General features: G+C 41.5%; 3 protein-coding genes across 7 annotated transcripts; 1 reads left to right on the top strand and 2 right to left on the bottom strand.

Annotated features, from left to right (window-relative positions):
• The first annotated feature begins 15,396 nt into the window (after positions 1 to 15,396).
• On the top strand, positions 15,397 to 137,605 carry SLC7A14 (solute carrier family 7 member 14). Its single transcript, XM_059064834.2, has 8 exons — positions 15,397 to 15,688; positions 66,855 to 67,310; positions 91,164 to 91,400; positions 93,002 to 93,219; positions 101,822 to 101,968; positions 104,514 to 104,722; positions 106,890 to 107,767; positions 130,630 to 137,605. Exons 2-8 carry the CDS (start codon positions 67,007 to 67,009, stop codon positions 130,950 to 130,952), a joined length of 2,316 nt encoding a protein of 771 aa, XP_058920817.1. The 5' UTR covers positions 15,397 to 15,688; positions 66,855 to 67,006; the 3' UTR covers positions 130,953 to 137,605.
• Positions 137,606 to 155,319: 17,714 nt separating this feature from the next.
• On the bottom strand, positions 155,320 to 170,450 carry CLDN11 (claudin 11). The gene is made up of 3 exons (XM_059064270.2): positions 169,989 to 170,450; positions 166,068 to 166,232; positions 155,320 to 156,598 (listed from the first exon to the last, which is right to left on the bottom strand). The coding sequence occupies exons 1-3, from the start codon at positions 170,212 to 170,214 to the stop codon at positions 156,366 to 156,368; spliced, it is 624 nt and encodes a 207-aa protein (XP_058920253.1). The 5' UTR covers positions 170,215 to 170,450; the 3' UTR covers positions 155,320 to 156,365.
• A 15,411-nt stretch (positions 170,451 to 185,861) lies between these two features.
• Positions 185,862 to 213,168, bottom strand: SKIL (SKI like proto-oncogene). Of its 5 annotated transcripts, none has more exons than XM_067034004.1 (8): positions 212,180 to 212,288; positions 210,357 to 210,581; positions 208,833 to 209,894; positions 196,501 to 196,598; positions 194,754 to 194,986; positions 191,457 to 191,698; positions 190,938 to 191,162; positions 186,051 to 190,276 (listed from the first exon to the last, which is right to left on the bottom strand). In XM_067034004.1, exons 3-8 carry the CDS (start codon positions 209,868 to 209,870, stop codon positions 190,118 to 190,120), a joined length of 1,995 nt encoding a protein of 664 aa, XP_066890105.1. In that variant the 5' UTR covers positions 209,871 to 209,894; positions 210,357 to 210,581; positions 212,180 to 212,288; the 3' UTR covers positions 186,051 to 190,117. The 5 variants fall into 5 exon arrangements, with proteins under 5 accessions (XP_066890102.1, XP_066890106.1, XP_066890105.1 ...); XM_067034002.1 differs by having other exon boundaries at positions 186,911 to 190,276; positions 210,193 to 210,581; XM_067034001.1 differs by having other exon boundaries at positions 185,862 to 190,276; positions 208,833 to 210,581; positions 212,180 to 212,518.
• Between the last annotated feature and the right edge of the window lie 29,689 nt (positions 213,169 to 242,857).

Genomic DNA, 242,857 nt, shown 5'->3' with positions numbered 1-242,857 from the left:
AAACCTCCGAGACTTGAACCAGGAAGAAATAGAAATAGGAAGAAATACAAACAGAACAATCACAAGCACTGAAATTGAAACTGTGATTAAAAATCTTCCAACGAACAAAAGCCCAGGACCATATGGCTTCACAGGTGAATTCTACCAAACATTTAGAGAAGAGCTAAAAACTATCCTTTTCAAACTCTTCCAAAATATAGCACAGGGAGGAACACTCCCAAACTCATTCTACAAGGCCACCATCTCCCTGATACCAAAACCAGACAAAGATGTCACAAAAGAAGAAAACTACAAGCCAATATCACTGATGAACATAGATGCAAAAATCCTCAACAAAATACTAGCAGACAGAATCCAACAGCACATTAAAAGGATCATACACCATGATCAAGTGGGGTTTATCCCAGGAATGCAAGGATTCTTCAATATACGGAAATCAATCAATGTGATACACCATATTGACAAACTGAAGGATAAAAGCCATATGATCATCTCAATAGATGCAGAAAAACCTTTTGACAAAATTCAACACAGATTTATGATAAAAACTCTCCAGAAAGCAGGCATATAGGGAAACTACCTCAACATAATAAAGGTAATATATATGACAAACATCATTCTCAATGGTGAAAAACTGAAAGTATTTCCTCTAAGATCAGGAACAAGACAAGGTTGCCCACTCTCAACACTATTAATCAACAGAGTTTTGGAAGTTTTAGCCACAGCAATCAAAGAAGAAAAAGAAATAAAAGGAATCCAAATTGGAAAAGAAGAAGTAAAACTGTCACTGTTTGCAGATTACATGATACTATACATAGAGAATCCTAAAGAGGCTACCAAAAAACTACTAGAGCTAATCAATGAATTTGGTAAAGTAGCAGGATACAAAATTAATGCATAGAAATCTCTTGCATTCCTAATGATGAAAAATCTGAAAGAGAAATTAAGGGAACATTCCCATTTACCATTGCAACAAAAAGAATAAAATACCTAGGAATAAACCTACCTAAGGAGACAAAAGACCTGTATTCAGAAAACTATAAGACACTGATGAAAGAAATTAAAGATGATACAAACAGATGGAGAGATTTAGCATGTTCTTGGATTGAAAGAATCAACACTGTGAAAATGACTCTACTACCCCAAGCAATCTACAGATTCAATGCAATCCCTATCAAACTACCACTGGCATTTTTCACAGAACTAGAACAAAACATTTCACAATTTGTATGGAAACACAAAAGACCCTGAATAGCCAAAGCAATCTTGAGAACAAAAAACGGAGCTGGAGGATTCAGGCTCCCAGACTTCAGACTATACTACAAAGCTACAGTATCAAGACAGTATGGTACTGGCACAAGAACAGAAATATAGATCAATGGAACAGGATAGAAAGCCCAGAGATAAACCCACACACATATGGTCACCTTTTCTTTGATAAAGGAGGCAAGAATATACAACGTAGAAAAGACAGCCTCTCAATAAGTGGTGCTGGGAAAACTGGACAGTTACATGTAAAAGAAGGAAATTAGAACACTTCCTAACACCATACACAAAAAATAAACTCAAAATGGATTAAAGACCTAAATGTAAGGCCAGACACTATCAAACTCTTAGAGGAAAACATAGACAGAACATTCTTTGACATACATCACAGCAAGATCTTTTCTGACCCACCACCTAGAGTAAAAGAAATAAAATAAAAAATAAACAAATGGCACCTAATGAAATTTAAAAGCTTTTGCACAGCAAAGGAAACCATAAACAAGAGAAAAGACAACCCTCAGAATGGGAGAAAATATTTGCAGATGAAGCAACGGACAAAGGATTAATCTCCATAATTTATAAGCAGCTCATGCAGCTCAATATCAAAAAAACAAATAACTCAATCGAAAAATGGGCAGAAGACCTAAATAGACATTTCTCCAAAGAAGATATGTAGATTGGCAACAAACACATGAAAGGATGCTCAACATCACTAATCATTAGAGAAATGCACATCAAAACTCTAAGGAGGTATCACCTCACACCATTCAGAATGGCCATCATCAAAAAACCTACAAACAATAAATGCTGGAAAGGGTGTGGAGAAAAGGGAACCCTCTTGCACTGTTAGTGGGAATGTAAACTGATACAGTCGCTATGGAGAACAGTATGGATGTTCCTTAAAAAACTAAAAATAGAACAACCATATGACCCAGCAATCCCACTACTGGGCATATACCCTGAGAAAACCATAATTCAAAAACAGTCATGTACCACAATGTTCTTTGCAGCTCTATTTACAATAGCCAGGACATGGAAACAACCTACGTGTCCATTGACAGATGAATGGATAAAGAAGATGTGGCACATATATATACTATGGAATATTACTCAGCCATAAAAAGAAATGAAATTGAGTTATTTGTAGTGAGGTAGATGGACCCAGAGACTGTCATACAGAGTGAAGTAAGTCAGAAAGAGAAAAACAAATACTGTATGCTAACACATATATGTGGAATCTAAAAAAAAAAAAAAGGTTCTGAGGAACCTGGGTGCAGGACAGGAATAAAGACACATATGTAGAGAATGGACTTGAGGACTCAGGGAGGGTGAAGGGGAAGCTGGGACGAAGTGAGAGAGTGGCATTGACATATATACACTACCAAATGTAAAATAGATAGCTAGTGGGAAGCAGCCACATAGCACAGGGAGATCAGTTTGGTGCTTTGTGACCACCTACAGTGGTGGGATAGGGAGGAGGGGAGGGAGATGCAAGAAAGAGGTGATATGGTGATATATGTATACGTATAGCTGATTCACTTTGTTACACAGCAGAAACTAACACACCATTGTAAGGCAATTATATTCCAATAAAGATGTTAAATAAATAAATTAATTAAAATTTTAAAAAAACCTATAAACTTTTCAAAAGGTAATAATTAAGTCTATAAATTGACATATTGATAACTAAATGGATGGCTACCTGTTTGTATTTTATATCCAAATCACTCTGGTAATAGAAACTGACCTGGAAACACAGAGACAACTATGCTAAGACACTTTAAGCAGTTCAGAAATCACTGTCTGGCTTTAAATATCTTAACATCATCTCTAAGTCATTTTTCCTAGGAATAAGAATATAAAGAATTCTATTCAAAATGTTTATGGACTTCTGAGGCTTAGGAAGAAAGCTTCAGAGATATGGTCCTCCTGTTATTATCCACTTATACATTTACTGATTACTGCAGGCAGCCAGAGGTGTTATTATTTAGTAAGCAGCTACTATGTGCCAGGCACTATTTGGCACTGTATGTCACCAACTTGTATAACCATCCCCCAGATACTATATGGTCAGTGTTATTATCTCCTTTGTCATATGAGAAAGCTGAAGATCAAAAAGGTTAATGATTGGCTCAAGGTTACATGATAATTTGGTGTCTGTCTGTTCCAAAACCCGTGTTTTTACCTCTGGATATTCCAAGGGGAATTCTAGTACAGTACTTTATACTGCAGAGAATAATTTCTCCCCCCATGACACTGTCCTAGGATACTGAACATGTTTCTAAAAATAACTCCTTTGATCACAGAGGCATCCATCTGGTCTTTCTCCAGCTATTCCAAAGTCATTGTTTTCTGTGCTCAGCACCATATATCTAAAAGCCACTGCTGCTGCTTTTTTCTGCAACTGGAGGTTTGGGATAGAACATTTTCTGAAGCAAATCTGCTTCTCTGAGTGATTGCTCTGAAATCTCTATTCCTCATTATATGATGCCACCCATGAGAAAAATAGTAATAATTTACATTTGAATTGTAAATTGGAAAATGCTACTAAATTCACGATCTTTTCTTTGATCACAACAACCTTGTGAGGTGAATAGGGTAAATATTATTCTCATTTATCCAATGAGAGAGGTTGAATTTTAGATATTAGATATGGGGACTTGCCCAAGGTCATAGAGATAGTGTATGGCATTACTGAATTCCAAATCCAGTGCTCTTTCTGTTATCCCCAAACTCCTCTTATAGATGATCCACATATGACTGAAATCCTTTGTAGAATGGGGATAAATAGATAGTATTTCAAAGGAGAGAGAGGTAGAGAGGGAGTGAGAGGGAATACAATAATATATTCCTACTCTAATGGGCTTTGTTGAAGTTGCCTCCCTCATATCCACCTCCCCTTCCTTGGTAACCACCCAATTCCTCCATATAACTGAGGGGAAAATAATTTCAAGTCTGGCTTCAGGGATAGAATATTAATTGGCATAATCCAAACATCTGGTTAAAGCTTTTGATCAGAAAGGGTCATATGAAAGGGCTCATAGGAAAGAAAGGCTTGCTCTCTCCTTCTGGATAGCATATGATGCAGAGGTGGAGCCTGGAGCCATTGCAGCCATTTTGACACCATGAAAAGAGGCCCTTTCTGAGGACTGTCTTAAGCCACTGAATCAAACAAATCTTGAACTCTTGAACCATAGATATAATATGATAGATCAATTGAGCTATCTATCTATCCATCCTTGTCCTAAAAAGGATCTAAGGCAGACATAGAGTTATAAGAGCCATAAATTTCCTTTATTTCCAAGTCAGTTTGAGTTGGGCTTTCCTTTACTTGCAACCAAATGCATCCTCACTGATACATACATGCATACATTTATACATTCTCGGGTAAAAATGAAGTACCCAGTGCTCAGTGGCAGCTCCAACTAAGCCATCCCAACTCCCAACGCTTTTGAACATAAATAACTTGGAGCCTGCACCATTGCCTTCTGTCACTTTTCAGATTGACAGCTGGAAGCAATTTGCCAGTTTTCTTCCTTCAAGCAGCCCTTTCCTCTGCTAGTTTCTTATGGCGCTAAAATAAAAGATATTTTCACCAAGGCAAAGTTAATTAGTACATTTAACAACTTCATTAAGAGTTTTGAGTCCAGCAAGGTGACAGGTGGAGCTAAAGGGAGCTGGGAATCAGGTATGATATTTTGACAATTAATGACAAGAAGACTGATGTCTGGTAGCTGAGGTCATTAACTACTGTTGATAGCATCTCAGAGCTAATGAGATAGTATGTTGGGGGAAAAACTTGATAAGGTGTACAGCACTGAAAAAAGCAAAGAGGTACTTTTAAGAACAAATTTAACCACTATTATCATTGTCAATATGGCAGTTCTTAAGGGTATAAAAAATTAGGCAAGGCATTTTTCATCTTTATTTAAAAACAACGTTAATGGGGTCAGATAAAAATTTCTAGGCATAAGACCATGAATATTATGATACATATTTAGGGATCTGATCACTGAAGACTGCATTTCTCCAAGTATGTTCTACTGAATAGTAACTTGAAGAAAAAAGGATTCTTTGAGCAATAAATTTTGGGAAATGCTCCACTGTTTTCACCTGCCTAGAATCTATTTTTCTCCTAATAACAGTGTCTTATCCCCACTCCCAGTCCATGTGGCTTATGTGGTACTAACCTCACCTCCCAGAACTATGGTGAGCACAGGGCATAGACCAGTCAATTATCACATTCCATTTCCCTGAACTTAGTAATTAATTAATAAATGAGTAAATGACCTCAATCAGTCCAGTGAGAGTCAGCCCTGGGACTTGTGGGGGAACCATTAGAAAACAGATACTCTCCTTCTACTGGGGTTGTTAACCTGGTAAAAAAGTGAGTCTGCGGGGGACTTCCCTGGCAGTCCAGTGGTTAAGACTCTACGCTTCTAATGCAGGGGGTGTGGATTCGATCCCTTGTCAGGGAGCTAAGATCCCACATGCCTTGTGGCCAAAAAACCAAAACATAAAACAGAAGCAATATTGTAACACATTCAGTAAAGACTTTTTTAAAAAAAGGGAGTCTGGGGTTTCCCTGGTGGCGCAGTGGTTGAGAGTCCGCCTGCCGATGCAGGGAACGCGGGTTCGTGCCCGGGTCCGGGAGGATCCCACGTGCTGCGGAGCGGCTGGGCCCGTGAGCCATGGCCGCTGAGCCTGCGCGTCCGGAGCCTGTGCTCCGCAACGGGAGAGGCCGCGACAGTGAGAGGCCCGCGTACCGCAAAAAAAAAAAAAAAAAGGGAGTCTGGGGCCATTGGTGGCCATTTGCCACCCTTGAGGAGAGAGTTTGGCTGAGGATGAAGCTTATTCAGATACAAACAGAACTGAGAGATGATGACAGACACCTCGTGATGTTCTCTCAGCACCTGGACCCAGCTGTGCCTGAAGTCCCTAACTTTTCATTTAGAAAGTCATTCACAGGGAAGACTGAAAAGGCCACATCACAGCCACATTCTCCTTATTGCCCACTCAATGTCAGATCACAGCAAGCTAGCCAAACTGCTGGACGCCAACTCCCCCTCACCTCTACCTAGTATTCATACACATACACCATCCAAAAAAAATCTCTCAGTTCTACTCAGCAACTCAATTTTAGGCAGTTCTGTTTTTCCTCTTTTCCTTTATCACAAAGGCCCAGCTTGGTCACCATGCACATAGTCAGCTCTTGGGAAATATTTATTTGACGTTCGTTTAATAAATTCTCCTCAGGGCAGCTATTCTGAAGTTCTTCTTGAAAACTTACACATCAGATTCTACCACTAATTTGGTTATTCAGAGTTTATTTGACTTAGTCAACAAATGACTGAAATCTATGACCTCCTTGAACCCTATCTAGTCAGCACTCAATAAATGTTAGCCATTATAATTTTAATTTTTAAACATCTGGCCTTCTTGATCAGGCTGAAATCACTGCTCCGCCCCACTGCCCCCCACAAAAAAAGACACTTTTTTACTTGCACCTTCCCCATTTAGTTCAAATAAACAGATCCTCCAACGTCTCTCCTAAACCCACCTAAGTCTCATCACGGGAGGCATCAGGGCATAGCAATCATTCCCGCATCTCACATCACTATGGTTGTTTTATGCCCCCTGCCACATAAACACAATATATACAACTGGAGATTTCTTTATCTTGTAGTTCACTTACCTGACATGGAAGAAAGCCTAATTCTTGAAAGATTTCATGCTATTCCCTTGGCTAGACACAGACCTTTCTCAAAGCCAGAGGTCACATCACCTTCCTGAATAGGGCAAACATTCTCTTGTTGCTCTCCTTCACATTGACACTTTTTCCCTTGTTTTATGAAGATTCCTAACCAGCCAAAAGCATTGGCATGTGTGAGATGGCACAAGTTTTATGCAGAGTTCATTTAGTAAAGAACCAGTGATCTTAAAGCCACTTAGAGAATTCAAAGGAGATGGGCACTTGCTTTTTAAACCAGTCATTGTCAGCATCTATTCTGGATGAAACAATTAAGTCTTTAAGCTATTGTGAGATGGGATTAAGTTTGCCTCATTTCCCATTATAGCTTAAAGTATTTCTTCTGATGATATGTTAAGTGGTACAAATGTCTCCTAGACTAACCATAGTGAGAAGAGCAGCAGCTGATTCAGCCAGGGTAGGGGGCTTGAGGCGCAGGGAGTAGGTGGGAAGGCATCAGCACTGTTACTGCACGGCCGTCATCATCTGCATCACCGTATCTCCACATCAGAAGATGGAGAGCCCAGAGAACAGAAAGAAAAGCTCAAGACTGGAAACAGCCCTCATGAATGAAGCAAATCTAAGCAGTTACTCATCAGGACAGGGTAAGAATAAAGGGAGTCATCCTTATTTCTCACAACAGTGTTTTTATACATTAGATCAGTGCCTCCTGTTTGTTCACCATTTTAACAGATACCCAAGCCTCTACTGAACGCAGATATATAAACAGAGATCAAATTAAGAAAACAATTCAGTGTATATCCTCTGCAATAACACAGGGCTTGGCTAGATTATTAAAAGTGGGGCCTGCAGGGGCAGAACCTAGAAAGCAGTGAGCTGGTGTCTGGTTCAGGACTAGATCCAAGAGGCCGAGTCATGTTTCAAGATCTGGAAGTTCACCGGTAGTTGCTCCAAATCACATGGAGAAGGTGTCCCAGACCAAGCTGCACACAGACCCAACAGCCAGTGCCAGAGTGATTGGCCAATCTGAAGACAGAGGGCTGCAGGGCCTGGGATGACTGAATCCTCCAAGCAGGACATACTGATTCTTGCCTTGAATCATCTTAAAGGCCCTCCTGGTACCTGACACGGACAATGAGACAAAAACCTTATTGCAAGGATAATTAAACACAATAACATTTTGTGGAAGGAGGGGGAGGTGGGAGCCAGTGAACTCTCCCTCCCTGGGATTCTGAAAACAGACATCTGTGGTTGAGGACTTAAGCCTTCCCCAGCTGGGACTGGGAACAGACAGAAACTGGAGCTTCATTCCCGTTTCTAAATTGTCTTATCACCTTCATCGAATGTATTGGGATGCTTTATAGACTCTTTGGTCTTCTTAAGAGCTTTAAGAAATGAGTAAATGGAATGAAATATTCTCATTTTCTAAAAGTCATTGAATTAAACAGGAGAAAGCTTATACCCAGCAGGTGAATACATAGCTCCAAAAGGCTAACAATAAAATAATCACTGTTTTACGTGATGGATGCTTACTCAGAGGGTAGTGATTTGCCTGCCCATCTCATGAAGGGAATCTGCTGTGGACATAATTGATTATACACTACCAGTATAATCCATTCTCCACTTGGTGGCAATAGCATGAGCTGTTGAGACTGGAGTAAGCTAACAATCCCATTAGTGTGAGCACCATTCCTCTCCCTCCAATTCTCTCTGGTGCTTATTGACATTTTTGTTCTGTATTCAAAGCTGCTGCCTTGGCAGGCACTGCTTCGGTTAGCAACGTGGGCTTTCCTATGCGCAAGCGTGGCTAAAAAGACCACCCCTGGACCCTTAGTCACCCCTACATCACCTATTGTTGTAGGGGGTCATTGGTTCGTGGCAATGGCAACAAAATGAAGTCTGCTACTGTCTGGGGCTTGGGAACCCTGCCGGTGGGCCCAGAGACTCTTCATTCAGCATAAGCTGTTCCCCTTCTCACTGCTGCACTGGGTATGGCTGCTCAGTGGGCCCGTTCCCCAGCTGTCCCCAGGAGAACCCCATGACTCCTGGTGCATTGACTTGAGTCTCTGGAAGAGCTCTTAGAGGAAATCTGCTCCCATTCCCTCGTGTTCCTGAAGAACAAATGGAAGTTCAGAACAGGAACCCGCCAAGGCTGAACTCACTCAGGTAGGTAGGGGGATCTTCTTATCGCTAATAACACTAAGACTAGACATTGACATTGAGCAACTACATGTGGTGAGCACTTTATGTATGTTATTTCCAGTTTTCACCACATCGCTGCAGTTAGGCATTATTATCCCCTTTTACAGGTCGGAATACCAAGTCTCAGAGAACTTGAATGATTTGCCAAATACCACATCACTAATAAGCGGTTGAGTTTGGATACAAACCTAGGTCTGTCTGACTCCAGAGCCCCTGCTCCTTCCTACCTTGATTTGAACAGTACATGGGATAATTCTAGCTCCATCACTCTCAGGCTCCAGAGCAAGACTTCCCAATACCCACACTGACCTTAACTATGACATCCTCTCCTCAAGGGCTTCAGAAGCTTGGTCTCCCAGGCGTACTGTATAACCCCACATAGTAGCCACTATGGAATCAGGATGTCTCAGCTGTTTGTGCGCACATGCCTACTACAACCAAGGAATTCCAATGTCACTGTGAACAGGTAGTCCATTCTTCAGGACCAGTCCTGCCTTGCTTTGTGAGAGTGACTTTCTTAGACTTCCTGGGAGATTCTAGGCTTACAGTCTGGCATCGATCCTAGTTTACCCTCTGTGTTGACCTTGGCAAGTTATATAAGCCCTCTGAGCCTCTGTTTCCTTGAGTGTAAAACAGGCCAATAACAACCTGAATGTTATGAGGACAAAATCATGTAAATATCCTAATACAGGACCTAACATTTAGTAGGCCCTAAAGAAATGGTTGGTTCATCTCCTTTCCCTTGCTCCTCTTTTTCTCTATCCTGTCTCTCTCCAGTCACCACGACCACTTTCCCTGACTTGGCCTATCTCTTTTGATGCCACTGCTATCACCAAAGTTTCCTGGCATCCTGCATTCCGTCTGCCATTCTACTGCCTTTTCCTTCTGTATGATACAGAAGGCCTAGGGGGCGGGGGGAGGTGGGCTAACCGTAGCCCCATGGCCTGGGAACATTGGATATGGGAGATCCTGAGAAGAGAGAAAAGACTGAGATAACGGAATCAAGGATTGTTAGTGACAGAAAAACTATTTACTTGCTAGAGATTTTTAGTGTTCACTGTAACTGATTCTACTCTTATTCCAGGAAGATGGAAGTATTCTTCTTCTCCACTCCCTGCTTGTAACTACCATTGAGTGGTGCCATGTTCTGGCCAATGGGTTGTGGGCAATAGTGACATGCATCACTTCCAAGCCAGAGCATTTAGTTGATGGTACAAGGTCCTCCAGCTTTGGTCCTGCCTGCCAAGGTCAACTCTGAAGTATCATGTTGAGATGGGGCATCATAACATGGTATAAAGTGATTTACATGGAGCAGACCCCATAGTCATCCAGAGTGGAGACATCATGTGAACAATGAGTATCGTTATTTTAAGCTACTGAGAGTTTGGGTGTGTCTGTTACCACAGAATAACCTGTAGGACACAGCAGTCCGAACCTTGACTTTCATGTCATAGTCTCTTGAAAAACGGTTTTTGAGGGCCCTAGCAGTAAGTCAGTGACCATATAGATCTTTTGGAAGAGGACCTAAATAACTTTAGGTTATTTACAACCCCCAAGTCCTCGCTTTTCTCATCTGTAAAATAAGAGTTGGCATATCCCAAAATGTGGGACACATACCATCACTGGTACTTTGGATCCTTGCTACTCAACAAGTGATCCAAGAATCGGCAGCACCAGCATCACTGAGATTGTGTTAGAAATGCAACTCCTTGCGTCCCACCCCAGACCTACTGAATCCAATTCTGCATTTTTAACGAGATCCCCATATGATTTCTATGCACGTTAAAATTGGGAGAAATACTGATTTAAATAGTACTAGGATTCAGCACTAAATGACCTATAATCACACAGTGAAAAAGTTATCCTTTTCCACTTGTCTTTCAACGTTTCTGATTCCTTCATGGAGAAAGTCTCAATTTGATGCAAATATATCTTTAAAACCTCTTTAACAGTTGCTAATTTTCTTCTTCTTTTTTTGAAAAATATTCATTTATTTATTTATTTGGTTACACCGGGTCTTAGTTGCAGCACGTGGGCTCCTTAGTTGCGGCATGCAAGTGGGATATAGCTCCCTGACCAGGGATCGAACCCGGGACCCTGTACTGGGAGTGTGAAGTCTTATCCACTGAGCCACCAGGGAAGTCCCCTAATTTTCTTCTTTTCATAAAGAGAAAGTAAGCCTCAGGTTCCTGGGCAGGCAGTAGTATTTAGCTTGACCATAGGAGCAGTGTTTTATTTTCACTGTTCTTATTTAAATGATTATTGTGTCTATATGGCAACTGATGCCAGTTTTCTATTTAAAGTAGAAATAGCAACATCTTTAAAACAAATTAAGTGGAAAAGTGAGTGTATTTAAAGAAAATGTATAATAAGTGGGAAGAAGTGTTTGCTTTAGTGTTTCCTTTCATGTCAGGGAACTCCATTGGTTTGACACTCCTGACTTCTTGCCACAGCTTCATCATTAAGGAACTTTACTCATGCTGCAGGGTGTCGGGGTGAGGAGAGTTGCTATACCTCTCTGTAAATTTGGGAGTAATGAAAAGAACATGCTCAGGTCAGCATCCCCCTTCTTCCTCATGGAATTTAAATACCCAGAGGATAATTACTCATAGATAATTTGCTTATAAACTCCCAGCCCAATTGTTAGAATCCTAGCAGCAGGTTATTTATTTAGTGTATCTTTACTGTGTGCCTGTGATATACTGGGTTCTGGTTCTCTCTTTTCTTCTCCTTTTGCTGCCCCCAGAAGCAACCTCTCCATTTACAGGGCTCTTGACCAGCCTCTGGCCAGGCTGTCACAGTGGTGTTTTTGGTTTGTCAGCTTCTGAATCTGCTTAGAGGCAAAAGCCAGGGGCACTGATGAGCTTGGGATCCTTCTAGAAGAAAGCATCAGGTATTCATCGTCATGAATCATGAGACAAAAACAGGTAATGGTCATAAAGGCGTCTAGCCAATCTCCTGGTGGTCTAACCATAATCCATCCATGTGGGTCAATCATGAAGGATTTTATGATTACCCTGCTAATAATGTAGACTTTTGGCAAAAGGCCTTGGGTAAGAGGGCACTGCCCCTTCCTTGGAAAGTAATAACTTGTGTGTTTAGGCCCCTGCATTTGCTTTTGTCAGTTCTCTACCACTCAACTAAAGTGGCGCCCTTCTCTCCTTGTTATATCGCTCTATTTTGTGTTCATCATTGTACTTATCTCCACTTTTCTGTTTAATTGATTAGGGTCTGACTCCCTCCACTAGACTGTAAGCTCAAGGAGAGCAGGAACCATTTCTGTGCTGTTCATGGCTATATCTCATGTGTCTAGAATACACTGAATAAATGAATCAAAAGTCCCACGTTCCAATTGTTGGAAAAGGAAAACTAGGATGTGTACTTTCCAGATCTAATTAGCAGTCACTCTGCAGTATCATTGCTCAACCCCGGAACTGAGATACGCATTAATTTTTCCTGCTGTGTGTGGCTCTAAATGCTCCACTACATTTTTATCTACTGCATTTCTATTCATTGGTTCTTTAATGCTCTGTCTACAGCTGGAAAGTGTCTGCAGTGTCTCATAAAGGAGGCAGTCAACAGGCAAAAGATAAGTGCTTGTAAGTAAAGGAGTAGGACCCAAGGGAAACCTTATCAAGAAATCGTTGTTAAGGTGTAACTTTCTATTGCAATCTATGCAAGGTCTGTCCCCTAAGCTCCTTTTTCTGCCCTGTGCTGGGAAAGGTGAATTGGACATTGAAAACTGGTTTGAAAAAATTATTCAGAGTCCCCGAGCAACTTCTGGTGAAACTGTCCAAATTTTTCTGAAATTTATGCTCATCCAAGTAACTGCTCATAAAGGCACAATTTTTGAGGCAAAATTATTTCATGCTTATTCTTCCATTTCTCATGTTTCCTCATGACAACACAGAGGTAGGTAAGAGTCAGAGGTAGCATTTTACCAACCCTGGACAATTTTTTTTTAATGATATGTATAGGAGCATGAGATGGCACCTTCTGGTCTTTTGGTATCCCTAAATATAAAGAGGTCCAAACTGACACTTTCTGAAGAATATTAAAAGGAAGTAAACCAGGAAAGTGGACTAGAATCTGCTTACAGGTGGGAGAGCTCCTCAGGAGTTCCTGGTTTGTGTGAAGATTTCATTGGGTTTATTGGCAGTGGACTGGAGACTCATATCACCATTCAAGTGCTGACGATTAACCAGAAATTGCTCCTGGATGCTGAATATTTTTTTCTTTGAAATCAAACCCATTTTGAATTTCTAACCCAAATCAGTTTTACCTGCGAACGTCAGAAAAGTGTAAACCCTCTGTCCTGAAATACAGGCACAAACTTATCTCAGATATTAAATACTCATAACCACTGTGATTGTGGCTGGTGTTGTTCTAATAATGAAAAGCCAGGAAAAAATGAGATTTAATCCAGAAATCCATCAAAGAAGACAGCAAAAATGAAAATACAGTGCTTGAAACACCACATCCCTTGAATTACATGCACACACACAGACTTACAGAAAAACACTGACACTTTAGTAGCTGCCCATTCCATGACAAATCCCAACTTCCTATCTCTTCATGACCGTAATGCATCTGGACTAGACTAAATTCAGGGTTTTCTTCAGTCTATAAATGTTAATAGCTTGCATGTATTCGCTCTTTACCTTTCACGGTATGGCTTCTCATACCTTATCCCATTTAAACATTACAACAAGCTCATGGAGAAGGCAGACAGACGTTCTATTCCCACTGTAAAGCTGAGACTCTGAGAGCTTGAGTGACTTGCCAAAGATCATACAATAAACAACTGGCAGAGACTGCTTTAAGGCTCCAAACTTCTGATTCTTTAACTCTATGTCTGTCCTGAAATGTTTCATAGCTTCTTGGGTATCCCAGGCGATCTGATATACCCTGCAGAACTCTCATAAGCTCAAATTATGGGAATGTCTCAAGACTTCAAACCTGGATGCTGGTCCAAGGCAATAATAAGCTTAAGCTAGGTGGACTTTCCCAGACTGTCCTGGCACTGATTAGTCATTTTTCTGGGGAGAACCCAGGTCCTCTGAGCTAGAACCCACAACCTAAAGGTACACTTGAACTGCTCCATCCTAGGAGGGAAGTGTCAGACAGCCCGTATTCTTCTCAAAACAGAAGCCCAGTGAATTTGTTTCCAAGGATGGAGAGTTACATCTCATTAGATCCCATGTATTTTGAGGGCTTGGACCAAAGATGCAAGAATTCATGTAGGTACTTTCCATCTAAATCAGTCTATTCAATGCATGTTAAATAATTCATTCTCCGATGAGGCCAAACATGCCTGGGTTTGTACCATCTAGACCTCATCCTTTTGAGACATAACATAGTTCTCATCCTAACAGAGCCAATGAAAAAATATAAGGCCCGTGTATATCTTGTCCCCACTCAGACGTCATCTGTCTAGCCTGAATGCACAGATACTCCCTTCTAAGTTTACAAAAGATACTTCCTTTCTACTGGCACAAATCACAATCTCCTTGTTTTCCGAAATTTATTTTTTAACAGAGACAGGGGAAGGACTCTCATTTATTGAGTTCTAAATATGTGTCTAACCCTGAGATAGGCAATTTTAAGATTATCATTTTTAAATTCTCATAATAGGTCGGTGAGGAGGTCATTTCACAGATGAGAGAAGAAAGGTTAGTAGAAGTTAGATACCCACAAGGTCACATAGACTGAAATTCCCGGTCAGTCTTCAAATCTCAAATCCTCGATCTTTATACTCATAAGATGTTGAGAATCCAAAGATAAACTTGGCCTACTTGAACTTTGGAGAAGGAGGAAGGTCTTGTCTTTTTTATGAAGGGAGGGGAAATCAATCTCTCCCATCCTTTCTTTTCAGTAATGCTAAGGGAGGTGGAAGAAGTTTAAGAGCAGCAAGGGCTCCGTGAAAAAGGGGGGAAGCTTTCAGAGGGCAGGAAGCCGGTCTGGGTAGCCAGCTTTGTCCAATGCCAAGTCCAGCAGAGGTGGGGCTTCTGGCAGAGTCTGTGCATTCGCAACACGCCGATACTGCAGAGTCCTGCCTGGTCCTTTCCCCGGATAGAGAGCTGTTTGCATCTCTTGCCCCTCGGCCTCATATAGCCTGAGAAACTGGAAGCGGCACCTGGAGTCTCAGTAGGCCAGGCAGGAGTTGACAGAGAGAGAGAGCGCGTGTGCGTGTGTGTGTGCGTGTGTGTGTTTGCGGGGGGGGGGGGCGTCTGGTGAGAGGCTTCGGCTCAATAACGTAAGGGGTTGGGCAGCCCACGTGACTCCAGGAGGGCGGAGACCAGCTAGCTGGAGGGAGGACTGACAGGCCGCGGGGAGGGTGCGGGGTAGACGGGGCAATCTGCATAACTGGGGAGCTGTTCCGCAGCAGCGGCTGCCTGCTGCCTTCCTTTGGCGCCACCAGCCAGCATCACAGGAGGCAGGGCCGGGCGCTGTAAGTGCGGACCGCCAGCCGTCAGCGCCGGCAGCCAGGTCATCGCCTCCAGCCCTCCGGTGAGTGAACATCCCCCTTCGCCGCGGTCTGTCCCGCCTCCGTGCCGCCTGCACCCCAGCTGGACCCCCGCGCATGGGAATGATTGCCTCTGGTTGAATGAACCAGGGAGCCGGAGCCACCGGGAGGGGGGAAGCAGGAACATGGCGCAGAGGCTGAGGCGCGTCCTCCGGGAAGGGGTCTCCTGTAAGAAGGAAGGAGGCGAGTCGAGGTCTCTCCGGCTCTGGCCCGGAATGTGGCCTGGACAGCATCCAGGGTAGGGGGACGCCGGGCTCCAACTCGCAGGGCTACCAGGCGGGGCTGGGACGAATGCAGCTCTGGCGCGGCGGGAGATAGAGGCGAAGGAGGGAGCCGCGAGCTGCGTCCGGGCCCCCCGGGTCTCCACCGCCGCCGGGCTCGTCCTGTCCCCCCATGCCTTGCACACACCGGGCTCGCACAGCTCGGTTCTCGGCCTCGGAAAGAGCCCACGGAGAGGAAGAGACGCTTTTCCGGCCGAAGCCCGAGGGGAGAGCGGGGACAAACAACATCTGCCCTTTTACCAGAGAGCAAACTCTTCAAAGGGACTCTAGCTGAGCCCGGTGACCTGGCCAGGCCAGTGCGCTCTCAGGAGCATCTGTCCCCAGAGAGCGGTAACACGCCAGGGGCGACGAGGAGGACGTGATGGGTGAAGTGTCCAGGGAAGCTCCCTGGCCAGAGGGAGCAACCCTGGGGAGAGGATTCTCACCTGCACGTAAGACTCCTCTCTTCCCCCATGCCAAAGCACATCAGTGTCCTACGAATCCAGAGGGCCAGAGTAGAGCAGTGTGGCCTTGCGGGACGCAGCCCCCAGCCTCCTTCTCCCTCTTGAGTCACCGCCTCCACCCCCCGCCCCCCACACACAGGTATTTTGTTTTGTGATTGAACAGTAAGATAGAAGTCGCCAAATGACTAGAAGCGAAGTGAAGGCGGAGGAAAGATGCGGGAATGCTGGAACAGTAGAGCTCTCGCCTGCTCCTGGCACTCGCCACCCCACCACCTGTGCCAGACTCGGTTCATTGAGGTCTTGAACTGAGAGGCGCAAAGGAACCGGCTCTTGGGAGGGATTCTCACCGAAGTGGCGAGGCCAGTCGCTGGCCAGAGTTGACCAAGAAACACAGAATGAAAACCCACCTCGTCTCCCCCCCAACCCACCCACCCCGACCACAGCCCCCTCCAGGAAGGGGTCCGTGAGAACGCCAAGCGGCAGGATAGCACCAGTCAGGAGCCTGGACCACAGAGAGGATGGCGGGGAGGGGCGCTGTCCGCGGTGCTGAAAGTTCTCCGAGGCAGGGAGATAATCCGGCCAGGGGACTGGCGACTCACCACTTGCCAACATTCCTCCAAAGCAGAAACTGCGTTAGAACCACGTAAAGGGGGTCAGGTGGAGCAAGCGACCTAGAGAGATGGGTAAAGGTGCTATGCATTCCCTGGTTCTCTGCCTTCCCCCGGACTCCGCTTGGAAGGAGATTTTCCCCACTCCTGGGTAGAGGAGCAAGGAGCGGGTGTCGCTCCAGGATCCAGCTTTGCTGTCTTCGAATGGGAAAGAATGTGGCGCCTCGTTCTGTTTTCTCTGCCTGCACTGTGAATCTTCCTGTTCGTAAAGCGTTGGAAACACAGTTAGGGTTGCTGTTCTGGTAAATACTTCTGTGGCTTTCAAGAACCAGAGAACTGTGAGGCAGCACAAAGGAAGAGGCTTCATCAATGGAGAGACCGGGCTTTCTATTCCTGGCCAAAGATTTTTCTCTCTTCAGCACCTTTCTCTCCCCACCACACGTTATTTACATCTTCTAGACATAGATCTCTAAGCAGCCCGGTATGTTTCTTTGATGAGTCTTTTACATTACGGGCTAGATGAGGAAGGAACTAAGCCAATTTAGGGAGGCCACGATAGGAGAATATTTACTAAAAACCTACTATCTGCTGAATCATATTATCTCATTTAAGCTTTACAATAGCTGCTAACCATAAGTTTCACAAAGTTAAGAAAACTGAAGTTATGTATCTCAAATCCAGAGCTTGGATTCAAATTCAAGTCTGCTTAACTCTGAAATGCAAGCTATTTTCATGCCTTCATTGTGGCATTTGGCTTTGGATAGCTGTTACTGGAGAATATAGCAAGAGTCTGTCAAAGGTAGAGGGCCTGCTTTTTTTTTTTTTCACACACACTACTCTCTCTTCCAACCCTTTCCTCTTTAATCTGTTCACCCACCCACTGTCACTCACTCCCACCATACCAACTGCTTTTGTGCATGCTGCTTGAGACACCACTGTTCACACAACTTGAGCTTCAGGATAACAGAAACACATTAGGGGACTAAAACAGCAGGCTTTACTGAAAGAACAGCAGGGCTTCGGGGAATCTGGAGGATTAGAGCCCACTTGTGCTTTCATATTTAGAATTACACCCTTGAGTTAGAGGGCTGGAATAACCTTCAAAATCATTAAGCATCATTGTTTTACAAAAAGGAGAATTTGGGAACCACAAGATGGTTATTAGTCTAAGTCAGAAAACTGAAAGGTTAGGATTGGAATCCAGTTGACCTGACTCCAAGGCCAGTGCCGTTTCCACTACCCCCATGGTGGCTCAAATATTCTTCCATGCCTTCTTTGATTATCTTCGACAAGAACATCAGCATGAGTGAACTATATTCAGTAATTATAAACACTTAAAATACAAGCAGTCCTCATTCCTACTTTTTCTTCCTATTCTTTCCCCTTTGGTCTCACTATTCCAGTGTTGTCTGACCCAACATAACTGAGATACCTGACCCACCTTCCTCAGTAACTGTTCTCCCTATAGCAACAAATTGCAAATGGGGAAGATGGTGTGGCATTTCTTTGCTTGCCTTTATGTTGTCCATATTTCCTCTTCTATGATCTACTCTCAACAAATAATTTTGCCAAAATCAGTTACCCTTAGCATCTTCCTACATTCTCAAAGGTACTTGGAAGAGGCCTCAAAAAGATCAAGGCAGAAATAACTGATCATCATAAGTGCTGATATCTATCAAATGCTAGCCACTATGCTAAGTCCTTTCATAAATCATTTCATTGAATTTTCACAATTCAGTCAAGTAGATAATTTCATTAGAGATGATCCTAGAGTTCTAGTCTACTCTAACATACAGTGGACCTGATACTCTATTCATTTTTGCTTGCTTCTCTTTCAGCCCACAGTAAAATCTCACCCTCATTAATTGGATTTTTATAGCCCTAGTAATCACACTGGCAAAATGTAATTTGTATATTGAATTGGATAGTTCTATCCTGCTCCAATATGTAGAATTTAGAAATTCAAATTCAAATTCAATTCAAATGGCACTGTTCTGCTGTTTAATCTCTTAATATTTATCACAACATATTCCTCCCATTTGTTATCCTTTACTTAGAGATCCCTTTATGTCTTCCTAGTGCGATTTCTGTCATTCTGCTTCAACCCCCCTATAGAAGCAATTAAGGCATAACTCATAATTAAATGCATAACTTCTATTATACCCTCACTGGGCGATCCTGCAAGGGTGCTGTTGCCGGGTTGCTCGGCCCCATGAACCATAATCTTACACTGTCTAGAACCACTCTATCCAATACGGTAGTCATCAGCCACATGAAGTTATTTACATTTTAGTTAGTTAAAATTTACACATTAAAAATTCAGTTCCGGGCTTCCCTGGTGGCGCAGTGGTTGAGAGTCCGCCTGCCGATGCAGGGGACACGGGTTTGTGCCCCGGTCCGGGAAGATCCCACGTGCCGTGGAGCGGCTGGGCCCGTGAGCCATGGCCGCTGAGCCTGCGCATCCGGAGCCTGTGCTCCGCAATGGGAGAGGCCACAACAGTGAGAGGCCCGCGTACTGGGAAAAAAAAAAAAAAAAAAAATTCAGTTCCTTAATCACAATAGCCGTATTTCAAGTGCTCAGTAAAACCATACGTGGCTAATGACTGCCTTATTGGACAGTGCAGATATAGAAAACTGCAGAGAGTTCTATTGGACAATGTTGCTTTGGAAAGTGCTAAAAACATCCTCACAGCAACTGAGAACGTGAAATTGGGAATAAGGATTTGGGACTCTGTTTTGAAACATTTGCCACGAGAGGAGAAAAAGCTACTTGTGCCTAGGACATCCCCCAAAGCCCAAAGATGCTCAAGACAACAAGGCCAGCAAGGAGAACACGTCTCACTGAAGGAGCTGGTGACCTCTGGAGTTTGCTTCACATAGATTCCATTTTACCATAAAGTAAAGTAAAACGTTCCATTTTACTGTCTTAACTTGTTTCCTGAATTCCAACTTAGAAATAACCTAGCGGTTCTTATTCAAAATTCAAATTTATATAAACTTTATATATATATATATATCTTATATATGATATATGTATATATTTGTCTTAAGATAAATAGATCTTAACAAAGGAATGGTAACTTGTAAGATACTCTGCCACAGAAATAGCTGATATACTCTTAGCCTGATGCTGGTCAAGCATGCCACTCTCAGCCAGTTGTTGCATATGGAATTTTATCACTAAAGGGGGACTTTGGGAGATTGTCAACTCTGGTCTCTAGCAGATCATGCTGGCTTTAATTATAAATACCCTTTTGGGAGGAACCATGGCTTATTCATTTCATGGGAACTGTGTATCTCTTGAAAGGGCTTGGATTTTTGCAAGGGAGAAAATATTTTACCTCGGAGCTGAAAGGAGTTTAATTTTCACTGTTTTTAGCTTGAGGGATTTAACTGATTTTACATCCCAATAAGTAAATAGAACTGACAATGTAGCTTTGAAACTCATGCTGGTAGCATACAATCATTCACTTAATCAATAAAGTAATTGAGGAGTGTCCTATATTAGCATAGAAATGCTGTGGTCACAGGTGTTGCAATTCCTATAGCCTGGCACATGGTTGCTCAGTAAATATTTGTTGAATTCAGACCATTGTTCCAGGTCTGTTCATGCCATACACTCATCTGGCCAAGAAATGAGTATTCCCTGCGGCATCTTCCTTCAGCAAATAAAACAGGAGACAAACACAGAATCAAATCTTACCCTGACAACCACCCTCCTAGCCCCTCTAGGGGCACAGGTACTGATGGCCAAGACAGACGGCTACTGAGAATTGTGCCTTGCTGTCCTCTTCCAGGGAACAAGGGACACATCAGCCCAAAGGCCTTGCATTTCACTATGATGAGGCAATTTCAGAAACTTAACGCTTAAGTGGAATTGTATGTTATTCTTCACTTTTACCTTAAAGAGATATTTATTTCCTTGAGAAAGTATTTGATTGGCCTTCATGACTGTTGCAGGCAATTACTCTTATTAAGAAATTTAGAGGGAGCTTAGCTTAAAATGAAAACACATATATTGATCAGAGGAGAGCTGATGACATCACAGTCTGGCAGGTCATAGAATATTATCCTTTTCCAGGAATAACTGGGCCTCCCTTTAAAAGTTTTAACTGGTGATTACTGACAAAAGCGAAAGAAAAATAGATCATTCTATTCTAGCAAGTCAATAAGCAAATGCCTGGAATTAACTGATTCTCATTTGCCAAAGGCAACATTTTCCAACCCAATAAACTGTCCTACAAATGAGCAAGCTAGTTTCCATGGCCTGTTCATTTTTTAAATTGTTTTTTTTCCCTTTGTTTGTTTTTCAAATAATTAGCAAATTAAAACACAATTGCACCCAGGTGTTTGAACATTCTGATGACAAAATGTTTCTCATAATTGTAAAGACTTGATTGTTCATTAGATAAAATATTTAGACAATATATTATTGTGCCAATATTTTGTAACAATCACACAGCCCAACTTTCTTATTTTGCAAACAGAGAAATCGAGGCTAAGAATGGTCACCCAAGTTAATAGCAGAGTCAGAAGCAAGACTTGAGCCTTCTCTCTCAATCCACTGCTCTTTGCATCTTTTAACATCATGCATCTTTTCATTAGTCATGAAAATTTTTTTTTATCAATGAGTTTAGCCACCAAACTTTTACCAGAGCTGCTAAGAGTAGGAAAGTGAAGGTATTTGGATTTCAGATTATTTTCTTTGCACCCCCAGGTGAACGACTAGTCAAGGATAATCAACAGGTAGAAATTTCATGGCTAGAACTATGAACCAGAAGAAAAGCATTCAAAACTTCAGAATCTTTGTTGCAAGAATTTGAGCAAGGATTTAACTCCTCTTACCTTAATCATCTTCATCTCTAAACCAAGAAATTTGAACTAAATAATGTTTCAGGTCCTTCAAGCTATAACATTCTATGGTTCTATGAAATGAGGCCAAAGACTTGAATATACTACCTCATTCAGCCCAAATAATCAAAAATAAATGAAGATTCTTATTTTTACATCATTATTTATTGGAAGCGCTGACATTTCATGCTAGTACTTCACAAAGTAACAACAATAATAACAATGATGATGCTCATGAGAGCTGATACTTATTTACACTTACTCTGACCCTAAATGTTGGTAATGTTATTATCCCCTTTTTACAGATGAGAAAACTGGATCCCCAAGTAGTTAAATAACCTGCCCAAATTCATCCAGCTAACAAGTTTGTGCTTTTAAGCACCATGCGACGCTGCATCTTTGAAAACCAGATAACCGGTCTCTCCGATAACTGATGTGCATCATTTTTAGGCCACTTAACACACAAGCCCCTTCTCTGGGGAAATTTTACTTTACCTACATTTTGTGGCTAGAATAGCAATCAAGAGGGTAAATAGAACTTCAGGTCTCTGGTTCTGATGAAACTATACAGGAATCTGCATTGTCTTTCTGCAGGATGGCTCTTGTCCTTTTTCAAGTTAATCAATTGTTTCAGTGGTTCAGTACTGAATGTTGGGCTTTGCACGATGCTGCTTTTCCCAGAATGTATGAATTGCCTGCATTGCCAGAAATGAATGAATGTTGGTATAGGATTCAACACATTCTATGGCTACAAATGTCAGCCTACCACATCTTCACTGTTCAGTAGAGTTTTCTGGATTTGCCTCCAGGTTTTTTAACTCAGAGTGACAATCTAGACAGCTTTTAAGGCAGAGATGGAGAGTTTCCAGAGTGCCATTTCCTGGTGGTGGGCTTCAGTGAAAAGTAAGCCTAAAATTTTCAAAATCATGTGTGAAATTCATTTTCTTCTCATTAACTCTACCTTACCAAATTAGTCAAACAGAATATATCACAGTATCTATCTCACTGTGGATTTTAATGTGCACTAAATCTGCTCCTCATGTTACAAGAAGGGCCAATGAGATAGCACTTTTTAAAACTCCTTATAAACCATAAAGTCTTGGGCTTCCCTGGTGGCGCAGTGGTTGAGAATCCGCCTGCCGATGCAGGAGACACGGGTTCGTGCCCTGGTCCGGGAAGATCCCACATGCCGCGGAGCGACTGAGCCCGTGAGCCATGGCCGCTGAGCCTGTGCGTCCGGAGCCTGTGCTCCGCAACGGGAAAGGCCACAACAGTGAGAGGCCCGCATACCGCAAAAAAAAAAAAAAAAAACAAAAAAAAACCATAAAGTCTTTACAAAAGAAAGGAACAGATTTTTCATCCTTTCAGTTCTTCTCAGTCAAAAGTAACTCTCAAGTTGCTGATATATAGTCCTGAACTAGAGTTGACGGCTAAATCAAAGTCTTTAGGGTTAAGAAGACCTTAGATCTAAGCTGCATGTCTAGAAAATGGCATTTACAATATGGGAGGCCTCCTGGTTTCTTCTAAAATCAATGGTTCTCAACCTCAGGTGCTATCTCACTAAAGGGTATTTTTTTTATTGTTACATACACTGGGGGTGGGTGTTACTACTGGCTTTGGTAGACTGGGATCAGGAATGCTGAATATCCTGCACTAGACAGGACAACCCCACACAATAAAAAAGAATCCTACCTTTAATGCCCATAGCACTCCTCTTCCACTGAGAAATAGTGCTCAAGGTGAGATGCTGTTTGTGCTTCCTAGTTCCCCAATTGATACAGAGAGAATGCACTTTTGGTATCCTTCCCCAGGTGAAATTCAGCCATACTCATGTGAAGTCTACAACAGCTCAGAAGCATTACTGGGATTCCAGTAATTTTATCAAGAAGTAAAATATAAGGTCAGAGATCAGTGGTTTTCAAACTGGCCCTCAGAAGTTTATATAAGAAGGCCCTTCCAACTTCTGCAGGTGCAAGAAGTCCCAGTAGGGTAACATGCCCATATTGCAAGGCCCAGACTAAAGGCTGGCATTTGAGGACCCAAAATTAGTGAATACGGTTCTGAAAAACACCACCTTTGCAGTTCAGTGGAGAAACACTGGGTTATGCTCTTACTTTATGAGAAGCATGGATCTAGCTAAGCACTGGCACAATCCCTGACCTCAACTCACCAACACTCCAGCAGTCAGACATGCAAACTCCACTAATTATCTATGCAATACGACATATGCTATAACATGTTTATGAAGGAGCCTCCAAAAAGAGACAAGGGAACGATTCACTTCCATAGAGAAATTACAATTGAACCATACTTTGAATGATATATAATATTTTCTCATGTGGATAAATGAGAGGAAAGGCTATTGTAGAAATGGGAATAGCATAAGCACATTCTAGAAGTATGAATGAAAATGATATATGTGCAGACTGATGTGGTTACGTAGAGACCTGGCTAAGAACGGTGAAAGGTCATACTGGAAAGACTCTGAAGAAACTTTAATACAGCTGAGTGGATGTATTTATTCAGCCTGGAGTTTATCCTTTGAACGGGGTTTTTATGAATATTTTGGGAATATCATTGAATTCAGGGAGGGTTCATGGCAGATATCAGAATCATGACGTCTAATCTCACAGCTGGAAGGAACCTCAGAAATCACCCCAGCCAGCCTTCTCCTTTCCCTATGTTTTACAGATGAAGTAACTAAAACCCAGAGACATTGAGTGACTTGCTCAAGGTCAGCCAGCAAATTAGAGACAGGAGACAGGATAAAGACTAGAGCCTAGTCTATCCTCTTAGTTCATAACATTTTGCCCTGCTCTGTACTGCCTTCAGGAATTTTATTCATCATTGGAGCATAATCCAATGTAACACACAATTTGATTGTTAAGTAGTTATGAAGCTCCAAGTTTTCCATAGCTCACTATTAAGACATGGTTCCTTCATAACAACCAAGTGAGAGATCAGATCCTGGGCTGCTTCTACATGAGAATATTCTCTTCAGAAACTCAGACAAGCAGCATACCCAGCATTCTTCCCCCGCCTCACACACCCTCCCCGCCTCTTCGTTTCAAACTGCCAGAGATTATAGAGGCACAGCCTGAACAGAAGGCATCTTAATCTCTGGTGATTCTGTAAATAATATGCTGTTCATGCTTGCATATAAATGATCACAGCCTCTCTATTTTCTAGATGAGGGAGCCTTCAGAAAGATGAAGTTGCCTGCACACAGAGCATGTCAGAAATAGGATTTCAGGCTCCAGAGCACCATCCCTCTTTGTAGCAGGGTTAAATTTTTCCACCCATCTGCACACCCCTAATAATTTATCCAGGCTTATGGTCTTAAATTTCACCTCATAGTCAAGTTAGTCTGTGCATATTTAGGTTCTGAGATTGCTTATTTCCCACTTTCCTTTCTCTGGCCACCTGTCATCCAATATACATCCAATAGAGATCATCTAAACCGATCCACTCAATTTACAAGAGATGAAACTCTCTCTCTGAGAGCCAGAGAGGTGAAGCCACTTGCTCAAGGTTGCACAGCTAAAAGCAGCACTGTGAACAGACTAGATTCTCCGGCTCCCAGTCCCAGGCTCTTCCCTCCACACCAAGCCGCTGCTTCCCAACAGTAGGTAACAGAGCATCTTCCCACTCTCCACACCCCCGCTTCGTTGACCAACCCCATAAGGATGGATGGAAATGACTGACTGCACTGTGCTCAGATGCTCATTCCAGGACCTTGTTTAGAATACCCACAACTTATTATCGTCCACATTGTATTGACCCATCTATCATATTAAGAAGCTGGTTATGGAGCGAGGACACTTTCTAGTCTAGAGGCTATACACGATTAATGCCATTAAGGTAGAGATCACCACAGAAAACAGTGTGCCCAAGAAAAAAGAGGGCAGGGTCCACGGCTCCCATCATTTGATAATGGAGGAAAGTTCATCCCAAATTCATTGTAAATGGCAGGTTATTAGATTCATAATCTCAGAGACCAGATAATTGGGTAAATGGATAGATTTAAGCAAGATTGGTTCAACAAGAGTAAGAAAGTACAAAAAGAGAACTCCCAAACCATTTCTGCTTCAGGGGCAAGGTGCTTTGCCCAAATTGATCAGTACGGTACATTTAATTTAATGTACACAAGGCTTAACAATGATAGGGTTTTTCTTTTTTAGAAAATCAATGAAACTCATATTTTCTATATAAATTCACTCTGAGAAATCATTTAAAGACAAAAACAGGCAGTGTTTCAGTAGAAATTGTGTTGAAGAGAGAATCAGGGAAGAAATCTAAGAACTGGCTTCTCAGGTAGGGTTTCATAGGGGCATGATTGTCTCACAGTCTGACCAGCCTTATTACGTACAGAAACTTGATTTTATCAGTTCTATCAAAAGTCTTCTGGCTCTGGGGCTTCCCTGGTGGCGCAGTGGTTGAGAATCCGCCTGCCGATGCAGGGGACACGGGTTCGTGCCCCGGTCCGGGAAGATCCCACATGCCGTGGAGCAGCTAAGCCCGTGAGCCATGGCCGCTAGGCCTGCGTGTCCGGAGCCTGTGCTCCGCAACGGGAGAGGCCACAACAGTGAGGGGCCCGCATACCGCAAAAAAAAAAAAAAAAAAAAAAAAAAAAAGTCTTCTGGCTCTGAAGAATCAAGCCATAATCCCCAAATCCCAAGAGGCTGATGTGTTAACTAGATGCCAATATAGTCCCTTGCAATGCAGGATGCTTGTGAGTGTTACCCAGGTCATTCCCATCCTGGTATTAGGATAGCAAAAAAAACCCAATGAGATGACTTGTGAGCACATCAGGATCAATGGAGTTGCACAGGCAGTCTCATGAAATCTGCCATCCGGGCTGCAACAAGGACTGGAGAATTCTTCCAAATTCCACCCCAGAACACCTTTCAGGTTACTGGGCTGTTGGGCCCTTCAAATAAAGGGTCTTGTTTCCCCTTTCCCTAGTGTTAGAGAAACTTTGGGAAATTATTTCAGCAGAAGGTAGAGACTTTATCTAGTCTCCATGCATCCCCCACCTTCTGTTAGGATATTATTTCATACACGTTATAACTTCCTAACCCATAGTCTATCTTATATTTGTTATAGGCTAGTCTTTTTTAGGGAGTTCTGGTAGGTGCCCCAGTTTAACCACCAGTCATGAATAAGCCATACTAGTGGTTGGGTTATTTCTGTAAGGGGCAAAACTCTTGTACTTTGTGCTGATTCTGTTTATTCCTCTCCAGAGGGTGCCACGATCTGACCTTGCTCTGAGAGCACCACATCTGGTTTATCCTTGTCAGTAATCTTCATGTGTGGACCCTGACATTTGAAACTGTATTCATTAGTCACTCTCAACACAGAAAACATTCATGGGGTGACTATGACTCATCCACAAAATGCCAAAGGAATCAACTCTCAAAATGTTTTTTGAAACATCAGACACCATTGTTACCTCTCACAGAGGTCAAACGCCACTTTAACTATTTTTATTCTCCCCTTGAGCAGATTCGTTATCCTAGTTCCAAGCAGGCACAAACTACAACAGACTGTTTGGGATTCACCTTAAGTTCTTTCCTAGTCACACAGACTTTTTTTTTTTTTTTTCACACAGACTTTTGACACACTTTCTATTCCAGCATCAGAACACAGAGGAAGACAATATCTGAATGAGTATAGACTGTCGTGCCAGAAATAAATTCCTAATATAGACGACTAAAACATGCCACCATAGAACTTAATGTCAAAATAGAAACAAGACTTCTCTATGTCAATAGTGTCTTCATGACTAGCCTGCGTTCTTCTTTTCTGCCCCCAAGACTATTCCAAACTACAGTTGTAAATAAATACTATGGTGCCAACCCAGTACATTAGGAGTCTGGGGAGAACCTGTCAGTTGAGCTTTGTGATGTTATCTCTTTAGACATGTGATTCCAATATGGCAAGTTACTGAGTGTTCTTCTTAAAGTTAAGGATAGTTACATGGCTACATCATAATACTTCTGATAATAGTAATAACAGCTCACATTTACTCATTTAATCCTATGATATAGGTATTATTATCCCAAGTCTACATATGAGAATTATTGAATTTAAATGACTTGCCCAAGGTCTCATAGCCAGATTCAAACACTGTGCCCTCTGACACCAAAATCTTCCCCATTCGTATTACTCATCCACAATTTAAAAATTCTCTCTGAAACAGATTAATCCTAATATATCTTACATGAGTGCATGGATGATAAGAATGACTTTGCAGCTGTACCTTCATGGCCTTATCAGAGGATTAGACCCAGAAGTCCAAAGACTTAGTGTGGAACCTTGGGCAAGTCATAACTTTTCTAGGCTTCAGTCACTCCATCTAAGAAAGAGAAAAAATAGTGGCTCTTTATTCATTTAGTTATTCACTCATTCAACAAAATATACTAAAAACTGAAGCTACAAAGGAGAAAAACACAGACTAGGAGCTGTTAATAAAAATAGGAACCCCTGTTCAGACTACTGTTGCTAAAATTAAAACAGTACTAAATCCCAGGTACCTAGGGTATGTGGAGGATTGCATTCAGGATTGATTGTTTTGGGTTCGTTTCTTAATCAGCAAAGTGATTTGAATTCTTCTCGTGTAACTGTCAACTAAGCAAAATTACAGGCCCAAATGACCAGTGTAATGCAAGTTACCACTTAAAAACAACGGCCTGCATCCTCAAGGTTCCTGTGAATGGTTTCTGAAGACAAATTTGTCCTAAACGGTCAGCGATGCACAATACATCTCTAGACTTAAAAGAAATTAATACTGTAGAACTTCAAAGTGCATTTTCATTTGCCTACAGGAACTCATTTCTTTCAGTGAAGGCTGAGATTATGTGATTACCCCAAAACAAGAACATAGTACAGGAAGACTAATAAGCTGTAATGGGAGAACTGATGGCAAAAGGAATATTTATTAAGCAAAACAGGATGGGGGATTTGAAAAAAAGGGAAGTAATTTGAAAGGCCATTTTGTTGTTCAGTTTAAGAAAATTCTAAAGTTTAATCTCGCTGATGGACTAGAGGATATTAAGAAAATGTTGAATGACAGAGTAAAAAAGAAACTTAAGTCAACCAAAAAAAAATGGAGGGGAAAGAAATCGCATTCTTCCTAAAGTACTTTCCTTTCAAAGGAAAAGTTGGGGTCGGAGGCACAGGGGCATTTGCTGGGCAGTAAGAAGTGAGATGCATTTTCCTTCCCCCTATCAAAGTCTTTACCAGTGTCCCAGGCTTGAGAATAAGAGGTATATCTCACACAAATAAGCAGATGGCTCTTCCTCAGTTCTGAATCACTCAATTTGCCCCCAGTTTTCAGAAGTCACTTGCAAAAGGCATCGTCATGAAGCCATTAACTAATGATCCCCAATTCACTAAGCTTAGATGCCTAATTTATATACAGGAAACTATTTGGACTTTTTTTTTTTTTTTTTTTTTGTGCTAGGCGGGCCTCTCACTGTTGTGGCCTCTCCCGTTGCGGAGCACAGGCTCCGGACGCGCAGGCTCAGCAGCCATGGCTCACGGGCCCAGCCGCTCCGCGGCATGTGGGATCTTCCCAGACCACAGCACGAACCCATGTCCCCTGCATCGGCAGGCAGATTCTCAACCACTGTGCCACCAGGGAAGCCCAATTTGGACTTTTAAGGTAATTTTCTCCTCTTAAGACAAGGGATATCAAGCCTTTCCCAGCACATGACCAAAACAAAACAAACACAAACTCAAAAATCAAGGGGGAATCACAGTCATTAGAAAATGAAGTAAATTTGGACTTCCCTGGTGGCGCAGTGGTTAAGAATCCACGTGCCAATGCAGGGGACACGGGTTCAAGCCCTGGTCCGGACAATCCCACATGCTGAGGAGCAACTAAGTCTGTGTGCCACAACTACTGAGCCCGTGTGCCACAACTACTGAAGCCCACATGCCTAGAGCCCATGCTTTGCAACAAGAGAAGCCACCGCAATGAGAAGCCCGCGCACCACAACGAAGAGTAGCCCCTGCTCGCCGCAACTAGAGAAAGCACGCACGCAGCAACGAAGACCCAATGCAGCCCCCCAAAAATATATTAATTAATTAATTAAGAAAAAAAAAGAAAATGAAGTAAATTTGCCAGCCTAATCTCACAGCTTAGTGTGTCTGCAGGACCAGTTTCTAGTCAAAAAGTAGGGTAATAACCAGTTTGTGAGTGGAATGTTAAAATGTAACTTATGGCTTGACTGCATCACATCACTAAGGGTGATCCATTTTAACTTTGCTTTAAATGTTAAAGCAAAGGTTGCAGGGTTAGCTTTTTGCTGTTGTGTTTTTTTTTTTTTTTTTTTTAGTGAACTGTAAGGTGGTCCTCACCAGAATTTGTTTGTTGCTCAGCTGCTTGGAGTTTTTTGGAGAAGTGTTACGATGGCTATAAGATTAGTAAAACTCATCTGTCCCGGACCTTGAATGCTGAGCTAAGATTAGGCTTTAAGTCACAAGCAGTGAGAGCCCCCCAAGGTTTTCGTACAGTGAAGTTGTAACCAGAAGAGTGACAGAAGCTTCTGGCAACAGTGAGTGGGATAGATGAGTGAGACAGAGAGAGGGTGGAAATAGAAAAGTCAAGTCAGGAGATTAAACTGTGAAAAATGTACAAGAAAAAGTGCATTTCATAGCTATAGAATCAGGGGTCGTTGTTGCTATTTCTTGGCTGGTGCGGAACCATGTAGCCTGGATCTTGAGATGAGCACAGCTCCCAGGACTGGGGAGAGAGAGCGCCCTCTCTCCTAGGCGTCACACCTGACTTGTGGCCCCACTTTCTCTCAGCTGACAGGAGCCCCTCTACACTTGTGGTGAAAGGGTTGCTGGGGACGGGCAGAAGTACAAAGAGGGGAAATACCAGATAAGCTTTGCCTGCCTGGAACCAAAATGGCGCTAAGGAGGCACCATGAGGAAGTGAAGCAGGGACAGTGGTTTCAAGTCTGCCTCTCTCCAGCTGCCTGTGTGTCACCTCGCACAGGTCTCTTTGCTTTTCTGGGCCTGAGATGCCTCATCTGTAAGACAGAAAGGCTACCATGGATGATTATCATGGTTCTTTCCAGCTTGAAAATTTGTAACACCAGCAGCGTATTATTAAAGATGCGTTTCACGGACCATATTCAATTCAATTCAATTCCAGCGTGGACCACTGTACAAAATGCCAAAGCTCCAAAGGGCTTGATTTCCTCTGTTTATTTTTTCTCCCTCCGTTTCTTGAATTTTTCCATTATTTTTCTGATACAGTATTTTTCCCCCGTTCCATTTGTTTCTTCATTTTCTGGTGGCAGCAGGGAAGGGGCTGTTTCAATAAGACAAGAAACTGAGGTCATCTGTTTATTGACAAGACAAGGAGAAGCCAGGGCCTAACCAGCCAGCTCTTTTCCACATCATTCTGCTGGTGACCCTCAGCCCAGCACCAGCAAGAAGAGGAAGTTGAACTCACCCTCCCTTCTAACTTTTTTTTTTTCATCACTGCTTTCTCTGCCAAGCTGCAGGCTTCCAGATGTTCTAGGCAACTCGCTCCCTCACTGCCTGCAAGCCAAGCAAGCAGTCACCCCCTTTACCCTAGGAAAAGTAATAAAGACAGAGGCGTTTTTTACAAGTCTTGCTGTGGTTTAGATTGACAATAATTAATATGCACATGCACATGTACACACACAGTCCAGCCTCCTATCTGCAACTGCCTCTGTTTAAGCTTGGCTTCCTCGTATCCAGCCAGTCAGCAGGGCCATGGAGGCCTCACTTCCAAAAGACCGGACACTGAATTAGTCACTTGTCTTTTAGTCCCTCGAGCTACTATTGCATTTGAGAGGCATCAGCTCCTTGTCTTGCTTATCTCAGCTGAAGCTGAGCTCAGTTAGGGTCTCCCCTATTTTGCTCCTCTACCCCACTCTCACCCCCAGCCCAGGGCTTCCGACCCACTACTTTGGTGTCTCACTTCCTATACCAGTCTGGTTAATATTCCAAGGGCAACTTCGTTATCTCAAAAGAAAGAGAACCAGGATGGTATAGGAAGTGAGAGTCTGTTTCTCCTGCTCCTCATAGGCTAAGGAGACTAGAGATTTCCTCCTAACAACCCTGGATTCTGCAATGAGAACCAGATTATTGGGTGGCTAGAAATATTTTAAAAATAAAAACTTGATACCCAAGAAAGGCCTATGCAGATCTACACAGGGCCCAAAGCTGGAGAGATAAGGAAAGATTTAGTTGCCAAAAAAGTTCTATGGGAAGTATAAGTTACTATTAGAATTAGAGGAGGCAGTTGGTCCAGCCCTGTCTCCTAGAGTAATAACAATAATATCTGTATTTTAATCCAGTACATACGAGGCACTTCATATATTGAATAAATTAACATGAATTAGCACAATAATCCTATTGTGCTAATAGGCATTTCTATGTGCATTTTTTAGATAAAGAAACCAAGGCTCAGGGACTTCCATGGCAGTCCAGTGGTTAAGACTCCGCACTCCCAATGCAGGGGGCACGGGTCCCATCCCTGGTCGGGGAACTAAGATCCCGCATGCCAAACAGTGCAGCAAAATAAAAAATGAAAGAAAAGAAAAAGAAACCAAGGCTCAGAAAGACTATAAACTTTAACAGGTGAGGCAGAGACTCTAACATAAATTTGTATGACTTCAAAGACTATATAGCCTATTACTTTTGCTAAAGGATAAACTACTAAAACTTAAACTTGATTAAATAAAACCAAAGCCAGTGTGAACTGGAGACAGACCTCCTGGGTCCTGGGACTACTGCCTGTAACCAGCAGTGTGACCCAGGGCACATCTTTTAGGTTACACTTTCATTGTCTATGAAATGAGTTTCGGATCCAATTATTTCTTCCAGCTCCAGCACCTAGGAGTGTGCTTTCTAGTCCCTGCATGTCTCTTTTACAGAAGCCAGCAGCTAAAATCTTATCTCAGCACAACAGATCTCTAACAACAGGAAGTGCCACTTCAGAGGCTCTGGAAATGACTCAGAAAATCATTCCGTTCTCCAAAGAGAACCTATAATTTATATGACTGTGATTACCCACTGGTCAGGGCCAGCCTAGGTAACATTCAGCGCTGTTTATTCCACCAGCATTCCACTCCACGGCATTCTGATGACGTTGGAGACAGGATCTGTGCTCCGTTTCTTGTCACCCATGTGTTAAAGGGGATAGTGACTCAAAAATGAAACAGGATAAAAGATCCATATGACAACCCACACATACCTCTTATGTGAAAACCCATTACGAGAACATGTTAATGGTAGGTAGGGCTGGGGTTATTTACTAGCAAGGAGTCTTCATTTAATAAAAGGAATCACCAGGATTTCTAAATAGTGTATGTTTACTGTCTGTCAGAGACTGAACTTGATGGAGTAATCGATACTAAATCCAATGCTGACTGAATGCAGATCAAAACCAAAGTGGGAACGTGTGTTATTTAATGTGAAAATAAGATATCCTGTTTGCAAAACTTTGCTTTACACACAACCATTAGGAACCTGTATTTGCTGAACTGATGTGAGAGTACATTTTGTATGGCAGGAGCCCCACAGGTATGAATCTATATGCAGCGGGGTGAGGGAAGGAGAATGGAAAGTGGAGGTAAGATGTGACAGAGCCCCATTTTTCTGCTTAGAAAGGCATCATGGCAGTAAATATTGCACTGACTTTTAAAAAAACTGGAAGGATGTTGCTAGAAGAGAGGATGATATATGGTGTAATTCTTTGAGTTAAACAACCAAAAATGAAGCTTCATCTTAGCCATCTAGAATATTAATAGGGCTCCTTTGGTCACCATGTTAACCATTAAAGAGAGTTTGACAAGCAAAAACAATATTTCTTGTAGCAAGGCCGCCAACCAGACAATGCCAACATAAACAATATTTCCCAGGAGGAATCAGGAAATCTTATTACTGCCTCTGTGGTTTACCATGTCCTGACCCACAAACATTATCAACAACACACTGTGGATAGCCTTTTAAAGTTGATATCACTTTTCCACGTGGCATTTCTTATTTAATCCTCTTCACAACCCTGCAGGGTACACAGAGCAAATATACTATCTTCACTTTGTATACAAAGAAACTGAGGTTCAGAAAGGTAGAATGACTTGTCTAAAGAACACAAGTTTTCTGCAACAGATTAGTCTAATACCCTAGACTTCTGACTCAGTCCAGGGCTCTCTCCACAATACCCCAATAAGATCTGAGGCTTGGGGCACCCCCAACTTTATCAGTTTAAGTGGAAAACAGCTTATATATTTTGTGTGAAGGTGCAGACATAGCAACTTCTCACACTGGGAAGTTTGTGAATCAATTAACAAATATTTGTGGCATGAAGTTTGCTAGGTTGTATATTAACCCTGAAAAAGACTAAAACATAGGTCATGTCCTCAGGGAGCTGACAGCTGTGGCGCCTAGACTGTGAAGGGACTTGAGGCCACAACATGTATTATCAGAAGTAATATTAGCATCAATTAAGGCTCAGAGAATGAAGAGGTGAGTCAGAAGAAAAAAATGGGAGAGTAAGGGGAAGAAGGGTTATAAGACCCAGGACAGGGCACTAACGCTTAAGGACTTGGCTTTGAAGGCACACACAAGAAGGACTGTAGATTTAGGCCCTCTGGAAGAGGGGACTTGAAACTGAGACCCCCTACACAGATCTAGGACCTTCAAAGTACCTCATTCTCAGAGAAAAAAGAGACAAGAAAAATCCTACCCACTGCATCAATGATCATCAAGGGAGCTTGTCTCTGCCCAGAACTCTGAATAGAGAACAAAAAAAGTCTTGCCTGAGAAATCAAAACCTCAGCCTTTCCATACAAGGGTGGAGTCCAGATTCACACTGCTCACTCAGTATGAGAATCCCAAGGCTTGGAATTTAACATAAAAATTGGGCCACAAATACCCATGAGGCACCTGGCAGAAGAAAAATGCAAAACAACGCTGGAAGGATACTCCCACAACCCAGGCCAGACAGGATATCCTAGATAAAACAAGCTGCACTGAAGTTTGCTTTTAAATTTTTAAAAATTTAAAAACAGATAAAGAAATACTCCCCTATGAGTCAGAATGAGTAAACACAAAGAACTGGAGGTTATCCCAAGAACCTAAGATAATAGAAAATCTGAAGGAGACTGAAATAAATGTGTTTAAAAAAACAAAAGAAAGTGGGGAGGGGACCACAAAGAAAGAACAAGATGTCATGAGAAAAACGATAAATGAATTTGAAAAAGAACCAATTGAATTTTTAGAAGTGAAAATATGGTCACTGAAATTTAAAGCCTAAGGAAGAGATAACACATAGCTAGAGAGAGAATCAGTGAATTGAAAGATTTTAGGCAACTGCACAGGATGCAGTAGAGGAAGATACAAGAGTTGGATATATGAAAACACCATTAGAGATAAAAAGAATGAAATGAGAAGGCCAAGCATTTATCAAATAGGCATTTCAGAAAGAGAAATCAGAAAAAAAAATGTGTAGGCAACAATGTTTGAAAATATAATGCCTGGGAATTTTCCAGAATTTCATAAAGATATGAATTCTCATGTATAAGGATAGTCCCTACTTCTGAGCAGGGTAAATAAAAATAAAACCATACCTAGATACATGTAATAAACTTCAGAATGCCAAAGACAAGACAAAAAAATCCTAAATGTACACAGCAAGCATAAAAAGATTAGCTAAAAAAGAACAACAGTGGAATCTAAGCATACTTTTCAATAGCAACAATAGAGACCAGAAGACAGCAGAATAATATGTTCAAAATGCTGAGGGAAAATAACTATCAATTAGTATTCTATACACTTTTAGAGTAAGGCTGAAATAAAGACATTTTTCAACAAATATTAGGATACTTAGTCACTCAGAGACCTTCAATAAAAGAACAACTAAAGAATATTCTTCTAGGGCTTCCCTGGTGGTGCAGTGGTTAAGAATCTGCCTGACAATGCAGGGGACTCGGGTTCGAGCCCTGGTTTGGAAAGACTCCACATGCCATGGAGCGACTAAGCCCATGTGCCACAATTACTGAGTCTGTGCTCTAGAGCCCGTGAGCCACAACTACTGAAGCCCGCGTGCCTAGAGCCCATGCTCTGCAACAAGAGAAGCCACCGCAATGAGAAGCCTGCGCACCACAACCAAGAGTAGCCCCCAGGGCTTCCCTGGTGGCGCAGTGGTTGAGAATCCGCCTGCCGATGCAGGGGACATGGGTTCGTTCCCCGGTCCGGGAAGATCCCACGTGCCGCGGAGCGGCTGGGCCCGTGAGCCATGGCCGCTGCGCCTGCGCGTCCGGAGCCTGTGCTCCGCAAAGGGAGAGGCCACAACAGTGAGAGGCCCGCGTACCGCAAAAAAAAAAAAAAAAAAAAAAAAAAAAAAAAAGAGTAGCCCCCGCTCACCGCAACTAGAGAAAGCCTGCGTGCAGCAACAAAGACCCAACGCAGCCAAAAATATAATTAATTAATTAATTAACTTTAAAAAGAATATTCTTCTAGAGGAAGAATATTGAGACCAGAGGAATAATGAGCAAAGAAAGAAATTGGAAACTTGTGGGTAAACCTAAAGAAACACCTCCCTGTCAAAAATAAATAAATAACCAAAAATAAAGGATAATGGCCAAGGCAGTGCAGACTTAAAAACAAGGTAGCGGGCTTCCCTGGTGGCGCAGTGGTTGGGAGTCCGCCTGCAGATGCAGGGGGCGCGGGTTCGTGCCCCGGTCCGGGAGGATCCCACGTGCCGCGGAGCGGCTGGGCCCGTGAGCCATGGCCGCTGAGCCTGTGCGTCCGGAGCCTGCGCTCCGCAACGGGAGAGGCCACGGCAGTGAGAGGCCCACGTACCACAAAAAAAAAAAAAAAAAAAAAAAAAAAAAAAACAAGGTAGGAATATAATAGTAGCCAACAATAACACTGAACAGTGAAGGAAATTAATAAGAGCAAAATGAGTTAAAGGCACTTGTTTCATGCAGAAAGTAGGGAAAGATATTGACTAGCTTCATATTTTAGGTCAATAAATTAAGGGTAACTAACAAAAATAATAGATGGTATATAATCAAATGAATAAAAAGGAAAATGTATTTTTTATTCATTTGATTAAAAAAGGGGTAAAGTGGAGAGCAAAACCAAAAAAGACATGGTAAATACATAAGACAAAATAATACAGGGGGAAATAAATCTAAATATTAGTAATCCAAAAATATCAACATATTAAATGAATAACTTTAAGGTTCTAGGGTGGATTTTTAATATTTTATTTAAGGGATATACTTGTAAAACTAAAGACATAGAAAGGTCTAACATTAAGGGATAGAAAAATATAATCAATATTTTTCAAATACTAACCAAAAGAGGATGTTATAGATCTGTTAGTATCATACAAAATAATTTTAGTATAAAATATAAACAAAAATGATAGTAACATAATGATAAAAGGAAAAACTTATCAGGAATATATAATAATTCTGAACCTGTATACCCTTAACAATATAACTTCAAAATATATAAAGTAAAAGTTATCAAATACATTAAATTCCCAAATATGAAAAGCTATTAAAAATTTTTAGATGTAACATAGTAAATCAACAATACTTCCATAAAAAATTATTTGTTTTGAAAAATAATGTTTAGATAAACATATAAAATAAAATTTTTTTTTTTTTTTTTTTGTGGTACGCGGGCCTCTCACTGTTGTGGCCTCTCCCGTTGCAGAGCACAGGCTCCGGACGCACAGGCTCAGCGGCCATGGCTCACGGGCCCAGCTGCTCCGCGGCATGTGAGGTCTTCCCAGACCGGGGCACGAACCCGTGTCCCCTGCATCGGCAGGTGGACTCTCAACCACTGCGCCACCAGGGAAGCCCCTAAAATAAAATCTTTATTGTGTCAGAGTAAGGAAAGATTTCTTACATAAATCACACACACACACACACGCACACACACATGCACACGCACATACACACATCATAACGGAAAACACTGATAAACTGACTACATTAACATTAAAGACTTCTGTACAAAAGACACTATTTAATAAAAGACAAGTCACACAGTCATTATAGCATCATGAGCTACATATGACATATTAGAATGCAGAGTGAATGTTAAGATAGAAAGGAACTCATGAGTTCTCTCATAGCTCATTTCTTTCTTATATGTGTAAGAATAAAAAATTTTTTAAAATGTTTAGGGCTTCCCTGGTGGCCCAGTGGTTGCGAGTCCACCTGCCAATGCAGGGGATACGGGTTCGTGCCCTGGTCCAGGAAGATCCCACATGCCGCGGAGCAGCTAGGCCCGTGAGCCATGGCCGCTAAGCCTGCGCGTCCGGAGCCTGTGCTCCACAACAGGAGAGGCCACAACAGTGAAAGGCCCGCATACCGCAAAAAAAAAAAAAAAAAGAATTATTATAAATCACATGTATTTTAAAATTCCTACAGATGTATAAGAAAAGAAACAACATCACAGTAGAAAATGGGCAATGATCAGGAACAAGCAATTCACAGAAAAGGAAACCCATGCGGTGAAACAAACAAAAACCATGAAAAGACCTACTTAACAAATTGAATAATCAGAGAAATGCTGAACACATTAAACCCACTGAAGGCTTTTCAAACCTATCATATAAGCAACAATTTTAAAGCTTGATAACACGAGGTGTTGGTGAGGATGTGCAGAAACAAGAAGTCTTGCACATTTTTGATGGAAGTACCAATTTCTGCAACCATTTCAGAGAGCAGCTTGGTGGCTCGCTAGTATCTAGTAAAGTTAAAGGTCCCCCCACTTTATACCCAGCAACCCAACCACACACATGGAAGGAGACACACACTGAAAGGATGTTCCCTGCAGCATGGTTCGCATTCGTGAAAAAAGAGAAGCAACCAAACAGCCAGCATTAGGAGAATGAGTAAATAAATTAGTAGATTTGTACAGTGAGATATTACACCTGAGTGAAAATAGATTACCTAGACCTAGAGACAGATCAACCTCAAAATTAAAAATTTAAGTGAAAAAGCCAGTTGATACGATTTTTAAACATTTTGAACACAGACAACACAATAATCTATAAGAATACAACCTATGTGGTTAAAAAAACGTGTTTAAAACATCCACGGGAATGATGTGTACTATCTCCAGGATAGTAGTTACCTCTATGGAGAAAGAGGGAAGAGATGAAATAGGAGAGTCTTAGCTATTAACTGGTACTTTTTATTTATTTTCAGAAAGAGAGATCTATAGCAAAATTGGTAAAATCTGTTAAATAGGAGTGGCTATCATATTGCTTTCTATACTTTTACGTATGTCTGAAATATTTCATAATTTAAATTTTTTTATGTTTTGTTTTAAAATTTGAGGCACTGTGCCTAGTCCCATATCAGAGCAGCAAGATGGCCTCACTGAGGTTGGGGGATTTGAGAAAAGTCTTCCTAACAATTCATGAGAGAGTGGAAGGGGAATTCCCTGGCGGTCCAGTGGTTAGGAATCTGCACTTCCAACTCAGGGGGTATAGGTTCGATCCCTGGTCGGGGAAATAAGATCATGCATGCCCCGCATTGTGGCAAAAAAAAAAAAAAATTGTCATAGAAAAGAATTCTCAAGTCCCAAGAGAAAATAATTTTTTAAAAAAGAGAGAGTTGAATTTTGGAGGTCACAGTCCTACAGAGAGAGATGAGGGATGAGACCATCAGGTACCCCAGGCAGGGCTCTCACACACCTTGACCAGCCCAGTCCGATCCATGTTTCTTTCTTCAGAGACTGGAGATCCCAGGAGCTACAGCCACAGGTGCTCTGTCATGGAAGGAAGTTCCTGGTCCCAGTGGACGACTCAGACTGGCCAGAAAGTTGGCAGAGACTGAGCTGGTCCTTCTCACCTCTGAAATGCCAGTGGACTGAAAGGGTTCAGTTCGATTTGGTTGTTAATTACACACTGCGTGAGACTGGAATCTCACCTAATAAAGCCAACCATAGTCTGGCCTCCCAAATTCAAGAGGGGAGGGGGGCAGGGGGAGAAACTCCACATGTGTCAGTTGAATCTATTTGCTTGTTTTATAACCCAGGTATTAGAATTAGTAATTTTTTTAAAAAATCTGTGGCATTCAGCTAGAACAGGGATTAATCAATATCCCATTCTTGAGTCAAGCAACCTAATGAGTGTTCAAGGGTGAAAAATTTTTTGCTAGAGAAAAGGAAGGAACCAAAAATGACTCTGTGAATGCTACATCCCTTACATGAAAACAATTTTTAAACTGGTATAATGGTAGGCATTTTAAGGTGGTAATCTATAATCTTCTTCCTACTTTCTAAATTTTTTACAATGATAGTTATCAGTTTTATAGTAACAAAGTTTTTAAGAAAAAAAGAGTAACATTGTATTTCTGAAATCAGAAATACAATTCTACTGTATTTCTACTGATTGAGAGAAATAGATCTTCTCTGGTACCAAGAAGAGAATCTTACAATCACTTAAGAAATCAATTTGAATTAATGACATTCCACCTTTCTAAAAGAGAAAAAAATTGCATTCTATCTTCCCCCCCTGAACAAATGTAAAAATTGAAACAACCCTGTGAAATCACTAATGTTCTGTTTAAACAGGTCCTTTATCAGCATTAATATTAGCAATTGGTAGGAACACATTAATTAGTAATTTTGTGAGGTACAAGTTTAGAAAGCACTGTATGTCACTTGTGGTTTTTATGAAACAGACTTTCATGCAATTAGACTCCTATATAAACCTCCCAGGGCCGTCATTTAACCAGGCAGTTACTAGCATGAAAATCAACAGTTCCCCAGAGAAAACCATAATTCAAAAACACACATGCACTCCAATGTTCACTGCAGCACTATTTACAATAGTCAGGTCATGGAAGCAACCCAAATGCCCACTGACAGATGAATGGATAAAGAAGATGCGGTACATATATAAAATGGAATATTACTCAGCCATAAAAAGGAATAAAATTGGGTCATTTGTAGAGATGTGGATGGACCTAGAGACTGTCATACAGAATGAAGTAAGTCAGAAAGAGAAAAACAAATATCACATATTAATGCATATATGTGGAATCTAGAAAAATGGTACAGATGAACCTGTTTGCAAGGCAGAAATAGAGACACAGATGTAGAGAACAAACATATGGACGCCAAGGGGGGAAAGGGGGAGTGTGATGAATTGGGAGATTGGGATTGACATGTATATAGTAATATGTATAAAATAGATAACTAATGAGAACCTGCTGTATAGCACAGGGAACTCTAGTTCAGTTCGCTGTACAGTAGAAACTAACACAGCATTGTAAAACAACTCTACCCCAATAAAAAAGAAAATCAACGGCTCACATCCTTTAGCTGAACAGGGCCACACACAGGGAGAACTATTTATATCAGGACTAAGCACTATTATAACAGGAAGGAATTGCCACCCCTTCTGCTTAGGTGTAAGGAGAAGCTTAAACAAGCCATTCTTATACTATAACCTTATATTTATAGCCAGTGAAAAAGCCCAGTCATTGAAATCCAACTTTGTAATTCTCCATTGAGAATGACATTATAGGAAAAACCTCATGTTTAACTCTGTCATTTGACATTTTTCATACCAAGTGGGTGTGTTCCCTATTTGAATTTCAGCCACACAGACTTATTACTGAGCTACTCACATCTCCCATGGTTATCTGAAAATAAAACTGGCTATTTGCCCAGATACCTCAGTGTACAAAACACAGCAAGTTAGAAGTAGAATGGGGATTTAGAGCTTGAGAATTGTAAATCTGAGAGGGAATGTAACTAGTTAACCCCTCCTGCCCTGCCTTTTTATTTTCTAAATTGAGAATACCAAGGTTCCCAGCAGTTCTGCTTGAATTGGGTTGGTGCAGTTTCCCAGTGACTTGAACACAGGACAAGGTAGTATGAGACGCCCTAGGGGAGCTCCTCCCTGTATTCCAGACTTATCCTTCTTGCCCCCATTGTGTACTACAACCCAATTTCCCCTTGCCTGTCAGGACCAATCAGCCCAGCCAACACAGTAACCCCCTTCCTTCCCTTTTGATTCAGAGACATGAATATTACCCAAGATTACAAAACTATTCTGTGGGAAAGAGAGGACCAGAATTTAGAATTCACTCTTGTCTCTCAACAGATAGTAATTAAACAACATTTACTGATCCTTACTGTAAACCCTGCATTTTCTAAGCAAGTTCCATGGAGCATCTCATCTAATTCCTACAATAGCATTTTTAGGGAAGATGCTATTATTACCCCCATATTGCAAAAGGAAAAACTCAAGCCGAGATGTGGAGAGCTCAAGTTACAAGGTCACACAGCTGATCAGTGGAAGAGCTGGGATTTGAATGGAGGCGGTCAGATGCCAGATCTCCACTCTTATCCACTAGGTCTTACTACTTCCTTCCCATCTATGTTTCCCAACTCAATGCCACTTCCACTACACAGGCTCAAAGGGGTCCCACCGCTTCATTTCCGGCCTCAGCACCCAGCACGGAGTCTGACATAGAATCGGCGCTTGGTTAGAGTTTGATAAATAGGATTGAACTTCTCTAGGTAACAAAATTAGGCAACTCCAGAGGCACTGTTCTTAAAATCAATATGGAATTACGTAACTCAGGAACAGTGACAAATTAAGGCTGATTGAAAACTTCCTGGCCTGAAGCCATGATATGATAAATCATAAAAGGTTTGGTTTGTGGGTTTCTTTGGGTTTGTTTCTTTAGTACTTCCAATGTGCCTGGACTGTACTAAGCACTTCACATACATCATTTTATAGAATTGCTCACAACCTTGTAACGTAGGTGCTGTGATTATCCCCAGTTTGCACAGCTTGGCGGGCTGGAGTAACTTGCCCAAGACCATGCACTAGTACGGGGTAGAGACAAACTTTTAACACAGAAATGTTTCATTTCAAAGTGTGTACTTTTCTACTATAAATATAAAATCTGTGTTAATCCAGCCATTTGGACTATTTTTTCCCATGTGGTGACTCACCATTTACTGTGCTGATGTTGAAAAAGAGGATTAATACCTTCCTTGAAGAGCAACCTTGTTATATCAAACTTGTGTGGCATTATCCAGGGCACTAAGTGATTCACTGAAATGTGCATTACAAAAATAGCATGACAATTAAAACCCACCCCTACAAGGAGCCCTACATACATTATCCCTTTTAGTCCTCACATCCAAGTAGGGATGATTAATAGTGTTTACAAAAGAAGACCTGAAATCCAGAGAGGCAAAGGTGCTTTGCCCAAGGTCACACAGAGGAGCAATGGAAGCCAGAACTAAGGGAATGCAATCCTGAGGACTTCCCAACTTGCCATACTGCCTCCCGGCCTCTAACCCCAGTCCTTATACAGGCTGCAGGCCGTCCTGAGCCACATGGGACGTTAGTTATCTATATGAGAAATGGGCTGTGATCCCAACTATTTATGAATATCATATCTTAAATACATGTTATTAGCTAAAGTCTGAAGGTACAAAAACTTTCCAATGGCATGCCTTAAAAGGTAATATAATTCAATGCTTCCATTTTACAGATGAAAAAACTGAGATCCAGGGAGGCGAACTGTCTTTTAATTCAACCAACAGTTATAGCACACCCACTTCAGGCAGAACTTTGTGCCAGCTCGCACAGGGTAGACACATGTTAGTAAAGGAGATAAAACGAATATGCCAATTATTAAAATAATAGGCAGAAGAGTTATAAGTTGCCATCCTCTAGGAATCTCTTCTAAGCAAGTATAAAAATTGTGGTCAAAAATGTATATGCAAGCAAGTTCATTCTGCATTATTTATAATAATAAAAACTTGATAGAAACCTAAATGCCTAACAGTACCAACAATAGATGAATGATTATGTTAATTATGGCACAACTGTATCATGAAACATTGAATAACCATTCAAATCATAGTTTATAAGACTATTTAATGATCTGAGCAAATGTCCATAACATAATAAGAGGTGAAAACAGCAGAATCCTATATTGTATGTACAGTTTGAGCATAATTTGTAACATTTTGCACCAAAACGTTAACAGTGGCTAATTCTAGGCAGTGGGTTATGGGCAATTATTATTTTCCTCTTTATTCCTTACGTTTTCAAAATTGTCTACAATGAGCAGGTATTACTTTCATAACTAGCTAAACGAGCAATATTTTTTCAAAGTGCTTGGCAGCCTCTTCCAAGATTACTTTCCACTGGAGCCATCTGAGAGTAACAGAAGAGCAGGCTGGAAAGGCGGACTTGGGCAAATAACCTGCTAAGGGCCTGAACTTCATTCCTTTTGCATCAGGACCCTGTTAAAGGTTTCTGAGCAAAAAGGTAATAACTAGGGCTGGGCTTTAGAAGATAGAGAGGAAGGAATTGAAAGCAGAAGCCAGTCGGCTGTCAGCAGTGGTTAGGGCAGCCGTAGCTCATGAAGGCTGAAGTGCATGAGGACTGTAGGAAGGAGGGGAGCTGTGCCAGAGACATTGCACTGGCTTCGTGCTGCCCGTCTGTGGAAAGGAAGATGCTGAATGTCAGTTAAAATGCGGTTTCAACATGGCCCTTTGGACTTAGTACTAAACAAATGAAACACAGGCAGAGAAGAGAAAATACCGAATCAATGAACCCCGACAAAAATCATTTCTCCTTAGCTTAAAAAGCCAGGAGCTGGGCTTCCCTGGTGGCGCAGTGGTTGAGAGTCCGCCTGCCGATGCGGGAGACGCGGGTTCGTGCCCTGGTCCGGGAGGATCCCACGTGCCGCGGGGCGGCTGGGCCCGTGGGCCGTGGCCGCTGAGCCTGTGCGTCCGGAGCCTGTGCTCCGCGGCGGGAGAGGCCACAACAGTGAGAGGCCCGCATACCGCAAAAAAAAAAAAAAAAAAAAAAGCCAGGAGCTGCCGTCTGACTCATGGTTAATTTCATTCTGGTCATTCTGAATTGTGTTACTGACGTCACGGCTGTGCAGTGCAACATGTAATACAATCAATACTCTAATCACTCCTAGCCATGCCCAGCACAGTCCTTGGACAGAGGAGAAGAGTTTATCCTCTTCTTGCTCTTGTCCTCTTTTTTTTTTTCTTTTTTTAGCTCTGAAATCTGCAGTTTTCCCCAATGACTGACTATCAAATTCACACCACGGAGGGGTTAGAAACACCGGAGGGAAAGTTACTGGAAGCACGTGCACCAGAATATTCACAGTGCCATCTGTAGGCAGTGGAATTCATGGTGATGGATGTTGTTTCTTTTAATTTAACCGTATTTCTTAAGATTTTTCCAACTAGTGTGTATTAATTTTGGAAGGAAAAAAATCATTTAAAAATGTCAAATCATGCAAAGAAAAAACTTTTATCAGTGACTTGGGCATCAGAGCAATAGCAGGAGAATTGGTGTCCAGGGTTGACTCTAGGGCCAATGTTTGCAAATAAGTAATTTAAACACAGCAGCTGCCACTTCAGACAAACTTATTCTTCCAACTGCTCCCTGAACTCTGGCTGCTTTTAGGTCCCCAGAGCTTCCTCATCTCTCCATAGCCTCTAATTATTTTCCATCAGACATTTCCACTTTCCTTGAATATATCACATGGGGCATTTGGGTATTAAACTGCCTCTTTCCTAATGGAACAAAAAGGCTTTGCCCCATCATAGAATTTCTAGCATTTGGAAGACTTTCTATTGTTGTTGTTGCTGCTGCTGATGATGATAAAGTTGATATTTTTATCTGGAAGCTTCCTTTCCTTACTCTCTTGAATTACACATACAGACCCCTGTCTATCTTCTCAAATAAAGGTATATGTGTTATATAAATAAGTGATAACAAATCTTTATGAGCTGCAAAGCTAATCAATGCCTCAGAAGAAACAGAGCAGTTAGTTTCCTGAGGAATAAGAACTTAGGGGAGTACCCTGAGAAAACCATAGTTCAAAAAGAGTCATGTACCACAATGTTCATCGCAGCTCTATTTACAATAGCCAGGACATGGAAGCAACCTAAGTGTCCATCAACAGATGAATGGATAAAGAAGATGTGGCACATATACACAATGGGATATTACTCAGCCATAAAAAGAAATGAAATTGAGTTATTTGTAGTGAGGTGGATGGACCCTGAGTCTGTCATACAGAGTGAAGTAACTCAAAAGAAAATGGTCATGAAGAACCTAGGGGCAAGACACAGACCTACTAGAGAATGGGCTTGAGGACATGGGAAGGGGGAAGGGTAAGCTGGGACGAAGTGAGAGAGTGGCATGGACATATATACACTACCAAATGTAAAATAGATAGCTAGTGGGAAGCTGCAGCATAGCACAGGGAGATCAGCTCGGTGCTTTGTGACCAGCTGGAGGGGTGGGATAGGGAGGGTGGGAGGGAGACGCAAGAGGGAAGAGATATGGGGACATATGTATATGTATAGCGGATTCACTTTGTTATAAAGCAGAAACTAACACACCATCGTAAAGCAATCATACTCCAATAAAGATGTTTATAAAAAAAAGAACTTACGGGAGTACTGAGGATTCACGCTTGCAACAAAATTCACTGATCCCAACAGTGTACCAGGCAGTGTGCTTCGGACTGAAGTGGAACCAGAGATGCCAAGATGAACAAAGCCCAAAGTCCAAGCATGTTCCTTGGGAACTCAAGGAAGGGCACCGCCAGCTGGAGAGGGGACCCACAAGGCTTCCAGAGGAGCTGATGGAGCTGGTTCTGGAAAATGAATGTGATTTCCTAAGAGCTGTCAGTGTGCGCAATGGAGGGGCAGCAAGTAGTGGCAAGGCCAGTTTCGTAGGCCAGGTGGCATGCAGGACAGGGATCTGGAGGGTAATCGAGCTGATGAGCTATGCTGGAAGGCTTGAACTTCATTTCACAGAGCATAAGGAGCTATTAAAAGCTTTTGAGCAAGGAATAACCTGGAAAGACTCATATTTTAGCCATGCGGGAGATGGGCTGGAGAGGCAGAGAAGGAAGAAGGCTGAAGGTACAGAAGGTGCCTTTAGAGAAGTGGTTCTCAATGGGAATATTGCTTCCTGAGGAATACTCTAGAAAGTTATGAGACATTTTAACTGTCAAAATGATTGCAGGGCACACTGGCAAGTAGTTGGCAGGGGCTAATAATACTAGATGTACTGCAATGGGCAGCACAGTCTCACAGAAGGAAGAATTGCCCTGCTTCTCACATGACTTTCATATGCCCCACTGGACAAACATACAGGTGAAAAACCTGTTGACAATTGTCTGAGCCCAGAACATAATACCATTTTACATGCAAATACTATGCATATATTTTATATATGCCATAAAGACAGGCATACAGATCAATGGAACAGAATTGAGAGCCCAGAATTAAACCCTTACATTTATGGGCTAATGATTTTGACAAGGGTATCAAGACAACTCAATGAGGAAAGTATAGTCTTTTCAGCAAATGGTGCCCGGGCAGCTGGATATCCATATACAAAAGAATCTTATCTCAAACCATATACAAAAATTAACTCAGAATGGATCAAAGACCTAAATGTAAGAGTTAAAACTATAAAAGTCTTAGACAAAAACATAAGTATAAATGTTCATGACCTTGGATTAGGCAATAGTTTCTTAGATATGACACCAAAAGCATAAGCAATAAAAGAAAAAATAGATAAATTAGACTACATCAAACCCAAGAACTTTTGCATTGTAAATGATACCATCAAGAAAGTAAAAAGACAGTCCACAGGATAGGAGAAAATATTTGCAAATTATATATCTGATAAAGATCTAGTATTCAGAATATATAAAGAACTCTTAGGTCTCAATAATAAAAATACAAATATTCAATTTTAAAATGGACAAAGGATTTGAGTAGACATTTGGAACACAGTCTGGCAATTCCTCAAAATGTTAAACATAGAGTTGCCATATGACCCAGCAATTCCACTCCTAGTATATACCCAACAGACTTGAAAGCATATGTCCAGACAAAAATCTGGGCACAAATGTTCACAGCAACATTATTCATAATAGCCAAAAAGTGTAAACAACCAAAATGGCATCAACCAATGAGTGGATAAACAAAATGTGGTATATCCACACCATGGACTATTATTCAACCACAAAAATAAATGAAGTTCTGATACATGATACAACATGGATGAACTCTGAAAACATTATAAGTGAAATTTATGACACAAAAGGCCACATATATTACTGCATTTATATGAAATACTTGAAAAAGGTAAATCCATAGAGACAGAAGGTAGATTCGGGGTTTCCAGGAGTTGGGGGAAGAGGCAATGAGGAGTTACTGCTCATGGGTATGCGTTTCTTTCGGGGGTGATAAAATGTTCTGAAATTAGACAACTGTGATGGGTATGCAACTAAAAACCACTGAATCATACATTTTAAAAATGAATTTTATGACAGGTGAGTTATACAATTTTAAAAATTTGTATGTGCTGAATTTTTCAGAAAGGCAACTAACATACAAATCGAGGGCAAGCGGTATTAGGTTTAATTTGGAAGTTTTCAGAAAATCACTTCACTCGCAAAGCCTCATCGGTAGTATTTGGACCACCAATAGCCCACAACTTTGTTACTTGTGGCTGCTGAGATCACCCTGGGCATAGATGCAAGTTTGAGTACTTCATTGTATTGTGCTTGAGCATTTACAGTTTGAAGAGCATTTTTATTATAAATTAATTGCCTTCTAGTTCTTCATACTATGAGGGCATTATATTGATTTTTCTTAAATAATGTTTGTGGGTTAATTATCTTACCTATGAATTTCATGTCAGTGTAGGAATGGGTATGATTCCCCATCACATTAATAATGTAATGTGTGCTATAAAAAATCTGGCACTGAGGCTAATAGAATTGAGGACCTTGACCTATTTTCAAATCAACCCCTCATTATACACATACCCAGTCACAACCATCATTTAATTATAACCCAAGATCTTCCTCTTTTCTTCACTGAAGCCTTCACCCATTAGGCCTCTGCCCCTGCAATTAAAAGATTTCCTGTAAAAAGCTTAAATTGCTTTTCTATCTTTGCTCTCATACAGACTCCCCATGCCTCTGTGGGTTTGGGGTAAGGTGATTTTTCCCGATTGATCTACATATGTTTTCTCCCCTGCTCATGCTTTAAAGTATAATGTGGAAGTGACCACAGGCACCATTGTTTATTCTCAAAGGATGCAATCTTAATGTCACTGTTCAAGCCAAGTGCCTCTCTGTAGGATAACTGTTAGTATTCTTAATTTCTGAGATCCTAAATAAGTGTCACATTGGGGACATTTAAACAAATTTCCTCAGCTCTGGCTGAGTATAAAACCTGTAGAGGAACAGCCTGGAGAGGCAGAGAATGGACAGAAAGCCAATGTCCAAATTTGGACCTAAGCTGTGTCATCATTAACAAGTCACTTTATGTCTCTACACCTCTTTTTTTCATTTTTAGTTTAGGGATATTAATGCCTTACGGACTTACGACAATTGAATGTGAAAATATTTACAAAGTGTTCTGCAAGGAGTGTCAACTCATGTATCCATTCCCGTGTTGCCAGAAGTCCTGGCTTGGTTCTGGGGACACTACAGTGCCCAAGACAGACACAGCTCTGCCTTCATGGAACTCAGAGACTAAAAGGGACAAACTCTAATGAATAATGACACAATGAATTCATTTAATCTATGGAGTGTTCAAAAGGAGAAGTGTGGGGTGCTATAGCAGCTTACAGAGGTGGGGGATAGGACCAAACTCATTCATAGATCAGAAATGATGTTCAGGTGAGGCATGGGGGTCAGTAGGAGCAACGTAACCAAAAGTTTCAAGAGTCTGGTCTGTGATTTTGTTTAAAATATGGATTCTTAGACCCCACTCCCAGAGATGTGGAAAAGCCTGAGGAGCTGTGTTTGCGCTTTTGGTTTTTTGAGTTTCCTGGGTGATTTCTCATGTGCAGCCAGATGTGGGAACAACTGACCTCAGTAAAGAGTGGGGAGGATCAAAGCAGGTAAATAGAACAGCTACTGCAAAGGCCCAGAGGTGGGACTGAGTCTTGCTGCTAGATGCAGACCAACTGCACAGGCAGAGGCATTTTCTGGAAGCTTCTTAGAAATGCAGAAGCTCGGGCCCCATCTCAGACTTACCGAGGCAGAAACTGCATTTTAACAAGATGCCCAGATGATATTTACATACATGTATGTACCCAGGAGCACTGGGTAGGAGAAGGCAAGAACTCTGGCTTATATATCTTGGTATTGTTAGCACCCAGTACACATTAGACACTCTGTAAATGCAGCCTGAATCAAGTTTTACTGATGCAAAATTTTATTTTATGGGAACTGCCAATTTCAGAAGCTGTTAATACTGGCGGGAAATGGGTACAGGCATATGATATTGAGGAGTGTGTAAAGTGCCACAATCTTTTGAAAGGACAATCTAGCAAAGGCACCAGAACGTAAAAGATGCATACTTAATTAACTTGGCAACTCCACTTCTAGAACTTAGGGTAAGGGATTATATGGAAATGTTTGCAAAATATATGTCCACTGTGGCATTGCTTACGAGAGGAAAATAATGAGAAGAGCTTCAATTTCTATTAAAAGAAGATTAAACTAATTGTTGAATATAGATGTTCCTCTATGATGGAATTACATCCCAAGAAACCCATCATAAGTCAAAATGCATTTAATACACCTAACCTACCAAAAATCATAGCTTAGCCTATAGCTTAAATGTGCTCAGAACACCGGACTTCCATGGTGGCACAGTGGTTAAGAATCCGCCTGCCAGTGCAAGGAACACAGGTTCGTGCCCTGGTCCGGGAAGATCTCACATGCCGCAGAGCAACTAAGTCTGTGTGCCACAACTACTGAGCCTGTGCTCTAGAGCCCGCGAGCCATAACTACTGAGCCCACATGCCACAACTACTGAAGCCTGCGCGCCTAGAGCCCGTGCTCTGCAACAAGAGGAGCCACTGCAGTGAGAAGCTCACGCACCTCAACGAAGAGTAACCCCCACTCGCCACAACTAGGGAAAGCCCGCGTGCAGCAATGAAGACTCAACGCAGCAAAAAAAAAAAAAAAAAAAAAAAAAAATGTGCTCAGAACCTTTATATTAGCCTACAGTTGGGCAAAATCATCTAACACAAAGCCTATTTTGTAATAAAGTGCTGAATATCTCATGTAATTTATTGAGTACTGTACTAAAAGTGGAAAATAGAATGGTTGTGTGGGTTCAGAATGGTTGTAAGTGTATCAGTTGTTTACACAGCGGCTGACTGCCACTGCCCAGCATCAGGAGACAGTATTGTACCACATACCGCTAACCCAGGAAAAGATCAAAATTCAAAAGTTGAAGTATGATTTCTAAGGAATGTGTATCACTTTCATACCATCGTAAGTCAAACCATCGTACGTTGGGGAATGTCTGTATCCATAAAATGAGCAAATCTTTGCAGCTCTTTAAAATGATGTACATCTACATTAACCGTCTCAATATCTCTGATACACTAAGTGAAAGAAGATCATAAAATAGTGTCTCAATTTTGTAAAAATATATACATATTTGTGCATGCATGTGTGTGTGGTTAAAAAGAAATAGTAGTAGTTTTAACTTTCATTTTTAGATTTCTCTAAATTGAAATTATAATAGGTATATATTGTTTTGTTTACAGGAGATGGAAAATATTATCACGTTCATAAAAGAAAACAAAGCCCTCCACTTCAGAAAGTGGAACCGACTCTATCTGGCTTGTTGAGTCACTGCAGGAGACAGTGAGGAGGAGAAGGAAGAGCAGGACAGGGTTCTGATGTCCTGAGGTTGCTAGTTGCTCCATCCAGGGTCTAAGTGCATTGGAATCACCAGGGATCCCCCCACATCACTGATGCCAGGTTCCCAGCTCAGACCAATTAAATATAAATCTCTTGGGAGTGGGACTGGCTATTGTTAGTTTTTGAAGCTCCCCAGGTGACTCAAGTTGTTCTAAAAGATTCTAAGGCTGAGAATGTCTGGGGGTCTAAACATGAAAGACAAAGGAGATCTGTGTATCATCTACCTGCATGTGGTATTATTCATGGTGCTACAGCTCTCACCAACAATATTAGTTCAAGTCCAGCCTTTAGGCAGAAAAAAATGATTTGACAAGTAAAAGGCTGAACCAAATCACCTTCTAGAGCCAGCTGAGTATCAGTGTGAAGGGGCCCCCCTCTGATTGCTTTCTTGGTGGACACACCAGGAAACAGCATGGTTTGACAGTGGAATTGCTCCAGGAGGTGGCTTGGAGGTCTGACTGGGAATAGAAAAAGCTTCTGTTTAAAAGGACAATGCTAGATTTCATATCTTGAGAAGTTATAAAATGCCTTATCCCTTTCTCCTTCTCTATTTGTACTACCACGTGAATTTGTTCCCTCTAAAGAAGTCAGTGGAAATGAGAACACTAATTGACGTCAGTGCTCTGAATTTTTAAGTACCATCAGGTTGGCTGTAGTTGCGTAACTCAGTCATCATTTGAGATCCACCGAGTCCAGAGTATGTCACAGGGGAATAGGAAGCATCAAGGAAACTCAAACACAGATGCCCTTCCTCTCTGTTCTTCATGCCCTTCCTCCCCGTTCTTCAATGTCCTAAAAGAGTCCTCCTCAGTCTCTTCTCAAGCTGCTTTCCAACGAAATCCTACTTTCCAGGTCACTGGAAATACTGGCTTGCTCCTCCCCACCAGGAAACATTAGATTCTGCCTCCCGTCTGGGAGTTGGATGAGTCTTGTCTCCAGATAAGACAGCGATCGCATTTTGTGATCAGATGGGCAGACTGTTATCTGAAGAAGTCACAGCATTTCTTCTCTTCTGGTGCCAGAAAGGATTGCCTGGGTGCTTGAGGCCTGGGTGCACTAGTATTTGAATTTGGGCTTTCTTTGTTGAATAGAGTTCTGTTTTCTCTGTTCATGCCCAATAGTTAAAGTGGGGTTTCCTATTCGCATAAGTCCTAAGTCACTAAAGTAATGTAGAGGAAGGCAAATCAATGAAATGTTAATAGTTATTGAGAGGTTACTGGGTACAAGACACGGTGCTTGGTTCACCATGGGTTAACATAAAGTTGGCTTATTCAAAACTATGCTTTAGAAACATGACAGTCTCCCAAACCATACCTGATTGTCTATCTTTTCTTTAATAATACTATTAGCTCATGGGAACCTAATCGAAAGAAGTATTTGTTCTGTTTTGTTTGGGGGTGTTTTTCTTGGTGGGTGAGAAGTTCAGATTAAAGAGCAAAGCTGGAGGTTGATATAACTTTAGTACTTTTAACCAAAGGTTGTTTTGATTTGGGGGCACATATTTTGTTACCAATGGTAAAAGAATTAGGGTGGGTTGAAAGGAGGAATAACGAAGGAGAAAGAGACAACAAAATAATAGTTTGAGGTAAGCCCTTATGAATGTTAAGAATGAGTACACTACTTATTACCAAGCTGTTCCAGTTTAGTCAATGAAACTCTACAGGGCCATGCCACATCCCCCAAACATGTAGTATGATGTTCTGTCTCAAAGTACTGTTCTACTGTTACGGCATTAATAATGAAGGAAGGAAAAAAGAGACTCTTTGATAAGGGTGAAGGAAGAAAGATAGACTTTCTGATCCGGTTTGGAAAGAGACGAAGAGCCAGGAGAGTGGATGGGGGTCAGAGGCGGGGGTGTATCTCTGGTGGCTACAGCACGTGGTTTTAGAGGCTGGCGGTTTGGCTCTTCCACGTTCCAGCTTCAGAACCTTGGATAAATCCTCAGCTTTACTGACACTCACTGGCCTCTTCTGGAAAGGATAGCACCACCTTTCTGATGTTTTTTGGAAGTTATTAAACACAGACTCTACAGCTATGTTCTCCAGTATAAGAGCCACTAACCACATGTGGCTATCTAAATTTAAATCATTAAAATTAAATAAAATTTTAAATTCAGTTCTTCAGCTGTACTAGCCACATTTCAAGCGCCCAAGAGCCACGTGAGGTTATAGCTACCATACCGGACATCACAAAGAATACTTCATCACCACAGGACTCTGCTGGACATTGCTGCTCTAGATGGGCCACTGCTCTGGAGATACAAATCTTGGGTTCAAACCCCATATCTGCCACTTAGTAGCTGTGTCACTTTGAATAAATGCCTTAACTGTTCTGTACCTCAGTTTCCTCATCTTTCATTTAGAGATGGTTAAAAATAAATCTCCCTCACAGGGCTGTTGTAAGAATTATATATATATATATATATATATATATATATATATATATATATATATAAATCAGTTACAATTGTGCCTGGTACATAGTAAGCATCATATAAGTGGTGCTATTCTATAAGTGAATTGTTACCCAAGATTGGATATGGGCAGCATCTGGCACATAGAAGGAGATGGTCAAATATTTCTACCTGACATGCAATGAACAGAAAAGGCAGAGAGGGAAGACCATCTTTTTTAAGCACTATGACTTGCATTTTAGACGTATAACCATATAACCTCCCCGTTTTTAGCCTCACAATAAAAGTCTCTCTTTTTTTGTCTATTTTACACTATATCCATTTGCAACAGAATGAAATCCAGAGTTCAAAAAAACAAGGGGGCTGTTTTAATCCTTTTATGTGTCCCAAGGGGAGTTCACCCCTTTTTACTTGGAGATTTTCAGTAACTAAATAGAATGGGGTCCTAGTCAGACCCAAACTACAGACAGGAAGGAATTACACTCTCAGCCCTTGCCTAGGACAGGTGAGACCAATTAAGTGTTCTCAATACCGGGCTCTGAACACAGAGGCTCATTTGTTGGGATACTCATCAGTTGTCAAAACATGACACAGGGTTTGACCCACCCTACCCCGCTTGGTGCTAGAGAGACTGTACTTCTTTATGTATCTCATTGATGCAGACTGTAGTGAAATGGGTCTTCTGGGGCTGGGTCTGAACACCAGACACCATGGCTTTCTCTTCTGGGGTAGACAGAGAAGAGTACGTCACATCTGGGCTGGCGTCTTCCGGGGAAAGGGGGGAGGTCAAAGGCTCCAGGGCAGCAGGTCCACCAGCCTAGCTTGGAAAAGACACTTTACACTTTCTACCAAGCTTCAGATCTCAGAGAGGGCAACAGTCTCAGACACATCAGTTCTAAGTACGGGTCAAGGTGCATGGATGACCAAAAGCCCAGATGGACCTGAAAGTTTGTAAACCATCTAATCCTCTACCTCAAGGAATATTTTTATTCTTGTTTGTATTTGTTAAGTAGATTCTCTCATTTCTTTGTCATGTTGAATGAAAGGGTGTCTTTTCCCCTTCTACATCACTCTTTCAGCCAAGACATTCCAGCATCATGTCATAATGGTTTCTTGATGTTGACTCATGCTGACCAATACATGGTCACTTGTAAATATCATTCTATGATTCCACTTAATAGTAGACCCCATATTAAGGACTAAAAATGTACCAGCAGTGAGGATCTTCTAGAGGATGCGTTCTTCCTTTTAAAAACCCATTACACTAAAGAAGAAGAAGAAAATCACAATAGCTTATTCCTAATAGGAGGTCACCATCAAGCTTGCACACTACTACACTCAACCCATGACTCTCACTGCTATAAGATGAAATAGGAGTGTTTGAGAAGGAGGGCGTGAACAACAGTGTTGAATGCCTCTGACAGGCCAAGGGAGGGAGATGAGGGCTAGAATATGTCCATTGGATTTAGCAACACGGAAGCCACTGATTACTTCAGCAATGCAGTTTTGGTGGCAGGGAACATACAGAAGGCAGAACAGAGAAGGCCAACAACTGACAAGATAGGAAGAAGTGGAGACAGCCTGGAGGACAATAGCTAAAGTGTGGCAATACCTGAAGAGGGCACGGCAGTTTGGGGGAGGAGGGGTGTTTTTACTTGTTTGTTTTGTAAGATGAAACTATCGAGAATAATTCGAATTCTTAGAACAGTCCAAGAAATTATCAGAATTAGCTGCCTTTGGGGGATGGGGGATAGTCAACCTGGAAAGAAAGAAAACCAATCTAAGAGAAGCCAGGGTCACAGGACTGAGGTATTTGCTTCGGGGGCAGATTCTATCTTCCTGTATTGGCCTGAGCTTTGTGCAGCAACTGGGAGAATCCTGACTCCAGGCTCCTGGTGATTCCAATCTGCTGTGTAAGGCTGATTCTGTAACCATGTCAGAGCTTTCCTTGGAAATTCTCTGAAAATTCTATCTCCAAAGTGAAAAGAGTGATAATGATAATATTGGCTAATTTAATTCCATGAAGGAAACAGATCCTAAAACAGTTCCCCATAATGGAGATGCATGGAGACATAACTACAAAAAACCGAGGATATATCTTCATTGCCAGGAACAGAAGCAGGCTGTTTTGATATTCAATTAAACATTTTTCCCTGATTTAAAAAAAGATACAAGCTGACCACAGAAAAGATGAAAATAGAAACCATTCCTAATTCTACCACCTACTGATCCCTCCTTTTAACATTTTAGCACTCTGCCTTCAGAAGAGAATGAAATTAAATCATACGCTGTACAGTTTATATCCTTTATTATTGTTGTTTTAAATTAATATATTCTGAGTAATTTGTTATGTCATTAAATATTATTTTAGAACAATATTTTATTGGATGCTTAAAATTTTATTCTTTGAATGCCTCATAATCCATTTAACTCTGTCCCTATTTTTGGCATTTAGATTGTTTCCAATTTTTACCACTATAAATGATATTGCAATGGCCCTTGAAAAAAAAATACAGAACTTTTTTTGCACTGATTATTTTCACATGATAGATTTATTTTCCAAAAACATTTATGTCAGTTCACACTCCCACCATCAGTGTATTGAAGTATCATTTCTTTGACCCATTTCTTTGATCCATATTATTGAATATTTGTATCTGTATTAACAGTTGCTATTTAATGTGCTCTATGAGGAATACATTTGAATTCAAGAACTTGCAGTTTACAAAAATTTTAACTCAACAGCTTGGAAGCAAGCACTTTTAAGTCAAATAGATTGTAGGTTGGAAATTCATTTATAAGTCCCCAAATGGAATCTGGCATTCCTCTGTGAGTTAAGTGCTGTTGGCATTGAAATGTGCTCTCCCAATTTTCAGATTTCCTAATGAACAGACATGCTGATAGTCAGGAAAGAAACCTGCCTCCAGAGAGGAGTTCTCTGGGCTGTGGATCCAGAGTATACCCCAAGGGCCTGCAGATCCACGAACCCTGAGTGGGTGCTATCTTCCAGATAGACTCAGAAGCTAGAAATGAACAGTATACCCACAGGGCAAAGTGATCTCCATTTTTCAAATTAAATTCCAGGCTGTCAAAGTTCTCAACTATTTTCCTCCCAGATGAAGGAAAAATAAAAAGCACTGAAGCAAACTAAAAATTATACCTTCTCTTCTATGGTGCATACTCTATAATATATGAGATATTTACTGCTCTGATTGGGTAAAAGACTGTTTGAAGTCTCCAAGGAGCTATTGTACATGAACCATCTATACCAAAAAGTACAACTCTAACCTTAACTAGACGTTAATGTTTTAATGTTAAATTTTTTTTTTTTTTTTTTTTTTTTTTTTTTGCAGTATGCGGGCCTCTCACTGTTGTGGCCTCTCCCTGTGCGGAGAACACACAGGCTCAGCGGCCATGGCTCACGGGCCCAGCCGCCCCGCGGCATGTGGGATCTTCCCACACCGGGGCACGAACCCGCGTCTCCTGCATCGGCAGGCGGACTCTCAACCACTGCGCCACCAGGGAAGCCCAAATATTTTAATATTATAATATTGTGGATTTTTAATTCAGTCTTACCTTGACTTAATTAATATTAAGGGATCAAAAACACAGAAATATTATTTATTTATAACTAGGTAATATAGATAATTTGGTTTTCCAAAGGGATTTGTGAAGGCAATCAATGAGTTTAATCATTTGTAAAATCTGAGACTTGAATTAAATGATTTCTGAGGTTTTGTGTTCTTTGATGTTATGCACAAAGGGTACTCAACAAAGGAAGTCATCTCACACTGTAATAGATGTCTCAAGAGAACACAGATTATTACAAACTCCTATGGTAAATTATATCTTTTATAAAGAAAAATTTTATGCCAAATATTCTTTTTAGCTGTGGAAAAATCTCCATTCTACAAACAATTGTTGATTACCTACTGTTTGCCAGTCCCTGCTATGGTCCCTGGGGATTCAAGAAAGAATGAGACAGACAAATCCATACCTTCAAGGAGTTTACATTCTAGAGAAAGGATACAGACAATGAAAACATAACTAAATAAATGTCAAGTAGGGATAAATTACTCAAAAATAAATGGATGGATAAATACATAAGTAGATGACAGATAGCTAGATAGAGAGATAGATAGACAGACGACAGAACTTGACAGAAAGAGTCTGAAAGACCAGGGCTACTTTTAGCCCAGATGATCCTGGAGGGCTTCTCTCTGCAGAGGTGACATTTCAGCTAAGACCAGAATCAGGAGAAAAAGAAAGCCATGCAAAGACCTGAGATAGGAGATTCCAGGTAGGGGAAATAAGTGCAAAGGCCCTGAAGCAACAGAGAATTTAGTGTGTTTCAAGAACGGAGAGGAGGTCAGTGAACCAAAAGGGAGGGTGGAAGGCAATGAACTCTGAGAGGAAGTAGACACCAGGCCGCTTACGGCCCTGTAGGGCCATTGTAAGGAACTTGGATTTTATTTTCTTTCCAAGACCAAACCATCTGGGGGGCTTTAAAGAGATCCAAGCCTTCAGGTGTATAACAGACTGTGGCAAGACACAACTTAACATATGCTGAGTGGGGGAAGTGGTTAACATACATTTAATGACAGATGGGATATGAGCTGAGTGCCAAAAGAACATGAAAATATGGATAGCTTTGGGGAGGGAAAGATGGGGAAAGAGGCAAGAAGCAAAGGCTAAGAAGTAAAATCTTGGTAGTCAGTGTTTACTTCATCCTCATGCCTGTCTTCCTGGCCAGCCTGGGAGCTCCGAGAACAAGGGGGAGCTTATTCCTCTTTCTTCCTCTTTCTGTCTCTGCATCTTGCACACACGACGCCAAACATTTAGTAGGTGCTCTGAACCCATTAAAGCAGACGATGAGTATTGAAAACAGTACAAACCCAGAGTAGAGAGGGGTTGGGTACGTGGCATCAGGCTTTGCTGAGAACCAAAAGTTCATGAGGCGCGTATAATAACCTACATCGATAAAATTAAGATTCTGTCCACTTGTCTGTTTATTGTTGTATCACATACAAACGGCCATTATCAAAATTTGAAGGATCTGCTTGAAATTATCTGACTTAAAATGCAGACTTCTTAGAATAGTAGAAATTTCCTTTGGGGGCACTGGAAGGAATCTCAGAGACAAGAATCTCCAGAATAACTGAATCAAAGTACAAAGAGGCCTGGGTATGGGTTAAGACACAGTGAATAGGGAACACAAAAGGAGTTTCAAATATGGGCTCCAAACCCAAAGGCACAAAGCTATCCAAATTGCAGTTATGGATTTTTGAGGGAGCTTCTCATATGGGCAACTCTATTTAGCATATCTAGCGAGAGAAGCTGCAGGGATGTATCTACTTAAGGATTTTCCTGAGCGATGCTGAGGAAGCCAGCTGGTTAATAATGAAAAGTGTTTATTAGCTCCTGCAAGACTCTTGATTCTCCAAATTAGGATGAAGAAATTCCCACTGAAGCCAAGTTGACAGGAAAAGTTTTAAGGAACATTAAACACCCTCAGCTCCTTTAAAGGAACATTACCACATAGACAACTAGATAAATGCCTCGTTTTCCTTTGGGGATCACCCCAAGCCTGGCATGACTGTGATATCATACAAAGAAAACGTAGGCAGCTCTGTCCACCTTCTTAAATATGGAGCAGTAGGAAGAGCACTGGCGTGAGGTCAGGGGGAGGAAGGAGGGGATGATGATGTCCGGTGGGGATATCCTCCCTGCCTGGGTGTTGGAGGAGAAAGTGACATATATATAACTGAATCACTTTGCAGTACACCTGAAACTAACACAACGTTGTAAATCAGTTAAAAATATATATATATATATTTTAAAATATGTATCAGAAAAAAAAATAGATGTCAATGTTTTAACATATTGAAATTTAGGATTGCTTGTTACTGCAGCAAAAGCTGATTAATGCAGTCAATAACTTTTTAGAAACAGAAAAAGAAATAGCAAGCTTTGTAAAGGAAGCTGAAATGATACCACCTCTTTTGCATAGCTATTCAGTTGTCACAGATTCAAACTCTCCTTTAAAAAACATTCCAAGCAAAACAAAGCCAGCTATGTCTGAGATCTCACATACAATGTAAATGGGCTAGCACATTGATAAGTAACGTGGTAAGTGATCAAGAAATACCTCAAGTGGACTTGATCAATCAAACACTTAGCAAAGACGTAACTGGGAAGATTGGCAATCTGAAAATTAGGAACCCTGGTTTTAAAGCCAGTTGTACATCCGAGTGAATTTGTCAGGCACCAGCATTGTATGATTTGGGAGGTTCATGCGTGCACGGGCACGCACACACACACACACACACACACACACACACACACACACAGGGCCAGACTGATCAAAAACATCTTCCTTTCCACTCTGTTATGGTCCAAAAATGTCACCATGATAAACTGCAGCCTGCCCAAGAAGTACAAATCAGAATGTGATTGATGTAGAAGCCATACCATGTGGGACACTGCTGATCACTGAAGAAATTGAAGATGTTTAGTCTGGGGAAGATAAGACTCCAAGAGATATGTTAGTTGCCTTCAAAAACCTGAAGACTTTCTTATAAACAGATTAGCCCTAATCAGTACAGATACAGAGAACAAAACTGCGGACAGAGCTTCCCTGGTGGCGTAGTGGTTGAGAGTCCGTCTGCCGATGCAGGACACGTGAGTTCGCGCCCTGGTCCGGGAAGATCCCACACGCCGCGGAGCAGCTGGGCCTATGAGCCATGGCCGCTGGGCCTGCGCGTCTGGAGCCTGTGCTCCGCAATGGGAGAGGCCACAACGGTGAGAGGCCCACGTACCGCAAAAACAAAGAAACAAAAAAACAAACTGGGGACAACAGGAGAAATTTACCAGGACACAGATCTCAATTCAATTTACTAGGGTGTTCTGTTCAGATGCCGCAGACCCTGGGATTCACATATATCTGACCTGTATCTGGCCACCCTGTGTAAAATCATAGTGACTGACAGGCAAGTGACTCCACAGTTGAAATACGAACTTAGAGCCATAACTGGCAAGTTTGGAAGAAACAGAAGAGCAACAGAAGCCAGGACCTCAGCAGAGAATCTGCCATCAAAGACTCTGGCTAAGTGAACCACAGTAAGCCACAAGCAAGAAAGTCAGAAGGAGGTCGTGCTTTCAGGGATAGGGTGGTGACTATAGGTGAATCCACCATGCCCTAGCCACCTTTGTGTGTGTGCATTTTGGGCAGAAAAGTCAAGGGTGTAAAGGAATGAGAGCAGATATAACATCCAAAGGTCCAAGCAAATCGGCTGAGGACACCCCTTTAGATAACAAAACACGGGAAAGGAGAAAGCCCTTCCCTAAAAGCATGTAAAAGGCAAGCATGGACACCTAGGAGTGAAATACCAGGGTGTACAGTCTGCAGCCATAGAATCCAGGGGAGTTTCTGCAGAGAAGAGCCCTGGGTAAGGGCTGGGCAGTAGGCCAAGGACCCTCTAAGAGCTGCCTAGGGAGGTGGGAGGTGGTGTCAGCAGTCAGGGACAAAAAGACCTGGTCATCGGCCAGAGGAGGGTGATGCTAGCGGGTTGCCGCTTCCTGGCAGTCATGTATGCCAGCCACTGTGTTAAAAGCTCCACACACATTAACTCCTTCACTCCTAACTAGCCCTGTGAGCTAGTTAGTGCCCTTATTATCCCAGTTTATAGATGGCGACACTGAAGCATGGAGAGGCTCTTAGAGGGTAAAGGCAGAGCCAGACTTTGAACCCAGGGGACCTGACTCCTGAATTAGGCTCTTAACTGGGAGCCAGGAGCTCAGCCCAGAGGAGATGCAGCGGGGCTGGTGGGGAGGAGGGCTAGCACACGACCCAGGGTTCAGGAGTTGGGGGCGGGGCCTCAGAAGGCTCCTTCAGATCCTGCAGTCACCTGGAGGGGCTCATCAAACCTGGCACTTTCAACTGCAACCTCCTTTTGCCTGGGGACACTGATTAGAAGAATTTTGTTGCAATCCTAACTGTTCAACCACATGAAGGGGCAGCTTCCGCCAGCCAATGTCCCTGCTGCTCCAGATGTTCCAGCAAAGGCTGGACACCAGCTCATGGGAAGTGTCAGGAAGGGATTTTTGTAATCCCTTAGTGTATTTGCAAAGTCAGGCAGGAATGATTTGAGGCTGTTTACTGTTTTGTTAGTCTTCGTTTCCTTCCTCTCTTCACCTCCAAATGCAGGCCCCAACCTAAGTCAACAATCCTACCTAGTCCGTGAACTTCCAAGCCATAATTATTTTCATCCTCACACAAACCTGCTCTTACTGTCATTACTTGGAGCCCACTGAACCCTCAAGCATGCCGGCAAACACCACAATGATGACTCCCTTCTCCCAGGGGCCCTACAAGCCTTCCTTAGCTATAGCTGTGAAGTATTTTGAGAAACTTGAATTAAAGTGCTAGAGAAAGCACAACACACATTTATTGCTCATCTTGGAAAGACAACAGCTATAAGCTTCCAAAACTCTCTTTGATTAACATAATCTGGGGGTAATGAATATGGATATTGTCAATAGTCACTTAGAAGCATGTTTTCTTTTGTACATTTTGTTCTCTCCAGTAAATTTCCAACCAAGAAAGGAAATGCCCCAAGCCCCTGTTTGCATCAATAAAGCAAGCACTCAGAGGAATTACATGGAGGGAATGGAGCCAGGAAGGAATTCTACCACCTTCAACCTTTATTCTAGTTGATTCTCTATGTTTTCACCATGATTTCTAATTATCTACCAAATTGAAGCCGTCACATCCCTAACCAGCCTGGTTCTTTTCTCAGTGTCTCTGTGACAGTCTCTGATGAAGGGCTGATCACGACAAATATCCCAAAGGAGATCTCCAGATCCACAGTCACCGCCTGCAGAAGACTGCTGCTGAAAGGCCCAGTTGCCTGCCCAGGAAGAGAAACAGGAAGTACCTGTCGGCCTTGGGACCCCACGTGGAAGATGGCAATGGGTCAGTCAGGGTTCTCCAAAGAGAACCAATAGGATTTATACAGACACATATGAGGGGATTTCTTACGTGAGGAATTGGCTCACATGTTACGGAGGCTAAGAAGTCCCACGATCAGCTGTCTGCAACCTGGAGAACCAGGAAAGCTGGTGGTATCATTCAGTCTGAGTCGGAAGGCATGAAAATCGGGAGGGGCAGGTGGTGTGAGTCCCGGTTTGAGTCTGAAAGCTCAAGAACCTGGAGCACCAGCGTCCGAGGAGAGGAGAAGATGGGTATCTCAGCTCAAGCAGAATCAGTGAATTCACTCTTGCTCTGCCTTTTTGTTCTATTCAGGCCCTCAACGGATCAGATGGTGCCCACCCATGCTGATGAGGGGGTCTTCTCTAGTCAATCCACCGATTCAGATGCTAATCTCTTCCTGAGACCCTCTCACAGACACACCCGGAAATAATGTTTTACCAGCTATTTGGCATCACTTAGCCCAGTCAGGTTGACAAGTAAAATTAACCATCACAGGCAGTATCTGGTTTTCTACACCAGCACTTTAGTCATTACTCACAGGGCAGTGGACCCTAACCCTGCTGTGCTAGAATCACGTGGGGAGCTCTAAGGATCTAAGGAATCCCTATATCTATGCCACACCTCAGACCAATTAAATTGGGATTTCTGGGGCTGAGGCCAGGCGTCATTGCTCCTGAAAGATCCCCAGGTAATTCCCCTGTGCAGCCAAGTTGGAGAACCATGTCTGCCCTCAGCAGCAGGTCCACACCTCACTCCCCTCTGTACTGATACATCTGTCCTGACACTGACTCATCATTGGGCATGAGTCTTCAGTTAACTGCGCAGCAGCTACAATAAGCTTTTAAAAATGTAAATCGTATCATGTTGCCCACCTGAATAAAACCCTCCCATGGCTTCTCATGGCACTTAGAGTAAACACAAACCCCTTGTCTTGGCTTGAGAGACCCTCAGCAGTCTGACCCTGTGCCCCTCAGGCAGGAAAGCCAGGAATAACAGCTTGGCAAGTGGAGCCAAGGCCCAGCTCTGCCCTTATGGGCTCCATGACTTTGGAGAAGTTACTGGACCTCCCCAGCCTTCTCTGCCTCACCTGTAAATGCAGATTTAACTAGTTGACACGTGCAAAGCTCTCACGTGGTACCTGAATCCTCCTTGTCACACTGTCCCAGTGTCACTCAGTTTCCAGAGCAGGCCACCCCATCTCGCCTCTGGCCCAGCTCTGCAAGACACTCTCCCCGACACGTGGCATGACTAGCTGCTTCCTGTCACTCAGGAGCCAATGCTGTGACCACAGAGACCCTCTCACCCCTTCATCACCCTGTTTGACTTCCTTTATAGTCTGTATTCATTTGCTAGGGCTGCTATAACAAAGTATCACAAACTGCAAGGCTTAAATAACAGAAATTCATTGTCTCACAGTTCTGGAGGCTGGAAGTCTGAGATCAAGGTGTCAGCAGGGTTGGTTCCTTCTGAGGGCTGTGTGGAAGGATCTGTTCCAGGGCTCTTTCCTAGCTTCTGGTGGTTTGCTGGCAATCCTTGGTGTTCCCTAGTTTGCAGATGCATCACCCTGATCTCTGCCTTCATCTTCACAGCTCGTTCTCCCTGTAAGTGTGGCTCTGTGTCCAAATTTCCTCTTTTTATAAGGACACCAGTTGTATTGGGTTAGGGCCCCATCCTACTGCAATGTGACTTCATCTTAATTAATTATTCAGTACATCTGCAATGACTCTATTTCCAAATAAGGTCACATTCTGAGGTATTGAGGATTAGAGCTTCAACATACAAATTTGGGGGGGACACTAAAACATATCTACAAAGCTTTTAGAAGTGGACAAGTGTTACATTAAGTGCTAAGTATTATTAATTAATAATATGGGTAGATTACACAGGCTGGAACTTGCTGTAAATGTAAATGTCCTAGGCTTATCAGCACAGTACTTGGAATCAATGTTCCAGATGTACTTTAAAAATTCTTTATAGAGTTTTATGAAGCTTCTGCTTCCAAAGAAAGTAACTTCATATAATCTTGGCATTTTCTAACTTGACAAAACTTTAGAAATCATCTAATACAATAATTCTCAAGTCTCTCAGACCCAGCTCCTCTTTTTTGTAATACATGTTTTGATACACCCCTCTTTAATATCCTAAAGTAAAATTCATGGGTAACCTGCCTGTATATCACATAGTTCAGTATTTAAACACTCAGGCAAGTACAGCTGTCATCATGAGATGCTTGCACTATATGAAAACGTACTGTAAACGTGCCAGTTTCAAATGGCAGGCTGTTACAGGTGTGCTGAATGGGTGACGCAGCACCATGGGTTGCAATGAAAGGGTGTCTTGGTTTTCTAAAACAGTGATGAACTCCACTTAAGTTCAAAACTAAAGGATTTACAATCTTCCTTCAATTTATTCTATAATTGCCTTCCTGGAAAAGTCAACGTACTTGTCTATTAAAACCATCCAAAATAATCTCATGTGCTTATATGTAAAACAGAGTTAGGTTTTAGGTTCAGATAATCATAACCAGAATTTTCACCTACAAGAATGTCCGGGGCTTCCCTGGTGGCACAGTGGTTAAGAATCCGCCTGCCAATGCAGGAGACACGGGTTCGATCCCTGGTCCAGGAAGATCCCACATGCCACGAAGCAACTAAGCCCGTGCGCCACAACTACTGAAGCCTGCGTGCCTAGAGCCCGTGCTCCGCACAAGAGAAGCCATTGCAATGGGAAGTCCACACACCGCAACGAAGAGTAGCCCCCACTCACCACAACCAGAGAAAAGCCTGCGCGCAGCAACGAAGACCCAACGCCGCCAAAAATAAAATAAATTAATTTTTTAAAAAAATGTCTGATATCTGAAAATGGTATGACGCCATCCCACACATTTAACATCTCTGGGGCCCACCAACCAAATGCCATGAACACTCCCCCTACCCCAACCTCTGAGAGCTAAAAATGTCTCAAAACATTTTTATTTCATTTGAGAACAAAGTTCAAAGACAATCCCATGGGGTGGCACTGCCCCTCTTGAGAGTCATAGATCTAATTTTATATCCTTATATAAAAAATGAGGGGCTTCCCTGGTGGCGCAGTGGTTGAGAGTCCGCCTGCCGATGCAGGGGACACGGGTTCGTGCCCTGGTCCGGGAAGATCCCACATGCCACGGAGCGGCTGGGCCCGTGAGCCATGGCAGCTGAGCCTGCGCGTCCGGAGCCTGTGCTCCACAACGGGAGAGGCCACAACAGTGAGAGGCCCGCGTACTGCAAAAAAAAAAAAAAAAAGAGGATTTGTGTCCCCAGAGATTATGGCCAACAATCACAGACCAAGTCTTGGCACAGCCAGGTAAGAAGCACTTAGAGTTTGACAGAAGAGCATTTTCCACAGGCCAGGTATTGTCTTAAGCTCTTTTTAGACAAACACTAATTTAATTCTCACATCGACACAAGGCAGGAGGCTTGATTATCACCACTATGCAGTAGAAACTGAAGCACAGAGACATGAAGTAACATTCCTAAGGTCCCAGAACCGTAAGTAGCAGAACCCTGACTCAGACCACCCCCTTCATAACAACTATGCCACACAGTGCAAACTACGGACTGTCATTTAGGACTGGAGGCAAGACAAACGAGGAAATGCAACCCTCCTGCATTATAAATACACAGGTTAGATCAGTTCTACCAGTTCAGTACACTGACCTCCATCCATGCCTTCAAGCCATGGTTTGTTTCCCACTTGGTCTCATCTTCCTTTTTCTTGTGTTTTTCCCGCAGACATTCATTCCCAGGAGAAGGCTGCCCTGGGGCCCTCTTGACCTTTCCTAAAAGGGAGATCCCTGGTCACTGGATGAGTTCCAGAAGCATCCACTAAGGCTTCTGCAGCCCTCTGCCATCCGTTGACCTTCATCACACCCGTCTCGCTCAGGATGAGTGGCTTCCTCGCCTCCCTGGACCCCCGGCGAGTGCAGTGGGGGGCTGCCTGGTACGCCATGCACTCCAGGATCCTGCGCACCAAACCGGTGGAGTCCATGCTGGAGGGAACTGGGGCCACCACAGCACATGGCACCAAGCTAGCCCAGGTGCTCACCACCGTGGACCTCATCTCGCTCGGAGTTGGCAGCTGCGTGGGCACTGGAATGTACGTGGTGTCTGGCCTGGTGGCCAAGGAAATGGCAGGGCCCGGAGTCATCGTGTCCTTCATCATTGCAGCCGTTGCATCCATATTGTCAGGTAAGCATCTCGTGCAGGCGCAGGCCTGTGGAGATCGTGCCTGCAGGCCTGTTACTGTTCGTCCCACTTTCCTAGAGTATTTAGCGGTGAGATGAGCAAAGTGGTCATCATGCTTCCTTTTTGCCTTGACTACCAGGGAGTTCAGCGCTAGGTTTTGGCTCATTGTAGTGCTTCCTTTTTCTTTTTCTTTTTTTTTTTTTTTTGTGGTACGCAGGCCTCTCACTGTTGTGGCCTCTCCCGTTGCGGAGCACAGACTCCAGATGCGCAGGCTCAGCGGCCATGGCTCACGGGCCCAGCCACTCCGCAGTATGTGGGATCTTCCCGGACCGGGGCACGAACCCGTGTCCCCTGCATCGGCAGGCGGACTCCCAACAACTGCGCCACCAGGGAAGCCCTTCTTTGGTTTTTTGATCCAAATAAATATTCTCGTGCCTAGCCATTGCCCAACTTCTCATTCCCTGTCATGTCCTTATGGCTCTATTTTTATTCTGTCTCCCTTTCATGAGAAGATAGGTCAGTCCTTTTGTGGGCGGGGGGGGGTGGATATAGCCAGGATATAAATAATAAATAATGGATAGGCAGAGTAGCAAAATGACAAGTCAGTAAATCTGATATGATTGGGATTTGATGAGCCTCAAACTGGCACTGTGATCTCCAAGTAGGAGGAAACCAAGTTAGGAAATAAAGCCATCGTGAGAATTACAAAGCACCATCTGCCACAGCACTTCAACAGACTGATAATCTGCAGAGGTAGCCCAGCTAGCACCTTCTCTCTCCTTGAGAAAGAATCATAAAACTCGTTTGTTTGTTTTTTTAATGAAGTACCAGGACTTACATGTTGATAGTTTGTGAAATAGCTCTATTTCCTTTTCCTCTTCCCTCCTCTTCTCTTGAGTTGGAATCCACAGTATCTTCCCAGATGCTGGGGATGGGTCAATGGCCACCTTGAAAACGAAAGCAAAGGAAAACTTCCTGCTTCTTGATGGTTATCCTGCAACAGCATGAGGCTTTGCTGGGTTTGGGATTGGCAGATCACGTGGGTCAACTCATGCCTTGGCAGTGAATGTTGTGGCCTCTTCAAATGTTTCTGGAGAAGTAACGATGCCAACTTAACATTGGGAGTTCTGTGTACTAAGGCACACCATAACAAGAAGAGTTCTATATTAGTATCGTACATCCAGACTAAACAGCCTTCGTCCATGTGGGATGCACAGACTAGGGATACGCAACCAGAAAGTGCACTGGTTTATATCTGAAATCGTTTTAATGTGATGAGGAAAATACTGCCAAAACCGATTTTATTTATCTCCTGTCATGGCTTATATCCTTGTTAGTCTTATCACTATCTTTTCCTGAAGTCATTCTCTAATATGCATGAATATCCTAATAATTGAGATTCCTGCAGAATAGAGGATTTTTTCGTTATAGATGAAAATAAATTATTCACATGAAGAAATTCGGCGGATGCTTGAAATTCTATTAATATTAACCTGATTGCAATCATTTTCAAACTTGTTTGGCAAGGAAATTATTTGGGGGAAGGTGCCAGATTCTTATGCACCATAAATTTATAAATCTAAAAATGTTAGCACATAGAACAGAAGAGCAGGGGAAGACAAAAGGCAGGCATGTAACCAGGGAGCCCTACAGAGGGCACAGGGCAGACGGTTCAGAGTCCTGCCTGGTCAATGCAGACTGCACAGTCTCCTCTAGATCCCATCCTATTAAGGCCCAGTCCCCCAAACCATGACAATTCCCACAAATGAATCACCCACATCTTATCCTTCAAGGTGCTTCATTACATTTAGAAATTAGAACAAGGCCCAGCCACATTCTGGGAGCCTGTCCCCCTGACATCGTGCTCATGGGCGCTGTGTAACCTAGACTGGGGCTATGGAGGGAGTATTTACACCACAGAAATTTGCAAATGCTACGAAGCAGAGTTTGTTTGTTTGTTTGCTGTTTGTTTTCACAGAGTGAGTTGTTAAACATTTACCAGCACATCACTGAACCAGCTCCACCAAAGGCCCTGGTACTGGCCAGTAATTGGTGCCTTCACCACGGCACCAGGCACCAAAAGAAAGCCTTGCTTCTGTCCCAGTAGGGATGCCCCTCTCTGCACATGGCCTCATCCGTACATAACACTTCTCTACACCTTGTAACTGACATCTTCCAGCTGAGGCCAGCCAGAATCCTCCTAGAGCCCCCAGCCAGGGACAGGAGCAAAATAACTGTGCCAAAGTTAGCATTTTTATATCAGGTTTCTTCAACCAGGCCTCTCACTCTATGCTCCTTTGTCATTAAACCAAGGAAAGTCCCCTTCCACCCTCTTCTTTCCACTCCCACGCCATCATCTCCGTATAGCTTTTCTCTGGACCCAACTTCCTACTGCTTCTCCATATCTGCATCTATCTCCAGCAATAACTGCTGCTTGGTTGCAAGAGTAGAATAAAGAAAAAGTTGGGATTGACTAGATTTAGCTTTTCCCAGGCAGAGAGGGGCAGGGGGAAGCAATGGGGCTAGGAATACTAGAAAAGGAAGAGGAAATACTGCTGGACCACACAACTTAGGTTGCATGAGAAGGGAAGTGAGAACATGAAGATAGTGGTAATTTATGAGAAGTGGTAGGATTGATGAAGACTGGTGTTCTCAATGAGGTCAGGAAATCACTGAAGTAAAAACACCGAGAAAGTGAACTAGAAGACAGAAGTGAAGTTGCAGAGTAGGATGCTTGAAATTAAGATTTCAGAGTGGTAAAGTAATCAGTAATGATAAGTTTAGACTTGGAACCTGGCTCAGTCACTGACCTGCTGTGAGACCCTGAGCAAGTTCCATAACTTCTCTGAGCCTCAGTTTCTCCACCCTGAAAATGGTGACAATAATACCTACTTCATAGAGCTGCTGTAAAGACTAAATGAGGTATCTGTAAAATGCCCATACAACACCTGGCCCGTAGCACCTATTAAGTGGTTATTATTATTTTGTGCCAAACCCTGTATTAGAAGCTTGCCATACATCATCACATTTAAAACTCATAATAGCTCTTCAAAGTAGGTTTTATTCTCTCCAGCTTTACATATGAGGAAACTGAAGTTTAAATAACAGAAACTAGATTTGAATTTATTATGCCAGCAATATCTCTCAACCCTGACTATGAATTTAAATTACTTGGGGAATTTGCTTCTGAATAATGGATTGGGGGAGGGAGGCTCAGCTTTACTGAGTTATAAGTACATACAGTAAAGTTGACCCTTTTAAATATACAATTCTATGAGTTTTGACCAATACATACAATTGTGTAACCTCCACTACAATCAAGATACAGAAGAGTTCCATCACCCCCCAGGATAATTCCTTCATGTTACCTCTTTGTGATTTTCCCCTCCTGCCACCCCCAGCCCCTGGCAACCAGAGACGTTTTCTGTCTCTATACTTTCACCTTTTCCAGAATGTTATATAAATGGACTCATTCAGTATGTAACCTTTTGAGTTTAGTTTCTTTCAGTTAGTATGATGCATCTAAGATTCATTCGTGTTGTGTGTTATCAGTGAGACGTTACACTTTATTTCTGAGTAGTATCCCACTATATGGATATTCCACAGTTTGTTTTTTTCTTCTTTTTAGTTTATTTTATTTTTTATTTTTATTTTTTGGCTCTGTTGGGTCTTCGTTGCTGCGCACAGGCTTTTGCTAGTTGCAGTGAGCAACGGCTACCCTTTGTTGCAGTGCGTGGGCTTCTCATTGCAGTGGCTTCTCTTGTTGCAGAGCAGGGGCTCTAGGCATGCGGGTTTCAGTAGTTGTGGCACATGGGCTCAGTAGTTGTGGCTGGAGGGCTCTAGAACGCAGGCTCAGTAGTTGCGGTGCACAGGCTTAGTTGCTCCGCAGCATGTGGGATCTTCCCAGACCAGGGATCGAACCCATGTCCCCTGCACTGGCAGGTGGATTCTTAACCACTGGCCACCAGGGAAGCCCTCCACAGTTTATTCATTTACTAGTTGAAGCACAACTGGGTCGATCCAGTCTGGGACCATTATGAACTAAGCCATTATAAATATCTGTGTACAGGTTTTCGTGTGAACACAAGTTGTCATTTCTCTTGAGTAAATACTTAGGAGTGAAATTGCTGGGTTTTGTGGCAAGTATATGTTTAACTTTATAATAAACTGCCAGACATTTTCCCAAAGTGGCTATCTTATTTTTGATTCTCACCAGCTATACATGAGAGTTCCAGTTGCTCTGTTCTTTGCCAGCACTAAGAATTGTCAGGTGTGTTTTTTTGTGGTTGTTCTATTTGTCTGTTTGCCATTTTAGAAGGTGTATAGTGATATTTCAATACTGTTGCAATTTGCATTTCTCTAATTACGAATATTTTGAGCATCTTTTTATGTATTTATTTGACATGCAAATATATTATTTGGTAAAGTGGTCAAATATTTTTCTCATTATTTAATTGGAGTCTTCATTTTCTTATTAACTTTTAAGACTTCTTTATATATTTTGGATACAAGTTCTTTATTAGATATGTGGTTTTGCAAATATTTTCTCTCAGTTTGTGACTAATTTTAAAATTTTCTTTTAATTTCTGTTTATTTCTTTTTAAAAATACCGATGCTCAGGCTCTACACCCTAGAGATTCTAATTCAGTTGAACTGGGGTAGAGCCCAGGAACTGGCATTTTTTAAAAATTCCCCATGGAATTCTAATGTGCAGCCAGGGTTAAGAACTACTCCACTATAGGAACCAGGACCTACCTCTGGAACAGCCATGACCTACAAGAAGAGGAAACGTATGTTAAGATAGGAACTATTTGGCCAGCAGATTCTTAAGAGACTTTTGCCCTTGTGGCATCATCTCCCATGAGATGCAAACCAGCTTATAACATGAAACAAATCTAAGAGAGAGAGCCACTCTCTCTATAATTTGACAAGACCCAAAGTTACAAAAACTTCCCAGGGACTTCCCTGGTGGTACAATGGTTAAGAATCCGCCTACCAACGCAGGGAACACGGGTTCAATCCTTGGTCAGGGAAGATCCCACATTCCGCGAAGCAACTAAGCCCCATGCACCACAAAAACTGAGCTCTGTGCTCTAGAGCCCACGTGCCACAACTACTGAAGCCCACGTGCCACAACTACTGAAGCCCACGTGCCTAGAGCCCGTGCTCCACAACAAGAGGAGCCACCGCAATGAGAAGCCCTCGCACCGCAACTAAGAGTAGCCCCCACTCGCCACAACTAGAGAAAAGCCTACGTGCAGCAACAAAGACCCAACGCAGCCAGAAATAAATAAAATTTAAAAAAGAAAAAAAACTTCCCAGGCTCCTCCTACCGTTCCTGCCCCAACACCATAACTGCCCACAGCCCTATCACAGGTGGAGGGAAATTTATCAGAGGAAGCAGCTTGTGCTGTAACCTTTACCCTTGTCCAAAAGGTCTTATCTACTCCTGAATAGCTCAGCAAGCCCACAACCAGACCCCGTGCCCATGCCAAACCTTAAAACCCTTTTGTATATACCAGACTGTATAAACCAGATAGGGGAAATAGTTTTTCTTCCTGGTTCCCACTGACAGCTTTGTTGCAAGATGAGGGATGGAAGGAGGGTAGTTTATAGAGGTTCTCTAGTTCACTGGCTTGGGATGAAACACAAAGCAAAGCCTCCGTGTCAGTGACACCAGGCCATTAAAACTAATCTGCCCCAAGAGGCTCCTATGAATGGAACGTGAGTGGAGAAATAAAACTTGTTTATTTCCAGTTCTTTTAATATTAATAAAATTGAACCTCAAACAGAGTGTAGGTCTGAATGACTCCTAAGCTCTTGCACTGTCTACAACTACCCTTTCAGCCCATTTCTCAGGTGGTTTTGGTAAGGATTAAATGACAGTAAGCATGCATAGTATCAGTTCCCTGCCCGGTACACAACACCAGTAATTTTTATCATCTGCTCATGAGAAATAGTAGCAAAAAAATCTGATAAGATATGGTTTGGGAAAGCTGTATTGGGTACCTACCATATGTCAGTCCTGGAGCAATACCCAAAATAAATAAGAAATTGTCTCTACCCTAAAGGATCCATCATCTCCATTAATGGAGATGAATGCTAAACCTGATAAGTAATTATGGCAATAATAGTAATGATAATAATAATGATAGCAGCAGCTACCATTTATTGAGCACTTACTGTGTACCTAAAGAGTTCTAATTGCTTTACACATTATTTTACTCAATCTTCACAACAACCCCATGTGTAAGTGGTGTTATTTTCCTCATATTACAGATGAGAAAAAGGAGGCTTCTGAAACCTTTGGTAATTGGTTTAAGGCCCTCGTTTAAGAGGTGACAGAGCAAGGAATAGAGTGAAAGCAGTCTGACTCCAGAGCCCTCTCATGAATCACTCTGCTATTCTGCTACTGTATTAGCAGACTAGGATTAGGTTCAATTGATACAGCAGAAAACTAAAAATGAAAGATAATTTCACTTCTCTCTTGTATAAAAGAAGTCTGGAGGGAGGCTGCTACTGTGGCTCTGCAGTCATGGGTAATCAGGCCCCTTGAGCTCTCTGCTGTACCATCTGGATACTTGGCTTCCATCCTCAAGGTGACTGCAAGATCCACGATGGCTGCTGAAGCTCCAGTCAATGTGTCTGAGTTTTGGAAGGCAGGAAAGGAACAGGAAGTTGAGGCAGGTCATTTCCCACATTTCTGTCCCTTTTTAAAGAAGCTTTCTCATAAATCCTTTCCTATAACTTCCATTTATATTGCTTAAAACCTGAGCACTTAAGATACAGCAAGTGAGATTGAGAAATGTAGTCTTCTGACCGGGTACATTGCCAACCCAAATATTATAGGGATTCTATTGGTGGGAAAGAAAAGGAAAACTAGCTGTCACTGCCACATCTATACTCGATGCATAGCCCCTAAGCCCTCCAGTTTGCTGAGGTCAAGTTGTTCTGAAACATTTAAGTAAAATTTGTTCTGATTCCCAGTAATGTACCATCAGAAAATCTAGAGTCTCCCTCAATAAACCTAGATGGTTGTGAAGCTTACTTCCTCCTAGTTCCTCCAGCTCTTAAACCTCTGCTTCCATAGAGTCTCTGTCTCCACTCCATGTTTCATTGGCTTCTTCCCTTTTCTTCACTTCGTCATCCAACTAGATGATACCCCAGTCCCTCCTGTCCTCCAAGTAACAGCAAGGTAAAGCTGTATGTGCAGTGAACTTTATGGAAAGTTTGGGCCAGAGATAGGAGATATAATGCAGTCCACCCCAGCAGACAGCAAGCTTACAATGGAATACAGGCTACTCCAATTCTCCCTGACTTTAGAGAATGTCCACAAACCCTCTGTTCTTCTTGACTTCAGCCTCCAGCCCCATTGATGGGCAGCCTTCCTCCTTTAAACTGACCTTCCACTCCCTCACCTGCTCACTGTCAAGCCCTAAAACTCCTGCTCGTATCTTATCCAGAGCAGTCTACGTATCTTTCTAGCACCCTCCAAGTTCACCCTGGCCATTCTCCAAAGACTATTATCCCCTAACCAAAATGGTCCACCAGGATCATTCATTTAAACAAAGTGAGTTCTAGAAGGAGGGATTTGGGGGCCAGGGCAGGAAGGTGAGAGATCATTCTGCAGTCACTGAGAAGTTCAGTGGCATGACCAGATCTCTATTTTAGTGACACAGTGGGGAGAGAACAGAGGTGGGAATCTGGCTGTGTGCATATTGTACAGAACCGGCAAGAGACTACAGGGCTCTAGGCTCTGAAGTGGAGGCTGACAGGAAGTCTTGGATGGAGAAGAGGATTTGGGCATGGCTGGATGAGGGAGGGTGAGGGAGAAGGATAAATGCTCTTTCTAGCTGAGAAAAGGCACATAATAAATGAGAATGTTTTTGAGATAATGTCATTTGAGTAATGGATTTACAACACCACCCTGGTGAAAGAAAGAGAAGGCAGAAACAGAACACTCTAGTAAAGAGCCCCACCACAGAACACCACGAGGTACAGTAAACTAATCTTTGTGTTCAGAACACTGCATACGGTGCTGTCGTGTAGCGCCTCCTCTCCACCCCCACCAAGCCAGTGCAGGGAGCGGTGATTTTAGTTCTGCCCTCAGATGAGAAGCCAGGGGGTCAGAGGTTAAAGTAACTTCCTGAGAAGCAGGCAGATATTTACTGGCAGAGCCAGAACTCAAATCTAAGATTGCAGGACTCCAAAACGCACGGTCCTCCATTTCAGCAAGCTGCCTCTGATACCCTTAAAGCAAAACACTCTTTCTCATTAGATGGGGATTAATAAATTGCAATGGATGAAACGGTCTAAAAGGACCATCACACCGAGTAGTATGTTTCTTGGCACTCTAAGTCTATGGTTCAGCACTAGGGTTGATCATTTGTATTTCCTGCCATCCTCACTTGCTCTTTAGCATCTTCTCAACCATCATTAGGTGAAGCCTGGTAACTGAATCCTTGGAGAGGTGGTAAGGGGAACAGAGCTCTTTCCCACAGACGAGGCTCCCAACCGCCTCCCTGGGCTTGTTCTGCAGACCTCCGCAAAGTTTAAGCGGAGTCTCCTCGTTCCAGTGTTCATCTCAGGTTGGATTTTCATGCCGAGGAAGATCACTAAATATTTAGGGTCTGTTTAGATAGTCTGGTGAGTTTGTTTTGTTTTTCAGAACAGACCATTTTCCCCTCCCCAAATTGAAGCCAGACCTGAGAGGTGACCACCAGAAGGGTTGGCCCTTCTGCAACCTGTTTTCAATGACCTAAGATCACTCATTCATTCCACAAACTTGCATTTATTTGTTCCCCCAAACATATCTGAAAACTGCTCTTAACCACACTAGGGGGTGGGAGAGGCAGAAATGCAAAGTGGGTGAGAGGGTAGAGAGGAAATGCAAAGATGAACAAATTCAGGGCAGTCTTCAAGCTTCTTGAAGACTAGCTTTCCAAAATACTGTCCAAATACACAGCTGTAGGTTGAAATCTTAATAATGATAGCAGCTGTCCCTGATGTTTGTAAAGTCTCTAAGACATAAGTTAGTAAACACCCAATAAATGTTAGCCATTACTATTATTATTACTATTGTTTTTATTATCATTAGGCAAATTCTGTGCCCTGGGCACCATGCATATACTACCTCATTTAATCCTCTCAGCCTCCCTGGTAGGTGATAGTAGCTTTCTTGTAGTATGCCCAATCATAATAGCTAAGCCACTGAGCACCGATAACATGCCTGGCACTAGCTGAACACCCGTTGCACAATCCTCTCAACAAATCCTACAAAATAAATACCACTGTCAGATTCATTTTGCAGATGACAAAACTGAGGCTTGGGGGGGATGGGTGACTTGTCCGGGGCAACAAAGCAGTCAGCGGCAAAAGGCAAGTCTAAATTCGATTCTGCCTGCTCCGGAGACTGTTACCACCATGTTGCTCCATGCAGACACACCCCCTCAAAAAATTTTAAAACTCACCAGAGAGAATCGAATGAATCAAGGAAACCCTCATTCTTGTTAGGGTTTCAAAAGAGCCTGTAGCTCATTCTATTCCATTGATTAGGAGAGCACTTTTCTAGCTCAAAACTTCTGCAACCCAGGTCATGAAAATGACTTCTAAGCTCAGCAGCTTTCCGTCACCTGTCAGCAGTGAGAAGGGTGTTGTGAAGCGCATGTAGCTCTTCTCTGTGGGGCTAGATTGACAGCCCTGTAGGAAGGATGTCAGTTACCAGTTCAGAAAAGGTGAGCACCGTTTAATAGAAATATGCAAGTTTCTCAAATTGCTGATTGTGAAAATGAGTTTCCTCCAGCAAACCCAGGAGAAACTAGGCTTCTTTTACATCGTCTCCAGCACTTGCTGGGGTGGACAGTGCATACCGGGAGCCCCCAGCACGGCTGTGAGAGGGACTGGCCGCCGGCCCTGGGCTCAGCATGGCAGGGTGCTGCAGAAGACAGGAAAGAACTCCGAGACAAAGGGCTTGGCATCGATCGATGCAAAGAAGCAAGACAGGCATGCGTGAAATCATCATGAGAGCTGCGAGAGACAAAGGGCCTGGGTCAGAAGTCAGGACACCTGGGATCTAGTTCCAGCTCTGTCCCTCAGCAGCTCAGGACCCTGGAGCAAGTCATTCACGTCTCTCGACCTCAATTTCCTCCTATGCACAATGAAGAGTTCAGATTAGATTGCCTGTATGAGGGTGAAAAAGAGAACTTAGGGAGCAGAAAGATTTGTAAAGAAAGGTCCAATGCCTCAACTCCCCACACATACATCCCAACACCACACAGCAGAGGAGCACCAGGTAGCATCAGAGCAATTAGTCCCAGAGCTGATCTACCTCACTTCAAGCCCTGCTCGGCCATTTATTACTTGTGCAACTTGAAAAATGTACTTAACCTAGAGCTTCCCAAGCAGGTTGCCAAAAATCATAGGTGTGCCAAGGTACTGCTCCCTCAGCCTCAGGGCAGCAGGAGGTGGCAGAGGCCCGAGGCTACTCACCGCTACCTGTGAACAGCCTGGTCCCTTTACACGTGACCTCCTTCCCACATCTGTACAAACGTCATTTTCTAGGTGTATTCTGTCAAGTGGAAAATATTGGGAAGTCCCGAGAACCTTACTAGATCTTGGACTCATTCTCTGTAATTGGAATAATGATGGTCTCAGCATCATTACTATCTTGTGAGATTAAGATTGAGTATGTAAAGTGCTCAGCAGAGCTGGTGCACACAGTAAATGTTTAGTAATGTTTGCTCTTATTTTTATCACTACTACCACTACTGCTGGCCAGATCTCCAACCTAACAAGGCTAGGTTCGTTCTTAGTGCAAATGAGCAGGCCTTGGTTCAGATTCTGAAGCCCCTCAGCGCACACCTAGTAAAAGACTCAGACCCGCCTCCTACTCACCCTTTCTCCAGATAACCCTTGGGCAAAAAAGCATACTTTTGTTCCTGAAGGTATTTGCCCGAGAGCAATTCTCATCTCTACAGGGACAGTCCCCTTCATACAAGCTGTGCTGCAAAACATACAGAAAAGCTGTGCCTCAGAAAACAAGTAAATAAGTACATAAGAGAATTACAAATGGTGGTAAGCGCTCCATGGAAATTAAACAGGGTACCAGTGCAAAGTACTCTCTCTCTCCGAACAAGTGATATTTAAGCAGCCTCCAGTCTGTGCATAAAACAGGGGCTAGAGGTGAGTCAGGCACAACAAGCAAGGATAACCACCTGAGACAGGAGTGCTCATGGAAACTCATAGAGGAGTTACGCCTAGCCCCAGCTCCTGCCCTTGGGGCTCTGGGGAAAGGCAGACCATGTGCAGAGTCTAACTGGCTGGCCGCAGCAGCTCAGGAGCTCTGCATGTGCCAGCCAACAGCTCTGAACACCCTGCCCCACTCGGTGCCCCTTCTCACACTGCCAGGTCACAGAGGCTGGTGCTAAGGACCCATGGCCAGCCGAGTGAATGAGGGAGGCCACTGCCCCTACCCCGGCAAATTCCACCAGCCCTGGAAAAGGGGGTGAGATCACCAAAGCAAAGGGGGTACGAAGAGAAAAGAACAAAGGGCAGACCTTTGTTAAATGGCTACAATCAGATGGAGATGGAGAAATCAAAAGCAATAATGGAGAAAGAAAAATGTAGGCAGAGGAGGAGGAGTGAAACTGAAGGAAGAATATACTCTTACACAGGGAACTGAAGAAGGAGTAAGCATTGGCATCCCAAGCTGCAGGGAGGCTGATAAACGGCCTTTCCAGTTGACCGCCTGTGGATTGGAGCTGCCAATTTCCGGGGTACAGCATAGACAAACACCGTAATACAAAGGGTAGAGCTGGCATGGAGAAGACAGAACAGCAAGCAGAAAAGTGAAACTTTGATTTAACAACCCAAGAAATGCATTCCTCCTAGACACAGTCTGTGCCTGTGCTTTATTGAGTGTCCACGGGTATGTGGTATGTGTGTGAAAAGCAATGATTTGCTAGCATGCATCACAAACATTTCATACTCTACTTCACCACTGGGCATTTACATAGACCTGGTCCTCAAAGTCCCTTGCAAAGTAGTTGAAAACATATAAATATATGTATACATTTACATAAATATGTATGCATACACATGCACACATAAATATATCTTTATATCCTATCAACTCTTCAGGAATTTCCTATTCTGTAATAAATTCAATAACAGTCCTTGGTTATTTATCTTGAGACTTTATTTACAAATACCCCAGTTTCTAATTTCTGAGGCTTTTTAAAGAAAATAAACAATGCAATGAATTTCTCTTATGTATAAAAGATAGATACAAATGCCTGCTCCTTTGCAAACACTTCGAAGCATGTTTTAATTATGAGAGCACTCGACACAATAAATCAGGTCAAGAGCACTCAGTGTTTTCCTTGGAGGGCATGCCTCTGTCAGGAAGCCACCAACATATCCAAGGGATTCACTGTTCCATTCACTGGAGTTGTCTTGTAGAAAAGTCAGCTAAAATCCCACCATTGCTATTGCATTTGGTAGGGGCTGTCCAGTTGGAAGCAATCCATTAGGACCATCTAGGTGAGAATCTAGGAAAAACAGTTACCCCAGATCCTGGTCAGCTGTGCCCCAGTACTGTTTACCATGCACTCCATCCTTCCATCCTCATGGACCAGTAGGCAGCAACACGCACTCCTTAAAATACAAACTTCATACTTATGCCCTACAGAAGGCCAAATTCTTCTAGAGTTTGTGGGCTGGAGAGTAGAAAGGGCGAAGGAGAGGGAGGGAGGTGAAAGTGGTACGTGTTTGTATCCCAGGAGGGAGGAGAACTATAATAGAAAGAAGTAGGAGCTGTAACCAAATCCCCACACGCAGAAGATTCTCTCTGACAACTTCCTGAATCCTGAGTCTCTAGTCCTCCCTCTCTGCATGTTGGCCCATTTTGGAAAAAAAGTCAAGATGGCACCCCTTTTAGGAGGGGCTTCTCATGTCTCTGGGAAGGTCCTCCACTGCGAGAAGATCCAGGCTCACGAGAGATTCTCTGGGTCTCACCCTCCTGGGCATCTGCCAAGAACGCAGCCTGTCCCAGTGGAACCTGGTCCCACGTGATTGTCAAGTGGGCTGAGGAGGCCACACGAGGGCTCAGGTGTGTTCTCTTAGCACTCTCTTTTAGTCCTGCCCACTAAATTCTCAGGGCAACGGGGTGATGGCCTGGCCCCCTCACAGAAGCTTCTTAGGACTGTCATCTCTGTCAGCGCGACTTCCCTCTGCTTCAGAAACGGGGGCACTGCCTACTCCTGGAGAGATGAGCTGGAAAATCTTTGACTGGCTGTCACTTCCGTGCCTGCCCTCCTTGCCTTTCTGCACAAAGCCTTTCTGGCTTAGTCATCAGAGCCATCTGGACGAGGAGCAGTAGGTCTCATAAAGAAAGGTTGAACAAGAAAATGGGAACTTTCTCTTCGCCCTCACAATTTCTAACAGGATTTGTGGGAAAGAACAGATGTTTCTAGATTAAAGATTAAGAACCTAGAAAGAAATTTTTCCAGGTTTTGATTTAGAAGTGAATCAAGCACACATAGGGCTTGGTCTAGATTCTAGATGACTTCTCTGCCAATGCTGAGTCTCTAAAACCATCAGGCAACAATACTTGTTTCTAATCTCTTTTATCCCATCTATGAGGCAAAGGCTCCTGCACAGACACTCCAGAAGCTACTGCTAAGTAAAGCTCTCTGATATCCTTTTCCTCAACTGTAATAACAGCCATAGCTCCCACTGGAGGAGTGCCTGCCCTTGACAACCTGCACAGTAGGCATTGCCATCGCCAGTTTCCAGATGGAGAAACTAAGGGTCAGCGAATTGGGTGACCCGCTCAAAGCCACAGTTAGTAATAATTCTGGTTGCCATTTATCGAGCACTTACTGTGTACGATGCACTGGGCAAAGTGATCTGTGGCCATTATCTCATTTAATTGTTATAAGCACTCTCTGGGTCTCTCTCCAGAGGCTGTGTGTCTTCTACGACACCTCACGGCTTCTCCTAAAGCAAAGAGGGGCTGCTGATGGAGGCCCCAACATTCCCTCGCAGCTTACCTGAGCATCAGATGAGGAACCACGTACAATGGGCCTACCATAGGTAGATGCCCCCACACACGTGTCTTTCCCTTTTGTAACATCTTTTCCCTGCAAGGCTCTCTTTGATGTTAACCCAAGGTCACCTACATAAAAATGTTATGAGCAGAAAAAGGGCAGTTCTAGCCCACCCGCCACCTCAGCAATGAAGAGGGACCAAGCTGGGCCAGAAGATGGACGCAGGAACAGCTAACCCTGTGAATTTTTCAGTTGAAAGCAACCATATGATCTTTATTATTATTATTATTATTACCATCTTCATTATCATTGCTAAAGCAATAAAATTAATGTACACTAATGACCAGACAATATACTACCGGGATTCATCATGTTATGAAAACTGTACCTTCCAATAACCTCTAAAATATTTTCAAAGGGGAGATCTAGACAAGAGAGTAAACAGATAGTCTGGTCTTACTTCATAAGTAAATTAATAAACTTCCTTGACCTATTTTGGGGGTCACTTCTCTGACTATGAGGACAGCTTCCTTCCTTCCTGTTTATATCTTGATATATTGGTGCAGCAGGTTGGGGAACTTTCCAGTTCTCTGCTTCCTGCCCAATTGCCCAACTTTAACTGGAGGCCTGTCAGGTTCAGTAAGTAATAGTGTCACACACCCCCTAAACACAGGCTCTTACCGTCCACCTGGGACCTGCTTTGGCAGAAAAATTATGGTGTTCCCAGACAAACGGCTTTTCTTCCAGATGCATTTGTAAAAATTGCCTGGGCTTCACTGACAGGTGATGGAGTGACCAAGGTTACTCAGGTAGAAGAGACAGTTGAAGTGGGAGGGAGAGACAGCCTAATGGATTAGTCCCTGAAAAAGAAACCCACAATTTTCTTGGCTGATCAAGAGCATTGGGAAGAGGACATTGGTGCAGGGTCGCAGGGGGCTGAATAGATGTTTCTCAGAATCCAGCAACGTGCTTCTCAAGGGGGACAGTGATGATGGGGATCCTTCATTACCACCATCTGGAATTCAGTGCTGCAGAGAACACAAATGTTTCCAAGAGAATTCACACTCTATTTCTCTCTAGGGTCCTGTGATTCCTCCTTATACCCCACTCCCAACCTACTAGCAGTACTAGCAACCATATCAGTATATACAACATGTATAGCCCTGCTGTGAGTTTATTAATGGAACAGAGATATTTTAAGAAGACTAAGAAAATGAGAAGGAAACGGGTAACAACGATCTCAGCAAAATGCTGTCTTTGGTGAGGACTTCCTTAAAGACATGTTTGGGTCTAAGTGGTGAGTTGCACTGGTGTCATCCAACAGCTGATTCCTTCCTAAGTCTAGGAGACAGAGGATTATTGGCACTCAGGAGGAACTGACTTCATGGACAAGGAATCGCTGACAGACACAACATGTTCAAAACAACCAATCAGGCCTGTTATCTGTGACCTGTGGCCAGTCACCCCAGGCAGGCTCCTCTGAGCAACACACAGGCTGGGACTGATCTCAGAGGCCTGAATGAAACTGCAGAGTTGGCTAATTGTTTTCTTGGACGCTCCTCTCCACTCCTTCTCATACCTCTTGATGCCCTTTTCTCTATGGATAGTCCTTCTGGCTGCCTGAACACCTCACTTCAGAACTCAGGGTTGCAGTTCTTTAAAGCAGCCCATGAACTTTCCCCCACTCCCTACAACTAATATCTCCTTTCTTGTTTTCTTGTAAATTGTTGCTTTCCTGGTCTGTCCTCGCCACTAGACTATAAGACCCACAGAAAAGGAACTGTATTCTTCCTATTCACCTTTAAGTCCCTAAAATCTAACATAGATGCATCAAGATGGCACCTTATAAATGTTTCAGATAAATGAATGAATGAATTGGAAAGCTCCTAGAACTGGGTATCAGAAGACTTCCATTCTAGCCCCTGCTCTGTCATTACCTGAATATGCAGCTTCAGGTCTGGGGCTCAGTTGCATCCTCTATCAAGTAAGAAAACCACCCAGGTGAGCGGCTGATACCCCTCCCCACCCCGCGCTCAGTACAGCCTGTGGGTCCTCAGAGGATAGTGAGAAGCTCTGAGGAGGCGTGGGATGCGGGAGATCCCAGGCAGACCAGCCTCAGGTCTCCTACTCTCTCCTCAGAGAGACCACCCTGCTTTCAATTATTTATGTATTAAGCTCTTAAATAAGACTTTGTGGGCAGAGTGGGTTTTACAACCAAGAGAAAGCTTTACGACTATAGTAGATGAACCATACGTCCTTTTCTGCTAGATTCCCCCAACCTTCTAACCAGGTCCCGCTCCCTCAACACTAGATCCCAGTCCACCTCCGCAGACTCATCATCTTCAATCCCCAAAGCAGCCTATACGTCATTCCAGCTGTGCCCTTTCATCTGCCTGAGACCCCCCTTTCCCATTTTGCTCTGCCTGGAAAAGCCCAGCTCACCCTTCAAGATGCAACTCAAAAGCCTCCCCACTTCGTTTCCCCACTCCCCCAGCAACCAGAGAACCATGCTCCCTCAGAGCCACACTCACCCCAAGGGGCTCCCAGAGCACCTCATAAATACCCTACAGCGTTCCGTACCAGCCGCATGGAATCTTCTGGTTATTAAGCTCTTTCCCGATTAGAATATAGACGCTTCAACGTCAGGAGACCTGCCTTACTTTCCGTTTAAGTCTCTGATACTCACCACAGTGCCTTATTTAGTAGGCACTAAAGGAAGGAAATTAGGAAGTCCGAAGTTATTCAGGAAATTAGTAAATTCTCTGATAAGTAGGTTAGGGAATTAGTCAATATGTTAAACTACATGGTAATGGGAAAACCTCTCTTTATCTGAGTAGAGTAATTGGTGTTCAGGTGTAAATAACCACTAGATTTAATCTTCCCAGGCCCAAGTACACTTTTAAAAAGTACTTATTTGTCTGATGGCTTTCTTTGGTGGAAGGAAGAGGGAAATGTATTTCTCGAGTGGAGAAACCCTTCTCTACCTTTCACCTACCGCCAGCAGGACCCTCTTAGGGTGGAGAATCTTTGCTTCGTGGTCCTGAGAAGGTACTAGAGAACCAGGGTGGGCAGGCTGTGAATGACAGGATGACATTAGATGGGGAGGAACATGTAGTGATCATCTTAACTCTTGGGCAGCGCTGTCTTAGGTACAAGTTAGAAAGTTCAATATTGTTCGTAGGCTCTCTGGGAGTATCTAACCGAAGCCTGGCCTATTATACCTATATATGATAGGACCATAGACTCTCGGAGTTAAAAAGAAATTCAGACTGAAAGGAACCAAACTTTTCTGAACCTCAAATCACGCGACATTTGGGGTACTCACAAAGGGATTGATCGAGACTGTTTCAAACATGGAATCTTCTGGTATCTTGTCCCAACCCACTTTTCAATGTGTAAATCCTAAGTTTGACTGCTCTTCAGGCTGGGAATTACTCATTAACCAAAAGTAGTTCTAGGTATGGAAATAAAACGGAACACTAGGGATATTACAAAATGAGAACAGGGGTATGTTTACAATATACTTAAAAGGTAGATAACCGAAAAGGATATCAGAGTTGCAGGCTATGTGGAACCATTCCTATTCTCTCTAGTCCTGCAGTAATGAATCCTCCATACTGCTCGAGGACTTGCCATCTCTGAACTACCCTAATGGGAGAACTTCCGTCATGTTCTCTGCAGCACGCTGTCGCTCGTTGATGGCCATCTGCACCCCGACATTGTACTCTCTATTGATTTTCTCCAGCTACACGGTTATACTTTTGGAATCAATATGCCTCTCCCTCTCCAACCACTTGTTGAATAGCCAAGGAATGCAAAGTCACTTTGATAATAGCATAAGGCAAATATGATTGGGAAGGTAACTCTGGGGCAAGAAATTTTTGAAATGCCTTACTAAATTGAGTAGAGATTGTTTATAAACTTCTCTCACATTTAGAATAGTGATTCTCCATCCTAGTAAACAACTAAATCAACTTTAGATAATAAATACACTGCAATTCTTTTTCTACTATTCTGCAAAGCAAACTAGAGATAATGTTACCTTCCTAAACACTAACTTTTTTTAAAAAAAAATCACCATGCCCTCTGTATAGAAGATAAATGAAAGAAAAGTAATTTCTGATAAAAATAATATATCAGCATGTGAATGCTGGGGCATAAGTATATTACGGGACATAAAAGAGTCACCAGTTGCCTGACGTCATTTGTAGAACCACTATGAATGCAACTGCTACAAATGTACCTTCATATAGGTGTGCTGTTTGGTGCATGAGTCTTGAGCTGCTGCTGATGTGGTTTTCCCAAATGATGAGAAACTCCTGGTAAATTCTGAGACAAAACAAATCACAACTGTCCCTCAATTTACCCAGTTGTAACATCCCAGGAAAATACAATGTATATAAAACCATGCCCAAAAAATGCTTTGTGTTAATATGTAAAATGAAGATAGATTCAAGCTCAGAAATCATAAACAGGTTTTGTCTTACATGAATGTCCACTGGGACCTTCTGAATCACGTAAGACACAGGACAATGCCTCATTCGGTGGGACAGTCCCACACATTGCAGAATGTCTACCAGCCCAGGCTCCCACCCATTTAATGATATGAGTGCCCACAATAATCATGTGAACCACAGACACCCTCACAGATTTCCAAAATTTCCCCTAGGAGGCAGTACTACCTTTCCCGAGACTACTGGCTTGCAGTATTTCCTACAGGGTTTTCCCCCATTGACCCAAATGATTAAGAGTTGCTTCTAGCTGTAAAACCAAAGAACAGTAGCATGAGAAGGTAGCCTGAAGCTCATCTAGTTGGCCCCCTCGTTTTACCCATTTGAGGTAAGTAACTCGCCTTTGGACACTCGGTTACCACATAATCTAGGATGAAAAACAAGGCTTCCCTTTCTGTGGTTTTTATTTCTCATTGAAATTAGAAAGATACCCTTGAATGTGTCTCTCTTACACATGAGACAGTTGAAACAAATGTTGAATGACTGACAACATTTTCCAGTTTTTTTCCAGGATACTTGGGGTTGAAATCACTCACTCCTCACCACTGAGCTTCAGTGCCAAGCTGGAAACTTTCCAGTGTCCACTAAAAGCTTGGATTCCTGCATACAAATAAACCAGAAGGTTTCAAAAGTAAAATCCCTCACAATGTGTTCAAAATGAGAATGTGTCCCAATGAATGATTTATGGTAGCAGAAATTGTCTTACATGGTTAGTGGCTAATTGATTGTCCCACTGTTCTCCCCAAACTCTAGTTATCAGGATCCAATCAGGTTTGGGGAAATGAGTGACTAAGATTATATATGTTCCTGCACCGTGCACAGCATAGGGACTCTTCCTCCACTCCAGGAGATCAAGGGGAGGGTCCCTTCACAAGACCTAAAGAAGACTTGGCTCTTTGCTAATTACCCTTGGTCAGTGGGTTCTGATGGTGAACTTGGTGTTTTTTAATTTAATTTGTCAGATCAGATATTAAGGAGAGAACGTTTGACTACCCAAACTTCACAATACTGGCTCTCCAAATTAAATTTGCAATCAAACTGATGCCCATTTCAAAAGCATTCCTTGCACAAATTCTACTTATAAGCCTTGTACATTATCAGGTGGTAAAGAAGGATGGAGAGAAGAAGCCCACAGAACATAAGAATTACTGGGTATATAGAGATTGGTTCAAGATGGCGGAGTAGAAGACCATGCTCTCACTCCCTCTATCGAGAACACCGTAATCACAACTAACTACTGAACAATCATCAACAGGAAGACACTGGAACTCACCAGAGAAGATACCCCACATGCAAAGACAAAGGAGAAGCCGCAATGAGACAGTAGAGGGGCGCTATCACAATAAAATCAAATCCCATAACCGCCGGGTGGGTGGCTCACAGACTGGAGAACACTTATACCACAGAAGTCCACCCACTGGAGTGAAGGTTCTGAGCCACACGTCAGGCTTCCCAACCTGGGGGCCTGGCAACGGGAGGAGGAATTCCTAGAGAATCAGACTTTGAAGGCTAGCGGGATGTGACTGCGGGACTTCGGCAGGACTGGGGGAAACAGAGACTCCACTCTTGGAGGGCACACAAAGTAGTGTGCATATCGGGACCCAGAGGAAGGAGCAGTGACCCCATAGGAGACTGAACCAGACCGACCTGCTAGTGTTGGAGGGTCTCCTGCAGAGGCAGGGGGCAGCTGTGGCTCACCAAGGGACAAGGACACTGGCAGCAGAAGTTCTGGGAAGTACTCCTTGGCATGAGGCTTCCCACAGTCTGCCATTAGCCCCACCAAAGAGCCCAGGTAGGCTCCAGTGTTGGGTCGCCTCAGGCCAAACAACCAACAGGGAGAGAACCCAGCCCCATCCATCAGCAGACAAGCAGATTAACGTTTTACTGAGCTTTGCCTACCAGAGCAACAGCCAGCTCTACCCACCACAAGTCCCTCCCATCAGGAAACTTGCACAAGCCTCTTAGATAGCCTCATCCACCAGAGGGCAGACAGCAGAAGCAAGAAGAACTACAATCCTGCGGCCTGTGGAACAAAAATCACATTCACAGAAAGATAGACAAGATGAAAAGGCAGAGGGCTACGTACCAGATGAAGGCACAAGATAAAACCCCAGAAAAAGAACTAAATGAAATGGAGATAGGCAATCTTCCAGAAAAAGAATTCAGAATAATGATACTGAAGATGATCCAGGACCTCGGAAAAAGAATGGAGGCAAAGATTGAGAAGATGCAAGAAATCTTTAACAAAGATCTAGAAGAATTAAAGAACAAACAAACAGAGATGAACAATACAATAACTGAAATGAAAAATACACTAGAAGGAATCAATAGCAGAATAACTCAGGCAGAAGAACGGATAAGTGACCTGGAAGACAGAATGGTGGAATTCACTGCCACGGAACAGAATAAAGAAAAAAGAATGAAAAGAAATGAAGACAGCCTAAGAGACCTCTGGGACAACATTAAACACAACAACATTCCCATTATAGGGGTCCCAGAAGGAGAAGAGAGAGAGAAAGGACCCGAGAAAATATCTGAAAACATTATAGTTGAAAACTTCCCTAACATGGGAAAGGAAATAGCCACCCAAGTCCAGGAAGCACAGAGAGTTCCATACAGGATAAACCCAAAGAGAAAGATACTGATTACATAGTAATCAAATTGGCAAAAATTAAAGACAAAGAAAAATTATTGAAAGCAGCAAGGGAAAAACAACAAATAACATACAAGGTAACTCCGATAAGGTTAACAGCTGATTTCTCAGCAGAAGCTCTACAAGACAGAAGCAAGTGGCATGATATGCTTAAAGAAATGAAAGGGAAGAACCTACAACCAAGATTACTCTATCCAGCAAGGATCTCATTCAGATTCAATGGAGAAATCAAAAGCTTTACAGACAAGCAAAAGCTAAGAGAATTCAGCACCACCAAACCAGCTCTACATCTGAAAGCGGGGGTGGGGGGTGGGGATGGGGGTTGGATGAATTGGGAGATTGGGACTGACATGTATACACTGATGTGTATACAATGGATGACTAATAAGAAAAAAAAATAAATAAATAAACATTTTTTAAAAAGAATTATTGGGTAAAGATGTGGATCCTGCACTACAGAGAATGAGTTAGTTACCTCCTAAGCCCTTCCTTATACTGCACTTAAAAAGAAACCTACTCTATGTGCAAACTCAACTCCCTTCAGGAGAAAAGAACACATAAGTTACACAAGTCCACCAGGCATCCAGGAAAATATCACCAGGTCTCACACTCAGCACTTACACACTCTATACTTTCCTTATAGAGTTCCTCAGGCCTTCCTTCTGACATCACTTCCTCTTAATTTTAGACTCACCCTAACAATTTAAACATCAGGTGCTGGAAGCAGCAATTTAGAATAGGAGGAGGTCAGACTGCTCCATGTAAGCCTTGCGACAGCAACGAGAAGAAACAACTGAGAGTCTGACCTCCAGGAAGTGGATGAAAACTATTTTATAAAGTGGAGGGAAGGCGGATGACACAGAAACTCAAAATAAATAGCAGGCTAGGCCATTCAAGGTAGGGACAAACAGCTTTGCTAGCCTGAGAGCATCTCCATAGTACAGGACAACACAGTAACTAATGTAAAAGAAAATTATGTTCAATATATTTTGTAGCAAAATTCCATATAACAGTAGAATCTTAGATTGTCAGAGAAGAAAGACACTTAAGACAGCATCCCAGCCTAATTCCTTTACTTTACAAGGAAGGAAACAACGTATAGGGGTACACAGGTTCAAGGTAGAGTCGAGACAAGAGGGCAGCCCAGCTGGTCCAGTACTCCTTCCACACGGACGCCCTGACACTGATGCCACTGAGTGGAAGGAAAAGAGACAGTGCATCACATTTAATCATTCATTGTGTCCATGCTTTTGACATCTCTGTTTTTGCTTCCTTGCATTGATTTTACTCCCTTCAAAAGGAGAAGAAACCTGTTCTCTTTAGTCAAAAAAGAGTGAACAATTTTTCCCTGATTTGTGATGAGAGAACCTCAAGGTTGGCTCTTAACAAAATTGGGACTGAAAGTATAGTTTACTTTGAGTTCCCTTCTACCTCCTCCTATATCCCATTCCTGGTGTGTTTCGTCCAAGCTGTCTTATGTCTGTCCTTCCACTTGGTACCGCACCCATTGGCCCCAAATCCAGAGTTCCTAGTACAACACAGAATATTCTTCCAACTTCCAGAGTTTGGTGTATTCCCTGTCTCTTTCTAATTTGATCTCTAATTCTATAAAACAAAAAAATGAGGCAATATACCAGTGTTTATATAAGTGGAGAGCCTGTTAAAATGCAGATTCCTGGTCTCCATCTCCTGAAACTACAATTCAACAGATGACTCCGGTGGAAGGGGGCCCTGACCCACTTTGGAAAACACATGACTTCTGCTTGCTTCTGCAGCCTCGGATCCTCCCAGTCCCCCCAGGCACATCCCACTCCACCCAAAGCTTCATACTCTCTCTCCCCACCATGTCTTTGCCTCATGTTCCACCTTCTGAGTGCAATTAATTCCTCCGTATACCTCAAAACCAGCTGAGGCACGTGTCGTATCTCTGCTCTCCTTGTTCCTGTACGTCTCTGGATTATTGAGCTTATACAGCCTGCGATGTGAGCTGATTTCCTGGTATAGCTCCCCTTGAAGGCAGGATGCTGCCTTACTTGTCTTTTCTTAGTTCCAGCACTTGGCACCTTCCGAAGCACACAGTAGGCACTCTAAAAGTGTTCATTAAATTATCTTTTGTATGTGCTAAATTTCCTAGTTAATAACTAGTCATTTATTTATATTTGCATTGTTATTACCCACCCACCCGCCAGTATAGTACAGGATTTTCGAGGGTTGCTTGAGGTATCACTCTCAAATGAGGGACACCTTTTGTAACAGGTAAAAATGAAAGAGAAGAATGCTAGCATAATCTAACCCTGGTGCCATCAATTGTGGGGTCATAATGAGTTAGATCCCTGTTCACTCAGGATATCTGACACCTAAGGAACAATGACAGAGACACATACAATAACCGGGAGTTTTCCCAATGAAAAAGATCAGCCTCTAATATTTCCTTAGAATTAGTTCTGGCATTCATTCAGGTTAAAAAGTTTTCCAGAAGTGAAGCTGGAACACATTAGAACTTTAAATTGATTCATTTATATAAAACTTTGCCTATTTGTTCTAAGATCCCAGAGATTTCCAGTATTTTCTACCCAAGATGGTTAACCACCAAAAGTTTAGCTCATCTCCTGAAATCCATCAACCATGTGTGTGTCCCATGCAGGTGTCTGCTATGCAGAGTTTGGAGTCCGCGTCCCCAAGACCACGGGGTCGGCCTACACCTACAGCTATGTCACCGTCGGGGAGTTCGTGGCGTTTTTCATCGGCTGGAACCTGATCCTGGAGTACCTGATTGGCACCGCGGCCGGCGCCAGCGCTCTGAGCAGCATGTTTGACTCACTGGCCAACCACACGGTCAGCCGCCGGATGGCGGACAGCGTGGGGACCCTCAACGGCCTGGGTGAGACTGCCACAGACTCTAACCCCAACATGCAAACTTGCCGAGCCAAATAAATGGGTTGCTCTTTCAGGATGCAATTTGGCAAAATGTATCCAGGGCCTTAATACATCTTCTTTTGCCAAGTAATTCCCCTCTGAATCTACCCTAAGGAAATTATTCTAGTTTCCATAAAAGCTTTATATGAAAAGATGTTCATCACAGCCTTATTTATAATAACAAAAAACTAGAAACAGCTTAACTATTCTACAATGACTACATAAACTAGGGCAGCATATTATATAGCTAGCAATTAAAAGGAAGACCAGGAAGACTGCTGTAATAGCATGGAATATGTTTTTGATGTGATGCTGTATGACAAAGGATACAAATTGGACGTGCATCATGTTAATAACTATATAAAAATAAAACTAATACAGGAAAAAGATCTATAAGGAACTTCTCCAGTGGTTTCCTTAGAACATTTTTTAAATTTGTCATAAATCAGCATGCATTAATTTTTAAATAAGAAAACATATTTCTAAAAGAAACAGAATGGATGAGTAACCGAAATGAGTGAATACTAAATAATCAGAAGCTCATGTAACAAATACCTTGAGACTTCAGGCTCTGAGCCTCACTTGCCATCCACTTTCCATCCTGATGTCTGACTATCCCTTTGCATTCAAGGGAAGCTAAACGGTAGTTGAGGAAGCTTTGGGGTCTTGCCCCAGAACTGCCAGGGACTAATTCAGTGGCTGCATGCAAGTCATTTGACTTTGGTGCCCCTATCTCAGAAGAACTGACCAAAATGCTGAGCACCTAGATACCATGAGAAGATAAAAAATATGAAGACCACATTTTCTCAATATAATGATTTCATAGAATTTTAGGTCTGAAAGTGTCCTCCAAAATCAGGTAGCCCGCCCTTTCACTTTACAGATGAGGTCCGGAGAAAGGAGGCACTTGCCCAAGGCCATACAGCTGGTTACAGGCAAGAGTTCAGCTGAAATCCAGGAGCGTGACTGCTGAGGCAGTGCCATCTCCATTCTATAGAGGGCAGGAGTCCACTGGCCAACAGACAAGACCAAAAAGGCGGGGCATGCTCCCCACCCATCTTCTCCGCAACCACATTCACGCAAATGGAAAGAACACCCTTCTTCCAGTAATTTTCAAAGACACGTATTTCTAAATTTGCTAACAAAGAGAAATTTATGGACTGTAAACTAAACCAACAATGAAGATAAAACAGTTCAAATAACATGTCAGATCCATATATACATCTGAATGTTCTGGGACAGTCCTGATTTTGGATGTTCCGTGCGATGGTTCCATAGGCACTGCTGTAATTGTCATATCATGTGTCCCAATTTCTGGTCCAGGATATTAGGCCACCTCACCTATACACCGAAACCTTCCCATTTGCAAGTAGACACCTGTGGACCACAGTGGAGGCGAACACACACACACACACACACACACACACACACACACACACACACACACAGTTCCTCCTCCCTCCGTAACAAACAGACCGCCTTTCTCTGAGCTGAGTACAGATGCACCGGGGTAGGCCTGGGAGTTTTTCTGCCTGGACAATATTAGCTCATGTCTTTCCACTCTAGGGAAAGGAAAACAATCATACCCGGACCTGCTGGCTTTGGTGATCGCAGTCATCGTCACCATCATCGTCGCAATGGGGGTGAAGAATTCTGTGGGCTTCAACAACGTACTCAATGTGCTGAACCTGGCAGTGTGGGTGTTCATCATGATCGCAGGCTTCTTCTTCATCAATGGGAAATACTGGGCTGAGGGCCAGTTCTTGCCCCACGGCTGGTCAGGGGTGAGTTCATTCCTAAATCCCAGTGTACCTGTTGCATGCTCTGCCTTCCACCCTGTGACAGTCTGAGACATACTTTCAAGAAAATGCCGCTTGTCTCATAACCTTCGTGGCACTCTTTTCGTCACCTTTTACCTGAATTTAATTGGAATGTTCTGAAGAAGTGGTTCTTTTTTATTTATTTGTTTCACAAACATCTGAGATCCTATTTTATGTGGAAAACAATAATAGACTTGAAGTTCTGGTCACTTGCAATATACCTAATATTACACTAAGTGCTCTGCATATAATATCTCATTTAACCTTCCTAATAACCTTGCAAGGAGGATATTTACATTCCGGTCTTACAGATGAAAAAAACTCACACTCAGAGAGGTCAAATGACTTGTTATTAAGCACACAGTGTAAGTGCCCGAGTCAGGACCCAAAGCCAGGACTGTCTGATTCCATAGCCTGTACATGAACAGCTCGGTCCTACAGAATCTCTCTACGGTCTATTCAGACAGTCCGTAAATACACAAGGCTACAGTAAAGGAGGCCGGGAGAGTGGGCGGGTGAGGAAAGCGTGAGTGTTGCCTGGGTATGGAAAAAGAAAAGAACAGTTTTCAAATCTAATCCCAACATTTGACCCAAGGTGGAGAGTCCTGCTGGGGTCTGAGAGCAGAGAAGCCCACCTGGTGTGGTCTGGGGGTTGGCAAGAGAGTGCACTGGACCAAAAGGACATTTTCAGATCTCATCCCTGTGATCTGATGGTGTGGTTTATGCCAAAGAAAGATGGGAAGGTCCGAGTGGCAAATTCTTTATACTGAGAAGTACTAGTTCTAAGTCGCACCTGGATTCTTTCTCTAGCACGACTAAAAATGCTTACTTTATGGATTTATTGGTAAAATTCACCAGCTCGTTCTTCTTTTTTTCAAATAGGAGAATATAAATCAGAGAATTTTGAGTTAGAAGGGATCACAGAGGTCACCTGGTCCCATCCCCTCACTTAACAGGTAAATAAACTGAGGCTGGGAGAGGCACATCCACCCAGAATCAGTGACAGAAGCAAGTCCAGGATTCCACCAGTTTTGCTTTTGTAGTTTTTGCTTACACTGGTTTTCCTCCAAGAGGTCCAGGGACCAGAAATAGCTCTTGGAGAACACTCAAAATAACTTCTGTGTATTCTAAACCATGCCACGCTGTTTAATGCAGAGAAACAAGCAAGGAAGCAATTTAAGCCAAGATTTCTAGTCTTCTGCTTACCAGTAAGAATTCTGCAGAGTTCATCTCTCCCCCTTGAAGTGAATACATCCTAAAACTGGCTAAAACCAGAAGAAGAGACAAAGAAACACTGTTAACCCCATTCTGGATTCCCAAGTCTATATTTTCTTATGATACAAATCGTTCCCTTCCTACCAAATAAGAAAACAACAAATTATAATAATGAAAAAGAAAGAATGCTTTCCCAGAACTCAACTGCATTTTCATCATAGCACATGAAAATGTTCTCACCATTTTCTTAACAGTGTAAGAAATTACTGGGTCATGGACCTACTACGAGACTTTGGCCAAGAGTTAACTTCTGCACTTTCAGGTTTTCTCATCTACCAAGTGGTAAAACTACTGACAACCAAATGTTTGCAAAAACAGAATAAAATCTTAGATGTTTTTATGTGCACACTGTGTGGTTAGCAACAGTGACCATGACAGGAGGAAGGAACTAGAATTTACCCACTGCCTGCTGGGTGCCCAGCATTCCGCTCTATGAATATCATCTCACTCTTATAACAAAACTTGAAAGCAGGTGCTGCTATCCCCAACTTACAAATAGAGAATTCAAGGCTCAGAGAAGCTGCGTAACTTGCCTGAAGTCACTTAGCTAGTCGGTGCCAGGACTGAAATTCCCACCCAGGTGTGTGGCTCCAAAGTCCCTTCCACTACACTGAGTGCCTTATGTATGAGGACCCATCCCTTCTGAGCCTTCTCTAAAAAAAAAAAAAAAAAAGTAAGAATGTAATTAACCTTCCATGTTACATTTTCATTTCCTTTAAGCTTTCACAAAGTCTTGGGATCTTGGAGCTAGAAGGAACATTAAGATGGGGGTATAGTTAAGCCGGCCCAGGCCAAAGGTGCATTTTTACTAAGACATCATATCAAAGCACTTTGAAAACACTTCTTAATTACTCAGATCATGTTTAGTTTTCAAAATCTTCCTAATAACTTACCTAATTGGCACACACTGCAATCTAGGCCCCATGTGAAGACTGGAAATAGTCAATATCCTGTGTAAATACCCTTTGCCCACGCTGAAGAAGATGAACCAGTTTTTAGCTCTTCCTTTTGTGCTTTGCTCTGGAGTCTTTATTCTCTTTGGAGGGATCTCCTCTCCCTGCTCAGGGGCTCCACATCCTTCCTCAGTCAGGAGCTGCCTCATCATGGAAGGAGCTAATCAAGCTAGGCTTAGGGGCTTCCCATTTACCCAATCTCAGTTCTTACCAGCTTCTACAGCAAGAAAAGAAAATTGGAAATCAGGCATAAAAAAGCAAGGAAGGATGCCATCCCTAACAATTATTTCCTTATGACATACTCTTTCATATACACTTTTCATTTAATCTTCACCACAGCTTTGCAAGATAAGTACAATGATCTCCATGTTTACATCAAAATAACTGAAGTTTAGAAAAGTTAAGATCACAGATCTAGACTGTAATAGAGTTGAAATTCAATCCCAGTCCTAGATGAGCCAAAGCCCTTATTTACTCCATTACGCCCAGGTTTGCACGCATCGAACCAACTGTCTTTGTTGGCCACTGACCTCACTCCAACCCACACCTGCTACCTGGAGTAGGCTTGTCATTGGTCACCAAAAAAGCTTGGCTGGGATTTTGGATTTTTTTGCTGCAAATCCATATTCCCTGCAAGAAATTCAAATATAGGTCCTAGTGGCTGTGCCTAAAAACATCATCTGAGCACAAAGGACAGCCCAGTGTGAAGATGATGCTGACTCATCCTCTCTGCTAGCTGCCTGGCCTTGGATTTCTGCGTTGTACATTTTCTCCACAGCCGACTGCCTAGACCTGTTCTTTCTCGACTTTGGTTTCAGGTTGCTTTTCCAGTCCAGCAAGGCCAATTCGAATATGGATGCTATTTTTTAAGAACTGACACCTTCTCATGAGCATGTCATCCACCAAGTGAATAAACACACGTCCCTACTCTGTCATATGACAATTGTCAACAAAATCCAGTTGCCTACTTGGCAGCTCCATGAACTTCTCCACTCCTTAAGGAAGTTCTGACACCCCACCCCTGACAAGGGGGACTGGTGCAGAGTTCCAGTCCACTTTCTTCTTCAATCCTTTTAGGTAGGACAGGATAGAGGAAACCACTGTGGACAGAGTGGTTTATAAGGATACCATTATATGACTTGAAACACAATTTTCAAGGACTCAAAGAGTTAAAGAGCAATCCATCCTCTGGCCATGGACCCCTCAGAAGCCTACTCTTTCCCTGCTCCAACCACTTCCTTCCAAAGAAAATAGCAATAAGGAATGGTTTACTTACTGACAGGTTCTGGGTCAAATGCTTCTTTGGTCTTGAAGAGCTTAAGAACAACAAACATTTTTTTCCCTATATCAAGTAACTGCTGGCCCTCAGCTGAACCCCTGCTTCTATCTGCAATTCCTCAGCTCTTGAACATTTTTTGGATGCGTATTCGCTATATGTTATTTGTTCTCGATGCTATCTTGTGGTTTCTCTTTAACCAAATAAGACACTCTACCAGCACAAATAGCTCCCAGGAAAATGGTTCAGAGCAAGTATTTGTGGGGAATGCTGACAGCCTCCAAACAAAGGAAAACCTGTTTCCCATGTCTCCACATTTGAATCCGCTTGTTGGAACCTATTTGCACATTCCACTGTCGCTGTGGACAGGCTGCTAATAGCTCTGGAGCATGAGGGTGGTAGGAAATGCTGTTAAAGTTGGAGTTTTATCTTGTGACCTTGAGAGTGAATTATAAAACTGTGCCTAATTATCTCCTAGGCACATCTGGAAGACACGCCAAGGCAGAATACAGAGAGCTGCCTCATCCTAATGCCTCTCAAATATCAGCAAGGCACAAGGGCCAGCTTTTAGGGATCCCAGACGCTGAGTAGCAGGCCAGCAATGACATTCTTTTGTCAACTAATTAAGCAGCGGCCCGCCAGCAACTGAGGCACGTGCTGTTTCTCCACAAACCTCTGTAGAGGGAAGGAGCCAGCTGGATCGCTTGGCTGAGCAGCTACACCAGGTGGACTTTGGAAAACAATTTCCATTAATGTCATCAAATAAAAATCAATACTGTTTTTTTAATTTATATAAAACATTGAAGGAAAGTTAGGATAAAGTACAGATGAACTCCAAAACACACACACACACACACACACACACACACACACACATACACTTCTCCCACCAATTTAATTCACAGATGCTCACCCCTAGGTACCACACACACTCTTTCATGCATGGAAGTGTATCCTAATCGTAAATACCAGAGGCCGGACCTGAGATCTGGGTAGAGTGAAGTGGAGAGCAGTTTTAGTGGGTATTTGGGTACAGACACACCCATACACAGATTTATTTCGTGGTTCTTTTGTATTTACCAGAGATTATTTGCTTACAAGGAAGAAAAACTCATTCAAACTAACTCAGGTAAAAAGGTGACCCTATTTGCTAATTGTATTATCTTTTCTTATATAATCTGTTTATTTAATCTATATCTTGTTAGGCCAGAGTCTGTTTGGTCTTGGCAGGTGTGCCGATTTTTCCTCATTTGCCCACAGTCCCCAGATCTGTTCTCCACCCCTCATGCTCTGTTTTGTGCTCCAGAAGACCCCCTGCTGGTTGCGTCCTGTTGGGTTTAGCCAATGGGAGATATCATCAGATCAGAAGGTGAGAAGAGAACAAGGCCAGGGTATTTCTTCCTCACTTCTTCCCAGCCTTGACCCCTAGAGTGCCTTCATTGAAATCATTCATTTGAACCATCTGAGTTAAATTCCGTGTCCTGCCTATCGCAGTAGAACCTCCAGATGTCCTACCTTTGATCTGTTTAGTCTTTCTTCAACCATAATTTCTTTCTAGTTCTACACATGCAAGTTCAGGCTAACAGACATTCTCTTTGCAAACATTCTCTCTCCTCCCCACTTGATCATAGTTAATTTTCTGGTATCTAATTGTTATCAGTAATTGCCATCCATTCTTTCATTCATCTGGGAAATAGTAACATCCGTGTTTTACAAATAATATAGATATTTATTAATCTTGTTCAGTTTGTTACCACAGTCAAGGTAGCATTTCGGGTCGTGCAGTGTCCTCTAGACTCCAAGCCCCAGGAAGTCAAGCTCAGAGTACTTTTTGCACATAACTGCAACCACATCACCAAGCACAGTTCCTGGTTCTTGGGAGCAGTTTATAAAATGTGTCAGGTTCTAAAAGAAAAATAAGGAGGACGAGGAAGAGGAGGAATTTGTGCCCTTGGTTTCATCTGTTCTAGAAAAACTTAAAATAGTAATAAAAATACTACTGATAAGAGGAATATTTATTAAGTACCTATTGTATTCTATGACTGTGGTTGACTGTATTATCTCATTTAATCCCTGGAACAATCCAACGAGCTAAACACGATTTTTTTTTTTCCATTTAAGTGATAAAGAAAATGAGACCCCAAGGGGTTAGGAACTTGTTCTAGGTCACCAAGCTAGTACCTGGCAGAACCAACCCAGGTCTGACAGTCTACAGAATCTGCACTCCTAACCAAGTCCTAGGCCACCCATTTGCATGGCTCTGTGATTCCCTCTGGAGCCTTCAAAATTGGAAGGTGGTCCTTCAGTTCTGTCTGGAGGTATCTTCCACTGAGTCTTCTTTTTCAGTTAGACATCCCCTGGTCCTCAGTTAATCTTCATGTGGCATGGTTTACAGACCTCTCACCTTTTTCCAGGGTAGATTGGTCCTATAGTTCTTATGTAGGACCTTCCTGCCCACCTATCCTCAGCAGGGAGCTCTTCCAGTATCTATGACCTTTCCATCCAGCCCTGATCACACCAAGTGGGCATGGCACCGTAGCCGTGGGACATCCTAATTGGGAGCAATGCATCTCTAGACTGATTGTCCGAGAAGGTCACTGTATGATTTACAAGAGGGGTGTGTGTGTGTGTGTGTGTACGGGAAGAAAGATGTTAAAGGAAGAGAAGACAGGACTGTTTTCTGGAAGCTGTCTTAAAGCAAGGCTTTCCTTGATTGGAGCAGCTTAGCGAGCCTACAGTCCCAGCAATCATTCATCCCTGAACACCAGAGACATTTTTTAGACAAATGAAAACAAGCACGTTTCCAAACCTGTGAACCTCCACGTACGATGAGGTGAGATCTGTTTGACCTCCTTGTCTGGATGCCAAAGACACTTTCCACGTCCTCAAATGGAGGACTTTGCTGGTGTGAAATTGGGAGTTATCTACTCTCCCAGAAAGTACCCCTCTGGTAACAACTGCTTGTTTGAGAAGTTCTTTCTATTAGAATAGATCAGGAGTTTTGAGATTTTTTTGTGTGCAGTGGACTCCTTGGCAGTCTGGTGAAGTCGATGGATCCCTTTTGAATTATGTTAATACTATGTATAAATTGTCTTTATAAATGAATAACCTAATTACATAGGAGTTCGAAAGAAATCAATTAACAGTTAACCTATGAACAACACGAGTTTGAACCAAGCGGTGCCACGATTTTTTTTCAAAAGTAAATACTACAGTACTACACCGGTCAGTGGTAGGTTGAATCTGCAGATACAGAACCACAGATATGAAGGAACCGAGTACATGGGGGAACCACAGATACAGAGGGCCAGTATAAGTTATACTCAAATTTTCAGCTGTGCTGTGGTTGGCACCCCGAACCCCCATGTTGTTCCAGGGTCAATTGTATATTGAAATATAGTTATAAAAATATTTTAAAATTGTGATATAACAATGTGCTTTGTTATTAGTGCTTTAAATATTAATATCTATGTCTAATAACTGACATAAATTGGAAGTCACAATGAGCACAAGTGGTATTTCAAGATCTCTGCAACAACTAATACGATGGGGAAATAGCTGATTGCTATTGGTGACAAAGTCACAGGTACTGTTAGTCACCTACACTCATAATTGAAAGAAATGATAACATTCAGTTGAAGGGCAGTGAGAAGAAAGATGTATTTTTTTCTCTGAAAAATTCTCAGACGCTCCCCCACGAATTGCAGGGACCCCAGAATAAGAACTTCCAGTTAGAGAACTGAAGCATTAAAGTCCTGACAGGAGAGACTGTAGAAGAGACCAACTCATTTTAGAGATGAGTAAAGGTTGCTTTTGAAAGTTTGAGACAATCTTCCATTTTGTGATGTTCCTTGTAGGTTCCAGTCCTCAGTATTTTGTCTTTTACTTGTTGAGAAGTCAGTAGGAAGGGTATGAGTGAAAATTTAGGGACAGGTGTCTGCTTGGCACGTGTTTAGAATGTCATCAATTATAAACCAAATATGGAGAAAAGGAAAAAATGGTCAGTCCACAAAGAGCCTCACTCCTGGATGCCTGGCTAGAGCTTGCAGGTTGCCAAATCCCCTCACCCCATACACAAAAGCCCAGAAAATTCTCTTTCATCTTCCCCAAATGGGACGCCCCCCCAAGCAGTCAAAGAGGCACATTTCTTACTTTCAGCTGATAATGAGAATGCTAAGGTGGGAAAACATAATTTAAACTTCGATAGATTCTTTGGAAGAAAGTCACACACTCCTCAATGGAAGATTTTCACTGCTTGACTCATCAAGCCGCAACCACCCTTGGGATCACATAGGCTCCTGTCAGACAGACATCCAGCAGATGTCACTGGATACCATCTCCTCAGCTTCACACTGCCTCACTCCTCATCCTTCCCCTGCCTTGTGGCCCAGCAAGGCCACTCAAGCCCCCAAAAGGGACAGTAAAATCAAATTGTCTCTACCTGTCTTCCCGTGAAAGACACTACACGATTTGAAGATCTGAAAATCTTTTACATCATTTCACATCTGGAAGATGCCCTGGAAGTGATCTACCAGGGTCACTAATGGTAATTTGGGCAGGACAATTTGTGCAAAAGCATCTGAGCCCCCTACACTAAATGCCAGAAGCGCCCACCCCATGTCTCTGTGTCGGTCACAAGTACCTCCCTACATTTCCAAACATCTCCTAAGGGCAGTCACACAGACCCTGGTTGTGATTGAGAACCACTGAATGAGAACAAAGCACAAAGAAGTTAATGAGTTCCCCAAGACACAGGGATAGCCAACTTGTTGATTTATTTACAACCCCACTTACTTCCAAAAATTATTTGAATGTGTTGAATGACCTCGTTTTTATCTGGATATAATTCTTCTTATCTTCATTTTACACATGGGGGAATTTCCCAGTGTCACACAGCTAGAAAGCAGAGATCAGAGCTCAAGCGTTTAGCACAAGTTCCACCATGTTACACCCCTTCCACCACTCAGTACTGTTTGCCGGGCACCAGGCAATCCTGGGGACCACGTCAGGCCCTGGTGCTGCCCTGACACTTTGAGTCTGATAAATGTCTTCATCCCTATAGGTGCTGCAAGGAGCAGCCACGTGTTTCTATGCGTTCATTGGCTTTGACATCATCGCCACCACTGGAGAGGAAGCCAAGAATCCCAACACATCCATCCCTTATGCTATCACTGCCTCCCTGGTCATCTGCCTGACAGCATATGTGTCCGTAAGTACCAAATGCTTATGTGACCCTCCTCATGGCCTTTTTATATCTGACCTTAAAATGTGGCTCTGGGACTGGGTTTCCTTCTGTCAGGAAGTAATCCTTTACTTGTGCCTTCTCGGTGTTTGTACACATACGTTTCGTGTTGCTCCCTCTTTTTACACTGGCTCAGGCGCACCCCACCCACCAATGACAAGGAGAAAATCAGGGCTCCAAACTGGAGACGGGAGAAGCCCCAGGTCCTCACTTCAGCCATGGCCCCCATCCCTGCTCCGTCCTATGCACAGGCTCTTGGTGTCCGCTGCTGCCCAGGGGATAGTGTGCAGGGAGTGGGCTGCCGTCCAGGGAGCTCAGATCACAGGCCGGCAGTAACGGGTGGGTGTGTAAGCAGAGGCACTGTGAGCCTCCGCGCGCCCTCCTCAATGCTCTTCTGTCTTCTGGGAGCTTCCCGGCAGCAAAGAGACAAGGCTCTCCCGGGGTGGGGAAAGAGAATTCGTCATCCTCTAGAAATGCTTCTGCCTTAAATCTGGTGGGTTGGGGGGTGCGGAGTGGGAGGAGACGTAATTTCTTTCTGCTGTTGCTCCCTCTTTTTACACTGGCTCAAGTTCGCTGCTTCAGGTTTCCCTGCCAAGGGAAGTCCTTAGAATGAAGCCTTCGGGCTGTCTCCTGAGGATCACACCCCTCAGACACTCCTCACACTTCTGATGTGTCATCTCTCAGCTCCCATCCCAGAATTTCTATCACAGAAATAGTTCAGCCACATGCAACATCCCCCTCAGCCCCTGGCAGTGGAGAGGACCAGCTGGTAAGCCGACAGATGTGTGGTTACACAAATCCCCCCAAGTCCTGGGGGTCCAACTCACTTCAGCCACCACAATTATCATAGAAAGAGCCAGCAGCCGGGGTGCACCCTGTCAGCCCTGCCGCTCCTGCTGCCACGGCATGCGACAAGAACCTCTTCACAACCCCTACCCCCCCAAAACGGGAAAGCACCTTTAGCAACAACCTGAAGAAACTAGGCCAAGGGATCATTAAGGCAAGCTGCAAAACAGGATTGTCCTGGAAGCCAAAGGAAAGCATGAGAGCAGCACTGGATGTGGTTTGCCCACCCAAATCTTTACGGAAAGGTCAATTATCACACACACACCCCGCCGCATGCACACACATGCAACTGGCTTCATCTTATCCAACCCTGATTATCCCTGCAGACAGAATGTTCAGGAACAGCTGGGGGTGGGGGAAGCAGGCAGGGGTAGCAGCAGAGACACTCTGATCTGCATTCCCCCTCCTACTCCTCCCTCATACCTCCCCTCTTCCAGTAGTCAACCACTGTAGCACACACAGTGAAGTTAATAATCACAGCTCCTTCCTTAGAATAGTGCTTTATAGACTACAGGATATGTCTACGCATCTACCAACTTTTGCCCATCCTAAGCTAATGTGGGCAGGAGACACTCCGAGAGTTGCCGTAAGAATCTATCCCTCTCTCCTCAGGTCTACCCCGATGTTGCTGGGAAAGATTCCCTTTTAGAATGCGTGGGCCCTAACCATGCCTCAGGGGTTGTTTGGTCTTGTGTTGGTCAGCAGGCGCCCATTCTACCACCAGGAAAAAGTCAAATTGCTGGGCTGTGGTCATTCATCCTGCTGTCCTCCCTAGTGGTGCATGGCTTCACTGGAGGATTTTGGCTCCTGAGAAATAGGCAAAGAGGTGATCTAGAAATGAACCACTCTCTCCTTTTCAGGCTCCGGACTCCCTCACTGATGCCAGGATTGGCCTTCACAGGCCAGGGGGCACCTGCTCTTATGACTGGCGGCTCCATCACCTGGAGCCAATTATGACGGGAGGGACGTTACAGCAGATCTATGATATGTGAGGAGAAATAGGTCCTGGTTAAGCAAAGCCATAGTGGTCTTATAGCCCACAGTAGTACTGGATTCCATCCTGATGCCATAATTTATTTCTTGGCCTGCCTGGTTCCTGGGACTGAGCTACAGAGAGGAAATGGAAACACGAGTCCCGTCAGTTAACTGGTTGTGGATCTCCTACGCATTTATCTTTAGAGCTTTGATCTCTGGTCTTTAGGGTAAGATCTAGTACAGTTAAGATCCTGTAGGGCCCTGAAAGTATAAAGAAATGAGACTCTTGTCCATGTGGGCAGGGTGCTCATGGTCACTGCCAGGCCCTGGCTCTAGTGCCTTTGGCTGCAGCTCCTTCCATCGGATAAAACCTGCCCTTCATTGAACTATCAGTGTAGCTCTGCTTTCACGGAGCTGAAATACCTGCAGACTTATCCCTCAGATACAAAAGGGTCACAGAGAGATATTGCAAATGATTTGGTCTAGTCCACTAAATTCGCGTGTGGGGAGAAAATACTGAGACCAAGCATTCCAAAGGCCAAATAACGGGTCTAAAGTAAAGGCACGTGCCAAGAAGTGGCAGATCCAAGCTCCCAGGCAGGACCAGGCCTCTTTCCTCTCCTGTGGGACCTCCATCCATGCTTCAGGCAGACCCCTCTACCTCCAGCCATGTTTCCTCTTGTTTTAACAGGTGAGCATGATCTTAACTCTGATGGTGCCATATTACACAATCGACACGGAATCCCCGCTCATGGAGATGTTTGTGGCTCGTGGGTTCTATGCTGCAAAATTCATAGTGGCCATCGGGTCGGTTGCAGGACTGACAGTCAGCTTGCTGGGTTCCCTCTTTCCAATGCCGAGGGTCATTTATGCCATGGCTGGCGATGGGCTCCTTTTCAGGTAAGGGCTATGCTCGGTGGCATTTATTCTATTCTTCCACGCCTGCCCAGGGAGACTATCACTCACTGTCAGCCTGACTGTAATTTTGATGTGAGCGCCTGTCACATAGACAATGGAACTTGTCATATATCTTGGCAAAGGGTTTGAGTGAAATTAGTTTAGGTCCTAAAACAGCCCCTCCGTTTGACTCTGGGTCCCTCAATCTAGCAGCAAACTAATATGTCCCCCCAATGGCCCCCTCCCCTCTTTTTTGACATTGTATAAAGATGATGAGTGCCAAATTGCTACATATGGGGATATATGCTTCTGGGTGGCCTCCAGAAGGAAGAACCCATCCCAGGGGCATCTGAGGCTTGCCCTCACATTGAGGCCTGACGACTGCCCCCTCTGAAGCTGAAAAAGTTCACAGTTACAATCAAAGAGAGGATAAGACCCTCTGAACAGAGCCTAAGAATAGTAGCAACAATCGTTACCATTCGTTGAACATTTGTGTATCCCAGGTATATGGTATCCCATTTAATCAGCACAATAACTCTATTTTACAGAAGAGTATACTAGATGAATATATGCAGGTTTAAAAAAAGAAAAACTTGCCCCAAATCCCCCAGCTGCTGGGTGGCGGGGTCAGGATTTGAACCCAGGACTGTCTGACCCCGACAACCAGACTTTTAACCACACCAGTATACTGACACTTCCAGCCCCCTAAGCTGGCCACGAAGTAGCCTATCTGCCCATGGTACAAAGGGGATGTGGCCCTATCTCTTGGTTCCTAGTGTCTACTGTGTGAAGAGCTTGCAGGGAAGGCATTCTTCAAGTGCACAAAACAAGGAGTAAACCTCCAAGGAGCTCTCAGGAGTGCAGAGGGGTCCAGCTCAGGGACTTTATCTCTGCCATCGGCTGTCACATTCTGCCCCGTTTCCTCCACGTACCCCCTGAGGTCACCACCGAGCTTTGACCTTGGGGGAGCTGGAAAGATCAAGAAAAGGCTGACTAGCTATCTATTTTATATTTGGTAGTGTATATATATGTCCATGCCGCTCTTTCACTTCGTCCTGGCTTACCCTTCCCCCTCCCCGCAGCCGCATAGCACAGGGAGATCAGCTGGGTGCTTTGTGTCCACCTAGAGGGATGGGATAGGGAGGGTGGGAGGGAGACGCAAGAGGGAGGAGATATGGGGATATATGTATACATATAGCTGATTCACTTTGTTATAAAGCAGAAACTAGCACACCACTGTAAAGCAATTATACTTCAATAAAGATGTTTAAAAAGAGAGAAAAGGCTGACCATAGTGGAGGTGTGACAACTTCACACATCCAAAAGGTTTTTCAGCTGTCAAAGAAAACCAAGAGGAAAGACGCTGGGGCTCTGAGCACAGTTTATCGTCCTGTTTGAATCATGGAAATAAGGGAGGAATGGAAGAGGAAGGAGGAGGGTGTGCCAGAATGAGAGAGGAGGAGGGCGGGAACCTACCTAAGCCTCCAGGAACTGCTAAAGAAGGGTGCCATTCAGTCACCCATGTTGGTCTTCTCTATCTTCTCCAGTTAGTAAGTGGCCGGATTTAGCTTTCATCCAGGAGCACATGTTCTCGATGACTGTACTATTTTGCCAACCAAATCCCTGTACTTCTGTTGTAGAGCAAGTGCTCCTCAAGCTCTGGCATAAATCAGCATCCTCTGGAGGTTGTTTAAAGCGTAGAGTTTGTTGGGCCCCACTCCCAGAGAGTCTGACATGGTAGGTCTCAGGTAAAACCTCAGAATACATATTTCTAACAAGTTCCAAGGTGATGCTGATGCTGTTAATCCATGGACCACACTTTGGGTAACACAGGTGTAGAGGACCCCCAAGCAGATGTATGACTTTGCCAAGTATCCCTTCTTCATAGCAAAGCCTATGCTTCAATTTAGATTTCTGAGAATCCCCTCCATCCCATCACATAATGAAGTAGGAATTTTAATAAGGAAGTTTGGCTCAAACTCCAGGAATTAAAGTAAATTCTGTTTAAATTATATTCCAGGAACCGAATCCTGGGGTAGGAATAGCAGCTGTATTTAAAGCAGTGAATCCAGAAGTAAGCTGGAGAAGCAGGACCAGGAGGTGTTAAACCATGTTGACTCAATCCCCATGTGTAGCTCACCGTGCACCCTCTGCTTGCCCCTCCTTTCAGGTTCCTGGCTCACGTGAGCTCCTACACAGAGACCCCAGTGGTGGCCTGCATTGTGTCGGGGTTCCTGGCGGCTCTCCTCTCCCTGTTAGTCAGCCTGAGAGATCTGATTGAGATGATGTCCATCGGCACCCTCCTCGCCTACACCCTGGTCTCTGTCTGCGTCTTGCTCCTCCGATACCAACCAGAAAGTGACATTGACGGGTTTGTCAAGTTTCTGTCTCAGGAGCACACAAAGAAGAAGGAGGGCATTCTGGCTGACTGTGAGAAGGAAGTCTGCTCTCCTGTGAGTGAAGGGGAAGAGTTTTCCGGCCCAGCCACCAATACATGTGGGGCTAAGAACTTACCATCCTTGGGAGACAATGAGATGCTCATAGGGAAATCAGACAAGTCAACCTACAACGTCAACCACCCAAACTACGGCACCGTGGACATGACCACAGGCATAGAAGCTGATGAAACTGAAAACATTTATCTCATCAAGTTAAAGAAGCTGATTGGGCCCCGTTACTACACCATGAGGATCCGGCTGGGTCTTCCAGGCAAAATGGACCGGCCCACGGCAGCTACGGGGCACACAGTGACCATCTGCGTGCTCCTGCTCTTCATCCTCATGTTCATCTTCTGCTCCTTCATCATCTTTGGCTCCGACTACATCTCAGAGCAGAGCTGGTGGGCCATCCTTCTGGTCATTCTGATGGTGCTGCTGATCAGCATCCTGGTGTTTGTGATCCTGCAGCAGCCAGAGAACCCCAAGAAGCTGCCCTACATGGCTCCCTGTCTCCCCTTTGTGCCTGCCTTTGCCATGCTGGTGAACATCTATCTCATGCTAAAGCTCTCCACCATCACATGGATCCGGTTTGCGGTCTGGTGCTTTGTGGGTAAGCAACTTCCTCTGAAGCCTTGAGAGTGTTCCCTTCTAAAACCTTGATCAGGCTTATCTCAGAATCACCTCCTAGCTGGACCGGGCATCACTATTCCAAGAGAAATCTGGCTGGTTCTGTGGATCCCTACTTCCTGCATTAGAGTCAAAAAAGCCAGCTGTGCCCTTTCTGCCTGTTAGGATCTTGGTTGTTAGTTTTGAAGAATGATACTGATCAATCCATCACTTCATTGAATACTATTATTGGGTGTTCTTCTTGTGGATAATTAGTATCATAGAAGGTCCACTTAAAATGAATCCACATTTTTAAAAAGGACAAAAATAACATAAAAATGAGGGTGGGAAAGGCTGATTGGAATGCTTAAAAACTAAAAATTATGAAAAATTTTATTTATCTTACGTTCAACAAAATTAAAATAGCAATCATGCCATGTTTTTTTAAATGAGAAAACTTTGAATTAAGTATGGGGGTTTTAGGCAGTTTTTTGACAAAATTGTATCACGGCACCATTTAACAGCCCTCACTTTTTGTTGACTTTGCAAAATACGCAAGTTTTTCATTTTTTCCCAAGATCTTTCTTCATCCTTTGATATTCCAATCATTCTCTTGCGAAGTACCCATTATACCACCATCCTTGTTGCTTTTCTCTTCTTCTATTGATAATTGATAAAACTCTGTTGGGTCATCAACGTCCACAGCTTTGAGTGAATTACTATTGCTCTCTCTAAATTCACTTTCACTGCCTCAGGAAGTCCTGTATCATTCCCAAGGTTTCCAGTTTTCCTTTGGGATCAATTTATATTATATTCACATTACATGTTTATCCTATGTGACCATCACTGATGTTTATGAAATTGCTGGGGATTGGTGCTTGTGATAACTTGAGAGGGATGTTTAAGTGAAGACTAATTTTAAAGTTCCTTAGTTATTATTTTTATATTTCCTATACAACTTGGTAACCCTGGGGTCTCTGGCAACAAATACTTAGCTAAGGAGAGTCCTTAGGTGCTTTGAGGAATAGGAAAGTAAAGAATAAGTAACTCAGCCTTAAGGGAGGCAAGACAAATATGTGTGAATCAACCAGCCTGAGCAAGGCAGCATAGAGAGTCACTGAGTTGTAGCCCATCCACTCCTTGAGGTCAGGGATATGGGTGTTCAACCCAGTAACCTCTGTGCCGGCACATAGTTCGTGCTTAATAAATACTTCTCTATGATTGTAAAGCTCTCTTCAGATGAAAAAAAGGAAACTTCCAGTCAGAATAGCTGGAAAGGACTTTAAGGAGGTAGAATTTGAACTGGGCCTATAAGATAGGATTTAGGTAGAGGGAAGTGGGGGGAAAACACAGTATTCAAAGGAAAGAACATATGTCTCCCAGAAGACTCCTCACATCCAAAGGCCATCCTATGCCTTCCTATAAGCATTTTGTACCAATTTTTCACTACCCTAAGCCTCATCCCTTGTTAGACTTTAAGGGATCTCTTGAGAGGACCCCACCGACTCATCAAAGTTCTAAGCATTTATATGATTCATTCACAATCTCTCTTTTCTGTTTAAACATTTTTCCACTGGAACAAGAAGCTAACCAATGGAAAGATGCTATCATGGGTAGAAATGAATGAAGTGGGTAGAAATATTAGTGTCATGTATTTGTCAAATGAATGTAGGCACAGACACAAATACACATGAATTTATTCATTTTTTCCTGGACTATTTAAGCTAGAAGAGGCCTCCAACATCTAGTACAGTGTTACCTACAGTGTGGTGACCATTCCATTGTTAATATTCGGACTGATTTTAAAGAGTATATGAATGAACTTTTTAAAATATTATATGATTATTATTCACTTTCACAAATACTAGAAAAATATATACATTCCCATGAATCTGGTGATTATTTTTAAATTTTAAAAGTGAGTCAAGGAGATTCAAGATGGCAGAGAGTAGGTGGAGGTGGAGTTCATCTCTCTCCAAGGATGCATCAGGAATACATCTGTGGATGCATCAGGAATACATCTGTAGATGCAACAGTTCTCACAGAACACCAGCTGAAAACTAGCAGAAGACCTTGGACACTGGAAAGGACTATAAAGATCCCTGCATAACTGGGTAGGATGGAAAAAAAGAAGGGAGAAGGAGGAGGAGAGGAAGCAGGACAGGACCTGCACCCCAGGGAGGGGAAGCTGAAGCAGATGAGAGAGCTCCGAATTTGGGGAAACCCCCTCTCTGACAGGGAAATAGACTGGGACAGAAGGGAAGCATTAGAGGCTGTCGGAAGAGGGTGAAGTGGCCAGTCTGTGGCAGACAGGACAGAGTGAGAAATACACAGACAGTCCATACTGTGGCCATACGTGTCCGGGCCGGGGCGTGTATTCACAGGTGTGCAAAGGGGCTGGGAGCTGGTGCATGGGGACTAGAGAACAGGCTCAGAGTGAGAACTGCTGTTGGCTGTGGGGAGACGGACTGAGGGGACAGGTGGGAGGAAATCTGCAGCAGGCAATGCCTAGGGAAGAAGACTGGACTGCCATGGAAGCAGGGTGCTATTGCTCAGTCACACACAGGGGGAGGAGCCATTACTGTAGCCTCTCTCTACCTACACGCTGGCACCTGCCAGTGACAATAAAAAAAGCCCCCTCAGGGCTGGCCTTCATGTGCCTTACGCCGGGAAGCAGAAAAGGCCCTCGCTAGGGCCATATCTCTTGCACCCGTGGCTGCTGGCTTCCCTGCGCATTTGGCGCCCCTGGGGCTCCCATGATCCAAGCAGTCATACCACCTCTGTGCCTGGTCCTCACAGGGCCAGACCCAAGAGCCCCAAGGCAGACTCAGGACAAGACTCCTGTGGTTTGACCACACGCAGAGGTGGGGATAAAACTAAAGCTGAACCCCAGGGATGGGGCGACTAAGGAAGAAGACAGAAAATCTTTCCACCAGCTGTACAAGCTGCAGATTAAATCCCTGCAATCAGTTAGGTAGACCCTGCGTCTATGGAACATCTGAGTAGACACTGAGTGTTCCCACAAATGAAAACAGTCTAGCTCTGGCAGCTGTGGACTTTGGGGGCAGCACACGCAGGAACTGGGCCAGATCAGAGCCTGAGTGGTCCCCACAGTGCCCACAGCAGGTCCAGAGAACAGCCCAGAGGCAGAGGAGAGCCTCCTGGGGAGGTGGAGGAGGGCTGTGGCTCATGGCATGTGCAAGGACACTTACAGCAGACACCCCACGGAAACATAATTATTACTATTGACTTTATTATGTTTTGATTCATTCTGTTGTTGGTTCTAGCTTTTTAAAATTTTTCTGGTTTCTTTTTCTTTCTTTTTTTGTTTGTTTCTTGTTGTTTTGGGGGGTTTTTTTGTTTTGTTTATTTAGTCTTTTGGGATCTCTGTTATATAACTTTAAAAAAATTTTTAATACATTTCTATTTATATTTTGCTTTGCTATTGCTCTGTGTTCTTTTCCCTTATTTTTTTCTTCCTCTTTTTCTTTAATATATTTTTCTTTTTTATATATATTTCTATTTCTACTTTGCTTTTCTGTTGTCCTGTGTTTTTCCCCTTTTTATTTTATTTTATTATCATCTTTTTAATCATTTTTATCGGTTTGTGGTTTCCTTGCTTTACTCTTCAGTTGGCACACTGCTTTGGTTTTGTTTTTAGGTTATGTGTTTTTGTTACTTTTAATCCTTATTGTTTGATTTTTTTTTTTCTTTCTTTCTTTTTGTTTTGTGGTACGCGGGCCTCTAACTGTTGTGGCCTCTCCTGTTGCGGAGCACAGGCTCCAGATGCACAGGCTCAGTGGCCACAGCCCATAGGCCCATCCGCTCCGTGGCACATGGGACCCTCCAGGACCGGGGCACAAACCCATGTCCCCCGCATCGGCAGGCAGACTCCCAACCACTGCACCACCAGGGAAGCCCTGATTTCATTTTTATTTATTTATTTATTTATTTATTTTGCGGTACGCGGGCCTCTCACTGCTGTGGCCTCTCCCGTTGCGGAGCACAGGCTCCGGACACACAGGCTCAGCGGCCATGGCTCACGGGCCCAGGCGCTCCGCGGCATGTGGGATCCTCCCGGACCGGGGCACTGAACCCGCATCCCCTGCATTGGCAGGCGGACTCTCAACCATTGCGCCACCGGAGAAGCCCCTGATTTCATTTTTAAATTCTTCTATTTGTCTGGTTGTTCTCTGGCTTTTTGTTTTATTTGGCTCTGTTTTTGTTTCTTTTATGTGTGTGTGTGTTTCCTTATTTCTGTTTATGTTTGATTTTGTTTTCCCCATTTCTCTGGGGTTTTGTTTGTCTTTTTTTTCTTTAATATATTTTCTGTTTTTTTAAATATCTGTTTCAATGTTGCTTTTCTGCTCTTCTGTCTTCTTTCCCCTTTCTCTTTTTCTTTTTTTTTTTTAGTATCATTTTTGTTGGTTTGCTTTGTTTCTTTGCTTCATTCTTCAGTTGGCACTCTGCTTTGGTTTTCTTTTTTGGTTTGGGTTTTTGTCAGCTCTCTTCTTAATTGTTTGATTTTCTTCTTGGGTTCTTTTGTTTGTCTGGTTGTTTTGCTATCTGATTTATTTTATTCTGTTTTTGTTTCTTTTGTGTGTGTGCATGTTTCCTTGTTTCTGTTTCTGTTTGTATTATTCTACTTTCTACCATGTGTCTGGGGTTTTGTTAGTCTTTTTTTTTTTTTTTCCTTAATCCCCCTTATTGCCAGGGCAAGCAACTTGCAGGGTCATGGTCCCTCAACCAGAAGTTGAGCCTGAGGCTCTGGAGTGGTAGCACTGAGCCCAGGATGCTGGACCACTAGCGAATTCCTGGCCCCAGGGAAGATTAATCACCAAGAGCTCTTTTGGAGGCCTCTATCTGAATCCAAGACCCAGCTCCACCCAACTGCCAGCAGCTCCCAACGCTGGACGCCTCACACTAAACAACAAACAAGACAAGAACAAAAACCCACCCATCAGCACACAGACTACCTAAAGTGATACTAAGCTCACAGACACCACAAAACATACCACATGACATGGCCCTGCTCATCAGAGGGAAAATACTCAGTTCCACCCACCAGAAGGCAGGCACCAGTCCCTCCCATCAGGAAGCCTACACAAGGCACTGGAACCAACCCCACCACCGGGGGCAGAGAACAGAAGCAAGAGGAACTACGACCCTGCAGCCGAGGGAAAAGAGACCTCAAATACTGTAAATTAGACAAAATGAGAAGATAGAGAAATATCTATAGGCAAAGGAGCAAGATAAAAACCCACAAGACCAAATAAATGAAGAGGAAATAGGCAAACTACCTGAAAAAGAATTTAGAGTAATGATAGTGAAGATGATCAAAAATCTTGGAAATAGAATAGAGAAAATACAAGAAACGTTTAACAAGGACCTAGAAGGACTAAAGAGCCAACAAACAGTAATGAACAACACAATAACTGAAATTAAAAATACTTTATTTAATTTTTTTAATTAAATAAAAAATAGTGGAAAACTGAGGCAGAAGAAAGGATAAGTGAGCTGGAAGATAGAAAGGTGGAAATAACTGCCAGGGAGGAGAATAAAGAAAAAAGAATGAAAAGAATTGAGGACAGTCTCAGAGACCTCTGGGACAACATTAAGCATACCAACAACGAATTATAGGCATCCCAGAAGAAAAAGAAAAAAGAAAGGGTCTGAGAAAATATTTGAAGAGATTATAGTTGAAAACTTCCCCAACATGGGGAAGGAAATAGTCAATCAAGTCCAAGACATGCAGAGAGTCGAGAGTCCCATACAGGAGAAACCCAAGGAGAAACATGCCGAGACACGTATTAATCAAACTAACAGAAATTAAACACAATAAAAAAATATTAAAAGCAGCAAGGGAAAAGCAACAAATAACATACAAGGGAATCCCCATAAGGTTAACAGCTGATCTTTCAGCAGAAACTCTACAGGCCAGAAGGGAGTGGCAAGATATATTTAAACTGATGAAAGGGAAAAACCTACAACCAAGATTACTCTACCCAGCAAGGGTCTCATTCAGATTTGATGGAGAAATCAAAAGCTTTAAAGACAAGCAAAAGTTAAGAGAATTCAGCACCACCAAACCAGCTTTACAAAAAAGGCTAAAGGAACTTCTCTAGGCAGGAAACGCAAGAGAAGGAAAAGACTTACAAAAACAAATCCAAAACAGTTAAGAAAATGGTAATAGGAACATACATATCAATAATTTCCTCAAATGTAAATGGATTAAACTCCCCAACCAAAAGACGCAGACTGGCTGAATGGATACAAAAACAAGACCCATATATATGTTGTCTACAAGAGACCCACTTCAGACCTAGGGACACATACAGACTGAAAATGAGGGGATGGAGAAAGATACTCCATGCAAATGGAAATCAAAAGAAATCTGGAGTAGCAATACTCACATCAGATAAAATACACTTTAAAATAAAGACTATTATAAGAGACAAGGAAAGACACTATATAATGATAAAGGGATCAATCCAAGAAGATATAACAATTGTAAATGTCTATTCACCCAACACAGGAGCACCTCAATACATAAGGCAAATGCTAACAGCCATAAACAGGGAAATGAACAGTAACACAATAATAGCAGGTGAGTTTAACACTCCACTTACACCAATGGACAGATCATCCAAACAGAAAATAAGAAAACACAAGCTTTAAATGACACATTAGACCAGATGGACTTAATTGATATTTATAGGACATTCTATCCAAAAACAACAGAATACACTTTCTTCTCAAGTGCACACGGAACAGTCTCCAGGATAGATCACACCTTGGGTCACAAATCAAGCCTCAGTAAATTTAAGAAAACTGAAATTGTATCAAGCATCTTTTCCAACCACAACACTATGAGACTAGGTATCAATTACAGGGAAAAAAACTCTAAAAACTACAACACATGGAGGCTAAACAATACGCTACTAAGCAACCAAGGGATCACTGAGGAAATCAAAAAATATACCTAGAAACAAATGACAATGAAAACATGACGACCCAAAACCTATGGGATGCAGCAAAAGCAGTTCTAAGAGGGAAGTTTATAGCAATACAATCCTACCTCAAGAAATAGGAAAAATCTCAAATAAACAACCTAACCTGACACCTAAAGCAATTAGAGAAAGAACAAAAAACCCCAAAGTCAGCAGAAGAAAAGAAATCATAAAGACCAAATCAGAAATAAATGAAGAAGAAATGAAGGAAACAATACCAAAGATCAATAAAACTAAAAGCTGATTCTTTGAGAAGATGCACAAAATTGATAAAACATTTTTCCAGACTCATCAGGAAAAAAAGGGAGAAGACTCAAAGCAACAGAATTAGAAATGAAAAAGGAGAAGTAACAACTGACACCGCAGAAATACAAAGGGTCATGAGAGACTACTACAAGCAACTATATGCCAATAAAATGGACAACCTGGAAGAAATGGACAAATTCTTAGAAAACTACAACCTTCCAAGACTGAACCAGGAGGAAATAGAAAACATGAACAGACCAATCACAAGCACTGAAATTGAAACTGTGATTAAAAATCTTCCAACAATGGGCTTCCCTGGTGGCACAGTGGTTGAGAATCTGCCTGAGAATGCAGGGGACACGGGTTCAAGCCCTGGTCTGGGAAGATCCCACATGCTGTGGAGCAACTGGGCTCATGAGCCACAACTACTGAGCCTGCGCGTCTGAAGCCTGTGCTCCACAACAAGACAGGCCGCGATAGTGAGAGGCCCATGCACCTCGATGAAGAGTGGTCCCCGCTTGCCACAACTAGAGAAAGCCCTCGCACAGAAACGAAGACCCAACACAGCCTAAAATAAATAAATAAATTTATTTTTTTAAAAAATCTTCCAACAAACAAGAGGCCAGGGCCAGATGGCTTCACAGGCGAATTCTATCAAACATTTAGAAAAGAGCTAACACCTATCCTTCTCAAACTCTCCCAAAATATAGCAGAGGGAAGAACACTCCCAAACTCAACCTATGAAGCCACCATCACCCTGATACCAAAACCAGACGAGGATGTCACAAAAAAAAGAAAATTACAGGCCAATATCACTGATGAACATAGATGAAAAAATCCTCAACAAATACTAGCAAACAGAATCCAACAGCACATTAAAAGGATCATACACCATGATCAAGTGGGGTTTATCCCAGGAATGCAAAGATTCTTCAATATATGCAAATCAATCAATGTGACACACCACATTAACAAACTGAAGAATTAAAACGATATGATAATCTCAATAGATGCAGAACAAGTTTTTGCCAAAATTCAAAACACATTTATGTTAAAAACTCTCCAGAAAGAGGGCACAGAGGAAACCTACCTTAACATAATAAACTCCATATATGACAAACCCACAGCCAACATCATTCTCAATGGTGAAAAACTGAAAGCATTTCCTCTAAGATCAGGAACAAGACAAGGGTACCCACGCTCACCACTATTATTCAACATAGTTTGGAAGTTTTAGCCATGGCAATCAGACAAGAAAAAGAAATAAAACGAATCCAAACTGAAAAAGAAGAAGTAAAACTGTCACTGTTTGCAGATGACATGATACTCTACAAATATAATCCTAAAGATGACACCAGAAAACTACTAGAGCTAATCAGTGAATTTGGTAAAGTAGCAGGATACAAAATTAATGCACAGAAATCTCTTGCATTCCTATACACTAACAATGAAAACTCAGAAAGAGAAATCAAGGAAACACTCCCATTTACCACTGCAACAAAAAGAATAAAATATCTAGGAATAAACCTACCTAAGGAGGCAAAAGACCTGTATGCAGAAAACTATAAGACACTTAATGAAAGAAATCAAAGACAATACAAACAGATGGAAAGATATACCATGTTCTTAGATTGGAAAAAGCAACATTGTGAAAGTGACTATACTACCCAAAGCAATCTACAGATTCAATGCAATTGCTATCAAATTACCAATGGCATTTTTTACACAACTAGAACAAAAAATTTTACAATGTGTATGGAAACACAAAAGACCTCGAATAGCCAAAGCAATCTTCAGGGGTAAAAAATGGAGCTGGAGGAATCAGGCTCCCCAACTTCAGACTATACTACAAGGCTACAGTAATCAAGACACTATGGTACTGGCACAAAAACAGAAATATAGATCAGTGGAACAAGCTAGAAAGCCCAGAGATAAACCCACACACGTATGGTTACCTTATCTTTGACAAAGGAGGCTAGAATATACAATGGAGCAAAGACAGCCTCTTCAATAAATGGAGCTGGGAAAACTGGACAGCTACATGTAAAAGAATGAAATTAGAACACTTCCTAACACCATACACAAAAATAAACTCAAAATGGATTAAAAACCTAAATGTAAGGTCAGACACTATAAAGCTCTTAGAGGAAAACATAGGCAGAACACTCTTTGACACAAATTGCAGCAAGATCTTTTCTGACCCACCTCCTAGAGTAATGGGAATAAAATAAAAAATAAACAAATGGGACCTAATGAATTTTAAAAGCTTTTGCACAGCAAAGGAAACCATAAACGAGACGAAAAGACAACCCTCAGAATGGGACAAAATATTTGCAAATGAAGCAATGGACAAAGGATTAATCTCCAAAATATACAAGTAGCCCATGCAGCTCAATATCAAAAAAAAACAAACAACCCAATCCAAAAATGGGCAGAAGACCTAAACAGACATTTCTCCAAGGAAGACATACAGATTGCCAACAAACACATGAAAAGATGCTCAACATCACTAATCATTAGAGAAATGAAAATCAAAACCACAGTGAGGTATCACCCCACACTTGTCAGAATGGCCATCATCACAAAATCTACAAACAATCAATGCTGGAGAGGGTGTGGAGAAAAGGGAACCCTCTTGCACCGCTGGTGGGAATGTAAATTGATACAGCCACTATGGAAAACAGTATGAAGGTTCCTTAAAAAACTAAAAATAGAACTACCATATGATCCAGCAATCCCACTACTGGGCATATACCCTGAGACAAGTATAATTCAAAAAGATACATGTAACACGATGTTCACTGCAGCACTATTTACAATTTCCAGGACATGGAAGCAACCTAAATGTCCATCGACAGATGAATGGTAAAGAAGATGTGGCACATATATACAATGGAATATTACTCAGCCATAAAAAAGAACAAAATTGAGTTATTTGTAATGAGGTGGATGGACCTAGAGTCTGTCATACAGAGTGAAGTAAGTCAGAAAGAAAAAACAAGTACCATGTGCTAACGCACATATATGTAATCTAAAAAAAAACGGTACTGATGAACCTAGTGGCAGGGCAGGAATAAAGATGCAGACATAGAGAACAGACTTGAGGACACAGGCGGGGAAGGGGAAGCTGGGACGAAGTGAGAGAGTAGCAGTGACAGATATACACTACCAAATGTAAAATAGATAGCTAGTAAGAAGCAGCTGCATAGCACAGGGAGATCAGCTCTGTGCTTTGTGACCACCTAGAGGGGTGGGATAGGGAGGGTGGGAGGGGGCTCATGAGGGAGGGGATATGGGGATATATGTATACTTATAGCTGATTCACTTGTTGTACAACAGAAACTAACACAATCTTGTAAAGCAATTATACTGCAATGAAAGTTTTTTAAAGAGTCAAATTGAAGAAAAAAATAGTACTAGTACATGTGCCATATGATTCAAAGTAATAATTAACACTTATATAGCTCTTGCTACATATTAGCCATCATTCCAAGGACTTTCCTTATGTTAACTTATTTAATCTGCACAACCACCTGCATTTCACAGATGAGGAAACTGGGGCACTTGACTGAGGTCACACAGTTAGAATACAGCAAAGCCAAATTAGAACTCAGATGTGTAGGTCCAGAGTCCATGATCATAACCACTATACTAAAAATGTAGTATATGAATATAAATAACATATAAATAAAGTTTGAGAAATACTGACACAGTCCACCACTTCCCCACTTCTCCCTCTCTCAACCTTACAGATAAGTAAACTGAACTTCCAAGAGGTTAAATAACATGCTCAAGGTCAACAGGAATAACAGGAAGTTATTCATAGAGCTATTACTACAATCCAGAATCTCCACACTCAGATCTGGGGCTCCTACCTACCCACCAGGGTGCCTCTGAACAGACCTTCTTATTTGCTCAGAATGTTTGATATGTAATCTGTGCAGATTAACACATAACATCAGGGCTGGTTCCATGGGTGGATGATCTGCGCAGTCACACAGGGCTCTGCCCTTGGCTTAATGCTCTGCTGCTATCTTCTTGAATTCTTAACAATTTTTTAACAAGAGGCTCCATGGTTTCATTTTGCACTGAGACCTACAAATTATGTAGTCAGTCCTGCATATTATCTATGTTTCTGGAGAACCAGAGGAATTTTGCAAAAGTGATGAGGTGGCAGGAAACCACTGCCTATGGTGTTTGTTTTTTTTTTTTTTGGTTTTTCTGATACAAAGCTAGACTTTATTTGAATTTTTTTTTAATGTTAGCATATCTAAATTCATATATGTAATTGGTTTACAGTTTTTGTTTTAATTTTTATTAGAGCATAGTTGCTTTACAATGTTGTATTAGTTTCTACTGTACAGCAAAGTGAATCAGCTATATGTATACATATATCCCCTCTTTTTTGGATTTCCTTCCCATTTAGGTCACCACAGAGCATTGAGTAGAGTTCCCTGTGCTATACAGTAGGTTCATTAGTTATCTATTTTATACATAGTATTAATAGTGTATATATGTCAATACCAATCTTCCAATTCATCCCACCTCCCCCTTTCCCCCTTGGTATCCATGTTTGCTCTCTACATCTGTGTCTCTATTTCTGCTTTGTAAATAAGATCGTCTATACCAATTTTTTCAGATTCCACACATATGCATTAATATACCATAGTTGTTTTTCCTTACTTCACTCTGAATGACAGTCTCTAGGTCCACCCACATCTCTATAAATGACCCAATTTCATTCCTTTTTATGGCTGAGTAATATTCCATTGTATATATGTGCCACATCTTCTTTATCCATCCATCTGTCGATGGACATTTAGGTTGCCTCCATGTCCTGGAAATTGTAAATAGTGCTGCAGTGAACATTGTGGTACATGTATCTTTGTGAATTATGGTTTTCTCAGGGTATATGCCCAGTAGTGGGATTGCTGGATCATATGGTAGTTCTATTTTTCGTCTTTTAAGGAACCTTCATACTGTTTTCCATAGTGGCTGTATCAATTTACATTCCCACCAGCGGTGCAAGAGGGTTCCCTCCACACCCTCTCCAGCATTGATTGTTTGTAGATTTTGTGATGATGGCCTTTCTGACTGGTGTGAGGTGATACCTCACTGTGGTTTTGATTTTCATTTCTCTAATGATTAGTGATGTTGAGCATCTTTTCATGTGTTTGTTGGCAATCTGTATGTCTTCCTTGGAGAAATGTCTGTTTAGGTCTTCTGCCCATTTTTGGATTGGGTTGTTTATTTTTTTTGATATTGAGCTGCATGAGCTGCTTGTATATTTTGGAGATTAATCCTTTGTCCATTGCTTCATTTGCAAATATTTTGTCCCATTCTGAGGGTTGTCTTTTCGTCTCGTTTATGGTTTCCTTTGCTGTGCAAAAGCTTTTAAATTTCATTATGCCCCATTTGTTTATTTTTTATTTTATTTCCGTTACTCTAGGAGGTGGGTCAAAGAAGATCTTGCTGCGATTTATGTCAAAGAGTGTCTGCCTATGTTTTCCTCTAAGTTTTATAGGGCTTCCCTGGTGGCGCAGTGGTTGAGAGTCCGCCTGCCGATGCAGGGGACACGGGTTCGTGCCCCGGTCTGGGAAGATACCATGTGCCGCGGAGCGGCTGGGCCTGTGAGCCATGGCTGCTGAACCTGTGTGTCTGGAGCCTGTGCTCTGCAACAGGAGAGGCCACAACAGTGAGAGGCCCACGTACTGGAAAAAAAAAAAAAAAAAGAGTTTTATAGTGTCTGGCCTTACATTTAGGTCTTTAATCCATTTTGAGTTTATTTTTGTGAATGGTGTTAGGAAGTGTTCTAATTTCATTCTTTTACATGTAGCTGTCCAGTTTTCCCAACTCCACTTATTGAAGAGGCTGTCTTTGCTCCATTGTATATTCTAGCCTCCTTTGTCAAAGATAAGGTAACCATACGTGTGTGGGTTTATCTCTGGGCTTTCTAGCTTGTTCCACTGATCTATATTTCTGTTTTTGTGCCAGTACCATAGTGTCTTGATTACTGTAGCCTTGTAGTATAGTCTGAAGTTGGGGAGCCTGATTCCTCCAGCTCCATTTTTTACCCCTGAAGATTGCTTTGGCTATTCGAGGTCTTTTGTGTTTCCATACACATTGTAAAATTTTTTGTTCTAGTTGTGTAAAAAATGCCATTGGTAATTTGATAGCAATTGCATTGAATCTGTAGATTGCTTTGGGTAGTATAGTCACTTTCACAATGTTGATTTTTCCAATCTAAGAACATGGTATATCTTTCCATCTGTTTGTATTATCTTTGATTTCTTTCATTAAGTGTCTTATAGTTTTCTGCATACAGGTCTTTTGCCTCCTTAGGTAGGTTTATTCCTAGGTATTTTATTCTTTTTGTTGCAGTGGTAAATGGGATTGTTTCCTTAATTTCTCTTTCTGAATTTTCATTTTTAATGTATAGGAGTGCAAGAGATTTCTGTGTATTAATTTGTATCCTGTGAGTTTACTAAGTTCATTGATTAGCTCTAGTAGTTTTCTAGTGGCATCTTTAGGATTTTCTATATATAGTATAATGTCATCTGCAAACAGTGACAGTTTTACTTCTTCTTTTCCAGTTTGGATTCCTTTTATTTGTTTTTCTTCTCTGATTGTCGTGGCTAGGACTTCCAAAACTATGTTGAATAATAGTGGCGAGAGTGGATATCCTTGTCTTGTTCCTGATTTTAGAGGAAATGCTTTCAGTTTTTCACCATTGAGAGTAATGTTTGCTGTGGGTTCGTCATACGTGGCCTATATTATGTTGAGGTAGGTTCCCTCTATGCCCACTTTCTGGAGAGTTTTTATCGTAAATGGGTGTTGAATTTTGTTGAAAGCTTGTTCTGCATCTATTGAGATGATCTTATGATTTTTATTCTTCAATTTGTTAATATGGTGTATCACATTGATTGATTTGCGTACATTGCTTTTGGAGTCAGACAGCCCCAAGTTCAATCACAGCTCTGCCACTTGCTTGTGACCTTGGGAAGTTCACTTAACTCTATTGGGCCTCAGTTTTCTCATCTGTAATAGTGCAGATAATTCTTTAGCCTTGATCTAGTTGCTGTTTGGGGCTTAAATAAGAAAATATCAGAGAAAGCAGTAAGAAATATTGTTTTGCTGCCTTTCTTTTAAAAAGCTAGAATGATTCATTGTCTCCCAGACTAGCTATCACATGCCAAAGTACAACATGAACCTGTTCTGACTCAGGCTGCATTCCCAGTTATCAGGCAGAAGAAAACTCCCAGAGAACCTTTTGTAATCTTGCTGATAGCACAAACTTCAAACTAGCTCCAGAAACTGATACTCCTTGGCATGGGAGGATGCCACCCTGCAGCTTGGGCTGTGCAGACAGAGGGCAATGAAGCCTGCAGTTTAAGAAGCACCCAACTGGTGCTTAAAGCTCTCTTAGGTAATTTTAATGTGCAGCCAGGTTTACAATGATCTAGAACAGTAGTTCTCAAAGTGTGGTCCCAGACCAGCAGCATCAATATTATGTGGAAATTAGTTAAAAATGAAATTTCAGAGTCCATCCCAGACCTACAGACAGAATCAGAATCTCTGAGGGCAATTTAGATTTTAACAAGCCCCCAAGGTAATCCTGATGCATGCTCAAATTTAGAGCCACTGATTTAGAGAGAAGAATAAGAAGACATTAGCAAGAAGGGCAGATAATTTAATTAGAAAACTCCCTATTTGGGGATATATAAAGTACATCCATCCCACAACCCCAAATTGGCTTGTAAAATTTTTAACTATCTTGTAGAATAAATATCCCATCTCTAAACAGCTGAGCCTCCAAAATGTCAGATAATTCTTCTTAATCTCTCTATTCATAATAAAAGTTTCCTGGGGAGAACAGTAGAGAGATTTCTAAATGGAGCTTCTTATGAAACTTCTGCTACTTTTTAAAAAGACTTACAAGGTTAGGCTGAGTCATAACTTGATAATCTTCTTAAACACATTTTTTTACCCAAATTTCTCTAAATGAATCTTAATTACAGCATTTTTGTAACAATGTTTTGCTAAGCTTTTGACCTTGAGAAGAGCACAACTTACAGCGAGAAACGAGGCACGGTCCTAACTAGACACCTTGCTTATTTTCCTTTTGACAAGAGAAATAACACAAATAGCACATGTTTAATAATCCCCAACAAAATGAACACAAAGCGGCCTTCATCTACGTTTGCTCTTCGATGATGCAGTTTTGTAAAGGAATACCTCAGGGGTTGGCCAGAGGCTCAGGGGATATGAAACTAGGAGGGACCAGTAAGAACACTATACAATGGTACTTTCAGGCATGTCTCAGGTCTACTGGTCCCTGTGGGCCTTTACTGTAAATGAATCATCTGTTAGACCAGCTGTGGGTGCCCTTACTCTGGAGTCTGTCAAGTTTTCATTTGGAATTTTTTCAGTCCCTCTGAGGAAAACAAATTACCGTCTATAGCTTTAGAGAACAGACAGGACTTGTGATTTGGGCAATGGCCCTCATAAATCCTGTACTAAACCATCACTATCCCAAAGAGAAGGCATACTTTACGGTCTTCACCTGAGCTCTCATCTGACATCCTATTGGAAACTGACCCAAAGCAGCCACTGTGATGAAGGGAAGAGGAAGGAGAGAAGGGGGAAATGAATTCGACCTGAGAGGGCAAGATAAACAAATTCCTGATGACAGGTCCCATAAAGAAGTTTGAAATTCTCCTTGAAGGAAACAAGAAAACAACTGGCAGCTTCAACATCAAAATCATGCTCAGAAGAGCAAGAAAAATCACGGAGGCCAGAGTGAGGATGGCCACAGGGCCACGGTGATTCCAGGAGGGAGGGAGGGAGAGGTGAATCGTTCAGCAGCTGAGGCTGCCTGCTGGCAGAGGTGCTGGGCTACAGAGGGAGACACCTGGCTGAGAATGAAAGGAGAGGAGACCACGGCAGTGGAAGGCCCTGGAGCGGGTGTGTGCCGCGCACCCTTAACAGACAGCGCTGTGCAAGAGTGGGTGATGGGCTTCTTTCCCTCAGTGTTACATTTGTGAGATTCACCCGACTTGTGCTTGTAGTTTTAGTTTGTTCATTCTCCTTGCTGTCTAGCATTCCACTGTGTTGATATACCACAATGTATTTATCCATCCTAGTGTCCATGGATATTTAGCATGTTTCCAGTCAGGGCTGTTAGAAGCAGAGCTGCTACAAACATTCTTGTGCATGTTTTCAGTGGACACACAGACACATTTCCCTTGGGCTTCTGTTGAGTTAGAGGTGGAACTGCTGGCTTGGATTACTGGACTTCTTAATATGTCTTTAGACAAGACTGCATTCTGTCTCACAGCCATTACACTCAACAAATAACATGAGGGTCTCCAGCTCCATTTTGCAGGTGGGAAACTGAGGCATAAAGAATGTGACTTTGTGTTAGATCAGCTGCAGGGCCAGAAGAGAAGATCCCCCGGTCCCCATTCCATCCTGAGCTTGCTCTTCCTGGCTACACCATATTAAACAAAACTTCCTGTTATTACAATCAACAGGGCTCGTGAGTATTTTAAAAATAACCAGCAAAGTGGGAGCTGGTGGGAATTGTGCTGGATGGGAGGCCACCTTCTCATTACCATCTTCATTTCTGCATTGGCAAGTGTCTGTTTTGGAAAGTTGATCCCAGAGTAGTAAAAATTAAAAAGCCTCCGGGCATAACAAAGTGCCTCGTTACCTTCAGCGGGCAGGGCTTCCTGCTGGAAAGCGAGCCCCAGGAAGAGGCTGCTCCACCCAGCCTGAGATCAGGTGGCCCACCTCTTTTGGCCCTGAGCCTGGATCCATGTTCAGAGGACAGGAAGCTCCTCGGGGACTCCAGAGGTCAGGGACCTTCTTCATAACCTGAGCTTGTTCCTGCAGGATTGGAAATCTGTCTAGACCCAGGTCACCCAGGCTCTTTTCGGCATTGAGTGTTTGTTCTGGATTTCTCCCATATGATTCAGAGAACCCCCTACCCCTACCCCTCTCACTTGTAGCTTTGAGGTCATTTGCTTAATTTGCACAGGATGGACTGAGACAAGTGGAGTAAGTAGGTGTTTCGCCAGCTGACACTGAGGTGCCCTGAACTCGTGAAGGCAACTTGGCATCCCGAAAAGCTCTCTGGAGCCCCCTGGGTAGGATGGGAGCAGCCCTCCATTTAGACTCAAGAGATGTGAGTTCTGGTGCCATTTCAATCCCTGCATATTGCACACTTCTTAACTTCTCTGGGATGATGGACGAGGAAGTGTGTTTGTATAAAGGGCCTTCTGGGGCTTCCCTGGTGGCGCAGTGATTGAAAGTCCACCTGCCGATGCAGGGGACGCGGGCTCGTGCCCCGGTCCGGGAAGATCCCACATGCCGCGGAGCGGCTGGGCCCGTGAGCCATGGCCGCTGAGCCTGCGCGTCCGGAGCCTGTGCTCCGCAATGGGAGAGGCCACAACAGTGAGAGGCCCGCATACCAGGAAAAAAAAAAAAAAAAAAAAGAGGGCCTTCTGATCATAAGGTATTGTTACATAAAGAAAGCCCGTTCAATTGCTGAAGGCATGATTCTTCATCTTGTCTAGCCCGAACCTCTCAGGCTAGACAAGGTGAAGACAACATGGCAGGCATATTCTCCACCCGGGAACTTCCGTCCGGAAAAGAAGCCAGAGCCTCCCTTTGAATATGTCCCTTCAGCGCAAACAGCCTCTCACGGGACTCATTGCCATTACTGGGTGTCCAGTACAGCCGTGTCTGCTGTTAAACTATTGAAACACGACTGTGCCTGCTGCTAACTAGTCACTGCCTTGAGTGCTCCCTCCCCTCCACGACCCAGCAACTAAAAAAATAACTCCAGCCCAGCAGCGGGGGCCTCTAAGACGCTGCTCCCACACAAAAGCTGATTCCCTTCTGATTTTTAACATCACACCTGCCTTTCATTCATTCAGATATCAGATGTATAACTACAAAGCAGTGGATCTAAGTTTTTATGGAACTGGAGAATTAAGTGCCCAAATAGAATAAGTAATATTATCTATCAATCAGCCATCTTATTCTTGAGGCTTGGTTCCAAATGACTTCTGGCTTTTGCTAAAAGCAAATCTACTTTCAAAAATTAAAACTTTGCCATCTGTAAGGGTTTACAAAAGAGTAAACCCAATCCCAGTGACAACCTAAATGACAGGATCCAAAAACTATTTCAAGCAATGATAGCGTCATTGGAATAAGTGTATAGATTCAAAAAGTGAAGAGTTTATCCAAACATAATAATTTGGGGAAATTTTAATGCTGCTGGATATCAGATGATATTAAGGAATTATTTAAATAAATTTCTTTTTTAAAAATAAATTTATTTCTTTATGTATTTTTGGCTGCATTGGGTCTTCGTTGCTGCATGCGGGCTTTCTTTTTAGTTGTGGCGAGCGGGGGCTACTCTTTGCTGTGGTGCGCGGGCTTCACATTGTGCTGGCTTCTCTTGTTGCAGAGCATGGGCTCTAGGCACACGGGCTTCAGTAGTTGTGGCGTGAGGGCTTCAGCAGTTGTGGCTCACGGGCTCTAGAGCGCAGGCTCAGTAGTTGTGGTGCACCGACTTAGTTGCTCCGCGGCATGTGGGATCTTCCTGGACCAGGGCGCTGTGTCCCCTGAATTGGTAGGCGGATTCTCAACCACTGCACCACCAGGGAAGCTTGATATTAAGGAATTACGATCAGTTTTTAGATGTGATAATGATACTAAGTTAAGGTTTTTAAAGGAGTCTATTTTATAGATACATACTGAAACATTTACAGATGCAACAGGATGAAAGGGATTTGTTTCAAAATAATCTAAAGACAAAGTGGTAGGGGAGTGGGTGTAGGGAAGGAGCAGGCTAGTGATGAATACATAGGCTTTTTTATACTATTCTCTCCACTTCTGTATGTTTTAAATACTTCAAAAGTAAAGTTCAGCAAAATTGTTTCCAATCAGTCTATACCTCCCAGCCACCCCTGGTAGGTGGGAGAAATAACAATTGAAAGCAGCCTGGATTAGGACATGGAGGACCCGGAAGGATCCACAGTCCGAACACTACCTAAACACTGACTGTGTAGCTGTGCAAAGTCCTGTATTTCGCCTTGTGCCGCCGTTTCCAGCCTGTGAAACGCACATAACCTTAACCTACACACACACACACACACACACACACACACACACACACACACACACACACACCATTCTGAAACAGGCCAGAAGGAGTCTTAACAAGGCAACATTTGTAAAACATTTTGCGTTCCTTGGGAGAAAGGTGTGACATAAAGGATGCATCACTGTAGGACCTCAGCACCCAGAGGGGTTGTGTGAAGATTTGTTCAGATAATTCAGGATTCCCAGAAGCTCCCCACAGATTTTTCAGAAACGACCTCATGCTTCCTTCTCTAAGCCAACTGAAAAAAAGGAGCAGAAACAAAACACCCTGCTTCTACACAGGAGGCTTTTAGCAGCTCTGTTTACTCCTCCAACACAAAGCCCTTGTTTATGTGTGACAGATGGTAATACATGTTTCTCTCTTCTCTCCACCCCCGCTCATTTGTTCCCCTCTGTTCCTTTGTCCCCCTCCATTCCTCCTTTGCTCTAGTCCTTCTCTGCCTCACACCACTTTTCCTGAACTGATTCAAGGGCCAGGGACAAGGATAAAGGCAGACAGGACACCAAGCCCTAGGAGAACGCATGTGCCCAAGCCAGCTATTCATGCTGTCAGGCAGATGCACACAGTCGATTCTTGCTTCACAGCACTCATATCTGAAATGTATTTTTGAAGACAGAGTGACACACCTTTGAAACTGTAGGGGGCTCAGAGCAAACATTAGAAGGCCCATAAATATTTATGCGGTAGGTTTCCATGGATTGCTTTCCCAAAGTAATCACAGTCGACACATTTGCATACAGACACACACACACACACACACACACACTCACACACATACTCGTGTTCCTTCCAGGCCCAGGCACTCCCCAGATAGAACCTAACCTTGCACCAAATATTTTTCTGCTAGGCACAGTCCATAATGCAGCAGTGGAGGGGGTGTGAAGGGCTGAATAAGCTAAAGCCTTCTCTCTATCCTCATGGAATGCTGCTGTTGTCCCTCACAGACCCAGGCAAGTGACTCAGTCTTTCCCAGCCTCCATTTCTTCGTCTGTAAAATGAAGGTATTCAGATAGGTAAATGACATAGACTCTCTTCCAGCTCTAAATATCTATGATTCTATTAGTAATCACACCAAGGCTCCCAGAGAATTCCCATAAACCGATCTACCTGACACCCCAATACTTGGTGGGGACAGGGGAAGGTTTGTCGGAATAGATGTCAAACCAGTGCTCAGATGATGACCCGTATAGTACAGAAGAGGGAAGCTAGGGGCAAAGGGGGAAAGAAAAAATGGTATTAAGTTCAGTAGGGAAATAACATGCTTTATAAATAGGATCCGAGAAGGGGATCAAAGAGGAAAGAATTGATGTAATAGATACCAAGCTGAAGGAGAAGACACGCTTTGGCACCTGCCTGTATGTCTAAGAGAAAAGATAGCAAGAAAGAAAAACGGGGCATAAGGAGGTGTGTGCCTGATGATAAACTCAGTCTCCTGAAACAAACATGCTTGCAACAGAGGCATTCTCCAAGAAGCAGCACGCTGGCCCTTTTAAGAGAGGCCTCACACAAGGATAATAACTATCCCCCATGGCCACACCCACCCCCAGACAAGAAAGAGTAAAGATCCATGCTCAGAAAAATTGAAGTCGCTATTTCAGAATAGCTACGTCTGCAAATGATTAACTCCAGGATTTACTACCAATTAGGACTATAAATCTCTGTTTACTTTGGCTCCTGGAAAGTTGATTTCACTGGGGGATGGGGTGGGGGGGAGAAATACAAGCTTAAAAAGACACACTGCAAATTCAAAAGGAAGCAGGATACCTCAAGCACCAGAGCGGAAGGCAGGCTTCACCTCGTGGTTCTAAGCAAACAGCCCAGCAAACAGCCCACAGGGCTAGCAAAGTCAAAGAGACTAGTGCCACCGAGAAGAGGGCGTTGGGGCCTGGAAGGAGGGTGCATAACTGAAGGGCCCCCAGCGGCCAGGCCACAAGATGGCCAAAGTTGGCAGTGAAGACTGCGCATCAGGAGTTGTTTTTTTCTGGCCACGTCACGCAGTTTGTGGGATCTTAGTTCCCTGACCAGGGATCGAACCCGGGCCCATGGCAGTGAAAGTGATGAGTCCTAACCACTGGACCGCCAGGGAATTCCCACATCACGAGCTTTAATGTTCCTGATCTCAGGGGTTCTCAACCTTGGCTGACCACTGGAATCACCTGGGAAGCTTTAAAAACACCTACGCTTGGGTCACGCTGCAGACCAATTAAATCAGAATCTCTAGAGGATGAGGCTCAGGTATCAGGATTGTGCAAAAACTCCCCAGGTGACCCTCCAGGTGCAGCCACGGTTGAGAACCACTGCTTATCTCGTTTCCTCCTCACAGCAACCCCAAGGTATAGGTACAATACTCTCATGGTTTCATAGAAGAGAAAGCTGAGGCACAAAGAGGCTCAGTAACTGGTCCAGGGTTACACAGCTAATAGTGACAGAGGCATGATTTGAACCCAGACCTCGCACTATTAACCATCATGCCCCATGGCCTCCAAGGCTACGGTTCTCAGCGTTCCAGGCCCTGAGCCTTCATGGGCTTTTCAAGGTAGAAAATGGGGTCTCTCAAACTATTTTCATATATCTTTTCCTAAAAATTCTAATAGAAATGAAACATTTGCCCATATTAATGCTACGTATTAACTAGAAAGGCAGGTTTCTTTCCTTCGCTTGGAATGAGAAGGTTGCACTGGACACTGCATGCTTATCAGGAGTTCTCATTCATGCCTTCAACAAACATTAAGTGCCAGTTTTCTGCAGAGTCTATAAAATAGAACCACCCTGTGCAGATAAGCACACAACAGATATCCTAAGAGCATGCACTAGACACTGTGAGAGTCCACAAATGAAAGTGGACAGCTGAGTGGCAGTAATGTATGATGACTTTGGTGAGTGAAAAATGGCAAACTAAATCGTAGGATCATATATGCATGTTGCTACGTGGTGAAATAAAAGATGGGGTCCCTAAGTGCAGGTATGGGATAATAAGATGCTATGAGAAGGTTGGGAATACACTGCTGGTGATCTATAACTATTTAATCCAGAGTAGAAAATGCAAATTCCTGGCTAGCACCTACATGAGTACAGTGAGCTAGATGTCAACAGGGGAGGGGGGACTGAGGTGACCTCAAGAGCCCATATCCTAACTAAAGAGGCAGCCAGTTCTCACCTCCAACCAAACGTCTCCATATCGGAATATGGGTACAGTGTTGTCAGTCCTTCTGACTATTTTAGGGGAAGCTGTAAATATGGGTTGCTTAATGCAAGATCTCCCAATTTTTAAACAGCATCTAATTCGAGTCTTTTCAATACACTGTATAGACCAAAGAAAACACATCCAGCGCCAGCTCTGCTTTCACGATTGAAAGTGAGCTCCCTGCTTGACCCATAGATCCCAAAGCAACTGCTTATCTCATCTGTGCTTCCCCCCCCACCTCCCACCTACAGGTATGCTCATTTATTTTGGGTACGGCATCTGGAACAGCACCCTGGAAATCAGCGCCCGAGAAGAAGCCCTGCACCAAAGCACGTACCAGCGTTATGACGTGGACGACCCCTTCTCAGTGGAAGAAGGTTTCTCCTATGCCACCGAGGGTGAGAGCCAGGAGAACTGGGGCGGGCCTGCCGAAGACAAAGGCTTCTATTACCAGCAGATGTCAGATGCACAGGCAAACACCCAGACGAGTAGCAAGGCGAAGAGCAAAAGCAAACACAAACAGAACTCAGAGGCCCTGATTGCCAATGATGAGTTAGATTACTCTCCAGAGTAGGAGCAAACACGCAAGAAATGTGTAGAAATGATGGTGATTTATTTTCAGTAACTTAACCTGTGGGCTAGAAGGTGGAAACGTCTTTGGCTCTCATTTCAAAAACCCAGCCTTCCCCAAGGTCAGTCCTCAGTCATAGCCTGTCATTTGCCACTTCTGCTCTTCAGGATAGTTCTGTCGAAAGGCTTAACCGAGGTCCCATAGTTGGTCCCCTTGTAAAAAACAAAAACAAAAAACAAAAAAACTAAACAAGAAGCTACAAGAAGTTCTGTCTTAGGTGCAACCATCAGAGCTGATGGCAGCAAACGTTTCCCAGGCCTTTGCTTTGCTGGTTGAATCTTTCCGCTTCTTACTAAGGCCCCAAGAAGCAGGGAGTAAACTTCTTGGACCACACTGAGGCTGCAGCTCCTCCTGGAGATGTGCCAAAGCAGGCAGGGGTGGGCACAAGGCAGCATTTCAACCACCTGAGACCACAAGGGCAAAGCTCTGTTCTCAGCATGCTGGGCTGAGAGCTGCTCCCTGAGGCCAGGTGGCATGTGGCACTTCCTCAGCAAGCCACATTTTGTCCTGAAATCTCACTAAAACAAATTCATGGAGATGCATGCCTCTTTTTCTTCACCAAGGTTCTCACAATCTCCCAACTAGAACTTTAGGACACAACAAAGGTCAGGGACTCTGAGATCATGACCCCAAAGATTTCAGACTCACCATAAAGCAGTCACGCAGACCCAATAATATGGTGAGAAGCACCATTAAAGCTCTACTTAAATGCCCAGAAAAAAAAAAAAAAAAACAACTGAATAACCATCTATTGCAGTGAAAGCCAGAAGGGCATTGGCAAAAATTAACTCTCTGTCATGCCTTCTCTTATACCAGACTCTAAGCTCCTGCTGATATGATGAAAGAGGGCAAAGTAGGAGCATGATTTCATGGCACTAGTATGCCTTGAAGAAGTAGGCTGTTTGTTTTATGATCAGATAAAAAAGCTTTACAAGGAGAAGTGACCCAGCCACTGAGATCACATTGCAAACTCTACTTCAGATTTCTAAAATTATAAATTCTGTAGTTTTTTGAGATATGCAACCACTTGATTGGTGGGTGCTTCTCTGAAAATAAAAATATTGAAGCACAGCTACTTAGTAACTGCATTCCATGAGATCACATTTCACTTATGAACCTTATTCCTCTGGAGTAGCTCACTTTTAGATGTGTATTTTTCCTGTTATTTCCCATTTCAGTAGTTTCACTGAAGCCCAGAGAAAAATCTGTTAAGGTCTAAATCTGGGCCACAGAGGGGCTCTTAAAGGTATTTTCTCTGAAACAAGCTGGAAGAGAACATTTACAACAAGAAAAAAACACATAGTCTATGTGTTCTAGTCCTGGGTTACAGGGATTCCAACACTGCCTTGAGATGTGCACGCATGTATGTGAAGGCACAATTTGGATCAAGCTAAAATCTTTGTAAGAATTTCCTGAAAGGGAGGCGCAATAGCAAATTCTTTGCTGTCTCTGTCTCTCTCTGTCTCCTGCATCTAGAGTTATGCCAAAAGTTTTCCAGAACATCAACTAATGTTTAAGTCTATTCTTTCTTAAAGGTTGAGGTTTGTGCCACCTTGGCATGTTTCAGGATTATCAACAGGAGGCAAAAGCACATTTTTATGCAAAACTAACACTAAGTTAGTTACCAAGTCTTAAGCAATGCGAATAAAAAGAAATGTAACATCTGTCCTTGGAGGCTCACAGCCCAGGGAACAAGCAGCACCAGAGCCTGATAAATGTAGATAAAACAATCGAACCTGACAAGTCCTCTTGGTTGATGCCCTGGGCTTTAACGTAATATTTTTTAAAAGATCAACTAAAACTAGTTTTTTTTTTTTTAAATAAACTGCATATCCCACCCATAGCCAATGTATGCCATTTAAATTCAAATAATTACTGTTTCCAGATCTTCTTTTTCATTCCTCTATATTAAGTGTTTAGAGCTCTGGTTTCCTGAGGTCATTTTTTCATTTTAATGTAATGCTTGGCAATGCCATTTTTCTCTCGCCTAAGATTAACCATAAACATACAGTGCCTGGTGTGTGAAATACATCCTTGGGGATTAAATTCGCTATCAGTAATTTCTGTGAAAACAAAGTTTCGAACTGGTTTTAGGACTCAACAAATCTGCCTAGTTTAAATATAATCTGTTAAACTTGAGATACATCCAGACAGATGGGATGGGGTTGCATTCCTTAAAAGTGTTCAAAGAGAAATATGAATGCAAAAATAACAAAATCTTAACGTGAGGTTAAGAGCTTCCTTTTACTAGTAAGGTGTAGGTATTAGCGTAACCATTGTCTGGTGGCAGGCGTATGCAGTTTCTGCAGCATGAGAAGAGAGAGGGCATGCTTTGGTAAACCCCGTTGGTACTGATTTCTTGAAGGCCTTCTCTAAACCACTCTCATTTCAGGAGTCATTTCTCACCAGTAGCATCTCTATATTTTTTTGAGCTTTGCTCTCATTATTGCTCTAAAGGTGATTAGTCATTTCACCAGTGACCTTGGCTTTTAAAAAAAATTAGTCAATATGATAGAAAAAGTTTTTCAAGATAAATAGACATGTTTCTGCCTCATGTTTCCCAGCCTCTGTGAAACAGTCCTAGATTTCACAATGCAGTTTTCAAATAACATTAGCCACTAGAATGATTATAGTAGCATTTCCTAATTAATTTTCTTAAGACCATATTTGTGGGGCCACGTTATAAGTAAGATCACCCTATAATTACCTCAGAAACTTAGCCCCTTGCACAGCGTCCAAGAAAGACCCATATTTTACTGAATCCTCTGTAGCAAGTGCTCTTTCAGTGAGATTTCATCATGTGGATTTATGATTTGGAGGCAATTACTTAATTTTTTTAAATTGTATGCTCTTTATTAGCACTCTGCTTCATTTCAAGAGGATTTCAGGTGGCTATAAAAATACATACAATACAGAAAGATTAAGTGAGGAACTGAGGCAAATAAAAATAGACACAGAAAGGATAAGACAAGGCTAGATGTGTATTTAGTGCACAAATGCAGAACCCTGACATGCATTGCTAGATTTGCCAATGAGGAGGCAACTTAAGAAATAATGGAATTGTTGGTAATGACAACAAGAAGTATTCCTGGATGATAAGAATATATCCTTCCCCATGAGGGCAGAGAATTGCAATACCATAATAAGCTTCAGAGCTAGATTTTACCAACTACATGTGCCTGGCATATAGTGGATGTGCAATAAATATCTGATTATCAGATGGATGGGTGGATGGATGAATGAAAGGAAAATGAAATATCATTTATTCAACAATTTTTTGTGGAGAGCTTATTATGTGCTGAAGGGGTTCAAATATCGAAAAGACCTCCCTCCACTGGAAAGATCATAGAGAATGCAGCCCTTGTGTTGAGCCTTGTGGGATGGAGAGCATTTTGCCAGATAGAAATGAGGGAGATGCTTGCCAGATGCAGTATCAGCATGAGCAAGGTGTAGACTGTGGCTAACAGCTGTCTCCTGACTAATAATTTGTACCGTGCCTCCTTCAAGGGAAAGCAAGAAGCTAGCTTGACAGGAGCACATGATTCGTATTTAGAACTGTAGGAAATAAAGCTGAGAAGGCCAAGTCAGGGCTCACACACAGATAGACGTGAATGTTGAACTGAGCTGACTGGCTCTCCTTGGGTGGGGCAGCAATGAGGAAATGATGAAAGTATGAATCAGGGAAGGCTGGACTTTAAGAAGCTGGGTCAGTGGCTTCATCTGCCTAGTAAGGAGCTAATAAATTACATACACACTCCAAGTTGATTTAACATACCTAAAGGGGGAAAATATCCATACTTAAAACAATGTATGATTCTTCCTTTGAAATCCTGTCTGATTTCATCAACTTAGGAGAAGTATAGTCATTTAACATGCGGACAGACTGCACAAAGTTATTCCCAGCCACTTTAAAATTTTCAACAGTAAATTTAAACAACCAAACCTAACAACATTTTATATCTATCTAACCTGAACAGTAAAACCGCAGCTCAAGATTTTACTCAACTTGAGCGTAAAGCCACTTTATGAAAGGAAAGGAATGATAGAATTAGGTCAAGAATCCATTTCTTCTTAGTAACAAACTAATAGCTAATCAAATGTCAACATAATGGTCATGATGAGCCTGTTTAATAAAAAGGGGGAAAGGTTGTTGAATTTAATGATCCATCTTTCTCTAGAACCTGTGGGTTGGTCAGGATACAAACCTAGTAATATCAGGGAAACAAAGCACAAACTCCTTCAAAGAAAAGTCTTTCCCCCATTCTGAAAAGAGTTGATGAACCTGAACTCCTTTACATCCCACTTGTAAATCTACTTTACAAGGGGGGCTACCTCTTCTCCGCATTATAAAGAGAAGCTACAGGAGTTTGAGAATCTGTCTAAAAGACTAGAGGAAATTGCTGTCCCCGTTCCCACTAGATTTTAGCAGGGCCGAGATGTCAGTGGAAGCTCACTGAGGGTCAGCCACAGCTGGGGTCAACTCACCGAGTCCTGGCGGCAGTTAACAGTCCTACTCTGGGATTTAAGCCCTCAGGCTAGTGCGCACTCCGAAGACCAGCTTAATTTCTTCTGCTGGAGGAAAGGGCGGAGCAAATTCGCCGCCCTCCAAATTCGCCATGTGGAATTCGCACTCCACGGTGTTTAGAACAAGACTTGTCCAAGAAGGTTTTTCTAGCTCAAATTTCCACGGAGCCTCAGTTTCTCCCATATGCATGCACCTTCCGCACGCTGAGGACCCACTGGCCTACTGGCAAAGCGAGGCGCCAACTGGTAACCAGTAGTGGCGCCGCTGTGAGACAGCCAATAATGTGTAAGTAAACAACGCGCAAGCGCAGGACAGCATCCCAACCCGCGGGTCTCGCCGCAAGCGGGAACGTGGATGCTGTTTCCGCAAAGGAGTTTGTATTTCTGAACTGGAATGGTGATGGGTAGCAGAAAGCCCTTTTCGTGTACAAATTTGTTAGTCCTGTGTCTACTTTTATTGTCTCTAAGATTTTTGAGGAGAGGCTCTTGTAATTTCCCGCCCCCCCCGGAGCAACTTCGTTTCTTAAAGGCTTTCCTCGTCTTGCCCGGCTTGAGTAACTCGCTCGTCGTTCTGAAATACCTAGGTACTTGCCATGTGCCATAACTTCTTCTCTAAGAAAATGTTTTCGTTTTTTAGGACTTAAAGCCCAAAAGGGATCAGTGGAAGTTTTGAAGACCATCAAAAGTGAACATATATTCTGTAGCATCAACTAAAATAGTGTTAGAAATCATTAAACAGTATGCTACATGCATGGAGTTAGAAAATTCACATTGGACCTTCACAAAGACAGCTTTGGGCTTGAAGTCTTCTGAAGGCAGGTAGCTATAACTTCTTATTCTATGAGAATGTTTAGTGCATTTTGATACAATAAGGAAAGAAAATGTCTTGATATTAGAACTAGGAAACAGGGGCAGCCTGGATTTTTTCATTAGGGACTCCCTCTGTGCTTTTTTTTCCCCCCCGCTTTCCTGACATTGACATTGGTGGCACTGACTAACGGGAATTGTGTGTCATGAGAATTTCCCAGGAAGTGCAGACTATGAAGGACTGTGTTTATTCTGAGAAGGGTATTCCCTGTACATCTCCTACAAATTGGTCGTGGCAGTTGCAGGTACTTTGTCTCACTCACTCATGCTTCCAGAGGCTAGACTCTACGGTGGAAATCATAAACACCCACCTTCCAAAGCAAAACCACAGTTAATGCTACGATGGCGCATAAATACCTCAACCATCTGGGCTGATAGAAGGGGCTGCAGGTGTTTTAAAGAGCAGCTATAGTCCTCATCCCATATAGGCACACCATCTAACCAGGACTCACATTCTAGCTTTTCTCACTGTGGAAAAGAAACGTTACTGTTTAATTCATATCCAAAGTTATAAATACAGCTTGTAAATTTTACTAACGTGTTTCATTTTTGTTTGGTCCTTGAGAGCTACAACTTGCTTTTCTGCAGATGGTAACTTGGTAACTTCTAGTGTTGTTCTCTGCTTTTTTTTTTTTTTTTTTTTTCCTTTTCTGGTATGAACTTGCTGTATTTGTTAAAGTTTGTTTTGTGGTTTCTAATTCCCATTGGTGCACTGTACAATGGGGTGTGTAGTGTCATGAAGAAAGAAATAATATGCAGCTATGTTATGAAGTGTGTTTTATTTTTAAATGACTGTGATGTTGACAATATATTAATTTATCAAGACACTAAGGGAAAATTCTAAATTTACCAAAATGTGTATATTTTAATAAATGCATAAAGCTTTATTGTGTGCCTTTAAATTTACAAATGGGTTTATAAAGAAAGTCAGAAACAAGTGTCTTACTATAAAATATCCATAATAATGTAAAGCTCTTACACAGGAAATGACCAACAGAAAAAAGAAAAGAAAAAGGAGCTTTCACGTATTTTGTTACCTTAACCAGTATCTGAAGTCTGCTACTTTCTTTCCATCCTAAAATGGAGATGAATAAGTGAATCTTGCCTTAAATGTTTCAATTGTCCTTTGTAGAAAAGCCAGATAAATGAGCTCATTTTTTGGAACTAATTGCATTATTGTGGAAAATTCGTTTTCAGAATAAAAATATTTTAAAAATTACAGCTAATCGACTATTAAAATTTAAATTTGAAGAAAGTGCCATCCTACCTTATAAAGTTCACTTTACTTCTGTGAAGAAACTAAAATTCCGCTTTAGCAGACTACTGGGAGAACGTGACGTGATTCCGTCTCCCTCTCACCATTTTCCTCCAACAAAGGTACAGGGCTCTCCCTGGGACCCTTCTCACTACGCTGCCTCATGAGTTACCCCATTCCCAGTTCCAACTCCCAGTCACAGCCACACACCACTCCGCCCTCGGCACCATGGAATATTCGAGTCATTGCCCTCCTTCATTTTTTGGACAAATTGCAGGAACATTACCTGCCTATAGTCTCAAACCCAAATCATGACAGTAGCATTCATTTATTTTACTTTTTGATGGCACAGGTAGTGACACCTGGAGAAAAGGTAGAGGGGCGTATCAGGGTCACATATTGCCCACACCACACCACCTGCCATGTATTTATCCTACAACTCCTTAATCTCCCTTGCAAAGGTTCACCCCCCTGGGTGGCAGGGGACAGAAAAACAAACTTTAAATATATTAATTTATGGAATCATAGTTGCCTTCCAGTTTGGCCTCTTTTTAGATGATCTAGTCTCTTTGGGATAAATTCTCCGTCTTCTGGATTCCCTCCCTTCCTCCCCATTGCTTCTCTCCAAAATGGCATCTGGGAAAAGAGCCTATGAGATCTCCTAAGAAGGGGGGAGTTGGGGTGCAGAGGAGAACTAGCGTGTTCTGGACCCTTAATGGATGCTGCTGAAGAATGGTTACAGGATGGCTCCCTGGACAGATGACCACTGAAGAACGACTGGCCATGGGGGTTTCATGATGACATTCATTTCCAAAGTGCATAGGCCTGGCATTTAACTCCAAAAAAGTTCCTGCACATTGATGCCTCTTCATACGGACCCCAGGCCTTTGCTGGTCCACTGAGGCCTCAGCATTTCCACATTAGAACCCATTGCATCGCACCCCACATACTCTCTGGGCCTGGGGAACCAGGAGCACCACCTGGGGCTCAAGTAGCAGCCACTCCCTTCACTAATGATGCACTATCATTTCTGAGCTGTGTTCATGGAGGCTTTTACAGCCAGTGGTGTGCAGCAGCCCGCACATGAGAAAGATTAACTTTCCGTGACTTTTGTGAGTCACTTCCTGAAACAACCATTATTATTTTTTTATTTTATTTTTTTATACAGCAGGTTCTTGTTAGTTATCCATTTTATACATATTAGTGTGTATATGTCAATCCCAATCTCCCAATTCATCACACCACCACCACCCCTGCTCTCCCTGTGCTTTCCACCTTGGTGTCCATACATTTGTTCTCTACATCTGTGTCTCTATTTCTGCCCTGCAAACCGGTTCATCTGTACCATTTTTCTAGGTTCCACATATATGCATTAATATACGAGATTTGTTTTTCTCTTTCTGACTTACTTCACTCTGTATGACAGTCTCTAGATCCATCCACATCTCTACAAATGACTCAATTTCATTCCTTTATATGGCTGAGTAATAGTCCATTGTATATATACATGTGCCTCATCTTCTCTATCCATTCACCCTTTGATGGGCATTTAGGTTGCTTCCATGTCCTGGCTATTGTAAATAGTGCCACAATGAACATTGGGATTCATGTGTCTTTTTGAATTATGGTTTTCTCTGGATATATGCCCAGTAGTGGGATTGCTGGGTCGTATGGTAATTCTATTTTTGGTTTTTTAAGAAACCTCCATACTGTTCTCCATAGTGGCTGTATCAATTTACATTCCCACCAACAGTGCAAGAGGGTTCCCTTTTCTCCAGCATTTGTTGTTTGTAGATTTTCTGATGATGCCCATTCTAACTGGTGTGAGGTGATAACTCGTTGTAGTTTTGATTTGCATTTCTCTAATAATTAGTGATGTTGAGCAGCTTTTCATGTGCCTCTTGCCCATCTGTATGTCTTCTTTGGAGAAATGTCTATTTACATCTTCTGCCCATTTTTGGATTGGGTTGTTTGCTTTTTTAATATTGAGCTGCATGAGCTGTTTATATATTTTGGAGATTAATCCTTTGTCCGTTGATTCGTTTGCAAATATTTTCTCCCATTCTGCAGGTTGTCTTTACATCTTGTTTGTAGTTTCATTTGCTGTGCAAAAGCTTTTAAGTTTCATTAGGCCCCATTTGTTTATTTTTGTTTTTATTTCCATTACTCTAGGAGGTGGATCAAAAAAGATCTTGCTGTGATTTATGTCAAAGAATGTTCTTCCTATGTTTTCCTCTCTGAAACAACCATTATTAACACTTAACTTCTACAAACTTACAATTAGTTATATTAAAAATAAATGTGATAAATACTCAAAACTATTTTATTACATGTAACAATTATCTATGCTCTTGAGGTTATTTACAACTGTTACATGTGTATGGGGGAAATACTATATAATGATATGTTATTACACATTTCTTCCCAGCTCCATGTTCAATGAGCTCACGTTGATAGATTGAAATCTGCCACAGTTGAAGTATTTACACTGTGCAAATTGGCACATGCTGCAAAATCAGGGTTGGTTTTTTTGTTTAGTTTTTGTTTTTCCAGAGAGCTGTTAAACATTTATAAGCACACCATGGCTTATATCCTTTCCAGCTAGGTATACCATAACCCTTCTGATGTTTTCAGGTGTTCTCACTCCTATCACACCCCTGAACACAGAGAGGGGAAAGCCTGCACAGGTATTTTTCCCTCTCCGTCTTATCTCTATTTCTCCTCCTCTCTCCACCGTCCAGCAAGACCATCAGGGGCTGGCTTTCCACTCTTTTTTCCATCTGACAAGGATTCCCCTACATATTATCCTCCTTCCTGGGGGCAATAAGCCTTGTAATTTACTCTTACTAGTGGGAGGGTTGCCCATTTGCCTGTTTACAAACAGTATCCAAGAAGAGTCACAGGGCAACCTGGAACTAGGGATTATCAGGATCAAAAATAATTGAGTTGGGCTTCCGTGGTGGTGCAGTGGTTGAGAATCCGCCTGCCAATGCAGGGGACACGGGTTCGTGCCCCAGTCCGGGAAGATCCCACATGCCGTGGAGCGGCTGGGCCCGTGAACCATAGCCGCTGAGCCTGCACGTCCGGAGCCTGTGCTCCGCAACGGGAGAGGTCACAACAGTGAGAGGCCCGCGTACCACAAAAAAATAATAATAATAATAATTGAGTTGATATACCAAAATACAACCTCATTACATGGGTCTTAAAGTTGAAATGTTATTTAATAACAACTACTGGCGACTATGTGGGGAAAACAGAACCCTTGTGCACTGTTAGTGAGAAAGTAAAATGATGTAGCTGCTGTGGAAAACAACTTGGCAATTACCCAAAGTATTGAAGATAAAACTACCATATGATCCAACAATTCCACTTCTAGGCATATATCCAAAAATAATGAAAGTAGATTCTCGAAGGTATTTGTTCATAGCAGCATTACTCACCATGGCTAAAACATGAAGGGAACCCAAATGTCCATCAGTGAATGAATGAATAAAGAAAATGTGGTCTCTACATACTGTAGAATATTATTCAGCCTTGAAAAGGAAAACAATTCTGACACATGCTGCAACATGGAGGACATTATGCTAAGTGAAATAAGCCAGTCACAAAAAGACAAATACTATATGACTCCACTTATATGAGGTACCTAGAGTAGTCAAAATCACAGAGACAGTAAGAAGAATGGAGGTTGCCAGGGGCTGGGAGAGGGGAGAGTGCAAAGTTATTGTTTAATGGATTGAGTTTGGGAGAGGATGGGGTTGATATTTGCACAACAATATGAATGTACTTAATACCACTGAACTGTACTCCTAAAAATGGCTAGTACAGTAAATTTTATGTTATGTATATTTTACCATAATTCTAAAAATTGAAAAAAAATTAAAAGGTTATTCTAGAGGCATCTTCTCCTTAGTCTGTAACTCAAAACCATTTAAAAAATTAAATACCCCATTAGAAATTCAAGAAATCCCTATATCCCAAACATTAAGTTGACAGACATTAAATTGACAGCTTTTCCACATGTTATTTTCAACTATTATTAGTTCACTGACTGGCAATGAGAGTATTTTCTGTGTCAAGTTCCCTTCCTCTCCTTAGCCCACATGCATCTACCTGAGGATAAGTTCCTTGCAGTCTCATATTGGCCTGAATCAAATCAAGAAAAACTCTAAGCTATGACGCTCAGAGAGGAAAAAAACCCACACCCGCATTTCTATGACCTAGAAATTTGAATTCTCCAAGCTTTTATTTCATATATGTGTAAGCCTGATGCTTACCCACCAGAGCCATTTAGAGTGCTTCAGGAAGGGATGAGACCTCTGGAAGTCAATTAACTGGACAGGATACGCACTGTGGCAGGCTTTCCTCCAGAGAAGGGAAATACAGATGATTTGTGACACTAATTAACTTCAAACCCAGCAACAGGAATACAATTTGGAACAGAATCCAAAGAGGAAATAGTCCATCCAAATTCAATTCTGGTGACTGGAAGACTGTAATTGAATTTCCTTCCTAGAGGAGACACTCCTTACAGGGCAGGTGGGGAAGGGGAAGGGGGTTTCCTAGCAATGGGTTTCCAAGCTCTGTGTTCAAAGCAGCCCCTTTAATATGCTGGAAATAAGTTCAAGGTGTGGATACAATGTCCTCAGCTTTCTTGCCCAGCCGCATTGACCTTGTACTTAAAGAGGAGGTTGGGCTAAGCAGCTATGGTGGAAATGGTGTGTGGGAAGGTGCGCTGTGAGCTTTGAGGACGAGCAGAGGACCCTGTGTGCTCCCTGATGCCCCAAATGCCTCCACTAATAACAAGGTCTGGCATTCCTCAATAAGAAAGAGATCTTCAGATGCCTTCACAGTTAACACCCCTTGCAAGGAAAAACACAGTGTCTTAATTCATCCACATTGACATATGAGTGGCTGATACCCGTTCCTTCCCAGAAAGCATGTTTTCACAAGTCATGAGAAAAGATTATGAGGTCTCTGGATGCCTGAGAAAGGGTTAGGGGCCTCCAGGAGGGGAAATGACACAGAAGGGGGAGGCCGGGGGCCCAAAGACACACATGGCCCCGTTCACTTGACAACCTTGCCAAGAGTTAGATCTAAATACAGAAGACACCATAAACCAGCCCTGATCTGATGCCCTCAAGATCACACTGAGGAGAGAGATGGCTGGTGGGGGGCAAAGAGGCTTGAACTGCAAGAGAGAAACCTGTATTCCAATACTGGCTCTCCACAGCCGGTTAGGTAAAACTGGGCAAGCTGCTTCCCCTGTTTCCTCATCTGTAAACAAGAAGTTGACCCATGATTTCTAACTTTCCAGATCGCTGCCATGAGCACAGTGAACACATCTTTCTTGCTTCCTGTTGCACCTTGGCATCTAGTGCAGAGCCTGGGATGAGGAGGCATTCAATGAATACTCGTTGAAGGAATGGATGAATAGAAGTATTTTCTCATCATCCAGAGGCCCTCCCTATGATTTTGCCAAAGTAGAGAACAATTTCGATCACTCTGTTTAAATATTCGACAGTTCATCTTTCTGACAGATTTCAGATCTTTTCAGAAATTGATCCTACGAAAATAAATAATCAGAGATATGGTCAAAGATATATGCCAAAAAAATACCTCTGTAATTACAGGAAAAAATACCAAAAAATTGGAATCAACTTAATGTCCCAAACTGGAAGTTGTTTAAATAAATTATAGTGTAACTTTAGAACTTAGTACTGCACAGTCATATAAAAATGTCTTCAAAGAATGTTTTATGACATGAAAATATTCACTAATTACATTAAATTTTTTAAGTAAGATGCAAAGATGATATACAATGTCTTTCGTTTTGAAAATGCATATATTTTATATATGCATAGAAAAAATATTTAGGAGATTATATAAAGTATTAACCATTGTTACCTCTGAGAAGTCTGACTTGGGGTGGTTTTGCATTTTCTTCTTTATGATTTTCTGTTTTTTGCAAATGTTCTTCAAAATGTATTTTACTTTTATTTTCAAAGATACTATGTAACTAATGTTTGTTCTTTATGACATAAGGGCCTTTTCAAGTATGTGCCACATCCTAAATGGCAAACCAACAAGGCACCTTGGCATGTCTTCCCAACCAATGACACAAATAATAGAATCTCAAAGCCATACCATAGACAGATTTCTCTCTCTACATTGGCACGTGTAAATGTAGGATGCTTATATTCCTTCAGCAGAAGGAATCCATACTCAAGTGGAGTTCATAAGCTTGGATACTTGGCTCACATATGTATTGTTAAGTATTAAATACCAGTGTTAATTTGTTCCGAATGTCAAGGGTATCAAAGAGACATCACAATGCTAAAGGATAAATGCAGATATGTGTGTATTTAGTTGTAAATATTCAGTTTAATCCTTCTACCAAGTAAAATATGCACCATTATACCTTTGTGTTGCCTTGGGGATACTGCCTGTCCCACAAAATATGGTCAATAATTATTTGTTAAATTAGATTGAACAGAATTTCACCCACATCTGCCAAAAGTGTAATTATTTTCAAAATGTGCATATTGTTCATGATTTATAAATGAAATACATCCTTCATTGAGGTCATTCCTCTACTTCAAATCTCCAGTGGCTCCCACTTACCAGCAGAAAGAAACCCTTCACTGCCTGAACCCAGTCCATCTCTTCAGTCTCATGTCTAACTCTCCCCCAGGTCCAATATTCGGACCACAGCAGACTCCTCGGGGTTTCCTGGGCACACTCTCCTGTCTTCCTGTATCTTCATGAATGTCCTTTATCCCCTTGTCCACTCAGCAATCTCCCATTCATCCTTCAAGTTCCTCTCAAATGTATCTCCTCTCTGGGTTTCTGGAATTTAACCTCTGCCCTACCCTCTCCGCCCTGACCACATGATCCCATAGCATTTTTATTTTTTCATTTACATGTTGAATACAATTATTTGTTTATATGTCTCTCTCCTGCTATAGATCAGAAGCCTCCAAAAAATATGAAAAAAAAATATTAGAACTATTTTTCTAAAATATTTTTAGTCTAACAATTAACAAAATTAAGCCTTATATTCAGTATATTATATAATATTAATATATAGTATAATGTATTGATTATAGTATATATTAAAGTATTAATATAATATGTTGATTAAAATATATTAACATTGTTATAATAATATTTTCAGTGTTAAGTACAATGCATAATTTGACTTGTATTGTATTGTATTATGGAGCTTACTATGGATCTATTGAGCCACATATTCATGAGACCATTCCTCTGACGGTCTAATGATCATCTGGGTCTTCAAGAGCTCCTGAGACCAGAGGACCCTTTTCAGTTAGGGAGGGTAGACAGCACCAGCCTCACTATTTCATTCAAGTTATGATAGTTTGTATAATACAAATACCTATTTAAGTGGATTTATAGATTGCATTATCTGTTTTTACCAAACTAACCTCACAAAAAGAGCTAGTCATCTAAAAAAACTCCTGCAAAGAAATCATAAAACAGCCTTTGCAGCAAAAACAGTGAAACTAAAAAGTACAAAAGTTTGCTATCTGACAAGGATTTAAAACAAAATAAACATTGTTAACCTATGTTCTTATACAATGCATGAGAAAGCAATTGCTTTTTGAAGGAAATTAGTGCAGTGGAGAGATCATTTTGAAAAAAGATGCTTGGACATGTATGTGATTTTCTTACTGAAAATAATATGTAACAAATATAAAAACAGGTCTACTGTACATACAGAGAATTTTAAATTTTAAAATCTGATTAAGAAATTTTACAGAGAGTCTCTATGGGTTTTCAAACAAGTTTTTAGAAATAAAAACATGCAACCTACCTGATTAGTTTGAAAAAACAACTGAAAAGCACCAAGGAAGATGGGGAACTGCTGAATTTTAATACAAATCTTTGCAAAATTTGTGGAGGAGGTTGACACGAGCGTATAATGATTGAGGAAGACAGTCAATGATATACTTCTTCTATATGGTTCTATGTATTCATAGGAAGTATCTTTTTTCAGCCAAAACAGCTATTAAAACCAAGTAGCATAATTAATTGAACTAAGAATCAGACTTCTGAATATTTTTATCCCAGTATTAAATAATGAAGTAGGTTCAAACTCATGGCTCTCATTAAAATATTATTACTAGTAAAAAGAAAAAGAGTTTGTATCATTAATAAATTAATAAATAATGTGAAATAAAATTAAAATGTTTCATTTTTCCCATTCTTTCAAATTTTTATGCATTTTGTACAGTACATAATACATTAATACAGTTGTTCATCTGTAGAGATAAGTAAATAAACATACATAGGTATATCTAGAGACAGAAGAGATAGTTAATAAAAGTTTGCTGAGTGCAAATCTTCTTTTAAGATTTAATAGCAGAGACATAAAAAGTGCCCATGGAGCCTGTGCATAAAATGTGAAAAAGACATTAAATGGGGGGGAAATACTTTTAGGTAGGCCATGGTCTATTTACTTTGTAATAATCAAGAGGAGAGAAATCCTCTCTAAAAATTTTGGTGTCCTAGAATTTAAACTATAGCACTGAGTAAAAGATTAGAATGTAAACTACAGCACTGTGTAAAAGATAAGAACGTGAAACAGTATATCCAGCTAAGAAAATGTATCAGAGAGAAATTAAATATTGAAGTTTAGTGGCATTTTCTGACAAACTCTCAAGATCTCATCATTAAATAAATTCACTTGACCAAACAAAGACACATTCTAATATCTTTCCTCAGAGCACACTAATTTGAATTCATGAATATAATGAAAGTCTGTTTCCAGAAAATGCCCAGAGGGAAATAAGAGGCATTTTTATCACTTATCATTATATAGCAATATAGTGCTTTGAAAATGATTCAAACATGTTTTGTTTTCTCTTCTTAAACTCTGTGGAGTTTTGCTTCCATTTAACAGATTAGAAGATGTCTGCATTTGAAGCTATTTCACTTATTGCTGTACCCAGATCATCAATCGCTACAGAATATTTACCCACTCTTCCTCCCCAAAGTTGCATCTCAAAAGCTGCTCAGTTGCTGAAATCAGCTTATTGACCTATGAAAGGAGGTGAGCAAACTTAGTGGCAACCAAATGAACTCTTGTTGAGACAAAAGCAGCCAGCTTAGTGGAGACAATTTGAGAACAAATAAAAGGAATAACTACTTTCACCATGGGTGGTAAACATATGGAACTTGTTAACTCCAAGTGACAGTGCTAACTCAAGCATAAATGGGTTCAAGGAGGGTTCAGATGCATTCTGAGAGAATAACTCTCTAAAGGGTTATTAAATGAAAATTAAGTTTGTTCGGGGAGAACGTCATGCTCTGGAGATGGACCTCAAGGAGAACATGAATCCCACTCCTCTGTCCATCAAAAGCACTGCCGCTACTCGGGCCTGACACAGAGCAAAGTTCTTTTGTTCTTACCATGACATCAGAAATAAATTCCAGATCCTATTACACAGAGGGCGTCTTTGATAGCCTCCCAGGTCTTGGCACTGCCCACCCTCCTTGGGCTGGGGAGGAAAGTACGTGACTAAGAAATCAGAACTCTTGCTCTCTCTTTCCCATCCTGAAGCGAAATATACTTTTTAAGCAAAATCAAGGCCCTACTTCCCTTCAAGGGGCCTTTTGGAATTGAAAGTAGCTCAGAAAGACCTCCTGACCAACCGTGCTCTTTTTTTATTTTATTATCAAATTTTAAGCCAAAATTGGTTCACTTCAAAGAGGCTCTGTGCAAAAAACACAGCATTGTTTTCCTAAGGAGGCCTTATTGAATGATTTTTTTAGGGTTTTCCAGCCCAATGATCTCTTTGCTAAAAACAGCATGTACTGACTCATCTTGGCATTTGTTTGCAAACAAAACTCACAGTCTGAACTCTGTTTATCAACCCCCAGCACTGGAGTTGCTAAAAAGTAGTGATCGCAGTGGCCCATGCCTAGCAAAAGGTGCTCCCCTGTGACTTTGCTTTTTACATAAAGATTATAATCTCTGTCATTCATTAGAACTTCAAAGCCTACAAGAGACTATACTCCCTTCAATAGCTAATTCCCCTTATTTCCTGAAAATCTGTTTGCGGAGAATATGAGTCTACATTTCCTCTTTCAGAGATATAAATATTCACTAGCCCTTATACTATAGAGAAGTTTGAGCTTCCTCTACTTTCCAGGTGACCACAGATAAATGATCCATTTCTAAGAACATTTGTTTTGAAGACTAACAGGTCCAGAATTTAAACCTGCCCCTAAACTAACATTTTCAATTGGGAGAATATTTATGTTAAAGAATCTTAAGCTAATTTTGAATCTGTCCTTTCATTAAATGGCTTTCTGTAGTAATTCATTCCCCTTTCTTTTTTTTTTTTTTAATTTACTTATTTTTATTTGTTTTTGGCTGCATTGGGTTTTCGTTGCTGCACGCGGGCTTTCTCTAGCTGCGGCGAGCGGGGGCTACTCTTCATTGCGGTGCATGGGCTTCTCATTGCAGTGGCTTCTCTTGTTGCAGAGCATGGCCTCTAGGCACGCAGGCTTCAGTAGTTGTGGCGCATGGCTTAGTTGCTCTGTGGCATGTGGGATCTTCCTGGACCGGGGCTCGAACCCATGTCCCCTGCAGTGGCAGGCAGATTCTTAACCACTGAGCTGCCAGAGAAGTCCCATTCCCCTTTCTTAAGGAATAAATTCCACTTGAAGGCTAGAGCAGTGGTCAATACTTCAGGCTTTACAGTCAGGCTTGCAAGGCTGTGGAACCTTAGGCAATCTACTTAACCTCTCCATGCCTCTGTTTTATCATCTGTAAAATGGGTATATGATAGCCATTAACTCATGAAATTGTAAGAATTAAATGAACTAATACATGTATGGTGCACTCTATGTTACTATCGATACTTCAAGTAAAATTTATGCTTATCTTTAATAACTTATGAGAAAGAGGCATACTTCTGACATTTTTATTCTACTGTATTTTGTTAAACATAATTTAGTTTCATTTCATAAATTCCAAGTATGCTGTAGCAGTATGAAAACTGGCCTTAGCATTGGAAGAGATGGGTTCAAATCTTGACCCTGATACTTACTAGCTTGTGGCCTAGACTCATTACTTCACATCCCTGAGCCCCAGTTTCTTCACATAAATAAAAGGGATGATATTGATGGCTGAATGGACTGAATGCTTGTGTGCTCCCCAAAATTCATATGCTGAAGCCCTAATCCTCAATGTGATGATATTTGGAGGTGGGCCTTTTAGGAAGTAATAAGTTTAGATGAGGTCATGAGGGTGGGAGCCCCTGTGATGGAATTTGAGTCCTTGTAAGAAGAAGAAGAAAGACTAGAGCCCTCTCCCTCTCTCTCTCCCTCTCTCTCTCCCCACCAAATGAGGACACAACAAGAAGGCAGCTGTCTGCAAACCAAGAAGAGAGTCCTCCCCAGACACCAGATCTGCGGACACCTTGATCTTGGACTTCCCAGCCTCCAGAACGATGAGAAATAAATGTTGACTGTTTAAGCCACCCAGTCTATGGTATTTTGTTATAGCAGTCTGAACTGACTAAAACAGATGCCCTCTTCATAGAATGTCAGAAGGTATGACATAGGCTACAGGTTTCCCTCAAAATCCACTCTTTTCTTCTTACAGACTTAAACAATTAACCAGGCACACAGCCAGATAGAATAAAGGCCAGGTCCAGCTTCACAGACATGCCACTGTATAGTCACACAAGCCCCCACAAGCAGAAGGACCATTAAACCCTGGCTTAATTCTCTGCTGTTGGCATCTCGGATTCTTAATAATTTTATCATTGAACTTGTGTTTTGTAAGTGAAGTCTAATGGGACTTGTATTTTGTAAGTGAAGTCTAATGGGACCATGGAGCATGCATGTGAGCTGAGAAAATAAGTGCAATGCATGTGTCCATCACTTCTTGCCACCTTATCTGTGCTCGTGATTCCCACAAGCACAGATTTCTGATGGACCCATGATGTATGGGAGTTCAGAAGGACTCAAAGCAAGTTCAGAGGTAAGTGTTTGTTATGCCTATGACTGAGTGTCATGATTTGAATGTTTGTATCTTCCCAAAATTCATATGTTGAAATCCCAACACCCACAAATGATGGTACTGGGAGGTGGGGCCTTTGGGAGGTACTTAGGTCATGAGAGTGGAGCCCTCATGAATGGGATTAGTGATTTTATAAAGGAGGCCCCACAGAGCACCCTCACCCCTTCTACCATGTGAGGACACAGGGAGAGGGTGCCAGCTATGAAGCAGGAAGAGGGTCCTCATTAGGGGACCATGCTGGTGTCTTGATCTTGGACTTCCCAGAACTGTGAGAAATAAATTTCTGTTGTTTATAAGCTTCCGGTCTGTGGTATTTTGTTATAGCAGCCTGAATAGACTAATACTAGGTAAACAGGTACATGGAGAGTCCCCAGAGGCCACACTTACCATTCAAACAACAATTTTCTTCAAATAGAGAAAGAAGACAATGGAATTCTAAGAAACATGAATGACCAAGGAACATTATCTTTGTATTAATTCTCTGTATTCACCAACCACTTTACACTGAAAATGATGACATAGAAGGAAAGGGAAAGATAGGGCAACTTATAGGTCCTATTCATTTCAATCCTTCCTTACTCATCAGTAAGCTGAAGGTAGAGCGTGTTGGCGGGATGTGTGCATATCAAGAAGTAAAATAAAAAATGAGTTACTTTTGTGCAATGTTTCCACCATTCCAATAAGAAATACTAATATGTGTACATGCTACCAAATAGAAATTGTGGAATTTTAGTGTTTCCATGTAAAAGTGAACTGCTCTTTTATTTTCATTTAAAACAAACGTTGCACAACAGAAAGAAGAATGGTACAATTCAGGCTTGTAATTTAAAATTTTAATTTTTCTTTACTTAGAACAACAGTAAATAGCAAAAAAAATCCACCATGACAAGTCAAGAGAGAGACCACAAAAAAAAGGAAAAAGCTTTATGTTTTAAGTATTTTTAACCACACTTTTTCTCTGCTTTTTGTAAAAGGAGCTACATATTTTCATTTTATCCTGGGCACTGCAGATTATGTAGCCAATCTTTATAAAGACCATACTTCCCAGCCTCTCTTGCAGCTACATGTGACCATGTGACTTACTGCAAGCAGATTCCTGCAACAGCTTCAGGGAACTATCTTAGGAGATGGTGGGCATGAGCCTTTGGCCCTTTTCTTTGATCCTTTCTCCAGCTGCAATGTAGATGCTGCCATCTTGCACCATGAGTTCAAGAGTCACCCCCTGGGGCTAGCAAAGTGGTGAGTTGGAAGGAGCCAGGGTCCCTGAGGGCTTTGTGAAGAAGAACCATCAAATAGATCAAGATGGTGAATTGCTAAACTTTTACCGTGTGTAGAATGGATTTCATGAAATGACTTGGTAATAGTGTGTGCCTGTATTTGTCACTCAGTGAATGCCTAGATTTTTATTTTTATTGTTTGTTTTTTAGTCAGCTAAGAAAAGAAATATTATTCTTCATATCTTTCTTGGGAACAGTTCAGCACCCTTGGATCATCTACAATCCCCAGCATGGGGTCACTGCTTCAAGTTTCCACTTTGCTCACTATACCTGGCTGAGCCTTCTACAACAAGTCAGTGGCAGCTGACTTCACTGTTCTTGTTGCACCTACAGTAATAAAAGCTGAGCTCTGACACCTGGAGAGGAAGTTTTTATATCATTCAGACAAGAAAAGATTGATACCTTCAACTAAATTCCACCCCTAAAAAGCAGCATGCTCCTCTGTGGAAGGTCTCAGCAGGACACGGTGCAGAAACCTGGAGAAGGCCTTCTCTGCCCATTCCTCACTCTTCTGTGCATAATTAAATCAACAGAGTTTAAGGAGTTTGGGGATTGGCTGACTTTCAACACCCATAAAAAAGATGCAAAGTTGGGAGAAAATCTAGTCAATATGCCTTTATATATCAAATATTCTGTAAACTCTTATCTTTAATCTGTGCACTAATGTGCTTCTGCTGGCATTTTATTTTCTCCTCTCAGTCAGGGTGTAAATTTCCAAAGTAGATTAAAGATGGCAATGATAAGAAGCCAACGGCATCATGATTCATGATGTTCCTGACTGTACCACTAGGCTGTGAGTTAACTGAGGGCTGGGATTGACTTTGAGATTCTTTTTCATATCTGGTGGCTAATGCTTGGCTGGCACATAACAAGTGCTCAACAAATGTTTGCTTAATTAATTAACAAATGAATCAATTAATGAATCAATACTTTTAACAGGTGCTCTTAAAATCCATTTTAGGTCAACTAAAGTTCTAAGAGCTTGTGACTTGTCTTTTTCTACAGTGCCCAAATTTTCTTTAATGAGTGTATACGACTCCAGGTGTGAGTCTAGACCAAAAGCATCAACATCCCCTGAGAGCTGGTTAGATATGCAGAGTCCCAGGCCCCACCCCAGACCTGCTGAATCAGAAGCTTCACTTTAACCAGACCCCTAGGTATGAATATCACAGTTTGAAAAGCAAAGTTGAATATAACTTGACATAACATTTTAATTAAAGAAAGCCCCAGACTGTGACAAGTAGGTGTTCTTTGCCATTTGGAAGGTAATTTTGATATAAATAAGCATAAGCAATTCTTACCTTCTATAATCCTCTAGAAATGGCTTACGGTTTCCATGCTTTTCATTTCAACAATGCGGCATGGAGCAGTGACAAGTCCCTCCATCTCCACTCCCTCCCCCAGCCCCAGGGCCACAAAGCCTGAGCTCTGAGATTCTGCGTGAGGTAAAGAAATATAGATTCCTCAAGAGCTGCTATTCAAGCCATAAGCAGCATGTGCCAATGTCCCACCCACAATTCTGGTTTAGTCTCCTTTAAGCTGCACATCTGGCTGTCACACACTCTTTTGTGGGGACATCTCAATGGCAGCACTGATGCTGCCTTTGCCCAAAGCCAGCCCTACAGTGGCCTCCCTGTCCTCCCAGCATGTGATGTCATGAGCATGAATGTCCTGCCAAACATTTAAGATGTTGCAGTTCACATTGTGTACATTGTATAGAGAAACACTGAAACGCAGATTTGAAATTTAAAAAAAAAAAAACAAAACTACAGGGCAAGATACAACCAAACCTTGTTCTATTGTTATCCTTAACCACCAGTTCAGCACAAATATGTAACTTGTATTCTTAAAGTAGACAATCTTCTCTCTCTCTCTTTTCTTTTTTTTTTCTGTCATTGTAACTAGCATCTGTAGATTCAGAGACTTCCTTGAAACATTCTTTCTCTAATGTGGTTTCTATCAAATTCTTGCAAAGCTTGAGCAGAACTGGTTCATTTCAAACCAAAGGTCCCCTGCATGTGGTCCCTTCAGAATAGGCCAAAGAGTTGGAGGGACGCTGCATATAACTGTTAGAGTAATCTTGCCTCCGAGGACCATCTAAGAGGGGTGAAGGAAGGGATTAGCTGCACTAATTAACTGCATGAGGAAGAGGTCCTTCCCTCCTCTGTTTATCAAAGTGTGGCATGGGAACCACCTCTTCAGAATCACTAGGGATGCACAATAAAAATGCAGCTTCTTGAGAAACAACCCATATCTACTGAGTCAGTGTCCAAGGTGAATCTGCAATTTACCTGACTTCCTGTAGTGATCCTTATCTTGGAGAACAAGGGCTTTAGAGCTAGACTCGAATCCAATTTTAGTTCTCTACAGGGGCGATCTGACCTTGACAAATAACCTAAACTCTCTACATGTTCTTTTCCTCATCTATACAACAGGGGCTGTAGGTAGGACTGAGTGTGTGAAGTTCCTGGCACAAACAGGTCTCAAGAGCAGGACTTCCCTTTTCCCTGTTATTCAGGTAGAGCTCTTTGGGTCTGCCATTTTACCTGTGACCAGGGGTCACTGTCTTCCCCTGAGTGACAATTTCTATACGTGCCAGGTTCTAACGGAGCTCTAATGAAGGCAGCTAAAATCAAGACTGAATCCCCTTTTGTTGCTAAGGGAGAACCTGCTGTTCTATAGCTGTGCTGTCCAATCCAATAGCCATTATCCACAGGTGGCCATGGCCACTGAGCACTTGCAGTGTGGCCAGGACAAATGGAGAGGTGCTGTAAGTGTAAAAGCCACACTGGAATCCAAAGACTTAATAAAAAAAGAAGAGCATAAGATATCCCATTAATAATTGATTACAGGGAATTCCCTGGCGGTCCAGTAGTTAGGACTCTGTGCTCTCACACTGCCAAGGGCCCGGGTTCAATTCCCCGTCGGGGAACTAAGATCCCACCAGCCATGTAGCAGAGCCAAAAATACTACTACTAATAATAATGGATTACATAATGAAATGATAATATTTTTGATGCATTGGATTTAAATAAAATATATTAAAATTAATTTTGCTTGTTTACTTTTAGCTTTTTAATGTGGCCCCTAGAAAATTTTAAATTACATACGTGGCTCATATTACATTTCTACTGGACAGTGTTGTTCTGGAGGAACAGCTATACCCCTCCCTCCCTCCCTCACACTGATAATAAAACCCAATGCTGGAGTTATGACCTACAATATGGGATTCCCTAACTAGGCGGGCAACGATCACCTTGGAGAGACTGGGGTATCTCTTTTCCTGCTGTAGGGAAAAGTGGGGCTCCTAAAGTATACCCCCTCATGAGAGAAAGCAAGCAGCAGCCTCTGGGGGGAGGTCAGTGAGCACATGCATCCATAAGAGGACACTTCTGATTCAAGCCGGCAGTTGTGACAAGGGGGAGGATGTGGGGACCTAGGGCCTTCCTTGTCCATAAGCCCCCTGAGAGCCTCCTGCTCTATCCATGTTCCCAATCATTACTCCCTGGCAAGTTTTCATGAGGTAGGGAGCGGCCTCCAATATAACCACACCACTTGTGTCCTTACAAGACTGTATCATAATTAAGCAAATATTTTGGTCAACAAGAAGATTATCTTTTCTCCATAAGTAATTTAGAAATAGTTTCCACCAGGTTATAATCTCCTGATGTACACAGATCTCTACAAAAATGACTAGCCCAAGTGGATATTTCCGAAGAGGAAATGTTTGCCAATCATTATACTATCAGCTAATGAAATTAGTATTTTTGGAAAAATATGGCCAAAATAGACTGTAATCTGTTTTTTTAGAGCAGACTTGTAACTTGACAGAGTTTCTGGTATAGAAAACACACATAAATCAATTCAATGTATTTGTCTTTGTTCAAAATTACCAAACATATACATGCATATGTTTGAACGAAATACATTTAGATATTATGACCTAAAGATCCAATTAAATGGGATTGTTTTATAGTTCCCTTTATACCTAGCCAATTCCTTTACTAAGCATTCAACGTAGATAAAGGAGTTTAACTGTGTGATACTTGGCACTTGATATCTGATGGCTGCCTATTTATATATGACTTAAAGAAGCCATAACATCCCCACTTAAGAGACCTAGAGAGCATCTAGATTACATTTTTACTACCACATATTACCACCACGATACAGTGAATAAAATATAACTTTTCAATTATTCATGGCGGTGCAGAGTGACTTGTTCTTGAATCCCTGACCAGGTTCCCTATAAATTACTAGTAGAGATTAATGAAAAATTTTTCAGTTGATGGATGATACCTCTGGATACAACAGAATATTAAAGGCCAGTTTTGCAGACAGTCCGTTATTTTATTGCACAGATTTCATTTAAAGAACAAAATGCACCATCAATGTTTGGAGAGTTTGGGGTCTCAGATACTGATACACCATCAGTGTTTGCACCCATAAAGCCAAATTCAACAGTACAATTTATGTTAAACAATATTGCTTCAAGGCAGCTAACAGAATAAAAACAGAGAAAAATGGGGAAAAGCTTCTAAAATGTGTTAAATTGAAGCACATGCAAGTGTAGGACTCAAAACTACATCATACAAACCAGGAAATCAAAAACGTTTTGTGGAATGTCAGTTAGAGTTATACTCACTTGTACTGTTATTTATGGTATCATTAAAGTCTATTTGGTTCATTTCCTTCATACTGATGAATTGAGAATTTCAGGAAAACCATGGTTATAAAAATGAGCAATCTTGAAAAAGTACGTACAGATAAATGTAAAATCACAAACTAAAAAATATCTCCACCCCTTGCCCTCAACTTACAAAAGGGAAACTTTCCCATGGAGGGAAAGTTCCACAATTCCCCTCCCTTCCCCACCCCATGTTCCTAATTCTATCTTTTTCTATTGGTTATAACTAAGTGACCTTGGAGCTGAGAGAGGAGGGAGGGTACAGAGAGGCATGTTTATGAGGCTCCCATTGTCATCTGTAACAGTTTGAAAGTGTCCTTTATTTCTCTCCCCACACCCAACTCAGCAATGTTTGCAAGATATTTAAAAGTTAAAGAGAGAGGGAAACGTTTTTCCCATATATATATATATATATATATATATATATATATATATATATATGACAAAGGAATGCCCCAGAAAAGAGCTAATAGTGGGCAAAACCATGGAAAAAGTGTGTGGCATCTGAGCTAAAGGTTTCTCTTAAGGCAACAAAAGGAGAGGGGGTGTTAAGACTACAAAATGCCAGACAGGATGCTTTTCTAGACCTTTGGCTTTGGAGCCTGGCAGACCCCCTCACTGTGGCAAGCAAACCTAGGGCCATGGGCCCAGCATCTATAGCACCTCCATGGGCAGGCTGGTAGCTCTTTTATACATGGGCGCTCTTGGCATGAGTGGGGGAACTGGAGCCCGAAGAGTAGTAGAAACGGTTTTCACCAAACGACTGGGCATCTCCGGCGCAGCAGACGATGACACAGCCACCCACAAGGCACAGCACAGCACCGATCCAGCCCGCGTACAGGGAGTAGCCAAAGCTCACGATGGTGGTCTCACGGTGGGCGCACACAGGAAACCAGATGGTGGCGACAATGGCACAGAGAGCTGGGGAGACATGGAGAGGGATGTGACTGGGCACCCCCATCACACACCAGCAGCGGGCAGGGTCCCCTTCACTCCACATACACACCCCTCTGGCTTCCAACCAACTCCAAAAACTCAATACACTCAGCTCTGCTCCCGCAGGGGCAATCTGAACCAAAAGGTTTGAATCTATGGAATAACCTGATCAAAAGCTTGTACCAAACTGCTAGGTCCTTATTTTTTCAACAGGTGGCTGAGACAAAAGAACTCTCAGGTAAAAACCTAGAAATAAATCATTTAAGTCCAAAAAATATGTATTTGTATTTATTTATATATATTGACTTTATATACCTATAATTATAATTCTACACTTTATATACCTATATATATATATACTTATATTATATACCTATAATTCTACTCTTACACTTACCTAATTGCATTATAATTATCTCTTTACATGTCTACTTCCCATTCCAAGTTCTGAGTTCCTTGAAGGCAGGGCCCATGTCTTATGTTTGTAAAGTCAGCGTTTAGCTCAGTACAAAGCACAGAGTATGTGCTCAATGTATACCAGTTGAAGGACTGGATGACCTGAGCTATTCAAAAATGAGAAACAAGACAGTGCCCACTCCAATTTCCACTCTATTCTTTCAGTTTGGTCAATTCATAGTGCAACGACCGGAAGAAGCTATGAAAATTCTCTTGCTGTGGTGAATACTGCTAGACATCAGCACAGTCACAAAATCTCCATACACACATGAACAGTTCTCAGAGTAAAAGAACTTACCCATTCAAGGGTTGTGACCCATCACAACAAATGTCATCACCATAAGAAATAGCCTCTACATCATTTAGTTCTTCCCCTCCTCCCAAGCAAAGTAACAAAACAGGGCAGGCAGGAGCCTATAAAGACTTGAAAAAATATTTTAAACCTCTACACTAGCACTGCCAAACACAGTAGCTACAAGCTACATGGGCTATTGAACATTTCTTATGAGGCTAGTGAGACTGAAAACCAAATTTTGAATTTTAATTAATTTAAATTTAAATGAACACATGTAGCTAGTGGCTAATGTACTACACAGCAACGCTCTAGACAAAGTAACTCCATTCTTCTTTTGGTATTATCTGATCTCTCACAACTACAGCAGGACAGAAATTTTAGTTAAAGATGTAGGTTGGGATGGCACATTAAAGTTGACAGACCAAAAAGTAATAATAATAATAATAAGGTTTCTAATTGTTAGTCATAAAGCCTTTGATAAATTCACGGCAGGGCATTGCACTGTTTGCTACAAGGGGTACCCTTGTCACTTTCAACTGAGCAAGCTTTTTTCTGCTCACACTGAGTAATTTTCTAACTTACTTCTATGCCCACAGAGAAAAAAATGTAATTTTTCTTTAACATAGCACTCAAATCTAACAGGGCTATACATTAGTTCTAAACTGAAGAAAAGATTTAAGTCTTATCCATTTTGAAAGACCTTTTAGACTATCTCATTGCACTTGTGTAGCTTGTAACATAGAGTTTTGTTGACAACACACTAAGCCCATCCCCACAAGGTGTGTATAAATATATATATATATATACATATAAATAGATGTGATTCCTGTCCTAAAAAATGTATAGATCCCAAGTGGAAGTCAGAAGTAAGAAAGTGAATTGGGGGGCTTTGAAGTGCTCCAACTGGCTTTCTAACAGGCTAAATTCATTCCATTAACTGTGAACTATTCATATATTTAAGCAGTTTATATATTGATAGATTATCTAATAAGCTAAAATCTATCCATATGTTAACAGCTTCACTTAAAGACTAAAGCACCATCATGCCAGCTTCTGTAATATTTTTATATGCGATACCATAAGAAGATGTATTTTCCTTCTGTGAATAGAGTATTCTCAAGAACACCAGCTGATCTGGTTGATGGAACCTTCCCTTTCCAATGCAGGGCTTTGAATACTTAAGATACAATTTTTTTCTTTCTCTTCCTCTGGCCACAGATTCCAAATCTGGCACTCTTGGAGAACTGCTTGGCTATTGTCATAGTTATACTCTCAGTGAGACACAGAGAAAAGCCTTTTCTCTATCATGAAAGGGGCACAAGCTTTTTCTAGAGTGTTTGAGCCAGAAAGAATTGCTCTAGATTCTTCATATCAAGACACAATCCAGCTACACACCCCTAGATGCCAAAAAGGGGCATTCGTTCTGATACGGGCAAAAACAGCAACCTAGCAAGGACTTCCAAACACCCAAGCTTGATTAGAAGGAAAGGTGGGGAGGGAAAAGCCGAATTCCATAGGGAAATAAAAAAAGATTTGATTCCCAGTTGATTTGGTTCAATCCAATTGATCTTTCCTATAAATTATTAACTGGATTCAAAACAGGTTATGGTTCAAATTAAGTTTTATGTTTTTCAATTACTTTGTATTTATATATACCACACACACACACACACACACACACACACAAAAGCATTCTCCACATTTCATTTAAACCTCACTTAACTTGCAGGTTGGTTTAGATTTTATAGAAGAAAATTTTAAAGTTGCCTCTAATTTCACTGAATTCTTTCCCTTTTCCTAAGCAAAGTAATAATACAGCTAGGTTATCTTCACGTAGGGAAAGAATCAGCCTCGCTGTTCAAAAGTAATTATCAGTTTTGATTTTGAATGTTTTAGAGATTTTGTTAGATTTCATTCCTATATAATTCACTAGAAAAAGGAAAAATCATAAAAATGTCTACACATTTAAATAATGAACTTATAGGACTGGGTGAGCAAATGGGTGGATGGATGGACAGACAGATGGAGAGATGAGAGGTAGATTCATTTCCAGTCTATTCTCTACCTCATCCACACCAAAACTGACTTCCCAAATTATAAAACTTTAATGTGACTTTAACACGCTCAAAGCTACCAGCTCATGATCTACCTCATTAAAGATTTCCTTCTTTGACAATCCGTGCAAAGCAAGGCAAATGAGTACCAGCAGGCTCTCTATTTCCTAGTAGATAATTGAACTCTGGGTGGAATTCCTGTGGCTCTCAGAGATGGACCACATCAAAAACCACGAGAAGATGACAGACTGCCATACAACATAAAGGGAATGAGAGGTTCACTGGGAACAGTGACCTTCAACTGAACTCACAATGAAGAATGTTTAAAAACTAAAAAAGGAGTTTACTCAATTTCAGCATGGTTTGAAGGGAAAAGGGGGATTTACTGATTTACTAGTTTTACTCAGTAAAGTTAAAAATGCAAGTCATATCATACTCAAATAAAAGATGGGACATAGTAATAGAACTGGCAGTAACGTTTGGCTTTTTTTGGGGGGCGGGGGGCGGTACGCGTGCCTCTCACTGCTGCGGCCTCTCAGACGCACAGGCTCAGCGGCCATGGCTCACGGGCCCAGCCGCTCCGCGGCATGTGGGATCCTCCCGAACCAGGGCACGAACCCGTGTCCCCTGCATCGGCAGGCAGACTCTCAACCACTGCACCACCAGGGAAGCCCTGGCTTTCTTAAAGACATAGGAGGCCTGCTAGAATTATTGCTATTTGCATACACAAACACACACACAAAGAGTTTGTCATGATTCTCTCCATATTCGGGGAAAATAAAGAAAATGTTTTTCTTAAAAAGTCAGTTACCCATAAGGTAAAGAACATTGAAGGAAGATAAAGGGAATTTTCATTTCTTTTTATGTCATCAGAATTTATTTTTAAATTAGGTCTCTAAAAATAGGACGGGGAATTTTAACACTTAGATTTTTCAATTTGTTTCTCCTCTTCTACCTTCAGAAGATGCAATAGTTAACTGCACAAGAGGAAAAAAATCTGCCACTTGTGGGCGAGTAGAAAGTGAAAATTAGGGATATCTTCATCTGAAAAAACAAAAGAAGGAGAAGGGGAGAAGAAAGCTTCACTGTGTAGATATAGATTCATCTGGACTTGGTCCTCTCACAAGCAGAATTCCTTGCTCTTCATAGAATAAAATTGTTTGCCCTTTTTGATAAATTTCAAATAATTTAATACAGTCAGTTCTTTAGTTGATAGGAAATACCCTTATTAAAAGTTAGCAATGATCTTGATGTAGCCAAACTCAGAATATTTGGGAAAGCAGTTTAAGAGCAGTGAAATGTAAGTGTAGCTTTTCATCTATTTAGGGATTAGACGACACAGGGTAATACATGGAGTTAAATAAATGTGGTGAAGTTAAATAAAATTGGTACAGGTGTGTTTGGCTTTGGAGGTAACAACTTAGAGAGAGAGAGAGAAGGACAGACAGACAAAGAAGCCCAGAAAGACAGAAGAGCAGCAGACCCTGACATTTCTTCCTTCCTCCAATGAACACCTCTGTTTTCAGGCTTTGTCACTTTCAGTACTAAGCATTGAGAGAAATTTTAAAGGCATCATTTCCAGCACAAAGCAATGTTTTCATTAAAATAACTTAAATTACTCTGACTTACATTAGTAATACTGGAAGAAAATCTTCCTTGATCTGATATCTGAGATTTGCTTCAAAAAAATCTGGGGACTGGGAGAAAAGTAGACGCATAGAGACAAAGCAGATTGAATGTGAATTGATCATTATTGGGAATGAGTTTGGGTTCACAGGGGTTCATTACACTAGTCTCTACTTCTGTGTATGTTTCAAATTTTCCACAACACCTTTTTAAAAAATCCCCTTCCATTTAACATTTTACAATGCTCCGAATGCCATCTTCCGCAATTGATGCTATTATGTCATACGATCTAACTAGCAATTCACTTTAGCTTTTCACAAAGAAGCCAGTTAACTCAAGACAACAAGTAATCAGATTTCTAACCAGCTGTTGGTTGGAGTCATATGTATTTGTTGTTTCCTTATAATTTGAAACCAGAATATTTTTTGTCTTTCCTTTTTTCATTTGTCACTGTCTAAATTTTGACTTAAGAAAACAGCTGCCAAAGGAAACAGGTCTCTATGCAATGACTTTTATGAAGATCTAATATTTACAACAATCATCAAGTCAGTGGAATATTTGAGTACATTATTTTCCTGGCCTGCTTTCAGAACTTTTTTTTCCTTTATTTCTATTCCACACATTGTTATCTCTTTTTTTCCGACAACCTTTTTTAAAAGCCAGCTTCGTGGTTATTTGTTAATTTAAAAAAAAAAAAAAACACTGACGTTAGAGACAGGAAAGACCTCATAAAGCAGTTAATTCCTCCAATTTTACTAATAAGGTCATTTTAAGCCACAACCATACTAAGATGCTACATCCTTTCTTCTACCCACATGAAATTTGATTTAGATTAGGAACTTTGTGTAAAGTTAATGAGTTTGAAAGAAGACTTTTTCTGTTATCTCAATACTCCGGGATTAAGGGCATCACTGTTTATTTCACACCCAAGGATTCCCAATCCCCCTAGGACATCCGATTCTCTGTGTGTGACAAGCTCAATTTTTCCCACATTTGCATATACCCTTTATTTTACGGCACTTTCATTATTAGCCTATAAGTTCCAAGTTGAAAACATTTTTCCAATACAAATAGGATTCCTGAGGCCATACTTTTTAAAAGGAGGAGAGAAGACTAAGGATTCCACTTATGAAGGAAAATACATTTCCTTTCCTTCCATTGCCTACCCCATCTCCCCAAGAAACACCCAAATCAAGTACTTTGTAAATTATAGTGAGATGAGAATTAGACTGAATCAGACCTAAGCTTGAGCATTTTCGGTTGCGTAGCTTATCATGACTTTTCATAATGGAATAAGTCAAAAACTCAAACTATCGGGAAGCTGCCGCATAGCACAGGGAGATCACCTCTGTGCTTTGTGACCACCTAGAGGGGTGGGATAGGGAGGGTGGGAGAGAGGGTGATGCAAGAGGGAAGAGATATGGGAACATATGTATATGTATAACTGATTCAGTTTGTTGTAAAGGAAAAACTAACACACTATTGTAAAACAATTATACTCCAATAAAGATGTTTAAAAAAATAAAATAAAATAAAATTTAAAAGTTGAAAAATTAAAAAATTAAAAAAAAAAAAAAAAACTCAAACTATTGATCCCTACACTCTGGTTTTTACAAAGTAAGCAAAGAAAATATTTCCATTAGAACAGGATGTGACCTGGTGTTTCCAGGAACAGTTCATCATCTCTCCGTACCAGTTTCACGTGTGGAGATGACCCTGCAGAAATTAGACATGATGGAAGGAATACCCAGTTGCCTTCTAGGTTAGCTCTCTCTTTCCTCTAAACAACAACATCTATAAAATAGCAACCAGTTGTTGAGCACCTACTAGGTGCCAGACACCACGCACGCTAAATAACTTGCATACATCATTTCACTATTCTTACCAACCTCAGAAGTCGGCAGTATTGTCCCCATTTTATATAAAGCCTCAGAGACATTAAGTAACTGGCCCCATTCACACAGCTAGAAAGCAGTAGGTCCAAGATTTAGTACAGTTGGTCTGACTCCACATGATAAGATGAAGCATCTCAGGGCATAGATACCTCCTGCATCAGCAGGGGCTCTTGAAAAGCCATAGGTTAGAATTAGACTTGCCTCCGCTCCATCCTGGATCTGAGGTGCCTGCTTCTCCTTGAACTACTCATCTGGCTTAAGAAGTCAGCAGCATCAGGCTCCCATTCTTTCCCCCACAGCAGGAACCAAACCCTCACAACACTGAACTCAGACTCCTGAGAAGATAAGCTGTTGGGCCACAGACATAATTTTTTTTAAGCTTTCTGAAAAATAATTAAAGGTTTTCAGAGTCAGGAAGAACTGATTTTAATTAAAAGTGCTTACAGTTTTCATCCCAAGATTAGCTTTGACACTGTTTCCGGTTCCCAGGCTCCCACACCCCAGTGTGCCTGGTCCCCGTTGGTCGGGGACCACACCTCATCTGGAGCACCTCTGGTGACCGCTAGGACAGAAGCCCATCCTGAGCCACACAAAGGGAGGCTTCACTCTCTCTTGCTCCTCTCCCACCCACTGCCCAGCAGGGGAAACAAGGCACTGGGGCTCCCTGCCAAGAAGGCCTAGGGGAGGCCAGCAGGTGCCACACTTGAGACAATGAGCTTTACATTTCCAGAGCGAGCTTGTTCCAGTCTAAACAGCATCCAACCCAAAGGCAAGCTGAGACCCACTGAGAAACAAATCCGGACAGGAGCCATCAAAGAGGACGCAAGTAGCACTGGAGATGCAAGGCTACAAGAGGGCAAGGAGCAGTGCCCTCATCCCATCCTTACAGCGAGTGGCCAGAAAGGGGCAGCCTCCCTGGGGGAAGGGGTGTCACATCACTCAATGCCCCCTCCGTCGTCTCCCTCTGGGCAGCAAACAAGGACTGAGGAGCTCACACCCATACCTGCCCACCCCTCTCACTCTCCTTTCTATGATTCTGTCTGCGTCCACCAACCCACTTGAAAAAGACGAAGAAAAACAGTATTTAATTCATCTAGGAAGTTTCAAACAACTGCTTGTTATTTTTTAAATAATCATTATATTCAACTGGACAATTAAGTTGTTTTCAGGGGTTTTTTAAATACCAATTTGTCTCTGTGACTTTGCTTTTACATCTTTATTTTCTACAGGGTTTGGAGTTGGGGTTTTCTCATGTATTCTCTTACTTGTGGATATTCTGTGACTCTCATATGGAAGGCTAGGATTTCTAAAGATGAACACTCAACACAACGGACCCAACCTTTGCTTTTGGCATCCTCAGAGCTAAAGAGAAAGCCTTCTGGGGCTTCTGTGAGAATGTGAGGAAAGTTACAATCAACCGCAGATATCTAGGATGAGAATGGTTTCACCTGGATTCTGCAAACCAGTTTACTTGTAGAGCTTTTGTCTACCTACTGGAAAGGGTGTTCAGATACAAAGATCTGGCCATCGAAAAGCACTACAAGGAAGGACCCTGTGAGCTGGATGAGCACATGATGCTGACTGTGTGTCCTGTGTGGCACTCGCACACAAATGCTTTGTGGCTGGAACCAAAATGTCCATGCCCAAACTCTCCTCTGGAAATTACAGAGGTTTTCTGGTCTTTTCACTCCTATTAACACACACACACACACACACACACACACACACACACACACACACACACACGCAAGCCCCTCCTCTGAATTCTCTGTGGCTTCACAAGCCTCTCTAAACCTCCATCCTTTGCAATCAAGGGAAACCTTACCCCTATGTCTCATGTCTCCTCACCTCACCGGTGTCACTGTGGGTGACCCTCACCAAGTGGCACTGATCCACACAGAACCCTGGCTCCTTACCTTTCGCCCTCAAACACATGGTCTGATACCAGTTTGGGGATGGGAATTTCCTGTCCCAGGAGAACATGATTTATATCTAACTCATATCCAAACCAGTGTCTCCTCACAATGTCTCAGGGCACTTGGCAACAAGAGTTGCTGTTCTTAAAATGCATGTCAGAGAGCAGAGCTAGAAGGACCCTCCCTAGGTTGTTAAATCAAGACCCCCGTGTGCAGGTGTAATCAGGAACACTGAACAAGCACATGTCGTGTCCTTGGCCTGAGCTGTCCCTCTCTCCAATCCATGATCTGACCACCTTCTATCCAACTCTCAAAATTCATCGCTAGGGTCCTCTGCTCTGGAAAACTCCTCCAATCTGGATCAGCTGCCTTCCTATGTGTGTGCACAGCCTGTGTACCTTTTTTAGGTGAGCAAGTACACCAAGTACATCAAGATGTCCAAGTACACTCAAAGCAGAGGCTACCTTCTTTTTGCCAATATCCCCAGTGCCTACCATAGTGCCTGGCACTCAGCAGGTGCTCAGTGAATGCTTACTGAATAAAAGATGGAATCATCACCTAGTGATCTACCACCCTCAGCATCTTACTTTTATCTTGCCCTCCTCTTTCTCTGGTCTTTCTTTATATGTTAACTGAAGTTCTCAATCCTGGTTGCACTCAAGAGTCACCTGGGAAGCTTTCAGTAAATATCTTTGCCTGGTCTGATGCCCAGAAATTCTGACTCAATGGACCTGCAATGGGACCCGGACACAGGTGTTTCCACAAAGGGATTCCATCGTGAAGCCTGAGTGGAGAGCTGCCCTGCAACTCTCTTCTGCCTTCTGTTCTCTCTCTTAGGTATACCCTTTGTTTGTTTGTTTGTTTTTAACTTTTTTTTTCCCTCGGCGGCGCCGAACGGCCTGTGGGATCTCAGTTCCCGGACCAGGGATCGAACCTGCACCCCCTGCAGTGGACGCGCAGAGCCCTAACCACTGGACAGCCAGGGAAGTCCCTGAACTTACTTTCATGTTCAGTGACTCCCACAGACATTACTTATCCCTCTGCATCAACCTCCCAAGAAACATAAAGGGATACACACTGTGGGGGGCTTTTCCCCCAGTGGATTCACATGCCTTCCTTGCACACGTCTCTTGAACTCGATGAAGCAGCAGCAAGACCCGAGACTCTTCAGGTTCGCTGGCAGTTGGGGTGCTCTACAGAAAGCTGTCTTACCCAGCAGAATGAGCATGACGCCAGCCAGCTGGGCCCGCCTGTACTTGGCCACGCCAGGCTCATGGCCCATTCGGATGCAGGGGAGAACCGTCAGCAGCAGGAGAATGGCCGGCAGACCCAGGACTGAGGCAGCGATCATCAGGGCTCGGCAAGCCTGCACGTAGGCTGGGAACAAGAGCGCAGACAGGGTGGGTTAGGCCACGGGCCCCCTTGGATCCTCAATCCTGCCTCACGGGAATTCAGCGCCATCTTCCTTCCTCCCTCTTGTCCCACTCCAGGACTTATAATGTGTTAAATGTTCTCCAAGATCACTTTGCTTGTTCAACTTTTAAAGTGACTCAGTGACAAAAAAAGGAAGGTTGGGGGCCGGAGAGACTGAATGGGGATCCCTGTAGACCACTCATCCAAGCTTCCGAGATGAACAGGCCAAGAGTACAATTACACTGTTACATCACCTTGTGAAAAATTCAGATTAAAATTCAAATCTTCAAAGAATTCTGTGATGGTCTGTGTTGATCCCAGCCTGCTGTTGATATGCTCTACCTGTGTGAGCTTGGGCAAGTGTCTTGACACTTTCCTCACCTATAGAGGAAAACTAATAATAGTACCTAAATCTCTCCAATGGAATTCAACTAAGATTAAATTTGTTAATTCATGAAGTGCTCAGAACAGTGCCTAGCACATGCTAAGTACTCCAAAAAGGGTCAGCTATTATTACTGGTATTCCTAATATTACTCTGTGTCAAGGCAGTACTTTTATCTCCAGGTGTGCTAGGTGATTTTGTCCCTTAACCATGTGCTTTTAAGTCACATTGTGTATAAACAGTATGTGGCCCTAACTAGACTAAGCTAAGACTCAGACTTCCTCTCTTGATATCTCCCCAGATACTGCTTGCTCACGAATCCTGTCCCCTGCAGATGGTCAGGCTCCATCTCCAGCCTCCCCGACTGTGCCCTGGGCATGCTTCCACAATGGTCCATTCTCCATAAAGGTATCTCTCCAGCCCCAGGGATTTCTAGAAGACAGACACCTGCTTTGGTCTTCATGGAGTTAACACAGTGCCCACAACAGATGATGTAAACTTATAATTATGAATGAAGGAATTAACGAGTTGAATAATAAGGGTGGAGCAAAGCTACCTGAACTTTATACTGTCAAATAAAATACCAGGTAACTACTTTATTAAGAAAGAGATTATAATATGTGCAATATTTATGTAAAATAAATCTGACAAGATGCTGGGAGAATATGACACACTTATATGTATCGTTTCTCACTAAAACACTCTCCCTCCTTCAAAAAAAGGGACTGGGGAGTTGTAACTCTCCCTCTTGACTCAGAGGAAAGTAGAGCTAGTGACCTGGGGGAAACAGAGTTAATGGCAAACCCCCAGACAAGCCGCAGCTTCTGCCTCATGTGCCAGAACCCTCACACCAAATGTGGCCAGCCTACCTGTGCACCAAGACCCAACTGCAAGATTGCCTCTTACCAAGATGTGTTTTGCCAGAATTGACTCCACAAGGGCACGCTCCCAACAATTGCCCAACTCAGTTTCTTCTGAATTAAGGGCAATCAATCAATCAAGTATCTGTTGACTTGAAGACCCCCAGAAAGGAGCCACAGGAGGTCTGAGGCAAGACCTCTGACCTCAGCCCTAAGCCCCTGCGACTGGTCAGAGAACCAGGGCTGGCATAAAGGAGAGTCAGCTAGCCACCCAGATTCTGAAATTCATGGCACAGTCTGTGAACGTGCTAGGTGCCAAGGCCACATTTGAGAATCTAAAGATGGATACTGAGATCCGTCCCTGTCCCCACCTACAGTGTGAGGGAGGGGACCACAGGAAGGATTAGGCCCTCCCTAAAATGTACTCCATCTGTAGGATGGTCTGTGTTCTCTAAAAGTAAACCACTTGTCATTGAATGCTCAGCAAACTTAATTTCAGGAGGAGGGAAGCAGAGAGTAATTTTATGCTTCAAGTCAGATTCTTAAAAATACCATGCCCGGCTTTTAATAAAAAATATAGCTACCACTTATGGAGCCTCTACTACATCTAAGGAGGCTTACATTTCTCATCTCATTTAATCCCCAAAACAACTCTGAAAGATTGGGGGTTGGTTTCATTTTAATTTTTAAAAAAAGACAACTGGGGTTCATAGAGGTTAGGAACTTGTCCCAAATCACTCGGATTGTGAGCACTGCATCCCAGAGTCTGACCCAGGTCTACCAACGGCAGCTTTAACTGAAGGTGGGTCCACATCTGGGTTCCCCAGACCTCTGTCATTCTGAAAGTCCAAAATGGAGGGCAGGACTGGCACGCACTGTGCCTACTTGCTGTGTGTCAGGGGCAGTGCCAGGTGCAGGGGAAGATGCAAAGAGGGTAGGATGCTATCTATATCTTTGAGGAATTTAAAATGTGGTAGGAGAACTTGACTCACAAACAATGAACAGAAAAGTCGAAACGTGCACTGATGGGGATAGGGGTCAAATACCAGGGTGGCAAGGAGGAAGGACAGATAGATTCGACTACAAGGACCTGGAAATAGGAAGCACTTGAGGTGAGGCTTAAAGAGAGGCAGTCTTCGGGCTTCCCTGGTGGCGCAGTGGTCGAGAGTCCGCCTGCCGATGCAGGGGATGCGGGTGCGTGCCCCGGTCCGGGAAGATCCCACATGCCGCGGAGCGGCTGGGCCCGTGAGCCGTGGCCGCTGCGCCTGCGCGTCCGGAGCCTGTGCTCCGCAACGGGAGAGGCCGCAACAGTGAGAGGCCCGCGTACCGCAAAAAAAAAAAAAAGAGAGAGAGGCAGTCTTCGGGAGCGAAAGGCTCATCCAGGAGAAGGCCAAAGCCAAAGTCTCCCAGACTGGCAGCCTCGGGGGCCAGTTACTCCGGCCGCCCAGTTACTCCACTTGTTAAGGAAACCGGGATAGGCCTTTAAAGGCGCACCATCCTCAAAGGCTAGCGAGACAGTCGTGCTTAGGTCTGGGCCGGGATAAGCCAAGATTCCGAGCAGACCTGAAGGGGCTCCGGAGACCTTGTCAATCATCCAACTGGCTCGAGGTTTAAATCTGAACTGAAACTTGCCCAGAATTTTTCAACGGGGCAGCAAGTTAAGATTCGGCACCGGCTGGCGTCGGGGAAGGTGGAAACTAGGCAACTCTTCCCTCCCCTCCCCACTCTGAGGCACAGCCGTATGGGAGGGGGCGACCCGCGGAGGTGCGCCTTTTCCCAAGGCGAGTGGGCCCTCCCTGGGGCGCCCGTTCTTCCCTCTCCGATCCCAGGGTGCGGAGACTGGGAGGGGAGTCTGGGCAGGCCCGAGGACCGACGCCCTCCACTGCGGGGGCAAGGGGTGGGGGAAATGGGGCGGCCCCGGGGCCTGTGGGAACCGACTGAGCGCAGGTCGGAGGGCCCTAACTTGGCCAGGACACCTCGGCCGTCCCACAAGGACTGGGAAACTCAGCCTGCGCCGGTTCGGATAGCTGGAATGCTTTTGTTTCTCTCTTTCCTCCTCCAGCCTCTGCGGCTGGATTCTTACAGGGAAAGCAGGGCGCCTGCAGGAGGAGGCCGGGGGATGAAGTACTTCTGATCCACCCACAGTGGGAGCACGCGGCAGGTGAGGCTACGGTAATTAACATGTACGGAGTTCCAACTATGTGTCTCTGTCTCAGCTCGTTACCTTCTCAGGGTGCCTCGGCCAGTGGCCACGACTGTCATCCCAAATTCCAGATAAGAAAACTGAGGCCCAGAGAGGTTAAGTTCAGGGCTACCTAATTCCTCCTCAACAAAGTAGGACTGAAGGTGTCAAAAGATGCCCCAAAGTCTTCAAGCCCCCAAATGATTCTGTGAACGCTGCCTAAGGCTCCCCTCCCCCGTCTGCCCGGAAGGAAAGGGTTTATTTAGGACAGCCACTTGCAAGGCAGGGTCCTTACCCGGCAGGATGAGGATGTCCACCAGGGGCTTGCAGTGGTACAGCCCCGTGGCCAGGACGCAGTCGGCCCACAGCCCCTTGGAGCCCAGCTCGTCCAGCTTGCGGCAGGTGGGGATAGTGTAGCCGCAGGTCACCACCCAGTCATTGGTGGACGTGGTGACGATGATGCCGATCCAACCCACGAAGCTCGTGACGAAACCCACTACCAGCAGGAATGTGGCCACCATCGTGGCCGCCCTGGAGTCCCTGCGCCTCGCCCCTCACTAGCTATGCCCGCGCCCGGGCTGGACGGCGCCTGTCCCGGTCCTCCTTCTCCCGCGCTGGCGAGCCGCTGGCCTGCGACGGCGAGATGCGGGATGCTGGAGGAGGCGGGAAGCCACGAGACGCAGCGAGCCCAGCTGCACGACGGGTGCGCGGCGAGGACAGCAGCACGGCTGGGCAGCGCGCCCCCGCCCCCCTCTTTAAACCCCGCAGACCCGGCCGGCGAGCTCCAATCCGCGACGGCCCCGGGTCCAGCAGGCCAATCGCCGGGCGGGGTCAGGAGTGGGACGTGGAGGGAAGCAGAGTTAGGGAGGGGGTGATCCCGCGGCCCCGCCGGCGAGCGTCGCACGGTTAGTGTTGGAAATAATAAAATTTGGAAAAAAAATAATTCGATCCAGGTCCAAGTAATGGACAGCGACAAGAGGGCCCGCGTCAGGCGCGAGTTCTATTTTGCTGCGAATTCTTTCTCTTTTTGCTGCACCTCTCTCATCCTATCTATGGGTCTCCGCTGGGCTCCATCCCTCCTCAGCTTCTCCCTGCTCCTTCGCAGCTGAGAGTAAGGACCGTGGTACTCCCAAGAGCGCCCAGTACAGTTCCTCCTTGGCCCAGGATTGTTTTTTATTTTTGTTTTTGTTTTTTAATACATCTTTATTGGAGTATAACTGCTTCACACTACTGTGTTAGTTTCTGTTGTACAACAAAGTGACTCAGCCACATGCACACATAAATCCCCATATCTCCTCCCTCTTGCGTCTCCCTCCCACCCTCCCTATCCCACCTCTCTAGGTGGTCACAAAGCACCGAGCTGATCTCCCTGTGCTATGCGGCTGCTTCCCACTAGCTATCTATCTGTCTATCTAGATAGATAGACAGATAGATAGATAGATACATATGTCGATGCTACTCTCACTTCACCCCAGCTTCCCCCCACCCAGGTCCATTCTCTATGTCTGTGTCTTTATTCCTGCTCTGCCACTAGGTTCATCAGTACCTTTTTTTTTTTTTTTTTTTTTTTTTTTTTTTTTAGATTCCATATAAATATGTTAGCATACGGTATTTGTTTTTCTCTTTCGGACTTACTTCACTCTGTATGACAGACTCTAGATCCATCCACCTCACTACAAATAACTCAATTTCGTTTCTTTTTATGGCTGAGTAATATTCCATTGTCGGCCCAAGATGGTAACTGATGAGCTGAGAATTGCCCTAAGAAACAGACTTGAAGCCTTCAGCATCCCATAGTTACTGGTAGAAAGAAAATGATCCTTTGCCTGTGGTCACAAATCATCAGAGGTGGCCATGGCCAGAGTAATGGTAACAACAACAATAGCAACTCACATTTATGCAGCTGTCATGTACCATGTGCAGGCGTTTATATTTTATAAATTATCTCATTTAATTCTCTTAGCAACCCTTTATTAAAGGTAGGAACGATTGTTTACACATAATACTCATGAAGAAACAGCATGAGAGAGGTTAAGTTGCCCAAGTTCACATAACAAGGAAGGGGTAGCCTGCATCCCACCTCACTAACCATTCCTGGGAACCTGTCCTGATTGTCACTTTCTGAAAATTCCTAATGGGCTCAAGCGTCTCATTTTTGACATTAAAAGCTAGGCTGACAGCTCCTGCTCACTGTAGATAAGTTAGTATCGTACTCCACTGAGAACACTGCCTAGAGTGAGTGCTCTGCAAGCGTAAGCTGTCATCACCATCATCATCATCATCAAGCCACCTTCTCTCCATACATTCAAGTAAGACCTATTATATGTACTTTTCTATCATGTAGAGAAGTTGTCCTTGGGCTATATTTACATTAAACAGTTTTAACTCCCTTTGATACATTTGGCTTATTATATCCCTCCATCAACAATCATGAGATTTAAAGATGAGAAGGATTTCAGCAAGCACAAAACTTCCTACTCAACACTCTAAGATATAGATCATAAGTCACAGGTACTAAGCTTTCCCATATCTCTGCTGGGCAAATCACCATGTCTTCTAGAGAAGACTTGCCTTAAGGAGACCCCAAAGAAATCAACTGCACAGACAGAAAAGGCTCTGTAAGAGATGAGAGAGTGTCAAGCAAAAAGCTGCAATAATCACCCAGGAGAGCACAGTGGGTAAGAATGCAGGCTGCCTGGCCTCGAATCCTGTCTCCACCATTTACTAGCTGTGGATTCAAGTTACCTCACTTCTCTAGGCCTCAGTTTTCTAATTTGTAAAATGAGGGTTAAAATAGTGCCTAACTCATAGGTTTCTTGATGATTATGTGAATTAATGTACATACAGAGCTTTAAACAATGTCTGGTACAAAGTAAGGCCTCAGGGAACCTGGGCTGCTATTATATATGATATATATAATATGATTTTATATATATATATATACATACATGCACATATATTTATATATAATTCAGAACACTTGCTTTTGCACTCTTATGTGTTCTCCTTGAAATCATACAAGTTTGATTTGTAGGAAGTACTATATTATAGGAATATGTCCCTTTTTTGAGTGAGTCGTTGTGTTTGGGGCATTTCATCACCAGGTCTATTGACCTGGATATTTTCAGATATTTCCTAATAACATAAAAAAGAGCTTTTGTAAGAAGTAAAACATAAAACCCAAGCAACATCAATTCATTAAAAAAGAAGTTATGCAACCTGCACTCTTGCGACTCCATGAGCATTTGACATTCTAACAATAAAAATTCAACCAATCATAATTTAACAATGCCCAGATAGCCCACAGGTCTCACAGACACACAGAGACATCTGTAAAGGCAGATTTGAGAACTCAGGCTCTAACTGGTAGAAGGAGTTGTGAAGTTAAGATCTTGGAATGGAATTTCCTGAGTTCATAATCCAACTTTATTACTTGGGCTGTCCCTTATCCTATGCTACTCTCAGGTTTTTCATCTATAAAGTGAGACTAGCAGATGCCCCGATACAGTTATTGCAAGAATTAAGTGAGATAACTTTTACAAAGTACATAGCACAGTGCCTGACACTGATGGGCATTCATAAATGTTAGCTACTTTTAGAATTATTCACAGGCAATATTGATCAATTGGAAATATGAGTCACCTTTGATAAAGACTAAAACTAAAATAATTAGGTTATTGCTATTGTTATCTATTAATGGGAGAAAAAAATTCTAAAATGAATGTTTAAATGATCACAGCACAGATGTACAAAAGGCCACTCAAGGGAGGCCAGCAAAATATAACCTATTTGAAGGAATTAGCCATAAATAAAGAGAGAGTGTGTCCCTTGAAAAGAAAGTTGGGCAGCCATGGAAGAATAGAGAACTGCGAGCCAAGAGGCAGAGAGAGGCCGTGAGAATCCTCTACTCTTCACAGGAGATGGAAGTGGTATGGTGGTCACAGAATCCGAGGATGTGGTCCCTTTGGCAAGGCTCTCTATAAAGTGGGGAAGTCCCTCAAGCTATCTTAGCCAAGGGACTTTTCCTAAAATCATCTGCATTCTTTGGCTGTGACTACTCCCCAAACCCTCCTCTTCATTAGAATCTGACTTCCTACGTAGCATAACTTAATAAACTGACATTCCAGGTCTACCACAGTCCCAGGTACCCTTTTAGTTGTGAGAAGCAGTCTCTCAGGGTCCACTCACCCCAGATAAGTGAGAACAATAGATCCCCAGACCTCCCAGATGGAGGTTTTTCCAGTTAATTTTCTCCCAGAAAATTTTGCCATGCCATCTCTTCACATTTCGATAGTATGTAACATAACTGGTAAGGAATACCTGAAATCTGATTCCAGGTCTTCTGACCCTAAGTCCAATATTCTTTCCATTATGAAAAATGTAAGAAGAGTCCTTCCTATGGTCTGAGCATAAGTTCCTCAACTTATTTGAAGATATTTAAAGGGGAGGATTAGAGAGATGGTCAATGCCCTAAACCCCAGATGTGTACTGAACAAAGGAAGCAGCCTGGTTAACTGTTCTTCTACCATTTATACCTAAAAGTAGTTAATCAAACTAAGTGTGATTCAGATAGAGTACAAATGCATATCGTACTGGCAAATGTATTTGTTGACAAGCATCAAAAGCCCACACTGAAAGCAAAGCTTGGGCCAAAGGAGTGGGCTCGCAGCGCCTACTCGTGGTTGTCTTTTATCATTGCATAGCTGGTAAAAACATGTTCTGTGTAAAGGAGCCTATGACTCGTAGGGAAAACATGATTAACCGCAAATTCCAAATATGTGATCATTAGATCCAAGTGGAATGTACACTTATTTGTGAAAGCTTTCCTCATATATTAAAATGTATCTCTTTAGGAAACCAAACATGAAAACATAGGACATATGTGAAATTACTTAAATGAGATTATTTATTTAAAAATACTTTTAATGAGACCCCCTTTTTTGTGTGTGTGTGTGTTACGCGGGCCTCTCACTGTTGTGGCCTCTCCCGTTGCGGAGCGCAGGCTCCGGACGCGCAGGCTCAGCGGCCATGGCTCACGGGCCCAGCCGCTCCGCGGCATATGGGATCTTCCCGGACCGGGGCATGAACCCATATCCTCTGCATCAGCAGGTGGATTCTCAACCACTGCGCCACCAGGGAAGTCCAAGACCCCATTTTTTTTTTTTTTTTTTTTTTTTTGCGGCACGCGGGCCTCTCACTGTTGTGGCCTCTCACGCTGCGGAGCACAGGCTCCGGACGCGCAGGCCCAGCGGCCATGGCTCACGGGCCCAGCCGCTCCACGGCATGTGGGATCCTCCCGGACCGGGGCACGAACCCGTGTGCCCTGCATCGGCAGGCGGACTCTCAACCACTGCGCCACCAGGGAAGCCCCAAGACCCCATTTTTAAAAGGAGAAATTTCTCTGGTGGATTTCACTATTTGGTAATGCAAAAATTCCACAAACACACACATTTTTAGAAACATTGTAGTACCAATTCATAAAATAAATAAATAAAATAATGTATCAGACATAAGCTTTAAAAAATGAAATGCCATTTGCAATAGCTAAGATATGGAAACAACCTAAGTGTCCATCAGCAGGTGAATGGATAAAGATGTGGTATATATACAGTGAAATACTACTCAGCCATAAAAGAAGATGACACCTTGCCATTTGTGACAACATGAATGGACCTTGAGGGTATTATGCTAAGTGAAATACGTCGGACAGAGAGACAAATACTGTATTATTTCCCTCATATGTGGAATATAACAAACAAACAAAATAAATGCACAAACCAAACAAAAACAAACATGTAGATACAGAGACTAGAGTAGTGATTATCAGAGGGGAAGAGGCAAAATGAAGCCAAAACGGGTAAAGGGAATCTACTGTATAGTGATGGATAGAAACTAAATTTTTGGTGGGGAGCATGCTGAAGGGTATACAGAAATAGAAATATGATGTCATACACATGAAACTTATATAAATCCAAGATCAGGACACCAACTAGCAGATTCGTGTCTGATGAGAGTCCTCCTCCTGGTTCCCCAATAGCAGTCTTCTCACTGTGTCCTCTCATGGTGGAAGGCACAAGGGAGTTCTCTGGGGTCTCTTTTTATAAGGGCACTAATCCCATTAATGAAGGCTCCATCCTCATGACTCAATCACTTCCCAAAGACCCCAACTCCAAACATCATCACATTGGAGATTAGGTTTCAACATTTGAATTTCGGTAGGACACAAATATGCAGTCCATGACAGATGGGAATCTGAAGACAGCGCAGAAGAAATCAGGAGGTGGGGATTATAACTGGTCTAGGGAGTGGGCAAGAGGCAGAGTGAAGGCCTAAAGTGGAGCTCTCTCCAGTAGGAGGAGGGGATGTGTGCTACTCAGGTCTCAAGCAGGAAAATCTCTGATTATCAAGAGATGCTGGTCTCAGTCAAGGTTTCTCCAACAAGAGAAGAGCAGCACCTTCACAAATTACTTCCATCTAGAATTTCAAATTCAACTAAGGAAAAATTTGCCTTTTCAGGGTCCCATTTCTTGGCCTTCGTGGTGCAATTAAAATACTGTTCCTTCAGAAGCCATTTTATTCCAAATTTCCCCTCTGTCTACTTGGAGATAAAGCAAAATAATGAAAAGCTTGTACCTGGGGTATAGGGTTTGAGTCCTTTCCAAAATGTTTTCTCTCTTCTGCTTTCTAACAGCCAATTCTATTTATCTGCTTCCCTACCAGAAGTTTCAGAATACATTGGATGAAATCACGTCTAATTCAACCAATGAGATCATACTTCCTGAAGAGCAGTAAAAGTCCTTAGTTTTAGCTCTAACTGGGGATGACATTTACTAAAATATAATAGTAATCAAGTATGGATGTATGGAAAGGGAAAAATAAGAAAATTAACTAGAAAGCCACACTATTAAATTTGCTTAGAAATTAAGAGCAGGTGTTTGCATGTAGCTACCTAAGGCAACAAAGTACAGAACAATTTGTCAAACTTTGTCTTTTACTGAAAATGTATGAACTATAAAGTGATCAAAACTATCATGTGTCATATATATATAATATAAAGTCATAGATTATGTTATCAATATTATACTGTTCCAATTTTTTAAATGGCAAGAGAAGCTTATGTCTCAATCTTACTAATAGTTTTTGTTGTTTGTTTCTTACATAAATAAAGATCCTATTTTATGAAATTATTCTGAATGGGAACATTCTTGGACACCAAAGTCCCAGGGAGACATTAGAGCAGGGAGGTTAAGGGCCCTGGTTGGAATCTTGGCTCCAATACTTACTAGCTGTGTGGCCTTGGGCAAGTTATCTAACCTTTCTGATAAGTAACTCTGTTTAGAAACTAATATTCTATTTCCTGCCAGTAAAATGGTATTTAAAATAGTAATTATTTCATAATAGCCATGAGAATTAAATGCATTGCTACATGTAAAATGCTTGGAGCACTAACACATAGTAAGTACTCAATAAATATTATCTTTAACACCAAAAAATAATCAGTTGATATTAAACCTGTTTGAAATTACATAATCTTTTTTTTAAATTGTTTTATTATTTATTTTATTTTTCACTGCGTTGGGTCTTCATTGCTGCGCACGGTCTTTTCTCTAGTTGCAGAGAGGAGGGCCACTCTTCGTTGAGGTGCGCGGGCTTCTCATTGAGGCAGCTTCTCTTGTTGTGGAGCACAGGCTCTAGGGGCGCGGGCTTCAGTAGTTGTGGCACTCAGGTTCAGTAGTTGTGGCTCGCGGGCTCTAGATCACAGGCTTAGTAGTTGTGGTGCTAAGTAGTTGCTCCATGACATGTGGGATCTTCTGAGACCGGGGCTCAAACCCATGTCCTCTGCGTTGACAGGCGGATTCTTAACCACTGCACTACCAGGGAAGCCCTGAAATTAACATAATCTTAACCTTCATATTACACAGCAGTGAAATTCAAAACATTTCGTAGTCTGATGAGCAAGAATTTGAAAGGAAAGCAAATTGCACCTCTTCTCTAACTATAGGATAAGGCCTTTAAAACAGCTAAGATATTTCTAGCCACTCCCCTCTTTTTGCCATTAAGATTTAACAACTAGATACAATTCCTTTTTAACCCACTGATAATATTTTTTGCAGAAATTAGCTTGGCCACTGGGGGCCTCTCACAGTCTCTCATTAATGCTATTTAAAAGTGATTCAATAAAAATAACTAACACAAAGAATGAACATCACCAAATACCAATAACCAACTGATAAACCCCTTTTCAAAAGTAATTCAGCAATATATATCAAATAGAGTAAAATATGTGTATTCTTTGATCCAGCTTCTAAAAGTCTATCTAAAAAATTATGATGATGATATCACTTATACGTGGAATCTAAAATACAACACAAATGAACCTGTCTACAAAAGAGAAACAGACTCTCAGACATAGAGAACAGACTTGTGGTTGCCAAGGGGGAGGGTATTAGGAGAGGAATGGATTGGGAGTTTGGGATTAGCAGATGCAAACTAGTATATATAGGATGAATTAACAACAAGGTCCTATTGTATGGCACAGGGAACTATATTCAATATCCTGTGATAAACCATATAGAAAAGAATATGAAAAAGAATATATATATGTATTAACTGAGTCACTTTGCTGTACAGAAGAAACTAACCCAACACTGTAAATCAACTATACTTCAATAAATTTTTAAAAATAAAATAAAATTCAGTATTAGTTACCTATAAAAAATAATTATTATGAAAGTGTTCAATTAACTTTTTCAATTTACATTTCAATTAAGTGTTCAATTAAGAACTAGATGATAATGTTATAAAATATTAATTTCAAAATGGAAATTGCTAAATTTTATTTCAAAATACCTGTACAGTTGGAGACTAGTTTTTAAATATAAATAAGTATATTTGGAAAATATACACTGAAATATTAACAAACGTTCCTTGGAGTAGTGAGATTGAGGGGTTTTACTCTCTTTTGTCCTTTAGGCATTTTCCAATTTTCCATAATGAACATGAGTTGATTTTATGATGAGAAAAAACGTTTAATTTTTTAATTTAAAATATTTGGGGGGAATTCCCTGGTGGTCCAGTGACTAGGACTCCACTTTTCCACTGCAGTGGGGCACGGGTTCAATCCCTGGTCTGGGAACTAAGATCCCGCAAGCCACACAGCATAGCCAAAAAATAAATAAATAAAATAAAATATTTTTTAAAATTTTAAATATTCATTATTATAAGGGTCTATGAAGGTACTCAAGTCCCTATACACTATGTGACCCTCCTGATGATTATGGGACTACCTCACCAGTAGTCCTCTTTACCTTCAGAACGTGGTTCAAGCCCTTTAGGATATAGGCTCACACAGGCCCTTTATGACACAAACCCCTCAACAATCCTTACATTTCAATTAAGTGAAATCCCCTCCACTGTGCAGCTCACTACCCCACGCAATGTCCACACCAATCATAATGAACTCCTTGGACGTTCCTCGTAGCAGAACACCACACTTTCTGGTCCCCTATGCTTTACACCTTCATTCTGCAAGAAGTGACCTCTCCACCCAGCTACTTTGCAGTCACCCAAAATTAGCCCAAGAACCTCCTATGACAGGACTTTCCTACCTCTTCCTATGAAGTTCTGTAAGGTCTCATAAGACCTTGTGCATGCTTTTATCAAAACACAAATTACCCATACTATGCTGTCTAGTTTCTAATTTAACCATGTGGATTGTTTTCTCAGCAAGAATAATACTGCATTCATTACTAGCCTCCAACCTACCCTCATGCAGATCCTTCTACCTAGAATGCCTCCCAGCACAGCCACAGCTCACATCTCTCTAAGTTCCGTCCAGGTGTCATTTGGAACAGGAACATCCCTCACCCTCCAGAATGAGCGAAGTCTACTCTTCATGTTCCCCTAGCCCTCTGTATAGGGCTGAGTCATGCTGCTTTCAAATAATCTGTTCAGCTGTCTGGGAGTTCCTCAAAGGCAGAAGCTGTGCCTGACTCATTCCCCTAAGTCCAATATCTATTAGTGTATCAGTGTCAGGCCAGGGTAAACAGTAATCATTGTTATCTGAGCTCAACACCTTCTCTTAATGCTTTCCAAACTAAAGTTCTAGCTTAATATCTAAAACACTGTGGTAGGGAATTCCCTATCAGCTTAGTGGTTAGGACTCTGAGTTTTCACTGCCGGGTCATGGGTTCAATCCCTGGTCGGGGAACTAAGATCCCACAAGCTGCATGGCCAAAAAAAAAGGAAAAAAATAAATAAAATAAACGCTGTGGTTTCAACCAACATCACTTTAGAGGAAAGTTCTAGTCCTTTGCTGTGGTAAGCAACCTCTAAGATGACTCCCAGTGATCCCCACCTCCTGGTATTCACACTCTTGTGTAGTTCCTCCCACATTGTTCTAGGGTGAGTCTGAATGAACAATAGCACATGACAGAAGTGATGGTGTATCACTTGCAAGATCAGGTTATAAAAAGACTGGAGCTAAATAAAAGAGTGCTAAGGCAAATGATGAACTAGGAAACTCCAAGCTCTCATTCTTCCACAGAAACATCCAAAAAGAGAGAGAGAGAAGGAGAAAATGTCAGGACCAACTTTGTTTGTGCTCTGAAAAATAGTCAAAGGTTTATAGCAACAAAACAAATACCCAATCAAGAAAAAGCCATCTTCAAAATGATAGGAAAGTTTGGGGGCATTTTTATTCACCCTTTCGCCTTCCCACCCCAGTGCAGCAGCAGTCTTAATCTTGAAGCACCAGCAGCCCAGTTCCCTCCCTTGAACAAGGGAACAGAGCAGACTTTATTTGAAAAGCATCACATACATCTATTCTGACATCTCTGGAGGATACTTGAACTACTGACACAAGACTCTCATCTTCAATTTGCCTAACTTGGAACTTGGAAAAATCAGTGGGCACTGCTTGTAAAAGATGCAAGGTGGACTACAGATTCACAGATGCCTGGGACAAAAGATTACAGGTATAGGAACTTCCCTGGTGGTCCAGTCGTTAAGACAATGCGCTTCCATTGTAGGGAGCGTGGGTTCATCCCTGGTCAGGAAACTAAGATCCCACATGCCACAAGGCCAAAAAAAAAATAGAAGAAAAAAAATAGATTACAGGTGTAAACAACCAATAGATTGTCTAAGAACTGGAGGATGAGTTAGGATGAGATTCTTTGGGAAATTAGGACATTCAAAAGCAGCTGTCTATAGGGGGAATTTAGAAAGCTACACACATGCCCAGGCAAGCTGCATACCCAGGAAGGCCTGAAAAGGCCTTAAGTTTTCACTTTAGGCTGATTCCTAGGATCAGAGAAAGCCTACTGGAGTATTTGAAGGAGTGTTTTAACATAGAGCCAAGATGCAGAGACTGTGAGAAGTAGTTGGATTTTTTTGTTTTTCTGCTTCTTTTTAAAATTTTTTGTGAGTTTTTGTTGTTGTCTTGTTTTTTAACTCCTGACATTCAAGGAAATCTGTCAAAACATTAGCTGAACATGAGCTAAAGGAACAGACACTTCCATGACCACACACAATAAGGAATAGTCTTTGCAAAATAGTGTGGAAAAATCTCAAAGCATGTGGACTACCACAGCCTACAGCAGTAATAATTAAGAAAAAGAAAAAGCAAACCCTGGGGAAGAAGGAAAATCTGATTTCCAGAGTTACCGCATTATAATTGTCAGATGCTCAACTTTCAACAACAAAAAAATCACAAGGCATACAAAAAAAGTGAAAAATATAATCCTTCCAAAGAACAGATTGATAGAAACCACCACTGAAAAAGCACAGACATTGGACTTGCTAGACAAAAACTTCAAAACAACTGTATTAAATATGCTCAAAAAGCTAAAGGAAAATCTGGACAAAGAGCTAAAGAAATCAGGAAAACATTTAATGAACAAAATAAGAATATCAATAAAGAGATAGAATATAAAAATAAACCAAACAAATTCTGAAGTATTATGGGGGTGTCCTAGAAGAAGAAAGAAAGGGGCAAAGAGATTATTTGAAGAAATAATGTCTGAAAACCTTGCAAATATGATGAAATGCTTAAATCTACAACTCTAAGAAGCTTAATGTATTGCACATAAGATAAACTGACACATTATAATCAAACTGTTGAGAGACAAAGTCAAAGAGAGAAACTTGAAAGCAGCAAGAGAAAAGTGACATCACAAATAAGGAATCCTCAATAAGATTTACTGACTACTCAGAAGAAACCTCGTACACTAGGAATCAGTGGAATGGTGTAAAATGTCAAAAGAAAACTTTCAACCAAGAAATTTATATCTGGCAAATCTGTCCTTCCAAAATGAGGGAGAAGGGCTTCCCTGGTGGCACAGTGGTTGAGAGTCTGCCAGCCAATGCAGGGGATGCAGGTTCGTGCCCCAATTTGGGAGGATCCCACATACCATGGAGCGGCTGGGCCCGTGAGCCATGGCCGCTGGGCCTGCGCATCCGGAGTCTGTGTTCCGCAACGGGAGAGGCCACAACAGTGAGAGGCCAATGTAACGCAAAAAAAAAAAAAAAAGAGGGAGAAATTCAGATATTCCCAGATAAACAAAAGCTGACTACCACTAGACCAGCCCTACAGAAATGTTAAAAGGAATCCTTTAGATTGAAACAAAAGGACACAAGACAATAACTTGAAGAAGTAGGAAGAAATAATGATCTCCAGTAAAGGTGAATACATAGGCAAATATAAAAGCCAGAATTATTGCAGTTTTGGTTTGTAACTACTTTTTATTTTCTAAGATGGAAATTTATAGCTTTAAAGGCATCCATTAAAAAAGATCTCAAATCATCTGCCTGCCAGTGCAGGGGACACGGGTTCGAGCCCTGGTCTGGGAAGATCCCACATGCCATGGAGCAACTGGGCCCATGAGCCACAACTACTGAGCCTGCACATCTGGAGCCTGTGCACTGCGATGAAGAGTGGCCCTCACTCGCCACAACTAGAGAAAGCCCTCGCACACGAAGACCCAACACAGCCAAAAATAAGTAAATTTATTAAAAAATAAAAAAGATCTCAAATAAATAAGCAAGCTGTAAACTTTGAGGAACTAGAAAAAGAAGAACAAACTAAACTCAAAATTAGTAGAAGGAAATAATATAGATTAGAGTGGAAATAAATAAAGAATATAAAAACAAGGAGAAAACTGAAAAATCAAAAGTTGGTTCTTTGAAAAGACCAACAAAATTTAAAAACCCTTAGCTAGATTGAATAAGGGGGAAAAAAGACTCAAATTCCTAAAATCAGAAATGAAAATAGGAACATTTTAACCTATTTTACAGAAATAAAAAGGATTTTGAGAATACTGTGAACAATTGATGTCATCAAATTAGATAACCTACATGAAATTGATAAATTCCTAGAAATACACAATCTATGAAAAGCAACTCATGAAGAAATAGGAAATAGGTAAACCTATAACTAGTAAGGAGATTAAATCAGCAATCAAAAACCTCCCAACAGAGCAAAGCCCAGGACCAGATGGCTTCATTGGTGAATTCTACCAAATATTGCAAGAAGAATTAACACCGATCCTTCTCAAACTCTTCCAAAATAATCAAAGCAAGAAAGAACACTTTCTAGCTCATTCTATGAAGCAGGATTAACCTAATAACAACAACAAAGACTCTACAAAATAACAAAAAACAAAACAAATAACTACAGACCAGTATCCCTTATGAATATTGCTGCAAACATCCTCAACAAAACCCTAGCAAATCAAATTCAGCATATTAGACTATATATAAATGTATGAAAGGAACATGTACGCCTTAAATTTATAGAATTTTATATGTCCAATTATTTCAAATAAATAAATAACAGCATATGAAAAGGATTATACACCATGAGCAAGTGAGATTTATTCTTGGAATGCAAAAGAAATTTCAACTTATGAAAACCAAGGAATGTAATATATCACAGCAATAAAATGAAGGAAAAAAACCACATTATCATCTCAACTGATACAGAAAAGGCATTTGACAAAATTCAACACCCTTTCATGATTAAAAAAAAGCACTCAGTAAACTAGGTATAAAAGTGAACTTCTTCAACATAATAAATAGGCCATATATGAAAAAAACACAGCTAAAATCATACTCAAAGATAAAAGACTGAAAGCTTTCCCTCTGAGAACAAAACAAGGACGCCTGCTTTAACCACTTCTATTCAGCATAGCATTGGAGGTTCTAGCTAGAGCAATTAGGCAAGAAAAAGAAACAAAAGCATCCAAATTGGAAAGGAAGAAGTAAAATTATCTCTATTCACAAGTGATGTGATCTTATACACAGAAAATCCTAAAGATTCCACACACAAAAACTGTTAGAGCTAATAAATAAATTTAGCAAAGTCCCAGGATACAAAATCAACACCAAACATCAACTGCATTTTCTGCACACTGGCAATGAACAATCTGAAATGGAAACTAAGAAAACAATTCCAGTAAGAGCTAAAACTATAAAACTCATGGAAGAAAATACAGGGGGAAAGTTTCATGACATTGGATTTGGTAATTATTTCTTGGATATAACACTAAAAGTACAGACAACAAAAGAAAAAATAGAAAAGCTGGACTTGATCAAAACTTAAAACTTTTGTGTATCAAAGGACATTATTAAGAGTGAAAAGACAATGTAAAGAATGGGAGAAAATATTTGCAAATCATATATCTGATAAGGGATTAATATCTAGAACATATAAAGAAGTTCTACCACTCAACAACAAAAAACCCAATTTAAAAATGGGCAAAGAGGGCTTCCCTGGTGGCGCAGTGGTTGAGAGTCCGCCTGCCGATGCAGGGGACACGGATTCGTGCCCCTGTCCGGGAGGATCCCAATGCTGCGGAGCGGCTGGGCCCATGAGCCATGGCCGGTGGGCCTGCACCCCCGGAGCCTGTGCTCCGCAACGGGAGAGGCCACAGCAGTGAGAGGCCCGCATACGGCAAGGAAAAAAAAAAAAAAAAAAAGGCAAAGAACTTGGATAGACATTTCTCCTGTTGTATACATACACAATGGCATATTATTCAGCGATAAAAAGGAATGAAATTGATACATGCTACAACATGGATGTACCTTGAAAACATTATGCTAATTGAAACACAATGCTAAATCAGACACAAAAGGACAAATATTTTGATTCCACTTATATGAGGTACCTAGAATAGGCAAATTCATAGAGGTAGGAAGTAGAATAGAGGATACCAAAGGCGAGAGGGAGGGAGGGTGAATAGGGAGTTATTGTTTAATAGGCAGAGTTTCTGTTTGGGATAGTGAAAAAGTTCTGGATATAGTGGTGATAATTACACAACATTGTGAATGTACTTAATGCCACTGAATTATACACATACCTTAAATGGTTAAAATGGTAAATTTTATATGTACGTTTTGCCACACACAAAAAAAGTTTGGAGGATATGGTAACCAGACTCTAAGATATCCCCCAATAATCCCTGCCTCTTGGGATTCATTCCCTTGTATAATCTCCTCCGACTGAGTACAGGCTGGACTTAGTGACTGACTTCTAACGAAGAGTACAAGGCAAAAGTAACAGTATATGACTTAAGAGTCCAGGTCATCAAACAAATTGTGGCATCACTCTCTCCTTTGGATCACTCATTTGGGGGAAGCCATCCACCATGCTGTGAAGAGCTCCATGAACAGGTCCATACAGTGGGGAACTGACTGCCTGTCAGTAGCCCTGAGTGAGCTGGGAAGCAGATCCAACAGCTGTCAAGCTCTCATATGCCTTCAGCCACAGGTAACATCATAAAAGCACCTTTCTAAGAGCTCTTGAGCCATCACATTCAACTAAACTGTTCTTGGATTTCTGACCCTCAGATACTGTGTGATAATGTTGTTTTAAGCTGCTAGATTTTAGAATAGTTTGTTATGCAGTAATTGATAACTAGTACCAGAAGTGGAGGTGAGGAAAAGATGTTAAAGCAAGAGTCCAAGTATCTTGAAAGAGAATAATCACAAAATGCTATGTTCATCACGTAAAATATTACATAAAATTTCACATTTTACAATTAAAAAAAATTTCTCACGTTAGTTATTTGCTGTGTAATGAATAGACTTTAAAGAAACAAAAGGAGAAAATGTCAATCTTAAGAAACAAGAACATTGAACTCACACAGAATACCAAGAAAGCTTGAATCAATTTCATTGGCATTAAAAGTTTTTATTTGGAATTTAATCCACAATCTATACAAGTTATTTACAAGGCATGAAAATGGAGAACAGCACAAAATACAGTTGAGGTATAAGCTAAGAGCACAGTATGTCATGTTTCAATAAATATAATTCAAAATTTGTAAACTAAGTGACCAGATAGATGAGTCTTGTTTTATAGTAAAACCATATAAAATATTTATTTCACGTGAGGTAGAGGACAGTTTTGTGTCATGTAATACAACCAACCACAGCAATTTTAACCGTAAAACTGTACATCATTGGCAAGATTTTAAATTGAATTATGGTCAATGTAGTCAACAATTTGTTTCAACAGTTGCACAACAGATCTTTCATTTACTGCCTTCACAGATTAGAACTTCAGAAATAATTTAAGACTACTGTGTTGGCTTAAAATTATCAGGACAAATAAATACTTCTAACAGGATGGTTAAAAGCAAGTATATTTTTTCTCCCAAACTATAATTCCCCAAGAGTTGTTCAAGATTTAGCAATTCTTTTAGTAGGAGTTTTTTTTTACTAGAACTACTTTAAGTCTGCTGTGCTTTATTTTCAAGTGAGGTATTTATATTGAAGAAAAAAAATCTTACTAATTTCTCTTACATTCAACTAACTTAATACACTATTTTGTTTCCTGGGCTTAATTTTTTAAATTTCGGTTTTTACATTTGTTCACTTTAATTCAAACACAGTAGCACTATATAAGACATTGAATTCTATCACTAAAAAACAGGCTCCAAATTGCATTATGTATTATAGTTTAGAAGCCAATTAAAATGGAAAGATTTTACGAAAGAAAAAAAAGACTGTCCTTTTAAACAAGATGCAATATAGAATACCCATACAAATTTCTTCCAATAATGGAAATTCTTAAGTGTCTTACACTAGAAAAAAATTTTAAGCTGTTTAAGTTATTCAACCCCACAATGTATAATACAGCAGTAATGTGTCCCTTATTGCTGGCAGCTCAATAAAAACTAACAAGTAGTTTCAAGCACAGAAAGAGATGTACAGTATGAGCACTTTTCATTCTATTAATTTTTAATATCCTGTCGTGCAGATTAAATGTGTAAGAGCAAATAAAAATTAGGATTCTTCCCTAAGCAATCAAAACATAAGTCATTGAGAAGAAAATTTTAGAAACTGATTAAAAACCTTCAGCACCAGCTTTTCTATTAGTTTTAGGGAAATAGCCTTGAGCATGTTTCATATTACTCAAGTTTCTTTATCATTTTACTTTCCTTCAAACAGAAGCCATAGATGTGCAAATAAAATGGTTGTTCTGTCATGTCTTCTAAAATATATGGATAACCTGCAAGTATCATTGTACTCAGTCTATTACACCTACTTTAGTAACTGGTTTTCAATTCAATATGTACAAATGACTTTATAGCTCAACTGGTAATATATTAAATATGTTATAAAATTAGTTCAAGAACCATAAAACATCCTGACTCTCCTGGACACAGAAATTCAAGCAAAAGAATATGCTTTACAAAACTAAAGCACAAGCCAAACTTACGTTGTTGGTCAAAGCCTTTCCTAGTGTTACAAGTTGCATTTGTGAAATCAGGGTTGTTTAGAGTTTCCTCAATGACAGCAGGTTTTACATTTACTATAGATTTGGTACCTTTTTCTCATAAAGTTTATAGAAACTATCATCACCCAAATTAAACATTACTCATCACCCAATAAACTAACATTCTATCTTTTCTTCCTTTTCAAGATGCTCTAGCACTTTTGATAGGCCGTTCCTTTAATGCAGCTTTTTAAAGTAAATATTTTTATATTTTTCCTAAAAAGAAAAATATTGTGACGTCTGAGGGAAAATCCGCTTGCTTGATGAATTGGCACACAAAAACTAACACTGAAACAAACTTTAAGCTAGCAACCAACACACAAAATGAGCATGCAAAAATAGAATAATAATTATATGGATATTTTTAGCAGAGGCCACTTGTAGAGTATTACGAAGTCTCTATATTTTCAAGCTATGTTGTACAGTTTAACTTGAAAGTACTTTTAACTATAACAGGCATACTATTTACAATGGACTAAAAAAACATTTTCAAAGAAGTTAGACAGAAACTGATGGCACATCAGTGTATCTTCTGGAAAATGAAGACTACAATTTCAGGTGGCAAGTTTCCCTTATGTGAAGAACTAGAAAAAATAGTTCTTTACTCAACTCTAAATTAAGAGTTTATGGTAACTTAAAGGTGATTAAGCATTGTTTAGAATTTTTAAATAACATACTTCAAAGATTAAGCAATTTTTTTAGAAGTTTTGAGTTGAAACTTAAGTAAGCTTACCATTTAACTAAGTAACATAAGTAGATTTTGAGTGAATTAGAAAAATAAATGAAATTATAGGGGCCTGAATTATATCTCCCAAAAAGCTTAGCTGTGACACAACACACAACTAAAATGAAATGGTATCATAAAATGTATTTGTGATTTTTCTTTCTCCAGATAAAGAAAAGGTATTAGGAGGGTATGTCATTTTTAATATTTGTTCCTGTATGTCATTTTAACATGCGTTCCTCCTTAAGGAGGAACAAGAATCAACAAATTAATTGCATGTTTAATGTAGTAAAAGTTAAATGGAAAATAGAAAATACACATTTAGATCATACTCTAGTATTTGGGAAGTACAAAAATTCTTTTAGGATATATAAGTACCATTAAGCAAAATATGAAAATAACTGGTTAAATGATAACCTACTTATTTTTGAAGTTCTATACCAAGTATCTATCATCTACGATGGGAATAGTAAATAACCTTAACCTTAGCTGATATATTTAAAAAATAAACTTAGCTCTCAAGTTAATTTCATACAGTACCTTACATGAGAACATAAACATAAAATTCATGGGATAATAATGTCAATTAATGGTAGCTTCAGGAAACTTTCTTTAAAAAATGCATACTAAGAATTTTACCTAGTATCTTTTAAGCCAAGAATTAACTAATATGAAATTTGCCATTAAAGAATGACAGGATTTTCTGTGCAAAAAAAAAAAAAAGTGCAGAAGTTGCCCCTCCCCCAAACTATGGAATTCCTGTCTTCTAAAAATTATCTAAAAACCTTTTAGTAGCAGATAACTAAACTTGCCTATATTAACCTATCATACACTACCAGTTGACTGTAAATACCTGATTTTGATATTAAATAGTAACTGAAAATGGTCCATTCGTGCACATTTTGGTAAGACTTAACATTTAAACATACAAAGTCCAAAATAACCTTCAAAGTGTTTAATATTTTACAATTTAAAGGAAAACAAATCCATTAAGGAAAACAAATCCATTATATAAATTTCAGTAAGACCCACAACTACATATAAAAACTGTACAGGATTATGGATTGTATGGAAACTGATGTACATCAATGGTATCAATTTTTCTCAAGTACATTAATATTTTCACACCACTATTAACAACATAAACAAAAGTTCAAAAATTATTACATTTTATTCCCTCTTCTAAAGTTGCTGCATAAAAATTTTTTCTAAAGACAACCACATTTAAACAGAAAATCTAATTATAACCGCTTCTTGTGTTTAGCAGCAGTATATAAGAAAGCATGTTATCCTTCCCCATGGGGTGTGCTATAACCTCATCAATGAAAGTCCTCTATTGACAAAATGTCTCTTAGGAGATATTAAATAGAAGAGAACTGGTGGAAATTCATTCAACAATATGAACAAAATAAAAGCAAATTTTGATTATAATAATGAGTATACTACATTAACTTAGAAAGGAGATTGTGTTCATGAAAAAAATGGAGATTCAACTCCTTGAGTAGCTCTATATATGAAATATGAAGCCACCATTGTATCTAAAATTGAATCTAAAATATGGATAACAAAATTGATCAAAACTATTTTCCATCACACAATGCAGCTTTTTAAAAGTATGCAACTGTTAAATTGCATTAGAAATATAGGCAGATTATCTAACAGTTGAAACCGTAAAGTATTGTTACTAAGCTGGTTGAAAAAAAAGTACAAAGAAACATACATTTTCATTCATTTGGAAAATGTAAAAATTTATATACTAATATATAATCTCTTCACTTTCTCTGATCTACAAATGGATACAATGCCTAGTTATTTTCATGCAGATAAATTGTTCAGAATTCAATTACCAAAGCAAACAAACAAACAAACAAACAAAAATAAACCCTGTTGGGAGCACACAGATGAATCTCTTCAAAGATTTCTATTCTTTAGCAGTCTTCGATGATTTCAAAATTTGCAGCTTTAGCTCTTTTATCATCATCTCTAACTTCTGTCTTGCCTCCCGTTCCTGTCTGAGTTCATCTTGGAGTTCTTGCCTATCAGCCTCGGCATGGTCCAATCTCTGTCTCAGTTCTGCCAGCTGTGTGATTTAGAAGACTGTGTCAGTTTTCATTCAGTTTTGTTTTTCCACTTACTCCTCACATCATGGCAAAGACCTACTTTCAAATTACTTATTACAAAAATGAACTATTTCATGCATGCATCTCTTGAATATCTAATACTATTAATCAGACTTTGACATGACCTTAAAATAAGGGTGAAACAAAAGGTCAAGAGAATTGAACACCTAGAACACTTTCATTATGCCATACACTTCAATATACCTCTCATCACAGCTGGCTCAGGTTAAGAGTTATTTGTTCATCTTCCCCAAGTTGGGAGCTACTATTCATTTTTGCCCGAGTGCTGTGAACATAGTGGGCAACAGTTCATGTTTGTTAATTCGTTTATTTGAAAGCCCATATACTACCATTAAAATAACATAACCTCTGATATTCAGATAGCTAGAGATTAGCAATTTGGACAACTAAACTACAGAAACCTGATAAGTTTAAAGTAATAAAGTAATCAAGGTCAAAAAACCATCTTGGATGATATAAACTTGTGTTTAACGGAACTATTTTGAAATCTAGTCTAAATGAAACGAGCTTAACATAAAGTAATTTCTTTAGTGAAATTAAAATAACGGCTTCAATTTCCACATTGAAAGGGCAACACTATACAAACTGTGTAATTCTTACCTGTGCTGCATATTCAGCCTCTTTATCTTTTTCTAAATTTGAGTCACAGGTACATTTTTGCTTCATTACCTGCTCTAATTTTTTCTCTAAGTCTTTCTGTTCAACATAAAATTCTTCCATTCTTTGAGCATGTTCATTCTGCAAAGATTCAAGCTCTTTTTGTAAATTCTGCTGTTCTTCAGTGAGTTCCTTCATAGCTTTTGAACTACTCAACATTTCAACTTCCTGTAATTTAAAGAATCACAATTTAATTTTTACTTTATTTCCATCACATTAGAATTTTCAATTCAGGAAAAAACAGGACAGAAGATATCTAAAATTCAGCTGTCATATCAATTCTACACATAAGTAATTATCTTGAAAACTATCTTCTCTAAAAATTTTAAAGTATATTAATCTTTCTTATAAATGTAAAACTGAATCATCTTAAAATACATTATAGCATCTCATCTTGACTTTCCTTAAGAATATGCAAAAGTATCTTTTCACAATGGACTATCATTTAGATAACAATTTTACCATCTGAAGTTGTTGCTTCTTCTGCAAAATTGAGTTCAGTTTTTCCTGTTGTTTTACATAAGTTCTCATTACTTCTTCCATGATTTTTCCCTTATCATCCTCACAAATGACATCTTTGACAAGAAGTGGAGATGAAGCTGCAGCATCACGGTCAATTCCCACCTTGCTTGTGTCTCTGGCTAAGTTGCAAGTGGTAGACTCAGGTTTCTTTTTGCTTGTAGAATTATTTGAGACTGATGGATCTTTGAAAGGCAAAAATGAAGTAACAAAGTATGAATATCACTCTGTTAAAAAGTCACTAGAACAATCCATATATGAAATTAAGAAAATTTCATTTACAAATGAAATAAAAAATAATAAAATACTTAGGGATAAACTTAACAAAATAGTATAAAACTTGTAAAATGAAAACTACAAAACATTATTGAAAGAAATAAAAGACCTAAATAAATGGAAAGCCATCCCATGTTTATGGATTGGAAAACTTAATATTGTTAAGATGATATCATGATCTGAATGTCAGTGACCTCCAAAATTCATATGTTGAAATCCTAGCCCCCCAGTGCAATGGTATTAGGAAATGGGGCTTTCAGGAGGTAATTAGGTCATACGGGTAGAGTCCCAATTGATGGGATTTATGCCCTTATAAAAGAGACTCCAGAGAGCTCTCCCACCATTTGAGTACACAGTGAGAAGATGGCCATCTATGAACCAGGAGGCAAGCCCTTTCCAGACCAAATCTGCTAGTGCCTTGATCTTGGATTTCCCAGCCTCTAGAACGTTGAAAAGTAAATGTTTGTGGTATAAGTCACCCAGTCTATGTTATTTTTGTTACAGCAGCCCAAATGGACTACAATAAATGATAATATTCACCAAATGCTCTACTTTTTCAATGCAACCCCTATCAAAATTTCAACTGGCTTTGTGGCAGAAACTGACAAGCTGATTCTAAAATTCATATGGAAATAAAAGGAAACCAAAATAGTCAAAACAATCTTGAAAAAGAATAACAAAGTTGGAGGACTCACAATCCCCAATTTCAAAGCTTATTTCAAAGCTACAGAAATCAAAATAGTGTGTAGTACTGGCATAAAGACTGAGCCCAGAAACAAACCCATACTTTTATGGGCAACTGGTTTTCAACAAGGGTGCCAAAACAATTCAATCAGGAAAGAGTATTCTTTTCAACAGTGTTGGGACAACTGTATCCATATACAAAGAATGAGGTTAAACTTCACACCTTATATAAAAATTAACTCAAAATGGATCATGGACTTAAATGTAAGAGCTAAAACTCTTAACTGGATTAGGCAATGGTTTCTTAGACATGACATCTAAAGTAAGCAACATAAGAAACAATAAATTGGACTTCATCAGAATTTAAAACTTGTGTTTCAAAGAACACTACCAAGAAAGTAAAAATACAACTGACAGAATGGCAAATCCTACATCTGATAATGGTCTAGTACCATAATATACAAAGAACTCTTACAATTCAGTTGTAAAGAGACAACCCAATTTAAAAATAGGCAAAGGATCTCAACAGGCACTTCTCCAAAGATTTGCAATGTCCAATAAAAACATGATAAGATACTCAGTGTCATTAGTCATTGGAGAATTGCAAATCAAAACTATGAGATATCATTTCACAACCACTAGGATGGCTATAATCAAAAGACAAACAATAACAAGTGTTGGCAAAGATGTGCAGAAATCGGAGTGCTCAGAAGCCGCTGCTGGAAATGAAAATGGTGCAGCTGCTTTGAAAAGTTTGGCAGTCCCTCAAGATATTAAACATAGAGTTACCATTTGACCCAGCAATTCCACTCCAAAATATATAGCCAAGAGAAATGAAAATGTACGTTCACATTAAAACTTGTGCATAAGCGTTCTTAACAGTGTTAGTCATAATAGCCAAAAAGTGGACACATCCAAATGTCCACCAACAGATGAATGAATAAACAAAATGGAGTATTATCCATCCATATAACAGAATGTTATTAAGCCATAAAAAGGGAAGAAGTACGAATACATGCTATAATATGGACTGAGAAAATATCCTTGGTGGAAGAAGCTAGACAACAAAAGGCCATATGTTGTAGGATCCCTTTTATATGAAATGTCCAGAATAGGCAAATCCATAACAAGAGAAAATAGACTGATGGCTGACAGAGCCTGGTGAAAGGGAAGAATGAAGAGTAACTTCTACTGGATTACAGGGTTCCTTTTTAGGGTGATGAAATGTTCTGAAATTAAATAGTTGTAATTTGCACAACTTTGTGTATTTACTAAAAGCCACTGAATCGTATACTCTAAAAGGGTAAATTTTAAGGAATATGAATTACATCTCAACAATTTTTTTAGTCTCTAGAATTAAATAATTTGGGAAATATAATACAAACATGGTATAATGGTATTAATACATTACTAATTATTGTTTGCCATATTTAAATCCAAGGAAAACTGAGCTTTAAAAATCTCAAAATTAATGTACAAAAACTCCTGAAGAATCTCAATTATCTATGAAAACAGGTAACTAGAGGACTTTTTAAACTACTCTGAGAAAGCTGAAAAGAACTGTCGCACTTGCCTAAGCCGTAAGCAAAGCTCTGCATCTATGGAGAGGGTAACACAGGCAGCATGTGAGCAGACATGTCTTGTCTGGTCCACGGTATTTTAAAAGGCACTGTAACTATGCAGTTTTTTTTAATGTCCAGCCAGCATTCTGCATTTATGCCATCTGCCTGGCTCCCACAGCTATGAGTTTTCAAACCTTGCTTATTCCATGACTAAGTGTCTCTGAGTCCTATACCTAATTACTCTTACATACACTTTTTTAAAAAATTAATGTATAGTTGATTTACAATATTATATTAGTTTCAGGTGTATAACAAAGTTGATTCAATATTTTTATAGATTATCATATACTTTTCACATTATTAGTTAAAAGGTTTCTCAGTTCACAGCAAATTAGAAAGAAAAATAAGGACCTTTTAAGAAATCTGTCAGTAAAGAAAAGGCAGGAAGAAGAAAAAATAATTAGACAAAAGTCACTTGCAATATGCAGCCATGTAGTCTATTTTCTACCTCATTAGCCTCTCTCTATATATTATCATTCTAGATAAGCAGAACTGAGGGTCTATGTAGTCACTCAAGAGTTTTGAAAGGTGGTATTTTTTTTTTTAAGATAAAAGCTTCAATTATCTGGAAAATTCTCTTAAATAGAAATCCTCTTTGAAAATGCCAAATATGTTTATTAGATATTTGATTTTTAAAAGATAATTTCTGAATACTTACCTAAGTGGCTATATAATTCTCTACTTGTTTTTAGATCCATTTTCTCCTGTTCCTCCAGTGAAACATCTGGATAAGACACTATTTTTTGATGTTTCCCACTACTGTGAGGCTTCTCTGAGTGTCTTGGTATAGATCTACTTGCCTCTGTCTTTGTGACCTCTTTAGGCTGGGATACAACCGAAGTAAGTGACACATTTGGGGCAACCACTTTATCACACATGTATAAGTAGTAGCTGAAAATAAAGAATGGCAAAAGAAGATACATATTTCATTTAGGTAAAAAGCAAAATATATTACATCAATTTCTATGGTTAAACAATTTTTTAAAAATCAAAACATAACAGAACAACTCAGAAAATACGGGTCATAGAAAGGAATTCTTGAAAAAGTAAGAAGTTGAGGCAGAAAGAGCAAAATTATGAGGTTATTTTTGTAATTTTTACAAAAAGTAGTTTCTAAGCACTTAAAAAGATACTGGAAAATCAGTCTCTTCTCCTTCCCTCAAAACCACATGAGAACTAAAACCATGAAGTACTTTACAGAGCAGTTCAACAGCCCTGAGTAGGTAAGGTTTATGCCGAAAGAAAACAGACTATACACTACTCTGGAGGACTATTTCCTTGTCTGCCACCCCTCCAAAGCAAGGAATCCTTGCTCTTTATTGTGGTGAGACTGATTCAGTCCCACACTGCAAGGCTATGGCCTGACTCATCACAGCCCCAACAAAGAGCTCCCAGGGCCCTTCTCCCTTCTCAGGGAGAGAACCAGCATTCTGAATGCTGCCCAGCTACTGGGCAGTCCTCCTTGGATCAAACCCCACAGAGCAATCTTCTGAAAATACTTTAGCATTTCTTACTTATTTGATAAAACAGCAATAATAAATTGTGCAAAACTAAGATCAAAGGGATAACTACCAATTTTACTCAAAGCTCATATAAAATTGTTCAGGAGACTGAGAGACTCATGGAACAAAATTTGAGCTAGACATTTAAGTGCCATATGATTAACTATAATCTGCTTAACCTTTACCCAAAAGATGCAACCATTTAACTGACCTAACACTTCATCTTCTGAACTCTAAATAATCTCATCTCGTATCACATTTTCCTTGTACAGGACATCTATATAGTCCCTCTTTACCAATCACATGAATTCTGAGAATGAAAACTCAGTATTCTGCCAAGAAAACTGACAGGTTTATTACTGCCCCAAAACTTACTTCAAGTGTAATAGGAATAGAAGGAACTATATAAACGTAAGTAAGATTGAGATTCTTTATCACTGTGCTTGGGGAGATAAATATGTACAGCAGCAGATAAAAATCTAGGTTTTATAAATAAAAACTGTAATCTAGGGTGCATTTTTATTGCAAATATGAAAACTGATTTTGAGGGGTGTGGCTACTATGAAATCCTCTAAGTTTAAAAAAACTTTCGTTATAAAATATCAAAGTTGCACACCACACTCTTGAAGAGTTGGTTTACTTCTTGAAGGGAAGTAAGGAAATAAAAAGAAAACTTCCCTTTTTTTCACTTTAGGGCAAAAAAGAAATGACCTATTTCTAGGGAAAAAAACAACATAGAAACACACAGGAAAGGTTAATTCAAATATTCAACACTATTTATAATTCATTTCATTGATTAGCAAAAAACCCTAAAACTATAAAATGAATTCCCAGGGCCTAGAATAGTACCTGATGTACAGATGTTGAATGAATCAATGAATGAAGGAGCCAATACCCACTCACCTGGGGTGTAGAAATGAATGCGTCTGAGAAACATGGTCACCTTCCTGCTTTATAATTGGATACCATGACTGTAATTCCATTCCTGGTGGTGTATCTATCTGTAGAAAAATGTAGAAGGGGAAAGTTTATTGAAGGAGGATGTGATGGGTAATTTTATGTATCTACTTGACAGAGCCATAGGCTGCCTCCAGAGAACACTGACTAGTAAAGAATTATGTTATTTAAGAATCATCTTCTAATAAGGCAGTCTTTTCTTAAAGTACCATGTCTAGTCACTTAAAACCGAAAGAGACATGAACTGTCCCATCAGAAGAAGTTTTGTTTGTTTGTTTGTTTGTTTGTTTTGCAGTACGCAGGCCTCTCACTGTTGTGGCCTCTCCCATTGCGGAGCACAGGCTCCGTAGCCATGGCTCACGGGCCCAGCCGCTACGCGGAACGCGGGATCCTCCCAGACCAGGGCACAAACCCGCATCCCCTGCATCCGCAGGCAGACTCTCAACCACTGCGCCACCAGGGAAGCCCCAGAAGAACAGTTTTAGCATGTATGTTAACATGGACTACCAGAATGATTTCATCAAATATCATACTTATGGAATCTATTTTAAAAATCCATTTTAAATAATAGTAAATGTGCAGCATTGCTAAGTTCTGATTCTTCTCACTGTTACAATTACCTAGAATATACCCCCCCATCCCTATAGTATTTCTTAGCATATTCTATTAGATAACATTCTACAGCAATATTTTGCCAAACTTTTAAAACCACTGTGTCTGCTAACACTTATCAGTAAACCACATTTTCTCATAAATATGAAAAGCTCTTTTTAGCCCTGAAGGATGAACTCTACTTGTAAATAAAGTAAGAGGAGAAGGTAACTGGCTACTTCAAAGTTCATGATAATAACTTTATATCCTGCTTATTTCTAACGAATATCTCATTAAGTAGGTATAATTATCTCCATTTTACAGCTCAGAAAACTGAGGTTCAGAAACTGAGATAGAAAAGAATAAATAACCTGTGGTTACTAACTTCCTCATTTGGTTTGTTTTATATTTTGTCTCCCCTCCCCCGACACACACACATATTGGTAGGAGATCAATGTTTTGTTAAGAATTACTGGGCAAGAGGCTTCCCTGGTGGCACACTGGTTAAGAATCTGCCTGCCAATGCAGGGGACACGGGTTCGAGCCTTGGTCGGGGAAGATCCCACATGTCGCCGAGCAACTAAGCCCCTAAGCCACAACTACTGCGCCTGCGCATCTGTAGCCTGTGCTCCGCAACAGGAGAGGCCACGACAGTGAGAGGCCTGTGCACCGCGATGAAGAGTGGCCCCCGCTCACTGCAACTGGAGAAAGCCCTCGCACAGAAACGAAGACCCAAAAATACAGCCAAAAATAAATAAATTAAAGAACATGTAATTTAAAAAAAAAAAGAATTACTGGGCAAGGAATTTGAAAGACTAACAAGAGCACAAGATTATAGTGAAAAGAACAGCATTCGAAAAGATTTAAGAGGTGAGTATTCAGTGAGGGCCTCTAGACTCTATAAGAGTAGAATTTGTTTCAAAACCTCACAATCCTGATCAAGTATTCTAAAGCTCAGAATCTGGGACAAAATCTACTGTTTATTTATAAAATAAATCAATCATTTGTTTACACGGTTTCTCAGCCTATAGCTTAGTTCTACCATAAATTAAAAAGGGAACTGACTGCTGGTAACAGAAATACTAAATGACAGATACCAGGTGCCAGCTGACAGCCTAGGTAGAGAGGAGAATTACAAGACACAAACACAAAAACTGATTCAAAAAGCAAGACAATCTGAGGGCTTTATCACACATAGGCCAGGGCAAACAATTTAATATATCTCAATTGTTCCCTACCCTTATCACAACAGAGTAATTGATGTTTAAGAAGTCTTGAGACAACATGACACAGTTATAGTCGGTATTTATACCTATATTTATTAGTATACCATATACATATATATATACCATACACATAACATTTAGAAAGACTGAAAACTATTTAAGACATTTTAGAATTCATTTTTTAAAAGGTTGAAGTTTTTAAAAAGACACAGTGCTGAGAAGAGTAGTTTCATCATCTAGAAAACTCACTTAGGCAGAACATTTTTCACCCCAACACTGTGATAAAAAAGGTGTTAATGAGCAGGGATAAGCTCACTCTAACAAATCAATGAAATATAAGATTGGCTCAAATTAAATGAGAATTTCATTTTTAGAAGTTATTTGTTAATAAACTCATTATTTAGAAAATATGGAAAGCTCCACTTTAAATCAGTTTTATATCTGAGACAATTCTGGATGTACTGCCCAAGAAATCAACTGTTTCCAGATTTTTTTAATTAAAATTACTAAAATAGATTTATATTTTTTAAAGTTCTCCCTATTACAGATAACTGGAATGTCAAATCTTCAGAATAACAAATTCTAAACTTCTTCAGCCAGAGATCTTGACTTCAAATCTGATTCAATTTTGATCAAGTTCATTTTAAAACTCTACAGCCTGATTTGTATAAGTTTTACCTTTATTCATGATCCAAATTCAGGATAGCTTTGTTTCTATGATGTCTCTAAACTTCAAATGCCACCTTAAATAACTGCTAGCACATTCTTTCTATTTAAACATCCATCCCCTGTCTAGTTTCTGACATTTATTTTGTTTCCTATTCTTGCACCAACACATGAAGAGAGTCACAGAGGAGGGATTTTAAAAAAACCTTCCTTAAAGATCACCTAGTGCAGTCCTCTAGGTAATGTCTGAACTCCTTATACAAAATCCCTGACGAGTGGCTATTCCACCTCTGCTTAAACAGCAGCTTAAGGTCAAGTACTCTCTTAATCACTTTTGTATTTTCAGTACCTAGCACCATGCCTGGCATGTAGTAGGGGACTCAATAAATATTTGTTGAATGAATTCTGAATGACAGTGTAGCTCATTAATTCCCAGGGTGGTCTTTTTTAAGGTTAATCTGCTACCACGAAGCTCACAAGATAGTCTCTTTCACACTTAATACCCTTCTGTTCAATGAAGTACCAACAATCCTAAGTCTCTGGGTTCTATTTTTAGAGATCAGATCTACAAATTAAATAATATAAATGATGGGGAAATGCACAACACTAACCATGATAAAATGTTGGGAGTTAATTTTACCTAATATGCTGTGGTAAGCCATAAACACATTTATAACAAATTATCCTAACTGCATGTTAAAAACAATTACAAAAAGCACATATTATACAACAGAACATTCAGGGGCATGCCAGATTTTCTCATCTATTCTGCATTTGTGGCAACATACAAATTAGGTCTTCAAAAAAATAACAATATAATTAAATGGCACAGCAATAATGCTACTACTGATCAGGAATAAAAATGAGACACCAAGATACACACATCTATTGCCTTTTCTTTTACCTTTCAATATGAGAATAATTTAATTCCCTTCGTGTACTTAAACATTAGAATACATTACATTACTTGGCAAAGAAAAGAAATAGATCACTTAGTAGCTTAAGTTAGAGCCTTAAGATTTTAAAATACTTCTATTGCCCAACTTCCCCATAATTATCTACCACAAAATGAACAGATGGCATCCTCATCTGAAACATATAAGAAAAATTTCAGACATATGATTTCATTCCAAAAGTTCTTTCTCTAAGTTGTAAAACAACAAATAATGTCTATGAAAGCAAAATTTAAATAAGCCCAAAATGTATAGAAGTTAACTTTAAATAAATAAAAACTAGGAAATGTTTTATGCAAGTTTCTCTATATTTCAACTTACTATGTTATGTACACATGACCCTTTAATAATCAGGTTTCCTAATAAAGAATCATTGTATTTTGGTACCATGCTTATTAGCCTCACAATGACAAATAGTTTAGAGAACTTGATTTCATTTACAAAGACCAATAAGCATTTGTCACCACTTTCTAGTTACAAAAGCAATTCCACCCACTCAGCACCCTTTGTATACTAACATTCCAATTTGCACTAAAAAAAACCCCCAAAAAACAAAATCAAAATGCTTTAAAATTCCCAGATTTATCTTCAATAATAAACTTTGATTTTAGGTGGCACTTTAGTTTCTAATTACAGTGTCAGATTAATATTATGATCTTTAAGTCCTAATGACAAACATTGATGAACTGAAGAAATCAAGACAATATCTCACAGTATTGATGGGATTTCAAAAATTCCCCTCAAAAAGTCAGAATTAAATCTTTTTAAAATATGTGGAAAATACTTTTTTAAATAGAATTTAGAAAGACAAAGATTAATTTTTACATTTTGGTAGTTATAAGCCAGTAAGCATATGAAGGACTAGTAGACCGATAAATTTCATAGTCTATCCTCTATAATGGTGTGCTTACATAAAAAGTAAAATATAATGCATATTAAATACACATTACTTTGTACAAGCCAAACATAAATCGTTAGCAACCTTAGTAAACACATGACCAAACACATAGTTAAGCAACACCTCCTTAGCTATAAAGCCAATATACCTGCCAGGTTCCTTTTACTGTGTATAATACTAAGACATTCAAGTGGTCCATAAATGACTTCAGAAGGACACAAAAGACACCCTACCATACAGCTGCCAACAACTCCTACTGAAAGAAACTGAATCTCTCAGAATAGGATCAGGTTTCCTCAAGACTTCCAACAGGTTGTGAATGAGTGCTTCAACAACTGAAACAGGAATAGTGTTACAAGGTAGCAAATAGCTACTTAAGAGATTTTTAAGGCTTAGTTTTGTGCCTCATTTCATTGTAATTATTACAATTAATCAACCTAATGCAAAACCGGAACAATATGGTCTAAGCACTTCCACTAACTTATCAAAGATGGATCTGCAGAAATCACAACAATGTCTGTTGCTCCTCCACACTGCAGAATCATATCTACCTCACAAAGCCAATTTTAGGTTTAAAGTGCTTAAAAACTCTCACAGGAAAAGCAAAGGCTCACATTCTTATAATGTGCAACTCTCTTCGTAAATCCTTCATGGAAACAAAGCCATGTAAAAGTCAGTACGATATTCCTTCCTTAAACTTAAAGGAAACAGGGCTTCCCTGGTGGTGCAGTGGTTAAGAACCCGCCTGCCAATGCAGGGGACAAGGGTTCGAGCCCTGGTCCGCGAAGATCTCACATGCTGCAGAGCAACTAAGCCCATTAGCCACAACTACTGAGTCTGCACTCTAGAGCCCACGAGCCACAACTACTGAGTCTGCACTCTAGAGCCCACGAGCCACAACTACTGAGCCCGCGTGGCACAACTACTGAAGCCTGCACACCTAGAGCCCGTGCTCTGCAAGGACAAGCCACCACAATGAGAAGCCTGCACACCGCGAACTTGCTGCAACTAGAGAAAGCCCGTGTGCAGCAACGAAGTCCCAATGAAGCCAAAAATAAATAAATAAAATAAATACATTAATTTTTAAAAAAAACTTAAAGGAAACAGAACAAACTGATAAGAATCCTGTTAATTTCTGGGACTTTAAAAATAATTTCTGGGACTTTAAAAATAACTTCTTTACACTGGAATTCCATGGTGTCCAATCCACTTAATATTGCAATTATTTGAAAATTTCCATGTCATATACATCTTTTCACTAAAATTAACTGTTATAAAAAGTTTTAATCTAGGGCTTCCCTGGTGGTGCAGTGGTTAAGAATCTGCCTGCCAACGCAGGACACACGGGTCTAAGCCCTGGTCCGGGAGGATCCCACATGCCACGGAGCAACTAAGCCCGTGCGCCACAACTACTAAGTCTGCACTCTAGAGCCCGTGCTCCGCAACAAGAGAAGCCACCGCAATGAGAAGCCCGCGCACTGCAACGAAGAGTAGGCCCCGCTCACCACAACTAGAGAAAGCCTGCGCCCAGCAACAAAGACCCAACGACGCCAAAAATAAATTAAGTTTTAAAAAAAGTTTTAATCTATATACATGTAAGACTTTGCTTTTCTATCCCATTGCAGCATAGATGCTTTTTAAAAATTATCTCAGATTATTTTGGCCTTCAAATAATGTAAATTGACAATATCAAAATGTAAATTAATTTTACTATGTATAGTATATTGCATTTTTTAAAATTTTATTCTATTTCATGTAATTTCAAAATGCTGGTGACCCAGTAAATTGACTTCTTTGATATCCCCCTCACCCTTCTCAACGAGGTTCTCAAGAAAATTAGGCCCAAACTCTGCAAAGCTTCCACTGTCTGCATTAACTTCTCTCCAAAGGACTTAGAAAAGTACTATATACCATCCTTTCTATGGCTTAATTCTCCTCTCATTGAACCCCAGATGAGAAAGGCTGCATGGGTGACAAATTGCAATTTGATAAACACTGCTCTAAGCACATGTCCTAAAGTTTGTCCAAATGTATTATTTCAACAATTAGGTCTTAAATTAATAACATGTGCACTCTACAGATGCTTTTGCACAGATTTACAAAGCATTAAGTATATAAAGGAATAAATTCCAATGGTGGTTATCACTCCATGGTGAAATTATGAGGAAATTCTGTTTTCTTCTTTGTACTTTTTTTAGGATTTACTCTAATGGGCCTATATTGCTTTCATAATCACACCAAAAACTTTTTTCAAAATGTAATAAAAGCCATAGTATTATGTACCAAAATGGTCTTTAGTAATTTTCTTTAACTTTTGTATTCCTTGTCCCCATAAGATAAACAACATATGCACTTTTAAGGCTATTAGAAATCTCAAAATAAATTCAATACCACAAATAAAAACAAAATGCTGCTTTGCTTTAAAACTAAACTCTTTTCCTCCTTGAAGATCACTGGTAGCTTTCTAGGGCTACTAAGACTTTTCATTCAGTTGTATCCAAAATTTTGTTAAGCATCCATCACATTCTAGGTTTAGAAACTACAAGATGAATTCCTGCCCTAGGGAGCCTCCAACTAGTCTTTACATACATACTTCTGTGACACATTTCTAAGTCTAGGAATCAAAATGAGTTTTAAACTAACTTTAAATCTTTCCTATTCATTTCTCTTTCTGCCTAGCATGGTGCTGTAATACTTTATTTAGTGATGGAACCAAACCACACCTTAAATTATATATTCTTTATGCCTTTTTAGTCAAATAAAATCCTTACATTATTTTAATGTATATGTAACGTATATGAAACCTCAACAGACCAAATTTTACGCATGGACAAAATAAAGGTTCAAGCCATTACTAAAACTATTCCCAAACTAGTCCTACATCTTCACTTGAACAAATTGAGTTCTGGCTCCACACTCTCTACTCCCAGAATTCTAAAGGCATTGAAACTAATCCAATTCTTGCTTTCTTCCTTGTTCTCCAAGTGGTATAAATTATAATATATGCATAGGTATGAGAACACTACTGGCTAACTATGTACTGATTCAGGCCTATCCTTTTTCTTTTCTTCCTTGAAGTTTCTTAATTATTTTCCCATTTCCCTTTTTTTCTTTAACCAAAATGATAAAGCTTTTTATCAGAAGGCTTTTTTTTAATATTAACATTTTAAAATGTTCTACCATTTTTTAATGATAAAATGAATACAGACTGTATATTTCCTAAACCATAAGGGGGCACTATTGCCAAAGCCATTCTAAAGATTTCACTGAAATTTCCTTCCTATAACATATTTTATAACAAACTTGTTTTGTACTTTCTTCTTACATACTTCATTTTGATAAATAAACAAATATCCAACTAGTATAATTACTGTGTACAAACAACTAAAAGTGAGATGCAGGTGAGTCCAACACTCAGTTATCTTACTTAGAAATATCTTCAGATAATTCTAGATAAATCAAGAAAATGTTTGGGGAAAGGAAAAATCCCGAAATACATATTAGTAAATATTTCAATAATAGTCTTAAGTACCATCTGATACTTCTAGACTCTTAACTTGCAAAAAATACTTTTACATCCATTCTCTCATTTGATCAGTTGTCTTATTCAACAGTTTATTTGCAAATTATATGTTTATTAAGGGTTAAACCATAATTCTTCCAAAAATATCCCCAATATTCTAAAATATAATGGAGCATTGTCTCCCAAAAATTTATTCAGTTTAAAAAATTTTTTCTTTTTCACTGAGTAACTTTGACCTGCCAAGCAGTAAACGAAATTCTGGGAAAACAGGAAAAAGATAGTCTCAAAACTCATTAAGACAGTTAATTTTAGAAAGTTAGAAAAAAATATTCATATACTCATCCCTTATATGAGCACAAATACTTCATTTGATTCTGACCTTATAGCCACTTAATAAAAATTTATGCTAATCATAAAATACAAACTCTGCCTCTGATGTAACTAATTACCATCAAATCTATCACAATTATTACTGGTACACATTTTGTCCCAACACTACTCTTTGCAGTTACCCATCCTCTCTAGTGTATTTCTTTACCTCACTTAGGTTTGTACTAAGAAACACACTTCCTAAACAAACGTATAATAGCTTACAAGAGGGGAGAAATTTTTTGTAGGATTATCATTATTGCCAATAACCTTGCAGAAATGAACCGTAAGAAAAATGCAAAACTAAAAAAAGTGAAATGTTTAATTAATAGGCTTTAAGAGGAAAACTTTTAAGTTGATATCTTTAGGTAATCTATTTGCATCACAGATAATCCATTGGGTTTTTTCCCTAAGCAAAGTAAAAACTATATTATTTTACTTACCTAACAGTAGTCAAGTCTAAATATTAGAAATCTAAATTTTAACCCCTAGAAAATTATAAAGGCATAAACCATCTTTACTTAGTGAACTGGAGACTATCAGCCACATGCTGTAACAGCAAAGAATCACCTATAATGATCTTATCAGTTGACTACAAATAGGTTTTTCTAATGTGCTTGAAAATAATCTCAAGGAAACATCACCCTTCAAATTTTACTTACAAATGATCAGTTTGCTTGGCAAACTTTTTTTCCACAGATAGAAACTAAGATTCAACAAAATCAGAATTATATCAAAAAAATAATAACAACTGGAGGAATGGAAAAGAATCAAGAATATGATATTCTTCCATATATTTGTACACTATAAAATACAATAATCATTTTTCTAATAAAAACATAAAAAACTCAAATGATATAAAGAGACAGTTCTGATAACACCATTTTGCAAAGCAACCTAGGCAGATCTAAAAATCAAGTATTATTTCTTGTGGTGACCTGAGTGAGACAGAGTTCAAAATACTACACCTCTGGTGTCTGCAAAGAATAGTCAGCTCTTCACTTAGAACACTGACCTTCTACCACTTATTTCTCCCATCTAAATATAGCTCCTAACTATGCAAAGTAAATATAGTTTTTAGTCATGCAAATAGTTTGGTGATCATCACTAATATAATTTCCATCCTTAGAAATAATTTCACAGTTGCTACATTTCAAACAATTGCCTACTGAGTTTGAGGGGATTTTTAAAATCCAAAAAACTACTCTGACTACATTAACTAAACATACCCAGTTACATTAGTGTTCACACTAAACATAAGGACCTTTAGATAAGAGGTTAATATATTTAGTATATGCTTTAGTTTTTTCTTTTTTACAAAAGCCTGTTTCGACTTTTTAAAATGAGCTTCCTCTGGATGTATTTGGTTTGTTGGGCAACCAATTCAGTGACTCACACAAGATAATGAAAAATGTTCCCCAGCCAAGGACTATCTCTGTGCCCCCTTCCCAGTAAAACACCTTAGTCTACATACAAGTTAACAGAGAGCTTAAGAACCATTATACTAAGGTAAGTTGATAAGAAAAGTTAATGTTTCTCAAAATTCAGTTTCTGCTACTGAGTTTGCTTATGGGAAAAGTAGTGAAAATTACTAGACTTCAAGTCAGAAGACCTGCATTCAACTCCTGATTCTACCACTTACCAGTTATACAACCAGAGGCATGTGACCCATCTGAACCCACTGGGTTTCTCACCTCAACTTCAAAAGGGAACTACTTCACCAAGTTTTGAGGAGTAAATTTTCAAAATGTGAAGTGGCAAGCACGTATTACTACACATGAACTCTCCAAAAACTTCTTTCTTAAAGGTTTGATTACTGGAAATTTTCAAATTCCCTTAAATTGCTTAAAATTCACATAAAATTGGAAAAAATAACAGAATACACCAGAAACACTGTAGCAAATACTACAAAACGTAACATAGTAAAAAGATGGGGGGAAAAAATCTCACAGCTTCCCTAAATAAAAACTGAATTCAAATTAATAAATTCTGAGACAATAAATGACTACATCCTGATGAAGGACAGTTTCAATTTTAACCAAACCCTAGCACATTCAGTTTCAGTTAAGTAAATTCATCACCTTTTTTTTTAACCTTTATCATGGTTCTCAGATATTTTTTATCACAAAGAGCAGGAATATTAGGCAAAGTAATTTATCCCAAAAATGCTTATGTCAGAGCAATCAAGATTGGACCAAGAATATCTGGCAAATAATGTGGCCACATATGGACACGTAAGAGTCCTAGTTAGGTTAGGGCAAGATACCATAAATATCAAAAGGGGCATTCCACATTTTGAGAATACAGACCATTCTAAACACAATTTTCAGCATGGGACCAGGCCAGCTGTAAGCATGTCCAACAATGTGAGAACTGGCTTGAAGTCAATTCTGCTTTAAAATCAGTTAAACAATATAAACTTATCTAGTAGCCACAGGCAAGGCATTTCCAAGAAGTACTGACCCTTTGGAATCAGCAAGTAGCAAACTACCCTGAATTCAAGTCTGAAATTATCTTCATTGGGCTTCAGAAGCAAATCACTGTCTTAAAACTACTGTAACTAAATTTCCCTCAAAACCTGAAACGTTTAAAGCACAGGCCACAAAACCTTAGTTTCCTGCCCAAGCTCTAATCTTGCTGTAAATAAACTTCAGTCATTTAATACTTCTGTGAAGTAGAAAGGGCAGAGATATTTCAAGGAATAAAAGCTAATTAATAGTGGAAAAATTAGACTCTTAAGATGAAACAGGGCCAATCTCTTGTGGGACCAATCAAATAAAATTATACGTGTAAAACTGTTCAAAAACAATGCTTGCCACATTTTAAACACTTAGTGTTTGCTATTATACTGATTTTAATCAAGTAGGAAAATATTTAAAAACCAGATCAACAAACTGATTAATAGCCTAAATCTTATCTATTAGCCAGCCATTCAAACTCTTAGAATGAACTAGTTTAGCCTACCAGATAATGCAGTGGGAAAATAATAAGTTTAAAATCTCTCTTTGCTGAGACTTTTTATATAAATATTTATTTAATCTAAAATAATCTTGGGCTTCCCTGGTGGTTCTGTGGTTAAGAATCTGCCTGCCAATGCAGGGATACAGATTTGAGCCCTGGTCCGGGAAGATCCTACATGCCATGGAGCAGCTAAACCCATGTGCCACAACTACTGAGCTTGCGCTCTAGAGCCCATGAACCGCAACTACTGAGCCCGGGCACCTAGAGCCCGTGCTCCGCAACAAGAGAAGCCACCGCAATGATAAGCGCGTGCACTGCAGGGAAGAGTAGCCCCCGCTCGCTGCAACTGGAGAAAGCCTGCGTGCAGCAATGAAGACCCAATGCAGCCAAAAATAAATAAATAAAATTTTTTAAAAATTTAAAAAATAAAATAATCTTTATTCTAGCTGTCATAATTTTTTTAAATTATTCCTCTCTTAAAAAAAATTCTTGGCAACTAGAATCATGAAGTCTTCAGATAAATCTGTCTTTTGCATTTGTCTCCAGTACTGATCAAGTCTGAATATTCAATTATAGAAACAATGTCAGAAATGCTAAATATACCTTTGAAAACTGCTGTTTGGAGCCCACCACCAGAGTTGTTTTGGCTAGCTATTATATCATTTGCAATAGAGATAACACCAAAGTGTAAATTATCTTGAGTCCTAGGAAAACAACTGATTTAGTCATGAAAAAGCAAGATGTGTGAAAACAAGAACATGGCTTGAGAAAGAAGCCCCAAATCCTCCACTCTCTGGCTATATATTCTTGGGAAAGCCACTTGATCTCTCTGAGCCTCATTCTCTTTATCTGTAAAATGGGAATAATCCCACTTCTCTCAGTAGGTTGTTTGGAAGATCAAATGAGAACACATACAGAAAAGCACTTTATAGCCTAAAACGTGTAATACAAACATACCATATTATTTAGATGAGTTTTTGCTGTTGTTGCATGAGCAGTAATAGTTTCTTAAGTTATATTCTAAATACTTTTAATTTCAAAGTACACTATTACTGTTATTCAAAATTGCTATTTAAAAAAAAACCACTTGCCTTGGATTGAGTCCTCTTCCCATTTCTCATGCTAAATTTCTCCTTCATTTCTTCTAAAATTACCTTCAGTTTCTTTTCTTCAGGTGTTCCTAAGTATTTTTGGTTCACGTGAAGATAGCAATGCCATTTGGCTGATTCAAAGCCCCAGTGGCAAGTCCTTTTGTCGGGTGATCTGTGAGAATGCATCACAAACGTCTGGGGCGCAAACATTCCACAGCACTCCAGACACTGAATACACGGGGCATCTGGCTGAACATAAAATTGGGGTGCAAATAAACCCTGACATTTGCCTAAGCATTCATGTTCCACTTCAAAGGCACTGCCAGTTTCCTTCAACTGGGCCAATGAGTTTTTAGCAGGAAGTATACTACCATTTTGAGGAAAAGTGCGTGGCCGCAATAAAGCATTACACAGTCTTTGTGCATCAGTTAATGTGATCAGCCCACATGACGGGGCATTGAATGGAAGTATTCCCAGGACCTTTAAGATATGAAGCTGGTCTGATGTACACCTTGAACAATAGATGTACAATTCATCACATACTGTATTTATTTGTTGGAGTGAAAATTCTCGGAGAACAGAATTTAGGACTTGGGGCAAACAGAGTCTCTTTTCTCCTCCAACCTGAAAACAAGAAATAGACTCCCCTTCCAGCACAGTCTGGGTGAGTTCTGTGGAGCTATCAGAAGGGATGAGCAGTGGACCAGGAAGAACCTGAGGAGATGGAAGAGGCAGAAATACAGTAGGCGACATGCTTTCTTGGGAATACCGAGCGGAAAATGCTGCTGGTCCACCCAGAGAGCTCTGGCTACTTAAATGGAATTGTGCCAAAGTGTGTTTCAAACTGGGATTTAAATGTAAAGGTTCAGGCACAGAGGCACAGGTTCTCTTGACATGCTCTTCATCAGTTTCCATGGGCGCTTCATAGTCGTCCAAGTGTTCCTTCTTTACAGTTGGCATCTTGTTTATCATCATTTTTCCATTTGCATGAATGTCTGTCATCATTTTTTTCACTGGAGGGCTGCCATCATCTCCCATCCCGCTCAGTTTTTTATTTGAGCCCTGAACCAAGGAAAAATTTGTCTGTAGGTTTTCCATTGCTAAAAACTATTGTGTTAAATAAGTAAGTCTGAGATTTGCATTGTTATCTAGTTGCTTATTTGAAGAGAGAAACACAATGTATACCAATACTTATGGTAACTTACTCTCACAGAAAATTTAAATTTCCAGAGATCTCCCTAAACTACTCAATAGATTTTGCAACTTTGTTTTGGTTCTGCTTATACTCTATAATTTCACTGCAAGTGCTATAAAATATCTTATTGTCTAATAACACAGAAAATAATTTTAAGAGGCACACCTCCGAGGAAGCCTTTGTTTTCTTAAGTTCTTCAGATATACTTATTAAAATAAAGTTACCAATTCTCTCAATTCAAGATGTCCAAGTTCAATGCAACAGTTTGGTTTGGTTTTAAGCACAACACGCAAAAAGTTTATGCAATTACTTGAGTCAAAATTATGCACCTAAATTTAGTATTTGGCACCAAGGACACCAAAAAAGGAGGGAAAAAAGTATCTTCTCTAAAATGATGATCTGTTGGTCTGTGTGGACAAAATGAAGGCTTGTATAAATCCTCACATCAGTTAAGAGCCTCTGACTCCACTTGAACTTCTACACTTAAAAATGAAACCTAAAGAAAAACTGCCCAGTTATCTTCAGGATTACTGTTCATTCTTCTTTTAATTAATCTGGAAGAGAAGGGGGTTGGGGGAGAGTTACATTTGAATTTGCTCCAGAGCCCAAAGGGTCAGTTTGAAAATCGTTTCTTAATCTTAAACTGAATTCACTTTACCAAAGGTGACACTTGAATGATTTCTTTAAATCTAATACCAGTTAACTAGAAGTACCTTCATTTAAATAGGAAAGCAATTCGGAGAATGGGTAAAGGTTGCAATATCCCTCAAAAGGGAGAGGGCTACTCCTACTCAGAACAGGAAGAACCTTAAAGAGATCATCTCACCCAAAACTCAATACTAAAGGTTTTCTCAGTTATGCCATTTTAGCTAAAATCACCTATTACTTCATCTCTCAATTAAAAAAAAAAAACCCACCAGTTTCATCCAAAATAATCAGATACTAGTTAACATACCTACCATACGTAAGTTACAATCTTAAGTGCATAATTCATCTAGTCAGTGTAGGCTATTTTTCCGGAATGACTGTAGGCAAAAATTAACTTTCCCTTTAAAGGGTTAGAGAATTTGCTTAATGGAAGCCAAAAGCTACAGTCTCCACTCCTGGGAATCTCCATCCTTGAACAAGACTAATCCGGGACAAAAAGCACAAGGCAGACAGACCTCACAAAGAATGCAAATGGAGGAAGAGGGAAAAAAAGAAAAGAGTCTTCTTCCACTTCCTTCTTGAGATAAATTCCAAAAGGAATCCAATAAATAGAATTTTTGCCTCCCAAACTGCGAGCAATTTACCTTAAAACAGACCCAAAGGATTAAGGACCAAGGCCACTAGCCAACGTACTGATTTCGCCCACCACAGGAACATCTCAGCCAACGCTGGCCAAGGAAGAGGGGAGGAGGCGAGACCTAGAATGGGGGAGCCCCCAAACCCTGAAATCCTCGGCCCACGCAAAGCCACCCACCCATCTCAAACCCGAGGAGGCGGCGGGGGGCTGGGGAAGAAGGGACCCGGGACGCCTCGGGGCGTGCCAGGGGGTCGTGGGAAGTGGAGGAAAAGGAGTCCCCCCCCGCGGTCTCGGAACACCCCCAGTGCCCTCCCCACACCACCCCGCTGAGTGGGCCGCTGCGAAAACTGGAAATCCCCCGTGCACCCTCTCCCCGGGAAGTTCTCGGTGTTACCTCAGCACCCCTAAGGCTGCACTTCCCTCGCCCGCCCGGGGCCAGAAGAGAGAGGGGCGGGTGGGGAACCCAGCCGGGATCCCCCAGCCGCTGGGCGCCGACCAACCGGGTCGAGCCCGGGGCATCCCCGCGCAGCGCAGACTGGCGGCGGGGGAGCCGGGGGGGGCGGGGACGGGCGCCCAGGTCTCCGGGGTCCCGACGGCTCCGGTCAAGTGCAGCGCCCTGCGCCTGCCCACCACCACCCGGCATCAGCGAGACAAGATACGCCGTGAGACACCCGCCCCGCGCCCCCCGACAGAGCTCCGACCCCACCCGTGACCCGCGCATCCGCACCCCCGACTCCGGCCTCCGCGCCCCAGGAAGCCCGACGAGCTTTGTTAACTCCCCACTACCCCCAGCGCTGCCGTCGGGCGCCCCAGGGGCCGCGCGCCCCTTGCCTCCCGCCGCGTCCCCCCAGCGAGCCGAGGCCGCACCTGTGCCCGCCGCCGCCACCGCCGCCGCTCGCCCGCTCCCCTCGGCTGTGCCGGCGCCGCTCCGAACCCCACACACATCTCTACACACAGCCCTCTGACGTCACCGAGTCCTTGGCCCGCCCACGTCACTGCGGAGACACACGGCTTCCCGCAGACGCCGCCGCCGTCTCCGGCCGCCCGGGGCAGAGCGAGGGCGGAGGGGCGGGGAACTGAGCCAGCAAAGGCACCGCGCCCGCGGGCCGGCCGCCGCCTCGCGGCTCCTAGCCCCTCGGGGACGCGCGCGCCGTCTGCCCTATTGTGGCTCCCGAGGGCTCCCCGGGCCCGTCGTCTGGCGCGCGCGCCCCTCCCCCCAGGCGCGCGCCCGGCGTTCCCAGCCCCGCGCGCCGTCTGGGCGGCTGGCGCGCGGCGCTGTCTGCGGTGCACCCGGCGCAGACAGGATGTTCCCTCCCCGCCCCACCCCCACCGCCGCCCTCCCTCCTTCCTTCCTCGAGTCGCCCAGCAGGCTGTCTGGGGCCGCCACCGCCCCGCCCCCGCCCCACCCGCTGCTCGGTGGAGACGGGCCAGACCCGGGGGCGCCCTGGTCGCTCGGCCGCCGCGCGACACGGAGAGAGGGGGCAGGGCGGCCGCGCGGTGCACTGTGCGCGACCCCAGCAGCCGGCAGGGCGGAGGCAGGGCCCGCCCGGCCGAGCGCCGCCGCCCGAGGTCAGGCACGGCCGACCCTCCCCCCGCGGGGCGCAGCTGGGCCGCCCCGCCCCGGAGGCAGCCGAGCGACGGCCGCCCAGCCTCGCCCCTCCCCCCCAGTGTGGGCCCTGCGCGCTGGGGCTGCCCCCCGCCCCCGCGGGGCCCCCAGCCGGAGGGCCGCCCCGCCAGCTGCTGGCGCTGCGCTCCGCCCCACACCGGCGGCCCCCGCCTTGCCCGGGCGGCCTCCGCCCAGGCGCCTTGCCGGGGCTGACCTTCTCCGCCATCGGGCCGGACCGGAGGGCTGGCCGAAGTTCCGGCAAAACAGAGAAAACATTTTTGTCTCTGCTGCTCAGACTCCCTCTTCCCACCCCCTCACCAGACTGCTCTCTCGGTTCCAAAAGGGAGCGAGAAATTACATGTTTCTACAGTGTTTACTGAGGGCTTTGGGGTTTTGTTTTGGAAGCGATCAGGAGATGAGACGAGGAAAGCGACGACTGAAGAGCTTTCGGCTGTGACCCTCGGGGCCGGACAGTGTTCTCCCTGGTCTGTGTTCCGCGGTGGCCAGTTAGCATATTGAACTCTGCCGAGCTGCTCCGTCATATTTTGAAGCATCAAGAAAAAACCCTTTTTCCCGCCCCACCTCAAAATCAGGAGACTGACCCCCAGGTCTCAGTGCACCGAATTCAGAAGACTCGAGCTTCGTCCGCCTTTTTTTTTTTTTTTTCTTTTTGCCAGTTTTCGCCCTATTTCTCCTGGTTTTACTGCTTCGAAGTCACTCGTATGGGGTCCACATTTGGAGACAGCCGACTGGGAATACCCCTGTGCTCATAGATTTTTTTTCCCTCTTTTCCTCCCAACGGGCCTACCAAAGGCTCACGAACCTCTCATTCCCTCCACACACAAGTTCCGTTCTTTACACCACCATCGCCGTGCTCCCGGGTCGTGCCCTCTTCTCCCACCCCCCATCTTCCCCTCCTTCTTGACTGCCTCCTTTCCAGAACATGAATAATTCCGCAGCACTTCCCATCTGTTATTGCCGTAGAGACTGAAGCTCAGCAAAGATAATGATGTTCTCTGTAGAGCCAGTTGGGGGAGAACAGCATCTGCGAGACTGGGGGATAGATTTTCTAACCTCAAGAATAGTCAGAAGGCCCGGCTGAAGGTCTGATGTGGAAGACTGGACAGTCCTGAAACTTGCCATCTGGTCAGCTCTTGGCACTTGGCTCGTGTCTAGCCAGAAGAAACAATTTTTAGAAACCAAAATGCCAGATTTTTTTTAAGTGATTTCAAACTGCAATTAATGATAAATATTTCAGTACTCATTTTCTCAACCACAAAAAATAATTACTTGTTAGCACATCCAAAGGCCTAAGGGCCAAAACCAATTGGACAGTAAATAGACTTTTGAGAAATCAAACACATTATCCTCTCCCCTGTTCTTTTGATTTGCTTTCCCCTGGAATATGTTTTTTTAGTGAAGGATCTTTTGTGCTGGTGAGTTTATGTACAATGGTTTGAGAAGTAGTGACAGGCAAATGTGACTAGAACCAATCAAACTTTGAGGATATTTTTTTTTTCACTATTCATCCAAGTACGAAATGTACCAGATTAAAGTTCACTTTGCACTTGAATTCCCAAGGTCTTGGCCTCAAAGGTACAGGTTTGAACTCAAGTGAAACTAAGCAGGGTACATTTACACAGATCTGAGGCAGATGGGAAGACACACACTAACCAACATTTTTGCAGGCCTACTTAAGGATGTTTGGAAATTATCGGTAAAATTGACTGTATAACATAAAACAAAAAACACTGAAACAAATGATAATGGTTCTTTATCTGAGAAACAGAATTGAATGGACACGGAGAATACAGGCCTTAGAAAAAATAGTCAGGGTGAAGTAATGAATATTGTAACCCGTCTTCATCAGTGTTGAAAAGTCAGTTTAAGTATCAGTAAGTAGCCATTAAACTGGTTTTGCATGGCCTCCTACCTTACCATCTTGGCTGCCAGCAGGTGCTGAGCAAGGCCACAGTGAGAGTGTGTGCCTGTGTGCACGTTAAAATTCCAAACGTTTGGGGGTACGGGGACACTACCTATTGTCTCATCTTCCATTAAACAGCACAGATAGAAGATGCAAACGAGCTGGTACCAGATGGTCTAGAACTTCTTTTTCAGTAGTCACGGATGTCTGGTAATAATAAAAACCAAGAATTTAGAGGTTATAAATTTGAAGACCAGCTCTGCCCTCGGACCTGATAAATGGTTTGAAGCAAATGCTTTCTTCTTGTCTCCATTTACTGATCTATTGATAATGACCTACTAATATTAATTATGAAGAACATGGAAGCAAAAAAGGGTAAAGTGCAAACATTCAATGTCAATTCATTTTATTTTTATGAAGTATGGGGAAGAAAAGTCAAATAAATGTTTATTAAGCATACCAACAGGCTTGTGTTTTCATTTATACCTTCTGCTCTTTCCTCTTTTAAAAAAAAATTTTTATTATTTTATTTTGGCCACATTGCATGGCTTGGGGGATCTCAGTTCTCCGACCAGGGATTGAAACCGGGCCATGGCAATGAAAGTGCCGAATCCTAACCACTAGACCACCAGGAGACTGCCCAGATATGATCTCTTCTAGTTTTGCCTCTCCCCCATTTCTCCTTCTGTAACACTAATTAGATAATATTAAATCTCCTCACTCTGTTCTCCATGTTTTGTAATCTCGTTTTCATATTTTCTACTTTCTGTTGTTCTGTGTTGCATTCCAGGTAGTCTAGGTAGTTCTTTTGATGTACCTGCACTTACTCAGAAACTGACGTTGGCACAAAATGTGTATATACGTCTGTGGCATTTTACCACATGTGTAGATTTGTGTAACCACCACCAAAATCAAGATACGGAATGTTTACATCATCACAAAGATATCCCCTGTGCTACCCTTTTAGAGTCATACCCATCACTCCATATCCTCACCCCCCATCTCTATGCTGTTGAAACCACTGTTTCCATCTTTATAATCTTATTTCAAGAATGTTATATAAATGGAATTATACATATGTGACCTTTGAAATTGGCTTTTTTCTTTCAGTGTAATGCCCTTAAGATCCATCCCAGTTGTAGTTGGTAGTAGTTATCAGTAGTTGGTTTCTTTTTTGTTGTTGTTGTTATTCAAATTTTTTAAATTAGCTTAAATTAATTTTAAATTAATCAATTCTTTTTCTAATTTAATTTTTATTGGCGTATAGTTGCTTTACAATACTGTGTTAGCTTCTACTGCACTGCAGAATGAATCAGCCATACATATGCATATATCCCCTCCCTTACCTTCTGCTCTTTTTCAAGAGAAACTAGTTATAGCTTGATGGTTCTAAGTGCCTTTTCTCCTCCTTCCTTGATCCACAACTACAAAAAAACTTGTGTGAAATATTTTAAAGCAGCAAGTCAGATGCTACAAGTTCCTTCAATTTCACAAAAGAATCTCAACTTTCCTTTTCCATCTCATTTTATTCTGTAGCTTTTCATTTATTTCTACTTGTCAGAATTATGATGATGGTGATGATAAGAATCCTTAACTTTCTCAGAGCACTTTCATCTTTTTCCTGCCAATCCTCTTCCCTGTGCACTTTACTCCCCATGTTAGTTTAATGCTACTGTCCCTGCCAGTGCAAAGTTCCTTCCCCTCATTGACTAGACTTCCTTGTGAGGCGCCATTCTTCTCTTAGCTGCCAAATCAATACTAGATCTACAAGATTCCAATTCTCATTTTCGTGCTTTAAATAAGATGAGAACCAGATGTTTAAAAAACTATTAACCTCCTCTTCCTGAATGATGTCACATAGCAATTCTTTTCTTCAGGTCTTTTTTTTTTTTTTAATTTTACTTATTTTGGCTGCATTGGGTCTTCGTTGTGGTGCACAGACTTCTCACTGCAGTGGCTTCTCTTTTTGCATAGTATGGCCTCTAGGCGCACGGGCTCAGTAGTTATGGCTCGTGGGGTCTCGAGTGCCGGCTCAGTAGTCATGGCGCACGAGCTTAGTGGCTCCACGGCTTGTGGGCTTTTCCCGGACCAGGGCTCGAACCCGTGTCCCCTGCACTGGCAGGCAGATTCTTAACCACTGCACCACTAGGGCAGCCCTTTTCTTCTGGTTTTAACTTGGGCGCTATGGAATTGGAATGGAAGTAAGAGAAAGAAAGCAAAAAGGAAAGGGTAAAATAGAAAAAGGTGATGTTAGAAATGTTTGAATTTTCAGGCTTAAATTGCAATAAACTCTAAAATCAATGTAACAAACATATTAAGTGTATTTCGTTGTCACTTCTGGGAATTTCATGAGTGTTTAGAGAATTTGGCAAAGTTTAATTTATTGCAAATCAGAGAACTTCGTGTGGTTTTTTTCCAAACCCCCCCCCCAAAAAAAGGGAAGAGTCATAATTAGCCCTATAATGTTGCCAAGCTATAATTCAAAACCGACAAGTTGAGAGGGGTTGTCTAATTCATATGTAGTGCTGGACTATAAGGAGGTCACAGTGCTTCACACTTTCCTTTGAGACATACAAGAAATTCCCTTTTTAATAAAAGAGGTGTCGAGTTCAGGTCATGTGTCAAACCACTTTGCTGATCAGTGGCAGAACAGGGGTTAGAACTAAATGCATCTGACCCCCAATCAGTGGAGTCTCCATTCTTCATTTTCTCACTCTTCCTGGTATTCATTCAAATAAGCTTTAAGAACTGATTCAAATTAGCCAAAAAAAGAGCAAATATTGAAACTTACAGAGTAAGTAGCATTGTACCAATTGTTATGGCATATTTATCACAACCCACAATAATACCTGTACCATGTGCAGTGCTTTCTAATATTTTATTCTGCTCTGGTCTGTTTCTTTGTATTTCAATTGGCTACTAATGCATCCCAACCTATAGTTAAAGAAACAATGTGTTAAAGAATAATAATCAGTGTTAACATTTACATACTGTTTACTATTGCTAGGATCTGTTCTATTATATTTTACATATGGTAACTCATTTAATCTTCACAAGCCAGTGAGGTAGTGGCTATTATTATCCCATTTCATAGATGAAGAAACTGGTACAGTGTTGTGCTCAAGATCACACAGCTAGGTAAATCCTTCCCCTCAGATTACGAAAAAGATTATACTTGACTTTCAAATCTCAGTTCTATGTAGGATGAATCTAGATGTAAAAAATTGAATTAAAGTTTATATTAGGGATTCCCTGGTGGCGCAGTGGTTGAGAGTCCGCCTGCCAATGCAGGGGACGCGGGTTCGTGCCCCGGTCCGGGAAGATCCCACATGCCGCGGAGCGGCTGGGCCCATGAGCCATGGCCGCTGAGCCTGCGTGTCCAGAGCCTGTGCTCCGCGACAGGAGAGGCCACAACAGTGAGAGGCCCGCGTACCGCAAAAAAAAAAAAATGACCTCAGGTTCACTAAAGTTTTTATCTCCCCCACTGCCTTTCTGGCACAGTGTTTGAAATTCCCATAAGATATTTTATTTCCATTAATATCCAGGTTAAACTGAAAATGTATTACTTTGAAGGGAATAGAATTATTATTATTTTTAATATTATTATTAAACTCTAAACCTCAAAACAATACCTTAAGCTAGGCAAAATAATCCCCATTTATCAGATGAGAAAACTGATATTCTAGGTTTATCTGAATCTTTGCTACAGTTTGCTGCCAATATCAGAATAATTGGCCTTCTAGCAGAATCCTATTATAATGGTACACAAGATAAAGAAACTTTGCTTAGAGGAGGATGTAGAAATAGAGTGTATTCGGGGTATAGTTCAGGGAGGGAAATAGTTCAGGGAGGGTATAGTTCAGGTAAATGACTAAAGAGGGGAGTCCTGGGCCACCAATTGATACAGTGAGAATTGCGGTGGCCTCCCATGGGGTTGGCTGCCAAGCTCTGTGCCTTTTCCTGGCTGTGTCTTTTCCTGGCTCCTGTCGCACTCTCTAAACCACATGGTAATGGCAGCAAGGCTTCGTGCAGCTATGGTTGACCTTGCCCCCAAGCACAGCCATTGGACCAGGAATGGACATCTGAGCTGAGCTAGGCCAATGAACACCTTCCCAGAGACGACTGGAATGAGCACTGAAAGAGTCTAGCTTTAGCCTAGCTGACATAGTAAATGGAGGTAATATAATCTCAGGAGCTGTTGGTGGTCATACTTGCTGTATCATGGGGTAGAAAAGCAGTGTAAGCTGGTCTGCAGAGAGAAACCAAAATGAGGCAGGTGCAGAGAGGAGCAGATAGAGTGCTGATAAGACCTAAGTCTTAGTTTCCAGTTTGGTTCCAGGCTGAGCTGTACTCCTGTCCTTGGATGATCCTGCAGCTTTGAACAGAATCCCCCTTTTTTTTTTTTTTTGCTTTAGCTAGTCAGAGTGGGTTTCTGTTACTTTCAAACAAGAGAGCCTGAAGAAAAATGGAAGGATGGGATAGTGGCAGAAAGACCCACACACTTCAATTTTATGCATCACTGGACTTAGTTATAAACTGCCAAATCTCATTAGCAATAGAGTCCTCAACCAACAAAAAAAACAATTAAAATTGTTTTTAATCATTTTTTCTTGCCTTTGGCATATGAGATATTTCAGGATCTTCTCACTCCTTTTAAATGTAGGAGTCTGTGGACCAGTGCTGTTCAATAGAACTTTCTGCAATGATGGACATGTTCTATATCTGTGCTGCCCAGTAGAGAACACTATCTACATGTTGAGCACTTGAACTGTGTCTGGTGCAACTAAGAAACCAAATTTATTTATTAATTGTTTTTGGCCACGCCATGAGACTTGCGGGATCTTTGTTCCCCAACCAGGGATTGAGCCTGTGCCCTCGGCAGTGAAAGCACAGAGTCCTAACCACTGGACTGCCAGGGAGTTCCCCGAATTTTTTTAAATATATATCTAAATAGCCACCATATGTGGCCAGTGGCTACCATATTGAACAGCACAGCTCTCTAATAATTGAAAATAGGATTCCTCCTGTAACAAGATACAAATAGTAAAGTTGGCTGGCAGTGTCAAGATAAGAATCAAAAGAAAACTGGGAGCAGTGCAGAAACGCTAGGGTACAACTATGAAGTGCCTGACCCAGTAATTGTAAACTGCATTTTTACCTCCTACTCCACATAATAACTTGGGAAAAGGATATTAAAAGGGATAAAGGATCATAAGAACTACCTGTAAAATAAACAAAAAGAAAGAAAGGAAAAAAGAAAGAAAGGAGGGAAGCAGAGAGGCAAAGTTACTTTGAAGAGAAAAGATAGTTCTCTGGTCAGAGTAAAATTTAACTGGTAACATGAACAAATCTACAAAATAAATGTATCCCTCAGAAGGCTATCTGGTCAGCAAGATTAGCAAGGCTATCTCAATTGTGGCAATGAATGCATCAGCCTCAAGGTATCAGAAAGCAAATTATGTATTGAACCTCCCTTATTCTGATTTCTTACCCAGGAAGCAAACTTCTGATTGTGATTGGACTTCCCAAAGCACTCGAATGGTGGAAATGTTCCAGTTCCTTTCTAACTGTAAACAAATGTGTGGCAGGCTGCTCATGTGCACCAGGTGCTGTGAGTTTGGTTAAAGTGAATCTGCTCACAGACCAGATCCAGTCCTGTTTGTTGACAAAATCAAGTATCTGAACCGTCAAGGCAAAGAGCCAGGTTCTAATGAACCCAGATAACATCAGCCTGGTCTTTTCCTGGCAGACAGCCAAATGACCTCCCCACATACTCCCTGACTTGTCCAAGGGAACTAGTCTTCAAAATACTAATTCCTAATGCAGGATCAGGAGAAACTGTAGAGTTCCTCAGTGGATTCTGGCATGGTCCAAAAAGAACAGAACCAGAGGATTTAGGAATGGAAGACTGTGAACACATAAGTCAATTAAACAGGATGGATAGTAGGAAAAAGCAAGGGCCAATAGCATTCTTGTTTGTGAAGTATTGGGGAGACAGATTTCAATATTCTCTTTAAGAAAGTTGTTTGATAAGACCCAGAATTGACTTACCAAAACAAAGAGTAGCATAACCAATTTTTTTATAGAACAAACGTTTTTTAAACTTTTTTAATGTATCAGTTATCTTTTTAATTAATTAATTAATTAATTAATTTTTGACTGCTTTGGGTCTTTGTCGCTGCACGCGGGCTTTCTCTAGTTGAGCGGGGGCTACTCTTCATTACAGTGCCCGGACTTCTTATTGTTGTGGCTTCTCTTGTTGTGGAGCACAGGCTCTAAGCTCGCAGGCTTCAGTAGTTGTGGCACGTGGACTCAGTAGTTGTGGCTCTCAGGCTCTAGAGCACAGGCTCAGTAGTTGTGGCGCACAGGCTTAGCTGCTCTGTGGCATGTGGGATCTTCCCGGACCAGGGCTCAAACCCATGTCCCCTGTATTGGCAGGCGGATTCTTAACCACTGTGCCACCAGGGAAGTCCCTAAATAGAAAACTTAATTTTCATTTCCTCTCACCCCAAAAGTACCCATTAAGTCCCTGAAGCAATTTTTCTCAAAGTGCGGTTTATCAAGCACCTGTGCTAGTTATCTGAGGAACTTGTTAAACATATGGGTCCTTGGGCCCCAGAACTACCAAGTTAGAAAATCTCAGGGGTTGGAGCACAGAAATCTGCAGTTTGCCCAAATTTCCAGGTGCTTCTCTGCCCTTTCAATTTGAGAAGCTCTACACCAAGGGAAGTATAAAGAAAAGCACGGGGAAGAACTCTCCTCCCTGAAGTGTGACTAGGAACACCCATGGGAGCAGGATTACTCATACCAGCCACTCGGGCAGGCAGGGCAGAGTGCAAATGCAAACTTTCCTGAGAGAATAGCCAGGCCCCACTTTCCAAACTTTGTTAGCTGTTCCACCACCCTGAGAGCAGTTTGGGGTTTTTTTAATTAATCTTTTACAAAATTTGCAAAATTAAGTGAAGAAAAGAGCACCTGGAATTTTATCTTTTCCTCTTTCTTGGATTGTAGCCTCACTAGCAGCAGTCAAGCCACCCTAACCTTTTCTTGAAGTAAAAAAACCGTTCTAGAGATAGGAATATTTCCCAAAATAACACGAAAAATCTTTCATAAGCAGTTTCACAGGAAAAAAAAAAAAAGGAAGAGAATAACGTTGTGAGACTCAACCATGTTTGTGAGCTGATTACAGAAGCGAAACTTTTCTTTCTTACATGTTTACACACATGAAAAGAGGGAGAATTATATTCTTGGTGTTTAGTAAGTGAAATATTCAGAGACAGAGAGAAATATAATGGTAAAAATTTAGCAAGATAAGTTGCAAAATTAAATATTTTTATACCGTTTGACCCTTGACAGTTACTCTTCTGGAATTTCATCCTAACAAATTTAGTGGACAAATGCAAAAAGATGTATAACAAGGTCGTGTACCAGTGTTGTTAACAATGCAGAAAGACTGAAACATTCTAATGTGAAATACATCAATCATGATGCATGCAACTCCTCCATCCTCTTATACCAGAACCCACCCTGCTCACAATCCCTTGCTGTGGGCCTAGACTTTTCCTTGAACAAAGGGTGATCACTGAGTGGATCAGAAGTGGCGATCCAAACCATAGGCTGGCCAACAACCTAGACTTAGACTGACCCAAAAAGCCCAGCCCAGAGAAGTTCATACTAATTAATTAGGCCAATTAGACTTTCTCCTTGTACAATTTAACAGAAAAATATAGAATTAGCCAATTGGAATTGACATATACATTTTTCTTTATAAATAAATTATAAAGTTATATATTAAAACCTCAGGCAGTAAAATGATTATTTGCAAATATGCCTAATATAAGTATAAAAGTTATTTTCCTAAGAAAAATATTAACAACTCTATTGTTTTATCCATTAGTATCTCAATCATTTACTAGTTAAATTAGTTACAGTAGGTGGTCAACATATTCTTTCAACTGACAGCATGGGAAATGTGTTGATAATAAAGTCTTATATTCATAAAGTTAAATATCTTGAATTTTAAAGCTCACTAGAATTGGCCTCTGTGGGATATGAATATTGGCCCTGTTACCAAAATCAGGGACTGGGTTTCTAATGAATAAGTTTTCTTTACACAGATAATATAGATTTTAAAGAAACCACATGGGCTCATTAAAGGTTAATATAAATGTGAAATTACTACCCCAAAGTTCCATTAGCCACTTTGTTGATTTTTAAATAAATCAGCGTGTCAGAATAAGCTCTCTATAATATTTTTCTCATGTGCTTTAGTCACTTTCTCCTGGATGGACAAGTGCCAAGTATTCAGTATGTTTTATACATTTAAAAATAGATAAGACATTGCATTAGCATAATTGTAAGAAAATGGAGAACAACTTGCCAATAAATGTTACTGAATTATTTAGTTGTAAACAATCATCCACACTGATGGAGACTCCTAAGGCTCTCCATAAAGTATACACTGCAGAGATCATGGTCGGCCAAAAAGGAAATGAGTCCAGTCTCCCACAGGCCTCTATGTCCCCACTAGCAGCCCCACACCTGTTCAGACATTCAGTTGAGATTTCTACCTAAACTGGAAGATCTTCTGGTTTCTCCTCTCCAAGTTTGGCCCCTTGCTTCCAGAAAATGATGCCTACTATGACACTTGCTCCATTGATTGTCCACATATCAAAATGTCAGAAATATGCATCTGGTGTTATCAGCTGTATCCAATTTCTTCCCTTCAGGATATAACCTCTCTGCCCTTTAATTCTTACCAAAACACAGTTGTGAGGAATGCTGTTCATCAAAGATTACCTAGAGGACTGGAAGGCCATCCACTCTTCTTAGGCATGTTATGTTTTCTCCCCCTTAGATTTTTTTCCTTGGATCAAATCAACCATCCAAAATGTTCATACTTAAAACAAGGAGAGTTCCCCTCCTTTGTAGGATTTTTCTAAGAGCCATCTGTCATCTGTTGGTTGAGAATGGGTATTGCCTTTATGAGGACCCACGAGAGAAACTTGTGTTGAGCTTCAACTGTTTTGTTTCTATCTCGCAAATACTAAAAATGTTATTAACCATGACACCCCCAGAAGCTCAGAAGCAAATTTCTAGACTACATCCAACTACACTTCTGTGTTCACTTTACGCTTGGTTTGATTTTATTTCCCCCCTTTAATTTCTCATTGCTCTCCTTTCATCCATGAGACAAGAAATGAAGGAGGGTGGGAAAGAAGTTGGAGGTAAAACAAAGAGAATCCGGAAGTTCTAGGTAACATGCTACTTGTCACATCCTCTTGCATAGAAATGTAAGGTCAATGTCCACCTTATAATTACTAAGATGACTTTCAGGGTATTTGTACCAAGACAGTCTCAGAGCTAAGAGAGAAAAAAAAAAAAAAACCCTGTTACTATTTCCATTCATCTTGCCCATAGATTTTAATCAGATAATTTGGTTAAGGAACAGTTTTCCATTCCATTTACTTCAAGTCACTTAGAGGTGGAGGATTATAAGGAGATCTGTTATTGGAACCAGAAAGCCCTCGGCTCCAAGGGAGTCTGGTACCACCTTCTTTCCTTCATTAACTTTGACTTACACATGGCATTCTTTCACTTGAGCTCTTTCATGTTTCTACATTTAAATTATCAAAAAGAAGACTCTCATGGGCTCAGAATGTCCTTCTAAGCCAGGCTGTACTAGTCGGGTCACACCTGAGAGTGACAGTCCTGGGTCAGGAAACCACCTCTTGCCTAACCTGCTGGAATAGTGAGCTGTGGGCATTAAAGCACGACTGCCTGCAAGAGCCTTTGGGCAAGGCAGTTTCTTTGAGGGAATGCAGACATTCAGGCCCTGGCAACATCTAGTATACCATGACAGAATCAGATGGGATTAAAGCTCTCTCTCCCTTTAACACCTACGGAAATTCAGGCCACCCTTCAAAGCTTTCAGTCCCCATATATTTTGTGAAGCTCCATCTCTGCTTTTCCTAATTTCAGTCATTTACATTTACCACATTATGTCTGATAGTGTAATTTTTTTTTTTTAGTGTAATTTTATGATCTCAGACTTTCAACTGTAGTGTAAGATCTGGCAGGGCAGGAACTGTGTCTTACTCATGCCTGTATCCATCACAGGGTTTGGTGTGGTTCCTTTTCATCATATTCTCAAGAAGTGTTTGTTCTTGACAGTGCAGCAGTTGCCACAGTCAGCCTTCCTGCTAACCCACCAAATAAATGAATAATCCTTTCAGCAAGATCCTGAAACACACCAAAAAAAATTCCATTTTTTAATAAATAATTTCTACCGCATTCTGATATTTCTCTAGTATTTAGGAAGAATCTCAGAATTATTTTTAAATTGAATAAAAATCAATCGATCACAGGGAGAAAAGAAGAAGTAGACTTCCTGCCTCTTTCTTAGGGCCCTTAATCCCCTTCCCTATACTCCCTTTCGGTGCCCCAGGAAAGTGTCCGGTGACTGCAAAGTCTAGATACGCCCTTTGCCTGTGTGTATAACGATGCCCTTTGGAGCCAATCAATGTGGCCACAGCCTGTCAGTCCAACTGGGGCACTTCTGACTCTCCACCAGGATGGATTTCCTGTCTGGCTGACACCCTTGGTGTACAGATTCTTATCATTAAATCAACACAGACAGGCTCCTCAAGGGACTGCCTTTTTCCTGGTAGCACATTTCCTACCAGTTCTTGCTTTGTCAGTTTGATAAGCATAACATTCTCTAATCCACTGTGAGTAGGCACTAGAGTTCTGTACTGACTGTCACAGAGATGGATATGGCCAAGAGTTGTACTTCCAAAAAAGTCTAGATTCAGCTCAAGTATAGGTTTAGGTCTGCTGCAGGGATCACTAATTTGGCTAAAGGTTATATAGCCTGGATCCACGCTCTTTGGCCTCCTGTGTTGGTTCATCCTCTCTCTCTCTCTCCCTCCCTCTAGCATTGCATTTGAATGTCTTCAGATAGAGAGTGTGCTCTCCAATTTACCACAGCCCTCACCACCCCTTATCGCTGGTCCCGGCACACATTCTCAGCAATTACTGAGCAATTACAATTACTCAGCAATTACTACCACTCACAGTGGCCAGCTCCCTTGGCTCTTCCTTGAAGACCTAGGCTGACACCAAGGGCTCACACAGAGCAAGCTCTGGGACAAGCCAGAGAGGGCCTGAGCATCTACACTAGCCTTTCTGGCTGTGGTAAAGAGAACCAACCCGATGGGATAAGAGTTTGTGGGACAAGGAAGGCTGACAATAGAAGACTCTCTTTACTTTGGTGTGTATCTCTAAACGACAAGAAGTTTTAAAAAAAATAATCACAATACCAGAGTCATACCTTAAACGATTAACAATGATCCCTTAATATCATCAAATATCTAGTCAGGGTTCACATGTCCCTGGTTGTCTCATAAAGTTTTGCTTGTTTGATTGTTGTTATGGTTGGTATGTTTGAATCAAGAGCCACATACCATGCTTGGTATGGGTTCCTTGAGTCTGTTAATCCACAGGTACTCCTTTTTCCTTGCCATTTATTTGTGGAAGAAACTGTGTCATTTGTCCCGTAGGAGTTTCCTATATCCTGATTTTTGATGATTTTGTTGACTGCCTCCCTATAATGTCAATTTATCATCTTCCTGCTCCCTCTGTTTTCTGTTGCAGTGGTAGGAAAATCTAGAGACAATCAGATTGTGTGTAATTTGTTGGCAAGAATATTTTATTGGCAGTGCTGCGTACTTCCTGTTTACATCGCATGAGGCACATACTGTCTCCTTGTCTATCTTTTTTGTAATATTAAGATTGATCAGTGTTTCCAGATGTTGTCAGCCTGATCCATCTATTATAAAGTTCTCCACTGGGGAATTCCCTGCCGGTCCAGTGGTTAGGACTCTGCGCTTCCACTGCAGGGGGCACGGGTTCGATCCCTGATCAGGGAACTAAGATCCTGCATGACGTACAGAGTAGCATAGATAGATAGATAGATAAAGTTCCCCATCGGTTTTCAGCAAATGGTTTCAGTAACCATCGATGATCATTGCCTGGATCCATTATTTCAATAGGGGTTGCACTTATTTACTCCTTCCTCATTTATTAGCTGGAGGGGGTTTTTTTGTTTTGTTTTGTTTTTTTAAAGAAGAGCTTTCTGTTGTCATCTATTTGTTAACCTGAAGTACAGTTTTGGGGTTTTTTTTTTTTTTTCAGGAAAGGCAGGATGTTTGATTCTTTCCTTTTATTTACCAGTTCTCAGAATAATGAGCATCCTCCAAAGATGACCAAGGGGTCTTTTGGGTTTTAATTTCTTGTGTCCTTATGAACTCGTGGATTTTAGCACATTTTATGTATCTCAATGCATTACACTTTAGTTTTGCTCAAAGTGTCCCACTTTTGGCCATAGGAGCTGCTTTGGTTCTGACAGATAAATGACCCACAGTCATTGAAGCATTTATTTTCCCATATGACTAAGAGCTACTTTCCAGAACTTACAGAATGATGCCATGAGTTGTACAATGTGGTTTTTGTAGCCCCGATTAGTGAGTTACTAGAGTTTAAGAGGGCTCTACACTTGACTCTGCAGTCTGTCATACAGATGGTTGGAGTCAGCTCCAGCTGCAGAAGGAGCTTCTCTTCAGTGTGTCACTGCTGCTGCATCAATGCATGGACTTCGTTTTCAGATGCTGCTGTTTCTGTGAGGCTGCTATGACGTTTACGCTACAAGACTGAGACTGGGAAATGTCACATTCTTACTACTAGCTGATAAGCAGCACTCCTGAAAAAAAATAACATCTGCATCTTCTTGAACCCTCATTAAAAGTAAAGTAAACGGAGACTTCCCAGGCGGCGCAGTGGTTAAGAATCTGCCTGCCAATGCAGGGGACACGGGTTCGAGCCCTGGTCCAGAAAGATCCCACATGTCGCAGAGCAACTAAGCCCGTGTGCCACAACTACTGAGCCCATGTGCCACAACTACTGAAGCCCGCGCCTAGAGCCTGTGCTCTGCAACAAGAGAAGCCACCACAAATGAGAAGCCCACACAATGAAGTGTAACACCTGCTCGCTACAACTAGAGAAAGCCCATGCACAGCAACAAAGACCCAACGCAGCCAAAAAAATTTTTTTTTAATTTTTTAAGTGAAGTAAATGAATAAAGTAAGCATAAACCCACAAGAACAACAACAAAAATTCAAGAAATGAGGGCAAAGGGAAATGTGAGACTGATGGTGAAAGGAAGCCCCAGGATGACAAGCATGCTCCAGTCCAGATTAATGCAGGAAAGAGAGAAATGAAAAAAAATGACACACTTCCTAGTGTTTGAACACATCGAGAGAGCCTTACTGTGTTGTGAGAAAATTTGAGAATGAATGAGTGGTTCATAGGTTCATAAAAAAACGAAAAAAATTTTAAGGTACTTATTAACTTTAGAAAAAAGAAAAAATTTTCAAGAAAAGAAATTATAATACATTACCTGGCTCTGCTGTGAATAACATTGGCACAGTCATAGTAATGTAAATACTCTATTAATAACCCAAATTACAAAACTGTGATATAACTATATTGAGAGGACAGAGGGGAGGCAAAGTGTGTGTGTGTGTGTGTGTGTGTGTGTGTGTGTGTGTATGAACTTTCATCTTCTATAGTGAGAAGTTCTTAGGCAATATATAAAACTCAAAAACTTCAGAAATAGTAAGAATACCTTATTTAGAATTATGGAGGTAAGCGTGAGAAGAAATAGCTAAAAAAGTTGAAGGTGGGGCTTCCCTGGTGGCGCAGTGGTTGAGAATCCGCCTGCCGATGCAGGAGACACGGGTTCGTGCCCTGGTCCGGGAAGATCCCACATGCCGCGGAGCAGCTGGGCCCGTGAGCCATGGCCGCTGGGCCTGTGCATCCGGAGCCTGTGCTCCGCAACGGGAGAGGCCACAGCAGTGAGAGGCCCGAATACCGCAAAAAAAAAAAAAAAAAAAAAAAAAAGTTGAAGGTGGCTCTTCCCAGGAAGTGGGAATCTGGAGTGTGGAGGTAGGACAAGGGACTTTTCATTTCATTTCTATTTCACATTAAAAAAAATTTTTTTATTGGAGTATAGTTGATTTATAATGTGTTAGTTTCAGGGGTACAGCAAAGTGAATCAGGTACACATATACTCTATTTCACATTTTAAACTATGTAACTATGTACATTTAATAATTATGATTTTTTCATTAAAAATGTGTCACATTTCTATGTATCTCTAATTCAAATAATTCTGCTGCCAGGAAATTAATCTCAGTCATGATTTGGGCTTCTTCCCATCCCTAAGGTCATCCAGGAGTTCCAGATGGTCTCATGTATTGTAGAATATATGGGGCAGGTCCTCTGGTCTCTAGCACACATAAGGCCTTATGCCTCACCCAAGCCCATAATCTCTTTGGTTCTTGGGCCAAACTTGGGCACAGGAGTCTTTCTCTGCTGCCCTCAAATCTTAGCATCTCCCAATGCTTCTCATCAGAAAGATCTTGTCACTTTGTGGGGTCCTACGTGGAGTGGGCCTCCACACCTCCACACCTCTGCTCATAGGACCTGAAAACGTAGGCACCGTCTCTTTCTCCACTCCCTTCCTCCCTGGCACTTTCCTTTCCCCCTCTTCTTAGTGAATGTTTAAAACCCAGGATCTGCCCCTCGTTTCTGTATGAGAGTGGTGGGAGAAGAAACTACCAGGCAACACCTAGGGTATGCCTTAGTCCCTCCTCCATAACTTTGATTCAGACAGTTGACATCTTCCAATCTTCTGTAAAGATCTACAAAGAGGGAGCTTCCGGCTAGATCTCATGGCGTCTCACTTGGCCACACCCCCACTCAACAATTCTGCAGCTGCAACTGAAGGGAGCCTACTGTTTGCATTTTTTTCTTACTCATGTTGTTACATTTGTAATATTTTACTTTGGTTGTACTTGTGCAATCTGTGTATTGTTACAATTTTATTGTAATTTTGTTTCTCTCCAATTATAATCACCCATTTCCCCTACTCCCTAAAGGAGTGTGGGAGTCCTTTGCCTCATCAAGGGCCCTTTCTAAGGTAGCAGTTTCCAAAGGGCCTGTGCACACCCTAGGGGTATACTTGTGATCATCAGGGTGTGAGAAGAAGATACCAAGACTTCTATCCATCTGTTTGCTTTCTGCTTATGTATGTCTCTAATGTTTATAAAGTATACTTATAAATTAAAAATTTATATATTCGGGGATGCATTTTCAAAAATTTTTTTCACTGATGAAGTACGTGATCTAAGATATTTGAGAGTTATGTTCCAAGTCTAAGACAATACTGCCTAATAGAAATGTAATGTGAAAAAAAAAAAAAAAAAGAAAGAAACATAATGTGAAGGGACTTCCCTGGCAGTGGAAGCGTGGGTTTCATCCCTGTAACTGTGAAAAGAGGTAGAGTTAATTTTCATATATTTTATTTAACCCAATATGTCCAAAATATTCTCATTTCAACATGTAATAAATATTAAAATTATGAATAAAATATTTTACATTCTTTTTCTTTTACTAAGTCTTCGAAATCTGGCTTGTAGTCTACAGTGAGAGCTCGTCTCTTGGACTAGCCACATTGCAGGTCCTCGGTAGCACACGTGGTTCATGTTAAACACGGGCCCTTGGGGGTTCTAGAGGGCATCTGAGATGGGTCCTGACTCTATAACTGCTTCCACTGACGGCAGACCTCCTGAGGTTGAGACAGAACAGTACCTGCCTCATAGCTGCAGTTCACCAAAGACAGTAAGGAGGAGAGAACTACAGTTCATTGAGCATCTACTCTTGCTCTTAAGCACTTTCACGTCCATTTCATTTCATTTTCCGGCACCTCTTTGAGAGAGATTATTAAACCATATAAAGATGAAGAGGAATTCAGTGTTTAAGACTCCCCGCTTCCACTGCAGGGGACACGGGTTTGATCCCTGGTCCAGGAACTGAGATCCCACATGCTGGTCGGCCAAATAAATAAATAAATAAGAAACAGAGACTGGGGTTACAGCACTAGTTAGAATCCCAGTCTTCATCCAAAGCCCTAAACTGAATGACAGTCCATTCTGTCCTCTAAAAGCTACTGGACTTATTCCACTCACCATTGTGTAATGCTGTTACCTGTTGAGACTGCTTTCATAGAACAGGGAAGGGAAGTCTGCAGTCAGACCCCAGGACAGTCACGATGCCCTTCCATACACACCTCCTGAAAGAATGAAAAATGCAGATTATACCCCAGGCCATTTTCCTGCCCTCTTAGACTCTCCAACCGTGCACTGTCAGATTTCCTAGCATGATACTTCCCTGGTTGGTGTTCCTTTATGTGAAGTCAATCTGCAGTAGATTAATTAAATACTGTATTGATTTCCTATTCTCTCGGGTACTTCTAAATGGATTATATTCTTGAAGCCCCTTCTCTGAGCTAGTAGAACAATTCCCTTTGCAAATGTGATACTTAGAATTTTATCACAGCCCTCCCACCCAGACATCACCCCACCACCACCATCTCCTGGCATAAAATCTAAAAGACCGTCATGGCAAGAAACGGGTGGGAGTCTTGCTGGTTTCCAGGTCATGTTGATTTAACACTTCATGATTTATGCAGCCTGGCTGTCTTTCTTGTAAATTTTCATTTTTTCATCCTGCTAAATACCTTGCAGGGGTGTTGTTCCTCTTAGTTAGTCAATGTTTGTAAAGCACATTACAGATGAAAGCTCTGTGTCAGTGCTAAATATGAACACTCAGGTATCCTTGAGCTGTGCTTTGTCTGTACAGAGGTTTTCAGTGTAGCACAAATCGTGAGCGGTCTGCCTTTGAGAAAAGGCTTGGGTACTCTCCCTTGAACTGTAGATTATTAAAATATACATACTTGGGAATTAAGAGTGGCAATAAACGTAGAGCATTTTGCATTCGCATGGTTTTCTGATCATGATGTAATGGTGTTTTCCCAGCTTAGTCAAAGTGCTATGATGATGGGGAGTGAGAACAGAACCTTTCCTGTGAATTGTGCTGCCTTAGTGGTAGACCCTTCACCTTCCTGATATGCAGCAAGTAATGTCTTTTATTGTTGTTGTTGTTCAGTGAGTTGGCGACTGAAACAATTTAGCAGCATTTCCAATGTGTCTGAGTAGGAAAAAAAGAGTCATTTAAAATTACAGCATATTGGGACTTCCCTGGTGGTGCAGTGGTTAAGAACCCGCCTGCCAATGCAGGGGACACGGGTTCAATCCCTGGTCCGGGAAGATCCCACATGCCACGGAGCAACTAAGCCCATGCGCCACAACTACTGAGCCTGTACTCTAGAGCCTGTGCCACAACTACTGAGCCTGCGTGCCATAACTACTGAAGCCTGCCCGTGTGCCGCAACTACTGAGCCCGCATGCTGCAACTACTGAAGCCCGTGCACCTAGAGCCTGTGCTCTGCAACAAGAGAAGCCCCTGCTCGCCACAACTAGAGAAAGCCCGCACACAGCAATAAAGACCCCTCACACAGCAACGAAGACCCAACACAGTTAAAAATAAATAAATAAAATAACATAAAATAAAATTACAGCATATTAAATTGTGTTGAGTAATATTTCACTAATAAAAATTTTTAAACACGAGTTTCACTTACTTTTGTTAACATATTCACTAAGCCTGAGTTTATCAAATTTCTAAATGTGTAAAGAACCATGTTAAGCATCTTTATTAAGGTATCAGTTTCAATGGCTCATCTATTAACACAAACAAAAACGTTTTCTTTTAGAAGATTGAGTGGCTTCCCATTCTTGATTGTTTTCTAATCCTCAGCTTTTAAGCTAGGTTTATATGTTAGAATAAGAGGACTGGTTGAAATGGAGCAGAGAAAGTTGCAGTCTTCTCTTTTAGTAGCATGGGTTTATGAAAAACATGACTTTTTTTGGTACCTTTCATTATTTTTCATAAACAAAAAATAAAAATATAAACATGCAGCCTAAAACACACTTTATACTTCCAATCCACAAAATGGCTGTTACCAGCAAGTAATTTACAGTAATAAATGATACACATGCAATGACATGTAATTATATGTAATACAATGAATAAGCAGTAAGGAAAACATGTTAATAAATGTTGTTTCTTTGCTGTTCTAAGACTATAGCAAATTATTCTTCATCTTTTAGTTGCTTTTCAATGTAAGAAAATCCTAGGTTTATTTTTATTAATCAAAATTCCTAAAGGCTCCAACAGGATCCTCAGTGATTGTAAATTTACATAATTCATATTCTTCCACTCAACTTGTTTTCTATAATTAGTGCAGCTGTCACCAGGGAGTCACGTTCTGGTCGGCAGGTAGCTATGGGTACAGTAGGCAGGCTTCAGTCAAACATTTCCTGTTAAACCATCCATCAGTTTTCTCCCTCATTTCAAATGAGTTGGATTCTATAAAGAAGAATTTGTTTCTGACCTAGCAGACCTCCCTTTTCAAATCTGGACTACCATTCCATATCTTACAACTCCTTCTCCAGGTCCCCTGAGCCAAACGATATAAATGAATCTCTAAAGAATTTCTTGGTCAAGCCAACTTTTAGGCTGCATACATGATACTTCTCTTTATAGCTTCCATATTTTTATCAAGAGAGATCCTCATTTCAAAATGTAGTTATAATGCTGTTAAAAAAATTTCAAATGTAGTTATAATGCTGTTAAAAACACAGCTAGACCACACTATAAGAACAATGACACAGCACACTTCAGAATGGTATAGTAAATATCTAGCTTTACTTCTTGTCTTTAAATGACCTCTCTCTTTAGTTTTTTAATATACTCTTCCTCAGTAGAGCTATATGTTCAGCTTGTTCTATGATTCCTTCATTTGCAATACTTATTTTGAGGGCTGAGTAGCAATGTTTTAAATCATCTAACTCTGCACTATAATAAGAATTTCCCTTAAAATAATAAATGGATGTAGGAAAAGCTAGTATTAATAGTATTTAGTGAATGCTTAGTATATGCTAAGTGATGTGGAGTAAACAAAGTATATATGTGCCACAATACTTAGGACATAACAAGAAACTCATTAAATATAAACCAAGTGTTTCCAACTTAGATGAGGAAGGAGGTGGCAGATCACCTACATAAAAATCTCCACCATTGCAAAGCTGTTGACATCTGCTAAGTGACAAATGAAGGATTCTTACTGAGTTTTTTTTTTATGTCTATACGTCTTCTGAATTGCCTGGGTCACAGATGATTTCCAGCAAGGGAGCTCCAGGCAGGAGAAGGTGCCTAACGCAGATGCAGTCTGGAATTTGTGGGGAGAAAAAGCTGAGTGTCTTCGAGTGTGAAAGGCACAGCTTCCCAAACCAGCAGTCAGCCAGGAGGGGCGTCTGGAGGAGGTAAGGGAAACAAAAGAGGAGACCAGGGCTTCCCTGGTGGCGCAGTGGTTGAGAATCCGCCTGCCGATGCAGGGGTCACGGGTTCGTGCCCTGGTCCGGGAAGATCCCACATGCCGCGGAGCAACTAAGCCCGTGAGCCATGGCCGCTAGGCCTGCGCGTCCGGAGCCTGTGCTCCGCAACGGGAGAGGCCACAGCAGTGAGAGGCCCGCATACCGCAAAAAAAAAAAAAAAAAAAAAAAAAAGAGGAGACCAAACGTGCCAAAGCCAAGGGGAGGCCATAAAGGGCAGTGGCCTGGGATGGGGCATCAGTACGAGGGCTCAGAGCCCCGATGCTGTTGTCCACTTTAGGAGGAACAGTAGGGGGCTTACAGGACGTTTGAGCCGAAAGTCAGGGAGCCCAGTGAATAAGGGACCAGGAAACTCCTTGGTGGGTCCCAGTAGCAAGGAGAGACTGTGAGCCTGATGCCACACTGCCTGGAAGCAGGCTCAGGATGAGAGCAAAGGAAGGAGGTGGGAGTCCAGCTGAGGAAGGGATTGAAGCAGGAAGTCAAAGTGGGACACAGCAGCTGCAGCCACCAGATACAGGGCTGTGCTGGTGACCCTCTGAGTATCAAAGCAGGACTTCCCACCCCTTCCTTCTCAGTCTGAATCATATGCTGATGGCCCTCCAAGGGTCAATTCAGGGTCTCTCACCTGATGCAGTTCAGTCTGGAACTTAGCCTCAGCACAGAGAAGACAGCTGGCAGGCCTTCTAAATCTATCCACCTCTTCTTCCTGGGTGCACAGCTGGCTGACATTCCTCAGCCTCCCTTGCTTTAGGAAAGGCCATAAGACTGAGTCCTGGCCAAAGCCATGTGAGCCTACGTGAGGCAAGTCACTTCCAAGCCAGGGCTGTAACACCCCCCACGAATGTGCCTTCTAGCTCTTTCCTTCCCTAAGGCACCTAAGACCTGGTGCCCTGAATGTCAAAGGGAAACAGCCTCCTCTTCCCAGCTCCAGATCCAGAGCATCTGCCCTGGACTGTTAGGAGAGGAAGAAACGAACTTCCATCACCTTATGGGTCTATTTGCTAGGGCAGTGTAGCTTACCCTGAGTAATACTCAGTGAGACCAGGGATTCCCCAAGGTCCGCAAAGGACTGTCACAGAGAGAATGCCCCAGGGCACCGCCTTTATGTGTGTTATGTGTATGACCACCCATACATACGCGGAGGGACTGTTTCCATGGTAATACTAGGTCCACGAGTTTGTTTGTTCTTTGTTTGGAACACATCAGATCTTTTCTCATATAGGTGGTGTTAGAAATGGCACTTAGATCTTCACTCCTACTCCTGCCCAACCTACAGTATCAAAAGCAGCAGTTCAGTACAGTCCACCATCATTTATAACATCTCTTTGCCTGATGTCAGAGAGTGAAAGAGATAGGAAATTGGGAAGGGGAAGTCAGACATGCTTTCTGTCAAGTCAGCATGAATAGAAGGGACCTTTGTAAGGTTACTCCAGGTTTTAAAAGGAGACAGATACTCTTCTAAGCCCCAAAGGCCCAAGAATCGTGCTGGCAGGGAGAGTAGGAATCTTAAACCTAGACCTGGAGAAGTAGCCATAGGATATTAATCCTCACAATGCAAGATGTCTGATTTTTTAAAAGAAATTTAGAAACGATCAAATTAAAACCAGATCAACAAACAAACAGAAAACAGAAGCAAGGCAATTGCAGTTCTTCCCTCCCCTCCTCCAACCCCTGTGTTTCCCTTACCCATCTTAGCAGCAGAGATGGGCGTGGGTGACTCTGTGATAAAGGAGGTGGGTGGGGGAGGGTTGGCAGAGGAAAGGGGCTTCCAGGTGGGATATTCTCTGCTATCTTTAGAGGGCACCCACGTGAGGACTCTCACGGCCTGCGGTTGAGACCCTGTAGTTGTGTGAGCTCCTAGGGATAGGATTCTAAATGAGAGGTGTAGTCTCTCTTTTCATTCTTACCCCCCCCCCCATCCCCCAAGAAATCCCACCACAAGTAGCCTGGAGTACAGAGCTAATTGAATATCCTTCTGGGTCTGTGAACACTGACTTGGACAAGCTTCTGAACTAGATCCTCTGCTCCCCTGGCCCCAGGCAAGCACCTGAGATACATCCAGGGAGCTCAACGAAGAGACAAAAGCCGCAGCTTTGGGGATTCATTTTGCGCTAGGGAAAAACAAAACTTCTCTGGGTCATCACTTCTTCCCTCCTGAGAAGAACTGAAGTTCCTCTGTGGCCAAAGAGAAGGGATAATATGTCCTGTTTACCTCTAGAAATCATCTTCAGAGTATGAAACACGCTGCCATTGAGGAGTTTCAATAGGATTTATTCACCTGGTTAAGGCAACAAAGGAAATCTATAAACTGAAATTCTCCTCTCCAAAATTCCTCATACAAAACAGAAAACTTATTACAAACTAAAATTAGTCTATACCTTTCAGTCTCTACAGTCTTTCAGGAGTCCCTTTCCCCTTGATTTGCATTTATTACCTGAATAATTGCGGGCCTTCTCTAAATGCTTCTGTTTACATCAGTGTTGGGGAATCCCACAAAAGCCCAGAATGCCTCACCTTCCCGACTATAGCCAGAAGTTCTCTAGCCTAGGTCAGCATTTAGTGTGTGGGTGAAGGCCCTTCCCTGGTTCTGTTTTCCAGACTTTATTAAAGCATAAAAATGATCTGGGACTTCCCTAGTGGCGCAGTGGTTGGGAATCCGCCTGCCAATGCGGGGGACACGGGTTCGGGCCCTGGTCTGGGGGGATCCCGCATGCCGCGGAGCAACTAAGCCGTGGAGCAATTAAGCCCTTGAACTAAAACTACTGAGCCTGTACTCTTGGAGCCCGCAAGCCACAACTCTAGAAAAAAGAAAAAAAGAAAAAGATCTGTGCGGTCTATAAAAAATACTGGTTCCTTAGTCCCAACTCTGCTGGATCAGTGAAAGTCTCCCTGCCAACCTCTATTCATGGTGAAACCACAAGCCAGTGGGAGCTCTCTCTTTCCAAAGTACACGGCTAACGTTTGTTCATTCACTCATTTAATAAGTGTTTCTGGAGGGTCTATGTGCCAAGCATTGTTTTAGGTGCTGGGACTGCAATAGTAAGTGAAATTGACGTGGCCCCTGCCCTCATGGAACATACAGATTGGTGAAGGTGACAGATGATGGTAAAATAAATCAGCAACATACAATTACACATCGTGAGAGATGCTGTCAAGAAAACAAAGTGCAATGAGAGAGAATAGTGGAGGGGGCTAAGTAAGGTGGCCCTAGGTTGTCCTCTCGGGGGAAGAGACACACATGCCTGAAGGATATAAGGTGCCCACCTGAGAAAGGGCAAAAGGAGAGGAGGCATTGGGACAGCGTGTGTTAAGATCCTTAGGTGGAAACAGGTGTGGTAGTTTTAAAAAGACTGATAAAGAAAGGATGGGGCTTCCCTGGTGGCGCAGTGGTTAAGAATCCGCCTGCCAGTGCAGGGGACATGGGTTCGAGCCCGGGTCCGGGAAGATCCCACATGCCGTGGAGCAGCTAAGCCCGTGCGCAACTACTGAGCCCGCGTTCCTAGAGCCCATACTCCGCAACAAGAGATGCCCCTGCAATGAGAAGCCTGCACACCACAACGAAGAGTAGCTCCCACTCGCCGCCACTCGAGAAAGCCCGTACGCAGCAACGAAGAACCAACACAGCAAAAAAAATAATAATAAAGAAAGAAAGAAAGGATGGGATTTGGTGTTTGATTGGATGTTGGATCCCTGGTCCATTGAGACACTGGTTGTTACAGATGGCTGGCCTTAGGGTAGAGCAGTGAGCCAAGTACCACATTTTCCTCAAATGAAATGGAATGAACAGGAGGATGCTGTAGGATAAAGGGGCTGAGCCACATAGCACAGACCCCGAAGCAGGGTTTTTACACAAAGGTGGAGGAGTAACAGTATGCAGTAGCTTTAAGGGAGCAGGAGAAGGCTGAATCCTGGGAACCATTAGAATGAGCAGCCTCCACTTGAGAGGGAGGCAGGAAAAGCAACGTTCTCATTCAGAAGGGGAAGGAGAGTGCAACGAATGGGCTGAGAACCTTGATGTCAATTTATCCAGGAAGGAGGGTCCCAGTGGGCACAGAGAACAGTTAGGAGGGAAAGGAAAAAGGAAGGTTGAGTTTGGGAAGGGCGAGAAGAGAGAATGGGGATGAGGGTACAGGGCAGGCTATCTTGCTGCCTCTTGAAGCATCACCACAAATAACAAGCATATGAGCATAACTAACTCCAAGATATCTAAAAGAACAAACCTTCGCAGTCACCTAGTGGATTAGAGGTGTGTGTGTGTGTTTCAGGGGGTACCCTGGTTTCCCAGAAATCAGCAGCATCCTGGACGTCTTGATCTGAGGAAGTCGTGGTTGGGTGAGGCCAGCCACGGGATTATTTCACCGGGCAGGCTCACACCAAATGTTGGATGTAGTAACAGTTTCTGATGGGCTACCACACAGTTCTGAGTGCTTGAAAGAAAGGAGTCCTGGGCCAGTCAGGAAAGTGTCCTTCATATATCTATGAAGTGGGAGGCTCAGAGCATAGAAAGATGGAGCACAACATCACCGGAAAAGGCTGGTAGGATTGAGCCAACACGGAGGGTTGCAGAGAAGGGGCCAGGCCCACAGAGATGGCCCCCAAGGAGTTAGCCAGAGAGAGTTTGAAGAACAGGGCATTAATTAGCTGTGTGTAATTTCTCAGGAGACAGAATTTGGAGCAAATGTTATATAACTGTCTTGAGAGGCAACAGGCACGGGAATCATACGGACCTTGATTGAGTAAGTTACTTAACCTCCCTAAAACTCCATTTTTTCCCCACCAGTTGAATGGGAATAATAGTATATATTAATAAGGCTAGTGGATTAAATTCTCTGAATTTAACTTGAGAGCACCTGAGGTGCTAGTCTCAGGTCTTGCCTACACAGACTTCAGTTCAGTAGCTCTGGGATGGGAGACAGTCACGGGATCGTTAGGATTAAATGAGACGTCCGTGAAATGTTTAGCACATGCCTGGCCCATGTCAGCTATTAAAATCCATAAATACTGTTTCTATTTGGGTGGACCCAACAGTGAGGAGCAACTTTCTTTGGGAAACTTAACTTCCTTTGGCATCACTGAAAATCAGATAGAAATAAAAATCACGAGGCCTCATCGTTAAGTACAATCTTTCACCTCTATTTTGAGATACAAAAAGGAACTCTTTTTCTCTTTCCTTTATTTCTATCACTATAGAAATTTGTAAAAATATATTTACCTATTCCCTATTTTTTGGTAAAATGTTTAAAAATCTTTATTGAAGGATAGTTGTCCAATATAAGTTATAGATGTACAATATAGTGATTCACAATTTTTAAAGGTTATAGTCTACTTATAGTTATTATAAAATATCGGCTATATTCCCCACATTGTACAATGTATCCTTGTAGCTTACTTTGTACCTTATAGTTTGTATCTTTTAATCTCCTACCCTGATATTGCCCCTTCCCCTTTCCCTCTCCCTACTGGTAACCACTAGCTTGTTCACCTTATACTGCATGATATCACTTGTATTTGGAATCTAAAAAAGTACAACAAACTAGTGAATATAACAAAAAAGAAGCAGCCTCACAAAAAAGAATTCTTATACTTTTAAGAATACTTTGTAAGTGGACAGATTTCATACTTCCTAGTCGCTCTTACTATCAAGTTACAATGTGCAGATTATAAAATGGTGTCAATAACACAACAAATCTAAAAATTTGTTGATGAAAAACCTGTGAAGGAGAAGGTGTGAGGTTGTTTAGTGCAACTCACAGCACACTGTAGAGTTATTTTGGGCAATGAAGTAAATAACTGCCTGGAATTGAAGCATGCTGGAAATTAATGTTCAGCGGAATTAGCAGGAAAATGTCTTTCCTTGGCAAACTGATGCTTTCAACTATTTACTTCCAGTACAAAAGTGTTTAGTGTTTGTGAAATAGCAACATAGTCAAAACTTTCCTGAAATCATGTTTTTAATGGATACTCTGAGGGTCTACAAACATTCATGGGTTAAACCTGTGATGCCATGCAATAATTGATATAAAATTTCCACAACTAAAGAACGTGGGCAATTTCTTGCATTTTGTTTTAATTGAATTATTCTATATTTAAATGACCAAAATCAGCCGTGGATTTATTTTCAGCTAAAGGTATCCTTCACAGATGGAAAACTGCCCAGACTGCATGAAATGACATGACTAGACTCTTGCTTGATATATCCCCAGTGCCCAGCACATAGGAGGTCCTAATTTGTGTTGAATAAATATGCAAGGTCTAACACCCTGAAGAGTTAAAGAAGGCAAAGCAGTTCTATGACAATTTGCCAGACTCCCAGATAACTTTAAATTCAAAACACACATGATAAGCACTGATGAAATCCTGGAACCTCTTGGTAACCAGCTGGTAGAGATTATACTGCCTTCTCCAGAGGGCGAAAGTGCTGGTAACTCTGACCTTCATTACAGCAAGAGACTGGCCCCTGGTGGTGATGAAGTGGATGGAATCACCATTCTGAGACAGAACCATATATGCTGCTATCTCCCATTTCCACATTTTTCAGACCTCACTACTTGGGGGAGAATGTTTTTATTTTAATCATAGGAAATATCCCCTACCTCAAAGGATAACATACACACCGACTTTTGTTCTTTTAAACCTAAGCCAACTTTTCTGGAATGAATTTATTCCTTGTATCATAAAAAAATTCCTTACAATAAAACTTTTCCAAATCCTGTAGGATCAGCATAGTACTGGACACATTACATAGCCTTCAATAAATGTATGAAATAAAAATTTAAACTTAAAGGGAATAATAATGTAGCAAAGTATCCTCATTAACAGATTCCAATTTCTTCATTAAAATATTGTTTCAAATTGAGTAAACTTTCAAATGATGCACAAGTGCACATACTTTCATGATCTTAAAATTTTAAAATCTAACATTTAAATTAAAATGTGCCTAGAAAAAAAATTATACTTAGAAATTTACCTTAGAAAAAAAATGTTACTTGAAAAAAATTTTTCTGGTAAAAGACCATCAAATGAGATAGAATTAGGTTTCTGTACTTAACTATCTTTACATGATATTTTCCCCTAAATATACTATGAATAACGTAAAAAGTCACGAAGTATAACCACCCACGTTGCAGACAGTTTACATCATGGAAGGTTTAAATCTGGTTACGTGGTACTACTTCTAGAAAATTTTACTTAGAAATTTACCTTAGAAAAAAATTTTGTTTGAAAAAAATTTTCCTGGTAAAAGAGCCCCCTGCCTCTACCCGCAAAGGGTCCTTTCTTACGCAATGAGAATTTGCTTCTGACCTGTTAACTGTCAATAAAAACTTGAGCTAAAGCTCTCTCAAGTCTAGTGAACACATCTGGCATGGAGTTTAACTGTCAGATAGCCTGTAAAAGATCACACGAAACAGCCACTTAATCCTTAGAAGAACTGTAATTCCATTTTCTTCAGTAAAAATGTTAAAAATAGTAATTGGAGTAAAAATACAGTGTTAATGCCAGTAAGGAACAAATTGCTACATAAAGGTGAACTGCACTGCCACATTTCAAGCCAAAAATAACTCTCAAATTCTGAGCTGGGTTCCTCTTAATTATAAATTTCAGAGATGAACTGTACAAAATCTAATCTAAGCAGGAGCATCTGATAATTTTCTCTCCCATGTCCATGTAAAATTCCAATTCATATTTCTGAGCAGAAAAGCCAAAAACAATCTTATATGTTAATCTTATATATAGTATATCTACTATAGTATATATTGTGTGTGCATGTGTATATATAGAAATATCTAAGATTTTATTATGTACATATGAATTCTTAAAGCTTTTTGCAATCTACCATAAATCTAAAAAAAAAGTATAGCATGGATCAATTATACATGAATATCAAGTAAAATTCATACCAGTTTCACTGGTAAACCTGTAACCTAACATGGCCACATAATGTATATTTTTCTGCATTTATTTGGCTCTTATCACTGGACTATTTCCTGTGGAGACAATCATCTTTCTGAGTATGTCTGTTCTCTATCTTGACTATCAAGGGCAGAGATTCTGTCTTTTTATTAGCCTTCTTTAGCACCATGAACATTCTGGGACAATAAACTTTGGATACAAACTACTCAGACTATCTGGGTCTTAACTGATTCCTTAAGTCCTAGTGGAGAGGAGGGTAAATCCATGAAGGGAGACCATCATATATACCAAATGACTTGCTGTTGGGTGTTATCCAGAAACCAACCTGTTGGATTTAAAAAACTGGAGATTGACTTTCTCTCTCAGGGAGAAATTGGTTGCCTTATTGAATGCAAAATTTCCCTAAAGCTTCAAACTCCTCTTTGGATTCTGTTTCAGGATTTTATTAACACAAAGAAAACCACCAAATTTATGATTTGGTACAGAGGATATTAGGATAAAATACTAGAGAAGACACAGGAGATCAGTCTTTGGTGGTTTTAATATACAGGCTCTAGCTCTCTGACAAGTCAATTAAGAAAAAAGTAAAAGCACTTAAGATTTCGTTCTCCTTGGAAAGGAAAGGAAAGGCTTAAGTAATGGTAAAGAGGTTTGTAAGTGTGGGATACCAGGCTCATGCCTGTTTATAT

This window comes from Kogia breviceps, chromosome 5, assembly GCF_026419965.1.
Source record: "Kogia breviceps isolate mKogBre1 chromosome 5, mKogBre1 haplotype 1, whole genome shotgun sequence".
Classification (NCBI taxonomy): Eukaryota; Metazoa; Chordata; class Mammalia; order Artiodactyla; family Physeteridae; genus Kogia; species Kogia breviceps.
The sequence above is the reverse complement of the archived record's forward strand: the minus strand, read 5'-3'. Positions and strand labels throughout refer to the sequence as shown.

Coding starts and splice junctions, on each gene's coding strand:
- SLC7A14 (XM_059064834.2), top strand. CDS start 67,007: ATGAGTGGCTTCCTCGCCTCCCTGGACCCCCGGCGAGTGCAGTGGGGG. Junction 67,311..91,163: donor CGTTGCATCCATATTGTCAG/GTAAGCATCTCG, acceptor TGTCCCATGCAG/GTGTCTGCTATGCAGAGTTT. Junction 93,220..101,821: donor TGCCCCACGGCTGGTCAGGG/GTGAGTTCATTC, acceptor TCATCCCTATAG/GTGCTGCAAGGAGCAGCCAC.
- SKIL (XM_067034006.1), bottom strand. CDS start 209,930: ATGGAAAACCTACAGACAAATTTTTCCTTGGTTCAGGGCTCAAATAAA. Junction 196,599..208,832: donor GGAAGAGGACTCAATCCAAG/GCAAGTGGTTTT, acceptor ATTTTTCTACAG/ATAGATACACCACCAGGAAT. Junction 191,699..194,753: donor AGAATTATATAGCCACTTAG/GTAAGTATTCAG, acceptor TGCCTTTCAAAG/ATCCATCAGTCTCAAATAAT.
- CLDN11 (XM_059064270.2), bottom strand. CDS start 170,214: ATGGTGGCCACATTCCTGCTGGTAGTGGGTTTCGTCACGAGCTTCGTG. Junction 166,233..169,988: donor GGACATCCTCATCCTGCCGG/GTAAGGACCCTG, acceptor TCTTGTTCCCAG/CCTACGTGCAGGCTTGCCGA. Junction 156,599..166,067: donor CGTCATGCTCATTCTGCTGG/GTAAGACAGCTT, acceptor ATGTCTCCCCAG/CTCTCTGTGCCATTGTCGCC.